Source organism: Rana temporaria, chromosome 1 (assembly GCF_905171775.1).
Source record: "Rana temporaria chromosome 1, aRanTem1.1, whole genome shotgun sequence".
NCBI classification, from domain to species: domain Eukaryota; kingdom Metazoa; phylum Chordata; class Amphibia; order Anura; family Ranidae; genus Rana; species Rana temporaria.
In genome coordinates, this window is record NC_053489.1 from 253,712,821 (window position 1) to 254,001,178 (window position 288,358).

At 43.7% G+C, this 288,358-nt stretch overlaps 1 protein-coding gene and 1 non-coding gene across 3 annotated transcripts; one reads left to right on the forward strand and one right to left on the reverse strand.

Moving 5' to 3' along the window:
• Nucleotides 1-7,945: 7,945 nt before the first annotated feature.
• LOC120940965 (osteocalcin 2-like) lies at nt 7,946-202,070 on the reverse strand. Of its 2 annotated transcripts, XM_040354145.1 has the most exons (10): nt 201,940-202,070; nt 110,765-110,918; nt 106,289-106,384; nt 84,185-84,345; nt 68,367-68,442; nt 56,943-57,023; nt 56,548-56,628; nt 39,480-39,658; nt 35,178-35,257; nt 7,946-8,361 (listed from the first exon to the last, which is right to left on the reverse strand). In XM_040354145.1, the coding sequence occupies exons 3-10, from the start codon at nt 106,353-106,355 to the stop codon at nt 8,259-8,261; spliced, it is 828 nt and encodes a 275-aa protein (XP_040210079.1). In that variant the 5' UTR covers nt 106,356-106,384; nt 110,765-110,918; nt 201,940-202,070; the 3' UTR covers nt 7,946-8,258. The 2 variants fall into 2 exon arrangements, with proteins under 2 accessions (XP_040210079.1, XP_040210090.1); XM_040354156.1 differs by lacking the exon at nt 110,765-110,918.
• A 20,414-nt stretch (nt 202,071-222,484) lies between these two features.
• On the forward strand, nt 222,485-222,643 carry LOC120925682. The gene has a single exon (XR_005746897.1). It is a non-coding gene; the product is annotated as a U1 spliceosomal RNA (small nuclear RNA).
• Nucleotides 222,644-288,358: the final 65,715 nt, after the last annotated feature.

A 288,358-nucleotide genomic window follows, 5' to 3' on the forward strand; every position in this document is an offset into this window, starting at 1 on the left:
GGGGTTCCCCACAATTTGTGAAATGTTATCAAGGGGTCATGACAGAAAGGTTGAGAACCACTGCACTACTGGGAGGAATGTTGCGCAAGCTCTGCTTTTTTCTGCTGTTCACTGTAGATGTATTGCCCACTCCTGCATTGCAAGGAGGACACATGGAACTCTGGTCCATTGCCATTACCCATTTACAGCAACCTTGGTCGCCTCCAGACTTTAAACCCTGGTCAGCCACCATTGCTTGTATTTGTCTATTCATGGGGCCTTGCTTTGTACCCTGTGGCTAGTTGAATATTACTATCATTCAGTTGCAACAGGTCTTTTTAGACAACAGCCGATTACAGCACAAGCTCTGTGATGGGGTGGGGGGGGGGGGTATTTGTTCTTGACCATCTGAAGATTTGAAATCTGGAGACCTTATAGTTATTGGATCTACATAATTGGAGTCCCCCTTTGTTCTGTTGGGTGAAGTCAAGTCCCCTGCCTTGTTCTCAGGATCCTCTGCTACAATCACACAAGACTGCGCATGGCCAATTCCTCACAAATGCTGACCGTAGAGTCTCTTGTGTGCTGCTACATCTTTTGTAGAATCTACTCTCCATGTGGTCCTAGAAGAGCATTGTGACCATTTGAGTCCCCACAGTCTATCCCTATAGACCGTTTTTGAGGAACTACCGGTTTCACCATTTACTTCATATGTACAATGGATCATGCCAGTCCTTATTGACGCTGTCCACTCTGCGGAGAATTTGCCTACTTTCTCCAGCTTTGGGTCATTGGGAGTCCCTATGGCTGCAAAGCACTTTCAATTGTTCCCACTATTTAAGTCTACATAGAGTAAAATCTTAAGCACTCCTAAGAGTCTTTACCTCCACCCAAACATGTGCTGGTTTTGTTCCCATATGAGATACGGGAATGTGTGTAAATCTGACAAGCCAGCTTCTGTACAGCTGCCCACTAGATTCTACACAGAATGAGAAAACAACAAGAACTCACATGTAGGTATGAAGATTCAGGCATATGGATGTTGTCCTGCGATTCGTCTTTGCCCAGCCAATAGATGTGGATGACCCTTGAGTCACTGTCACTGCGCTTGTGCTGTGTAGCAGATGCAATCCTGCTTGGTCCATGCGATGTGGCGTGATAAGATGTTCTGCGCTGGCTTACAGATTTTTTTTTTTTTTAGGAGTGTAAACTAACCTCTAGGTGACAGTATAACTTGCCAGTATGAGTTTCTTCAATGGACTCTAAAAAGATTTTATGACGAGTACAAAATATTTTTATAGTCGTAAAATTATTTTCTTGGATTCTATTGAGGGACACATTAACTGTTGGTTATACAGCAGTAGTGGCCACTGGCAAACAAAAAATGTAGGCCAGCCCAGGATTCCTATCAGAATGCCTGTTTGTAGCAAGCAATACTAAGAGCATGATCATAAAACTCCAATAGGTTGGACTTGTGTCCTGCAATGGACTTTCAGAAAAGCGTTTTATGGTTGCCAAAAATGTTCTCATTCATTGAGTGACACTTGAAGTAATTAACTGTTGGAATATCCAAAAGCAAAACTCACAGCAACCAAAGCCCACAAAACAAAAACTGGGGTCTGCCTGCTGCTCAGCTGACGGACTTTATGACCAAAAATGGCATGGCACTGGCATCATGAGTCCTGAGCAACCACCTGTTCTAAGAAAATATGGGAAAAAAGCCTTGCAAACCTGGTATCCTTACGTAGAAGAGGCACTCAGATTGTGGTAGAGCTGGTCTTGAAAGTAAAAGGAGATCTTTCCTTTCCTTGAGACCATACGTTTGATTAATGGTCTGTCTGAGCCACTGAGAAATGGGGGAACTCAGCTCCTCAGCCAGTTTGCATATATGGGGACTACCTAGACTCGGTCTTAAAGCAGCTGTGGTTGTGCGGTTGATCTTCTCGGCCCCAACTACATCCAGACAATGAAAATATATCTCCTGATGAGCTGGAGAGACAAAATAACAATGGCCTGGGTGAGGTGAAAGGTTAAAACTACCATGGGAAGGAAGTGGCGGACTAATGCAAGACAGTAAAGAGTTCTTTCCAGGTTAAGACTGTCTCACAGAAGCGATGACTATAAAACTACGGGTAAGAGTGGAGAGAGCAACATCCCCGATGGCTTCATAGGATGACTTTTGAACAACTAAAATAACCAAATCTAGATCTCAAACCTCTTGGACAAGGTTTTGATCAGGGAATGGGAAGCCAATGGTCACTGGAACAATACAGCAAGCACAGAGAATGTTAGTCCAACCCCATCTTTAAAAAGGCAAGAATTCATGCCACTGAATTTCCTGGAGTGAAATTTCTCACCTCGCACCACATTAAGTATCCACTTTGCATACGGTGATTAGTCCTTGCAAGGAGTAGATTGATTCAGAGATTACCTTGTCCCTCAACCTGGGCTTCAACAGCCATGCCATTAAAGCCAGCAACCATGAAGCAGGATGGCAAATCGATCCTTGAGCCAAATGATCTGGTAAAGCCCAAAGAGCATTTACCAGTAATCTTGGTCAATCCAGAACTTTAAGCATCACGAGCCTGCCTCCCATCTCAATCCTGAGAAACAAACCAGGAAGAAGTTTCAGGGAAGACAGGTGTGGGATTAGGTTGTACCATCTACTACCTCTGCTAGCATCTACCTAGTACCTAGAAACAAACCTAACCAGTTTATGGCTGAATCTGGAGATCAGGAGGGTCTACATCAGCGTTGCCAACTGTCAGTAAATTCATAGACCGTTTGTAAAATCCCTGATTTTTACATGCATGGAGAAATGTAATAATCATGTCTTTTTATAAACGGTTTGTGAATTAACTGATGCTTTGCAACCCTGGTCCACAGCCAGTGTCCCCCACCTGTGACACAACTGCTAGAACACCTCCGGTTGTAGGGACTGCTCCACCACCATTGTGTTGTCAGACTACATCTAGGCAGTCTAGCACTGCAGCGATATCCAAATCACCTGAAGCTCCAGGATGTTGATTGGAAAATGAAGTTCCTTCAGTGTCCAATTTCCCTGTGCCGACAGGGTGCCTGGTACTCCTCCCAAGCCTGACTGGCTGGCTAGCATCCCTCGTGGAAAACTTCCAAAACATAGGAAGAAAGGACTCCCTCCAACTCCAGAGCCAGGTCCAAGAGTCACCAGACAAGGAACAACTTGGTTCTTTGTGTAAGACTAAACTGACTTGTCCCATGATGACAGCATGTTATGTTGTAGGGAACTAGAATGAAACTGGGCAGATGGGATTGCCTCAAATCAGGACACCATCGGCCCAGATCGCTCATGGAAAAGTGAACCGATTGGAGTTTGAGTGGGAACAGAGAAGTGGGCATGTGTCCAGGGAAAGAAAAAACTCTGGCTTGATCTGTGTATAGGATTAGACCCAACATTTTTAAGTGCTGGTTTCTGAAGGTCCATGATACATCCAAATCTCTTCAAGGTCTGAACTATGTTGTCCATCTAGAACCTCTGCCGACTGTTCCCTCAGCAAAGGGTTGTTTAGGTATCCCACAATTGGCTAGCATTGGGACCAGCACCTGTGGTGAACACCCAAAGTGCAGAAGATAGGCCAAATGGCAGGGCCATTAAAGTAAAGCAGAGAAGTCCATTGTATTTTAAATGATGGGTACTTGCAGGTGCGTGTCCTTTTGATGTCCAGAGTGACTATGGCAGATCTGGTGAATTCCATGTGGGATTTCTGGGCCTGGATGAAAATATTTAGTGCCTTGAGATCCAGAATGGAATAAATACCCCTTTTGGTTTGGGACATGTTGGAGCAAAACCTTTTGAAATCATTCTGTTGCAGGAACCAGGACAATGATATTCTGTGCCAACAGACCAGCTAGGGAGTCCTGGAGATCTACTAATGTGCATTTTTTTTCCCCAGCTGCATGCAGGTTCTACAGGCAACTTTTTAGCCTGAAAGTTCATGTGAACTGACAGGCCAATCTTGACAGGCCTGGAAACCTCCAGCAACCTGTCGGCACTGTAGTTCTGAGCTGTAACCATTTTTTAACAAACATCTCCTAAGATGGCTACGGAGCTAACAAAAATTTGGAAGAAATCGTCGTCCTACTTGGATGTTTCCAGTCTCCATAAATCTAAGACTTGGAATGGCAGATGCAACAGGAATGTTTTAGTAGGCTTAGGAGCTCCAAAAGATGCAACAGTGCTGCTAGACGCAACAGACTGATCCTCCAGCTTCAATGTGGTGCCTATCGCATCAATAAAAGCTATGTCTTTGTGTAGGAGTAATGGCAATAGACTGATTTCTCAGAAGCAGGTTTGCCTGGCAAGAACTGGAGAGTCTAGACATAGTCTCAGCAGTTGATGGCTCAGAAGATTCCAAAACTGCTGGTAGATCAGTGATAGAATCTGACAGGGAAAGAGCAGAAGCTTATGGCCCCTCCATTCAGAGTCGATAAGTCATAGTCTTGCAACACTGCAATAAAACCCTCCCCAAGACAGAGCCGAGTTGGTAGCTATGCCGAGGAGGGCTAGGGTAGACTTGGATGAGGACAAAGGACACAGATTTCAGGCTGCAGTGGGCTTGCTGTAGGCAGCACAGGGGTCATTCGTGGAATGTGAGCTGAAGGCAACAGGTACAGAACGGTCTATAATCACAGACATGTTGCAACCATGTAGTTGTAGGACAACTTAGTTTATTATGAGGCAAGACCCCCAGGTACCATGCAACTTTTGCAAAAAAAAGCAGGAGCAACAACAGAGCACATGACCCTCTACCCAGCGAATGAGGTCGGCCTTGGTCCCTTAGAATTAACCTCTTCCTTAGAGAAGCGATATAAAGCATGCATTTAAAAGGCTACCAGCGGTACTTAGCCTACTCGCATAGTGAGGTTTTTTTTTTAGACGTGGAGACATTGCCAATGACTGGACCTGGAAACTAAAATCTTTTTATCGGAATGATGTCTGGAAAGAGCAGAACCCAATACCCGAAGGTCACTTCCAGGCTAATCCTGCAATGTCTAGCGGGTTCCAGGTACAACACTCTATTATGCAGCTATCTGTACAGGTCCTACCTCAGCATATCTATAAAGTCTAATCACAATAAGTATGTAAAGAAGAGTCCTGATTGGAATAAAAATGGTACTAGCAAAAAAAAGTGTATGACTTTCCAGCAGAGCTGAAGTCATTCTGGATATCCTGGACTAGCCTACAATTCTTTGTGTGACTGTGTCCAAACCTGTGGGCAGCAATTCATGGCTTCCTCTGTCCCTCAATGGGCAATATTTTTTTCCCCCTTTTACCTTGTTTGTAGCTGGAATATTAGAGGCTATAAATGCAGGGTTTCCTAATCGGTAGTATATGTTCAGAGGGTACATCTGACGGGTTCTAGGGTTGTTTCTGCTTGCTAATGTTTTTCAAATGTTTATATTTTATACAGATTTAAATCAGCATTATTAGCTGTTAAGGGGTATTTTAACAACATTTTTACACTGGGTGTACAGGCATCAAGCTCACTCTCATCAAAAGATACATGAGAAAAGATCTACAACAGGTGGTATTTGCAAACACTGTCTCAAAGGAGTTCATAGTTTAACAAAGTTCAGAAACACAATGAACGCTACATTATATTTCTAGAAATTGTTTATGGAATTATTGCCATTTCAGTTGTCTGCTTAGAGTGCCTTGGTGAATCATAAATGCAGCAACCTTTTAAAGCATAGAATATTGTATAACATGTAATGTCATACTGTAACACAGAAGACACTGTTGTAATTGTAACACATACACTTATGCTGTGCTGTTCTTTAAATGGCTCACGTTTTTATTGTTAAAGCAAACCAGTCAGAATCCTGGCCAGTGTGCTGTGTATTCAGGTTGAGGCTGGCCATTCATGTTCAATTCTCTTTATATTTACCAAAAACCATATAATATGAGGTCAAAACTAAATAACTTTCAATTGTATCCAATTAGGCGGGCCTTTACACTACATCGTTATTTTTTTTTTTAAAGTTTTTATTGTAATTTCAAGGTAAAAAAAAAAAAAATACAATACAGAGCCTATTGAGCATACCGAGGCTTGGTCACACACAAACTAAAATAATAATAAACAACTAATATAGTGTACGTTCAACCCCCTGTGCAGATTATCTAAAATATTGTATTTCCACAAATACTCCACATAGCTTATTTTAATTATTTACGAAATGAAGTACATGTTACATATACACATTCACATTCCCCCCCCCCTCTCCCCATAACTATTGACCGAGCAACCCAATGAAAAATTGTATAAGAAAATTGAACATGTGCCAGCCTAAAGCCCCCATACACACTATTAGATTTTCTGCAGATCTTTGTCTTCAGATTTACCAAAACCATGTAGTGAAGGACCTGTCTGATTGCATACAAATCTGCCTGGGAATGGGGGTGGAGGAATAAGTTAACTTATTCCTTGCCAGAATTCCTCCATGCTGTGCAAAATTGGTCTTCTGAAACCTATTCTCTAAGGTTCTTCGGCTAGTAGTCGCACACTGACGTGATAACATACAACACAGGTCAAATAGTACTGCATTGTACACCAGGTCCCACCCACAGCCTGTAGCGTTGGAGACCCTCTGCCCCTTGACTTCATGAGAATTTAACCTTTGCAGTGCATGGAGCACTGCAGGCTATTCTTTCTCCTAGAGTTATGATTTAAAGTATTTGTAAAACCCAAATAAAAAAAAAAAATCATGTTGCTCTTCAATGTCACTATTTTTTATTTCAGACTGCCAGTGTTCTCAAATACCTGGTTGATCCTGTCTGAACCTCCTTCCGTTGAAAGTAATCGGACCTTGCAAGCATGGCTGCCGATCCATGCTGGCATGGTCAGTTTGTCTAGTGTCATCCTGCTGTTTGTACAGTTACGCTGTGCTTTTGCACCTTCCGTAGTCTGTACACAGCCATGTCCCCTTCCTTTCCCATTCCTCTTGGGTGAAGTTGCACTTTAACCACTTAAGGACCCGCTCATGTACATATACGTCCTGTTTTTAAAGATGGATATCTCGTAACGGCAGCAGATTTTTTTTTAAAGCGCCCCGTCCCGACGAGCTCGCGCGCAAAAGCAAACGCATATGAAAACGGTGTTCAAACCACACAAGTGAGGTATCACTCTCGTTAGAGCGAGAGCAATAATTCTAGCCCTCCTCTGTAGCTCAGAAGATGCAACCTATAGAATTTTTTAAACGTCGCCTATGAAGATTTTAAGGGTAAAAGTTTGACGCCATTCCACGAGCGGGCGCAATTTTGAAGCGTGACATGTTGTGTATCATTTTACTCGGCGTAATATTATTATTGGGCTAACTTTACGGTTGTCTTATTTTTTAATTAAAAAAAGTGAATTTATCCCACAAAAAGTGCGCTTGTAAAATCGCTGCGCAAATACGGTGTGACAAAAAGTATTGCAATGACCGCCATTTTATTCTCTAGGGTGTTAGAAAAATAAATATATATATATATATATATATATATAATGTTTGGGGGTTTTAAGTAATTTTCTAGCAAAAAAAAAAAAAACAGTTTTAGTCTTGTAAACGCCAAATCTGAAAAACAGCCAAGGTCCTTAAGTGGTTAAGTTCACAACTACTTTAAGTGTTGGATGCGGTTAGGCAAATAAAGCTGACTTTAGAAGAATTTGAGTTTTGCTTTTCTGGCCTTGGAGCTAAATGCATTTAATGTCAGTTACATAATTGCCCAGAATTACCATGAGGTAGACTCTCCTGTGTTCAGCTTACTTTTCATACATGTAGCTGGAATGCTACAGCAGCTTTTTGTATAGAAGGCACCAGCAGAGGGACTGGGTTGCACCTTTTTGCACACTAAGCACTTGTGTATTTTACAAGTTAAGAAGAATCTGACTGGTTCTCTTTAAATGGAGTCTTCTGAAAGACATGTACATATAACTCTTTGTAAACCTGATGTATATATAGTTTTAATCCTCTAATAAGAGGTAGGTGGAAAATGGCATTCCTAAGCTTTGCCATCTGTTTGTAAAGTCATGTAAACATGCAATAAATACTCTTACTTCTACCTTTTATATTGCATATTGTCAGGTATGTCTTAAATTTCCATTAAGAGGTGTGTGCAAAGCAAAAAGCGCTGAAATGTCAAGCCTAGGGCAGAAAGCTACACAGCCTTTCAGATCACAGATGTTTTGTAGCTTGCACTTTATAGGTAGTGATGATGTCCAGTAGTTTATGGGATTATAGCTGGATCCAGTAGTGTTCAGTCATTGTAGTCTTCTTTTTTTTTTTTCCGTCACTGGATTACCTGTGTTGACATCCACCTGGTTGAGATATTCAACTGCCCATTGTTTTATTTCAACTGGGATCCTGTACATGGGGAGAAAAAAAAAAAGAATAATAAACGTTATATTTTAATTGTACAGGACACATGTACCTTATTCATACACCATGGTGTTGATTTACTAACTTTAAGTGCAGTTGCACTCCATGTTCCCCAGCGCTTAGTGTGAAACTGCAGTTTTCCATCATTAACCACATGACGACCAGCCGCCGTAGTTAAAGCAGGGGAGCCAATCAGCGGGTCGCAATCGTTCCCCGCCGAGACAGTACGGGGATCTGCCAAAGTAAACCGACAAGATCTGTGTGTCATCTCCTGACAGAACGGAGATCTGCCTTTTCTTCTATGCAGGAAGACGGATATGTGTGTTGCCCTAGGCAGCCCATCCCCCCACACTGTTAGAAACGCAGAGGGAACGCATTTAACCCCACCATTACTAGTAAAAAAATATACCATAAATCTATCCCCTGTTTTGTAGACGCTATAACTTTTGCACAAACCAATCAATGTACACTTAATGATTTATTTTTATATTTTACCAAAAATATGTAGCAGATTACAAATTGGCCTAAGTTAATGAAGAAATTCCATTTTTTTTTTTTTTTTTTTAAGATTTATTGGGTCTTTTTTATAGAAAATATATATTTTATTTTTCAAAATTGTTTATAGCACAAAAAATAAAAACCGGAGCGGAGATCAAATTTCACAAAAATAAATCTCTATTTGTGGGGAAAAAGGGACTTCAATTTTATTTGGTTACAGCGTTGCACGACCGCACAATTGTCAGCTAAAGTAAAGCAGTGCCATATTGCAAAATATGGTCTGGTCATTAAAGGGACAAATCCTTCCGGGGCTGAAGTGGTTAAATCGTATGTAAACAATTATTTTTTTTACCTTGCAACTGATTGGGTATTCTTTTTAAAAAGAAAAAAAAATGAAGCTTCACAACATTCACTGAGCTTGAGGAAAAATACGTGCACAGATGATTTGCCTTTAGTAGATAATTACAAGCAGATCACAGGTGAGAATGGTTACCTTTAACCACTTCCTTACTGGGCACTTAAACCCCTTCCTGACCAGAGGCCTTTTTCCGATTCGGCACTGCGTCGCTTTAACTGACAATTGCGCGGTCGTGCGACGTGGCTCCCAAACAAAATTAACGTCCTTTTTTGCCCACAAATAGAGCTTTCTTTTGGTGGTATTTGATCACCTCTGCGGTTTTTATTTTTTGCGCTATAAACAAAAATAGAGCGACAATTTTGAAAAAAAATAAAATATTTTTACTTTGTTGCTATAATAAATAGCTCAATTTTTTTTTTTACGTTTTTTTTTATCCTCAGTCTAGGCCGATACGTATTCTACATATTTTTAGTAAAAAAAAAAAAAAAAATCGCAATAAGCGACTGGTTTGCGCAAAAGTTATAGCGCCTACAAAATAAGGGACAGAATTATTATTTTTTTTTTTTTTTTTTTTTTTTTTACTAGAAATGGCGGCGATCTGCGATTTTTATTGGGACTGCGACGTTATGGCGGACACATCGGACACTTTTGACACATTTTTGGCGCCATTCACATTTATACTGCAATCAGTGCTATAAATATGCACTAATTACTGTATAAATTTTTTTTTTTTACTAGAAAAGGCGGCGATCTGCGATTTTTATTGGGACTGCGACGTTATGGCGGACACATCGGACACTTTTGACACATTTTTGGCGCCATTCACATTTATACTGCAATCAGTGCTATAAATATGCACTAATTACTGTATAAATGTGACTGGCAGGGAAGGGGTTAACACTAGGGGGTGAGGAAGGGGTTAAATGTGTACCCTAATTAGTGTTCTAACTGTGGGGGAGGGGGGGTGACTGGGGGGGTGACCGATCCGTGTCTCTATGTACAAGAGACACAGATCCGTCTCCTCTCTCCCCTGACAGCACCGCTGTCTGCGAGAGCCGGGAATGAGAGATGATCTCATATGTAAACATATGAGATCATCTCTCATTGGCCGCACAGATCGCCTAGTAAACGGCCGCTCCGATTGGCCGTTCACGGCGATCTGTGACTGGCTGTGTCCGAGGGACACGGCCAGCACAGCAGTTCCCCGCTGCGCGCTCGGGAGCGCGCGCGGGGAACGCGAAAAAGGGGAGGCCGTAAAAAGACGGCCTGTTAGGGATTGGGAGCCGCGCTGAGGCCGTACAAAGTCGTACGGCCGTCAGCAAGTGGTTAATAGCCAGTCAAACACCTTTGTGTCAACTTGTGTGCATGTTATCAGGCCAAAATCACCAGGGTGTGTAAACTTTTGATCAGGGTCATTTGGGTAGTTTCTGTTGCCATTATGATTTAAAAAGAGTAAGCACAGTTGATTGATAATAAATGGCTTCAGCCAATCACTAACCATGAGTGAAAGAAATGTTTTTGTGTTATTCTTATTCTCTAAAAAATGGCCAAGAAATCATAAATTCTGCCTTATGAGCACAACTGTATGTATGGGATTTCACCCAGGAGAGCCATTCTGCCACAGTATATCTGTGTGAGGCGGTCGGAAACAGGATAAACTACTAATGGAGGTGTTCATTGTCTTATAATGGGACTGCGATAGTTAGGAACTGACTAACTGCCACTGACATCACCAGTAACACGAATATAGTGGTCTGTGCTAATAAGTATGACTGTCACTGTACTAATGACATTGGCTGGGAAAATGGTTAACATCTAGGGCGATCAAGGGGTTAAATTTGGGCCTAACAATGTTTACTTTATGTGCTGTTTTACTCCCTGCCTTGCAAATGACAGCACAGCCGGGTGGCTGCAGTATAAGTGTGGTGGGTGGTTCTTTATCGGTTAAACTTTTCAAACTTGCTGATGAAATTCACCCACTCAGTCTCAGGTGGATTATGAGGTGTTCCATCACACCACTGGTCACACACTTTAACACGCCTTCTGCCTAGGGCCCATATAGGGTATTCAGGCGCTTCCTCACGGCTTTTTGCCATACGGATTCATTGCAGAGCGGTCTACACCTGGGTTACTACGTACTCCTACCAGACTCTTACTTCATGAGTACCGCACATAAGAATACCATCACTTGTAGCTCTGCCAAAGGCTCACAGGAACAGGTCATAACCCCGGTTTCCTCATCCAATTCTAGTTCTATTTCAAGCATGCAACTTGCAAACAGCTTGACAAATGCAAAATTTTCTGCATCTATGCCACAATTCCTCAGTCAGATTATGACTTAACCAGTTTCCCACCGCCGCACACCGATATACGTCGGCAGAATGGCACAGGCAGGCAAATGGGCGTACAGGTACGTCCCCTTAAATTTGCCACGCAGCAGGCGCGTGCCTGCTGCGTTCTCCATGGCCTGCGGGCCCTGCAAACTCGATGTTCGCAGGCGGCCCGCGATTGTGACGAGGAAAGGCCGAACAGGGAGGTGCCTATGTAAACAAGGCATTTCCCTGTTCTACCTAGTGACATGACCGGGATCTACTGCTCCCTGTCATCGGGAGCAGTTATTTCTGTCATGTCGGTGGTAACCCCCCAGTTAGAATCAGTCCCTAGGACACATTTAACTCCTTGAAGTGGTTAATACAGCCATGTATATCTAGAGCTCAGAAAACACTACTGCCAATTCTCCCACCCCTACTTTTCTGGTCCTAGAGGTGGTTGAGACATTATTATTAGAAGCTTTCCCTCGATTGTGTGGTTGCAGAGCAATTACAACTTTTCTCTGCTCTTCTCTTTTTTGTAGATGCCCTGGAACATACATTTACATAAATATCCACAATGGTTTTAATTTCTGTTCATATGTGCAGAATCCTCTGCCTAATACGTACGCCTTTTTAAGGAAGAAGTCTCTTTGGTGAGGTGCTTGACTAATTTTACATAGGTCCCAAATGGAAAAGTTTTGCTTCCCCAGAGAAAAGTGCCAAGACTCCCCTCCTCAGGGGCTCCTAGCTCTTCAAAATGTAGAACACCTTCTTTATGGCACAAGGCTAGGCCCAAAAAGACCATTAGGCCCTCCCCAAAGCCCTTTTCACAATAAAGTAGCGTTATCACTCCAAGAGTGAAGGTATATCTGTTGCATCTCTGGAAGTCCCAGACCTGTGGTTTCAAAAAGATACAAGCTAAGAGTTTAAAAACTCTAGGCCTCACATTTCTTCTTTAAAATCATCCAGCTGCCCAAGGACAGTTTGTTTTGGAGAATGCTCTGAACCACCACTTGTCCCAGTGGGAGCCAGTACCGCCACAAGACAAGTTCAAAGGTTTCACCTCAAACCTGTTTACGGTACGAAATCTCAGCAGTATTCATCCTATACTGAACAAATTCCTTTGAATTTCAAAATGTCACATGGAATCAGGAGGGTCGGTAACTGCCTCTCTCAGACAAGGAGACTACATGGAATCTATGAACATACCAGATGCATGTCTACATATTCCTATTTATCCACCTCAGCAGCAATTTCTATGGCTAACAGTGCCAGGCAGCTACTTTCCAATTTGTCGCACCACTTTTAGGCCTAACCTCTGCTCCCAGGATGTTCACAAAGGTTTAATGCCCTTCTCAAAACTCAGGGTATCCAAGTCACAGGCTATCTATATTACCTTCTCCTAAAGGATACATATTGCAGCTCTCAGAAAATTACCACAAGACTCTTCAGTTGCTGCAGGCCTTTGGATGGTTGATAAATTTCAACCATACTGCTCTCCAGGCTTCCCCTCTCTTGGAATACTTGTGACTGATCCTAGACTAGTGATGAGCCCGATGTTCAAGTCGAACATGAGTTTGACTCGAACATCGGCTGTTCGACGAAGATCAAACATTATGGGCCGTTCGTGGCAAGTTCGAGCGGCGCCGCAGTGCAGTGCCGTCGGCGAAGAGAGCCATAATTGGCCAAAGGCCAATTGCCTTTGGGCAATTATGGCTCAGGGGCTTAAGTCCACATCCCACATTATAAAAGGCCACCTGCATGTCGGCCGTGTGTGGTGTGTTGCTGGCGTTGAGAGAGAGAGAGAGAGTGTGTGTCATTTCATTTAGTTTGAGCAGGCAGGCAATTCAGTTAGCTGCAGTGTATTGTAGTATGTGTGTGTGTGTGTGTGTAATATATATATATAATACACTACATCAAAACTTTGGGTGGGTTACTTCCCTTTCTTCTTTTGGAGTGTCCTGGAGTAATGTCAAGATTTCAGTGAATCCTTTTTGCAACTGGAGCATGTGTCCCCTTGTCGTTTTATATATACATCCAGGCTTTGTGTGTGTATGTATATGTATGTATATATATATATATATATATATATATATATGTGTGTGTATATGTATGTATGTTTGTGTATATGTATATATATATATATATATATATATATATATATATACACACACACAGTGGGTACGGAAAGTATTCAGACCCCCTTAAATTTTTCACTCTTTGTTATATTGCAGCCATTTGCTAAAATCATTTAAGTTCACCGGCTTCTTCTTTTGTGCATTCATTCGGGTTTCTTCCTCCATCTTCTTCTTTTTCCTCTGCTTCTTTCTTGGGTCTTCTCGTCTGCATCTTGCACCAGCTTCTTCTTCCCCGGACAACCCGCGTGCAATTGAAGTTCCCGCTGTGTGACGCTCCTGTTCTTCTGACAGTACTTTTATCACTGAGGACGCGGCGTCACCCGGTGACCCCGCCCCCTCTGACGCACATATACTACACAGACTTCCCTATGGCTTTCCCCGTGGCGTCAGAGGGGGGCGGGGTCACCGGGTGACGCCGCGTCCTCAGTGATAAAAGTATTGTCAGGAGTGCCACACAGCAGGAACTTCAATTGCAAGCGGGTCGTCCGGGGAAGAAGAAGCCGGTGCAAGATGCGGACGAGAAGACCCAAGGAAGGAGCAGAGGAAGAAGATGGAGGAAGAGACCGGAATGCACAAAAGAAGAAGCCGGTGCAAGATGCGGACGAGAAGACCCAAGAAAGAAGCAGAGGAAGAAGAAGATGAAGGCAGAAACCCGAATGAATGCAGAAAAGAAGAAGATGGGAGACGAAAGTGGGGAAAGAAGACATTAATAAAGGAATTGTCAAAAAACGGCTATTGTCTTTTTTAAAGGGTTACGTGCTCGGATAAGGGGTCTGGTGTGGATTTTTGGGGGAACTTTTTTTTTTTCTAATTTGGGGTGGAGTTCCCCTTAAAATCCATACCAGACCTAAAGGGCCTGCTATAGGTATTTGGGGAGAATCCCACGTCATTTTTTTTTTTTAATTTGACGGCGGGGTTCCCCTTAATATCCACGCTTTTTTTATTTTTTTTAATGAATGAATTTTCTCTGAATTGCCGGGAGCCGACAATTCATTATAGTCGCGAGTCATTTTTAAATGACTTTTTTTCCATCAGAATGTCATTTTGTGCAGAGACAGTTCTAACCACGGGAAACACGCGCTAATTTACAAACATATTATACACCCACCCTAGGTACGAAATTAAAAGGAATATTTCACTTTTATTGTTGCACTTTAACCACTTAAGCCCCGGACCATTTTGCAGCTAAATGCCCAGGCCAGGTTTTGTGATTCGGCACTGCGTCCCTTTAACAGACAATTGCGCGGTCGTGCGACTTGGCTCCCAAACAAAATTGGCGTCCTTTTTTCCCCACAAATAGAGCTTTCTTTTGGTGGTATTTGATCACCTCTGCGGTTTTTATTTTTTGCGGTATAAACAAAAATAGAGCGACAATTTTGAAAAAAATGCAATATTTTTTACTTTTTGCTATAATAAATATCCCCCAAAAACATATATATAAAAAAAAAAATTTCCTCAGTTTAGGCCGATACGTATTCTTCTACCTATTTTTGGTAAAAAAAAATTGCAATAAGCGTTTATCGATTGCTTTGCGCACAATTTAATAGCATTTACAAAATAGGGGATAGTGTTATTGCATTTTTATTAATTATTTTTTTTTACTACTAATGGCGGCGATCAGTGATTTTTTTTCGTGACTGCGACATTTTGGCGGACACTTCGGACAATTTTGACACATTTTTGGGAAAGGCAGGGACATACATGTACGCCCATATGCCTGTACGTGCATTATTAAATTCACTGCTCCCGAAAAAACTGTCATTTTAAAAAATAAAATGCATTAATACATGTCCCTTGGGGCAGGACTCAGGTCCCCAAACACTTTTTAGGACAAAAACTAGCATTTTAACCACTTAAGGGCCGCCTCCTGCACATATACGTCGGCAGAATGGCACGGCTGGGCACAAGCACGTACAGGTACGTCCTCTTTAAGTGCCCAGCCATGGGTTGCAGGCGCACGCCCGCAGCGCGCTCCCGCGACCCGGTCCGAAGCTCTGTGACCGGGGGACACGCAGACCTGATCGCCGCTGGAGTCCCGCGATCGGTCCCCGGAGCTGAAGAACGGGGAGAGCTGTGTGTAAACACAGCTTCCCCGTTCTTCACTGTGGCGCCGTCATCGATTGTGGTTCCCTATATAAGGGAACACACGATCAATGATGTCACATCTACAGCCACACCCCCCTACAGTTAGAAACACAGATGAGGTCCCACATAAACCCTTCAGCGCCCCCTTGTGGTTAACTCCCAAACTGCAATTGTCATTTTCACTTTTTGCTGTGAAAATGACAATGGTCCCAAAAATGTGTCAAAATTGTCTGAAGTGTCCGCCATAATGTCGCAGTCACGAAAAAAATCACTGATCGCCGCCATTAGTAGTAAAAAAATTTTTTTTTTATAAAAATGCAATAAAACTATCCCCTATTTTGTAAATGCTATAAATTTTGCGCAAACCAACCGATAAACGCTTATTGCAATTTTTTTTACCAAAAATAGGTAGAAGAATACGTATTGGCCTAAACTGAGGGGAAAAAAAAGGTTTTTATATATTTTTGGGGGATATTTATTATAGCAAAAAGTAAAAAATATTGAATTTTTTTCAAAATTGTCGCTCTATTTTTGTTTATAGCGCAAAAAATAAAAACCGCAGAGGTGATCAAATACCACCAAAAGAAAGCTATATTTGTGGGAAAAAAAGGACGCCAATTTTGTTTGGGAGCCACGTCGCACGACCGCGCAATTGTCAGTTAAAGCGACGCAGTGCCGAATCGCAAAAACTGACTGGGTCCTTTAGCTGCCTAAAGGTCCGGGTCTTAAGTGGTTAAAATGAACACTTTTGATTTCTCCCATAGACGTCTAAAGGGAGTTTGGCGGCTTTACATATTTATTATTGCATTGCGCCCTCTGCTGCGCCAGTTCATACGCTCAATTAATGATTTATCCGGCGCACCAATTAAGCCATGAACCGGCGCAGCGCATTCTTTATAGTAAATCAGCCCCATTATATATATTAGGAAATATAGCAGTCCCAAAGTAAGTCCTTCACATCGGTGTATGTGATAGATCACCAATCGTGTCTTTATATGATCCATAATATCGCTCTTCATGCAGTGCTCGTGACCACCATTCCCACAGATGATTGACATGCAAAGTTCAAATGATTGATAACGACTCCAGACGTATCCTATGATACTCTTGCTCCAGGTTCTTCTAAGACACTCCCTCCAATAGTCACCCATAAAAAAGAAAGGCCAGCAATAGTGCAGTATTTCTACACCTTTAAATGTTATTAAAACTATTTAAAATACTCACAAACACAATATGAGATGATGCTTTCAATAGTAAAACCAGACATCAGTGTGCCCACTTTCCCTGGATGGGCCAGATGATTGGCATCATACCACCTTGCGGTACAGCTCACTACCAAGTTAGCGTGCTTGCATCACTTCTGGTCCTTCGTTCAGGAATGCCTTGACGCTCATTTCATCAATGAAGGCTGCCTCATAGGGCCAAAACACCATCTACAGCATTTGACAAAAACAGAATTATCTATGGCTCAAAAATAACCCATCTCTTCTACTCCCATTTCTCAACCAGAGTAAGACCATCAACATGATGACAAGGTGCTTTGGGGGGGCGGTGCGCTTCCCATGTTGAGGGCAAGCGGCCTGGTATGGTTTAGGAGGAGGGCACTCGCCCGCCCCCCCCCCTTTCTTGGCCTGCCTGGCTGCTTGCTCGGATAAGGGTCTGGTATGGATTTTGGGGAGGACCTCACGCCAATTTCTTTCAAAATGTTGGTGTGGCGTTCCCCATAAAATCTATACCAGACCCAAAGGGCCTGGTATAAATTGGGGGGGGGGGGGGCATGCCGTTTTTTTCTTAATTCCGTCATAGGATTCCCCTTAGCCACTTCAATGCACTGTATTATATACTCTGCACTGTACTATATACCCTGTACTGTATTATATATACACTACACTAAATAAACTATATACTCTGAACTGCATTATATATACACTATACGGACTGCACTATATACTCTGCAGAAAAATTGGGCCTTAGGTGTTGGTGGTTCCAGAACACTACCATCTCACAGTTACTCTTGTTGGGCAGAGGAACGGCCCTGCTTTTAAAAATGTGTTTAATAATTACAATGACATGCCCCAGTAAAACAGGTGCACACAATTTGGGTGTTGGTGGTGCCACAACAGTTACTCTTGTTGGGTGCAAGAACAGGCACTGCTGTCAAAAATGTGTTAATAAATTGGACCTAGGATGTTGGTGGTGACCTAAACCAAAAATATTGTTGGAAGCTGGCATCATCAAGATTCAGGAGGAATAGGGTAGGCAGCATAGGCAGGCAGTCTTCGATGTATCCCAGGGTCCTAGCTAGGGATGAGCTTTGTATTTGAGTCAAACTCATGATCGACTTGAACATCGTATGTTCGATCGTTCGTCAAATTACGAACGTTTTGGGCCGTTCGCGCCAAATTCGAGTTAGGTTTCACAGCCCATAATTCACTGCGGCATCGCAGTGCATTGCTGGCTGATGATTGGCCAAGCATGCACTATGACCCACATGCTTGGCCAATCACAGCTTGTAATAAACGGAGAGCCATAATTGGCCAAAGCCAGGGTGGCTTTGGCCAATTCTGGCTCAGGGGGTTTAGTACACGCCCTACACTATAAAAGGCCGCCTGCAGGTCGGCCTTGTGTAGTGTGTTGCGGTGGTTAGAAGAGAGAGAGAGAGTGTAATTTTTAGTAGGTAGATAGAGCAGGCAGGCTAGTCAGTTAAAGTTACAGTGTGTAGAGGATATATATGCATCCCAGGTGTTGTATATATATTTATACACTGTATAGTTTAGCTAGATCAGCTCTTCCTAATTTACTGGCAGGCAGGTGATTGTGCTAGCTGCAGTATTCTCACGTGGTGTATTGCCTGTGTCCTCTGCAGTGTGCACCATAAAGCTACGTGGTGTGTGTACTGCCTTTGTCCTCTGTAGTTTGCACCTAAAGCTACGTGGTGTGTACTGCCCATGTCCTCTGCAGTTTGCACCTAAAGCTACTTGGTGTGTACTGCCTGTGTCCTCTGCAGATTGCACCTAAAGCTACATAGTGTGTACTGCCCATGTCCTCTGCACTGTGCACCTAAAGCTACGTGGTGTGTGTACTGTCTGTGTCTGTGCTATTTTTCTCAATGATTTTCATCCATATTGCAGGAATCAGACATTTCTTGGCCTGCCTTTCTTGGCCTGCCTGGCTGCTTGCTCGGATAAGGGTCTGGTATGGATTTTGGGGAGGACGTCACGCCAATTTCTTTCAAAATTTTGGTGTGGCGTTCCCCATAAAATCTATACCAGACCCAAAGGGCCTGGTATGAATTGGGGGGGGGGGGCTGTTTTTTTCTTAATTCCGTCATAGGATTCTTCTTAGCCACTTTAATGCACTGTATTATATACTCTGCACTGTACTTTATACCCTGTACTGTATTATATATACACTACACTAAATACACTATATACTCTGAACTGCATTATATATACACTATACAGACTGCACTATATACTCTGCAGAAAAATTGGGCCTTAGGTGTTGGTGGTTCCAGAACACTACCATCTCACAGTTACTCTTGTTGGGCAGAGGAACAGCCCTGCTTTTAAAAAAAATTTAATAATTACAATGACATGCCCCAGTCAAACAGGTGCACACAATTTGGGCTTTGGGTGTTGGTGGTGCCACAACAGTTACTCTTGTTGGGTGCAAGAACAGGCACTGCTGTCAAAAATGTGTTAATAAATTGGACCTAGGATGTTGGTGGTGACCTAAACCAAAAATATTGTTGGAAGCTGGCATCATCAAGATTCAGGAGGAATAGGGTAGGCAGCATAGGCAGGCAGTCTTCGATGGATCCCAGGGTCCTAGCTAAGGATGAGCTTTGTATTTGAGTCAAACTCATGTTCGACTCGAACATCGTATGTTCGATTGTTCGTCAAAATACGAACGTTTTGGGCCGTTCGCGCCAAATTCGAGTTAGGTTTCACAGCCCATAATTCACTGCGGCATCGCAGTGCATTGTTGGCTGATGATTGGCCAAGCATGCACTATGACTCGCATGCTTGGCCAATCACAGCTTGCAATAAACGGAGAGCCATAATTGGCCAAAGCCAGGGTGGCTTTGGCCAATTATGGCTCAGGGGGTTTAGTACACGCCCCACACTATAAAAGGCCGCCTGCAGGTCGGCCTTGTTTAGTGTTTTGCAGTGGTTAGAAGAGAGAGTGTCATTTTTAGTAGGTAGATAGAGCAGGCAGGCTAGTCAGTTAAAGTTACAGTGTGTAGAGGATATATATGCATCCCAGGTGTTGTATATATATTTATACACTGTATAGTTTAGCTAGATCAGCTCTTCCTAATTTACTGGCAGGCAGGTGATTGTGCTAGCTGCAGTATTCATGTGGTGTATTGCCTGTGTCCTCTGCAGTGTGCACCATAAAGCTACGTGGTGTGTGTACTGCCTTTGTACTCTGTAGTTTGCACCTAAATCTACGTGGTATAAACAAAGGAGAGAAGGATATGGGAATCCCACCTATTTATCAAATATGTAGTACTCACCGATATTGTCGGGGGGTGCAATCAAAAATATAATGTACCAAGAGAGAAAAAAACAAAAAAAGAAAAAGAAAAATGACTGCTGCACACCCTTAAGAGTTATTACTACGTTTTATTAAATATCAGAAAATAGAGCATAAAAGGCATTAAAAACACACAGGTAACCAATAATGGTATAGTACCCTAGAAGTGACCTGAGAATACACTCACAAAAGCGAGACGGCAAAAATCAGTGACAAATTGAAAACTGGAGCTTGATCATCCAATAAGGAGATCTAAGTCCATAACTCACCCATTCACCCTCCACACAACACAAAGAGACCCCCCACCCCAAGCACATATAAAACCCCCACTGCTATCAATAATTCTAAAGATTTCCACACCATGCGGTGGTTCCCTGTAACTACAGGTGAAAGTACCACCGTCTAAGTGGGAAAAGTTGCAAAAAAGAAAAGCTCAAAAATGGGGACATGAGAGGGATCCACTATATAGTGGTATAGTAATACTGCTCAATTGGAGATAAATGGCAAGTGATAAATCAGATGAGAGAGATATAGTCCCAGGGACCGCAGACAATTCTACTAGGCTGGAGAAAAAAAGTGGTATATATATATATATATATATATATATATATATATATATATATATATATATGTCTCTGCTCTTCAGATGGGTCGCCGCGTCTGGCGTAAACAGTTATTCAATTTCCATCAGATAGTAACTGATAAGGAGGCATTCAACAAAAATATATATTTGAGACACTGTAGTAGTGATCATTAAGTATCAGAGTTCACCTATGCTGCACTTGAGAGGACTATGCAACAATGTAGCCACAATTAATTGACGGGTTCCCATTACTTATGGGTAGTGTCCATTCTAATATATCAAGTAGATATGTCCATCAGATATTGAAATCTTGTTGAACTGCTAGTGGCAATTAGGCTTACATGAATATTGGATGTGTTGATATATACACTGTTGGTGAGCAGAGAATTGATCAGCATTCCACAGAAAATAAACGGTTGAAGTTGTACTCACTGTTGGGCTGTTATGTGTAGCTCAGAGTTGTAGCTACCACATCAAATCTGTACTCACGTGCTGCCAGAGAGATTTGCAGCCGAGCCATCCATCCATGTGTAGCACACAGAGCCTGAAGCACTCCTCATCAGTGCAGTAATGATAGGTGAATGATATAGTAATGTCCAGTATAAAACTGCGATTATACAGTGTCTTCAATGATGTTAGGCAAATACCAATCTCCAAAGTTGAGAATAAAGAATGTATTAGGTCTCCATGGGGTCAGTCTCTCCAATTTGAGCATGCAAGTTATGTTCAGATTTCACTGTTCATGTCTCCATGTGATACTTTTCCTTAAGCTGCTTAATGGCTCAAGGTAACCATGTTACCGAGCTCCAAAAGAAAGAAAAGCACTGAGGTTCAAAATGTGCATCGGGGGGTCCCTGTACCCCAAGAGTTTACATGTTTCGTTCCTTTAGAACTACTGACGAAGTTCCTAGTTCTAAAGGAACGAAACATGTAAACTCTTGGGGTACAGGGACCCCCCGATGCACATTTTGAACCTCAGTGCTTTTCTTTCTTTTGGAGCTCGGTAACATGGTTACCTTGAGCCATTAAGCAGCTTAAGGAAAAGTATCACATGGAGACATGAACAGTGAAATCTGAACATAACTTGCATGCTCAAATTGGAGAGACTGACCCCATGGAGACCTAATACATTCTTTATTCTCAACTTTGGAGATTGGTATTTGCCTAACATCATTGAAGACACTGTATAATCGCAGTTTTATACTGGACATTACTATATCATTCACCTATCATTACTGCACTGAGGAGTGCCTCAGGCTCTGTGTGCTACACATGGATGGATGGCTCGGCTGCAAATCTCTCTGGCAGCACGTGAGTACAGATTTGATGTGGTAGCTACAACTCTGAGCTACACATAACAGCCCAACAGTGAGTACAACTTCAACCGTTTATTTTCTGTGGAATGCTGATCAATTATCTGCTCACCAACAGTGTATATATCAACACATCCAATATTCATGTAAGCCTAATTGCCACTAGCAGTTCAACAAGATTTCAATATCTGATGGACATATCTACTTGATATATTAGAATGGACACTACACATAAGTAATGGGAACCCGTCAATTAATTGTGGCTACATTGTTGCATAGTCCTCTCAAGTGCAGCATAGGTGAACTCTGATACTTAATGATCACTACTACAGTGTCTCAAATATATATTTTTGTTGAATGCCTCCTTATCAGTTACTATCTGATGGAAATTGAATAACTGTTTACGCCAGACGCGGCGACCCATCTGAAGAGCAGAGACATATATATATATATATATATATATATACCACTTTTTTTCTCCAGCCTAGTAGAATTGTCTGCGGTCCCTGGGACTATATCTCTCTCATCTGATTTATCACTTGCCATTTATCTCCAATTGAGCAGTATTACTATACCACTATATAGTGGATCCCTCTCATGTCCCCATTTTTGAGCTTTTCTTTTTTGCAACTTTTCCCACTTAGACGGTGGTACTTTCACCTGTAGTTACAGGGAACCACCGCATGGTGTGGAAATCTTTAGGATTATTGATAGCAGTGGGGGTTTTATATGTGCTTGGGGTGGGGGGTCTCTTTGTGTTGTGTGGAGGGTGAATGGGTGAGTTATGGACTTAGATCTCCTTATTGGATGATCAAGCTCCAGTTTTCAATTTGTCACTGATTTTTGCCGTCTCGCTTTTGTGAGTGTATTCTCAGGTCACTTCTAGGGTACTATACCATTATTGGTTACCTGTGTGTTTTTAATGCCTTTTATGCTCTATTTTCTGATATTTAATAAAACGTAGTAATAACTCTTAAGGGTGTGCAGCAGTCATTTTTCTTTTTTTCTTTTTTTCTCTCTTGGTAAATCTACGTGGTGTGTACTGCCCATGTCCTCTGCAGTTTGCACCTAAAGCTACGTAGTGTGTACTGCCTTTGTCCTCTGCAGTTTGCACCTAAAGCTACTTGGTGTGTACTGCCTGTGTCCTCTGCAGATTGCACCTAAAGCTACATAGTGTGTACTGCCCGTGTCCTCTGCACTGTGCACCTAAAGCTACGTGGTGTGTGTACTGTGTCTGTGTCTGTGCTATTTTTCTCAATGATTTTCATCCATATTGCAGGAATCAGACATTACATTAAAGCCGCAAGCAGTTTTAAATTACTTTTTTCTTATAGTAATCTCATTATGTGCAGGGACAGTTCTAAACACGTGCCACTTCACAGGCATACTATAGACACCCAGCAGGTATAATATTTAAAGGAATTTTTCATTTTTTTTTTATTTAACCACTTCCATACAGGGCACTTATACACCTTCCTGCCCAGACCAATTTTCAGCTTTCAGCGCTGTTGCACTTTGAATGACAATTGCGCGGTCATGCTACACTGTACCCAAACTAAATTTTTATCATTTTGTTCCCACAAATAGAGATTTCATTTGGTGGTATTTGATCACCTCTGGGATTTTTATTTTCTGGAAAAAAAAAAAAAAAGACCGAAAATTTGGAAAAACAAATGCGTTACAAAACGTTGTAAATAAGTATGTTTTATCCATCACGGTTGGGCACAGATGGGGCGGCACGGATGGGCACAGATGGGGCAGCACGGATGGGCACAGATGGGTGGCACGGATGGGCAGCACGGATGTACTGTAATATTTTGTACTGATGGATGCCAATCAGTGCCAAACAATGCCTGCCAATCAGTAATGCCCATTGTGGGCACTGATTTGCATCCATTGTGGGCACTGATTGGCATCCATTGTGGGCACTGATGGCACCCCTGGTGGTCTAGGGTGGCATACCTGGTGGTGGGCATCCCTGGTGGTCTGGTGGCATCCCTGGTGGTTAGGTGGCATCCCTGGTGGTCTAGTGTGGGCATCCTCGGGGGGGCTGCGCTGATAATCGATCAGCACAAACCCCCCCCTGTCAGAGGAGCAGCCGATCGGCTCTCCTCTACTCGCGTCTGACAGACGCGAGTGAGGAAAAGCCAATCACGGCTGCTCTTGTTTACATCGTGATCAGCCGTGATTGGACACGGCTGATCACGTGGTAAAGCGTCTCCGACGCAGACTCTTTACCTAGACCCAGGGGCGCGCAGCGGCTCAATATCCTGAGGACGTCATATGACGTCCACTCAGGATATTGAAACCACTTTGCCGCTGTCATTTTGCAATAAGGCGGGTGGCAAGTGGTTAAGCATCATTAAAATCACTGCTCCAGAAAAAACAACCGTTTTTAAAACTTTTTTTCCATTGATAAATGTTCCCTGGGGCAAGACCCGGGTTCTCAAAGACGTTTTCACAGGCATACTATAGACACCCAGCAGGTACAATATTTAAAGGAATTTTTCATTTTTTTTTTATTATTTAAGCAGCATTAAAATCACTGCTCCAGAAAAAAATTACCGTTTTTAGAACTTGTTTCCATTGATACATGTTCCCTGGGGCAAGACCCTGGTTCTCAAAGACGTTTTACGACAATACCTTGCATAGTAGGCTTTAAAATTAGCACTTTTGAATTCGAATGTTCGAGTCCCATAGACGTCAATGGGGTTCTAAATGTTCGCACGAACGGTCGGTCCGTTCGAAGGTTCTGGAGCGAACCGAACGGGGGGGGGTGTTCGGCTAATCCCTAGTCCTAGCAAATTCAATCAGCATCAGGTGCTTGGTAGCTGCTAATCTAAGACTGATTCATTTTTATAAATGTGAGCCTATCAATGGAGTCTGTGGACAGGGATACTCTTTGATCCGTTACAGACCCTCCAGCAGCACTGAATGTCTGTTCAGAAAGCACGCTGGATGCAGGACAGGCTAGTAGCCGATTGCATATTGAGCAAATTCTGGCCAGTGGTCCATCCTCAAGACCCAGTAGCTCAGTGGATGCTCAGTTGGAAAGGTCTCCAAGTCTTCTCTTGCCCCTAGATATTCCCGCACCATATAATGCAGACACTGCCGATGGTTGCTTGAACCTATCAGCCCTGGGCGCTAAGGACTAAAAAATTGTTTAAAGGCATCGGTCAGCCGGCCACCTTCTCCACCCCATGTAACGTGGATCAAGAAGGGTTTCCAGCCAGTAATGATCCCTCTCCTTAATACCACGATTCCTAGGGTCCTTTAGCAGGCTTTGCAGAATCAGGGAGCCCATGCAGCATAAGTTTGAAGAGGCATTCTGAGTCCTCTGGGTCACTAAGGATGACATTTTCAGGAACTACCTCCTTCCAGCCATGTACAACTCCTTGGGTTTCTAGGGTCTGAAAACCATCTCTTGAAGACTGCTGCGTGTTATCCTCTACATCCATGCTGACACTATCCTCCTCTTCCTGTGTGCTTGGTGGTCCTGCAGGAATGCTATCAGCATAAGGGGGCCTTGAGAGGAAAGGAAGTCCTCCTCTTCCTCCCACTGTTCTGGCTCAAGTGCCCTGCCCATGATTCCACAAAGCGTGTGCTCCAGCAGGAAGACTAGGGGGACAAAGTCACTGATGCATGCATTGTCACTGCTTACCATCCTTATGGCCTCCTCAAATGGTAACAGGACAGTCCATGCATCCTTTATCAGTAACCACTGGCTCGCTTGCTCTCCTCTTCTGCACCTCCACAAAGAAGTCTGGGTAGAACGAGATCCATATCCTGTTAAACTGTTTTGATGTTCCTGTGCAAGTTGCAGGATAATTTCTCTGTAGTTTAGTAGGCGTGCTAGCATAGTGCGCGGTGGACGGATGGGTTGCAAAGGCCGAGGGTGAATTCTATGTGCCCTCTCCACCGCATACAAGGATGTGAATGCCTCTTTGCCAAAAATGTCCACTACCCACCATTCCACTAAGTCGGTGAGGTTTCTGCCTTCCACTTTCTCAGGTAGCCCCACAATAAGAATATTGTTGCGCCTCAGAGGATTTTCGATGTCTTCAGCATGCACATCAGTGGCTTTAGCCAGCCAAGCAGTAGACTGGGACTCCCTAATAAGAGGCAACTGGTCTTCAATTTTGCTGATTTTGCTTTCAGCCGCTGTGATTCTCTCCCTGACCTTATGCATGTTCTGTCTAATCAGCGCCACCGCCTCCTTCAACCCCCCCAAATTGATCTTTCAGCGTATCCACAGAGACAGTGCATTTATGGACTGCTCATAAGATTTTTGTCAGGGTGGGTTGCTCACTCTCCTCACCATTCTCCATTTCTGCTCCACCTGCTTCCTATTTAAGAAAAAGGCAAATCCACTTTGCACTACCAGTGCACTGGAAGTGCAGTCCACTTTTTCATCTTGGAAATTGCACCTATTTGAGGAACTAATCATATATTTATTGATTTATATATATTTTTTTTTTTTTTAAGCACTTCATGATTTAAAGAGACAACACACTCGCTTTCGGACTATTTTCCAGGTACTGAGTATTTCAATGTTGAGTTGCAGCGGGCTCTTTTTCCTTGTTTTTCTTTTTCTTTTTGATCAGGTAGGCACTAAGCACAGATATTAAAGTTTTTTTTATTTTCATTCCAGTGCAATTGCCTGCTCCTGAGAAACATTGAACCACTTGGGATCGCTGACATCCCATAGGTTAAAAACAATTACCATATGTATATATAAATGTGAATATATTTATGGAAGTAAAGTAAAATTCTTTCAAATGTATATCTAAAGGATAACTAAATAAATAAATAAATAAATAAATAAATTATATATGAAAATATTTGTCATCTTTATTGATTATCCTTATGGACGCAAAATACATTTTCAACAATAGTGTATCTAAAAAGTGTGGCTAATCATTATGGGTATATGGAGAATTTATAGTACTCTTAAAGCTCTGACATGTATAATAACAATACCAAAGGGGCTTACTGTAATGAGATGGAGAAGGTAAAGAACCCATCAACAGGGTAGGAGTGGCTGTTGTTGTTCGAAAAGGACTGTTGCTCAAGGATGACAAAGGAACATGTAAGGGAATTATATCTTTTGCATTTAAATATGCCCTTTAATGCCAAGAATGTGGGTATGTTACTGACAGGGGTGACATTGGCCTGTGGTAGTTTGCTGGGGGCAAGATATTCTTCACACTTCCGAATACAACTTTGGGAAGTTCCGTTAACTTGGGGCCCAACTTCAGGTTGCACTTTAGGATGCTCCAATGTTTTGGCAAAGATCGCTTGATAGACAAATACTTGGTGTTGAATTGCGTGCTGAAAATTGGCCTAATGGGCCTAGTAGTGTCAAGAACTGATATATTGAAGGTGCTTGGAACCATGTCTTCCCTTGTTGATAACTCTCAAACGCTTGGTCGATTGAGTCTTCACTGTATCCTTTTTGTGTAAAATCTTTCTTTGAGAATCACCCTTGGGAGATGTAATCTTCCTTTTCACATTAATATATACATAAATATTTTTAACCAATGGAATGTCGGCGGTCCCGAGTGGTTCAATGCGTCTCCCAGGAATCGGCAATTACACTGCATTGCCTCCTCTTTAAGCCTTAAGCCCCCTGCATCTGAGCCATCTTGACCCCGATTCTCCCAAGCTCTATGTAATGCAGAGGGTAGCCAGGCTAAGGAAGATGCTTGACAGCTTTGAAAAGTATCCCCGTTTTCATTACATATGTGTAAAGAACCAACTTTAGGGTTTCTCTTTCAGGTTTGAGTACCGGCCACAGTAGCAGCGGATTCTTTCCAACACAGCACACTCCACCCACAGCGGGTGGCCAAGGCTGGGGTTCCCCTGGTTATTTCCTGATGAGTCCTGATCTGTCCATCACTCACAATGTCACGCTCACACATGCTGTTTTTGTGAGTGTATTTTTTTTCATCCATTAAATTGTTTTTAATTATATTAACACTATGGGGTATGCACTTGTGTCTGTTTTTTTGGGTTTTAGGAGTTTACCCTAACAGGCTGCATTTCTTCACTTATGGATGCTGCTTACACACCACTGTTTTTGGACTGCTTGGGGATGTTCCACACTTTACAAATATGAAACACTGTGTCCCTCAATAGATTTCAAGAAAAATACTTTATGGTAAATACAAAGGTCGTATTTTTTTATGCGGCATCATGGAAGATCAAAACCACACCTATACTGAATTTCAAAAACTCTTAAGAATATTGTGATACATTTGCCTATAGGTCTCAGTTTACTGCTCCCTGCTAGCCAGGTTATTGATGTGCTAATGTCCCCTCACTATTTCTAAAGGTTAATTGATCTATTGTGTTGTGTGAAGGAGAGCTGGGTTTAAGTGGCTTGTGTTAATTATTCTGATTGCTTCATTGTGGTAATTATCTCCCTATATGCGGGGTCGAGCGGTCTGGTTGATGTATTCAGTACAGCTAGTGCTCAGCGTCATTGATGTCATTGTCTAAAGAAAATGTGTTTCAGCATCGGCCCCGTCGTGTCTACTTAGTCATCTGTATGGAAGCCCCAGTGTGAGGGGGGCGGAGATTTGTCATTGTAACAGTTTTGGAAATGACATATAAGCTGTGTGTGTTATAACATTAAAGTCTGTGTTGTTCTAGCAGTAAGCTGGTCTCATGTGTGGCTTTCTGGGCGATTCCAGGGATATCCCTCCTCGTGGAATATTGGGGTGATTTTCGTTATGGGAAGAAGGGAACGTTGACGGGGATATCATACCGATACCGTCACAATTGGTTGGTAGCAGTGGGATTTTTCCCTTCTATTCCCCTTCACACCCGGATTCCAAGCAGACACTGGAAGAACTACTGGAAGTTCGTGGAAGGATTGCTAGCAACAAAACCAAGCGGGTCATCATAGCAGAATCAATGGAGCTAGACCAGGAGGACGGGATTGCAGCAACGCCAGCAGTACAAGAGATGGAGACACCAGTGATTCAGGAGGAGGAATCGCCAGCCAACAAGCTAATGAGAGAGAAGCTAGCGTGGTTCGGCCCGAACCCAACGCCAGATGTGGTACTGAAAGTGATGGACATGTTAGTAAACGCAGAGCTACAGAAGGCTAAAGAAATAAGAGACGCAGAGCTACAGAAGGATAAACAAATAAGGGACGCAGAACTACAGAAGGATAAACAAATAAGGGACGCAGAACTACAGAAGGATAAACAAATAAGGGACGCAGAACTACAGTTAAAACTGGCAGCAGTCCAACAAGCAGCCGCACCTTCTACGAACAGTGAGTACAGCACAGCAGACGCAAGGAAGATTCCGTTTAGCGCTTTTAAAGCTTTTGATGAAAAGGACTGTGAGATTGATAACTTCCTGGCGGATTTTGAGCGACAATGTAACCTGCACCGAATAGCTAGAGGAGACTGGGTTGCAATATTGTCAGGCAAACTGTCAGGCAAAGCTTCTGATGCTTTCCGGACCGTGCCAGATCAGGATATTCATAGCTACGCCCGGGTTAAAGAAGTGCTCCTGGCTCGTTATGCAGTAACCCCAGAGTCCCACCGACAGAAGTTCAGGGACTCACGCAAAACCACGAAAGACTCTTATGCGGAATGGGCATGCCAATTGTCCCGGTCGGCCTCTAACTGGGCTAACAGCAGCCAGGCCACCACCGCAGAGGAAATTTTGCAACTAATGCTCCTGGAGCAATTTTACAATCACATCCAGACGGACGTCAAGGATTGGGTGAGAGATCGCAGGCCCATGACTCTACCAGAGGCCGCGAAGTTGGCGGATGAATATGCAGATACTCGCAAGACGAACCAGGTCACACCACAGGAACAACCTCCACCACAAACGGTGCCCTCACACCCACCAACCGCTAGATACCAACCTCCTAACAGACCGGTGACATCTAGCCCTCGCTATCCACGCCAGGAGGACAACAAACAACGCTGCTTCCGGTGCAAACAGCTGGGTCACTTCAAGCAGAATTGCCCCCTGAGTGACAACACCAGGTCAACTTGGTCTCAACCTGGGTACCGCCCACCAGCAGCAGCCCATTGTGTAGACTCGGCTTGGGATCCAAAGGAGCTGGGTCAGGAAGAACCATTGGGCACCCCTTACGAAGCCCTCATGGTACAATCTGTTATTACGGACAACAGGGAACACCATTGTCAGCTGGTCATGGGCGACAGCCCTGAGCCGGAGGGGCCCTGGAGGGAGCTGGGCAGAAAGAGGCACCGCCGGCCACCCTTCAAGAAGAAGAGGTCCTGGAAGCCGTATAACAAGCTGACCTGGGAGGAGAAGAAGCGACTGGAGGAGAGGGAGTCGCAGCGGGCGTCCCAGATGCGTGCCGAGATGTTCGCCAAGGGCCCACCGGTGGCCCCTTACACCACCACCCAGTTCCTGATGATGAAGGACCACGTGGAGAGCCTGCAGGACATGAGCAAGCAGGAGCTGATCCGTGAGTACATAGAGCTGGAGGAGTGCATAAGCCGCATGGAGGAGGAGAACAACCACCTGAGGTCACAGCAGCATGAACTGGAGATGGAGCTGGAGAAGCTCCAAGAGGAGAACCGGCGGCTGCGGAGGGAGCAGGGGGTGGCTGACCTTATGGGGCTCTGATTCCCCCCCCCCCCCCCGGACTCTGAGCACCAGTGCTACAGCATTTCAACAAATATAACTTTTTCTTTTTATGAATCTCCTGGGATTGTCACTTCAGAGCCATAACCTACCCCCTCCCATAGCGGGACACCTAGACGGCGGCGCACAGACCCATTCGCTGTCTTCACACTGACTTCTGGTGACTTTGCAGATCGCACAAAGACTTGGGGACTGACCGGCGTGTGATCTGACGACCCGGTGACATACCTGAGTCTGAAGCAGTTGCCAAGGGAGGTCAGTCATGCCAAACGGAGTTAACCTCTGACTAATAGCTCTGAACCCGTCAACCCTACTGGACCAGGGAAGGTCCAACCGGGTTTGCCGGAGCAGGGAGCAAAAGGGGGGCCATTGTGATACATTTGCCTATAGGTCTCAGTTTACTGCTCCCTGCTAGCCAGGTTATTGATGTGCTAATGTCCCCTCACTATTTCTAAAGGTTAATTGATCTATTGTGTTGTGTGAAGGAGAGCTGGGTTTAAGTGGCTTGTGTTAATTATTCTGATTGCTTCATTGTGGTAATTATCTCCCTATATGCGGGGTCGAGCGGTCTGGTTGATGTATTCAGTACAGCTAGTGCTCAGCGTCATTGATGTCATTGTCTAAAGAAAATGTGTTTCAGCATCGGCCCCGTCGTGTCTACTTAGTCATCTGTATGGAAGCCCCAGTGTGAGGGGGGCGGAGATTTGTCATTGTAACAGTTTTGGAAATGACATATAAGCTGTGTGTGTTATAACATTAAAGTCTGTGTTGTTCTAGCAGTAAGCTGGTCTCATGTGTGGTTTTCTGGGCGATTCCAGGGATATCCCTCCTCGTGGAATATTGGGGTGATTTTCGTTATGGGAAGAAGGGAACGTTGACGGGGATATCATACCGATACCGTCACAAATATCTTATGCTAGAGGTTAACCTACATTTATTAATCACTATAATTTTTAAAAGCCTATTAAGCCTTATACACACAGGATATCTGTATTGCTCCTCTGAACACCAGAACTCCTGGCAGGAAAAAAGCTGCTTAAAAACTGTGCCAATATAGTATTGCATACACGTTTAGGCATGTCAAGCATCTGAGTGTTAATAGATTCCATTGGTCAGAATATTGATTTTTCAAACACGTCTAAATACGCCTACACTCGCTTGGGCTCTTTCAGTGTTTTTTCTGCTCTTCAGCGCCTCTCCTAAATGTGCCTTTGGTGGTGTTTTTATTTATTTATTTTTTTAGCCTATAAAAGCTCCTTCTTCAAAATTACGGTGGCAAAGTGGTTTCAATATCCTGACTGGACGTCATATGACGTCTTCAGGATATTGAGCTGCTGCGCGCCCCCGGGGGCGCGCATCGCGGCAATCGTTGTTGCGGGGTGTCAATCTGACACCCCGCAACACGGATCTAGGTAAAGAGTCTCTGAATGGAGACTCTTTACCACGTGATCAGCCGTGTCCAATCACGGCTGTTCACAATGTAAACAGGAAAAGTCGGTAATCAGCTTTTCCTCACTCGCGTCTGTAAGAAGCTAGTAGAGGAGAGCTGATTGGCTGCTCCTCTGACAGGGGGGGTTTGTGCTGAACGATTATCAGTGCAGCCCCCCCAAGGATGCCAACACTGGACCACCAGGGATGCCACCAGACCACCAAGGATGCCCACCACAGGTATGCCACCCTAGACCACCAGGAATGTCAATCAGAAATGTATAATGGATGCCAATCAGTGCCCACAATGGATACCAATCAGTGCCCACAATGGGCATCACTGATTGGCAGGCATTATTGTTTGCCACTGATTGGCATCCATTAGTACAACACATTACAGTACATCAGTGCCCATCCATGCCACCTATCAGTGCCCATACATGCCCATCCTTGCCACCTATTAGTGCCCATCTATGCCGCCTATCAGTGCCCATCCATGCTGCCAATTAGTGCCCATCCGTGTCGCCTATCCGTGCTCATCCATGCCGCCTATTCGTGCCCATCCATGCCGCCTATCAGTGCCCATCCGTGCCTCCTATCAGTGCCCATCCGTGCAGCCTATCAGTGCCCATCCGTGCTGCATATCAGTGCCACCTATCAGTGCTGCATATTAGTGCCCATCATCAGTGGCACCTTATTGGTGCCCATCAGTGCCACCTTATCAGTGCCCGTCAGTGCAGTACCATCAGTGAAGGAGAAAACATACTTTTTTACAAGTTTTTTTTTCTAAATTTTCGGTAATTGTTTTATTTTTTTAGCAGAACATAAAAATCCCAGAGGTGATAAAATACCATCAAAATAAATCTCTATTTGTGGGAACAAAATGATAAAAATTTAGTTTGGGTACAGTGTAGCATGGCCGCGCAATTGTCAAAGTGCAACAGCGCTGAAAGCTGAAAATTGGTCTGGGCGGGAGGGTGTATAAGTGCCCTGTATGGAAGTGGTTAATCCGCCTGTAAACGCCTATGTGTGCATGGACACATATGCCTCGTTTCCACTGAGCGGATCGGTTCGGGTCGCTTAGAATGGAACGGGTTAGAATGGACCGGTCTATTCTGCAGAGCATTTCCACTGCAAATCGGACCATCCGGGACCATGCAAGGTTTAGAAAAAAAGCCTAGCACATCCACCAATCAGTGAGATGTATTTGTAGGTCCGCCCTAATGGAACCGTTCCATTCTCTATGGCCCCACATCTGAAGCAGGACCCAGAATGGTCCGGTACGGTTCGCTTTTATGGCACGCTTTCATAATAGAAAAAACACAAAAAAAAGCGTACCGTACCGAACCGATCCGCTCAGTGGAAACGAGGCAATAGACTAACATAGAGGTGCAATTAAGCTGGAAGGAAGGTTGGGACTTTAAATGAAACATGCATCTTACATCTTACTTTCATGTTTTTGATGCATTATACTGGTTTTGCTTTATGCCTACCTAGTTAGCATATTACATAGTACAGTCTACTTACACTATCACGTTTTTTACCCTTTATAGATGTTTTCACGATTACACCTATCACTTCTCATTTCACCATCCATGGGGTACCCCACCCCCAGGGACATGTCCTCTGAGGGTCCTCTTCAACACCTATTTTGGGGATATACCCCCTCAGTTCCCGCTACTGTTGACTTGTTCGGCCAGCTTGCAGCCCATCTCGCTACCAATTAGACCCGCAGGTGATTTGTAAGTCTTGGGACATGTTTTTATTATGTCCCACACTAGTTTATATTGTCTTTACCTTCTTCCCCCTATACACACCCAAAGTTCATTTTAGACCCTGTACCAACAGTTTATATATTTTATTAATTTCAAATACTTCTTAGCTTAAGCTCCTGAAGAGTGCAGAGTTGCACGAAAGGCGTCAAGCTATTCCGATGCCATTATCATGTACTTCATGGGATCATCTTACTATTTTTAAATGTATTATGCTGTAACAATCATAACATGTATATGGTTATCATGTGATGTATGGATTAATCTGCCTTAATTTTTTTATACTATTACCAAGTACTGTAATGCTTTTATGCTATAATGTATTATATGTATATATATATATGAATATATGAAATAAATATTATTATTATGTATTACTGTCCTGTGTGCTGGGTATAGAGATTCAGCTAGTACAGTTGTAATATGCATCCTATTGGTCAGACACCCATTGTCCGTTATCACTCTTTTAGGTGCATGTTTCATTTAAAGTCCCAACCTTTCTTCCAGCTTAATTGCTATACAGGGATGGAGACACTGGACCTACAAGTCCTATGCCTCATATAAAGTCCCAAATCCCCCCCCCCCCTTCATGTCTAACATAGAGGTGCATTTACAGACTAAACTAAATACCAAATGCCTGAAAATGCAGTGTTTTTAGGCGTCCATGAGGCCTTGTAGAGTTACATTTGCTGGTTAAATATAACTTTTTTTATTTTCACTTGAAGATTGAATCACGTTTTAGAAGCCATTCATGGAAAAACCCTAAAAAAATCCTAAAACGTCACAACTCTCCAAACTGTAATCTACACAGAGCATAGTGTTGCCAAGCAATAGAATCATTTTGTGCTTTTCAAGCAAATGCTTGTTTGTGAAATAATAAAATATCAAGCTCATGAAAGAATAGATTTTGTACTAAACTAAATGTACAAAAAAAAAAACATTTTTTCCTTGCAGCTTGTACATTATCGTGCCAGATAAATATTTCGATTTTGACAATATAAAACAGCGTGGGAATCCTTTTCACCTGGTGGTCGTTTAATGAAATAATATATTCCTATTTGCATGAGAGTCTAATCAAATGCAGATATTCATGTCAAAATTGGTTAATATCAGCAAAATACCTGCCTACCTGATGTTTTGCACAGCTTGTATCACATCCTGGCTGCTATTTGCATATTCATAAGTCAAGCTGGGACCATCCGCATAAACCTGAAACCACATTGATAGTCTGATTATTGCCCCATTAAGAACAAGTAGTGTGATTCAGACATAAAGTAAAACTCTGAACATACCCGCTGTGGGCTTCTCGCAGTCACACCAGGTTTTTTATATGCAAGGATCAGAATATCATTACTAAGAAGTTCCTATCAGCCAGCAGTCAGATTTACACATTTCAATGGGATTTGTAATAGATCAAGTGAAGACAGAATGTTAGACATAACAAAGTTCACAAAGCAGACCCAGTAACCTCACATGTCAGAAGCTCTGTAGAAAATGGCTGCAGTGGAATACTTAGAATTCCGAATAAAGTAAACTAGAATAAACACTCTTACATCAGCCTAATTGCAGTTTGTTCAAAATAGTAATCGGAGCTGACGGATTTCACTTACAGCCTTCAAAAATGTGAGTCACGTACCCGGAATAACGCAGATCAGAAGATAAGTGTTAAATCAAATCGCTGGCCAAAAATGTAAAACCATATATTAATTTCCATGTTGTATTTCAATAATTTCTAGCCTACTCATATTACTCTGAACAATCTTGAGATTTGTAAACTAATGCCGCATACACACCATCACTTTATGTGATGAAAAAAAACGACATTTTCTGTGAAGTAAAAAACGACGTTTTTGAAACTTAAATTTTCAAAGACGAAGTTGCCTACACACCATAGTTTTTTCACAATGTTCTAGCAAAGCGAGGTTACGTTCACCACGTTTTTTCCATTGAAGCTCGCTTCATAACTAGCTTCTGGGCATGCGTGGGTGTAAAAACGTCTTTTTAAATTACGTTGTTTGCTACACACGGGCAATTTCTGTGAAGTAAAAAATTACGTTTTGAAAAACGACACATAAAATTGAAGCATGCTTCAATTTTTTTTGGTCGTTTTTTACAAGACATAAAACAACGTTTTCCCCCACACACGGTCATTTAAAGTGACGTTTTTAAAAACGTCATTTTTTTTCATCACATAAAGCAGGGGTCTTCAAACTACGGCCCTCCAGTTGTTCAGGAACTACAATTCCCATCATGCCTAGTCATGTCTGTGAATGTTAGTGTGTTGCAATGCCTCATGGGATGTGTAGTTCTAGAACAGCTGGAGGGCCGTAGTTTGAGGATCCCTGACATAAAGTGATGGTGTGTACGGGGCATGATGAAAGGAGTTGTAAAGGAAACATTTTTTTTTGCTGAAATGACTGTTTACAGGGTATAGAGACATGGGCCCGGATTCACAAAGACTTACGCCAACGTATCTACTGATACGCCATCGTAAGTCCAAATGTGAGCCTGAATTTTGCCAAGATACGACCGACGTAAGTCTCCTACAGAAATTGTATGTAAATCAAAGGAATCGGCAGAGGGGAAGCTGCAAAGCATACAGATAATCTACAAAGCCAGTACAGGGATTTCTGTTTGCAGGGTACCATGGGGTATGTAGTCCTTAGAAATTGAAAGTATACAAAAGAGGAGAAGCTGCATAGTATGCAGGAAATCCAGTAAATTCTGGGTTCACGCTATTGCAAACACAGACATCGCACATGATTCGCACCTCAATGGTGTGCCGATCACATGCAATGTCTGTGCAATGTGAATTGAGCCATACTCGCATTGGATTTGCATGAAAGGGTGCAGGAACCTTCCCCCCCCCCCCCCCCCGCACTGGAATGGGATTGAATGGGTGTTCAAAAAGCAATGTAAAATTCTTGTGTATAAATAAACAGTCTCTGTCTCCTTTGTTTCCACCTTGGTTCCTCCTAATGTTTCAAATAAAGTTCATTACATTTATTCATGTTTTTTGTGATACGTCATCAAACATATATCTTACCCCCAACTCCAGTGCTGTGCTCACAATGCTCTCACCTCTATTATATGACCCACATAGGAAGTAAGGTCATATAGCGCTTTAGTATGACTTCCTTCACACCAAGATTCATTTGCTATTTAATGCTGATGTTATAAAATTAAAGTGTATGCTGTGCCCATAGATTTCCTTTTCCTAAATACTCAATTTGAGACATGGGGTTGATTTATTAAAGACAATGGACTCAAAATGGTGTCAAAAGTGTCCGATGTGTTTACCATAATGTCGCAGTCACGATAAAAATCGCTGATCGCCACCATTACTAGTAAAAAAAAAAACTATTAATAAAAATACCATAAAACTATCCCTATTTTGTAGACGCTATAACTTTTGCACAAACCGATATGTAGAAGAATACGTATCGGCCTAAACTGAGGAAAAAACATTTTTTTTATATATTTTTGCGGGATATTTATTATAGCAAAAAGTAAAAAATATTGCATATTTTTCAAAATTGTTGCTCTTTTTTGTTTATAGCTCAAAAAATAAAAACTGCAGAGGTGATCAAATACCACCAAAGGAAAGCTTTATTTGTGGGGAAAAAAGGACGCCAATTTTGTTTGGGAGCCACGTCGCATGACCGCGCAATTGTCAGTTAAAGCGGCGCAGTGCTGAATCACAAAAAGTGGCCCGGTCATTGGCCAGCCAAATGGTCCGGGGGTGAAGTGGTTAAAGCAGGGTTAGGTTATAATAGATGATCCCAATCTTTGAACATCTCACGGAGCACTGTTCAATCCATCATCTGAAAATGGAAAGAGTATGGCACAACTGCAAACCTACCACTTGTCTCAGGGGTACTAACCAACATGCATTTAATAATGAAATATGAACCACTCAAGCACTGAACCAGTTTTAAAAACAGGGTCTCTGTGAGGAATTGTTCACGTATGTGACAATTTCTTATGCATTGGACAAATAGTAAACACTGTTTTCCTTATTGGAAAAAAAAAACAAAAAAAAACGTTTCCTAATAATGTGCTGATGTTTGCATGTGAATGTCTCTCCTGCAGACACAATAAGAGTCTGTTTACAAATATCAACCCTAAGGGCCAGATTCTCGTAGGAGCGCGTAACTTTGTGCGGGCGTAACGTATCTGATTTACGTTACGCCTCCGCAACTTAGATGGGCAAGTGCAGTATTCTCAAAGCACTTGCTCCGTAAGTTGCGGCGGCGTAGCGTAAATCGGCCGACGTAAGCCCGTCTAATTCAAATTGTGAAGAGGTGGGCGTGTGTTATGTAAATTATCCATGACCCGACGTGATTGACGTTTTTCACTTACGGCGCATGCGCCGTCCGTGGAATATCCCAGTGTGCTTTGCGTCAAAGTACGCCGCAAGGACGTATTGGTTTCGGCCTGTACGTAAATGACGTCCAGCCCCATTCACGGACGACTTACGCAAACAACGTAAACATTTCAAATTTCGTCGCGGGAACGACGGCCATACTTAACATTGGTGCGCCGCACTTACGCCACCATATAGCAGGGGTAACTTTACGCCGGGAAAAGCCTAACGTAAACGGCGTAACTTTACTGCGTCGGCCGGGTGTACGTTCGTGAATTCGCGTATCTAGCTGATTTACATATTTTGACGCGTAAATCAGCGCACACGCCCCTAGCGGCCAGCGTAAATATGCAGTTACGATCCGACGGCGTAAGAGACTTATGCCTGTCGGACCTAATAGATATCTATGCGTAACTGATTCTAAGAATCAGGCGCATAGATACGACGGCACAACGCAGAGATAGGACGGCGTATCTGGAGATACGCCGTCGTATCTCTTTTGAGAATCCGGGCCTAAATGTCTATCATAGAAATGTACCTTTTTTTTTTTTAACTTTTTTTGCTTGAAGCCGAGGTCCGGCGGTAAAAAAAAGTTTCACGCGAGTCACGCGGCTTTTTGTGAATGGGCACACCGTGGACGAGGAAGAGGCAGATTAGGACGATCTGCCTAGTAACAGCCTTTTCTGGCATTTATAAAATAGTTTTTTTTGTTTGTTTTTTGAGCCTTTTTGGCTATTTTTTTTATTTTTATTTTTAGGGTGGACCTCTAATTTAAATATAGGTCTATGTTTGTCCCAAGCATGATTAAATTCACTTACTGTAGACTGACTCACTAGCTCTGCAATTTATAATAAGCGCAGGGAACATAGTGAGCATGTACATTGTTGTATACCTATATAGATTTTGTTGGCAGAACTAGGTGTCTGTATTACACAGACAAGCCATGCTAAATGTAAAAAAAGTTGAGATTTGCACATACTATAGTTCTTATAAATCTGAATCTATTGATTATTTGGACATATATTTTTTAACTGAAGATAACATTTGCTCCTGGCAGTTCTATACCTGGTGATATGGTGGTATAAGTGTACATTGCATCTTCCCGGCATTTTCAGCAGACTGAGAATCACTACAGCTACTTTTCCATTCAGTGCTGGAAGTGGAGGTAATCTCTGTCCAGGCACCACAGCCCATTTCTTGCTTCTCTAGGTCATCTGCAGGGCCATAATCAATTGCGTTTTCAGCTGAAAAATAATTATTGTATCTGGTTATCATTGTTCTGTGGTATGCTGATACTCAGTAGCGGTTTAGAGTAACTACATCTTATTTACTATGCAATGTGGTATCTCCCTTCGTCCTCCCCACCTGTTTAGTGCTAGTTAGTTCAGTCCTAGCCAGACCCCCCTGATTCCCTCCATGTCGTCTCAATCAATGTTAATGTTCTGTAGAGACAAGGCTTGGGAAAGTCATTGGGGTTTATTTACTAAAACTGGAGAGTGCAAAATCTGGTGCAGCTCTGCACAGAAACCAATCAGCTTCCATTTTTTTGGCAAAGCTTAACTGAACAAGCTGAAGTTGGAAGCTGATTGTCTACCGTGTACAGCTGCACCAGGTTTTGCACTCTCCAGTTTTAGAAAATCAACCTCACGGTCTTCCTACACTCCAAAAGACTGGAAAAACACCATCTGTACTGCAATTGTCTAAAGTCAAATTACACCGGATTCAACTTAACCCCCCTGGCAGTATTCCCGTGTCTGACTCGGGGTTAAATTTCTGTGCTACGATCGGTAACCCCGAGTCAGACTCGGGCTCGCCTCGCTGAATCCACAGGGAGTGTTTACTTACCTTGTCCCTGGATCCAGCGATGCCACTGCGCTGTGTGAGCGAGCGGGTCCTCACTCGATTCACACAGTGCCTCTGTGTGCCGCCGATCTCCATTCCCTGCGATGTTACGACGCACGGGGCAGAGAACGGCGCCAAATTCAAAAAGGTAAACAAACACCTTACATACAGTATACTGTAATCTTACAGATTACAGTACTGTATGTAAAAAATACACACCCCCCTTGTCCCTAGTGGTCTGCCCAGTGCCCTACATGTTCTTTTATATAATAAAAACGTTTCTTTCTGCCTGAAAACTGTAGATTGTCCATAGCATCCAAAAGTGTCCCTTTATGTCAAAAATTGTTTTAGAGCAGCTAGAAAACAGCGATAATAAATTATAATCACTTGCAGAATTGAGCGATAGCGATTTGTGGGGAAATTCGTCATAAAAAAATAAAAATAATGACAGCGACAATTCTGCAACTGAGCAAATTTCAGTGATTTTGAGTTGATTACATTATTGAATAATTTTTATCATAATTATATTATTATTTGTTATAATTATTAATAATTATTTATTATATTATAATTTATAACTTAGTTTTTAAAAAAAATATCATACCCGGATGCCTACAAGACTCTTGTTTGGACAGATTTAAGTGAGTTATTCCTAAGAATTACAGGCCTACAGTATAAAACGCCAAATTTCCTTGCAAATAATGGTACCGCTTTTAGCACCTAAAATCTGAAATAATCATACCGCCAGGGAGGTTAAAGTGGAATTCCACCCAAAAATGGAACTTCCACTTTTTGAAACCCTCTCCCCTTCTGGTGTCACATTTGGCACCTTTCAGGGGGAGGGGGGAGCAGATACCTGTCTAATACAGGTATTTGCTCCCACTTCCTGGCATAGATCACTTAGGTGATCTACGCCACTTCCGGTGCCTACTCTGTGCCCCCGCTGAATTCTGGGAGACACACGCTCCCAGAACACAGCAGGGACCAGTGAAGACGCGCAGTAGGGAACCGGGAAGTGAAGCCGCCATGCTTAATTTCCTGATTCCCTCACCGAGGATGGCGGCAGGGGCAGCCGAGAGCCGAACGATTGCTGGCCTCGGCTGCTGACATTGCGGGCACCATGGACAGGTAAGTGTCCATATATTAAAAGTCAGCAGCTGCTGTATTTGTAGCTGCTGGCTTTTAATATTTTTTTTTAAGTGGGACCTCCGCTTTAAGTGTCTTATTGAAGAGTTAAACTGCCTGTGGATGAGCCAAGTTGCCAAATGTATGGACAGACTGGGTCTATGGAAGTATGTAAATGCACAAAGCGGAATTTGAAACTGAACACTCCAGCCAGTAAATCAGTCACCCTAAAGTGTGACGGATGGAAACCCTATTTACCATCCGTCTGGCGGATCGGATAAAGGTAGACTCTACGGTCAGTCTTCATCCGATCTCCCATAGGGGAGAGCGGCGCTCTGACAGGTCGGTCCCTGCACAGTGTGCAGAGACCGACCTGTCATCTGCTTGCTCAGCGGGGATCGACGGAGCGATCCCTGAGAAGCAAAGTGGAGCCCGTACATGGACACGTCTGTGTGAAAGGGCCCTTATAGGGTGAAAATTCTTTGTGTCAGTCTTCCAGTTATGTCCTGCATTGTCATCCTGTCACATTGGCTTCTAATGGGGACTTTCAATGGCCATCTTACCACCCATTATTTAGAAATGTTCCACTGTTTTTGCTATCAGGAATCCTGCCCTGAAAAAGGCTTTTGGAGGCATGTAGACAGTGGTTACAAAGAGGCTGAGTGTGGTTTTATACCTACTTTAAAAACTCATACTCCTGTATTTTGGCCATTCGTACAACTTTTTTTCATCATTAATACATAAATCAGGTAACATGAAGCACAATTAAATAATGTATATTTAAAATCACTTGCACAAAGAGACAATATATGTGCACTGCACTTTACACTCCTTCCAAGCCAGTGATTATGGATTCAGATGTACAATGCATATTCATGATTCCCATTCTAAACTACATGCTCAATGATATGATCTGCCTACTGGCTTTAATAATATTTTCTGATCATCTGTATAATGTTGCTTATTTATGAATATTCTAATCTATTAAGCATAACAGTAGAGAAGATTATATAACCCTCTACGTACATTACATACATTACAGACTGATGTAAAGTACATGAATCTAAATTTATGTATGTAAGTAAATCCTTAGTGGGAACATTTGTGACAACTTTTATGCTTGCTGCCAGTAGGATTATCTGGTGACCCAGTTTATCAGGTACATATAGGGGTTGATTTACAAAAAGGAAATCCAGTCTGCACTACAAGTGCACTTGTAAGTGCAGTCGCTGTAGATTGCTGTAGATCTGAGGGGAATCTCTGAAATTAGGGGAAGCTCTGCTGATTTATCATCCATTCATGTGCAAGCAAAAATGCTGTTTTTTATTTTCCTTGCATGTCCCTCTCAGATCTACAGCGACTGCACTTGAAAGTGCACTTGCAGTGCAAAGTGTAATAGTCAACCACCATAGTGTAATAGTGAGCTGAATTTCCACCCTAGCATTACAATATGCATTGCCTGCTTTCTTGTAACTACAGGGTGTTCATAGTACATAGCTACCCCCAAATCCATAAACATTCCTCCCCCTTGATTACCAGCTCTGTGCTACTGTCTGTGCCGAATAAAGCAGGGTGTTTCTTCCCTTTCATATTCCTTTTAAACTAAATCACTCTGTGGCAATAACTAAACTTCATAAAAAGCTGTACTTTCAGAAAACAATAAGTAAATACCTATCTCTCCTGATTCCTGCACCAAATTCTGAGAGCATTGATCTGCTGGTCCCCTGTAGCACTAGTGCTGACCAAACATGAATCAAAATTCAGCCAGTTCAGCAGGGACCGACTTAATTTCCGAGCCATGTATGGGCAGGTTGGTTGTACAAAATTCGGTCTACCAATCTACTTCTGTGCAACCAGCATGTTAGGTTTTTCCCTATCGATCAGTCTTGCCAGCTTTAGTTAGCACCACAGATCAGTGTATTCTCATAGCAGGGAAGACTCCCCACTGTCAGAATACAATAACTCAGTGGGAAGGATTCATTGAGTGTGTGGATAGGGGAATGAGGTAATTTTTTTTGTTCAACCTGCTCATATTTTTGCAGAAAAAAAATATGCAATCATAATATTTTTTACAGGAGCCTGCAAAGCAATGCACCCTCAATCAATGTGTAGCGCCCCTTTACTTTCAGAAAGGACGCTATGTTAAATCTAGTGGGGGATGAGAGAGTTATGTTGCTCTCATTCTTGATTTTGTCAAATTTGGCTGTCGCCAAATCTGGATTGTTCTGTGGGTCAGTCTGCGTTCCAGGAATGCAGTTTCATCTCTGGGCGACAGGTGGCGCCAGAGAGGTCCGCTTCTTCTCAGCAGCCAATTAGAGGAGTTTTCCCTCGCGGGGCATGCTGGGGAGGGGTATTTCTGTGGCGGAGGCCGTTGTTCTGGGTTCTTCGTGGGTTCCGGGTGCGGCACCCACCTTTAGGGTGTGCGCACATCACGGGCCCCATAACTATGGCCTACCTGGCCTGGGGTCGCTACGCGGAGTTCCCGACTCTGGGCCCTCCTGGCCTGGAGCAGCTGATGCTACCAAGGGGCCCCAGTGACTTATTGGGTCCCCACTTCTTTCGAGAAGATCCCAGGCTGTATGCTGTTCGATTGGGGGATCGGCTTGAGGAGAACCCGGAGGCAGGTTATCCAAACAGGCTTGAACGAACCATCGGGGATCTTTTGACCGGACATTGACAGGTACATCACATTGTCACCGGTGACCCCAACGTGATTTACTGGGAGGATTCGCTCTATCATTTAACTCAACCTTGCACTAGGCCTGTGGCAGAGGTCTCAGCATTCAATCAGAGCCAAGTCTGTGGCAGAGACTTGTTCCTCCCAGAAACCTCAAGTGACGCTCTGGCTGCCAGGCCTGTGGCAGGGGTCTGTCCAGGGGCACTTCACCCACTCCGATTAGAGTGGCGACATACTTACTCAACTACAGAAGGCAGGACTGCTTTCTTTATCCAAAGTCTGATACTGAAAAGTTACTCTATTTTCATTAACCTATCCTGTCTCTCTCAAGTTGATGTGTTGGTCGTGTTGGGCCAAGAATCTACAGATTGGACATTCGATTACTGCTCTACTCACTACCTTCACCCCTAGACACTGCATAGAGGTAACTTAATACGCCGATCCCAAATCAATCAGCGGCTCCTGAGGGGGTAGCGCTACAAATGGATCACAGGTGCAATGTCAGGCCTGTAGACATTTCCTCCAGCTTTCTTGCCCGTACCTCTGTACGGGCTTTCTGTTTAAAAGCTGGAGGAAGTGTCATTGAACTACAAGGGTGTAACATGTAACATTAAGCTTGCCATAGATTATTATTATTATTATTATTATTATACAGGATAGATGGATCAAATCTTGGTTGGTTCAGCAGGAAACTGCGGGGACTCGATTCATCTATGGGCAGGCTGATTGTCAATCAACTGAAATGCCTCGTACACAAGATTGGGTTTCCCAGCGGTAAAGAGTTTTTACCGCCAGGAAACCCGAGGGGGAAAGCCGAGAACCAGCTTGGCAGCTTTTTCCCCCTACACACGACCGGTTTTCCTGGCAGGAAAACTGCCATGAGAGCTCTGGCCTGGAAACCCGGCTGTGTGTATGCTTAGGAAAACTGCTGGGTTAACCACTTCAGCCCCGGACCATTTTGCTGGTCAATGACCGGGCCACTTTTTGCAATTCGGCACTGCGACGCTTTAACTGACAATTCTCGCTCTGTAACGAGCGATTGTGGGTGCCCGGTGGTAATAGTGCCCGCCGGGCACGTGCGCGCCTGCACCAGGGGCGAGCAGGGGGCGCGGGCCCCTAGTGACTGAAATGCAAAATCACGTTATATTACGTGATTTTGCGCAGCCGAGCCGACCTATCGTCTGTGGGGAAAATTGCCATGGAGCATACACACGGCCAGTTTTCCCGGCCAAAGCTGTCACGGCAGTTTTCCCGACGAGGCATCAGACTTGGGTACAATCAGCATGCCCCCCCCCCCCCTTCTCGAGATTCTGAATACACATTTACAGTCTACTTAGGCCAAAAATGTTACTTACTTGTGCCTTGTTCACTTTTTTAGTATAGTATGCTTTGCATTATTTCTCCCCTTGCCTTATCTTCCTGCTCCCTGGCATTTAAATAGAAAATATATCTTCGTAGGCCGGCATCTCTTCTGGGTTCCCTTTGCCAACTCACCGATGACATGCATACATCTTGCACATGCCCAGGAATCCTTGTTTCTTTTCCCCCCTGTGTGTTCATTGTAGCGAAAGTATGGAAGAAAAGTCTACCTGCAAGATCTTACAAAATTTAGCAGCTTTACAATGATATCTCCTGGGGAGGGCAGCAGTGACATGGCCTTTCCAGGGGACATCTTTGCAGCCAGGGATATTTCACCACTGCCTAGAAGTACCTGGTAGTCTTTAAGAGAAAAAAGTAGAAAAAAGGTGAATGATTGTCGAACAGCTTGCTTAGTAGCATGCAACAGTGGATTCATTTTTTTGGGGGGGGGGGGGGGGGGGGGGAAATGTCCACTTGAAATATGATTCTCTAAATACTAGCAAACTAATATTAAACATGCCTATGTGCATTAAGCATTAACAACATATCTCCCATCCAACCAAACTTAAGGGATTTGTTAACTTCTGACATAATTCCACCCTGAATTTGAAAATATTTTTAAAGATCACTATGAATTTTAATAGATTCCCCATCTCTTTTGGCATAAATTGTGTCAATCCAGATATACGGTAATCAGGATTGAGGTATGTATATTTATGTGTTTTATATTAAATAAAAATTGTATATAATCTTCTCACTCATGATTTTCCATACTCTTCAAAGTGTTTTGTGATCAATGTCAGCAGATTTTTTTGTTCTTCCAAAATACGCACTGTAATCTCTCTAAATTGCTCGACTCCTAATGCCAATGAGAATTAGAATTAATGCGGTACTGCAGGTGGCAACTTGTATTAATATCCTACACTCTAAGATATGAAAAAAATCTTACTAGGTTTTTGCCAGTTTTCTATATAATTAGAACTTGTAGGTTAATTACTGCCTTGTAAACACAAGAGGCTTGTGAGCCCTGTAGAATCATGACTGCCCATTCATTATGCTGTTTTACACTTTGATTTTATTTACCTAACCCCTTGACTAAACTAATGCTAACCTTAGGGGCTGCCCACGGTGCATGTCCAGGACTTTTCATATAGTCATCAGTGAAGTAATTAGTGTACTTAAATCCCACTTTCACGTTTCATGGCTGTAACACATTTGTTTTGTATCCTTCATTTTCTTTTACTAATTACCATTGTTTGCTGGTTTTCATGATCTTTCACTTTGCTGAATCCTTCTGTGATACATTGGTTTTTATTGTAAGGTTTTGGTTGATTAAAAAAGAGAAACAAAAGCTATATGTAGCACTACCCCCGAAGGAGCTGCTGGTTTAGATTTGGGCCTGCACGTTACCTCACCATTCGTTGTCTAGGGGAATCCAAAGTCTGTAGAAACCTCAATGCCCACACAAGTTGAAAATCCTTTTTGTTAAGCTGTATTCACACAAACTTGCACAGGTAGAGGAATGGAGGGTCAGGGGAAGGTTCAGGCACTCAGTGCAGATCACTGGGGAGCTTTTAAGCTTCAAAAGTCACACTCACCACTTTCCTTCGAGTGGGTATTGCTCACCTGGATAGGCCCCTCTCACCAGCTTAGCAGCCGGGGTGATGCACGAACAAAAAAAGAATAACAGTCTCTGCCACAGACTTTAGTGCGATGAAGTTGAACTGTACAGTAATCCTCTGCCACAGGATTTAGCATTCAGATATCCAGCCTTACAGTTTAAAACCTTTAAGCCGACCCGGCACACTGTAAAGTAACATAGGCTTCAGTGCATCCTCCAATAAAGTCACCAGGCCTTCACCGAGATACCAGCCTTCTGCTTGGTCCTCTCCAGGACAGGTCCTCCCCTGGTTTCCTCTATTGAGTGGCTTCCTCCCTCAGGACGGACGCGCATTAGCTCTGAGTTCTGCCTGTCTGCTGCCTATCTATTTCCACAACTTCTTAGATTCCCTGCATGTTTACGTTTAGTTTACGTTCAATTTCTACAGACTACATATCCCTATAGTGCCTCCTGAAACTTCTCCTTTCATGACGTCTGTAGTTCAGAAGGCAGGCTCTGTGAAATGTGTGACACAGCAGTGCCTACTCCCAGGGTATAGTGAATACAAGTCACAGAAACCAAAAAAGCAATTACATGGGATTCTTCGAAAAGTATGTTTTCAAACTTCAAAATCGTGCAGAATAATAGGCATAGGCTAGAAATAAATGAAAAACAATGTAGAAAAAAATATATGATTTCACATTTTGACCACAGATACACCTTAAAGGGTCACTAAAGGATTTTTTTTTTTTAGCTAAATAGCTTTCTTTACCTTACTGCAGTCCTGGTTTCATGTCCTCATTGTTAGTTTTTGCTTTGATGTTGCTGTAATTCCTCTCTGTTCTGGACACTTCCTGGTTGTCTGTTTCCTGATCACCACAATACTGGGAGATTTCTCACTGTGGTGACTAATCAAGGAGGTGTGTCTAAAACCCCTTAGCACCAATCCAGTTTCGTTTTACAAAACCTTCACTGCCCTTTATTGGCTCTTTGTCTCTGTACATCAGAAAACCAGGAAACAAAAAACTAAACTAAACTGTAGGTTCATTATATGATTGGTTTTTATCTATTTTTAATCATTTTTAAAAGGAATCAGTTAACTATTATGTCTCTATACCCTGTAAACAGTCATTTCAGCCAAATTTTTTTTTTCCTTTAGTGACCCTTTAAAGCAACACATTTTACCTTGTTACTCAGGGCTTTTTTGTTGCGGCAATGCGTTCTGCCACCTCTGGCAGCCCTGTCCTTTGCATCCTGTTGCTGAACACAGAAGGCAGTAGAAGTATTTGCACTACTCGCTTCCTCCCCCGGCTTCTGTGTCAGGCACTCAGGACATGTGTATAGCAGTACATGTGTTAGTGGGTGCCCCAAGTCCCCACTCTGCAACCACTGCATTTTTTTAAGTTCCTCAGGTGCTTCGAGAGTCGGCTCCCGCCCCGCCCCACTTGTGTAGCTCAGAGCCAAGTGCAGTGTTCTAAAACTCCTCCTTTGCTCCATGCTACACACATCTCACAGGCGGGGCAAGACAAGGAGAGCAGGGTGGGCGAGGCGAGGCAGGGCAGAACGGGAGTCGAGACTACACTGTGTTGAAAAAAAGCTGGCGCACGCAACAGACCATGAACAGCTACACTGCAAGCTTTTAAGAGGAGGTGAGCGAAAGCTATAGAGGGAGAGGGAAAAGGGAGGGCGAGTGGTTGTGCACAGAGGCATTGGTCGGGGAGGTGACAGCTGTGAACCACAGTGGGGGGGAATTTGTGAGAAGAGGTGAGAGCTGGAAAGGGGGAGAGGTTGTACAAAGTGAGAGCTGAGTAGTGGGAAGGGGAGGGGGGCAGGTGGTACAGTGACAAGAGTTGGTAGGTTGTTGAGAGGTAGCAGGGGGTGAAGAGGCAAAAGTTGGAGGGTTGAAGAGATGAGAGCTGTGGATTTGGGTGCAAAAGTGAAATGTGGAAGGAGGGTAGAGACAAGCTGTAACTGTGGACTGGGGGTGTAAGCTGTGGATGTGGGGGGGGAGGGGAGTGCAGAGTTTAGTTGTTGACAGGGGGTACTAAGGTGCAGAATTGAGCTCTGGGCAGAGGTACAGTGGAGTGCTGGGGACAGGGAAAAAAGTGATGTGCTGGGGACGGGGGAAAGAAGTGATGTGCTGGGGATGGGGGATAGAAGTGATGTGCTGGGGATGGGGGATATAAGTGATGTGCTGGGGATGGGGGAAAGAAGTGATGTGCTGGGGATGGGGGAAAAAAGTGATGTGCTGGGGATGGGGGAAAGACGTGATGTGCTGGGGATGGGGGAAAGACGTGATGTGCTGGGGATGGGGGAAAGACGTGATGTGCTAGGGATTGTGGAAATACGTGATGTGCTGGGGATGGGGGAAAGAAGTGGTGTGCTGGGGATGGGGGATAGAAGTGCTGTGCTGGGCATGGGGGAAAAAAGTGATGTGCTGGGGATGGGGGAAAGAAGTGATGTGCTGGGGATGGGGCATAGAAGTGATGTGCTGGGGATGGGGGAAAGAAGTGATGTGCTAGGGATGGGGCAAAGAAGTGATGTGCTGGGGATGGGGCATAGAAGTGATGTGCTGGGAATGGGGGAAAGAAGTGATGTGCTGGGGATGGGGCATAGAAGTGATGTGCTGGGAATGGGGGAAAGAAGTGATGTGCTGGGGATGGGGGAAAGAAGTGATGTGCTGGGGATAGGGGGAAAGAAGTGATGTGCTGGGGATGGGGGATAGAAGTGATGTGCTGGGGATGGGGGAAAACGTGATGTGCTGGGGATAGGGGAAAGAAGTGATGTGCTGGGGATGGGGGAAAACGTGATGTGCTGGGGATGGGGGAAATCAGTAATGTGCTGGGGATGGGGGAAAGAAGTGATGTGCTGGGGATGGGGCAAAAAGAGGTGTGCTGCAGAGGGAGGAAAGAAGTGGTAATGTGCGGCCGGGAGGGGGGGGGGGCGTTGTTTTGACGGAAAGAAGAGGGGAGCTGTGGACAGGGGAAAAAGGAGATGAACTGTGGATGGGGGCATAGGTGATGGATAGAAGGGGATGGGGGATAGAGGTGATGTGCTAGGGATGGGGGAAAGAAGTGATGTGCTAGGGATGGGGGACAGAAGTGATGTGCTGGGGATGGGGGAAAGAAGTGGTGTGCTGGGGATGGGGGAAAGAAGTGATGTGCTGGGGATGGGGCATAGAAGTGATGTGCTGGGGATGGGGGAAAGAAGTGATATGCTGGGGATGGGGCATAGAAGTGATGTGCTGGGGATGGGGCATAGAAGTGATGTGCTGGGGATGGGGGAAAGAAGTGATGTGCTGGGGATGGGGGAAAGAAGTGATGTGCTGGGGATGGGGGAAAGAAGTGATGTGCTGGGGATGGGGGAAAGAAGTGATGTGCTGGGGATGGGGCAAAAAGAGGTGTGCTGCAGAGGGAGAAGAGAAGTGGTAATGTGCGGCCGGGAGGGGGGGCGTTGTTTTGGCAGAAATAAGAGGGGAACTGTGGACAGGGGAAGAAGGAGATGAACTGTGGATTGGGGCATAGGTGAGCTGTGGGTGGAGGTCACAGAGGTGAGCAATAGATGGTTACATTGGGGGAGATAAGTAAGTACTGACCCCTGTGCTGCTTTTTTTTCTGTGCCCTATGTAATTTACGTTTTGTGCTGCCCTAGGCCTGACTAAACCCTTGCACCCCCTAATTTAAATATGGCCCACCCCTTCCTGTCAATGCCACGCCCCTTTCTGTTTAAGACCTGCCCTGAAATTTTCGAGTGAGGACATTAGTTCTTAGGGCCGGGGGGGGGGGGGGTTGGATTCCCATAATTTGCATACATTTCTTCTCACTTCCTGTTTGGCTATGGGGCAGGAAGTAAAGGGAAATCTCTGCAATGGGACAAGGATGGTAAAACAATAAACTGTCAGGGGCTATAACCCTCCCTTACTCTATCCAAAGTGTTGCCTATAGTTCTACTTTAAGCAACAATTTCTGATAATTTTATGGAGAGGACTAAGAAGATATAACCATGCCAATGGTGCAGCAGAAAACATAAAACATATAGCACAGTGAGGAAGGTTTGTGGTCCAGGAAGATAGGACAGTCGAAATTAGAAGCAGCTTGTGTTACACTAACAGTGTAGTATAAGCCGGCGGGGACTCTTTCCATGCTTCCCCCCTGCAGAGTGCTGCCCTAGGCCTGGGCCTTGTTGGCCTAGGCCAGGATACAGCGTTGCTCATCGCTGCAGAGCACACTTTGCTAAGCTCTGTGTTATGCACTACTAGGTGCAGTAACTCTGTGCCTTTTTGGGCCTTGAGCAATACGCAGATTTGGCGCTGCTTTACTTCTCTTCCCGCAGAACGATGGGGTTGGGAGCGGAAAGTTGGCTGGGGGTGAGTTCCTGAACGTATTCTCTGAGAAAAAAAGCCCTGCTGTTACCTATATAAGAAGAGAAAAAAAATAATCACAATCCTGCTACCCATGGTGCTGAATAAAGCTCAAGAGTTCAAAAGCAGTCACCCCTCGAGTCTTCTGAAACTGACACTTTCAATTGTATTATACTCCTGTGTTCACCACTGGTTTCTCCTGCTGGTCTCTACTAATGTGTCCTGTATGGATGTGGAGGTCATAAATGATGTGGAGGTCAGAGTTTTAGTTTCAGAAAAAGACTTTGGGGGACCTGCATCGGATCAACGCACTTCAGTAATCTGAGTGTTTACGGCTTGTCCATGATTATTTTATTACAGAATTGTATGAAGACAAAATTACCACCTTCAAGGAACATTTTCATTTATTAAGGGATGTTTTGTTTTATTATGATTGCACTCACTTTGTGCAAGCCTCTGATAATGTTCAATAAAAATGTGTTCTTTAAAAAAAAAAAAAGACTGCGGGGGATGGTTCCTTGTGAATTGAACAGCATTCATAACAGCAAAGGTAAGAGGCTTTACTATTTCATTTTCATAATAGAGTCACTTTAAGCACACAGGCAAAGACTGCAATTTGATGTATTCAGTGGCTAGGAATAAGTGTGTATTTGGTAGATCACAAGTCACACTAATGACTTTTGTCCTGAAAGCTGACAATTAAATTCCAAAATCAGTGTATGAAAAGCTGTACTAATAGGAGAAAAAAAAGGTAATTATTTAGTTTGAATACTTTGCAATATAAATCAAGCGATGACATCTGGTTTCCAAGCTCAGTGCACTAAAAGCTACTGTATATGGAAAAAAATAGAGGCTTCTTTAAAAAAAAAAATATGTACCAATTACTGTCCCAGGATCTGACAATCTCCTGGTGAAGCTCGTAATATAGTAAAACCTGCACCTATTTAATTGTTTATTTTTCACAAAATACATCACTGTTTAAGACACAGGAGTGGACGACTTCCAGAGTGTTTCAAAACATGCCATTTTGGGGGGAAATTAGATGCCTGTATTAAGACATTTCCTCAACTGTTTTAGTCCTAGGAACTGACAATCATTTTCCAAACTTATATAGCACCCTCTAGTGCTAGAATAGTGTAAATAGGTTTTGTCAGTGTAGGTAAATTATTAGCTTGGCTGAAAGCTGGGTTGAATCAGGGTCAGGGTGAGTGACTCAGGGAGGCTGACTGACTCATAAGGCAGCAGCTCTGGTACCTCCCCCTACTTGCAGGAACCTTAAAGAAGCTTCCAAAAGAATGGGTGGGAGGTTAGGAGGAGCTGCCTGGAGCATTGAGGAGGGCCCCAGCCAATCCCCAGCAAGTGGGCTGGTAGGGGGTGGGCACCTTTTAAATACTCAGAGTCAACAACAGGGGGCAGTGAGTGTCAGCTGGAATATTGGAGATGGAGTGCTGAGGAGGCTGTCAGAGGCCTTTGAGGGAGCCCCCTAGTCTAGTACATGTGGTGTGTGTTCCTCATCCATGTGAGCTCCCGGGCGGGCAGGCAGACAAGTGTTGTGTCAGCCATAGTCCCTCCCTCTCTCTGACACAGTCTCTGTGTGTATCTCCTCCATGCCCCCTGTCATCCCCCCTCCCCTCCGGCTCTCTTTCTCCCTCATACACTTTGTGTGTTGTCACTGCTGCCACCCCCACTCCGCACAGCTCGGTGACCGGGACCTGGGGACGTACGATTCCACCTCAACCAAGCTTGGCATCCATTAGCAATCTATTGGAGTCAGGCATTCCAGGATCTAACACAGTGTGAACTTGTACAGACCTATCACTTGTGATTTTGCATTAGAGACTAAAGAGGTAGTCTGTACCAGGATCTGATGACCAGAGGAGGAGGTCTGCTCATTTGTGGAGTTTAGGGCTTATTTTCACCTGATTTCTGGTAAGTGTAACATCCTAGGGGAGCGGTGTCTCACTTGGTGTGATGAAGGAATGAAGATTCTCAAGAATTAATTATAATTATAATTTTCCAAAATTCACCCACGTACTGTAGGTGATTTTGTTACAGCTGATTACTCTACACAAACTTTACAATTTTACCTATACTGAGGACACTGTGTTGCTTTTTAACTAAAACGTTCCTACTATTGGACATTTGGTATAATGGATAATCTATTTAATCTACTTAAAAACTCATTGGGGGTTATTTACGAAAGATAAATCCACTACAAGTGCAAACTACAAGTGAAAAGTGCACTTGGAAGTGCAGTTGCTGTAAATCTGAGGGGTAGATCTGAAATGAGGGGAAGCGCTGCTGATTTTATCATCCAATCATGTGCAAGCTAAAATGCTGTTTTTTTTATCTTCCTTGCATGTCCCCCTCGGTTCTACAGTGACTGCACTTCCAAGTGCACTTTCAGTGCAATTTCAAGTGCACTTTGTACTTGTAGTGCAACGTGGATTTGCCTTTCGTAAATAACCCCCATGTGTTTCAACCTGTAATATTTTAATCAAAAGAGACGTAGAAGAGAAGCTTTTTTTTTGGTTATACTTCTCTTCTGGGTCACAGTAGTGTGTTTACTTGTGCTCTCCTGTGACTCAGAATCAGCTGACAGCAGGCTAAAGCCCTCTGTCAACCGACGTCACAGAGCCACTCCAGGTACTAGAAGGAGCTTGAGAGGTAAAGCCAGCTTCGCTCGCCCCTTCTCCAACCTGGCCCTCCAGTGAGCGCTGGAGGGGCAGAGAGCCATGACTGACAGTCTCCGAACTACGCTCCGAGAAGACAGAGAGCTGAGTAATCAGCAGTCATGTGCTCACACCGTTCTCAGGCTTAGAGCATGCAGTATGGAGGTAAGTAGAGAGATTTTTTTATTTTTATTTACCCCATACTACCCCATCTTCTTTGACATAGAGGGGGAATTTTATCAAAACTGCAGCAGAAACAAACTGGAACAGCTGTACATGAATACCAGCCATCTATCTTCAGTTTGTTCAGTAAGGCCTCGTACACACGACTGGGTTTCTTGGCAAAAAACAGCAAGAAAACTGCTTCTTACCGAGATTCCCGTTCGTGTGTACGAGGCATTCAGGTTTCTCGTCCAGAAATCTGGTCAGAATCTCGACGAGAAAAAAAGACAACATGCCCTCTTTTTTTCTGTCGAGATTCTCATTTGCCAGTTTCCAGACGAAAAACCCGAGAGTTTGTATACTTACCTGTCGCCGTGGAATCCCACACATGCTCGAAATGACTTTGACGACATAGGTAGGATGAAGCAAGATGGCGGCGACGGCATCGAATGTGACGAGCGCATACTCGTCGTAAGCGATGACGTCACCACGTTCTTTCCTTTCAAGAGAACCGCGGTTCTTTTGAAACGAAAGTCAGTACACTCGGGTGGCAAGAGTTTCTTGCCAAGAATCTCGTCAGGGAAAACAACGGGTTTTTCCTGACGAGAGTTCTCGGTCGTGTGTACAAGGCCTTAAGCTTTGAAAATGAAAGCTAAAAGCTGATCGGTTGCCATGCACAGCTGCTTCAGATTTGGTCTCTTTTAATCAATTCAACTTTTTGCATCACTTTTGGTGAACAATTTCTTCACAGTCCTGCTGAATATTTTACACTGCATAAAAAGTATTTTTTGTAAAAAAATAAAATAAAGCACCCCCTGCCCTTTAAGTCCAGGCTGCATGGGCTGTCATAAATAGCTGTACTTAAAATCCTACGTTCCATCCTTTTTTTTTTATCTAGTTTGTGCAGTTAATTAGATGAATGTGCTGTCTCCAGTGCTTGATTCTTTTAGGAAGTTTGCTCTATATGCGTAGAGTGTTTAGAACCCATTTAATTGAATTCTAACATCATTTAGTACATAAACTTACTTTAATAATCATTTATTCAGAGTGATCATAGCAACTCTCTGGCAATCATCCATTCATTTGGCAACACGCCTTGTTTATTTCAAGAGGCAAGAAAGTATGTTGTTCTTTGCATTATTTTAGCAATGTCAGAATCTGTATCCTTTACGTCTGCCCTTTGTTTAAGGACGCTACACTTGGTGCTGCTTGGTGCCAGACACTGTCTTTCAATTTTGCATCATATAACCTATGAGAAAATAGTGCAGTGTAATTGCTCCAAAGCTTAACCAAACTTATATAATACAAACTGCTGAGGAGTCGGACTGTGACACCCAGGCCAAGATGACGTGTATAGAAAAATGTATAACCTAAATGTTCTTTTATGATTAATGAATATAAAATGAATATAACCCCTTGCCAAAATGGTTATATCCAACACATATAAAAAACAGAGACTGAATCAGTTTTAACAGCTTGAAATTGAAATATCACTTTTTAATGGATTGAGCCATTTAGTCAACAAATTACACATTTTCTATTTTTGTATAACCCTTTTTTAAATAAACCATACCTGGTTTGATCTGCACCATTTGGAGCCTCTCTTCCTATTTTTTCCCTCCATTGGAGCCTGTACGGAAACACCTGTTATCCATCTGCTGATTGAAGAGAGTCAAGTCCACTTTCCAGCTGATTGGACCATTGTTCCTATCCAGGATTTCTCCGGGTTTCCGAGACCCTCTGGGACCATCCTCACCCTGATCCAGACCCATTGGGATCACAAGCCTATATGACCCACTGTTGTACAACAGATGAGTCCACCTCATTTGGTAAGGGTATTTTACCTATTTATGTTTGAAGAGTTTGGAGATTAACTGCAGACAAAACTGCAGTGGTTTTCTCACCTGTTGTCCTATGGGAAGAATTTCTTCAGTTTGTTTAGTCTTCACACGGACTATTTTCTTATTTTGAAGCCTTTGCGCTTCTCTGAACTATTTTCACAAGGAGTTATATGTTCACATATATGTTTAATATTCATGATTGCATTTCAGTGTGCACCTTTTATATATATTAGCGCAGCACTAATTATCCACAAATTACACAAATCTGGTCACAAGATCTGCTTTGCACTTAAAAAAACTATAAGATTCTTATTTTTCTTTGTTTTTGAACCTGCAAAAGTGTCAGTTGGAAGCCTACTGCTAGGGGCAATGCAGGTGTGCTCTATTTTAGAAAAATAATGCCCACTGTTGCACACAAATGTGTCACAATTTTATAATAATCTTCTGCCTTTTCCAGCTGAAAAGATAATAGAATAGAGTGAAGGTTTTACTCACCGGAACTGCTTGAAGAGGAACTGCTACTGATCTGCAGTAGCACGGTCTGCGAGGTGTAGGCTATTTCACTCTCTTCAGATTCTGAACATGATGAAACAGGATGAAAAAATGGTATTTGTCTGCATTAAAAAACACACAAACTAATTTATTGCCACCAACAAGCTTGCATTCCCAGCATATTTCATGGACGTCCAACTGGGCTACAAATGTTTTCTCATTTTGTTTGAAGCCCTTCTGTGACCACACAGCTCATTGAGTTCAATGCCCCTTTAATGTTATAGAGAAATCTATTTAAAAAATGCTGAAATATTGATTTTCCCAAGTAGAAATAAGTGAAGTGCTTTTAGCAAGATTTCTTTTAGCTGATCGTGGAATATAGTGAAGGCTTTACTCACTGGCACTGCTTGATGAGGAGCTCCTACTGGTCTGCCGCAGCACAGTGTGGGAGGTGTAGGCTATTTCACTTTCTTCAGATTCTGAATGTGTGGACGAAAAAAGCATTTGTCTAAATAAAACTAACACAAACAAATTTATTGCCACCAACAAGCTTTTTTTCCCAGCATTACATGGAAGCCCAACTGGGCTGCAAATGTTTCCCTTTTTTATTTGAAGCTCTCTGTGACCACAGAGCTCATCACGTTCAATGCACCTCTAATGATATATAAGTCTCTTAAACAAATACTGAAATATAGATATCCCAGCTAGAAATAAGTAAAGTGATTTCAGCAAAATCGATTTTGCTGTGAAATTGTTAATTTTGTCTTTGGAAAAATTTGCCTCAAATTTTGACATATTTTGTTTGGACCCGGCATGGATATAGAAAGAGTTGCCTGTACCAAAAGTTAGGAGAAGCCTTGTATTTTGTTCTTCTGGTTGATTGATGTAGATTGTGATATCACACATCTGCATCTCTATCACAGCCAATCAGAGGAAGCTTTGTATTTATTGATACAAGTACAAGGCTTCGCCTAAATATTGGAGATGCGGTATGGGCGATTCTTTCTACATTCAGAAGTAGAGGGGAGGTTGCTGCTACTGGAACACAGCATCACTTACTGTGCGTAGAACAAGCTAGAGTATAAATTACAACCTAAGCAACAAGATGTCAACATGCAAATAATTAATTTGGTCTAAAACTTTGATGAAGGCTTCTTAGCCGAAACTCGTCAACGTATAGCCTGTACACGTGTACCCATGTAACCAATAAAGACTTTTATTCAAGAACATCCGAGTTGCCGTGTCTGAGCATGGCGGTGTGAAGCTGTTGCAGCGTGTGCTCCGGCGTCCTGGCATGGCTCTGCTGAAGAGCACGGGAGATCTGTGAGGTATCTGCGAGGCAACTGGATTTGGATCGGGAGCGGGGTCTGGACTGTATATGTTAGCCTGTCAGCCGTTGCTATTTCGGCTACTTCTACACTTGGCACCTGCTGTTCCCTGCTGTTACCTGTCATCGTGCTGCCTTCGTAGCCCCGCACCGCACAGCACCACAGCGTACTATCGGCTCCTCCGATACTGATACTGACAGCTCACGCTGACCGTCTAGCCGGAGAGGAGGAGGAGGAGGAAGTGAGTGTGAGTGAGGACGAGTTGCGGAGGCATTAGCTGCTGTGAGCTACGGCGAGCCCCGGTGAGCCGGAGGGGGACTGTGTGGACAGTGCTGGGGCAGCGGGACAGGCTACTATCGCTGCGATAACCCGTGTCTCACCCCCCATCTCCCACAGAGAGTAAAACGGAGTGGGGAGGCACCGAATGTAAATCTGCTGAAAAGGTATACACCGATAAAATATTTAATGCACTCAATGTAAATAAATCTGCGGATGCTTATGACACCTAATTGCTGATACCTGTTATAAAGCGGAACTGCAAATTAAAGTACACCTGTGTTAGGAAAGCGAGGAGGCTGATGCAAAGACGGGGGAAGCAGATTGGAGGACGGAATATTCCTATTCACTCGCACGCTACTCGCCTACAATCGCAATTTCATGTTGCAAAGGAGACAAGCGGCCAAGAAGCAGTGATTTCAGGGAGAGTGCATCAAGAAACAGCTACAGCAAAAACTACTACCAGTTATTCACATCGGGAACAGGGGAAATTATTAAATCCTCAACCACTAAAGCAGGTGCCAACACAAGAGGTGGAGAGGGAGCAGATGGAGCAGCGGGAGCAGCCAAAGCCACAGCACAGCAAGTCAGGTGAGCACAATACCACACATAATGATATGTTATCTGTGAATGTAATTGTAAGCCCACCTGACAGAGACATAATAAAAAGTATTATACAAGATAATGAGGCTGATATGGCTAACAGAGTAATCGGAGACACCCGAAGTACTATGGCTGAAAATACATGTGTAAAGATACCTGATAAACTCAGTGGGATAGGGAAACTGGTTGAGGGGGACCAGGACATTAAAAAACTGTTAAATTCTCTTCCCACTAAAGATGATATACAAGAGCTGATGAGTAAATGGTTGGGCCCTCTGAGGGTAGAAATGGAAGAGATACGGCAAAACACTGAAAACTTAGGTAAGAAGGTTCTAAACTGTACAGTAACACAGGGACTAACTGACGCCCGAGTAGATAAATTGGAGGAAGTAATCACATTACAACATCAGAGAATGGTAACACTGCAGTTACAAATTGAAGAAAATGAAAACAGAAACAGGAGGAACAATATACGGATCAAAGGCATCTCAGAGGCCGTTACTACAGCTGAATTAAGTGGGAGAGTGTCGGCCATTTTTAATGAGATACTGGGTAACCCACCAGATAATCAAATTGAGTTGGATCGGCAGGGCCGGACTGGGAATAAAAACCAGCCCTGGAAATAATTTCATACCAGCCCCATAACATTATTATACCAGCCCAACATCATAACATCATGCGCTTTGCCGGCGGTATAGCTGCGGTGCCCATTCATTTCAATGGGCAGGAGCGGTGGAGGAGTGTGAGGAGCTGCTCTTTCAGAGCGCTTTGCAGGTGATATCTTTAGCGTTATAGCACCTGCAAAGCGCCTTGGTGTGAAAGGGGTTAAACTCTGATATAAAGGGGGGCACTGGTGACCAGAGACCCCACTTATATCAGAGTCCACTGCATTCCCCTTTACATCAGAGTGCCCCCTTGCACTGTATGATGTAAAGGGGAACTCTGGGAATGCGGGGAGGACTCTGGTGACCAGAGACCACCTTCCGCAGAAAGTGAACACTAAGGTAAGGGGGTTTACTGATATAAGGGGAAAACCCAGACTGACCTGGCGGTGCCGTCACTGACCTCCTCTCAGGTACACCGTGTGGGGCTCAGTCAGTCGGCTCCAGCTTGGTGGCTCTGGTTTTATCCCATAGTTTCCTCTCCACAGTCCATACACGTCTGACTTCTCTCTTTACCCTCATCCTGGCGGCACTCCCACTCTCAACTGCTCTCCAGACCTGATATAAGACAAGAGATGGTCAGAGGCTGCGGATGGTACAGGGGAGGTCAGAGGCTGTGGAGGGGGGGGGACATGGGGTCAGGGGCTGCGGAGGGGGGGGACAGGAGGTCACAGGCTGCAGAGGGGGGACAGGAGGTCACAGGCTGCAGAGGGGGGGACAGGAGGTCACAGGCTGCAGAGGGGGGGACAGGAGGTCACAGGCTGCAGAGGGGGGGGGCAGGAGGTCACAGGCTGCAGAGGGGGGGGGGCAGGAGGTCACAGGCTGCAGAGGGGGGGGCAGGAGGTCACAGGCTGCAGGTGGTACAGGGGAGGTCAGAGGCTGCAGGTGGTACAGGGGAGGTCAGAGGCTGCGGGTGGTACAGGGGAGGTCAGAGGCTGCGGTCGGATGGCACAGGGGAGGTCAGAGGCTGCGGATGGCACAGGGGAGGTCAGAGGCTGCGGATGGCACAGGGGAGGTCAGAGGCTGTGGGGAGGGGACAGGTCAGAGGCTGCAGAGGGGGGGACAGGAGGTCAGAGAGGCTGCAGAGGGGGGGGGCAGGAGGTCAGAGGCTGTGGAGGTCAAAGGCTGCAGAGGGGGTCAGGAGGTCAGAGGCTGCGGGGAGGGGACTGGTCAGAGGCTGCAGAGGGGGGGCAGGAGGTCAGAGGCTGCGGAGGTCAAAGGCTGTGGAGGGGGGCAGGAGGTCAGAGGCTGCAGGGAGGGGACAAGTCAGAGGCTGCGGGGAGGGGACAAGTCAGAGACTGCAGGGGGGACGGGAAGTCAGAAGCTGCGGAGGGGGGGACGGGAGGTCAGAGGCTGCGGAGGGGGGAACGGGAGGTCAGAGGCTGCGGAGGGGGGAACGGGAGGTCAGAGGCTGCAGAGGGGGGAACGGGAGGTCAGAAGCTGCGGAGGGGGGGACGGGAGGTCAGAGGCTGCGGAGGGGGGAACGGGAGGTCAGAGGCTGCGGAGGGGGGAACGGGAGGTCAGAGGCTGCAGAGGGGGGAACGGGAGGTCAGAGGCTGCGGAGGGGGGAACGGGAGGTCAGAGGCTGCGGAGGGGGGAACGGGAGGTCAGAGGCTGCAGAGGGGGGAACGGGAGGTCAGAGGCTGCGGAGGGGGGAACGGGAGGTCAGAGGCTGCAGAGGGGGGGCAGGAGGTCAGAGGCTGCAGAGGGGGGGGGGCAGGAGGTCAGAGGCTGTGGAGGTCAAAGCCTGCGGAGGGGGGCAGGAAGTCAGAGGCTGTGGGGAGGGGACAGGTCAGAGGCTATTGGAATCGATATGTTGGGAATGGCTAAAGCTGTCCCCTCCCTGCAGCGTCTGTGTGGTAGTGGCAGTAGATAGAGCTGCTGCAATGATTTGGCTATTGGAATCGATATGTTGGGAATGGCTAAAGCTGCCTAGAGATATTGATTATACAGCCACTGAATGATGGAAAGTCCACCTCCTCTGCAGCCTCTGACCTCCTGCCCCCCCCCCCCCCCCCCCGATCATTCAGTGGCTGTATAATCAATATCTCTAGGCAGCTTAGCCATTCCCGACATATCGATTCCCAATAGCCAAATCATTGCTGCAACAACAGCAGCAGCAGCAGCTCTATCTACTGCCACTGCCACACAGACGCTGCAGGGAGGGGAGGTAGGAAGAGGCACACGCCAGACGAGACCTACCTCACCTCACTGAGCGGTGCCGGCGGTGCTGCTGCTTACATTTTAAAAATGGCGCCGCTCGGCGACTTTGTGTCACTGCGCATGCGCCCGCCTTTCCGAAACTTGCCGAGCGTGTACGGGCTTTCCCGAGCGCGGCTAGACTGTGCTGGCACATGCGCAGTGACACGACATCGCCGAGCGCCGCCATCTTTTTTTCAGGAGCCGCTGCCCTTACAGCGGCCTCCAGGAGCAGCCAGGCGGCCAGCCCACCGGGATTTTTCCCGCTATCCCGGTGGGCCAGTCCGGCCCTGTGGATCGGGTGCATAGGATCCCTACTGATCGTAATCTGACACAAGAACCCCCGAGAGATGTGCTCTGTAGGGTGCATTTTTTTAGGATAAAAGAGGCGATAATGAGGGAGGCCTGGCAAAAAGGTCAGATGGAAATACATAAAGACACAATTCAAGTGTTTCCTGACATAAGCCGTCAGACGAGAGTTAGAAGAAGGAGATTGAAACCTCTATTAGATCTTATTCGCTTAAAAGGCGGGTCCTACAGATGGGGGTACCCGATATCTCTGACCATTAAGAGAGAAGGCGAAACGTTTTACTTAAATGACCCTGCCCAGCTGCCGGAGCTTTTTAAGTTTCTGGGGTCTGAAGCTATTACTGTACCAGATTGGAGGGAAATACAGATCATTCCTAATAGAGATGTGACCCGACAGAGAGGACGAAGTCCAGTAAGCCCAGTAAGCTACTGAAGAAATCCAAGAAATCAAAATGTCGAACAGCAAATATTTTTTTCTCTCTCTCTGCGGGATTTGTTATGTTTTCTTATTTTTTTTTTTTTTTTTTTTTTAATGATACCGCAGATGCTCGGACCCTTTCTCCTTTTTTTTTTTGGGCTGCCTTCCCCCCCTCTGGAGAGGGGTACCATGATACTATAAATATTATGGGACTTTTGTATCTTTCCTTCTGGTAACATTGCTTCCATGTAAACGGAATCGCTCCCCCTTTTTTTTTTTGTTTTTATTTTTTCATTAGGCCTCCATTTTCTTTGTTCTTTCCTGGCTGGAGGACCCCCAAACGGGGGGAGGGGGGTGGGGGGTGGGGGGGGGGGTAGGGAGATGTTTTTTTTTTTTTTTTGTATTTACATTGCACTGTGGACTTCCACTATCATAGGGTGTTGGTATTGTTGGTATTGCACTGCGATAATTGTAAGAATGCTTTCAATAGGATAGCAGAAGGTTAACACGGAGAATCACCAGTTTTTGTGGGATTGTAGAAATGGGAGGGATAAGAGGGAGGGATAAGAGGGAGGGGAGTGTTACAGGGATAGCTAAAGGGATAGTTAAAGGGAGAGAGATATGAGAAGAGGGAGGGAAGAACAATTTAGATTTACTTCAAAGGGGGGTAGGATAATAAAGAAGTAGGTCAATAAGAACACAGATAATCTGGAACAGGACCTAAGGTCCTGCTGACGCACAAGGGTGAAAGGGGGGAATTAAGAGGTAAAGAATATGGGTAAAAAAGGGGAGGGTATAGGGGGGGGGTTTGAGACCTAGATCACATAAATGATAGTACTTTAAGGTATGACACGTGGGGGAGGGGAGATGGATGGGAATGGGGGTATAAGGGGGGGGGGGGGAATACCAGGTGGGAGGTAGGGGAAAGAGGAGGAGATAGCTTATATGATATGATAATATAAGGAATAACAGAAGATCTTGATCTGATGCGAAAGTACCTGAACTATAAGAATCAAGTTAAACATGTTGAAGATATGCATAATAATGTTCTAGCATAAAGGAGATATGGGGGTACATGGTCAGATGAAGAGATGGTAAAACGGGGGGAAGGAGACAGCCCAGGAAAAGACGAAGTAAGATAGAGGAGGGGAAGGGGAGAACAAGGGACAAATAGAACGCAAGGAGATAAACTAAAAGAGGAAATATGGGAAAGGAGGAAGGGGAAGGGAAAAGGGAAGAAGAAAGAGAAGGAAGGGATAGGAAAATCAGATAGAGAAGAGAGAGAGAGTCGATTAAATATATGGTAAAGAAAATAGAGAGCCATGGATTAGGACGCCGGGCACTAGCACAGCCCTGCTCTACAGCACCCCCAGGATAAACGCCTCTCCTCCGGGTGGAGGACAAGCCGGAGGCGTTTTGGGTGCTCGTATTTTTTTTTTTTTTTTTTTTGTGTGGCGACCCGGTCTCTGAGGGACACCGGGAGACCACAGACGCGAGAAGTCAATCTTTGCGGAGAAGGAAAGGGTTTTTTTTTTTTTTTCCCCTGCTGGCCAACGTTCCCCCCCCCCTCCCCCCCTCGTGATAGCTAACTCTAGGGGTAGGTTATAAAATGTCGAAATTAACATTTACCTCGTATAACGTCAAAGGATTAAATATCCCCGAAAAAAGAATGCGACTATTATCAGAAGTACAGAGAATGAAGTCACAGGTCATCTTTATACAGGAAACCCATTTTAAGAGAGGAAAAACCCCGAAATTGAAAAATCACAGGTTCCCAATAGTATACCATAGCACATCACAAAATTCGAAATCATGTGGGGTATCTATTTTGCTATCTAAACAAGTAGTGTGGAAGGAATCTGAAGTGATTAAAGATGAAGTGGGACGCCTGCTAATAGTGAAAGGTATATTAAACCAACAGAAGACCACGTTGGTGAATATTTATCTACCAAACATCGATCAGATAAATTACTTGGAATCATGTCTACAATTGGTCCACCAACACAGGGAGGGCATACTGGTGATAGGGGGAGACCTTAATCTAGCCCTGGATCCTATAAAGGACACTTCGAAAGGTGTCTCTCATCTGTCATATATTAAACTAAGGAAGGCTAAAAAACTCCTACAAGAATTACAACTGATCGATAGTTGGAGGATGACTCATATACAGGAGAGGGATTACACGTTCTACGCAGCTAGACACGGTTCATATACAAGAATCGACTATGTCTTTATACCAAAAAATCTAGTGACATCTTTAGTGGATGCTAATATTGGAACTTTTTCACTCTCAGATCATGCTCCAACAGATTGTACAATAAAATGGGGAGCCGATGATAAGAAGGAGTGGCAGTGGAAAATAAACGATACACTACTGAAAGACAGGATGTACGAAGAGAAAATAAAGGAAAAATTAGATTTTTTTTTTGAAACAAATGATACAGAGGAAACAACCCCTTTCTGTCTGTGGGAAACGCATAAATGCGTAATGAGAGGTAATCTTATTGCAATGGGAGCACATAGGAAAAAGATGCTAAACGAACAGATAGACATACTGTTTAAACGAGTGGGGGAGCTTGAAACTGTACATAAAAAATCCCAGGCCGAAGCAATAGAACAGGAATTGGATGCGACTCGAGAAAAATTGAACCTGCTGCTGATAGATAAGGCTAAAGCCAAACTAACAAGGGGGAGAAGAACATTTTACGAGTTTGGGAATAAACCAGGTAGAACATTAGCAAATGCTCTGAAAGGAGTGCATACAGGTAATCATATAACACAAATTAAGGCCTCTAATGACGAAATGGTTAATACTCCGCAAGAAATCGTAAATTGTTTTAAAGAATATTATGAGAAACTATACCAGTTAGAGGATTAAATGACCGCAGAGAAGGAACATGAGAAATTAGAAAAAGCCAGGGAATATATTAAAGACACTCTGATGCCAAAAATATCGGAAGAAAAAGCAAAGAAAATAGACGAACCAATTACGATAAAGGAATTTTCGGATGCCCTAAAAACACTAAAATTGGGCAAAGCACCAGGCCCTGACGGGTTTAGTCTAACATATTATAGGATGTTCTCGGAGAAACTAGCACATAGATTTATAACAGCCTTCAACTCCCTGCGGGAAGGAAAAAAAATACCAAATGAAACATTGCTGGCACATATAGTAGTTATTCCCAAAGAAGGGAAGGATCCCTCTCAATGTGCCAGCTATCGTCCCATATCATTGCTGAACGTGGACCTAAAGGTATTTACAAAAATTTTAGCCCAAAGGATAATAGAATGTATATCAGACCTGATACATCCTGACCAAGTGGGATTTATACCAGGTAGGGAGGGAAGAGAGAATACACAGCGAGTGGTAAACGCAATATATCTAGCTCAAAAAGAAAAAAAGCCAATGATATTAGTAGCCAGTGATGCAGAAAAAGCGTTCGACCGCGTTGAATGGCTGTTTCTAAAAGCAACGCTGCAACACATTGGATTAGGAGAAGGGATGATGAGCTGGTTTACGAATTTATATTCACATCCAAGTGCGAAAGTTAAAATAGAAGGTAAAACATCCGAACCATTTGATATTCGAAACGGGACAAGACAGGGATGCCCACTATCACCCATAATTTTTGTTTTGACAATGGAGCCTTTCCTAAGGAAAATACGTGCTAATGTAAATATTAGGGGAGTAGCAACAAAGGAAGAGGTACAGAAAGTGGCGGCATACGCGGACGATTTAATTTTTTTTATAACATCCCCAGTCATTTCTCTACCTCCCCTAATGGCAGAAATAGAAGAATATGGAAGTCTGTCCAACTTCAAAGTTAACTATGGGAAAACAGAGGCACTAGGAATAGAAGTAAAAGTGGAAATATTGGAGCAGATTAAAACTCATTTTGGCTTTAGGTGGACAGACTCCCATGTAACCTATCTGGGAACAAAGATAACAGGAAACCTGAATAGACTATTCGAAGTTAATCATGTATCATTGGCCAGGCGAATAAAATCAGACCTAGATAGATGGGACAAAGGAATATTCACATGGTTCGGGCGGACAAACATATTAAAGATGAACGTGCTTCCAAAAATTTTATATCTAATACAGGCCTTGCCAATTAAGATTCCACAAAGTTTTTTAGGAGATCTAAGATCAAGATTCCTGAAATTCATCTGGGCAGGGAAACCAGCTAGGGTAAGTAGAACTATTTTGGCACTACCTAAGGGAGAAGGAGGGATTGGATTCCCAGATTTAATAAAATACCAGGAAGCAGCACACCTAACTAAAGTAGTGGAGTGGTGCGGACAGAATAAAAAACCCTCGATAAGAATGGAACAAGCGACAGTAGAGGTCCCACTAGAAGGAATGGCATGGATCCCAGACAGCGAAATAACAACAGAGATAAAGAAACATCCAATGATAGGAGCTACCAGACAGATTACTAAAAAGATTTTTGAAAGAACGATGATATCAAAATACCCTAGCCCAATGACACCGGTTTTAGGGACGATGGCTTTTCAAGTAGGATTGATAGACCCAAGGTTTAAGGCCTTGCGACAGAGGGGGATAAGTAGAATTATACATTTCTCAAAAGATAATCGACTGATGACAAGGAGAGAGATTGAAAGAGAAGGTATACCAGAATTAGACTTTCTAAGGCAGCTTCAATTAGAAGCATTCCTTCGAATAAAGGCAGACACCTTCTCAGAAGTAAGACCCCCGTCTAAATTCGAACGGATTTGTCTGGATGGGAACATAGTAAGACACTCTCTGTCTTATTTTTATGCAACGTTAATTAAACTAGACAGACCACAAGAATTTACGTTCATACGAGCTTGGGAGAGAGATCTTGGACTAACATTTACCCAAGAACAAAAAGACAGGATATTTCGATTTACCCATAAGGCGTCAGTGGCTAGTAAGTATGAGGAAGGGGGATACAAAATATTAACAAGATGGTACAGAACGCCAGCAGTATTACACCGAATATATCCAGAGACTTCAGATATCTGCTGGAGATGTCTCGAAGCGGAAGGGACACTAGTACATATCTGGTGGGAATGCAGGAAAATAAAGGAATTTTGGAAAACGATAATAGAAACAATTAATATAATCACGGGAATTAACTTAACGGATAAACCATCGACAGTTCTATTACTAGACATCCCACTGTCATCGGAAAAATATAAAAACTCGCTGATAAGACATCTTATTATAGCAGCTAGACCGTGTATCCCCGCCCTGTGGAAACAGGAGACTCCTCCATCGAAAGCACAATGGCTTGCAAAAGTAGCAGAGATACAATTAATGGAAAATCTAACATTGCCATTGAAAGACCAAGATGAGAGATACCAGGCGATATGGGCTCCTTATGTGAGATACAGGGAGGGGTAGGGGGACGGGAGGATGCGAATGGCCAGCAGGAAATTTTAATGTTCTTATTTTTTTTTTTTTTTTTTTTTTTAGGTGGGTGGTAAGGGGAGGGGGGATAACGGGTAACAAAAGATAGAAAGATAGTGAGGAAAATGGAAAGTATTATGATTACAGGATAAAAGTGGGAGGAGGATTAGGAGGTATATATCCATCTCACTCCCAATTTTCTGATAATATTGAAATGTTATATGCTGTAATGCGTAACTCTTGAAATAAACAAAGAATTGAGAAAAAAAAAGAACATCCGAGTTGCCAGCCCTTTTTGATTCAAGTATTGTATTTATGGGGCCTGAACGTCCTGGCTAGAGCACCGGATCACAGTTCATGGACTTCTATATTGGCAGTGGAGCTGGGGTAACATTTTGTTTCTCAAATAATTTAAAGTACTAGTAAACCAGGAATTCTCTTTTAAGGAACATGCTCTACAAAGTGTTTTTTTTCCCCTTTTCCCTTTACTCCTTTTATTTATTTATTTTTGGCATACATGTAAAAATTGTGAAATTGGGGTAGTCTGCCTCTTGCTAAAATCTTGGTGTTCTGCACCACAGCCTATATTGGTTTCCACAATCTTGATTTTCTTGGAACCCTTTCCTTACCAGGCATAGATGTTAGGCAGTTCACCAGTACTTGGTAACTTCTATTAGGGGAAGAAGATGAATCTAAAAGCATCATCTGGAATTAGAAAAAAAAGGAGTTTAAAATGGCCCTCAATGACCATAGTAAACACAGAATTATTTACATATCCAATTTTGCACTCTCCTTAGCATTATTTTCATGCACATTAAAACTAAAATAGAAACAGAAAATATCATATAGCCCTTTCTAGCATACGGTTAACTTAACCACTTGAGGACTGGACTGTTTCACCCCCTCCAATCCAGGCCATTTTTCAGTTTTCAGCGCTGTCACACTTTGAATGACAAAGTACCCAAATTAATTTTGTATCATTTTTTTAATACAGATAAAGCTTTATTTATGTGGTATTTAATCATTACTGTGTTTTTTTACTTTTTAATATGTAAAGGAAAAAGCCATTTTCTTATTTATTTATTTATTTTTTATAAAACTTTGCAAACTAACAATCTTTATAAATAAATTTGGTCCAAAATGTATTCTGCTACATTCCTCTCCTGAAAAAAACAAAACAAATCAATGTATATTATTTAGTCTGTGGTAAAGATATATAGTTTACAATTACAATCAATGGTGTGTGTATATACAGTATATATTGTATATAGATAGATATAGATATATACAGTATAAAGCATCTCACAAAAGTAAGTATGTTTATTAATATTATTATATATTTTCATGTGACAACACTGAAGAAATTACACTTTTCTACAATGTAAAGTGTACAGCTTGTATAACAGTGTAAATTTGCTGTCCCCTCAAAATAACTCAACACACAGCCATTAATGTTTAAACCGCTGGCAACAAAAGTGGGTACACCCAAAAAAAATCCAAATTGGGCCCAATGTGTCAATATTTTGTGTGACCACAATTATTTTCCAGCACTGCCTTAACCCTCTTGGGCACGGAGTTCACCAGAGCTTCACAGGTTGCCACTGGAGTGCTCTTCCACTCCTCCATGATGACATCACAGAGCTGGTGGATGTTAGAGACCTTGCGCTCCTCCACCTTCCGTTTGAGGATGCCCCACAGATGCTCAATAGGGTTTAGGTCTGGCAAGGCAGTTGTTGTCTTGGAGGTGTGTTTGGGGTCGTTATGCTGGAATACTGCCCTGCAGCCCAGTCTCCGAAGGGAGGGGATCATGCTCCGCTTCAGCATGTCACAGTACATGTTAGCACCTATACAGCCCCAGACCATGACACTCCCACCACCATGCTTGACTGTAGGCAAGACACACTTGTCTTTGTACTCCCACCTGGTTGCCGTCACACACGCTTCACACCATCTGAACCAAATAAGTTTATCTTGGTCTCATTAGACCACAAGACATGGTTCCAGTAATCCATGTTCTTAGTTTGCTTGTCTTCAGCAAATTCTTATGCATCATCTAGAGAAGAGGCTTTCTTCTGGGAAGACAACCATGCAGACCAATTTGATGCAGTGTGTGGCGTATGGTCTGAGCACTGACAGGCTGACCCCCCACCTCTTCAACCTCTGCAGCAATGCTGGCAGCACTCATACGTCTATTTCCCAAACACAACCTCTGGATATGCCATGAGGTGCCATGTTGAACTTCCAGCGACCAGTATGAGAGAGTGAGAGCGATAACACAAAATTTAACATACCTGCTGCCCATTCACACCTGAGACCTTGTAACATCTAATGAGTCACATGACATCGGGGGAGAAAAATTGCTAATTGGGCCCAATTTGGACATTTTCACTTAGGGGTGTACTCATTTTTGTTTCCAGCGGTTCAGACATTAATGGCTGTGTTGAGTTATTTTGGAGAGACAGCAAACTTACAGTGTTATATAAGCTCTACACTCAGTACTTTACATTGTAGCAAAGTGTAATTTCTTCAGTGTTGTCACATGAAAAGATATAATAAAACATTTCAAAAAAATTGGAGGGTGTACTCACTTTTGTGAGATACTCTATCTATCTATCTATCTATCTATCTATCTATCTATCTATCTATCTATCTATCTATCTATCTATCTATCTATATATGTTTGAAAATGGATCAATCCTTACTGTGTATCTAATTTCTCCAGGCCCTAAAATACCAGGACAGTACAAATACTGTACCTCCAAAATGACCCTTTTTGGAAAGTAGACATTCCAGGGCATTTGGTGAGGTTTTTGAAGTTGTAATTTTTGGTCAGAATTATTGGGAAAAATAAGATATTTTTATTTTCACAAACTTTTTATTTTTTAACAAGTTATTTCTCATATACAGCATAAGCATACTTAGAATTACACCCCAAAACACACTCTGCAACTTCTGAGTATAGGGATACCCCTTTTTCAAAGTCTTAATGCATAGAGGGGCCCAAAACCCAATAAGCAACTTCAAGCGTTCTAGGGGCATAAACTAATATTTAATGACCCATCACATTTTTGGAGGCACAGGAGCACCAGGACAGTGAAGACACCAACACAATTACCACATTTTGGTACAAGAACACCCCAAGGCAGAAGTGTCCAAACTTTTTTCAAAGAGGGCCAGATTTGATGAAGTGAACGTGCGTGAGGGCCGACCATTTTGCCTAACATTATTTGAACCATTTAAATTAAATGCAAATTAACAAATACACTGCCCAACAAGAATGCTCTTGCCTCTGTGGCAGTGTGTGGTAAAGAGTCTAAGGATGAGCTTGGGCGTGTTATTTGGATATACCATATTTATCAGCGTATAACACACACCTTCACTTTAAGAGAGAAGTTTCTGGATATTTTTATTTTAAATAAAGAACTGTAATGCAAAATAATGTTCACTGCCCATCAATGCAGCCTTACCATTGCCATGAATGCAGCCTCTAAATGCAGCCTCACCATTGCCATTAGTGCAGCCTGATCCGAGGCCATCTGCAGCCTCTGAGGGGGCGGGACGAGCGCAAACAGATTACATACAGGAGAATCTCATGTTTGCTCGGCGGTCTCTTTAATACAAAGTCACGCCTCCTATGATAGACAGAACAGTCATCCAATGACAGCCCAGGAGACAGGACTTCCTATTACAAATGCCGCAGAGTAAACAGGAGATTCTCCGGTATGTAATCTGACAGGACTCGTCCAGCCCCCTCCCTGTCCCCTCCGAGGCTGCCAGAACAATAAATACGGTATATAGCTTTTGTGGCCCCCCAACAAATCCCAGTGGCGCTCAGGGATTCATTGGGTGCCACAAAAGATATATATATCCAAATTACCAGTGGGGCCGCATTAAACTGGAAAGAGGGCCGCAATTGGCCCGCGGGCCGGACTTTGGACATGCCTGCCCTAAGGTATCTTTTAAAGGCATAATCAGTCATTTGAAGATTACATTTGTTGCTCAATTTACGCTGTAACCAAACAAAATTTATGTCCTTTTATTCTTACAAATTCAGAGTTTTCTTTTGGTGGTATTTTATCTCCTCTGCAGGGGTTTATTTTGCGCTATAAACAAAAAAAGACACACAATTTTGAAAAAAAAATAGGATTTTTAATAACAGCTTACCTGTAAAATCCTTTTCTTGGAGTACACCACGGGACACAGAGCCTCTATTCGTTACATAGTGGGACATCCCAGAGCAATGCTCAATGAAGGGTGGGAGACACAGATCCAAGTAGGCCGTTAACGGACAAGAAGTCCTAGACCGCTGCCTGCAGCACACTACGCCCGAAGGCAGAATCCATATGTCCTCCTACATCTATTTGATAGAATTTGGTAAAAGTATGGACTAAAGACCAAGTTGCAGTTTTACAGATCCAAGCCATTAAAGCCTGGCGATGCACTGCCCATGAAGCACTTATTGCCCTGGTAGAGTGCGCCTTAACAGAAAAAGGAGGAATCTTGTTCCTTAAACCATAAGCTTGGATAATTACTTGTCGAATCCACCTAGAAATGGTGGATTTTGATGCCGCTTGGCCTTCCTGGGACCATCTGGCACAATAAACAAAACATCTGTTTTGCGTATCTGGGTAGTTGCCTGCAGATAAACTTTTACTGTTCTCACTACATCTAGAGAGTGCAATAACTTTCCCCCCGCTGACTGCGGCTCAGGAAAAAAGCAAGGCAAAACAATGTCTTGATTTAAATGAAATGCCGATACCACCTTTGGAAGAAAGGTAGGATGGGGGAGTAGTACAATTTTGTCCTTGTGACAAACTAAATAAGGCTCTTTATAAGAAAGAGCTGCTAACTCTGATACTCTTCTAGTAGAAGAGATAGAAATCAAATAGGCCAATTTTCTACTCAAAAGAATCAAAGGAATATGGCAGATAGGTTCAAAAGGTTGCTTTTGCAAGACTGACAATATTAAGTTCAAATCCCAGGGACATAAGGGAGACTTGACCGGCGGGTTTATCCGCAGCACCCCCTGAATGAATGCCCAGACTAGGGAATGGGATGCCAGCGGTCTCGGAAAAAAGACTGATAGAGCGGATATTTGACCCTTGATGGTACTTAGGGCAATTTTCATATCCACTCCTAATTGGCAAAAGGCGAGAATCCTACTTATGGCATACTTTTGAGGATTCCACCCTCTGGATTCACACCAGGAAACATACGCTTTCCAGACTATGTGGTAGATTAGTCTGGAGGCCGGCTTTCTAGCATTAATGAGTGTAGAAAGAACTGGACCTGAGATCCCTCGTTTCTTCAAAATGTAGGTCTCAGTAGCCAGACCGTCAAATTTAGCTTCTGTAAGGAAGGGTGGAACACTGGACCCTGTAACACGTCGTGACGTAGTGGAAGCACCCAAGGTCTTCCTACCACCATCTTTATGATCTCGGCGTACCAGGACCTCCTGGGCCAGTTTGGGGCCACTAGGATGGGGGAAGAGGGGAGGGGAGGGGGAGATACGCCAGCGAGTAGTATCGAGAGGGGGTTAGAAACTTACCACGGTGTGATCTGTGAGATATAACACGGCCATGGTGAAGGAGGATTCCTGGTGGAAAACAGGCAGAGGCGGGAAAGGGACCATGGGCTGGTGCAGTCATATGGGGATTTACCAGGGGAATTAATAGAATGTCCAATAATACTGGTGAGACCAGTATTGTGTCATCAAACGGAGGTATCTGTATAGGCGACAATTGCAGGGTAATGCAAGGACTGGGGGGTAGAATAAACTGCACCCATAGAGACCCCAAAAGTGCTGCCGATCACGTCCTGGACTAGCAATGCCCTGCCATCGGGCCGCCAATGGACAGGTGGGTTCCGTGCATTAACAATTGACCCATCGGGTAAGCCTATATTAGTAATTATGTTGAATTATATATTCCTTGCTGATGTATATTACATGTTGTGTTTTTTATTGTATTATTTATTGTATAGATTGGCTGTCCTGACTAAGCGGTAACTCCGCGAAACTAGTCGACATTGACCAATCATGGATCTGTACAATTGTTCTGTTTTGCATTTTATATTTCAATAAATATTTTATACTTATGTTTATTGTATTTTATCAGTACCGAGATAGTCCCCTCAAACCAACTGAGTGGGTAACGTTGGGTTTAGTTTCAGCTACTATTCCCTTGATCCCACTCTGCCCCTTTTTCTACATTTACAGTAAAATATCAGTTGTGACAACCATGAATCAACTTATCGTTGGCACATATTACCAACAATATATACAAAGTACCAATAATTGTGCAGTGTATGTAAACTCTACATGTCTCATGTTTCGCGGTTACTTGATGTCCGCTTCCTCAGGAGTCATACATAGGCGCATAATTTGTTGAAAGGTATGTACACGGAATATGTCACGAAACGTGGATGCTGTGTCAGGTAGGTGGCCAAGAGCCTGAACCATAAATGGCAACCCACCCCGGAGGACACAGAAAGTCACAGGATGGCCCAAAACATAGGTATAACCTTCTATAAAGAGACGTCTGTTCTATCCCAGTCAATGTCACTTGGTATATTATATATATGTATGTAAGTAGCCCCTCTGGGTACAGGGAGGTCTGAGTTCTTTATATATATTTTGTAACCAGAGGTGGATCTGATATATTCCTTTGGAAAATATTAGTAAACTGTGTGGCCCCATACACACGAGAGGATTTATCCGCAGATACGGTCCAGCGGACCGTATCCGCGGATAAATCCTCTCAAAGATTTCAGAGGATTTCTATGCGATGGCGTGTACACACCATCGCATTGAAATCCGCGCTGAAATCCTCTGCCGATGACGTGTCGCGCCGTCGCCGCTATTATGACGCGGCGACGGGCGCGACGCTGTCATATAAGGAATTCCACGCATGCGTCAAGTCATTACGACGCGTGCGGGGAATCCCTTTAGACGGATGGATCCGGTAAGTCTGTACAGACGAGCGGATCCATCCGTTGGAATGGATTCCAGCAGATGGATTTGTTGAGCATGTCAGCAAATATCCATCTGCTGGAAATCCATCCCAGGGGAGATTTATCTGCGGATAAATATCCCACGGAGTGTACACACCATAGAATCTATCCGCTGAAACCCGTTTGCACGGATTTATCTGCGGATAGATTCTATGGTGTGTATGGGGCCTGTGGGTGTGCACCTTTATACAGATTAAATTGTTGTAAAAAATGGGGTTCTATGTCCTCCAGTCAGATTGTAGCTTCAATCAGGTAGCTGCCTCATGTGGAGTGAAGAGTTTGGCTTTTCCTGTTCCAGGCAGCTAGAATACTGCCTTGCAGTATTCTCAAATGAAACTGGGCGTAAGGAACAGCCTCGAAGGAGGCCACCATCTTCCCTAATAGCCTCATGCAGAGGCGAATCTATGGCCCCTTCTTTGTCCTGAACTTGTGGATCAATTCTCTTAGAGACTTGATCTTTTGCTCTGGCAGGAATACCCTGCTTTGGGATGTATCTATGATCATGCCCAAATACTCTACCCTTCTTAGGGCTTGTAGAGAATATTTCTGTAGGTTTATGATCCATCCTAGATGCTCCAAGTATTTTACTGTATTGAGCACTACATGATCTAATCCTGCCACTGACTGATCTATCACAAGTAGATCGTCACTGCTATGCCCGTGCCCTCAGCTTTGCCAACAGAGGGGCCAGAACCTTTGTAAATACTCGGGGCGCAGTTGCCAAACCAAAGGGCAGAGCCACAAATTGGAAGTGGCGATGTTCTACTGCGAACCGTAGGAACTTTTGGTGAGCGGGATGGAGAGGCACATGTAAATATGCGTCCTTGATGTCTATAGACGCCAAGAATTCTCTGCCTTGTAGGGTGGCGACCACAGATCAAATAGTCTCCATTCGGAAATGGCAAATATTCAGAAACTGATTCAGAGATCTTAGATCCAGGATGGGTCTGACGTCTCCATTTGGTTTTGGAACCACAAAGAGGTTTGAGTTAAAAACTAAACCTTGCTCTTTTAGGGGTATTTCCATGATTACTCCTTGAGACATTAAGTGATACAAATTCTTTGAAGAAGGATTTTCTTTTTAATGGATCTTTGGAGGGCCTTGAACTTTGGAACTGGTAAGGTGGGATCTCTCGAAATTCCAGCTTGTACCCTAGGGATACTGCGGAAATTACCCACTTGTCCTGGATCTCTTTCTGCAATGCCGCTAAAAACTGCCGAAGCCGCCCCCCACTCGGCCGAGCGGGGTGCCTCTTCATAAATGCTTGCTCACAGGCCCACCCCCTCCCATTGCTAATAGCATAAAGAGCGCCCCCATGCACGAGCGCGACCTAGGGGGTAATGGTGGTGATCATACGTGAGGACGATCCCCCTGACACCTGCCTGAGAGGAGGGAAGGCAGCCATTCATGGCAGAGCTCTGCAGCAGAAGGAGTGTGCTGTCTGAAGGAACTGACACTGCTCAGGAGCATGGTGAGTGGAACTCAGCTCTTTACTCCATCCAGTGGTGGCCAGAAAAAAGACACCTACTCTAAAATAGGAAAGGTCCTTAAGTTTAAAAATTATGACTCTTTCCTGGCTTACCTTATCCCCACCGAAGGTTTTCTGCCAAGCAGAACCAATCTGTGCCAACCTTCAGGGATATGGGTTCCTACTTAAAGGAGGCCTCTTCCCTGGGCCTTTTAAAACACTCTTCCAGGACTTTTAGCGTACAGTAGCGAAAGTGCTGGACCCTAGAGCCCAGTCCTCAGAAGAGAGACATAACAGGCAACACCTCGCCCACGAGGTCCGGATACCATCCAGTTTTGGCATAAAAATGTAGGCGTCTTGAATGGACCCGAAAGTGTAGCTCTCTTATCCCCCAAGGGTTTCTTTGGCAGAGCTTCCTTTAGAACATCCTCATCGCGTCCAACACCTTAGACACTGGGGAAAAAACTGAGGTACTTCCCTTAGGGGAGGAGTTATATGGAGGGGAACTTGTCTTCATTGGTTGTTCCAGTGTCCAATCACCTCTGGTGACCATACAACCCACTATGTAATGAATAGAGGCTCTGTGTCCTGTGGTGTACGATAAAGAAACTACATTTTTTACATTTTGCTATAATCTCCCCCCCCCCCCCAAAAAAAATGTCTGCATCAGTTTAGGTATTCTTCTACATATATTTGGTAAAAAAAAAAATATTGCAATAAGCGGATATTGATTGGTTTGCGCAAAAGTTATAGTGTCTACATCATTGTGACTGCAACATTGTGGCGGACAGATCGGACATTTTTGACACTCTTTTGGGACCAGTGACATTATTACAGTGATCAGAGCTAAAATAGCCACTGATTAATGTATAAATATAAACTGGGTTTGAATGACAGCAGTGGGAGTCAATGGCACCGCTGCTGTGTTTCAGCCAATCAAAAGAGATAGTCCTGGATGGATGAGCCATTCGTGGACATTGCTGGATAGAGAGGGGGCTCAGGTAAGTATTAGGGGGGCTGCTGCACACAGTAGGCTTTTTAGCTGAATTAATTCAGGTAAAAAACCTTCTGACTTTACAACCCCCTTTAAACCTGTGAAAATATAAACCTGTAATATCAAACAGAAAACATACAAAACATCCATTATAAATAAAGTATAGTCCATAAAACATCTATAAATCCATGATTAGATACCCAAGGAGCAAATGAAAATCATCCTGCAATGAAGTCGTGCAGGGATGTTGGATTCAAAGTCGAGGCAGTATTAACCCAGCCTTAAGATTACTGTAAAGTCTGAAAGTGTTTTCAAATAATCCAACCTGGACTACTGTCCTTATATATGAATATGGATCATAGATGGATACATCAAGGTGGAAATCTCATATGCATGGAAAAATAGGCCAACAATCGTACATCAAAAGTACAATTTTAAACAAAATATAAAGGGTTACAAATACAAAGGCATGGGTCATTATGTCATAAATCCCACAAAATGCTACAGACTCACACTTCGGTGCCACAAACCGGGCACTCCCATAGCTCAAAAGCATCTAAACATGATGACATCTCTGGGAACCCACCCTATGAGTTTCGTCTGAATGACTTTTCTCAGGTGCTCCTGAGGAATAACATGCTGACATCCTGTTTTTTTTAGAACTCATTCATGGTCATCCTACACATCTACAAGCTTACTGTATTTACATTAATCACAACTGTCCCAAAAAGTTCACTATAATTTGAATCTCATATGTTGAACATGTGCAAGTACCCCCAGCTGATGTCTGTTGAACCTTTGATTTAATGTACAAATCAATCAACTATACTCTTTCAAAGAAAAGCAATTTAAATTACCCATAAAACTCAAAATATTGCCCATCTTTTATAAACAAGATATAAAACATCCACAAAATATGTAACTATTTCCAGAGCTTATCAGAACTGAATATATTACACACATTCACAGTTATGAGGGAAAATATTTTTCACATACGGCAGATTTCCTGTCAACAGACCTTAGGAGGGATATTGCCTGCAATGTTTGATGATGTGGAAGAACAGATTGCATTTCATAACACTGTAAATAGTGTACAAATATGTCAAGGTTTTTAAAGGTATAGTTCTATACTAAGTGTTAGCGCTCTTGTTTTGGGTCGTGAATTTAATTCACACCAGTGATCTCTGCATGCAATTATGCATTCTCCTTCTGTTTGTATGGGTTTCTTTTATACCTGGTATTTGTGCTAGCTGGCACCTGGGTAAGTGTACCTGTATATGTACTGGCAGAGACTCTGGCCCGGATTCTCGTACCAGTTACGCCGGCGTATCTCCAGATACGCCGTCGTAACTCTGAGTCCGAGCCATCGTATCTATGCGCCTGATTCTTAGAATCAGTTACACATAGATTTGTATTAGATCCGACCGGGGTAAGTCTCTTACGCCGTCGTATCTTAACTGCATATTTACGCTGATTTACGCCTAGAAATATGTAAATCAGCTAGATACGCCAATTCACGAACGTACGCCCGGTCGACGCAGTACAGATACGCCGTTTACGTTAGGCTTTTCCCAGCGTAAAGTTACCCCTGCTATATGAGGCGTACATGAGGCGTACCAATGTTAAGTATGGACGTCGTTTCCGCGTCAAATCTTGAAAATTTTACGTCGTTTGCGTAAGTCATTCGCAAATAGGGCTGGGCGTCATTTACGTTCACGTCGAAAGCATTGGCTTCTTGCAGTTTAATTTGGAGCATGTGCACTGGGATACTTTCACGGACGGCGCATGCGCCGTTCGTAAAAAGCATCATTTACGTGGGGTCACATTAAATTTACATAACACACGCCCACATCTACCACATTTGAATTAGGCGGGCTTACGCCGGCCTATTTACGCTACGCCTCTGCAACTTTGGTTTGAGAATACGGCACTTGCCTGTCAAAGTTGCGGAGGCGTAACGTAAATAGGATACGTTACGCCCGCACAAAGATACGTGGTTCTACGTGAATCCGGGCCAGTGACTGTAAGCCTGTGTAGGGCAAGGACTGATGTGCAAGGTTTTAAGTAAAGTAAAACCTTGGTCTGAGAGTAACTTGCTTTGAGAGCAATTTGCAAGACAAGCAAAATCCTTTAATACATTTTGACTTGATAAACAAGCGATGTCTTGATATACAAGTAGCGTCATGTCACAACTGAGTATAAAAGAGAAGAGAGGCGCCTCTAAGTGTAGAAAAATGGTTACATTTAATAAAGGTACAACTTCAATTTAGCAACTCACATGGTTGATGATTAAAACGGGCACATCTAATGCCCTGTACACACGATCGGTTCATCTGAGGAAAACGATCTGATGGATTTTTTCATCAGATATCCGATGAAGCTGACTTTCATCAGTCTTGCCTACACACCATCATTTAAAAAAAAACGATCGTGTCAGAACGCGGTGACGTAAAACACAACGACGTGCTGAGAAAAATGAAGTTCAATGGATTTCCCCACAGACGATCGTTTTTTTTATCATTTTTTTTAACCATCAGATAATTTTAAAACAAGTTCCTAGTTTTTTCACCGATGGATAAAAAACCGATGGGGCCCACACACGATCGTTTCGTCTGATGAAAACGGTCCATCAGACCGTTTTCATCAGACGAACTGATCGTATGTACGCGGCATAAGTATGCAGGCATCTGGGGTAAAGCAATCCACATAGACCATCATCCGCACCGCCATTAACTTCAACACTGCATTTCACAAGCAACTTCAAGTCTCGCTTTCAGATCGCTCTACTGCAGGGTAGTCTTCCCGGTCATGATTGCAGACTGACATCGGTAAGAGCCGGCGGTGCAAAGGTCTATGTAGACAGCTTTACCCTGTATGCCTGCATACTTAGATGTGCCTGTTTTAATTATCAACCATGTGAGTTGCTAAATGTTGTACCTTCATTAAATGTACCAATTTCCTACACTTAGAGGCTCCTCTCCTCTCTTTTATACTCTGTAGCTCCTGCTGGATTTTGCTTCTAATCCCCTTGTGGAGGCTGCCATGTGTGAATGAATATTTTACATATCATATTGCTATAATCTTTTTATATGGACTATAAACTGAAAGACCTATAAATAAATGGTTGTGGAATGAATCATGTGAGTTTTTATTATTTCTTATAGGGAAATTCGCTTTGATATACGAGTGCTTTGGATTACAAGCATATTTCCATAACGCATTATGCTTGCAATACAAGGTTTTACTGTAGTTCCTAAAATACTGCATATGTTGTTAGCATTTTATAAATAAAGTAAATGCAGGTAATTGTTCCTCTGTGGTAACAGGGATCTAAAGTTTAAGCTGAAAATGATCAAGCTGTGTATTATATTATCCCAGCTGAATTTTTGTTTTTGAGAAGAGATTGCTCATGTTCCTTTTTCCGAGTAAAACTTTCTCTGGGGTAAATGATCAACATCCCAAGCAGGCATATGAGACATGACTATATTTCTAGTAGTAGCAACTATGTGACATAAGTTCAGAGGGCTGACAGTGATTTAGTCTCCACTAGCATATGTGTGAAGGCCATTGCTGCAGAGCGCCTGGATGAATTAGATTCCGTGCATCATCACTGTGAGAGTTGGCTGGATGATAAGATAAGCGTTTTGACTCCAGCATTGCACAGCATATTATACTACAAAATGCTCGTCCAGCCTAGCACACCATCAGCTTCTGTATTCATGTCCAAACTGCTACAAAGTTACACAGAATTAAGAAAGACATTGTAAATAAATACAATTATAATAATGAATAGTTCTGTCAGGAATGTTGTGCAGCAGGTGCTCATTCTTGTTCAGCAGGTGCTTATTCCCATTCAGCAGGTGCTCATTCCCATTCGGCAGGTGCTCATTTGGGCACATGCGCGTACACGTAGGCGTGCACATGCATCCACAGATTCTGGCGCCCAGCAGCCTATTTAAACTGAGAGTCTGCCTGACTTCAGTGCTGGATTGTCTTCAGCTTGGATTCCTGCATTCCTGATTCTAAGCCATGTCCTGCTAATCTTGTTCCTGACCCGGCTACGTCTGACACCTCTCTGGTATAACCCCTGCCTGCTGTTTCTGCTTCTTGCTTATGCTACCGACCCCGGCTTGCATTTATGACTACGTCTCCACTTCCTGATTTGGTACCCCACCGCCAGCACGTTACTGAAATAAAAAAAAATATGGTAGTCATGATTGAAAAATCAATGCCTTTGACAGCACTTAGTTGGAATTCTGCCTTGACCCTAAAACCCCCCCAAAAAACAGTTATAGCCAGATTCAGAAAGACTGGCTTAACTTTGTGCAGGCGTAGCATATCGCATATACGCTACACCGCTGTAAGTCAGAGAGGCAAGTGCTGTAATTCACAAAGCACTTGCCTCCTAAGTTACGGCGGCGTATCGTAAATGGGCCGGCGTAAGCGCGCCTAATTCAAATTGTGAAGAGGTGGACATGTTTTATGTAAATAAACCATGACCCCACGTAAATTACGTTTTGAACGAACGGCGCATGTGCCGTCCATGGACGTATCCCAGTGCGCATGCTCCAAATTACGCCGCAAGGACTTATTGGTTTCGACGTGAACGTAAATCACGTCCAGCCCCATTCACGGACGACTTACGCAAATGACGTAAAATTTTCAAAATTCGACGCGGGACCGACGTCCATACTTAGCTAGGCCAGCTTTTTGGTGGAATAACTTTACGCCTGAAAACGCCTTACGTAAACGGCATATCTTTACTGCGACGGGCAAGCGTATGTTCGTGAATAGGCGTATCTCGCTGATTTACGCATTCTAGGCGTAAATCAGCGTTCACACCCCTAGCGGCTGGCCTAAATAGAAAGCTAAGGTACGACAACGCAGTGTATCTCATTTTGAGAATACACTTAAAGATACGACGGCTTAGATTCAGAGTTACGATGGCGTATCTACTAATACGCCGGCTTAACTCTTTCTGAATCTAGCTATAAGTTGTTGGGGACTTTTTGTCACCAATCTGAGAAAGTCTTGTCTCATAAAGAGACACTGTACTAACAGAAAGGAGATATGTCATATCAATGTGGTAGCAATAAAGATAAGTAAAACAAAAAGCTTAACCACTTCAGCCCCGAGCCTGTTTTTCAGACTCAGTGTTTACAAGTTAAAAACACGTTTTTGCTAGGAAATTACTTATAACCCCCAAACATTATATATATATATTTTTGTAACACCCTAGAGAATAAAATGGCGGTCATTGAAATACTTTTTGTCACACCGTATTTGCGCAGCGGTCTTAGAAGCGCACTTTTTTGGAAAAAATTCACTTTTTGAATTAAAAAATAAGACAACAGTAAAGATAGCCCATTTTTTTTTATATTGTGAAAGATAATTTTACACTGAACTGTTGGTATAAAGATATGAAACCGCCCCTAATATCCTGTACCACCACTGCGCCTTGACTGCTACGTCTGTGCAAATTAATCCTTGTTTGCAACTTCTGTCCAATTTCTAACACATGAATATGCTTTGACCTAACCATTGTAGCTCTGGCTCTATTTTTGGGGTCGTTGTCCTTCTAGAAGGTGAACCTCCACCCCAGTCTCAAGTCTTTTGCAGACTCTAACAGGTTTCCTTCCAAGATTTCCCTGTATTTGGCTCCATCCATCTTCCTATCAACTCTGGCCAGCTTCCCTGTCCCTGCTGAAGAAAAGCATTCCCACAATATGATAATGCCACCACCATGTTTCACGTTGTGGATGGTGTGTTCAGGGTGATGTGCAGTGTTAGTTTTTCACCACACATAGCATTTTGCTTTTGGGCCAAAAAGCTAAATTTTGGTCTCATTTGACTAGAGCACCTTCTTCTACATGTTTGCTGTGTCCCCCACATGGCTTCTCGTGATGATGGATTAAACAGTGCTCAAAGCTTTGGCTATTTTTTATAACCTAACCCTGCTTTAAAATTCTCCACAACTTTATCCTTGACATGTCTGGCGTATTCCCTGGTCTTCATGATGCTGTTTGTTCACTAAGGTTCTCTAACAAACCGTTGAGGGCTTCACAGAACAGCTGTATTTATACTGAAATTTAATTACACACAGGTGGACTCCATAGGTGTGCGCAGCCTATTGCATTAGGGTGTGCACCCCAAAGCTCAAACATATTTGCATGTGTATATACAGTATACTGATGGTGTCAGCAGAGAGGTGGACGGTGTCAGTAGGGCAGAGATTGGTGTCAGTAGGGCAGTGGACAGTGTTAGTAGTTTTTTATTTTTTATTATATATTTATTTTATTTTAGGAGCCCCATTAGGGAGCTTTGGTGAAATATCAGGGGTCTATTTCTGTGCATTACTGCATGTTTAAAGCAGTATATTCCAGTTACTGCACGTTTAATGCAGCATATTTCTGTGCATTAGTGCACGTTTAACGTTGTATATTTCGGTGTGTTATGTGCCATTTAATGCTGTATTTTTCTGTGCGTTACTGCATGTTTAGCGCAGTATATTTTGATGCAATCTGCACCACACAGGGTGATTAGGGTGTGCCCAGGCACACCTGGCACACCCTGTGCGCACGCCAATGGTGGACTCTATTTACTAATTAGGTGACTTCTGAAGGCAATTGGTTGGTTCCACAAGATTTTAGTTAGGGGTATCAAAGTAAAGGGGGCTAAATACAAATAAACACCACACTTTTCAGATATTACATAGTTACATATTTACAAATATTAATTTGTAAAAAAAACTTTGAAAAGCATTTATCATTTTCCTTCCATTTTACAATTATGTGCCACTTTGTGTTTGTTCTATCACTTAATATCATAAAATACATTTATGTTTTTGGTCATAACATGACAAAATTTGGAAAATTTCAAGGGGTATGAATACTTTTTCAAAGCACTGTAAGATAAATTGATAAATAGATAGATAGATAAAGTTTGTTCTGTACAGCCAACATAGACTTCTTACCTGCTGATCAGATAATCTCTCACAATAGGATGTGGTCTCAGTCTCATTCAGGAGATCGTACTCGCAGTCCTCTTCTGAATAAAGTAGCGGAGACCATCTGTTTTCAGAGAAACACCAATCTGGGCTTGTCTTTTTTGTGCTTCTATCTGAGTGGTAATTATCTGTATGTTAAAATGGGGGAATTATTATTCAGGGAATGTCAAACATTAGACAAGAGAGAAAATATATGTTCTAATGGAATAGTAAAAAACGATTGAATAGCTGGGTATGTCACTTTCTTTGTGAACGTTTGTTGCTTTATAGATTTTTTCCACTTTTTATTAGAGAATGTGCCATGTCCCCCCCCCCCCCCCAATAGGAGACTTATTTTACATTTCCTCACTTTAGAGTATTATTTTAGCAGAGTTCTTCACTAAAGGCACTTAGATAATAACTAAAGCCGGTGTTCCGTCATATTAGGCGACCCGTCAGAATTGGTAACGGAAGTGACGTTTCGTCGCCGCCATCTTGCTACACCCCACACTCCACCATAGTAAAGATACACTGAGAAGGGGCAAGAGTATTTAATTTTACACTTTTTTTTAACAGTAAACTGAGTTGATATAGTGAATAACAGTACTTAAAACTCCATCTGACTGTACATGTTGAATTTTAAAAGCAGCAAATTTCAGTCCAATTAGCAAACCTGTGAGATTAGCAAGCTTGCTGCTGCTTTTAAAATTCAACATGTTAACGATCAGATTGAGTTTTAAGTACTGCATTTCACTATATTAACTCAGTTTACTGTTAAAAAAAGTGTAAAAAGCAAGACTCCGGTGGGTGTAACAAGATGTCTGCTTAACCCCTTCTCAGTGTATCTTTACTATGGTAGAGTGTGAGGTGTAGCAAGATGGCGGCGACGAAACGTCACTTACGTTACCAATTCTGACAGGTCACCATATCTGACGGAACACCTGCACAGTTAATTTAAACGTCAACTACCCTAAAATCTTTATTAGTAGTAGCATTTTTTTTTTTTTTTTTGCATATGCAGTGTGAATGTTATTCATAGCATTTTTAAAAAAAAAAATGGGGTGAATTCATCAAAACTGGAGCAGATAGAATCTAGAGCAGCTGTGAATAGAAACCAATCAATTTAAAATCTTCAGCTTGTTCAGTTAAAGTGACATAAAAGTTAGATTTTTTATTTATTTTTTAATAAAACAGATACAGATAACATTACATACAAGTAATTTTGAAGCACTTTTTTTCAATAAATGTTACTTATTAAGTTATCCCTCAGATGCTCTGACACACTCCGTGTTTTATGTCTGTCCACTGTGCACCAGTCACTTATGAGTCTCCTATATGCGTATGCTCCTTCCCTGTACTACGAGCAGTCACTGCAAAAGCTGCACACATGGGGGAACATGAGAGGAACACACACAGCAAAAGCCTCGGTGATTCACCATTGTGTGGAAGGACGGAAGTTGTTTTTGTTATGTGTGTCCCTTCCGTGCTCTGTGTGTGTGCCACGCTCACAGAAGCTGCATGCAGACATACCTCCCAACTTTTTGAGATGGGAACGAGGGACACTTATTAGCAAAAGTATGTAGGCACAGGACACACCCCCTACCATGCCCCTTTACCACTTGGCGACCATCCACCGCAGTTAAACTGTGGCAAGGTGGCTCGGCTGCACGAATTGCCATACTGGTATGTCGTTTCACGCACTAGCCTGTGTGTGAGTGCCGATTGGCCAGCGAGGGAGCCAATCACCAGGCTCAGCCGACGTGATGTCTGCCGCCCACCCGTGATCGTTTCCCACAGAGGCAGAATGAGGATCTGCCTATGTAAACAAGGCAGTTACCAGTTCTGACAGGGATGACACAAAGATCTTGTCTTCCTGCTGTGCAGGAGGATAGATTTTGGTGTTGTCCCAGTCAGACCGTCTCCCATACAGTTAGTAAACACACCCAGAAAACACTTAACCCCTTGATCGCCTCTGATGCTAACCCCTTCCCTGCCAGTGTCATTTATACAGTGATCACTGCATATCTTTAGCACTGATCACTGTAAGAATGTCACTGGTCCCAAAAAAGTGGCAAATTTAAGGGTAAGATCAGAGTCTAGTTAGACTATGATCCAGATTGTTAAGTGCAAAACAGGGTCTCTGCCTCAGCTTAGCTTAGCTGTGCTGCGGGCTCATTCTGTTGTACTGGGTCGAGGTTTTGGGTGCTCTTTCCTAGCAGCCAATCAGGAGGGTTTGACCTCGCTGTGCATGCTGGGGAGGGGTATTTATGGGCCAGATGCCATTGGTTCTGGTTCTTCTTCGTCCAGTGTGGCACCCACCTTTAGGGTGGCCACATCACAGCGTTATGGCCTACCTGGCCGGGGCGTGCGTGCCACGCAGTGTTCCTGGTTCCGGGGGCCATGCTGGCCCAGAGCATCTGAACAGCGACGGGGACCCAGTGATGAACTGGGTTCCCACCTTTGAGGATCCCAAGCTATATTTGCTGTTCGGTGGGGAGTCAGTCTGAGGAGCACCATTGAGAGGCTGGCGGTCCAAAAGGGCCTGGACAAACCACCGGGGATCGAGGTACCCGGACACTGAGGGATTGATCACCTGTCAGTCGGTACCTGGGCGACAAGTTGAAGGAGATCCAGGCGTAACTTATCTAAGAAGGGATATCTCCAAGAATTCAATCCAGAAAGGGCATGTGGCAGAGGTATCTTTCTGAGGCTCACCGAGGAGGTCTGTGGCAGAGACTTTTCCTCAAGTTCAAGTTCATCAAGGAGGGTCTGTGGCAGAGACTTTATCCTACAATTGTCCGTGTGATACTGGCCAGGCCAGTGAGAGAGGCCTGTCTGGGTACGCTAAACCCACTCCGGCAGGAGTGGCGCAGAGAAGTGTTACGCTTTGGAGCAGGACTGTTTCCCTATCCTCACGCCTGAATCTGCTATTCTCCCTTCTTCTTCAACTTTACTTTCCTCACCACAAGTTTATTGTTTTTACCCGGCTGGGTAATAAAGAGCACAGCAAAGAGCACCTTTCGTGGACATTCCTTTACTTCTGTTTGAAGATAAATTTTCGCGCCAAAAAAATGTGGAACATAGACTTGATTACTAAATAAAATTAAAATAAAGCTGCTCCCCTAAAAATATAAAAAGGCGATACCTCGTTAAATTTTAGTGAATGTGTGGTAAGTAGGGGGCGCTATTACAACAAAATATGTGTCTTGGCAAAATGACAAAAAATAATGTTGAATAAATCAATTGGTGGAAGGATTTTGAAGCACTGTCGTTCATGAGAAGATTGCATGTTTACTTTTCTGGACTATTGCAAATATTCACTCCTATATTTATCAGTGGTTCATTATTATCATTGAAATATATGGACATTATTATTATCACTAAAAAATATTTTTTTTCTTGATTTTTGGTTTTGGGAGCACATCACTCTTGCAATAGAGGTTCTCTTGTGGATCCTATTTCTTTCACTATTGACCTACGGGTCTTTGTTATTTTATGTGTTTATTGTTTATTTTCTAATAGACATCACATGAGTTTTGTAATTGCTATCACTATTGAATGGTTGATTTATTCAACATTATTTTTTGTCATTTTGCCAAGACACATATTTTGTTGTAATAGCGCCCCCTACTTACCACACATTCCTTTACTTCTACTGTATGCAATACACATCATTCAACCGTAGGAATTCGGAGGAGCCATGAGGTAATGTGCCGCCCAAACATCCAGCATCTCCTCCGGGGTATTGCTACACTAGTAAAACATTTTTTTTATAAATCTGTCCCCTATTTTGTAAACACTATGGGCCAGATCCACAAAGAAGTTACGCTGGCGTATCTATTGATATGCCGCGTAACTTCTAGTTTGCTCCGGCGTATCTTTGTTTTGGGTCCACAAAACAAGATACGCCTGAAGCTGGGCTAGATCCGACTGGCGTACATCTTGGTACGTTGTCGGATCTAAGGTGCATATTTACACTGGCCGCTAGGTGGCGTTTCCGTCGATTTCCGTGTCGAGTATGCAAATTAGCTAGATACGGCGATCCACGAACGTACGTCCGGCCGGCGCGTTTTTTTACGTTGTTTCCGTAAGGCTTTTTTCGGGGTATAGTTACCCCTGCTATATGAGGCGTATCCTATGTTAAGTATGGACGTAGTTCCCGTGTCGAATTTTGAAAATTTTACGTCGTTTGCGTAAGTCGTTCGCGAATAGGGCTTTGCGTAGAATGACGTTCACGTCGTAAGCATTGGCTTGTTGCGGGTTAATTTTGAGCATGTGCACTGGGATACCCCCACGGACGACGCATGCGCTGTTCAAAAAATGTAATTTATGTCGGGTCAAGTAAAATTAACATAAAACACGCCCACATCTTTAACATTTGAATTTGACCAATTGTTTCCACAGGGAGATAGGAGGAGGAGTAGGCTTACGCCGGCCCTATAACTTTTGCACAAACCAATAAATATACGCTTATTGGGATTTTTTTCATCAGAAATATGTAGCAGAATACATATTGGCCTAAACTGATGAAAAAATAAGATTTACATTTATTTTTATTAGGTATGTTTTATAGCAGAAAGTAAAAAATATATATATATATTTTTTTTTCATTTATAGCGAGCAAAAAAAAAACGCAGAGGTGAACAGATATCGCCAAAAGAAAGCTCTATTTGTGGGGGAAAAAAGGACATCAATTTTATTTGGGTACAGCGTCGCAGGATTGCGCAATTGTCAGTTAAAGTAACGCAGTGCTGTATCGCTATATAAACAGTGCAGGGTTGCGCTACGTACTGAGTGCAGGGTTGTGTGGTGGGGGAAAGTGTGATAGAGGGAGGGGGGAGAAGAAGTAGGGGGAAGAGAAGAAGGAGGGGGGAAGAGAAGGAAGGGGGAGGAGAAAAAGGGGGGAGAAGGGTGGGGGGAGGGGTGAGAGAGATCCTAGCCCTGTCTACAGTCCCTTTTGTGGGAAGGTGTGTGTGTGTGACACAGTACCTTCCATGCGGTGTGCAGAGCCCGTTCTCATAGCACGGTGGTCGCAGAGCTGCTCCATCCAGTGTATCTTCTGCTGTCTCTGGCTGCCTGCACCTCCTACCCGCCAAAAATAATCTCTGGTCAGCCTGTCCAGATCAGTCCTGGGCTGGGAGGTCTTCAATGCTTTTCTCCCTGCTCCAGGGGCCAAGCAATCGGTTCTGGCCACCCTCATGGCTGTTCATCCCTGCCGCCTCTCCCTGGACCTGCTGCCACTCTCAGTCTTCATGTTAATCCAGAGCAGCACCAAATTGGTCAGGCTGCCCCTGGGTCCACAGAGTACCAGAGGGGGGAGGTGGATTCAGCAGCGCTTAGATCGAGATCGCCATGCAGGAAGACATGAGCATCGCCAGCTTAAAAAAAGCCCCAGCATGCCCCTGACAATAATTTCAATGGAGCCAAGTGCTGAAACATGTTCCAGCTCTTGACTGCTCCAGGACATTACTATGATTGGCCCAGATCCTGGGACATAGATCCATTTCCGGGACGGTCCCGGAAAATCTGGGTCGGTTGGGAGGTATGTGATGCTTAGGATACAGTCCACATCCAGAGCATAGGGGAGTGCCGCCTGCCATGGGAGCAGAAGACTGAGTAAGTAAAAGTGCTTTTACTCACTCCTAGAATAAATGAGCAGAAAACCCTTGTAGTTACTGCAAGGTAAAAACTTCATGTTTCCACGGAGTTGGGCTTTAAAGAAAGTTTAATTCAAAGAAATTGCAGCATTTATGTGTCTCCCAGTACATTCCTATGAATGTCCAAATTGAACCTGTACTGAACCTAGCTTAGAAATGATTCTGCGAACAATATATTATGATATTATTTCTATATGGTATAATTTTTGATTCATAGTTTAGAGTCTAATTCTGTTCTAAAGCACAAGAACATATTCATAATAAATATATGATAAACTAGTTAATAAAAAAAGTAGTATTTCCAAGCAGTATATTTCCATTTGGCTGGTGATTGTAGCAGTTCCTTCTTTCTCCTCCGTGTGTCACTGCTGTGGTGAGAACCGTATGTCTCTGCGCTGACCCAGAATTAAGCTTCGCCTTTAATGTTGCAATATTCTGCCAGCACCATTGAGTAATCAACGTGTATAACTCCTCAATAACACTACAATTCCGCAAGCAAGAGGTTGTGAGAAGTTCAGCGGTTCCACTCTTGCAAACAGTTTTTATGGAGCAGTTCTGTGCTAGCCTGTGGAAGAGCCATTAATAATTGCTGCGAATGGAAGCATTGATTAAATATCCACAGTAATGGAAAAGCAAACGGGAACAGGTGAAATGACATATTTTTGGCCATTTGTTACACTAGGGTTTGCAGGACCTTTTCTATGAGTAAAACAATATATTTAGAAGTGTGAAAAAAAAAAGTCATATGAAAACACGTACGTTTACAATATATATAGGGCAAACGATGGGCTACATGTGTAAGAATCACAGAAGATTAAAAGTGAATGCATTGCTCTAAGCAAGTAAGAGATAGATATATTTTTTCCTCCTCCTTATGGTGCTCTTGCAGCGCCATTCATTGCTTATGGCACCCCAAACCCAGAAAGCAAACGCACAACAAACATGACAATGTGTGGTTAAAAAAAAAAAGCGGGAAGCTTAATGCTAAAAAAGGTGCGTGAGCTACTTTATTGCATTTGTTGCACATAGGACAATGTTATTTCTCTTACACAAGGTGCAGTAAAGTAAATATCACAAATATTCTTATTTCACATATTGAATGCTGATAATTTTCTGAAGCTTTAGCCTGGATTCACACATATGCGAACACAGACATCGCATGTGATTCGCACCGCATTGCTATGCTGATTGCATCCGAAGTCTGTGCAATGATGGCTGAACTCGCATTGAATTTGCGCAGAGACTTTTTTTCCCGTACGGGAATCGGATCGCATGGGTGTTCACTCCCATGCAATTTGATTGCTGTCCGAATCCACAGTTCGCACTCAGGGCCGGATTCCAGACAAGGCCAACAAGGCCAGGCCTCGGGGCGGCAGTATGTGCAGGGGCGGCACTGTGGCGGAGAGGACACTTTCACCACTTTCACTTCGGGAGTTCCCCCCTGTCATGTCACGGATGGTGAGAGGAGAGAAAACTAAGGGAAGAGGTGGTGAGCACCCCCCAGTTCTCTATGCAATTTTCGGCAGCAGCACCCCCCCACCTCTCAATGTCATATTTGGCAGCAGCACCCCCCCCTGCTTCTCAGTGTCCTGCGGATAATGTCCCCCCTGTACTGCGCAGGTGGGGGCGGCATTGAAGGACCTGGCCTTGGGGCGGCAAAGGGAGTAAATCCGGGCCTGTTCGCACTGCGATCTGTGAACTGGGCTGGGGTCTTTACCTTTGTATTGACATCCGCATCGGTTCGCAGAGGGCAGTGTGATCTTCCTGCAAGGGAAATAGTGTGAACCCAGGCTTAACCTCTTGTTAACTGTGTAACACATATACAGTGCTCAGCATAAATGAGTACACCCCAACAGATTTGTCAGAAAACTTTTGCTTTCCTTTCAGAATCAACATTTTCTATGGGACATTATACTACAAAATGCGCCCACAAATGCGGGCCATTGAGTGCAACCAAAATTTGTTAATTTGCACACAAGCTCCCTCAAACTCAATGGCTCCAAGACAGAATTTCTTCTCCTCCACGCAAACCGAAAGACGAAAGCTGAGACTTCATGGACACCACCCACCATCCTTGGACACATGATCACCCCAAACACCAAAGTCAAAAGTCGCGGAGTCATCTTTGACTCTGAAATGTCGATGGATGCACAAATAGGATCAGTAGTCAGCGGATCTCACCATCTCCTCCGGCTGCTGCGTAGACTCATCCCCTTCATCCCAGAAGAGGACATAGCAGAAGTAGTTGGAACTATCATCATTGCCCGACTCAACTACGCAAACTCCCTTTATATCGGACTACCTAAATATCAGATTTTGTGTCTACAAGTCGTCCAGAACACGACAGCCAGACTGGTAACGGGGGAAAAACCCTGGGCATCCATCGCCCCTTCATTGGCTGACCGTAAAGGATTGGGTCACATTCAAGACCCTCTGTCTTACCCACAAGTGCACACAAGGAAACGCTCCTCAATACCTGTGCGAGAAAATAAAGCATTACACCCTTAATCGCATTCTCTGATCAACCAACCAAAACCTTCTCCACATCCCCAAGTCCCGCTACAAATCAAAGGGAGAACAAAGTTTTGCAGTCCAAGGACCAGGACTATGGAACGCTCTACCCACAAACATCTGCATGGAAGAAAACCATCGGGCCTTCAGGAAAAAACTTAAGGCCTCGTACACACCACCGGATCTATCCGCTGGAATTGATCCGCGGATAAATCCGGTCGTCTGTACGGCCTAGCGGATATTTATCCGCGGACATTTCTCGGCCCGATCGATTTCAAGTGGATATACATTTCTTAGCATGCTAAGAAATTTATCCGCTTGAATCGGGTCCAGCGGATTGATCCGGTGGTCTGTACAGACTCACCGGATCAATCCGTCCGCTCCCCTCCCTCGCATGCGTCGTAATGATTCGACGCATGCGTGGAAGTACTTGCCTTCCAGCGTCGCGCACGTCGCCGCGTCATCATCGCGGCGACGGCGCGACACGTCACCGCGGATTAATTCCGCGCGGATTTTGATCCGATGGTGAGTACAAGCCATCGGATCCAAATCCGGAGGAGGAATCTCCACTGGAAACGGTCCGGCGGACCGTTTCCAGCGGAGATCCCCTTTGTATGTACGGGGCCTCAGACTCATCTCTTCTGAAGGATCAGCACGACACTGGATGGAAATAAGCGCCTTGAGGCGATTCAGTTCGCATTTGTAGCGCTATACAAGTTATTTACTCACTCACAAAAAAAAGTATTTTTTCTAACAAGTTCATTCAAGATCATGTTGCAAAAATAAATACACCCCACTGAAAGCTAATTTTAGACAGCAAAATCCTAATTAACAAGAATTCAACTAGAGGTGAGTGTAATTATTCATTAAACAGGTGTCCGGCAGACAGTTGATTATAAAAAGGCATTACTTAACAAATAAAACCCCTTCTCATTTCATACTGTCAGCAATGGCACCGCATGGAAGAGAAATGTCACAAGGCCTGAGAAAGAAAATGATTTCTTTACACAAGAAAGGTGAAGGCTACAAGAAGATCACCAAAGCTTTACTTATCAGTCAGAATACTGTAGCAAAAGTGATACAGAAAATGTGGGGTTCATCTCAAGGCCCAAACATACATGCCTCTCTCTGAAGCCTCAGCTGCACGTGGCAGTGAATGAATAGAAAGTGCTCTGTGCTGAGCGGTTTCTTGTTCATTTACAAACTGAAGCAAAGTAACCACAATTTACTATGCTTCAGTCATGAATGAACACAGTGAGTGAGTGTGTGTGCTGTGTTAATTTAGAAAAGGAAGGCACTGGTAAATGACTTGTGGACCAGGTGATGATGTGCTGAGGTGCTGCAACAAGTTTGGCATTTCACTCAGCCTCTGATGGTGCTGAGATTATTAATGAATCTTAAGGAGTGAACAGGTTGGGGGATAACCTAACGGGAATGGAGACTATGGTGACAAAACAGAGGATCAGAATAAAGGAATATTCTACACTTCTATACTTTTTCTCCTGGATATGATTGCAGATTATATTGCTATTGTTTGTCTATTATAGACCCATCCAGTGCACATCACCATATCATCAAGTTAATGGCCAGCAATACCACCAGTGTTCAGCAAGATTTTTGGCTCCCAGGTGTCTTTTATACAGGCAACAAGCTGAGATTAGGAGCACTCTCTTAAAGGGAGTGCTCCTAATATCAGGTTGTTACCTGTATAAAAGACACCTGTCCACCAAAGCAATCAATCAGATTCCAATCTCTCCACCATGGCCAAGACCAAAGAGCTGTCCAAAGATTTCAGGGACAAGATTGTAAACCTACACAAGGCTCCAATGGGCTACAAGACCATCGCCAAGCAGCTTGGTGAGAGAGTGACAACAGATGTGATTATTTGCAAATGGAAGAAACGCAACATAACTGTCAATCTCTCTCAATCTGGGGGTTCCATGCAAGATCTCACCTTGTGGACCTTCAATGATAATGAGAATGGTGAGGAATCAGCCCTGGACTACATGGGAGAATTTTGTCAATGATCTCAAGGCAGCTGGGACCATAATCACCAAGAAAACAATTGGCAACACTACGCCATGAATGACTGAAATCCAAAAGTGCCCGCAAGGCCCCCCTGCTCAAGAAAGCACATGTAAAGACCCGTCTGAAGTTTGCTAATGAACTTCTGAATGATTCAGAGGAGAACTGGGTGAAAGTGTTGTGGTCAGATGTGACCAAAATCAAGCTTTTTGGCATCAACTCAACTTGCGTCTTTGGAGGAGGAAGAGTGCTGCTTATGACCCCAAGAACACCATCCCCACTGTCAAACATGGAGGTGGAAACATTCTGCTTTGGGGGTGTTTTTGGGAAAGAAAAATTCTAGAAAAAAGGGGGGTTGCCATCCGGGGCCCCCTTTGAACAAATTCTGTGAAGAACTCCTGTTCTCTGAAGGCCTCCATTATTTCTGAAAGTCAAAATTAAGCAAAAAAAGCTAATGTCAGTCAAGCCTTAGCTTTCTCCCCATATCTAACCCACAAACTCATCCACTGATCATAAAGTCCAAAATCAAGTTTCGTATCGTCGTACTGCACGATCGTTTTTCCAACGTTTTCTACCGACTGTGAACGATGTTCTCACTCACGCAATATCCCTTTATACACTGCGCATGTGAGAAGCTCCGCACGTTTCCCCGCACACAGGCAATACAACACGTTAGAGCACTGCAGCTAGCACAATCTACTGCCTGGCAAATAGGAATAGCTGATCTAGCTAAGCTATACAGTGTATAAATTTATGTACAACTCCTAGGATGTATATATATCCTCTACACACTGTGGGCTAGATTCAGATAGCCCGGCTTAATTTCCTGCGGGGCGTAACGTATCTCAGATACGTTACGCCGCCGTAACTTAGGGCATAAGTTCCGTATTCATAAAGAACTTGCGCCCTAAGTTACGGCGGCGTAGCGTATGTGGTCCGGCATAAGCCCGCCTAATTCAAATGTGGATGATGTGGGCATGTTTTATTTAAATCAATTGTGACCCCACGTATTTGATGTTTTTTACGAACGGCGCATGCGCCGTTCGTGAAAGAATCCCAGTGCGCATGCTCAAAATTACGCCGCAATTCGTCAATGCTTTAGACGTGAACGTAACTTACGTACAGCCCTATTCGCGAACGACTTACGCAAACGACGTAACATTTTCAAAATTCGACGCGGGAACGACGTCCATACTTAACATAGGATACGCCTCATATAGCAGGGGTAACTTTACGCCGGAAAAAGCCTAACGTAAACTACGTAAAAAAATTGCGCCGGGCAGACGTACGTTTCTGAATCCGCGTATCTATCTAATTAGCATTTTCCTCGCGTAAATCAACGGAAGCGCCATCTGCTGCTTCTGAACAATATGCTCCAGTGGCAGGACCCCATGAATCTAGCCCTGCTAGGGCACTAGTACCTCCCGCAGCAGTACCACCCCCACTCTTCAGCCTACCTTCCTATGCTGACCCAGCAGGTTCTATTTGGGATGGTCCTGATGAGAGGAGTAGAATTCAGGACCTACGGGACCTGATAACCTGGAATCCGGGGCCCGGCCGTATGCTGCCGGATGCTCCGCTCAGGTATGCCTCGTTTACCCCCTCGCAAGCATCCACCCTAGTAGTTTCCCTCCCTGACCCTGAGAGACAGCCTATGCCGTTCTACCGTCGGATTGCACAGATCCAAAAGACATACTCGTCGGCATGGAATGATTTAGCTAGCTTATGTAAAATTAAAGCAGGTGATGCATACTGCCCCATAATGGATAAACATTTTAATAATGCCCAGTTAGAGACCGAGGTCTCATATAACTCGGGGGTTGTATTTTGTGACCAGTTACAGGAATGGGCTAGGGGTAAATTAGCAGATCAGGCAACTAGCATTCAGGATGTGACACAAGACCTGGCGGAGTCAGTGGAAAATTTTTACATGAGACTCACTCAGGTCTTTACTGATCTAGGATTCTCTTTACATACCAAAGCCCATTATCAAATGCTGTCAAGTGCTTTTGTAGCAGGTTTGAAAGAAATGATACGGAAGGGACTGATAGTGGCCCGTCCAGAGTATAGGACATTACCCTTAGAAGCCCTATTGCCTGTCGCAAAAGGTCTGGAAATACAACAACCACTCCAAGAGGTGACACCCTTAATGACTGTGACTCCCACCCAACCACTAACTGTGACTTCCACCCCGACAATGACTGTAACTCCCAACCAACCACTGACTGTGACTCCCGCCCAACCACTAACTGTGACTCCCAAACCGCCACTGACTGTGGCTCCCAGCCAGCCCCATGTTATTTGCTTTAATTGTGGGATTCCGGGTCACTACAGGAGGAATTGTAGGGCCCCCCAACAGCCTAGAAGATACACCCTCAGTATGACCGTGGGTATGATCAGAACCCGAACTTCAGGTATGATCAGTACCCGGACTCCGGGTATGATCAGTACCCAAACTTCAGGTATGATCAGCGCCCGAATGCCAGGGCTTTCCCTCCTCCTCGAGGGGAGCACCCGCAACCCCTCAAATATTAAACCGGCAAACCTGTGTCCTCTGCCTCCTTCCCTACCGATAATGGCCATGTTGACCCGGTCAAGGGTGGGTCCTCTAGCGAATGTTTTAATACCTATAGAGGTGATATAAATAAAGGTTGTTGGTTAGTTCACCTTTTTTATATGCAGCGATTATTATTTGGTTGTTTTTTTTGGTGTTATATATTTGATTATTTAGTAGCGCTGTAGTACATTTATATTTCTAATTCCTATAGAGGGACGCCCCACCCACTTCATAATAGACACAGGAGCTGCTCGAAGCGTCATACGGGAGGCAGAAATCCCTGACTCCTCCTACTTATCCTCCTATAGATGTGTCTTGTGTGGGAGAGGACTACCAGTCTCGGTCCAGCCCCCTCACAAGACCTCTACAGGTGGGTACTACCCCCGCATTGTTGGCAAGATTCACAGTCTCGAACACCTGTCCCCTCAGACTCTTGGGGGCGGATGTTCTTTTCAGGCTTCAGGTCTCCATTTTATATAATGCTGATGGGTCCATCTCCGTATCCACTGCTCTGAGTGAGGGTGACACATCAGCATTATGTTCCCACCCCATCCTGATGGCCCTGCAGGTTTTACCAACCCTATCCCTGACCATTTCCTTGATCAAATTCCTTCCTGCCTCTGGTCCACTGGTCCGGAGGATGTAGGTAGGTTGTCAGTTCCCCCAGTAGTAGTTCTTCTAAAACCAGGAGCTGTTCTTCCCAGAAGGGCACAATACCGCCTCAAACCAGTCCAGACTCAGGCGATTACTGAGCAAATTGAAGTCATGTTGGGGAATGGTGCCCTGATACCCTGTACTTCCCCTTGCAATACCCCTTTGTTTCCAGTTAAAAAGAAGACCCCCAAGGGCCACCCGGATAAGATTCGGTTGATACAGGATCTTAGAGCAGTGAACGAGGCCACCATTTTGGAGACACCACTTGTCCCCAATCCACACACTCTTCTGTCAGGGGTGCCCCCATCTGCAAAGGTTTTCACTGTCATTGATTTGGCGAATGACTTCTTTAGTGTGCCATTAGACCCCTCCTGCCAGTACTTGTTCGCATTTACCCACGCTGCAAAACCATATACTTGGGCATGTATGCCCCAGGGGGCACAGAACTCGCCCAACCAGTTTACCAAGGCCATGTCCCTAATCCTCACCAACTGGGATAACCCCCACCTGGACCTGGTTGTGGTTCTGCAATATGTGGATGACCTGCTCGTCTGTGCCCCCTCTCAGGAAACAGCGGAACAATCATCTGTGAGCCTCCTGGTGTATCTAGCTCAACAAGGATGCAAGGCCTCGAAAGAGAAATTACAGTGGTGCTCTTCCCGTGTTGTCGTCCTGGGACATTGCATATCTCATGGCGTGAAGCACATTACGCAACAACGCGCTGAAGCCATCCAAACCATTCCGCCCCCGGGTAACGCCAAGGCCCTGCATGCATTTTTGGGACTGATCTCTTATCGCAGAGCCTGGATACCTGTGGCTTCCCTTCTCATGCAGCCACTGTATGACAACCTGCGATGTGACCCTTTTGCGCTGTCCTAAGAAGCGATTACTAACTTTCACCTTTTGAAAAAGGCAATCAGCTCTGCTCCTGCACTCGGTCTCCCTGATTATGGAAAGCCCTTTCGCCTGTTTATTTCTGAGACCCAGGGCCACGCCTCGGGGGTGTTGACACAAAGTTATGGACTCCGTAACCGCCCCATCGGTTACTATTCAGCCCGCCTGGACCCAGTTGCCAGAGGAGGCCCATCCTGTCTCCGAGCTGTTTTTGCTGCCCAGGCCCTGTTGGACAAAACTTCAGATATTGTTCTGGGTTATCCCCTACAGCTGCTTGCCCCTCACGATATCTCTGCCATTTTGAATCAAGTGCAACCCAAGCATATATCCTCAGCCCGCCACCTCCGGTTACAATGCACTCTACTTCTGCCTGACAATGTCACACTACTTCGATGCCAGCAGCTCAACCCCGCTACTCTTCTTCCTCTTGTCCAAGGGGGGAATCATGACATGTCTCTGGACGAACAGGAAGAAGAGAATGATGCAGACTTACCTGCTCCTACCCCGGAAGAACATGATTGCTTTGAACTCATGAAGGCGGAAACCACCCATCTACCCTCTGTCCTGGATGCCCCGATCCCAGAGCCTCAACTCACCTTGTATGTTGATGGCTCCAGATTTGCAGATTTATTCGGCGATTACCATACAGGATATGCGGTTACCACAGAGACTACAGTTATGAAAGCCGCCTCGCTCCCAGCATCCATGTCTGCTCAAGAGGCTGAGCTTCATGCCCTTACAGTAGCCTGCCAGCTTGCAGAAGGACGAACAGCAAACATCTATACCGATTCGCGGTACGCACTGGGCGTGGCCCATGACTTTGGAGTGATATGGAAGACACAAGGCTTCTTGACTACAGTCGGTAGCCCAGTGAAGCATGGCAAGGCAATAGATGCGCTCCTGACAGCACTCCAACTCCCAGAACAAGTAGCAATACTCAAGATTAAAGCCCATGGAAAGATAACCACACCAGAAGCCAGAGGAAACCACCTGGCCGATGAAACAGCAAAACAAGCAGCCATGACCCCCTCAGGGGCTGAAACCACAGACTTCGTGGGTGTCAGGGATCGGATGGGAGACTGATTTGATGAGGTCGGCCTCTCTTATATCTCCTGTCCTTGCTCCGCTGAAGGTGAGACAGAGGAAGCCAAACGACAAGAGGGACACGAGTGCCTGGAGCCGGGGGTCCCGGGAGAACAGCTTGGCAGGGTTCAGCGGCCTGGAGCAGACTGTGATGAGTTGCGCAGGAACAGGTGATAGCCAGGCAGGTAACCGAGGGTTAACAGCAACCAGGAACATAGACAGGAGCAAGGTCTCAGGGATAGCCAGGTTCATCAGCAAGCGTGCAGTGAGGTACCGAATCATAGACAGAGCCAGAGTCAGGAACGGAGCCAGGTCAGGTATGGACATCAGTACAGGAACAGAACACAGAGCCAAGGTCAAGAGCAAGCCGGGTCAGAATACTGGGAAGACATACAGGATCAGAGCAGGATTCAGGAACAAGCTGAAGATCAGTCAGCAAGGCACAAGAGCCCAGACTCCCTTTAAATAGGCTGTCTGGCGCCAAACTGAATTAGGCTCGCATGTGTGCGCGCATGCCCGTATCTGTGCGCATGCGGGCGCCTGTGAGCCATTCTATGGCAAAGGCTATGCGCTTGCGCACGTCTATGTGCAAAACGTCTTACAGGAGTTCCCTGACAGTGGGGATATACCATCCACAGCCAGAAGTGGTAAATAAAGACCTACTTAAGAAAACTCAAACAGACGCTGCAGACCAAGAGAAAACTACATGGAATAAGATGGGAGCAGTACGGATGAATGAACTTTGGACTGTAGGAACCCGCCCATGTCTCCCCAGAGCTTTGTACCCAGCTGTGGTACAATGGGCCCATGGGCCAACCCATCTCTCAAAGACTTTGATGAACTTACTCATAAACAAACATTATGTAGCTCCAGGAATCACTACTTTAACTAATCAGTACTGCAAGTCCTGCCACACATGCCTAGCATGCAATCCTGGAAGGCTGGAGAAAACCCCCCAGAAACATTCAGCCAGACCACTCTACCCCTTCCAGAGGATACAGATTGATCACATACAAATGCCAAAGAGTGGTGGATTTGAGTATGCCCTGGTGGTGGTAGACATGTTCTCAGGATGGCCCAAGGCTTATCCAGTCGCAAATCAGACAGGGAAAACCACAGCTAAAAAATTACTTTTGGAGGTGGTTTGCAGATATGGGGTACCTGAGGTGATAGAGAGTGATCAAGGTCCTGTGTTCACTGCTACAGTTACAAAAGAAATATGGAAGGCCCTAGGTACCACATTAGCGTTCCACACGCCTTACCACCCTCAGAGTAGTGGGAAGGTGGAAAGAATGAACCAGACACTTAAAACCCGAATGTTGAAAATGGCCAAGGACTCCTATTTCAGGAGTACAAAAATTGTCAATGCTTTGATGATACGCATCTAGGGAACAGAGCCTGTGTATTGAGATTACATCGCGGCCATCTTGAGACCTATTTAGGTAGATTCAGAAAGAGTTAGGCCGGCTTATCTACAGATAAGCCGACCTAACTCTGAATCTGCACCGACCTATGTTTAAGTGTATTCTCTAACAGAGATACACTTAAACATATCTAAGATACGACGGCTTGTGCCGTCCTATCTTAGATTGCAAAGTTTCTGATGGCCGCTAGGTGGTGCTTCCATTGCGGCCGGCGTAGATTATGTAAATGAGCTTGTACGCCGATTCACGAACGTACGCACGGGCGCCGCAGTCGAATTATGTCGTTTCCGTAAGGCCTTAGGCGGCCTAAAGTTATTCCACCTATGAAGTGGAATAACAATGTTAAAGTATGGCTGCAGTTCCCGCCGCGAGGTTCGAATTTTTTACGTCGTTTGCGCAAGTCGTCCGCGAATCGGGAGTTACGTCGTTTACGTCCACGTCAAAATCAATAGGCCCGTACGGCGTATTTAGCCGCAATGCGCACTGGGAAATGTAGGCGCCCGGCGCATGCGCAGTAGCAAAAAACGTCAAAAAACGTGAGGTCAAGCCTCATTTCCATACAACACGCCCCCCTCCAACCAATTTGAATTAGGCGCCCTTACGCCCGCTCGTTTGAGGCTACGCCGCCGTAGATTAGCAGGTAAGTAGATTGAAAATCACTACTAGCCTAGCTAATTTACGGCGGTGTAGCCTAAACAGGCTAGGCTACGCCACCCTAAATTTATTCCAATCTAACTGAATCTACCTAAAAGTGTCTGAAATGTGTTTTCAGCTTGCACGGCTTACAGTGCCATCTCTGTGAGTTGTATACCTTACCTTTTTTTATATATAATTAAAAAATTTAAACGATGAGCACTAGATTTTGCCTTCCTTCCTTTGCATATCCATCATATCTGGTGAGATGATCAGGGTTTTTATCCCATGAGGATAAGAGCCGGTTCACACAGGGGCGACCTGTCAGGCGACTCAGCCGCCTGACAAGCCGCGGTCCGCTCTGTTCAATACAACCGTTCTAATAGCAGCGACACAAGTCGCTCCGACTTAGAAAAAGGTTCCTGTACGATTTTGGGGCCAATTGGGGCGACTTGCATTGACAGTCATTTTGCAAGTTGCCTCTCAAGTCGTCTTGAGATCGCCTTGCCAAGTCGCCCCCAAAGTCGTGCCGCCTGTGTGTGAACCGGCTCTAAGCGATTTAAAGGAGGAAAGTGACTACCTTTTTTGCACCATTGATGTATTGATTTTTTTTATTCACTTCAATCAGTCACAGATACCATATATAAACTTTCAATAATATAAGTTTATTGATTATCATTTTTAGTTACACTTTTATCATTATTGATGTTTTTCTTTTATAGCCCAGCACTGTTTTTTGATTATTTGCATCATTATACAATAATGCACGTGGCTGGTATGCTTTCCTCTTATGTTTGTTTATAGCCCCGGTTTACCCCCAGAATTGAAAAGGGCAGCAAAGCTCCAGTGCATACATGGGTAGTTAACCGCTAAACGACCGCCGCATGTACATATACGTCAGCAAAATGGCACAGACAGGCAGAACGATGTGCCCGCACGTCGCTGCCTAGGCGTGGGTCGGGGGTCCGATCGGGACCACCCCCGGTACATACGGCGGTCGTTAATCGTGTGGTCGCGATCCGGGATGAGGGGGCGGCTATTCGTTTCTAGCCACCCCCTCGCGATCGCTCCCCGGAGCTGAATAAATGAGAGAGCCGTCTGTAAAGACGGCTTCCCCGTGCTTCACTATGGCGGCTGCATCGATCGTGTCCTCCCTTTTATAGGAAGACACAATCGATGACGTCAGACCTACAGCCACACCCCCCTACAGTTGTAAACACACACTAGGTGAAACATAACTCCTTCAGCGCCCCCTGTGGTTAACTCCCAAACGTCAACTGTCATTTTCACAATAAACAATGCAATTTAAATGCATTTTTTGCTGTGAAAATGACAATGGTCCCAAAAATGTGTCAAAATTGTCCGAAGTGTCCGCCATAATGTCGCAGTCACGAAAAAAATCGCTGATCGCCGCCATTAGTAGTAAAAAATTTTTTTTTATAAAAATGCAATAAAACTATCCCCTATTTTGTAAACGCTATAAATTTTGCGCAAACCAACCGATAAACGCGTATTGCGATTTTTTTACCAAAAATTTGTAGAAGAATGCGTATCGGCCTAAACTGGGGAAACATTTTTTTTTATAGATTTTTGGGGGATATTTATTATAGAAAAAAGTAAAAAATTTTTTTTTCAAAATTGTCGCTCTATTTTTGTTTATAGCACAAAAAATAAAAACCGCAGAGGTGATCAAATACCACCAAAAGAAAGCTCTATTTGTGGGAAGAAAAGGACGCAATTTTGTTTCAGTACAATATTGCATGACCGCGCAATTACCAGTTAAAGCAGCGCAGTGCCAAATTGTAAAAACACCTCTGGGCATTTAGCTGCATATTGGCTTAAGTGGTTAAAGAGGGTTTATGCTTACAGTGTTTAATTTTGGGTGTTCAAGGTAGAAGATAGTACATTTTGGCCCACTGACCATTGGACTGCCAGTAAGATTGCTACTCCTATAGCGCAGACTTTTTGTGCCAGTACTGTGCAAAAGTTTTAGACGGTGTGAAGATATGCTGTAAAGTAAGAAAGCTTTTTACCAACAGCAGTAAAACCCCAAGGTTGAGCCACATTTTTACTGCCCCCTTAACTGCGCCCCCTTATGTTGCTTGCTTAGGCAGCAGCCAGGGGTGTACATATACTTCACCCACAATGCTTTGCTTCATGGCAGAAATTATACTTGCTGTCGTGCTTGGTGGGCCATGCTGCAGCTGCTCCACAACCGCCCACAATGCGTGTAGTTGTCTGGTATTTAGGGGGTTAACACAGGTGATGAGGAAGTGATACAATGCCTCCTCAACACTTGTCTATTGCTCTCTGAAGAGTGATTTGAACGGGGATTATGCTTTGAACAGCAAAGCAGGTGTAAACAGGGCCTTACTGACACTTTTACTGGACAGCATGACAAATAACAGACTTGCCTCAACCAACAGGTGAAAATGAAGCAGAAAAAAAAGGCAATCACTGCATTTAAGGATTGGTACCTGTAATATATAATTGTTTTGCTTTTGGCTTTAGATACGCTTTAAGGAACAGCAGATTGCAATGTCTATATTTCTGAAAGCAAATGCTTATTTACTAATCACTAGTAATGCCTTAATCTTTAGATAGATAGTGCTTATGAGCCCTAGGAAACAATGGTTATGCTTGAATAAGTCTTCTTATTCAAAAAGGTAATTGCAGCTAAATAGGAAGGAAGCCAGCAATATCTGAAAAATGAAAACCCTTTAACAACACAGACTAAAATATATATATATATATATATATATATATATATATATATATATATATATATATATATATATATATATATATATATATATATATATATATATATTGTGTGTGTGTGTGCGTGTATTTCTATGTATGTAAAATGTGTTTACTATGTGCATAAAGATTTTTTTTTTGTATTTAGGAAAAGAAGGCAGTTTCCAAGTAGACATACATATACTATACCAAATAGAATGCTTGAAGGAACCATTAGCAACTAATTATCAATACAATGGACAGGTACTAAAAGATACAAGGAATAAACCAAAGCGGTCCTTCCAGTTAACAGAAATATATCAATAAACAACAAGAATGTTACTCTGTCCCAACAAAGGGAGCTGAAGAGGAAGACACCAGAGGGCAATGATCTGGCATGTCATGGAGAGGCCCCGGTTAAGGATCCCAAAGTGTGGCAACCCCTGGAGGAACCCCTTATGTAGCAGAAAACTGCCAAATTTTACAAGTAAGATGTAAGTAAAAGACAATAAAAGAGTTGGAAAAGAAAAAGCAGGTGCAAGGAGGGAGAGGGGAAGAGGAAAAAAAAAAGTGGGGAGGGGGTTTTATGAAGAGCCAGTCAGTTGCAGAGGACGGGATACGTTAACTCGATCAACTATTAAGACCTGTATCAATGAGAACCATTCTTTCCTCTGAATAGATAAACACAAGGACCAGGTTTTCGTATAAGTCTCTCATTTCTGCCGGGCTGTTCAAACCAGATCTTCCACCTGGTTCAGCTCCTTTACCTCCCTAAACCACAACCCAACTGACAGAGGCTGTGTCTGTTTCCAGGTGAGGGGGATGCAAGATTTAGCCATGTTCAAAAGGTGGCAAAGTATAGATTTATTGTAAATTTTGGCAGGAATTTTGGAAACGTGCAACAAGAAGAAGGCCGGGTCCTTGTGGGCCTTATAGTCGGTACATTTTTGGGCAATCTTCCAGACCTCTTTCCAGAAACTCTCCAGTTTGGAGCAGGACCCTGACATCAGCAGCATTGGTCAAAGCATGCGTCAAATTGTTTCTGAGTATGCATATTTTTTTCCAGTCAGAAAAGCATACAGACTAATGGTTTTCCTGCTAGGATTTTTTCCTGATGGGAGTTTTCTGGCAGTTTTCCTGTGGGAAAAAGTCAGATGGAGCATACACACGGTCGGGATTCCAGACGAAAAGCTCTCATTGTAGTTTTTCCAATGGGAAAACCGGTCGCGTGTACAATTTTCTTTGGCTATATTTATCAGATATTTGGCTTTCTTCGAATCTTAAAGTAAAAAGAGAAGAAATCATTTAAATACCTACACAAATAAGTGGATGTTAGCCTAATGTGACCAGTTACGGTTGATCATATTTTTATGCACTCTCTACAACTTCACTGGAATGACATTTTTCTCAAATGGTTATTGTCAACCCCCCCCCCAGAAGGTATTTTTGTGATCAAACCATGCCTGTATCTCTTCGCCCATCTTGTGTATATGGGAAGCCTTACATATATCTAGTATGCTATACTACATACTGTATGCTTGTAAAATATTCTGTCACCTAGTGTTAGTGGTTTTCATCTTCTTGTGCTTAATTGCAAAAGGTTTCCCTCTATGGCTATTGACTTACTATCTGTTATTTCCTTTACGTGGGAGGCACTGCTGGTATCCATGCAGAAATGTGAGATGTGGAACATTATTTGCAATATATGTAGCATCAAAGGTGGTATAGAGCCATTTGAAAGAAAGCTACTCCTAGCTTTAAAGTATTTGCTCAAACTCTTTTGATCTTTTAAAGCAATAAATATAGACTGTTTGAGAGTATTTTTGCCATTTTCTAACATATGCAGACCCCTGATATGATGACCCCAACCACCTCTAACAAAATTATGTTATGTTCAGACCACATGTTAACTCACCATTGCTGGGTGACTGTGGGACTTTCAGTTGACTTCTCTGTGATGTGCTTGAGGATTCCTCTTCCATTCTTCATTCCATCTTGATGTAAACAGCACCTAATAACATACCAGATACCAAAGGTAATCAGACCGAGTTCTAAAATGTTGCACCCTCTAGTTGTGCTAGGTGTTAGTGTAGGCAAATTTATTTTAGCTGAAATAAGTTGTTATTTTTCGCACACAAAACAGGTGCGGCTGCTGCCCACCACCAAAGCTCTACAGAGTGGAGTTGGTAAAAAAGATAAAAGGAAAGGGGAGGTAAAATGGCGCTGCCTAAATATAATAAGTGGTTGTGTTAAAAAAGTTAGAAAAATAAAATAAACTGTCTAATAACGTGTCCTATCTCTTCAAATCACACAAACATTATTAGTGTTAAATCGTATGCGTGCTTAATATAACATTTGTAATCCCGGATGGCTAATAACATGTTTCATAAACCAAAAATACACATATAAATTGCTCAGTGTGCTTATTGTGCAAAAAAGCTTTAGCTGTGAATCTGGGTCAGGGTTTAGTGACTCAGTGCTGTATGCCTCATCCTAACAGCTGCTCTGGTGTCTTCCCCTGTTTTCTGAGACATTGGAGAATGTTCTAGACATAGTGGGTGGAAGTTAGTAAGAGCTGCTTGGAATATTTATGAGGGCCTCAGCCAATTCCCAGTAAAGGGCTGGCAGGGGGCAGGCCACCTCATAATAGTCATGCCAGGAGGGGAGTCATGTGGAAGATAGAGATGGAGTGCCGAGGTGGCTTTCGGTGGCCTTGGGGGGGGGGGGTGACCTTGGGCTGGGGCTTGGGTGCTGGAAGAATCCTGCCACAACACACGGAGGAATCCTTCTTGAAGGCATGGGAGCAAAGAGAAGACAGCAGGAGCAGGTCAGCACTACTGGGAGATCTCCTAAGAGTCAGCCGGGAGAGCTAGTAAAGGGGCAACTGCAGCCAGGTGGGTTGGCAGTGCCTGAAGAGGGGGTGCTGGAATCAGTAGCCACAGGAGGAAAAGTACAAGCTGGACACTGTAATGTTGCTACACAACCAATGGTCCACGGGTTCCGGCCTGTAATGGGCCATTGACTTTAATCTGACTGAGTGACTGTCAGATCTTTACATAGTGGTCCGGCTGGGTTCTGCAAGCAATTGTGTGCTGGAGATAGAGGCTGTATATAAGAAGAATTTACCTGAAGTTTTAATAAAGTTATTATCAAGTTATTACCCTGTAATACAAAAACAAAAACAAAGTCGCACACTATTATCTGTCTCTGAAGTGCCTATGAAGATTTGGTGTGCCTGGCTGTGCAGGGTGGGGGATCCCAGTATAGTGCACTACCTAAATATGGATTAAAGTTCCCTGTCTCAGAAATAAATGTGGCATGAAATAGTTATTAAAGCATATCTAAAGGCGGCCCATACATAGATAAAAATTTGCCCGGTTCAGCAGGGGCCGGCTAAATTTTGATCCATGTATGGGCAAGCTGCTTATACAGAAGTTGATCTGTTGATTGATTTCCCGCCTGGGTTTTTCCCAAATCATCAGTACCACTAGCTATAGCCGGCAACACTGATCAGTGTGTCCTGACAGTGGAGAAGGCACCTCACAATCAGAACACAATAGCATAGCAGGAGTGATTGGAAGTGTGTGGATGGGGGTATTGGGTCTTTTTTTTCATTCACACAGCTTTTGGAACGAAAATCAAATGATTAATGTATGGCCAGCTTAAATCTAAAAACAAAATTAGCTACCCCGCTTTGTTGACACGCATTGTGTGTGTGCTTCATGCATATACCACCACGCATCCCTTTGAATAACTTCAGACCAGGCCTAGAACCGTTAAAATGCTTTATGGGAGCTCTTATAATGATTGTTTAATCCAGTCACATAAATAACGTTCACAGTTCCTTCTAACTAACTATATTGGGCTGCCTATGCATACCTTTGCAGGTAGATACCCATACTTAGTAATGTACTTGCAGGTGAAGTCCCTTAGGGTGGTAGTCGAATGTTGTCCCATGCTACACCTTCTCTTTGATCCGGACCTTCTCGTTTCCCATGCAGTCCAGCTGGCAGCCCCTGATCCCAGCCTCCCGGACAGCAGAACCCAAAAAGCCCAGGAAAACGCAGATCCAAAATTAACCCTCCCACTATCTGGGCAGTCTAAAACTAACTAAACAAAAGCTCAACATTTGTAGGCACTTGCCTACAAATGTGCAAAAGCATATGTCATCATAAAATGTTTTTCTTTTATTCTTTCATACAAGTCAATTTGCATATATAAAATTGCACAGTAAAAGTATCTCAAGTGTATCTGAAATGCCCATGTAGACTAGCCCATGCCCCACTACTTTGACAGCTTCAACAGATAGGACTTAAAGATCCTTATTCCTTTATATTTTGTTCAAGGAAAATAATGTATCTAAAGCCAGTTTTCATTTTGGATGGAGTGGCAAGTGGATAAATCCCTGCTATTTTTTTTTATTGCCAATTTAAGAATGGAGATTTCCCTTAACTTTGTGTCCTGTAGAGACAACACACAGTAAGAGAATTTCCCAATTAGACAGTTGTTAGCCAAACAAGTGTTAATGCAAATGTTTGGATTTTACCCTTATTTTCTATCCATGGTCATTAAGGGTAAATCTTCTCAGTGGGAGCACAGTCAGCAACAAAAACTTCATAGGTATTCTAACTCCTCCTAACTCTACAAGGCTAACAACAAAGGTCTTGATACACTTGAAGTGAAAGGTAACAGCACTAAACTTAACTGGATTATAAACCTAACTGGATACAAATCTATTATTCACATCCATAACTGCCATGGATAATTTGCATACATTTTGGACACACTGGTACTGTGGGACCATTGAAGAAAAGATGATCCGCACTCCGGTCGTTGCTCCTAAAAATGAATAGTGTTTATTAACAAGCCACAGTGGACAAACGCAAATAGGAATGGTTGATGTGTTTCAACCTATAAGGCCTTAGTCATAACCTTATAGGCTGAAATGCATCAACCATTCCTATTTGCGTCTGTCCACTGTGGCTTGTTAATAAACACTACTAATTTTTAAGAGCAACGACTGGAGTGCGGATCATCTTTTCTTCATTACTCTACCCAGCCAGCGACTGTGGATCGAGCCCCCAGGAACCTTGCTTTCTATGTGATGTATGGGTAGCAGCACTGTCCATGTCCCTTCTGCAGCACTGACTTTTTTGTTTTTTTATAGTGGGACCAACACAAGGGCCCTGTGACATTGTTTTGTGCAAGTTTATTGACTTGGGGCAGCCACCAGAGGACACATTATTATGAACGTCAGTGCGTCTTGCAAACAGAAAGATGGAGAGCAATTGGGGGCCAGCGCTTTTTCTGGAGAGGATACAAAACAGCTGTATCTGTAATGGTAAGACCTTCACAATTTCCAACAAAAGGCATTATGGCATGTACTATTCATTGGATATAGAACTGTATAGGAAGATTTTCTGAAAATCTTCCTGAAAGGTAAACTTATACTTTGAATATGTTCTTGTTACTGGTAGAGAGGAAAGAGTATTACCTCTTTACTGTAACTATTGGGACTTCAGTAAAATGTATCTGTAACAAAAGTAAACAGATGTCTCTGCCATATGTATTGATTCACTATAATATTTGGCTTAGGCTTATTAATATTTGATTTCTCTATGACGATACTAAATTACCTCTTGGGGAGGTAATTAGTGATATACAGCCTTGGACGTATTACCTTTTTTTTGGGAAGAACACTATATGAGGTCCAAACCTGTTCACTAGCCACTCAACAGCTCAGACATTATGGATACCTATAGAATTTGTCTAGAATATACTTTATAGTGTAGGACCTCTTTCACCAATAATCTCTTTCCTTGTCTGCTGTAGACATTTGGGGTAAAATCAGTTAGCAGTACTGAAGCAAGGTGGAGGGATACAAGGGCAACTAAGAGCCATTAGAATCTCTGCAGATCAGATAACATGACAGCATTAACCACAAAATCCATCATGGAAACACACTTCTTTTTTTTCTGGGCTAGAATGCATAAACTACCAAAGAATTTGGCTTATATCACACTCCAGCATTTTTATGCTAAAGATTATTCAACACAGACTAGAATCTTACATTGGAAAAAGAATTACCAGATGTATAAATTGGATTTTATAAAAGGTAGATTAAATAGAGACATGTTTGCAGATGTATGCTGGATAATTGAAAAAGCCAAGGAGTACAAGATATAAGTCAACATATGCTTCACTGATTATAGCAAAGCCCTCAATTGCGTTAATCATGTGAAATTCTGGAATGTCCTTAAGAACAATAGTGTAACTGAACATCTCATTGTTCTCATGAATAACCTCTACACTGATCAAGAAACCACATTCATAATAAAAATTGGAAACACAGACTGGTCTCAGACAGAAAAAGTTAAGGCTGCATACTCACCATACTTATTCAACCTCTATCCTGAACATGATGAGAGACGCAAGGCTGGAGAAGGATAATAGAGGTTAGAATGTTGGTGAAAGAAACATCAGCAATCATCGATATGATGATGACACCACGCTCATAGCTGAAAAAGATGGGACTTCAGCTAAATCTAAAATAAAAATAAAAACTAAGGTTATGCTAACATGAAAGACAGCTAGCTTCAAAGCTGACACTGAATACATAGAAATAATAGACAGCCTCTGCTTCCTTGGATCAATTATTAACAAAAAAAGGATCCAGCAGTCAAGACTGCCACTTAGAAGCACAAGGATGAAAGACCTAGGAAAGAACTTTAATAGTACTTATGTGTCTATAAGGTAATATTAGAACTGTGCATGCTGTTGTGTTTTCTGTCACTTATCTATGTGTGTGAAAACTGGACAATGAAGAAGAAAGAAAAATAATTGGTGCCTTTAAACTTTGGCTTTGGCGAAGAATTCTTTGAGGAACCTTTAATAAATTCAACACAACCTTTCAATAGAAGACCAGATGACTAGATTGTTGCAGTTTGCTGTGTCTGATTTGTACCATGCTTCATTTCTGTCCATTGCCAGCTGTTGCCACTCCAAGTGTAACCAAGGGACACAACCAGACAACTGTCTGCAGCAAAGCCCATCATCAATTGGGAGCTGCTCTAGTGAAAATTCATTCTTAGACCCTAAGCCTCAGCCCACTTTAGGGCCAATAGGTCACAGAGGGTCCACTGCTTCTGTTACAGTTTGCCCAGGCCATGACTCCACTCTTCAGCAAAGAATGTTTTTGTGGAGGTTCAGAAAAGTGAGACGAAGTTGATCAAATCCTGTAACTTAGTAGGCTTCTGGCCACCACACCTTATTTTCAACCGCTGGCAAAGGATGTGCCTGCAACTGCCTTCAACCTGGCCATTGCATCAACAACCAACCTATCACTACAGGTCTTGTCTATTGCTCTGTACTCCAGGGATTCTCAGCTCTGCCGAGTCTCTTGAAACAGTGTTAAATTTAGTTTTAATTACTCGTGGAAAACTTTCCATTAGATTGAATAGACTTCTGCAAAAAATCTCCTACTATTTGGACATGCACAGGTCTGGGCATCTTCTCCACTTCAAGACGTTTCAAGATAAGTTGTCAGCTGTTACTAGAAAATTTCAGTACCGTTTTCAATTAATCCAGTCATGCTTTTTCCTCAGCCTCTGCGATTATTCATCTATGGTAGGGATTCTAGATGGTTTGAGAATATGCTGCCACACTGTAGCCTCTGAATTGGACTGAAACAACCAGTCAAGACTTACCTGAGTGCTTTAAGGATGACCTGGTGCGCAGAGACCTTCCTTCTGAATTGGATGGCTTGTTTTTTTTTTTCTTAGGGACCCTGCCCTATGCTGTTGTGTCACTTTTAATATTTAGTTTGGTTTTGTTAAGCTGTAACCAGTCTGAGAGTTGTTTACCCATTTCTAAACACTTCAGGTCATCTCTAAGGCCGGCCATACACGATGCAAGTTTTTTTCTTGCAACCAGAGGTTGGGCCACAAATAGGCCTTAGTTAAAGTCAGCATTATAGGCTCAGCAGTAGGGTCAAGCAGGCCTACACCCACCCACCCCACCAACTGGACAAGTGATAATCATAATAATATAAGATTATCTTTAGCCAATATGGGGACCACTATGGCACCAAACAATAGGCAGAACATCAAAGAGTAGAAAAAAATCAAAAGTATCAGCAACATATTCCTTCATCTAGCTTGCTTTTTTTTCACTAATGCCCCGTACACATGAAATTCCGACTGCAAAAGTCTGATGTGAGCTTTTGAACGGAAATTTAGACCGAGTGTATGTTCCATCAGACTTTTGCTGTCGGAATTTCCGCCAACAAAAGATTAAGAGCTGGTTCTCAAATTTTCAGACCGAAAAAAATCCTATCTGAGAATTTGATCGTCTGTAGCAATTCCGACGCGCAAAATTCTGACGCATGCTCAGAAACAATTCGACGCATGCTCGGAAGCATTGAACTTAATTTTCTCGGCTTGTCGTAGTGTTGTACGTCACCGCGTTCTTGACAGACGAACGTTCAAAGAACTTTTGTGTGACCGTGTGTATGCAAGTCAAGCTTGAGCGGAATCCGATTGTGTGTACGCGGCATAAGAATGTATAAAAAAATCTTTAAAAGAAGTCACAGCAAATAAAGCACAGTAAAGGAGTGCAATTAGAAAGGTAAAACAGGTGCTTAACAGCAAAGAAAATACCCAACTGTCATAGCAAGTAACACAAACCAGGGTCAATTACATGCCACATCAGTAGTGCCGCATTCAATGTTGAAGATGGATATAAATCACAGGCCAACAGGGGATCCAATGGCACTGTTTGGAAGCTCAAGGTCAGGGGAGAGGGAAAGAGAAGGTGTGACTGAAGAGATCCAAAAAAAGAACAGGGGGGGGGGGAAAGGAAATGAATAGTTCCTGTACTCATGCCACTGAACAAGCTCTTTTAGAGAGACATAAAATCCCTGTTGTACCTTTGGTTAAACTCCTTCAGGTCTCTGTAGTGAATGGGGCAGTCCTACCTGGCAGTATTCAATATGCCACCACACCTCTCAATATGAATCTCAGGGCTTAAAAGCTGTTCTGAGGATCCTAGGTTTTGTTAATTATTACTGCCAGTTTATTAAAGGGGTTGTAAAGGTACATTTTTTTTCCATAAATAGCTTCCTTTACCTTAGTGCAGTCCTCCTTCACTTACCTCATCCTTCGATTTTGCTTTTAAACGTCCTTATTTCTTCTGAGAAATCCTCACTTCCTGTTCTTCTGTCTGTAACTCCACACAGCAATGCAAGGCTTTCTCCCTGGTGTGGAGTGGCGTGCTCGCCCCTCCCTTGGACTACAGGAGAGTCAGGACGCTCTCTATGTTGCAGATAGAGAAAGTAGCTGTGTGTTAGTGGGCGTCCTGACTCTCCTGTAGTCCAAGGGAGGGGGCGAGCACGACACTCCACACCAGGGAGAAAGCCTCGCATTACTGTGTGGAGTTACAGACAGAAGAACAGAAAGTGGGGATTTCTCACAAGAAATGAGGACATTTAAAAGCAAAATTGAAGGATGAAGTAAGTGAAAGAGGACTGCACTAAGGTGAAGGAAGCTATTTAGGAAAAAAATTGTACCTTTACAACCCCTTTAATCATTACTCTCATCACCACCCTAACCACGTTGGGGAACATTTGGCCCCAAGAAGCACTTCAGACCTTTGAACTCCTAACAGAGTATGTTGTATCTTCCCCCTTTATAGTTCACCCAGATGTTTCCCTGCCTCTTCTTTGACAGTTGAAGCTGTCCTTTTGCAACAAAATGCTTCTGGTAAACACTGCTTCTGTGGATTCTTCAACAAGAAGTTCTTGCCAACTGAGAGAAATTACTCCAAAAGAGACTGGGAGCTACTAGCTGTTAAACTGGCTACTGTAGGGTGGTGGCATCTTCTGGAAGGATTACATTTTCCTATTATTAATTATATGGATCATTTAAATGTACAATTTTTTTCAGACAAAGCAGAGGCTTACCCCAATTAGGCTTATTGGCCACGGTTCTTTTCCAGGTTTGATATCATTTTATCTTACTGTAACAGGGGCTCCTCGCACCCTCTCTTTACTGTAGTGCGTTCCACGCTGGAACGCATTACGACGACCGCGCAATGACATCATCGCCCGGCGCCGCATGCGTTCCACCGTGGAACGCGGAAGTGCGCCGCAACATACGGCGCTTCTCTTTGAATCAGTGCTAATGCACTGCACCTGGCCCTATCCTTTAAACAGAGCGGTGTGCTGACTGCACACCGTTCTATTATTGTCAGCCGTAGCTCGGCCATGCTACAATCTATGGTGCCATCGATCCCCTTGCTGAAAATTTGACCAGCCTGTAACTCCTGCATCAATGCTACTACATTTGCTGCAACAGACTGTCATTGCCAGGGACAACCTTTGAGACCTTCCTTGCTGACACCCTTACACTGCAGAATCCCTTGTTGCTACACTGGAGCCCTGCAAATGGATAAGTAGCAAGTGTGTCACTTGTAGTTCTATAGAAACATCTGCTGCATACTTTCCACCTAAAACAATTGCTGATATTTATTATAGCTTGTGGCTATTAACATACTACTTGGGGTAGACTGTTGTGCTTATGACTGCTTGCTAAGGAATATCTTAAAGGGACATCTACTCTCAAATTACCTGAGTTATATTTGCCTCTCATACGCAACTATTATTACCTGAACTATATTGCCTCTCATATGCAACTATTAGTTGTCTCTACAACTCCTATTTACTATGTGCTTGACATAAGTGCTATTTGCTTATGGGCCTTGCCCTAAACTGGTTGAACATGTTCGCTCTAACTTTTCTATGCTAAAGGTTGATGGCATTTCATACCAACTCCCGTAGTGGCCTAATACATCTCTATATGTTTAAGTGATATGATGTAGAGAACCCCCAAACTCCTGTTTGCGTGGAGTGACACCTGGGGTCCCGTACTGATAATCACTTGCATATAGAGGTGCATTGGAATCTATAAAGTGTATATTATAATTTTAAACGCTAAGCTCTGTTCGCATGTTATAATGCGTCCATCCTTAGTAGCTCAACGCCTTTCTTTATGTGAGAGAGAGATGCTGTAGAGAACCCTCAAACTCCTGTTTGTCTGGAGTGACGCCTGGGGTCCAATACTGAATTCTCACATAAAGAAGTGCATTGAAATCCTTGCTAACCGCAGTTGTGGTTCACTCCGTTCACCAGAGCTGTTACACTTACCCCCCAAAACCAAGAATATTAAAGCTGATGCATTGTCTTATGCCACGTACACGCGATTGGTTTGTCTGATGAAAATGGTCTGATGGACTGTTTTCATCAGACTAACCGATCGTGTGTGGGCCCCATCGGTTTTTTATCCATCGGTTAAAAAACTAGGAACTTGTTTTAAAATTATCTGATTGTCATGGACGACCTTCCAGTGTCAGGAGAATCCGTTCCCGGCGCGTGCGCATTGGTGCGCGTTTGCCCGCGCATGCGTGCGTCGGTACGCACTTACGCGCATTCGCGCGCGTCAGTAGCGCACGTACGGGTGCGCGCGCACGTTGACAGTGTTTGGCGCCAAGACTCCCTATATAAACAGTCTGATCCCTCACCAGCTTGCTGTCCTGTCTACAGCGTTTCCCTGGAGAACCTGCATCTGTATACTTGTTGTTTCCTGATTACCTGACCCGGCTTCCTCTGACCTCTCTTGTTTGCAACCCGCCTCTGACCCCGGCTACGTCTGACCTCCGCACCTGCTTGACCCTTGGCTCTGTCTTTGCCCGCCTGTTATACCGACCCGGCCTGAACCTTGACTACCCCTTTGGACTTTGCTCTGGCTCTGATCTGCTCATCTGTGTTGACCCGGCTTGCCTGACCTGCTTAATTCCTGCTACTCAAGTGCCACTCCGTTGCTCCAGCCTGCTGCCAGCATCCTGCCAGGACCTCAGTGCTTCATCCTGCTTCTGCTTCCAGCGACTACCCAGTCAACTACCAGGCACTTGTGCCCCTCTGTACACTTGACCCCCTGTCTGCTCTACCAGGGGCTCCTGAGTCAGAGGCTTACGAGAGGCCGCTCCCTGCACATCGGGCTCCCATCAGCAGGTACGCGACACTGATGGTTAACTAACCGATAGGAAAAAAACGATCGTCTGTAGGCACGTCCATCGGTTAAAAATCCACGCATGCTCAGACTAAATTAGGGGACTGGAGCGCTCGTTCTGGTAAAACTAGCGTTCGTTATGGAGATAGCACATTCATCACGCTGTAACAGACAGAAAAGCGTGAATCGTCTTTTACTAACACAAAATCAGCTAATTGGATTTGAACTTTGAACGATCGATTTTTTAACCGATGGTGTGTAGGCACGACTGCTCATCAGTCAGCTTCATCGGATAACTGACTGAGTGGCCCACACTCGAAGATATTGGTGACTTCTTGACTGCATGACTGCTCCTGGAATAAAGTCCTTAGGTGGGTTCCATGTGGATGAATTTTCTGAACCGGCCCACTTTAACCCTTTAAATGGTCTTCTATCTGTCCCTAAATTGGCCAAAATTTTCTAAGAGATTTTTCAGCTGCATGGTTTTTCTTCTCATTTAGTTTCAGATAGAGGGATGAATTTACTTCAAGTTTCTGAAAGAAAATCATCTCCAGGAGATTCAAACCAAGAAGAAGCATCAATTCACAGACATTTGAATGCCACAATTCCAAATTAAATTTGCAAAGAAGTGCAAAAAACACTATAGCCCCTGGGATTTATAAGGGAGTCAATACACTCTGCTGGCAACATCAAACTCCTGATGAAGTGAACTGTGTTTCACAAAACACATAGAGACTAGGATGTTCCTAATTTCTGGATGTTAATTCCCTAATCACAATAATATGTTATATGAATCAATATGCATTTGTAGCAGGTACTTCTCCAGACTGATCTAATCTATTAGGGGACAGCTCTCTTCTGCAGCAGCGTGGTCTCCCCCCCCCCCTCTTACACACAGACACTCTTACACTCTCTCCTTACACACAGACTCTCAGAACAGCTTGTTTGTAAACTCCCTATTGGAGGTGGTCTGTAAACTCCCTATTGGAAGAGCCTGAGCCAATCATCAGATAGCAGCAAAGGACTGTGGGGGAGGAGATAAAAAGCCAGAGGAACTAGGCCAGAGCCTCTTTTTGCCTGCACCCCATCAAGAGAGCATCTCCTGCACTCTGTGTGTGTGGAATTGCAGCCTACCAAGGGGCACACAGTCTGCAACTCCAGCCCAGAGGAACAGATTGTTCATGCAGCTCCAGCCCAGAGGAACAGACTGTCCATGCTAAAGAAGGACACCCTGCAACAGCTCAAGGACTGAATGCCACTGTGACACACCTGCATCTAAGATCAACCAATCGCTCAGGGGAAGACCGCTGACTGTGTACAGGATTTGGTGAGGGGGCTTTGTCCAGGAACCTTTAATGCTTTTCATAGAATACCACAAATATTGTCCACAGAGCTCCTACATTGCCGGTGAAGATAATAAAATGCAAAGCTTTGCCTCCAGGACACACCACGGCTATTGAGATAATTTCATTGGTTGTGTACTAGAAGCATCGTAGGCCAGCCTGGGGCTCCCCTTTAGCCACAGCATCCCACACACACCAAAAGTTATTGGGGAGTCTATTTAATCTGTACATATTGTTACCTATTGCTTTCGTTGTTTGCATGGTGTTCCTGACTGTTTTCTTTAAACTGTTTCAACCAAGTCCTGGGTACTTACACAGGTCCTGGCTGACTAATGTTAACCTGAATTTTACTTTTCTTCAAGTAAACAACAGGAAGAACTGTGTTGTGTATTCCTACTGAGTTATTCCATTAATCACACTGCTAGGTGTGCCAGAAGGGCTGGGACAGTTCATTGGGGTTGAAAGGCAGAGTAACGGACTGAACAAACAAAAGCAGCCCCCTCTGGGGTTTACTACACATTTATGGATGAAGAAGGGATATCTTTAGATTTTGGCGCAATCTCTGTGTCATTATGTATCTGATTTGATTGGTAAGACCATCTTTTGTGGGCAGATTTTGCCCCAAATTGGTTTATGAAGCCACTGGGCACAACCTTTTGCACATTATCTCTAGCCTGTACAGTAGTACTGAAATTACCTCAGCATCTTCTGATAGAACTAACCTGCAGAAGCTTTGGGAAGAAACTCCCTTAACTCTTCTGTAGGCAGGTGCAGGCAGGTGGCACTTAACTGCAGCGGCAATGCAGAAGGGGGAGGAAGTTGAGAGGAACTTGGTTATCAGATGGGATTCTAGCACACCATGTGACTTTGGTGGCCAACTTGGGTCAGGCAGAGTCTATTTAAGAATCTGACCCCTACGTTTTTATCACGCTTTTTGCAAGTGGACAGGTTAGGGAGAGGACCCCTGTCTGTCAGGGACAGTGATAGCAATAGTGAAAGGTTCAGGTGGAGGAAGGATAGAGCAGGGATGTCTACCTCTTTAGGAAGCTCTCTGTTTTGGTTGAACCAGCCAGGCCGCACTTTGCTCCAATCATGGCAGATGCTATTGGCATTCCAGAGTCTTCTAGTGCTGTCATTCTCTGCATGTCTGTAAGTTGCCCAGGACGGTGAGCTCTCCACCAGACCTGTTGAGCTGCTGATTCACTACTGTTCAATACAATGGTCTTTACAAATCAGGACTCTGTGGGGGCAGATCCACAAAGAAAGTACGCCGGCGTATCTACTGATACGCCGGCGTACTTTCAAATTTCCTGCGTCGTATCTTTGTTTTGAATCCTCAAAACAAGATACAACGGCATCTGGGTTAGATCCGACAGGCGTACGTCTTCGTAAGCCTTCGGATCTTAGGTGCAATTCTTCCGCGTCCGCTGGGTGGCGTTCCCGTCGTATTCCGCGTTAAGTATGCAAATTAGCTATTTCCGACGATCCACGAATGTACAAGCGCCCGTCGCATTCTTTTACGTTGGGCTTTTTTCGGCGTATAGTTAAAGCTGCTATTTGGTGGCTTACGCAATGTTAAGTACGCAATGTTAAGTATGGCCGTCGTTCCCGCGTCGAATTTGAAAATATTTTATTTTGTTTGTGTAAGTCGCCCGTGAATGGGGCTGGACGTCCACGTCAAAACATTGACGTCCTTGCGACGTCATTTAGCGCAATGCACGGCGGGAAATTTAGGGACGGTGCATGCGCAGTTCGTTCGGCGTGGGGACGCGCTTCATTTAAATGAAACACGCACCCTACTCGCCGATTTTAATTACGCGCCGTTACGCCGCGAGAGATACACTACGCCGCCGTAACTTACGGCGCAAATTCTTTCTGGATTCAAAGCTTTGAAAAGTAAGTTACAGCGGCATAGCGTATCTCACATACGCTGCGCCCATGCAATTGTACGTGAATCTGCCCCTGTGTGTTTACTTCCCGCCACACCATACTGCACCTAACCAACAAGCTGACCTCAGATCATTACAAAAAATAGGCTGTTTTAAAGTGTAGGGTGACTTCATATTTCTTTTCTGAGATAAATTAATTGAAATACATTGAGAAAAACATTTGGTTACATATGTACATACATTTTTGTGTATACTGTTATGATGCAGCAATAGTGACTAGGATGTGTCACTTAAGGACTTCTGGAATTAGTCTGGGCTGGATAAGTTATTATAGCCGTGGGACATACTAACTGTACACTTACAAGTGTATATAGCCCAAGGAATTATTATAACATATTGATTAATTGGTAAATTATGAATATGTAACAATGCTACATTTAAGGTGTAAAAAATGAAAAACTTTATCCCCTACGCTCAGCGTCAAATTAAAAAACGGCAGCAACCCAAAATATCAAAATACACAGCATACACAAAAAAAATAGATGCACAGTTTCTTTAAATAAAGTGCTACATGTGAATCAATAATTCATATAAATGAAACTTCAAAATGTGATAACATCTTGTAATTAATACAACACATATTGCAAAAATGTGCAAAAATTCATATATCATATGCAAAAAAATGAATAGATAAGTGAATACAGTGCAACATAGCTTAATAATCTAATACATGCAAACCAATGTGAATAAAAAGTCCCAAATTGTTGAATATGCAAACAGTTGGTGTGATGACAGAATTCAGCCACAGAGAGCTTGTAGTGCCTCACCACATTTTGTGCACTCCTTATTGGAACACTTGGACCTCTAAATCATAGGAGATCACTCTTGAAGACTGCAGCAGACCAGCCATAGGATCAAAGCACCAGCAATACTCAGAAAAAAAACAAATAAAAGATTCCATGGCCCAGTATCATTGATAATACACAAATTATTTGTAAAAATACTCACATGGAGTCTATGAAAAGCTTATCATACAAACATGATGCAGCTGTCCCGTTACGGGCGTGCTCAATGATGTCACAGATAGGCTTTGTCCAACTAGTTTTGTGCAAATACATGTAGGGGGAACTGCAACTCTTTGTGGCTGAATTCTGTCATCACACCAAGTGTTTGAATATTCATACATTTGGAACTTATGTATTTTTTTATTTTTTTTTAACAAACAAAGGTGCTTTATTGTAATAGAAAGTCAGATAATACTGTACAGTATACCTCTTGACATGGTACAAAACAGTTCATACAATAAGGAACATCTGCGTACAGAAGATAGCTTAGATCAGGCATAGTAACAAGTCTCTGCAGCTTGGGGGAGTCCCTACTCAAAAGTGCCCCGTACAAGAACTTACATTAATAATAATGTGAAAGAAGTTTGAAATCATTGCAAATTTATTAAAAATAAAAAACAACGGCGCGTAGTGCCGCTCGCCTCGGGACCGGAGCGCGGACAGAAGCGTGCCGCCTCTCTCCCAGAGCGCATCGCATGTTCGTTGGGAACCCGGTGCTAAATCATTCGTAGTCGACCTGATTCTGGGTCAGGGTTTCGTGCGTAGCAGAGCAGCTACCTCGCGGCGATCTATTGAAAGTCATCCCTTGAGCCAAGCTTTTGTAAAAAAAATAAAAACAAAAATAAAACAAAAATAAAAAATAAAAATCACATGTACATAATTATTCACAGCCTTTGCCATGACACTGAAAATTGAGCTCAGGTGCACCCCGTTTCCACTGATAATCCTTGAGACATTTCTAGAACTTGATTGGAGTCCACCTGTGGTAAATTCAGTTGATTGGACATGATTTGGAAAGGCAAACGCCTGTCTATATAAGGTCTCACAGTTAGCAGTGAATGTCAGAGCACAAACCAAGCCACGAAGTCCAAGGAATTGTCTGTAGACCTCAGAGACAGGATTGTATTGAGGCCCAGATCTAGGGAAGGGTACAGAAACATGTCTGCAGAATTGAAGGTCCCAATAAGCACAGTGGCCTCCATCATCCGCAAAATGGAAGAAGTTTAGAACCACCAGGACTTTTCCACAGGCGTGGCACCCGGTGTGGTCCTTTGCTGCTGTAGCTCATCTGCTTTAAAGTTCGATGTGTTGTGCATTCGGAGATGGTATTCTGCATACCTTGGTTGTAACAAGGGGCTATTTGAGTTACTGTTGCCTTTCTATCATCTAAAACCAGTCTGTTCATTCTCCTCTGACCTTTGACATCAACAAGGCATTTTTGCCCACACAACTGCTGCTTACTGAATATCTTCTCTTTTTCGGACCATTCTCTGTAAACCCTAGAGATGGTTGTGCGTGAAAATCCCAGTAGATCGTCAGTTTTTGAAATACTCAGACCAGCCATCTGGCACCAACAACCATGCCATGTTCAAAGTCACTTAAATCCCTTTTCTTCCCCATTCTGCTGCTCGGTTTGAACCTCAGCAAGATGTCTTCATCACGTCTAGATGCCTAAATGCATTGAGTTGCTGCCATGTGATTGGCTGATTAGCAATTTGTGTTATCAAGCAATTGAACAGGTGTACCTAATAAAGTGGCAGGTGAGTGTATATGTATATATAAGGTTTTTATTATTTGATAGTTGAACTATTAAATAGATGGGACTGTAAATGAACAGTGAGGCTGAAGGCCTTCATTTTTGTCACTGGAGCCTCCAGCCTGCATACCATCACTATGTTAGTGCTTACATAGTGATCACACGATCAAAAACGACTCTGATTGCTTCCCAATCATCAGTGGACATAAGAGCTTGAGCGTGAAGTGTCGGCTGCTGGCTCTCATAGGGGGAAATGTTTATTAATGTTAATATACAGACAGGGGAGGACTGACAACTCATGGGGCCCCCAGGCAATAGGAGATTATACACACAGTATACACACACACAGTATACAGACACACAATATACACACACAGTATACATACCCACAGAATACACATACAGACACACAGTACACACACACACACTGAGAAGGTACTGGAGAGGAGGGGCAGATATAGGGGCAGATCCTCAGACATCTGCGCCGGGCGCAGCGTATCTAAGATACGCTACGCCGCCGTAACTTATCTTTTTTAAATGGAATCCACAACGAATCCGCGCCATAAGTTACGGCAGCGTAGTGTATCTATCGCGGCGTAAGGGCGCGGAATTCGAATGGATCTAATGGGGGCGTGTTTTATATTAATATGTAGTGACCCGACGTAAACGTCTTTTTTTTGGAACTGCGCATGCGCCGTCCCTGGGGGTATCCCAGTGCGCATGCTCGAAATTAAACCGGAACCCGCCAATGCTTACGACGGTGACGTCATTCTACGCAAATTCCTATTCGCGAACGACTTACGCAAACGAAGTAAAAAATTCAAAATTGTACGCGGGAAGGACGGCCATACATAACATTGAGTACGCCTCAGTATAGCAGCTTTAACTATACGCCGGAAAAAGCCGAACGCAAACGATGGAAACAAATGCGCCGGGCCGACGTACGTTCGTGGATCGGCGTAAATAGCTAATTTGCATACTCAACGCGGATTTCGACGGAAACGCCACCTAGCGGCCGCCGAAAAATTGCATCTAAGATCCGAAGGCGTACGAAGACGTACGCCTGTCGGATCAAGCCGAGATGCCGTCATATCTTGTTTTGAGGATTCAAAACAAAGATACGATGCGGGAATTTTGAAATTACGCCGGCATATCAATAGATACGCCGGCGTAATTTCTTTGTGGATCTACCCCATAATCTTGGGATTTTTAGACCAAAAGGCTGTCCATAAGGGACATTTCAGCGACAGATGTAAAAAAATACAGAGTTTTACATACTGTTCCTTCCTTTTACTGAGGCTGGCAACCCTGATGGGGACCCCTACTGGCATGGGGCCCTCGGGCAGTGCCCGAGTGCCTGAATGGTCAGTCCGCCCCTGTATACAGATTGTGGGCATGAAAGGGGTTCAAAAAAAGAAACAAATTGCAGAATTCTGACAGCAATACTGTGTATAGTTGTAGAAATCATAATCCTAACATTCCGAAAAGGAAAGAAATGTAAGCGGTGAACAGACATCACAGTGCAGACATGACTGTAAAGAAAAAACACCATTATTGTAGTGTTTTGATCTTTTTAAAAATAAGCATGACCTCATTCTCAGAGCACATCTTCCTAGACACACTTCTTCTTAGTGCCAGCTATCAGAAGACAAATGTAACCTTTTCAAGCAGTCCCATGTAAATAACTGACCTTGGTGATGTACAGAGAATTAAACACGATGGGAGTAAGTCTGTAGCAGAGGAATAACCACATCTGGTTTTGCAAGATACATTTATTATATATGTTATAACTAGTATTTTATGGTTTACTCACATTCATAAATGCAGTTCATAAATGCAGAGGGAAATTTGATCCTTCAATACATAAATGGGTCATATAGTAAATTCAGCAGACAGTTATTTACAATAAAGTTGAGCTCCAGACAGATATAAATAAACTAAAGCAGCTCTGTATTCATGAATACATTGTTAAATGTATATCTTAATTGTACAGTACAGGATACAGGACATAAAATCATAGCCTGTGGGTTATATGCCACGACCTTCAGGTGCAGGGACACTGTCAAAAGCTTTGCTGGAAACACCCCGAATGCACCCTCATATAAAAATGTCCACTCCATGGAGATCCATTTTTTGCTAGTGTCTTTAGGCGATGGACTTCTCTTAAAAATATGTTTTCTAAAACATTTGTTTTAAGTCTCTTTACTACTTTGACTGACACTTCTATTAAGATCCAATTGCTTATTGCCTCAAGTCTCAAGCCCTGTACACACGGGCAATAATCTCGTCAGGAAAAGAATGTCGGTTTTCCCGACGAGATTCTTGGCAAGAATCTCTTGCCACCCGAGTGTACAGACTCTCCTTTCAAAAGAACTGCGGTTCTCTTGAAAGGCAAGAACGCGGTGATGTCATTCCGTATGACGAGCATGCGCTCGTCACATTCGATGCTGTCGCCGCCTGAAAGCCTCGTACACACGCTCGGTTTACTCGGCAAGAGAGCTCTGTCAGCAGTTTTCTTGCTGGTTCTTGCCGAGTAAACCGAGAATGTGTACGAGGCTTGACTAGCAGTCTCAATGCACATCTTGAGGACCATACCAATAGTGGGGCTGGCCTGTAATGTTTGCTTTGAGCACTGAATCCTGCGATCAGTGTTTCTCAGCACAGAGTTTAAGGAAGTGTACAGGTCTGGAAGGTTTCGAGGTTTCGAGAGACATGATCTCGTCTTCAGAGCCCTCTTAAGAAGAAGGCATGTCCCTCAAAATGTAAAACAACAATATTATTTGTCACGCCAAGGCACTCCCAAATGTAGGCGGTGATATTGCTAAGGATAAAAACAATCCTTGGACTATATAAAATGAGGATTGTATGTACAAAGGAAAATGGCAGGGAGATGGTATATTCCTGGTTTAAGCATCAAAGATGTACTAAAATCATTCAAGCCAAGGCAAGGATTCAAAATTAATAAATAAATATTAATAATTAAAATTAGTCCAGATTAAGAGTCCATGTGTCCTGGGTAAAAACCTCAGGAATGATGACAATCTGGGAATCCACACTAAAAAGGCAGCTACCGTAGCTGTAGAGCAGAAGCTATTCTGGTAGTGGGAACAGTGGGAACAGAAAAGACAAACAGAGCAACGGCAACATCAGATGTTTTTTCACCTTAATGCATAGATTGCATTAAGGTGAAAAAATATTTTCCCTTACAACTCCTTTAGTCGCAAATTATTACACTCACTAGAAAGTGGCTGTTAATAGGCACATCATGAGTTAGCAACACTTTCCAATGTCACGGGGGTCCAGTTTGGCTCCGTATAGCGCGGTCCTGTCGAGCTCGGCGGCACCAGTGGGTTCCGGTGTTCTAGACTTGATGTGGAGGGCGCAGGGGAGATTCGTCAGCCAGGCGTCACTGTGTCAGGTGGTTGCTGCTGGTGGGCGATTGGATGCCTGATGAAGGAGCACGCAGGCTCCGAATGTGTGCGTCACCTCCAGCAGCAACCACCTGACACAGTGACGTCCGGCTGACGAAATCTCCCCTGCGCCCTCCACATCAAGCCTAGGACCCTGGAACCCACCGGCACCGCCGAGTTCGACAGGACCGCGCTACGCAGAGCCACCCTGGACCCCTGTGACATCGTAAAGTGTTGCTTACTCATGACGTGCCTTCTTTAGGGGTACACCTCAGCAAAATGCTTAAAAATTACCCACAAACTGTATATAAGGTGGATGTGGATGAAACCTGCCTTTTAGCTACACAAAGCCACAGGTTTTCATTGTGCACCATTATGATCTTCTAGCTGCCGACCAATGACATCATCAATTGATAAGGAGGATGTCAGTCGCCTGCATAGCATGCTTGTTTGACCCTACCCTGCCTCTCTCCATCAGTTTTGGGGTCACATTAGCTGAGCGATAGAGAAAAACTGAGCAAGAAGACAAATATTGGAATACTAGTCAGTACCAATTTGCATCTCTAATCTTGGTGTCCTACATGTGTGGATGTTGCTGCACTGTGTAAAACTATAAGAATAGTTTTTATATTTTAGGATGTGGTGCCTCAAGACTGCCATCATTTTAAAAGGTGCCTCGAGATTGTCCATAATTTGGGAGGGTGCATCGAGATTTTCCATAATTTAAAAAGGTGCTTCGACTGAAAAAAGGTTGAGAAACACTGTATTATATTATCCCAAATAAAGAAACATGTGGTCTTAGTATTTTAATAAAAATACACCCAAAATATGTGTTTGTGTGCTTTATCATCCATATATATATGAAAATTGCAAAAAAATCCAAAACCTGCAAATGGTCTTCTAGTAAGGTGCTTTGTGCAAAGAAATATTCTTTTATTCCTTGTACTTGAAGTGGGCGAATTAATGATTATAAGTAACACTGTATACTGTTGAAACAGGACTATTGTTACGAAATCAGGAAGAAATTGTTTTACCGTTATAGCAAACTGGATCATGATTTATAAGGTCTTTTGCCTTCATTTTTTTTTTTTTTTACCATTGGGTAGAGCAGGGAAGGATGTAAACCTCTGATAGTTGTATTTTTAGTTTTTTTGCTGTCTACATCCCATTAGGGCAGTGTTTCTCAATTCCAGTCCTCAGGCCCCCCCAACAGGTCAGGTTTTCAGGATTTCCCTCAGATGAAAAGGCTGTGGTGATTACTAAGGCAGTGAAACTGATCAAATCACCTGTGCAAAATAATGGAAATCCTGAAAACCTGACCTGTTGGGGGGGCCCGAGGACTGGAATTGAGAAACACTGCATTAGGGGGACTTCCCCTCTCTTCCCTGTTCAAAAGAAGCAACAGGTCAATTCCCTTTTGTAGACACTTGTCATCAGAACAGTTGCCCCCATTGGAAAACGGCACTTAATTTTTTTGTTTTGGTGACAATTGTAGATTATTGCTTTTGCCATCATTTTCTGGTTTGGTTACAGTGGTCATCAATATGAATAGAGAGTGTGAACCATCTCCTCAATTGACACAGACATCATTGTGTTCATACATAACGCAGTCGGGATAATCAAAGCCTATTTAAAGTGGATGTAAACCCACTTAAGTGAACAGCCCGAGATGAAAAAAATCTCTGCTGTCTTCACATTTATATACTGTTTAGAAAGTTCAGATAGTGTTAGGAAATTTGCTCTTCCTGTTGAACATAGAGTGTGATGTCTGGGCATACAGCCAAGATAGCTAAAATTGCTGATTGGAGGAAAGGCACACACCCCCTCTCCTCATAGGCAGAGACTCTCAGAGGTGTTTTGTAACAGGGTCAGCTCCCTGCTAATCTTTTTTTAGCAACCTCCCCCCGACAGAAATTTCAGGCTGCTTTTATCTGATGTGTCTGAGAATTTGTCAGGAGTTATCTGGCCGATAACAGAGGAATGGGTCAGGAGAGAGCTATGGAACTTAGCTCTTTAACCTCCCTGGCGGTATGATTCTGTCTGGAATTACGTACCAAAAGCGGTACAATTATTTTGCAAGGAAATTTGGCGTTTTATACTGTTGGCCTGTAATTTTTAGAAATAACTCACTTAAATCTGACCAACAAGAGTCTTGTAGGCATCCCGGGTATGATTTTTTTTTTAAAACAAAATTATAAATTATAATATAATAAATAATTATAAATAATTATAACAAATAATAATATAATTATAATAAAAATTATTCAATAATGTAATCAACTCAAAATCACTGAAATGTGCTCAGTTGCAGAATTGTCGCTGTCATTATTATTTTTTTTTTATGACGAATTTCCCCACAAATCGCTATCGCTCAATTCTGCAAGTGATTATAATTTATTATCGCTGTTTTCTAGCTGATCTAAAACCATTTTTGACATAAAGGGACACTTTTGGACAATCTATAGTTTTTAGGCAGAAAGAACATTTTTTATTATATAAAAGAACATGTAGGGCACTGGGCAGACCACTAGGGACAAGGGGGGTGTGTATTTTTTACATACAGTACTGTAATCTATAAGATTACAGTATACTGTATGTAAAGTGTTTGTTTACTTTTTTGAATTTGGCGCCGTTCTCCGTCCCCGTGCGTCGTAACATCGCAGGGAACGGAGATCGGCGGCACACGGGGAGACTGTGAATCGAGCGAAGAGGTCCCGCTCGCTCACACAGCGGGTGGCATCGCTGGATCCAGGGACAAGGTGAGTAACTTGCCTGTGGATCCAGCGAGAAGGTAAGCCGCGCCGCTGCACACTCTGCACGTCCACCCCGAGCGTGACTCGGGGTTACCGATCCTAACATGAAAAACCCACCCCGAGTCACGCTCGGGTTTACCGCCAGGGAGGTTAAAGAGAGATAACAAAATACTGCAGATATATGTGCCCAGCTCAAATTTCATGAATTGGGTTTACATCCACTTTAAAACCCAGTTTAAATCTTCTCAATAAATTCCAGGTGCATCAACACAAAGGTGTTAAATGTCTAATGCCGCGTACACACAATCGGAAATTCCGACAAGAAAACCGTGGATTTTTTTCCGACTGAATTTTTGCTCAAAATTGTGTTGCATACACACGGTCACACAAATGTTGTCTGAAATTTCAATCATCAAGAACGCGGTGGCGTAAAACGAGCTAAGAAAAATTAAGTTCAATAGGCAGTGTGGTTCTTCTGCTTGATTCAGAGCATGCACGTTTTTTTGTGCACCGGAATTGCATACAGACGATCGGAATTTCCGACAAGAACCTTTCCCATCTGAAAAATTAAGAACCAGCTCTCAACTTTTTCTCGGTGAAGATTCTGACACAAAAATTCCAATGGAGACTACACACGGTCGGAATTTCCGACCAAAAGCTCACATCGGCGGACCTTTCCTGTCAGATTTTCTGATCGTGTGCATTACACTTTCTAAAAGCAGCAACAGTCTGAGAAGAAAAGCCTGTCATCAGACCTATAGTTCAGTTATCAAAAATTGCACTTTGCATTTTCAAAAAGAGGTCAGAAAAGGGCAGCCCCAATTTTTTCTTACAGAGCTGTATCAGCTTTGAAAAATCGAAGAAATATACCTTACCCTGAAAAGACCGCAACAGTGCTCAACTACTGAGAAGAAAAGTGAAATAAACTGCTCCTCTATTAATATTTATGGTGTAATTGCTTATTCATACTTGGTCTTCCATTGTTCGACATTCCGAAAATAATACCCACCAGAAACCTAATGCTCACAGAAATTGGACAAAGATGTTCAAATGTGCTTAAAATATATGATTACAAAAGCTAGTCAAGTCTCCTGGGTGCTGATAAATCTGGACCCTGCAGTAATTAGGGGTCTAGTGCAGGCACAGTGGACAGACTGCCCAGGATTGATCAATTCATATTGGATTCATTGTAATGTAACTTAAAAGCACCATTCAGTTTATTGCCTGTTTCTGTGACCTGCTTTATTAATACATTTTTATGCTCATGTATTCTAGCCGTGAGCGTGAAGTGAGCAATGGCTTTCCATATTTCTGCCCACATTCTGTTAGCAAGTGGGAAAAACAAGCAACTTATTATTAAAGGTCTTCTGCTTTAACTACAGAGAGGTTATGCTCACAACTTTTACAGTCATATATTTGTATGCAAGAAACATAAAATCATGTTGTTAGGTCATTAAAAGCCTCCTGGATAAAGTAATTCCTATATGTGATTGGATTATAGCTAACCAATATAGGTATGTTTTTGTAGGCGCTAAAAACACATGGTAAGCAGACAATGGGGTTGATTTACTAAAGGCAAATCCACTTTGCACTACAAGTGCACTTTCAAGCTGATTTTATCATCAAATCATGTGCAAGCAAAAATGCTGTTTTTTATTTTCCTTGCATGTCCCCCTCAGGTCTACAGCGACTGCACTTCCAAGTGCACTTTCAGTGCAATTTCAAGTGCAAAATGGATTTGGTTTAGTAAATAACCCCCAATGTCCCAAAGACATTCAACGTAAACATAGGGCTACACAGGTGATTTTTTTTGTACCTTTAGCCGGCTTTTCCTTATTTTTTTGTCTGAACGAAAAAAAAAAAAAATTAGCTAGTTCCTCCATCCACACATTTGATGTGGTTGGGGGAATCCTTCCTGCTGACCTACCATATTGTATTCTGTATCGGAAGATTTAAAGCTGTCAGAATAAAATCAGTGTTGCCATCTATAACCAGTGGCACTTATCATTTTGTAAAAACCTGACATGCTGGTTGTACACAAGTCAATAGATATATTGATTTGTGTACAACCAGCCTGCCCATAAATGGATCGAAATTTGTCCAGTCCCTACTGGACTGGACACATTTTGATACTTCTATGGCTGGCTTATGTGTGCTACTAAGATCTCACAAGATTGATTTCTTTATCCTTATCACCTTAAGTTATTTGTGCACTGCTACATATGGGACTTAAAGGGGGTTATTTACTAAAGGCAAATCCACTTTGCATTACAAGTGCAAACTACAAGTGCAAAGTGCACTTGAGATTGCACTGAAAGTGCACTTGGAAGTGCAGTAGCTGTAGACCCGAGGGGGACATGCAAGGAAAATAAAAAACAGCATTTTAGCTTGCACATGAGTGGATAATAAAATCAGCAGAGCTTCCCCTCATTTCAGATCTACCCCTCAGATTTACAGCGACTTTCAGTGCAATTTCAGGTGCACTTTGCACTTGTAGTGCAAAGTGGATTTGCCTTTCGTAAATAACCCCCAAAGTGTTACTAAACCCAGGATCCTGCAGTCACTATATATAGTCTCCCACAGTACACAGAACATGGAAATGCAATTATTTTAGTAAATAAAGTTACTTAGTAGGTGAGGTTGAAAAAAGACACAAGTCTATCGAGTTCAACCTGCGTGTGTTCGTTTATGTTAATAAAACATTGTCTACCCCTGTATGTTGTGGTCGCTAAGGTACCCATCTAATAGTATTTTTTAATTATCGATGCTCCCCGCTGATACCACTGCTTGTGGAAGAGAATTCCATATCCTTACCGCTCTTACAGTAAAGAACCCTCTATGCAGTTTAAGGTTGAACCGCTTCTCTTCTAATTTTAGTGAATGGCCACGTGTCTTTTTAAATTCTTGTTTCACTGAAAAGTTTTATCCCTATTGTGGGGTCATCAGTACGGTATTTGTACATTGATATCATATCCCCTCTCAAGCTTCTTCTCTCCAGAGAGAATAAGTTCAAAGCTTGTAGCTTTTCTCCATAGCTGAGATCCTCTAGTACCTTTATTCGTTTTATTGCTCTTCTCTCGACTCTCTCCAGTTCCATCACATCCCACCTGAGGACTGGTGCCCAGAACTGGATGGCATACTCCAGGTGCGGCTGGACCAGAATCTGGTAGAGTGGGAGAAATATCATTTTATCTCTGGAGTTAATCCCCTTTTTAATGCATGCCAGTATTCTGTTGGTTTTGCTTGCAGCACCTTGGCATTGCATGCCATTACTGAGTCTGTCATCTACTAGGACCCTCAGGTCATTTTCCTTCCTAAATTTCCCCAGAGGTACTCCCCCTAGTGAGTAAATTGCATTCACATTTTTGGCACTCAAATGCATTACTTTACATTAAAAATATAAACTGCTAAATATCTTTTCTCATCAGCAGTATTGTGACTTCTCTCAGTGTCCAGCCAAGCACTGGTTAAAGCTTGTAGGAGGAGATTTAGGAGTGTCTCATGAGACTGCAAGACCCCTGACCCTCTGTCTGGACAGTGCTAATTGGCCCTGTCTAGATCCAGGCCCCATGCATCCTCCCAAAGAAAAAAAAAAACCTCTAGCAAAACACACCAAACTGAGCATGTGCAGCCTGACTCCATAGACTCTATGGCCGCGATTCAGATACATTGTCGTATCTTTGAGCAGGCGTAACGCATCTCCTATGCACTACGCCGACGTAACATTGAGAGGCAAGTACTGAATTCAGAAAGCACTTGCTCCCAAAGTTACGTCGGCGTATCGTAAATGGGCCGGCGTAAGCCCGCGTAATTCAAAGTAGCAAAAGAGTTGGCGTGTTGTATTGTAATGAAGCGTGACCCCATGTAAATGCATGTCCGATCAAACGGCGCATGCGCGCGCATGCTCAGAATCACGTCGCAAATACTCCCTAAGATACGTCGGCTCAATGCTTTGTCGACGTGAACATAACCGACGCCCAGCCCCATTCACGTACGACTTATGCAAACGACGTAAAATACGGCGCTGCTCCGACGTTTCCGACATCCATACCTTAACATGACTTACCCCTGCTTTATGAGGGGTAAACTTACGCCGGACATACGCCTTAGGTAAACAGCGTAGCTAAATCCGACGGGCGCGAGTACGTTTCTGAATCGGCGTATCATTTGCATATTCGATGCGTAAATCTACGGAAGCGCCCCTTGCGGCCAGCGTAAATATGCAACCAAGTTACGACGGCGTAAGGAGACTTACGTCGGTCGTATCTTGAAAAGTTCAGGCGTATCTCAGTTCCTGCATAAGCGCATAGATACGACGGCGCGCATTTGGACTTACGACGGCGTATCTGGAGATACGCCGTTGTAAGTCCTTTCTGAATCCAGGCCCTTGTTATCAGGAAATTATTAGGGGACAGTGGAAGGAGAACAGGATCAAACAGACTTTTTACAAAATGGGAAGGATTAACACCTCCACAGTGAGTATAACAAGCATGGTTTACTGCATATACAGACTGACTTTATTATAGTGGGTTTAGTAAGGCCGCGTAGACATGATCGGTTAAACCGATGAGAACGGTCTGATGGACCGTTTTCATCGTTTAACCGATGAAGCTGACTGATGGTCAGTCGTGCCTACACACCATCCGTTAAAAAAACAATCGTGTCAGAACGCGGTGACGTAAAACACAACGACGTGCTGAAGAAACGAAGCTCAATGCTTCCAAGCATGCGTCGACTTGATTCTGAGCATGCGTGGATTTTTAACCGATGGTTGTGCCTACTAACGATTGTTTTTTTTCTATCGGTTAGGAATCCATCGGTTAAATTTAAAACAAGTTGGCTTTTTTTAAACCGATGGATAAATAACCGATGGTGCCCACACACGATTCAGTTTGGACCAATGAAAACGGTCCATCAGACCATTCTCATCGGTTTAACCGATCGTGTGTGCGCGGCCTTACACTTTAATAGTGTGATGGAGAGATTACATTTCCACAACCAAATAGTGCCATGATTTAGTCACGTAGCGATCACAGCGTTCAGTAGGCCCTCAGTGTTTGTTGAGCCAACAACAGGCAAGACATGTGCAGAGTATAGTAATTCTTTAAACAGATGCTCAATGAAAAAATCAGACAGTAGTACAGTCAGCAGATTGAGGGAGTGGTCAGACGCAGACAGAGGCCCGGATTCACAAAGCACTTACGCCGACGTATCTCGAAATACGCCGCGTAAGTGTAAATGTGCGCCATCGTATCTATGCGCCGTGCCCACAGAACTAGATACATGCGCTGTTCATTTTAAGTACTTATCTGTCACTCTGCACATCATTAGCATGGGGTCACGCCTCATTAGCATGGCTCACGCCCACTTCCACCTACGCTGGTTTACGCCAAGGAAACCCAGCGTAGATTTGACAGCGAGTAGGAGCGGAGTGCTTTGTGAATACTGTGCTTGCCGCTCTGCTCTACGCCGGCATAGCCGAAAAAAGATACGCTACGCTGGCATAAATATGCGCCAATGTATGTGAATCCGGGCCACAAAGTTCAAGTTCCAGAGAGGTAAATGGAGCAATAACAGACAATACATAGGATAACTACAGAGAAGCTTACTACCACATAGTCCAAACAATACATAAGAATAAATGCATTCTGAGACAGGTCAGAAACTGTTTCTATTCAGGGTATAATAAAACAGACAAGCTTGTTGATCAGGCACAGGCTTGAAGTGATGGTATCATATTAAAGCCCACTAATGAGGACAGGTGTGCACAACAGAGACCTAAGCTACAACCAGTAGATGGCGAATTTTAATTAGTTATTTGCAAAATAAAAAAGGGACACAAGCAAAAACACATTATCTAAGTGAGAAAGGGTTAGAACTTCTGACAATGTTTTTATTGTTGCCGTTGTCTCCCAATTTTGGTAAATACCACACCCCCAATTCTTGTCAATGGGACAGAAAGTGAGAAAATCTCTCCAAGGGTGTCATAGACAAAAATAAGAACCTAATAGGAGTTTTATCTTCTCCCCATTATGTCCAGAACTTAAAAAGGTTTTGGATGGAGTTAGCATATAAATAAAAATATAAAAGTGAAATGAAACGACAGGGGAGTGTAGAAGGCCAAGGCTGCGGCAGATTATTACTGGGGCAGTTTGGGACTGGAGAGGGGGGGGGGGGGAAATATATTTCACATGCTGCAATTCACTTCCTGGATGCTGATTTCCTATTGTGACTTTGTATAGCAGTCCACACCATTCCCTAGACCCCTCTCAGCATTTTAGCCAGGTCTTCTTTCCCTCCAGAGCTGTATGGAACTGCTGACTGCACAGCCAAGTAATATACAGAACTGTGAGAGTTGCTCCCTGTTCTCTATCCTGGCTGCAGTTTCTGTAGTGTAAAGTGTAACTAATCAGTAATGAGATGTGTGCAGTAGTAGCACTGCTGTTCTCTGCAATTTGGCTTGAGAGTTCAAGCTCGGGGTCATAGGGTCTTGAATAATTAGCCTCCTGCTATTTCAGCCCTTCTTCCTTCTGTAGGAAATGGTATAAAGCCTTTACTGAACATATAGAGCAAGTACCTTGGGTAATTGGCTTGCAGTGATATTTATTATCCTTTTCACTGTGGTAACTGCAAGTTGATGGATTCCCTGCGTTTCATTAGGGAAAAAGTATTGTTTTGTATGGTTGGTGCAATTCTCAGTTTATGTACAGGTTCCAGAACTTAGGGCCAAATCCACAGCCAGCGGCGCAAATTAAGTGTCTGTAAACTTATGTCATTTAAGTTACAGCGCCCTAAGTTGGTGTCGTAAGTGCCGTATCCACAGCGCATTTGCGCACAAACTTGCGCCAGCCGTAACCTAAATTCCGAGGCGTAAGGCGGGGTTATGGCAAGTGGGAAGGAAGTGGGCGTGCTTCATTGTAATGAGCCGTGACCCCATGCAAATGAAGGGCCGGCCGTACTGCGCATGCGCGCACGAATCTGCTGCTCACTGCGCATGTGCAGAACTTTGCTGGGCGCAATCAGTGAGATAGGTAAAAGGCCAAGTGTACTTAGTTTGAGGATCGCCCTGTGCTTAAATAGCCCCAGTCAAACACACTTCCCTTGCAAAAGTATTTCCCTGTGTTCCCTTCCATGAGCAATTTGCTTCTGCTCTTAGTTTGTCAGTGTTTGTTGGTAAGTTGTGTGTGATAGAGAAGTGTTGGAGGAGTAGTAGATAGTAGTTGTTGTTTGTTTCTGATAAGTGTATTTTTTGTTTGATTGTTTCTGCTAAGTGTTTTTTTTTTTTTTTTTCTACTTGGATTTTGTGTTTGTTTTTTGTGTGTTTGTTTTTGACTTTGTAGTAGCTGTCTGCTTGTGTGTGTATTTTTGTGTGTTTGTTGTGTGTGTATTTTTGTGTGTTTGTCCTGTTTGTTTTCTTGTTGCTGGGTGGTGTCTGTGATGGCCCCCAAACGCAGGAAGCTGAATTTTTCGCATGTTGAAAAGCAAATCCTTGCCAGGTATATCATCCAATATGGAAGATATTTACATGGGCCTGATAGCCGGAACACCTCCCCGGCCCAAAGGAAGAGGATCTATGCCAAAATTACAGATCACATAAATGCGGCGGGGGGGGGGGGGGGGAGACGAGGACCCCCGCTGGCATTAAGAAAAAGATCAATGATCTGAGGAGCGTGGTCCGCAATAAGGTGGCCAAGCTCACTGCGCATAGGAGGGGCGCTGGAGGAGGGGGACCATGCCCCATCCGGCTGACTGAGGAGGAATGGGCAGTGGCCCGGTGTTTCGAGCCAGAGCAGGTGGTGGGCCTGCCTGGTTATCAGTCTGATGTTCCTGTAAAGCCAGGTAAGGTTTTTGTTTTTCTATTTGGTGATTAGCATGTGTGGGTGGGGGAAGGGAAGATGTGCCAAGTGTGTGGATCCTCAAACCTGTGATTGTTTGGTGTCCTCCACAGATGACCAGGAGATTGCTGGCCCATCAGGCCAGGCTGCTGCACCACCCCAAAGACAGGAGGCTGCTGAGGAGTCCCCAGGGGAGGGGAGTGGCCAAACCTCCCCTCATGAGGAGGCTGAGGGGGAGGAGGCTGAGGGGAGGAGGATGAGGGGGAGGAGGAAGAAGATCTCCAGATTGGCCGGGAAATCCTTATTGCCACTGATCTCATGACATTTGAGGATACCCTTGAGGCTCCCCCAGAGTCTCCCCCAGAGGCTACCCCAGAGGCTGGCACCAGTCAGGCCACCATCAGGGGTAGCCCCTCCCACTCCTCCCCCAGCATGCCGCAACCCACAAGGGTCACTCTATCCCCTCCTCCCAGGCCACAAGTCTGCTGAGGGACAATGCCCAGCAGACCCGCAGTCTGGGTGACATCAAAAAAACTATGGCCAAGATGGAGCACAGCCTGGATGTAATGAGGGAGTCACTCAGTGATGTGGCCACCAATTCATTGGGGGTCATCACCTGTTTGTGGTCCCTGCATACCGCCACAACAGGCGTGGCCCAGAAGGTGACTGCCCTCACCCGGGCTGTGCAGGACAACACCCGGGCTGTGCAGGACAACACCCGGGCTGGCCAGGCCTATACGGCTGCCATCACTGTCTGTCTGAACAGGATACAGTGGCCTTGGAGGGCAGGCCAGCCGGAGGTCAGACACCAGGGGAGGCTCCTCCCTCCCCTGCTCCCCCCCCCATGAAGATACTCCCTCCCCTGCTCACACCCCCCCCATGAAGATACTCCCTCCCCTGCTTACACACCCCCGTGAAGATCCTCCAGTTGTCCGTGCCCGTGCCCCTGCCCGTGGGCAGCCCAGACGGAGCACTCGCCGCCGGAATTAAATTGCAGGGGTACTTTTGATTTTTTTTTTTTTTTTTATGATTTTGTTTATTATACTGTACTTATGATTTGGTTTATGTGTGTGAATGATGTGTGAATGTGGGGGGGTGGCATTCCTGACAAAATAAGGGTGTCACCCTCAGTTTTGGTGGAGAAGGGATCCCCAGGACCAGGGAGAAGTGATCCCAGGTTCCTGAATGGTGTATGAATGCACAGTGACATAATTGGAGCCGTGGCGTGGCGTTACTGCTCCCAAGTACCAAAGGGGGGGGGTACTTGGATCTAATCCAATTCGATGTGCATGTGATGTGTCTGTGACATTATTCATGTGCGTTTACTGTGCTAAGCAACATTCTCATTGTGACATTATTCATGTGCGTTTCCAGTGAAAACAAATATTATCATTGTGACATTATTCATGTGCGTTTCCAGTGAAAACAAATATTATCATTGTGACATTATTCATGTGCGTTTACTGTGAAAAGATGCCTTCTGCGAGGCGTCTCCTGGCTACTGTGCCCTCAGTAGACCGGGTAGAGTGGGTTAGGGGGGGATTGCCTGGGTGGGGGGTCAGGTCAGCACGTAAGTTAATCTCCAGTCCCCTTCTCATGGCAAAGTTGTGAAGAATACAACAAGCACCGATTAGTTGGCACACAAAGTCTGGGGAATACAGCAATGTACCCCCAGTCTTGTCCAGGCATCTGAAGCAGGACTTCAGCAGCCCAAATGTGCGCTCCACAACTGCCCGGGTGCGAATATGAGCCTCGTTGTAGCATTGCTCTCTTGGGGTTTGGGGGTTCCTGAATGGGGTCATCAGATGTGGTCCCAGGGCATATCCAGAGTCACCTGGAAGGGAAAAGACAGGAGGATATTAGTCATGCATGTGCCCCTTGTGATGTATGCATCATGGGGGGGGGACATACCTGACACCCATGTCACTCACCAATCAGCCAGCTGTCTCCATACACGTTCAGCTCCAAATCTCGAGATATGTTGGTCTGCCGGAATATATAGCTGTCATGGCACGAACCAGGAAATTTGGCACAGACATGCCAGATGAGGCCATGGGCATCTACAATCACCTGGACATTTATGGAATGCCAGTTTTTGCGATTCCGGAACAGGTGCTCTGTCTCATGGGGGGGCTGTAGTGCCACATGGGTACAGTCAATGGCCCCGATGGTCCGTGGGAACCCAGCAATGTGATAAAAGTCCGCCATGGTCTTCAATCGCTGGTCCTCCTGGGTGGGCTTTTGAAATTGATTGCCCATGCGTCTTAGTATTGCAGGGACTACTTGATGGACACACCTGCTCATCGAGGACTGTACCATCCCAGCCAGACCTCCACATGTTCTTTGGAAAGACCCAGTGGCAAGAAAATGCAGGGTTGCCATTACTTTGATGTGAGGTGGCAGGGCATGGGATCGTTGGGTTGGGGTGGTGAGATCATCCTGCAGGATTCTGGTTAATTCCAGGATGGCTTCCTGGTTAAAGCGGAAGTTGCCATAGACCTCAGAAGCAGTCATGCCAAAGAGATCTTGGTGTGGGCGGTATACCCTCTCCTGTGCCCTCCTCCTCTGTGCCCTCCTCCTTCTTTGCGCCTGTAAAGTAGCGAGTGCCGTTATAATCATGGATGGGCCGGGCATTTTGGCAGTCAGATTGAAGTCCAGCAAAGATGTGTTGTCAGCTCTTCCTCAATGGTGTTGCTTCAGCAGACCTTTACAGGGCAGGTGTAAAATTAGGGCTGCTTTTATAAAGTCAAATTTTGCTCCAGGAAACTAACAGGTGCGCACAGGGTGTAATCTACGGCGCACAGGGCGTAATCTACGGCGCACACACTTAATTTTGAGGATCGCCCTATCTCCCTCATTTGCATCTTTGCCTATCAAAAAAAGCGGCGTGACTAGCGTAATTTGCGTCAGAGGATGCGCCAGTGTAATTATTTTAGGTAGGACGGAAAAAACGGATTTTTCGTTTTGAGGATCGGGCGCAAAGATACGCACGGTGTAAAATTAGAAATCTCGAGTTAAGTCGGCGCATCTGCTTTGTGGATTTGGCCCTTACTGTCCTACTGCTCACTTCTCTTTTTATACTATATCTATACTGAGTAGAATTCACATTGTACAGTATACATGTTTGTCCGCCGATTGCACAGTCAATAGGTTGTTAAAGGGTCACTAAGGGAAAAAAATTTATGCCTAAAATTAATGTCTGCAAGGTAGACAGACAGAATAGTGTAATGATTCTGTTAAAAAACGAGTAACTACCTATTAAATTCCTTCATCTATATCACCTCTGGCGTTCTAGTTTCTGTTATCTCATTCACTTCCTGGTTTGCATCGCTCGTTCATGTAAGAACTACATTTCCCAGTATGAATTGCGGCACGCCCAGTAATTCACACCTCCTTGAAGTCTCTAACACGTAGAGAGCGTCCTGCCGCACAGATGTAGTTCCCAGGAGGGGGCGAGCATGTTACTGACCACCGCAGTAAAGCCTCCCATCACGGTGGTGAGTAACAATCAGACAAGCAGGAAGTGAACAGAGAAGAAATAGAGCAACTTCTGAGCAAAAACGAACAATGAGGAAGTGAAAAGTGGAATGTCTGCAGGTAAAGGATGCTTATTATGAAAAAAAAATTTCCTTTACAACTAGTGTTGAGCAGAATATGCCATATTCGATTTCGCGATATATCTCGAATATATATTCGAATATTCGAGATATATTCGCTAAATTCGAATATTCGTGATATTTTATCGAAATTAATTGATTGCGATTTTTCGCTATTGCGAATGCAAAAATAATTGCGATTTTTTTAATAACTGCGGTAGGAGCGCTCTGATTGGCTTAGAATATTCGTGATATTTTATCGAAATATCGCAACATGCGAATGCGATATTTATTGCGCAATTTCGAGATATGCTGGAGGAGCGCTCTGATTGGCTCAGAATATTCGTGATATTTTATCGAAATATCGCAACATGCGAATGCGATATTTATTGCGCAATTTCGAGATATGCTGGAGGAGCACTCTGATTGGCTCAGAATATTCGTGATATTTTATCGAAATATCGCAACATGCGAATGCGATATTTATTGCGCAATTTCGAGATATGCTGGAGGAGCGCTCTGATTGGCTCAGAATATTCCTGATATTTTATCGAAATATCGCAACATGCGAATGCGATATTTATTGCGCAATTTCGAGATATGCTGGAGGAGCGCTCTGATTGGCTCACTCTGAAATCGAATATTCGAGATATTTTAACGCAATTTCACAAAATGCGAATGCGAAATTGATTGCAGATATTTCGAAAACTGCTGTAGCAGCACTCTGAAATCGAATATGTATGATATTTTAACCAAAAAACATATTGCGATTGCGATTTTTCGATCGCGCATGCGCAATCGCGCGAAGAACACGCGACCATTTCCTGGAGCCTTGCCAGTTTCCAACTTATGATCGCAGCGCAATCACACAGCAACATGGTTGGAAGCAATTTCACTAAGTCTGAGGAAAAGTTGCTGATTTGTGTAAGTATTTTGACCACTGTTATTTCATCATCTTCAACTGCATTTTATTCTAGTTTAAAAGTTAGTATATATGTTCAGATATTAGTATTTCACAAAAAATGTGTCTCCTGCTTTTACAAAACTACAAGTCCCAGCATGCCTGGACAGCTGCAGACACCCTGGTTGGCAAATGTGTATTTAGGCACTTTTCCTTGTTATTTAGCATAATGAATTTAACATTTTTTTGGACATAGGACGTATGCGAACGTCCTGACTTCAGTGTCCTCAAGGCCCAAGGACGTTCGAATACATGTTGCCCTTTAGATGTTGCAGAACTACAACTTCCAGCATGCCTGGGAATGCTGGCACTTCTAGTATTGTAAGTTCTGCAGGCCCCCATTTTTCAGGCCTTTATGCACGGGTCTCTAAACTGTGGCACCCTAGATGCAGCAAAAGTAAAATTCTTAGCATGCACTGACAGACCGTGGCTGATGGGAGTAGTAGTTTTGCAACAGCTGGAGGTGGACTGGTCTTGAAACCCAGAGTTAGGTAACAAACCCGTAGTGTTTTGCAACCATTCTGCCTCCAGCTGGTTATTTTGTGTTGAAAAGCCTGTGGCGTGCAAAACACAACCCAAAAACTCCACCCGGTGCAAGGAAAAATTTGCACACACCTAAAGAGTGACATCACAAAAAACTGCGACGGTTGCATACGTCAGTGGTCCTCCGAAAAGGTCCCGTCTCTGACCCCCCGGGGCGTTAGGCTCCTGACAGGGAAAAGAGTTACTGTGGTCCATACAGCCGAAGCCATATGGACCCATCTCGGTCCAAGCAGCGCAATCAACACGCGAACAACACGCGACCATTTCCTAGACCCTTGCCAGTTTCCAACTTTATGATCGCAACGCAATCGCAGAGCAAGAAGGTTGGAAGTAATTTCACTGTATCTGAGGAAAAGTTGCTGATTTGTGTAAGTATTTTGACCACTGCTATTTCATTATCTTCAACTGCATTTTAGTCTAGTTTAAAAGTTAGTATATATTATTATTATTATTATTATACAGGATTTATATAGCGCCAACAGTTTACGCAGCGCTTTACAACATCAGGGAAGACATTATAGTTACAATACAATTTAATACAGGAATGATCAGAGGGCCCTGCTCGTTAGAGCTCACAATCTAGAAGGGAGGGTGAAGTGGAACAGAGGGTAGTAGATGTGGGGGGTGATCAGGTGGGCAAAGTTAAAATACAGTTGTTAGGTGTGGGTAGGATAGGCTTCTCTGAAGAGGAGGGTTTTCAGGGATCCTCGAAAAGCTGAAAGAGAAGGAGATAGACGGATAGTTTGGGGTAAGGAGTTCCATAGGCTTGGAGAGGCTCTGGAAAAGTCCTGTAGACGAGCATGGGAGGAGGTGATGAGAGAGCTAGAGAGCAGGAGGTCTTGAGAAGAACGAAGAGAACGTACAGGTTGGTATTTGGAGACTAGGTCAGTGATGTAGCAGGGGGCAGAATTGTGGATGGCTTTGTAGGTCGTAGTTAGTATTTTGAATTTAATTCGTTGGGTGAGCGGAAGCCAGTGGAGGGATTGACAGAGGGGAGTAGCAGAGACAGAGCGGTTGGTAAGGTGGATAAGTCTGGCTGCAGCATTCATGATGGATTGAAGGGGGGTTAGAGTATGCAGCGGTAAGCCAATGAGAAGGGAATTGCAGTAATCAAGGCGAGAGATGACCAGGGAGTGAATTAAGAGCTTTGTGGCGTCATTGGTTAGAAAGGGGCGTATTTTGGAGATGTTGCGGAGGTTGAGGAGGCAGGATTTGGACAGTGATTGAACATGAGGCTTAAAGGACAGTTCAGAGTCCAGGACTACTCCTAGGACCTTGACATGTGGGGATGGGCTGATAGTTGTGCCATCAATTTTGACAGAAAGATCAGGGGAAGAGGCACGTGGGGGAGGAAAAATGATAAGTTCGGTTTTGGATAGGTTGAGTTTGAGGAAGTGACGTGACATCCAAAGTGATATATCTGATAGTAAATTAGTGATACGCGAGGAAAATGAAGGAGTGAGTTGAGGGGCAGAGAAATAGATTTGAGTGTCATCAGCGTAGAGGTGGTATTGGAAGCCGTGGGAGGCTATCAGCTGACCCAGGGAGGAGGTGTAGATTGAAAATAAGAGGGGTCCAAGAACAGAACCTTGGGGGACCCCAACAGAGAATGGTAGAGGAGAGGAGGAAGTAGAGTTGTAAGTAACGCTGAATGTGCGGTTGGATAAGTAGGTAGAGAACCAGCGAAGAGTATAGTCACAGAGACCAAAGGTGTGGAGTTTTTTGAGGAGGAGTGGGTGGTCAACCGTGTCGAAGGCGGCAGAGAGGTCCAGGAGTAGGAGCACAGAATAGTGTCCTTTAGTTTTGGCCGTTAGTATATCGTTTGTTAGTTTTAGGAGAGCAGTTTCAGTGGAATGTTGTGGACGAAATCCAGACTGAAGGGGATCAAGAAGGTTATTGTCAGCAAGGTGTATGCTCAGTTGGTTGTAGACTAGACGTTCAAGGAGTTTGGATAAAAAGGGGAGCAAGGAGATGGGGCGTAGGTTGTCAAGATTGGATGGGTCCAGTGAGGGCTTTTTAAGTATGGGGCTGACTAGTGCATGTTTCAAAGAGTTAGGGAAGATGCCAGAAGAGAGGGAGAGATTGAAGATGTGGGTAAGAGAGTGTAGAATAGAGCAAGAGGGTGAACGTAGCATTTGTGAGGGAACAGGATCTAGAGCGCAGGTGGTAAGATGGACATTAGTTAGTAATTTAGCGACCTCGTCTGTAGTGGTGGGGTTGAACGAGGGAAGTAGTGACTGTACCTGTGTGCATGAGGTGTGAGGTGTGGAGGATGTCTGAACAGTAGAGATCTCCTTGCGAATTGTATCAATCTTCTGTTTGAAGTGATTGGCAATCTCCTGGGCGTTGATTGAGTTAGTGGGTGGAGGCAATGGAGGACGAAGGAGGGAGTTGAAGGTAGAGAAGAGTTGACGGGGACGGGATGATAAGTTTTTAATGAGGGTGATGAAGTATGTCTGTTTGGCAGCGAGGAGGCTGGAATTGTATTTTTGGAGGGCAGATTTATACTGGACGAAGTCTTCCTGGGACTTAGTCTTGCGCCACTGGCGCTCGAGAGCACGGTTATCAGATATTAGTATTTCACAAAAAATGTGCCTCCTGCTTTTACAAAACTACAAGTCCCAGCATGCCTGGACAGCTGCAGACACCCTGGTTGGCAAATGTGTATTTAGGCACTTTTCCTTGTTATTTAGCATAATGAATTTAAAATTTTTTTGGACATAGGACGTATGCGAACGTCCTGACTTCAGTGTCCTCAAGGCCCAAGGACGTTCGAATACATATTGCCCTTTAGATGTTGCAGAACTACAACTTCCAGCATGCCTGGGAATGCTGGCACTTCTAGTATTGTAAGTTCTGCAGGCCCACATTTTTCAGGCCTTTATGCACGGGTCTCTAAACTGTGGCTCCCTAGATGCAGCAAAAGTAAAATTCTTAGCATGCACTGACAGACCGTGGCTGATGGGAGTAGTAGTTTTGCAACAGCTGGAGGTGGACTGGTCTTGAAACCCAGAGTTAGGTAACAAACCCGTAGTGTTTTGCAACCATTCTGCCTCCAGCTGGTTATATTCTGTTGAAAAGCCTGTGGCGTGCAAAACACAACCCAAAAACTCCACCCGGTGCAAGGAAAAATTTGCACACACCTAAAGAGTGACATCACAAAAAACTGCGACGGTTGCATACGTCAGTGGTCCTCTGAAAAGGTCCCGTCTCTGACCCCCCGGGGCGTTAGGCTCCTGACAGGGAAAAGAGTTAGCAACGCATATCTCCCCTATACGTGTATCCTGTGTTGTTAATAATATATTCATAATTATGCAAATGATAATGGCTGCTATATTTATGTAAAAAAGGTGGCGACCGAAATGGCAGGATATAAAATCTGTCATGTTACCCCTGTCATTGATTAATAAGGCGAGAATGCTTCCAATTGTTGAATAGCATACATTTACGTCATATATCCATAAGGCTGTCAACAAAAGTATTACAATATACTTTGTTCTTCATCTTGCAGAAGTTCCTGGAAACAGGATACGATGAGCTGCGGAGGCAGCAAGAAAAACAGGGAGTTATAAGCTCCCTGATTGAGGAACTAGGCGAAGAACACACTCGCATGGCGATCCTCAAAAAGTGGTCTGACCTGAAGAGGCGCCAGATGAACCGGGTCAGGCGTATCCGGAATAAATATCATCCTGGTAAGTTATTGGTCACAGTTATGTTTTTTTTCCCCTAAAGTGTATTTTGTGCGTGTACTCGAGAGAGGAGCCGGACTGCAGGAGTTGGGAGTAGGCAGGCCTCCCCCAGAGGTAATCTGCCACCTTTCTCCATGCCCCGGGTGGCAATGGCGGGTGTGAGGGGGTCCTCCCACACAGACCGTCCTACCTGCTCTGCTTCGAAGCCCAACGGGGCAGAGGGACTCCCTATAAGGGAGTGAGAGGATTTGCCCGCTCAACCAGCCCCGTTAGTCCTTCGCCTCTCTTTTTAGAGACCGCATGGTCAGAGTGCGTGCATGTTAACCCAATTGCGAGTGCGTGTGTAAGTGTGGTGGTTTTTGTGGGAGGGAGGTGGGCATACTAAGCGCAGGCTTACCTCGCATAGCACACCCACCGGGGGCCGAGCTGAGACCACCAAACTCAATTCACATGTAGCCGAGAGCGGGATCCGAACCCCTAGCTGCAGAGGTGAATGGCTTGTCAGCGCAGTGGCAATCGCGTTGAGCCAGCCCGGGTCCCTTGGGGACAGTTATGTAAGGTCATATGTAATTAATGTAAGGTCAGATGTTGTTAACCAAGACGCCATGTTGTTGTAACATATATCACCACCAGCCAAGGTATTCATAGTACTGTTGGAAAAAAACATGGGACAGCAGACAGGAACACAGAAGTTATGTGGGAACATACTTTTCCCATTGCTTTGCATGGGACTTTAAACAAAAAGCCCGACCCTCACCAATGGGGTTAGTTAAGGGATAAATTAACGATCCTATACTTTAAGTGGACGTATAGATAACATGTGACCAAGTGTTATCGAAATATCTACAGCTGTTATGAAATAACATGTATTTCCCATAGAGTTGAATGGGACTTTAAAGAAAAACCCTGACCAAGGCAAATGGGGGTGGGTAAGGGTTAAACCACCAATCCTATATTTGTGGCTGACATATAAGTAACCTGTGTGCCAAGTTTCATGTAAATATCTTTAGCCGTTTGGACGTGATGGTGGAACATACATACATACATGCACACACACGTTGAGTTTTATATATATAGATTCCCACTAAATTCCTGTGTTAGGCGTGGGGTTGTTATAGTAATCCTGTGTACTCCATCAAGTCCTTTTTTTTAACATGAGATCGTCTGAACAAAACAAAGGAGACAAAAACAGCTCATTTTACCATGGTGGCAGCCCAGCTCACGCTCAGTCCCCTGTAGTGCCCACAAGACCCTTTAATATAACATTGTCCCATTGGTTAACTGTCTATATAAATTAATTTGTATTCATATACAATACAGTAGAGTACACAGAATTTGCATACGTCATTAGAAAACATTTTTATAATATATGAACATTGTGTTATTATAGGAGCTCCGCTACCAACTGTGCGCCCCAAGCGCACAAGGCGACAGGCTGCAGAGGAGGAGCAGGAGGAGGATGTGGAAGAGGAGGAGAGGGATGAGGAGGAGCAGCCAGGGCCATCCACATCACCACCCCCAGTTCCTGTGGAGGAGCAAGAGGAGGAGCTGCACCCCCCCCCGAAACTTCTGGTGGAGTAGTGGCTGACGACGAAGAGGAGCAGGATGAGACGGTTAATTTTACCATCAATCAGGAGGGTAAATATGTGCACAGAGATTAATAAAATTTCAACAATAAAATGTAGCTCTAAAAATGGACAGCATTTAAAGCAGGGCTGTGGAGTCGGTAGATACATTTTTCGACTCCGACTCCTCAGTTTTATGTACTTCAGACTCCGACTCCTCGACTCCCCGACTCCGACTCCTCTGTATTAATATGCGAATGTATTTTATAGATTCCTTGAGGGAAAGAAACGCAAACTACCACAGGACTACTGGCTGGGAAGCCAACAGTCTACTGTATTGCACAGTTTAAGCAAAAGACAAACACAATGAAAACAATCAAGTGACTGGATAGTAGCAGCAGGCTTAAACATCAGGAACATGATCTTTAACAGTTCAAAAATACAGACCACATTATTTGGCTGTTTTAGAACAAAAACAAAGCTTATCTATAATGAACCAAAAAAAAAATATGAAAAACCTAGAAATGGTTTATATTAATCTTGAAATGTAGTTCTAGGCTTAGCAAATGCAAATAAATGCAATGTAGAGTTCTAAGGAAGAGAATTGCCTCTGCCAGATCCTCTTTCATAGAGTCTCTTAAGTCAGACTTTATTATTTTTATGGCTGAAAATAATCTTTCGTAACGGTCTTTGAAATCCAAATGTTTTTTTCTTATATCCTAACAGTTCTAAAAAAGCTAGAGGTGAAACAAGCTGCCATGAAAAACCTGACGCAGAGAGTAATGGCAAATGAGCAGCAGATACTTTTTTTGATGCGCCAAAATCAACAACTGGTGCAACAACTGGCGAAAAACATGGATGAGGTGACAGAGCTTCAGAAGTTAATGTCCTAATTTTTTTTTTTTTTTTTTTAATAAAAAATGTTATATTTTGCAAAGGTTTCATTTCTTATTGAAATTGTTAGTTTTTTAAACACATCTAACTTCACATCTAACACATCAACATTAACATCAACATCAACACATCTAGCTTAATAATAACCGAAAACATTTTATACTATTACTAGCTGAATACCCGGCGTTGCACGGTCTTCCTATCTTAACCTTTTGGGGAGGAAAATCATAGTAATATAAATATACCCATCTTTTATATAAGGGTGTTGGTAAGGGTTAATTTAACTGTTATATATTTTTATTTGGCATATAAGTAATATGTATAGCGGGTATTATTGAAATATCTCCAGGCGTACAGAAGTTATGTGGGAACATACATTTTCCATTGATTTGCATGGGACTTTAAAGGAAAACCCCGACCCTCACAAATGGGGGTAGTTAAGGGATAAATTAACTATCAGTGGTATCAGTGAACAGCAGTGGTAATAGGAGTATATATAGAGTGGGAATTAACTTTTTACATAGGTGTCTTGACTGAGCAGCAGCAGCAGTAGTAGTAGTAGTAGATACAGAGTCATATCACTTGGGCAGGAGGTGCCATGATGAACAGCAGTGGTAATAGGAGTATATAGAGTGGGAAATTACTTTTGACATAGTTGTCTTGACTGAGCAGCAGCAGCAGCAGCAGCAGCAGCAGTAGTAGTATTAGCAGTAGTAGTTGATACAGAGTCATATCACTTGGGCAGGAGTTGCCATGATGAACAGCAGTAGGAATAGGAGTATATAGAGTGTGAAATAACTGCTGACATAGGTGTATTGACTGGGCGGCAGCAGCAGCAGAAGCAGCAGTAGTAGTATTAACAGTAGTAGTTGATACAGAGTCATATCACATGGGCAAAAGTAAAAAGTATAATCAGCGCAATAAAACACACATAAAACCGCAAGCTGCTGAACACTAGGATTCAATTGATAACAGTCCTTAAAGTATATATTAGTAGATAGTGCAGCGCTAAATGTCCAGTATTAGAAAGTCCATAAAAGAATCATCTCTAAAGTGACTGGTGATAAGTAAAATCATGCAGGTGCTGTAACGTGGAATAGAGCAGAAACACCTCCACCGATGGTAGCAATGGCCGCTCACCTCACAGGTATGACCCTCTGTTAGATTAGGTCATATAAAGCAATCCCATAAGGGTGTCTCCAATAGTAAGGAAAATCCAGCAATGATACAGGTAAATCCAGCAATGATACAGGGGTCTCCAGAAGGATGGTCAGCAGTATAACATCCAATCAAAATGTAAAAGAAAAAGGCACATAGTGTTTCTCCACGGAGACAAGGCAATAAAATTTAATGAATAAAAAATACACTTACAAAACTAGGCACTTAGTCCAGTGCCAGGAGTAACAGGCGTGTGTGAGACTGTGATGGCGGGTGACGTCACGCTCTCCCTACCGAACGTATCGTCCCAAGGGCGGGACTTCTTCAGCGGTTGTAGGAGAGGAAAGACAATCACCCTAATATATGAGCGTCCGTTGCATGGCAACCGCGACGCTATGCCCAGCTGTGAATAGATAGCAGGAACAATTGTAAGTAGAAGGGGCGGACGGAAAAGGACACCCAATCAGTGTATGGGACGAAAGATGTGACGTAGGCGCGCTAGCGTCACATGGGGAACGTCACAGAGTGACGCGTCCACCGTGCTGACACCCGGGTCACATGATGTTGGTTTCCATGGAGAGAAAACACAACATGAACTACAGTGCGGCTGAAGGGACAAAAACAAAAAACAAAGCCGCAGCGCTGCAGAAAGATACCAAGAACGGCTGTGACTATATGTGAGCATCAGACTACACACACTGGGGATAAACTTTATTATCATCCTCAATGTACACACATTATACGAGGGACATAATAAATACATAAAAATAGGAATATTTAAAAATTTAAATCAAAAAAGGGGGTTGTTATAAAAAACTAATAAGTTTAAATACCCCTCATGATGATAAGTATAGAAATAATTCTAAATGACCGTAAAGTCAACCGCAATCACAGTCATCAAAACACACTTACATAATGATACAGATAATATGATATAAATATCTATGTGAAATAACATTAAAAATCTATCTATAAAATCACCATAAATAGACATATTTGTATAAAAAATCATATATACCAAGAAAATCATCGATCAGAGATAAAACAATTAATATCAAAATCAACATTAAGGCCTTCTGGAATTAAAACACGTGTCTCATGGATCCAATATGATTCTTTTTTACTTAATTGGCGAATAAAGTTACCCCCCCTCCAATGACGGTTAACTTTCTCTATCCCCCAAAAACGTAAACCTCTCGGGTTTTTTTGATGGAATTCCTTAAAGTGACGTGATACATTATGCGTAGTTTTTCCTTGCTTAATATTATTAACGTGCTCTGCTAGACGGACATGGAGGGGTCTAGAAGTCCTTCCTATATACTGCAGGCCGCAGTCGCATTCAAGCATATATACCACGCCTATGGTGTCGCACGTGATAAGCTGCTTAATGTCATACTCCCTGTTGGTGGCAGATGCCAGAAATTTTTTCCTCTTTTTAAGATTGACTTTGGAGCTCTTGCATGGCACACATCGTCCGCAAGCATAGAATCCCCCAAGGAATTTAAACAATCTATTATCAGATATAATAGGGGGGTTAAGTACGCTTGGTGCCAATCTATCACGGAGGGATGGGGCTTTCTTATATATAAATTGGGGCTTTTCTGGTAACATTGGACCCAACACTTTGTCCTGTTTGAGAATAGACCAATTCCTGGCTATGATCCTTTCAAATTTCTTGTGTTGGACGTTGTAGTCCAGGATCATTTTGTAATTATGAGTTACAATGGTAGGATCACCAGTGGGATCAACCCGATCAGACACCAATGTTGTTCTATCCAATTTTTGGACCTGTCCCATTTCCTCCTCCAAAATCTCGCTTTTATAGCCTTTTTGGACGAATCTATCAGCCAGGACCCTAGACTGAATAGCATAGTCGGTCTCCAAAGTGCAATTTCGACGTAGTCGAATAAATTGGCCTTTGGGGATATTACAAAGCCAAGATTTATGGTGACAACTCCCTATTGGAATAAAAGCATTTCGATCAGTTGGTTTAAAATGATTGGTGAGTTTAAAAAAATTTTTTCCTTTGCAATGTTGAGATCCAAGAACACAATTCTCTCATGGTCTATATTCCAAGTAAAACTAATATTTTTATTATTGTTATTGAGACCGTCAATAAAAATATCTAATGCGGCCCTCTCGCCATTCCAAATAATAATCACGTCGTCGATGTAACGGCGGTAGCAAACCAGCTCAGAGGGGCGATCACGGAAAATAGCTTCTTCTTCCCAATGAGCCATGAAAATATTGGCTACACTGGGTGCGAAACGCGCGCCCATAGCTACTCCTCTGGTTTGCAAAAAGAACTCGCCATTATACCAAAAATAATTTCTTGATAAACAAAAATCTAAACTACTCAAGATAAATTCTTGATGTCTACCAGACAACTGGGATGTCGAAATAGCCCATTCTACAGACACCATGGCATCATTGTGCCCAATAATGGTGTAAAGAGAGCTTACATCTCCAGTTACTAATATGGTATTGGAAAGGCAATCAAGTGACTCTAAAATCTGAATAATATGCTTAGTATCCTTCAGAAATGCAGGCAACTTCCCCACCAGAGGCTGAAGGAAAGAATCTATGTACTGGCCCAATCTTGCCGATACTGAATCAATCCCATTAACTATGGGTCTCCCTGGGGGGTGAGTACTATTCTTGTGAATTTTCGGCAAAAAATAAATAATAGGAGTCCTGCAAAATAAGGGGTCAAGGTATAGGGCTTCTTTTTTATTCAGAATTTTTTGGTCTCTGCCATCCTCAATGATACGGTGAAGTTCATCTTTAAAAGTAAACATGGGATCTTTAGACAAGACTTGATACGTGTCTCCATCAGATAGAAGATTATTCATTTCTAATTGATAATATTCCTTACTTAGGATAACCAGACCCCCGCCCTTATCCGCGGGGCGGATCACCATATCTTTTCTGTTTATCAAAGATTCAATACCTCTTTTAATGTACTGAGGGTCCTGCACTTTCTTAACCTTTAACATATTCAAATCATTAACCACCATATTCTTGAAAACCTCCAAAAATTTGGTATCTTTATTGAGAGGATTGAAGGTAGATTTATTTCTCAGCCCTGAGTAATAATTGGTAGTAACAGGTGTCACTGTACTAGAGGTTTTAGACAAAAAGTATTTCTTCATATTAAGAGTGCGGATAAACTTCTGGAGGCTAATATAAGTTTGAAATTTATTCAAATTTTTCGTTGGAGCGAATTTAAGGCCTCTATCCAAAACTTTCAATTCATCATCATTAAGGGGTGTACCACTGAGATTATATATGCCTGCCCCTAATGGGGTCGGGACCTTTTGAAATCTCCGACCCCCTCTCCTTCCTCTCTTTGTTTTCGCTTTCTTGGTGTCCCAGCGATTAGAGGGATAGGAGGGGGCGGGTGTCTCCACCATTCTACGGGTGGGGGGTATAGGTACTGAGGGTCCAGTTGGTGATTCTGGCGTGATCCTAAAAAATCACCATCTGCATATGTATGCTGATTGGCCAAAGCAGCAAATCTATTCGAAGTAGGAATAGTAGTAGTTCTTCCAGCATAGGAGGAATCTCTGTATTCTCCATGTTGGGGCACATTTCTCCAAGGGGAGGGAGAGCTAGGGTATTGTACGGAAGACTGTTGGGTCGAATAGGGGTGAGTAGGAGGGATGGATCTACCCCTACTTTTACCACCTCTATTTTTGCCTCTCTTACCGTTACCTCTAGCTGAATAATACGTGTTGGGAGATGCATATCTCTCAGAGGGTTGTGGAACATGTGAAACTAAATTAGATTTTGATATTAATTGTTTTATCTCTGATCGATGATTTTCTTGGTATATATGATTTTTTATACAAATATGTCTATTTATGGTGATTTTATAGATAGATTTTTAATGTTATTTCACATAGATATTTATATCATATTATCTGTATCATTATGTAAGTGTGTTTTGATGACTGTGATTGCGGTTGACTTTACGGTCATTTAGAATTATTTCTATACTTATCATCATGAGGGGTATTTAAACTTATTAGTTTTTTATAACAACCCCCTTTTTTGATTTAAATTTTTAAATATTCCTATTTTTATGTATTTATTATGTCCCTCGTATAATGTGTGTACATTGAGGATGATAATAAAGTTTATCCCCAGTGTGTGTAGTCTGATGCTCACATATAGTCACAGCCGTTCTTGGTATCTTTCTGCAGCGCTGCGGCTTTGTTTTTTGTTTTTGTCCCTTCAGCCGCACTGTAGTTCATGTTGTGTTTTCTCTCCATGGAAACCAACATCATGTGACCCGGGTGTCAGCACGGTGGACGCGTCACTCTGTGACGTTCCCCATGTGACGCTAGCGCGCCTACGTCACATCTTTCGTCCCATACACTGATTGGGTGTCCTTTTCCGTCCGCCCCTTCTACTTACAATTGTTCCTGCTATCTATTCACAGCTGGGCATAGCGTCGCGGTTGCCATGCAACGGACGCTCATATATTAGGGTGATTGTCTTTCCTCTCCTACAACCGCTGAAGAAGTCCCGCCCTTGGGACGATACGTTCGGTAGGGAGAGCGTGACGTCACCCGCCAACACAGTCTCACACACGCCTGTTACTCCTGGCACTGGACTAAGTGCCTAGTTTTGTAAGTGTATTTTTTATTCATTAAATTTTATTGCCTTGTCTCCGTGGAGAAACACTATGTGCCTTTTTCTTTTACATTTTGATTGGATGTTATACTGCTGACCATCCTTCTGGAGACCCCTGTATCATTGCTGGATTTACCTGTATCATTGCTGGATTTTCCTTACTATTGGAGACACCCTTATGGGATTGCTTTATATGACCTAATCTAACAGAGGGTCATACCTGTGAGGTGAGCGGCCATTGCTACCATCGGTGGAGGTGTTTCTGCTCTATTCCACGTTACAGCACCTGCATGATTTTACTTATCACCAGTCACTTTAGAGATGATTCTTTTATGGACTTTCTAATACTGGACATTTAGCGCTGCACTATCTACTAATATATACTTTAAGGACTGTTATCAATTGAATCCTAGTGTTCAGCAGCTTGCGGTTTTATGTGTGTTTTATTGCGCTGATTATACTTTTTACTTTTACTTCTATTTATCAATTTTTACTAATCTAGCAGCAATAATGGAAGTTTTCCAATATTTGGAAAAAAGGGACATTAAAATCACTGATGTATTCTCTAGAACTGCCATTGAACCAGTGAATGATTTAGTCCAGTCCTTTCGAAAGTTAGGACATTTATTTGAAAAAAAGACTAAAACTTGGTGGGACATCGTCTCATTCGAGCAATATTTGTCCTCTAAACTGATTCCAAGACGTCTTAGGTGGGATGTCCCACCTAATGATGGCCTAATAGACGTCGAGTCTATCTCAGAATGGAGTAGTTTTTTCATTAAGAAGGGGTTGGAGCTTATTGAGCTCCTTTTGGTTCGCAAACAAAGGAAGCTTAAGATGCTCAACGCACAAATTAATGATATTACCACCTTGTTAGAACCTTTGAAAGATAGTGAGGAGTTTCTCAAACTTTCAGGTGATTTGAAAAATAAGCTAATGAAGTGGGACCTAGAGATACAAAATAAGAAACGGAAAAAGTTCATTAGGGATTGGGATGATTTTACTGGTACTAATAGTATTTTTAAGTGGCAAGCCATTTCGACTATTACCCCGAATGATATCATCAGACAGTCTGATAATAATCCCTCAAATGAAGCTCAGATTTCCACTCCTAGAGCTCCTAATTTAGTTTCACATGTTCCACAACCCTCTGAGAGATATGCATCTCCCAACACGTATTATTCAGCTAGAGGTAACGGTAAGAGAGGCAAAAATAGAGGTGGTAAAAGTAGGGGTAGATCCATCCCTCCTACTCACCCCTATTCGACCCAACAGTCTTCCGTACAATACCCTAGCTCTCCCTCCCCTTGGAGAAATGTGCCCCAACATGGAGAATACAGAGATTCCTCCTATGCTGGAAGAACTACTACTATTCCTACTTCGAATAGATTTGCTGCTTTGGCCAATCAGCATACATATGCAGATGGTGATTTTTTAGGATCACGCCAGAATCACCAACTGGACCCTCAGTACCTATACCCCCCACCCGTAGAATGGTGGAGACACCCGCCCCCTCCTATCCCTCTAATCGCTGGGACACCAAGAAAGCGAAAACAAAGAGAGGAAGGAGAGGGGGTCGGAGATTTCAAAAGGTCCCGACCCCATTAGGGGCAGGCATATATAATCTCAGTGGTACACCCCTTAATGATGATGAATTGAAAGTTTTGGATAGAGGCCTTAAATTCGCTCCAACGAAAAATTTGAATAAATTTCAAACTTATATTAGCCTCCAGAAGTTTATCCGCACTCTTAATATGAAGAAATACTTTTTGTCTAAAACCTCTAGTACAGTGACACCTGTTACTACCAATTATTACTCAGGGCTGAGAAATAAATCTACCTTCAATCCTCTCAATAAAGATACCAAATTTTTGGAGGTTTTCAAGAATATGGTGGTTAATGATTTGAATATGTTAAAGGTTAAGAAAGTGCAGGACCCTCAGTACATTAAAAGAGGTATTGAATCTTTGATAAACAGAAAAGATATGGTGATCCGCCCCGCGGATAAGGGCGGGGGTCTGGTTATCCTAAGTAAGGAATATTATCAATTAGAAATGAATAATCTTCTATCTGATGGAGACACGTATCAAGTCTTGTCTAAAGATCCCATGTTTACTTTTAAAGATGAACTTCACCGTATCATTGAGGATGGCAGAGACCAAAAAATTCTGAATAAAAAAGAAGCCCTATACCTTGACCCCTTATTTTGCAGGACTCCTATTATTTATTTTTTGCCGAAAATTCACAAGAATAGTACTCACCCCCCAGGGAGACCCATAGTTAATGGGATTGATTCAGTATCGGCAAGATTGGGCCAGTACATAGATTCTTTCCTTCAGCCTCTGGTGGGGAAGTTGCCTGCATTTCTGAAGGATACTAAGCATATTATTCAGATTTTAGAGTCACTTGATTGCCTTTCCAATACCATATTAGTAACTGGAGATGTAAGCTCTCTTTACACCATTATTGGGCACAATGATGCCATGGTGTCTGTAGAATGGGCTATTTCGACATCCCAGTTGTCTGGTAGACATCAAGAATTTATCTTGAGTAGTTTAGATTTTTGTTTATCAAGAAATTATTTTTGGTATAATGGCGAGTTCTTTTTGCAAACCAGAGGAGTAGCTATGGGCGCGCGTTTCGCACCCAGTGTAGCCAATATTTTCATGGCTCATTGGGAAGAAGAAGCTTTTTTCCGTGATCGCCCCTCTGAGCTGGTTTGCTACCGCCGTTACATCGATGACGTGATTATTATTTGGAATGGCGAGAGGGCCGCATTAGATATTTTTATTGACGGTCTCAATAACAATAATAAAAATATTAGTTTTACTTGGAATATAGACCATGAGAGAATTGTGTTCTTGGATCTCAACATTGCAAAGGAAAAACATTTTTTTAAACTCACCAATCATTTTAAACCAACTGATCGAAATGCTTTTATTCCAATAGGGAGTTGTCACCATAAATCTTGGCTTTGTAATATCCCCAAAGGCCAATTTATTCGACTACGTCGAAATTGCACTTTGGAGACCGACTATGCTATTCAGTCTAGGGTCCTGGCTGATAGATTCGTCCAAAAAGGCTATAAAAGCGAGATTTTGGAGGAGGAAATGGGACAGGTCCAAAAATTGGATAGAACAACATTGGTGTCTGATCGGGTTGATCCCACTGGTGATCCTACCATTGTAACTCATAATTACAAAATGATCCTGGACTACAACGTCCAACACAAGAAATTTGAAAGGATCATAGCCAGGAATTGGTCTATTCTCAAACAGGACAAAGTGTTGGGTCCAATGTTACCAGAAAAGCCCCAATTTATATATAAGAAAGCCCCATCCCTCCGTGATAGATTGGCACCAAGCGTACTTAACCCCCCTATTATATCTGATAATAGATTGTTTAAATTCCTTGGGGGATTCTATGCTTGCGGACGATGTGTGCCATGCAAGAGCTCCAAAGTCAATCTTAAAAAGAGGAAAAAATTTCTGGCATCTGCCACCAACAGGGAGTATGACATTAAGCAGCTTATCACGTGCGACACCATAGGCGTGGTATATATGCTTGAATGCGACTGCGGCCTGCAGTATATAGGAAGGACTTCTAGACCCCTCCATGTCCGTCTAGCAGAGCACGTTAATAATATTAAGCAAGGAAAAACTACGCATAATGTATCACGTCACTTTAAGGAATTCCATCAAAAAAACCCGAGAGGTTTACGTTTTTGGGGGATAGAGAAAGTTAACCGTCATTGGAGGGGGGGTAACTTTATTCGCCAATTAAGTAAAAAAGAATCATATTGGATCCATGAGACACGTGTTTTAATTCCAGAAGGCCTTAATGTTGATTTTGATATTAATTGTTTTATCTCTGATCGATGATTTTCTTGGTATATATGATTTTTTATACAAATATGTCTATTTATGGTGATTTTATAGATAGATTTTTAATGTTATTTCACATAGATATTTATATCATATTATCTGTATCATTATGTAAGTGTGTTTTGATGACTGTGATTGCGGTTGACTTTACGGTCATTTAGAATTATTTCTATACTTATCATCATGAGGGGTATTTAAACTTATTAGTTTTTTATAACAACCCCCTTTTTTGATTTAAATTTTTAAATATTCCTATTTTTATGTATTTATTATGTCCCTCGTATAATGTGTGTACATTGAGGATGATAATAAAGTTTATCCCCAGTGTGTGTAGTCTGATGCTCACATATAGTCACAGCCGTTCTTGGTATCTTTCTGCAGCGCTGCGGCTTTGTTTTTTGTTTTTGTCCCTTCAGCCGCACTGTAGTTCATGTTGTGTTTTCTCTCCATGGAAACCAACATCATGTGACCCGGGTGTCAGCACGGTGGACGCGTCACTCTGTGACGTTCCCCATGTGACGCTAGCGCGCCTACGTCACATCTTTCGTCCCATACACTGATTGGGTGTCCTTTTCCGTCCGCCCCTTCTACTTACAATTGTTCCTGCTATCTATTCACAGCTGGGCATAGCGTCGCGGTTGCCATGCAACGGACGCTCATATATTAGGGTGATTGTCTTTCCTCTCCTACAACCGCTGAAGAAGTCCCGCCCTTGGGACGATACGTTCGGTAGGGAGAGCGTGACGTCACCCGCCATCACAGTCTCACACACGCCTGTTACTCCTGGCACTGGACTAAGTGCCTAGTTTTGTAAGTGTATTTTTTATTCATTAAATTTTATTGCCTTGTCTCCGTGGAGAAACACTATGTGCCTTTTTCTTTTACATTTTGATTGGATGTTATACTGCTGACCATCCTTCTGGAGACCCCTGTATCATTGCTGGATTTACCTGTATCATTGCTGGATTTTCCTTACTATTGGAGACACCCTTATGGGATTGCTTTATATGACCTAATCTAACAGAGGGTCATACCTGTGAGGTGAGCGGCCATTGCTACCATCGGTGGAGGTGTTTCTGCTCTATTCCACGTTACAGCACCTGCATGATTTTACTTATCACCAGTCACTTTAGAGATGATTCTTTTATGGACTTTCTAATACTGGACATTTAGCGCTGCACTATCTACTAATATATCACATGGGCAGGAGGTGCCATGATGAACAGCAGTAGGAATTAGAGTATATAGAGTGTGAAATAACTGCTGACATAGGTGTATTGACTGGGCGGCAGCAGCAGCAGAAGCAGCAGTAGTAGTATTAACAGTAGTAGTTGATACAGAGTCATATCACATGGGCAGGAGGTGCCATGATGAACAGCAGTAGGAATAAGAGTATATAGAGTGTGAAATAACTGCTGACATAGGTGTATTGACTGGGCGGCAGCAGCAGCAGAAGCAGCAGTAGTAGTATTAACAGTAGTAGTTGATACAGAGTCATATCACATGGGCAGGAGGTGCCATGATGAACAGCAGTAGGAATAAGAGTATATAGAGTGTGAAATAACTGCTGACATAGGTGTATTGACTGGGCGGCAGCAGCAGCAGAAGCAGCAGTAGTAGTATTAACAGTAGTAGTTGATACAGAGTCATATCACATGGGCAGGAGGTGCCATGATGAACAGCAGTAGGAATAAGAGTATATAGAGTGTGAAATAACTGCTGACATAGGTGTATTGACTGGGCGGCAGCAGCAGCAGAAGCAGCAGTAGTAGTATTAACAGTAGTAGTTGATACAGAGTCATATCACATGGGCAGGAGGTGCCATGGTGAACAGCAGTAGGAATAAGAGTATATAGAGTGTGAAATAACTGCTGACATAGGTGTATTGACTGGGCGGCAGCAGCAGCAGAAGCAGCAGTAGTAGTATTAACAGTAGTAGTTGATACAGAGTCATATCACTTGGGCAGGAGGTGCCATGATGAACAGCAGTGGTAATAGGAGTATATAGAGTGGGAAATTACTTTTGACACAGTTGTCTTGACTGAGCAGCAGCAGCAGCAGTAGTAGTATTAGCAGTAGTAGTTGATACAGAGTCATATCACTTGGGCAGGAGTTGCCATGATGAACAGCAGTAGGAATAGGAGTATATAGAGTGTGAAATAACTGCTGACATAGGTGTATTGACTGGGCGGCAGCAGCAGCAGAAGCAGCAGTAGTAGTATTAACAGTAGTAGTTGATACAGAGTCATATCACATGGGCAGGAGGTGCCATGATGAACAGCAGTAGGAATAAGAGTATATAGAGTGTGAAATAACTGCTGACATAGGTGTATTGACTGGGCGGCAGCAGAAGCAGCAGTAGTAGTATTAACAGTAGTAGTTGATACAGAGTCATATCACATGGGCAGGAGGTGCCATGATGAACAGCAGTAGGAATAAGAGTATATAGAGTGTGAAATAACTGCTGACATAGGTGTATTGACTGGGCAGGGGCAGCAGCAGAAGCAGCAGTAGTAGTATTAACAGTAGTAGTTGATACAGAGTCATATCACATGGGCAGGAGGTGCCATGATGAACAGCAGTAGGAATAAGAGTATATAGAGTGTGAAACAACTGCTGACATAGGTGTATTGACTGGGCGGCAGCAGCAGCAGAAGCAGCAGTAGTAGTATTAACAGTAGTAGTTGATACAGAGTCATATCACATGGGCAGGAGGTGCCATGATGAACAGCAGTAGGAATAAGAGTATATAGAGTGTGAAATAACTGCTGACATAGGTGTATTGACTGGGCGGCAGCAGCAGCAGAAGCAGCAGTAGTAGTATTAACAGTAGTAGTTGATACAGAGTCATATCACATGGGCAGGAGGTGCCATGATGAACAGCAGTAGGAATAAGAGTATATAGAGTGTGAAATAACTGCTGACATAGGTGTATTGACTGATCCAGAGGAGTCATGGGAGAAAATCATGTGGTCAGATGAGACCATAATATAACTTTTTGATCATAATTTCACTAACCGTGTTCGGAGGAAGAATAATGATGACTACAATGCCAAGAACGCCATCCCTAATGTGAAGCATGGTGGTGGTAGCATCATGCTTTGGTGGTGTTTTTCTGCACATGGGACAGGGTGACTGCACTGTAGTAAGGAGAGGATGACCGTGGCCATGTATTGCGAGATTTTGGGCAACAACCTCCTTCCCTGAGTTTGAGCTTTGAAGATGGGTCGAGGCTGGGTCTTCCAACATGACAATGACCCAAAGCACACAGCCAGGATAACCAAGGATTGGCTCTGTAAGGAGCATATCAAGGTTCTGGCGTGGCCTAGCCAGTCTCCAGACCTAAACCCAATAGAGAATCTTTGGAGGGAGCTCAAACTCCGTGTTTCTCAGCGAGAGCCCAGAAACATGACTGATGTAGAGAAGATCTGTGTGGAGGAGTGGGCCAAAATCCCTCCTCCAGTGTGTGCAAAGCTGGTGTAAAACTACAAGAAAGGTTTGACCGCTGTAATTGCAAAGAAAGCCTACTGTACCAAATATTAACATTGATTTTCTCTGATGTTAAAATAGTTATATTCAGCACTGTAAATACATCAGGTCCGGGGCTTCATCAGGGAATGCATGACAAGGGACCCTTCAGCGCCCTGAACCGACGACGGGTGCCAGAAAGTCACCGCCGATCCAGGACTCATTCATCTTTATGAATGTGAGTCTGTCCACGGAGTCTGTGGACAGACGGGTCCTCTTGTCCGTGACCACCCCACCTGCCGCGCTGAATGTCCGCTCAGATAGTACGCTGGAGGGGGGGCAAGACAATAACTCCAGCGCATACTGAGCGAGCTCGCGGCAGGTGTCCAATCTGGCAACCCAGTACTCCATGGGGTCGTCGGTGCTCATACTGTCAGAAGCACCGACGGACGCCATGTAGTCTGCCACCATGTGGGCCAGCCGCTGGTGGTGACTGCTGCTGCTGCTGGTGCTGGTACTGGGTCGCTCGGTTTGGAAGAACATCCTCATCTCTTCCATTAGGTCCCCTGCTCGGCTGCTGCTGGGTGCAGCCACCTGCTGGGTGAGATGAGGGGGGACAACTGGAGGCCGGGGAGTTGCCTGCTCCAACCGTCTGACAATGCCTGCCTGCAGTTCCTCCATCCGGTGCTGCCTCCGGCTGGCTGGGATGAACTGCTCCAGTTTCCCCTTGCACCTGGGATCCAAAAGGGTGGCCATCCAGAAATCATCCCTCGTCTTGATGGTCTTAACCCGGGGGTCCCTCCTGAGGCATCTCAGCATGTGGGCAGCCATGGGGAAGAGCACAGCCCGCTGTGACTCCTCAATGCTGGCCAGGTGAATGAGGTGCGACTCTTCATCCCTGAGGCGCTGCTGGTCAAACTCAGAGATGCCCAACCCCCGGACTATCGGTGCCCCCAACACCGGCTCTCCCTCCTGACCAGGCCCTGACTCCGGGACGACACCAGCAACCACCTCCTCCTCCTCTTCATCATCATCCTCCTCCTCCTCCTCCTCGTCCTGGCCCTGGTCTCGGTGGAGCATTGCTGACTCCTCCTGCTCCACCAAGGCACTCTCCCCAGCTTCGAGCAGGCGATCTAGTGTCCTCTCCAGCATGAACACTATTGGCAGCACGCTATTGAGGCCGATTTGCTCACTGCTGACCATCTTGGTCGCCTGCTCGAAGGAGGACAACACTTGGCAGACCTGGTTTATCTGCCCCCACTGCGCACAGGCGATGAAAGGGAGTTGTGGTGAAGCCCTCTCAGTGCCTAGTTCCATCAGGTACTCCCTCACCGCCCTTTGCTGCTCCCACAACCTCTTCAGCATGTGGAGGGTGGAGTTCCACCGCGTCACACTGTCCACAATCAGCCTGTGAAGGGGCAGATTGTACTTCCGCTGCAACTTGGACAGGGACGCGGTAGCGGTTGGGGAGCGCCTGAAGTGGCTGGCAATCCTACGCGCCTTTGCCACAATGTCACTCAACCCTGGATAAGTGCGCAGGAACTTCTGCACCACCAGGTTGAGGACATGTGCCAGACAGGGCACGTGGGTCAGACTGCCAGCACTAAGGGCGGCGAGTAGGTTGCTGCCGTTATCGCAGACAATCATACCTGCCTGGAGCCTTCGGGGTGTCAGCCACTTCTGGACCTGAGCCTGAAGTGCTTTCAGCACTTCTTCTCCAGTGTGTCTCCGGTCCCCTAAACTAACAAGCTGGAGCACGGCCTGACAGCGCACGTGCCCCACACTTGAGTAGCTACGGGGGCGCTTGCTGGGAGGCTCAGCAGCTGCGGAGACAGTGGCTTGAGGGAGACCAGCAGTTCTCCCCTGGACACCCCGGGGCGGCACCACAAGATCGGTTGCCGCCGATCCCTCACCGACGCCTCGGAGGGAAACCCAATGGGCCGTGAAGCTGATGTAGCGCCCCTGCCCATGCCTGCTGGTCCAGCCATCCATTGTCAGATGAACCCTGTTGCTGACAGCGTGATCCAGCGACAGGGTTACATTCTGCACAATGTGCTGGTGTAGGGCAGGGACACCAGTCCTGGCAAAGAAATGGCGGCTGGGGACACGCCATTGGGGTTGGGCCTGCTCCAACATCTGCCTGAAGGGGTTGCTGTCAACTATGTTGAAGGGCAGCAGATGTTGGGCAATAACCCTTGCCAGGAGCCCATTGAGGGAACGCACACATCGGTCTCCAGGGGGGAAGGGAGTGGTGCGGTCAAAGGCGTCTGAAATCGACGCCTGGCGCCGGACGGCAGTGCGGGACACAGACGTGGAGGGTGCTGTGGAAGTAGAGGTCTGGCTGCCGGTACCAGTACCTCTACTAGAGGGAGCGGGGGGGCATGACCTGCTGGAAAGAGATGAAGATGTGGCAGGGGCTGCTGTACCCTGCTCACTTGTGGTGGTGGCGCTGCTACCACCACCACGCTTCATCTCGTCAAACACCGCCCAGTGGTTTATCCTCAGGTGCTGGTTCAGGGCTGTGGTACCCACCCGAGCCAAACACTTCCCTCTCTTCACCCTCACTTTACAAATCCGGCAGATGGCCACGGTAGGGTTGTCTGCCACCAGGGTAAAGTAATTCCAGACAGGTGACTTCAGCACCGCCCTCCTGTCAGATGGGGTGACGCTTACTTGCACCTGCTGGGACTCGGTGCGCACAGGTGGAGCTGCCTGCTGCTGCTGCTGCTGCTGCTGCTGCTCCTCCTCCTGACACCTCCTGCTGCCATCACCAGTGGAGACCCTGACGATGGTCTCCCTGGTGGTGACCTGGCGCACCGTTTCACCAGGGTGCCTACCTTCCCCGTCGTCACTGACGTAGTGAGCCGACGCGTCAGATGGCAACCATGATGGGTCACCCTCTTCGCCCCCAGAGATGTCAGACCAAGGGCTGAAATGTGTTGGTCTGAGGGAACCAACTGACATGGAGCCTCTAGCCTGGCTCCGCTGTCCCCTCACCCACGCCTGGGTCTGACTAGGTGCTGCTGTTTCCTGCACCAAAACAGCAGCACCAGTTTGAAGGGATGTCTCTGGGATACTGCCAGCAGGTATCCCATCCTCCTCATCCATCCCTTCAAAAAGGTCCTGACCATCAGGACAGAGCTGGAGGTCTGCCTGATGCATGGCCTCCCCCAAGAGATCCCTCTCACTGTCGCTGTCGAACAGTAAGATGCTGGACTCTTGGGGGCTGGGGGGGCGTACTACAGGCACCGGTGTAATGGTGGTACTACTGTGAGTCGGGACCGACGACTCAGTGGCACTGCTGTGCCCCATGTAGTCCACCACTACTTCAGCCTGAGATGGCAATATCGGGCGGCTGCCCAATGGGAAGAACTCCCGGATCAGGCGTACTCCCCTTGCACCCGATCCTCTAACACTAGTAGGGGCACGAGAGGTACCCCGTGCTGGCAGCGATCCAGCACTGGGAGTAACTCCCCTACCCCTGCTGCCACGGCCACGGATGCCGCTCATTATTGCTGATATGTGTGTGGGGGGGGTAAACTTTATTGGGGGGGGGGAATGTGAACAAAATGTGTTTTTGTGTTTTTTTTACAAGACAGGCACGCAGACAAAGACGTACACAGACAGCTACTAAACTATAAGAAAAGTAGTACACCAAAGACAAGGACTACAAAATTAAAGAAAAAAAAAAAGCACTAAACAAACACTAACTTTTTTTTTTTTTTTTTTTTTTTTTTTAAACACAAAACACAGACACTAAACACACACTAAGCTAAGCTAGATGAAATAAATGTACACTAACAGTGTGTACACTTACTACACAAAATTTAACTAAACTGAACACAAAACTTAGCTTTTAGAAAAGCTCTTTAGGAAAAACTAAACAAAATGTGAACTGAGATGCCTAGCAAATATCACTGAACAGTGAACCTGCAAGATCTAACAGTAACACAAGATGAACAAAACTTAGCTTTTAGAAAAGCTCTTTTATAAAGCTCAGCAAAATGTGTACTGAAATCTCTAGCAAATATCACTGAACAGCGAGGATTGCAGGATCAAACAGTAACACAAATGAACAAAACAGCACAAAACAGCACAAAACGTAGCTTTGAAAAAAGCTCTTGGGTCTATTGCTTTGAAAAAAGCAGTTGATATACTGGAAAAGATCCACTGGAATCACTAAATAGCAATGCTGGTGATGATCTAAATCAATCAGGAACAAAGACACAGGAACACAGAAACAGCCTCCACACTCTATAGCCAGCTTCTGAATCTGCAATGAAATGGTGCTGGGAGTGAGCTTATATAATGTCCATGCAGGCAGGTTCCTATTGGTTGCTAACCTCTGACGAGTGTGGAAGGAGAACTCTGATTGGCTCTGATGCAAAAGGGCGGAGCAAATAATCGCGCAATATTCCTATTGCCGAATATTCGCATTGCGATTATTCGGCAATATAAAATGATCGCTTCAGCTACTCGGCCCAAGGTCTCTAATCATACCAGCAATGCTTTTAGACGTCTATGGAGATCACTAGGATGTGATCTGTTTTAAAAATGAAACTGTAAAAATCGCTCTGATGCGGAAGATCGGGGCGAGGAAAGTAATCGCGCGATATTGCGTTTGCCGAATAATCGCATTGCGATCTTTCTGGAAAATTCAATGAACGCTTCAGCTACTCGGCCCAGGGTCTCTAATGATACCAGCAATGCTTTTAGACGTCGATGGAGATATCTAGGATGTGATCTGTTTTAAAAAAAAAATTGTAAAAAATCGAATATTCGGAATTGCGAATATTCACCGCGAATTTCGAAATATAGCGCGATTTCTCGAATATGCTATATTCGAGTCGAATATTCGCAATGCGAATATTCGTGAGCAACACTATTTACAACCCCTTTAAGGAGCAGGGCCGGGAAGCTGGCTCCCGCATCCTTAACAACGCATGAGTCATCAGCGGGCTTCCCTGTTGCCCAGCAACCGGATTTGAATGCAACTTACCTGTTCTCCATGTGAGTGGATGTTGTTGTTTATTAAATTATTCTTATGATACATACTCAGAGGCGCCCCTCTTCTTGTTTTTTTCCTAGTATACCGGAACCGGCTTTTGGTTTTCTTGGTGGCTGCCCTGACTGATACCCTGCCATATAGTTCTATGTGTGCATATATATGTGTATATACACACCTTCTTACCTTTGCCCTTGGACTATTGGGTACCACTACTTGAAGTACCTGTGCTTTGCGCCTTTTTTACTTGTTTAACATATACCAAGCTAAGTGACTGGCCTCAAGTGATACATAGAGATTAAACAAATCCTTCTACATAAGTTACACCCATTTATCTGCCAAATGGGATCCTCGCAAGAGAGGAGTGAGAATACAAGTTACAGGAGGAAGAGGGAAAAATACACCTCGAAAGTTCCCTGAAAAACTAGTGGGGCCTTCCCAGCTAGTACCCATTCAAGTAGAGGGGATCTACGCCAAAGCTCTCCTGGATACCGGGGCACAAGTGACTCTTCTGTATAGAGACTTCTATGATAAGTACCTTTCTCACTTGCCTTTGCAGAAGTTAGAAGAGTTGGAAATATGGGGCATTGGAACTCAGAGTTTCCCTTATGATGGGTATCTACCAATATGCCTGACCTTTGACCCCTCGATAGCTGGAGTAGCAGAAACCTTTGACACCCTGGCGATAGTCTGCCCCTGGCCACCGGGGGCCCATAAGAGCTCCCTCATCATAGGGACGAACACGGCTTTGGTCCGAAGACTCTTGACCCCCTTAACTGAAGCAGTGGGGGCCTCAGCTCAAAGGGTCCATCCAATGTTAAGGAGAGTGTACCACCAGCTGGTGATGGAGAAGAAGGACCCTGAAGAAGGAGTGGGAAGGATCTGGCGGTTAGGGAAAACCATAAGGATCCTGCAACCCGGAGAAGTGACCTGCCTCAGGGCCTCAGTCAAACTTACCTGGTCTCAGCCAGGCCCGTTTCTTGTCCTTGAACCTGACCCGGGTGGACCCTCGGAAGGGTTGGATGTGATACCTGAAGTGATCCCATTGAAGGTATTGGAGAAAAATCGTGGGAGAGTATCTGTCAACATCAGGAATACCACTACCAACCCTGTGAAAGTGCCAGCCAGAGTGCTACTGGGCCAGGTGCATCAAGCCACCCCCGTTGGCCCTTCCGATCTAGAGGAAGGCCGGAAGATAGAAGACTCAGAGAAGAGTCATCAACCTGATGGTGCTGAACTCCCAAGAGGGTGGAAGGAGAGAATGGAAGCTCAACTTGGCAGGTGGCAGAAGATATTTTCAAAGACTGAGTTTGATGTCGGATGTGCAAAAAGCGCCACCCACCGCATCCGACTGAAAAAAGATAAGCCTTTCAGAGAGCGGGTCCGAAGAGTTCCCCTGACGGATTTGGAAAATCTCAGGGAGCAGCTTGCAGAGTTGAAAAGGACCGGAACTATCCGAGAATCCAGGAGTCCTTATGCTTCTCCCATAGTAGTGGTAAGGAAGAAAAATGGCTCTTTGAGGTTGTGCATCGACTACAGAACCCTCAACAAGCGGACTATCCCTGACCAGTATACTACGTCTCAGATCAAGGATGCACTACAGAGTCTGTCAGTAGCTAAGTGGTTCAGCGTAATGGACCTGAAGAGTGGTTATTACCAAATTCCCATGCACCCGGAAGACAGAGAAAAGACGGCTTTCATCACCCCAGTGGGTTTCTTTGAATTTAATCGCATGCCCCAAGGGCTATCGGGCACCCCAGCCACCTTCCAGAGATTATTGGAGAAAACTGTAGGTGATATGAACCTGATTGAAGTATTGGTGTACTTAGATGATGTTATTGTGTTTGGAAAGACTCTGGAAGAACACGAGCAGAGATTGGAAAAAGTGCTGAAGCGGTTGCATGACGAAGGCCTGAAGCTGTCCAGAGAGAAATGTCAGTTCTATTGATCGTCTGTTCACTACCTGGGACACATAGGCCCAGATTCAGAAAGACTTACGACGGGCGTATCAGTGGATACGCCGTCGTAAGTCCGAATCCGCGCCGTCGCAACTTTAAGCGTATGCTCAAACTGAGATACGCTTAAATGTTGCTAAGATACGACCGGCGTAGGTCTCCTATGCCGTCCTATCTTAACTGCATATTTACAATAGGCACAGTGGGGACAATGGGCACAGTGGGGACAATTGGCACAGCGGCATGAATGGGCACAGTGGCGACAATTAAAGGGCACAGTGACATCAATGGGTACAGTGGCTACAATGGGCACAGTGGCGACAATTAAAGGGCACAGTGGTGACAATTGGCACAGTGGCGACAATTGATGGCAAAGTGCCTGTGTTTGATGGCATGGCACAGTGGCTGCGTTTGATGGCATGGCACAGTGGTGACAATTGATGGCACAGTGGCTGCGTTTGATGGCATGGCAGAGTGGCTGCATTTAATGGCATGGCACAGTGGTGCGAATTGATGGCACAGTGGCTGCATTTGATGGCATGGCATAGTGACTGCATTTAATGGCATGGAACAGTGGTGACAATTCATGTCACAGTGGCTGCGTTTGATGGCATGGCATAGTGACTGCATTTGATGTCATGGCACAGTGGTGCGAATTGATGGCACAGTGGCTGCGTTTGATGGCATGGAACAGTGGTGACAATTGATGGCACAGTGGCTGCGTTTGATGGCATGGCACAGTGGTGACAATTGATGGCACAGTGGCTGCATTTGATGGGCACAGTGAGGCTGCAATTTTTTTTCCGTTTGCGCCCCCCAAAAAGTTTGAGCACCAGCCGCCACTGAATGTGTCCCATACCAATTCACATAGGGGTGGGGGCCGGGATATGGGGGCTTTTTAGATTCTGATAAGCCCCCTACACGTGAATTGATGGCACAGTGGCTGCGTTTGATGGCATGGAACAGTGGTGACAATTGATGGCACAGTGGCTGCGTTTGATGGCATGGCACAGTGGTGACAATTGATGGCACAGTGGCTGCATTTGATGGGCACAGTGAGGCTGCAATTTTTTTTCCGTTTGCGCCCCCCAAAAAGTTTGAGCACCAGCCGCCACTGAATGTGTCCCATACCAATTCACATAGGGGTGGGGGCCGGGATATGGGGGCTTTTTAGATTCTGATAAGCCCCCCACACGCAGACCCCCACAACCACCGCAAGGTTGAGGGCATTTGGCCTGGTATGGTTCAGGAGGAGGGGGAAGCTCTCTCGCCCCCCTTTTCCTGTGGCCTGCCAGTTTGCGTGCTCGGATAAGGGGCTGGTATGGATTTTGGGGGGCTCACGCCATTGTTTTTAAATGTTGGCATGGGGTTCCCCTTAAAATCCATACCAGACCTCAAGGGCCTGGTATGGATTTTGGGGGGACCCCCACTGCATTTAAATTTTTTTTGCATGGGGTTCCTCTTAAAATCCATACCAGACCTCTAGAGCCTGGTATGGGTTTTAGGCGGGACTCCCCATGCCGTTTTTTTTTCAATGATTTTTATGTATATTGCCAAGATCCGACAATACATTACAGCCGCGAGCATTTTTTTCCTTTAGAAAATTAAATTTTGCTGCTCTCATTCATTACACTATATACGGCCGCTATGTAAGCAGCCTTACATAGTATGGGGCGTGGACTTAGCCCCCTGAGCCATGATTGGCCAAAGGCACCATGCCTTTGGCCAATCATGGCTCTCACAGCGCGCTGTGATTGGCCAAAGCATGCAGGTCAGGCGATCTCAGTGCGTTATGAGGCGTTCCGCGGGGACTCAAATTTCCTGCGAGCGCTCCATAATGTTTGGAATTTGAGGAACGGGCAAACACCCTTACCGTCACATATGTTAAAAGCAGCCTGAGTTTTGTGTTGGGGAGGATGCTATAAATTGATTAGCAGAATCCTGAACGATTCAACAAACAGCTCTGAAAGTTTCTACCTTTGAGGAGATGGGGGTTGTGCCTTTCCTCCAATCAGCTGTCTTGGCTGTATGCCCAGGCTTCACTGCAGTGTTAAACAGGAAGAGAAAATCTCCTAACACAATCTGAACTTTCTAAACAGTATACAAAGATGAACAGGCATGTACTGGCCATTAGGACTACTGGGAGTTTCCCAATGGGCCGATGGCTCAGTGGGCTGTTTAATTGACAGCCAGTGTAGTCGCTAGGGGGGCTTATGGGGATCTAGCCCAGAATCTGGAGCTCATAGCCCCGAGTCCCAGGGGTCCCCAATCACAGGGCCGTGGTCCACTACCAGCCCGTGGCCTCTCTGCAGCCACGCAGCAAATAGCTCGGGAGAGCCGGAGAGCGGGCAGGCAGCACGGGAGAGCCGGGCAGGAGGAGACAGCAGAGAGATGACAACATCTCTCACCGCCCGCCCTGCATCACCGCTGTTCTGCCCTCACTGTGCAGTCGTGGGCAGCAGAGAGATTACATCATCTCTCACTGCCCACCCTCTCTCTGGTGACCCTGATGTAAGTGGAGGGCTCTCCGGGGACCCTGATGTAGGGTAGGGTCTCTGGGGACCCTGATGTAGGGAGAGGGTCTCTGGGGACCCTGTTGTAAGGGGGGTTCTCTAGGGACCCTGATGTAAGAGGGTGAATCTCTGGGGATTCTGATGTAAGGGGTGCCCTCTGGGGACCCTGATCCAAAGTTGAAGCTCTCTGGGGACACTGATTTAAAGGAGGGGCTTTCTGGGGACTCTGATATAAGATGGGGCTCTCTGGGGACCCTGGTGTAAGGGGGAGGCTCTCTGGGCACCCTGATGTAAGAGGGATGGGTCTCTGGGGACCCTGATGCAGGGCAGGGGCTCTCTGGAGATTCTAATGTAAGGGTGGGGGGCTCTCTGGGGACTCTGATTTAAGGGGGATGCTCTCTGGGGACCCTGATGCAAGACTGAGGCTCTCAAAACGAGGCCTGGAACGCTGATTGTGCAGAAGGCGAGGATGGATGACGTGACTGGCATGCAACGCGTTTCCTGAGCATGCGCACTGCGGGTGACACGGCAACCGCGCTCCCCCTCCAACACATGACACAACACTTCCCTTTCAGCAGCTCTATGACCGTTGCCACTCTGTCAAAAGCTCTATGGTCATTACTTTTCTCTGGGGACTCTGATGTAAGGGGGGGGGGCTCTCTGGGGACCCTGATGTAAGAGGGAGGCTCTCTGGGGACCCTTAAGTAAAGGCAGGGCTCTCTGGGGACCCTGATGCAAGGGGGAGGCTCTCTAGGGACCCTGATGTAAGGGGGAGGCTCTCTGGGGACCCTGATGTAAGGAGGGGCTCTCTGGGGACCATAATGTAGGAAGGGGCTCATTGGGAACCCTAATGCAAGGGGGAGGCTCTCTGAGGACTCTGATGTAAGGAGGGGCTCTCTTGGGACCCTGATATAAAGAGGACTCTGATATAAGTCATTCATTCAAATTATGTCATTCTAAAGGCATATTTAATGTTGGAATGCATCTTTTTCTCCAAATTTAGTTTAGTTTAGTTTCAGTTTAGTTTAAAAATTTCAGTTTAGTTAAAATTCAGTTTAAAATCAGTTTATACTTACATTGGACTGTTTTTACTTAAGTTTTCTTGCGCAATTGCGTATAGTTTATATACTTGTAGCTCCTGTGTACTTTCAGTCCAGGTGCTATTTCAAATTTAGAGGGGGATGAGAGAGTTAGTTAGCTCTCATCCAGGTGATTTGTACAAATTGGGCCTCTATTCCTGCTGGGCTGTACTGTTGGTTTATTCTGTGTTCCAAAGGTGTTTTTTCCACCCTGGGGCGGCAGATGGCAGCAGTGGAGTCCGGGCAGAGGTGTTTCTCTCCAGCAGCCAATCAGAGGGGTTTTTCCCTCGCGGGACATGCTGGGGGAGAGTACTTCTTGGGCAGACGCCATTTTAGCGGGCTGTTCTGTTCTGGTTCCGGGTGCGGCACCCACCTTCAGGGTGTGCGCACATCACAGGCCCCGGCGATATGGCCTACCAGGCCAGGGTGCACGTGCTACGCGGTGTTCCCAGTTCTGGGCCATGTTGGCCCAGAGCAACTGAAGCTGTAAAGGGGCCCCAGTGATCGACTGGGTCCCCAATTTCTGTGAGGAAGATCCCAAGCGAGTTGTGCTGTTCGGTGGGGAGTCAGTCTGAGATGAGCCCGGAGGCAGGCGATCCAACAGGGCCTAGACAATCCATCGGGGATCGGGGTTGCCGGACACTGAGAAGTTGGATGTTGCAACTTGTCAGTCGGTGACCCAAAAGCAAGAAAACTACCTGAGGGAGATTCAGGCAATTACATTATTGAGAAGGATTCACTTCAATATTGACACTCTAGAGTAAGGGGCCTGTGGCAGAGGTTCCACTCCAATTTCCATTTTTCACCCAAGTCTGTGGCAGAGACTTGTTTCTTCTCAAGGTTCCGAGTGATACCCTGGCTGCCAGGCCGGTGTGAGAGGCCTGTCCAGGGACACTATACCCACTCCGGCTGGAGTGACGACGTAAGTTTAAAGTCCCATTGGAAGCAGGATTGTTTCCGTCGTTCTTAGGCCTGAATCTGCAATTCTCCTTTTCACCAACCTTTATTCTATCTACCTCAAGTTCACTGTTTGCCGTGTTGAGCAAGAATAAAAGCACAGAAAAAGACACCTTGCTGTTTGGACATTCCGTCATTGCTCATCATCATCAACATACCCCTAGACGCATCACAGAAGGTAACACGCCACCCCTATTATATCCAGCGGGTCCTAAGGGGGTAGTGCTACATACTGTTGTTGAGCGTGTTTTGCAAAATTAAACTGGGTCAGTCTGGATGAAGTCCAGGGCCAAATTTTTGTCCCAGTTCAGCCCTGAAGCTGAAGACAGATGATACACAGGGATGAAACAAATCTCCCTACATAAGTTTTCACTTCACTGGGTATATGTGAGGGGTTACATCCACTTTAAGGAAAGGTGTCACTGTTTAGGAGAATATTTAGTGGAAGATAGAATGAAATAATATGGGGGGATATTTAGTGGGAAGTGAAAACTTTGGGGAATGATAGAATGATTGGGGAATGATAAATAAGGCAATATTTAGAGGAAAGGGACAGCTGAGAATAATAGTGGGGAGCAGACAGGAGAATGACTAGAGAACACAGGGGGACTTAGGCCAGGGCTCAAAATTTCAAGTCTTGAGCCACTAGCCAGGCCTCAAGGGTTACTCGCCACCAGTTTCACCGTCCAACCCCTACCATGCCCCGCCCCTAATTCTGCCGCTAATCACGCCCTCATAAATTATCTCCTGAAATGACACTTAAATGTTTTATGCAGGATTAAGTTACAAAAATAAATATTAACAACAACTTTATCAGTTCCCCTCAGCACAGCCTCACCTGTGCCCATCAATGCAGGCTCACCTGTGCCCATCATTGCAGCCTTAATGTGCCCCATATTACAGCTTCATTGTGTCCCCCATTTCAGCCTCATTGTGCCCCCATTGAAACCTCATTGTCCCCCATTGCAGACTCATCGTGCCCCCATTGCAGCCTCAATGTGCTCCCATTGCAGATTTACTGTGCCCCCATTGGTGGCCAGATCATGACAGGAGGAAGAGGAGAGCCACGGGATCACAGAGCGGTATAGCCCGCTGTAACAGCTTACATTGAACTTTCCTCCGCTCTGTTCGCTCTCACACACAGCCCCGCCTCCTCCTAACCCGCACCTGTAATAGACAGAACACCTCCCAGCATTGGACCCGCATTCTGTCTATTAAGCCCTGTAAAGGTACATTTAATTAACTTTCTGATTTAAAGATAAATGCAGTGTTTCCTGGTTAGCCTTGGCAGTTTACTTGTTGCCTGAAATGGTTCCCTAATTAAGGTTTTAGCATAGTACTAATGTTTCCTGGGTTGGCAGTTTGCCATTTTTTTTTTACTTGAGTGATATCATTTTCCGATCAAATATGGTAAATTGCTGAGATTTTTTACATTAGGAAGCTGGCAAAAACACCTACACATTTCCCTTGCAGGTAATTAGCCACCTGACAACATTAAATATTCAATGCGCCTCACCACTTCATTGCATGATGTGGAGTAGTGGGGGTGGGGGCCAGAACTGCCTGCAAGGTTGATCGGGAGCTGTTTTCCCAGCGATCGTCCCGTGGCAGAGAGCATGAAGGTAGAGGAGAGCCGCGGTATCACCTAGCGGTAAAGCCCGCTGTAACAGCCTTACCTTGAACTTTCCTCCGCTCTGCTCGCTCTCACACACATCCCTGCCTCCTCCTAACCCACGCCTGTAATACAGAACACCTCCCAGCATTGGACCCACATTCTGTCTATTACAGGCGCGGGTTAGGAGGAGGCAGGGCTGTGTGTGAGAGCGAGCAGAGCGGAGGAAAGTTCAATGAAAGGCTGTTACAGCGGGCTATACCGCTCGGTGATACCGCGGCTCTCCTCTACCTTCATGCTCTCTGCCATGGGGTGAACAGTGGGAAAACAGCTCCCGATCAACCCCGCCGGCAGTGCTCGCCCCCCCCCCCCACTCCCAGGCAGCCCAGCTCTTCGCCAGACCTCATTTTCCACTCACAGAAATGCGAGTAGGCGAGTGGAAAATTTGAGGTCTGACTTAGGCGATGAAGACAGAAAAGAATGATATGGGAACAGATAAACCCTAGGAAGGAGTACAGAGAAAAGGGTACATTGTACACATTGAAATGCAGCCTAAGAGGAGAAGAGTGTGCACTCAGCTGGTGTACGGAGGAGGAGAGGAGTACATTGCACACAGTTGGTGTATACAGGAGGAGACTAGAACATTGCACACAATTGGTGTATACAGGAGGAGAGGAGTACATTGCATACAATTAGTGTATACAGGAGGAGAGGAGTATGTTGTATACAATTGGTGTATACAGGAGAAGAGTATATTGCAAATAGCTCATGTATACAGGAGGAGAGGAGTACATTGCTCACAGCTCATGTACAGTGAAGGAGAGGAGTACATTACTCAGGTGGTGTGGTCACCATAGTACTAACATATCTCTGTCCGGACCATGTTGCGCTCTCAGTCTCCTGAGCCTCAGAATGCACCGGAGAAGGCAGATCACACCCCCTCCCCAAATCCTGCCCAATCAAACTGCTATCCTTGCAACATGCTCTGAGGCCTCAGGGATGTTCTCAGTAGTGGGTCCCCAATGAGAGTGCTGCCTGATCAAATGTTGGGGGAGGAGGGATCTGTCCCTGGCATGTGTTCTTCTGTGAGAGTGGACACTGTGACCCCCACTCCACAGCACACAGAGTTCCTCATGCATGCTCCAATGTATGTGATTTGTGTGGACACTCGCACCACTGACTCTGACTGACTGTCCATGATCAGCCATGATTTACACGATGCAGCCCGGGACCAGGGTTGCCACCTGTCCAGGATTTACCTGGACAGTTCGGGTTTGGAATCATGCGTCCGGGTTTCAGACTGCCTGAAACCCGGACACATTATTCAAAATGGACAATGGCTTCCCAGCAGGGTTGCTGGCTGCAGTTGTCTAAGCTGAGAGTGTCTGTTACACTCCTTCACACTGCCTAAAGCCAAAACTAACAATCTCCCCAACACACACACAGACGGGAGAGAAGAGAGGGCTCAATCTGCACCTCTCCCCCCCAGCACCCATACCCCTCTGTGAACTGCCCACACTCCAATCCCCAGCGCTGTGCCTTTAGAAAAGGAATGTTGGGGCCAGAAATGTGTCCACCAGCCTCAGATACATCTGGATTAGAGGTGCTGACTGCCAAGAGGTGATTGAGCTCACCATCCATCCCTGTCTGTGACTGAAGTCTCCCCCTTCTCTCTCCTGCCTCTGAGTGATCACACAAGGCAAATCAGGGCTCTCAGAGCACCCCTTACATCAGAGTTCCCCTTTACACCAAAGGCCCCAGTGTTCCCCCTTACATCAGAATATTCTCTGTACATCAGAGTACTTAGTGTTCCCAGACCATCCCTTATGTTAGAGGCCCCAGAGAGTTATCCCTTATATCAGAGTCTGTAGAGTCCCCCCTTACAGTGAAAGGGAACTCTGTGGACTCTGTGTTTTAAAGGGGGACTATTGTTATTAAAGCGGGGTTCCTGGCATATTTTTTTTTATTTTTTTTTTGCAAGCTAAAATTAATCACATTAAATAGTCCCTAAAACATATTAATAGCTTCCCAATCGTTCCAGAAATCATTGCAAACACTTGCCTTCTATCCTCCAGCTCATGTTGTGGCCGTATCCATCATATGTGTGGGCATGTGAAGCCCAGTTCCCTTTTCTTCCTGGTTTTCAGGGAGAGGTGCATGCTGGGCGATTTTTAGGCACAATAATGCCCAGAGACTCCTGGGAAATGAGTGTCATCATTTCCCAGGAGGCAATGGGTTCTTAGGACAGGAAGTAGCACCACCTAGGACCAGGAACTAGGCAGATTATGAAATCTGCCTAGTAACAGCCAGATAGAAGTGAGTAAAAAAAATATATATATTTTTATTTTTTTACATTAAAGACAAGCTGTTAATAGAAAGTTTATTTTTAGGGTGGAACTCCGCTTTAACTTCTTATGATTATAAATGTTATTTAATAGCAAAATATATGTATACTTTATACTATAAAAAAACAATAGCCGTGCGCCGCTAAAGTGTTCGGGTTTGACTTGAAGAAAGGGTGGCAACCCTACCCGGGACAAGGTCATGTTAGAACACCTTCTTAAAATCTGTGAGTGTCCCGGCCATATCGGAACAGTTGGCAGCTATGAGAGGATTGCAAGAGGTTGCTACAAGGTCAAATCCAAGTACTTACACTGCTTGCATTAAAAAAATACATTTATTTATTAATGAATACAGAGCTGCAGTTTTAGCATGTCATTTTATATAAGCTGAATTTTGAAAAGCTTGCAAATTAGAATCACTGAAATGCTCTAATCTACTAATTTGTTCTATTATTAGTGCATTCAGTTTTAGAATGTTGCTAGCATAAACTAGTGTCTCTCATCTTAAAGTAGAAGTCCAAGCTAAATCTAATCTAATCTTAAATCTGCCTCCACCCCCCTTTTAACTCCTTTCTTAAATTGCATGCAGAAAAAATATGCCTATACTTACCTATTCTCAGGGCGCTCCAGTCTGGCCACAGGATCTCCCCAGCGACCAGCTTTAGAGGAGAGAGCAGTGAAAACGTCTGCAATGCCTGTGTGGTGACATAATCCATAGACTTACTATGGGGCATCCATTGTCTGCTGTCCCTCCTTTCCCCTGAAGCCAGCTCCGGGAGCCAACCACATGATCAAATCAGAGAGCCCTGAGAATAAGTAAGTATACACATCTTTCCTCTACAAGGGTAGTTAGAATAGGAGTTTTAATTGGAGTGGGAGCAGATTTAAAATTAGATAGGTTTAGCCAGGACTCCCACTTTAAGCAGTCACATCTACAATATTTCCCTGTCCTCAAATGACTGTCAAGCACTAGATACACAGTAACTGCAATCAATACTTCTTACTAAGCATAAAAATCATATAAAACAATCCCATATACACAACCCTATAACCACAGTTGATCCAGAGGAAGTGGAAAACCCCAGCAAAGCATGATCCAATTTGCTACAGCAGGGGAAAAAATTCCTTCCTGACCCCCCGAGAGGCAATCGAATTTTCCCATGATCAACTTTATCTATAAATGTTAGTACCCAGTTATATTGTGTGCACTTAGGAAAAAATCCAGACCTTTCTTAAAGCAATCTACTGAGCTGGCCAGAACCACCTCTGGAGGGAGTCTATTCCACATTTTTACAGCTCTTATGCCACGCACAGACGATCATTTTTCGGCTTGTAAAAAACATTGTTTATTAGCCTCTAGAAAAAAACAGAGTTTTTTCCAACTTCATCATTAAAACGACGTTGCCTACACACGATCGTTAAAAAAAACAATGCTCTAGCAAAGCGCGGTGACGTACAACACGTACGATGGCACTATAAAGGGAAAGTTCCATTCGGATGACGCCACCCTTTGGGCTGCTTTAGCTGATTTTGTGTTAGTAAAAGACGATTCGGGCTTTTCTGTCTGTTACAGCGTGATGAATGTGCCTACTCCATTACGAACGGTAGTTTTACCACAACGAGCGCTCCCGTCTCATAACTTGCTTCTGAGCATGCGCGGGTTTTTAACGTCGTTTTAGCTCACACACGATCATTTTTTACAACCCGAAAAACGACATAGTTTAAAATGTCGTTAAAAAATGCAGCATGCTCGGATTTTTTTTTTTTTCGTTTTTCGGAACCCGAAAAATTATGTGAAGCCCACACACGATCATTTTAAATGACATTTTTTAAAATGTATTTTTTTTACATGCCGAAAAATGATCGTGTGTACCCGGCATTACTGCGAAGAAACCTTTCAGTATTTTCCTCTAGGATTAAAGAGTGCCCCCTTGTCTTCAGTGTTGACCTTAAAGTAAATAACTCAACATCAAGTTCACTATATGGACCCCTTATATATTTGAACATGTTGTGTCCTCTAATTTTTCCTCATAGATAGGCTCCTCCATGCCTCTTATCAGTTTGGTTACCCTTCTCTGCACTTTCTCTAGTTCCCCAATATCCTTTTTGAGAACTGGTGCCCAAAACTGAACTGCATATTCCAGATGAGGTTTTACTTATGATTTGAATAGGGGCAAAATTATATCTCTGTCTCTGGAGTCCATACCTCTCTTAATACAAGAAAGGACTTTGCTCGCTTCGGAAACTGCAGCTTGGCATTGGCATTGCATGTTATTATTGAGCTTATGATCTACCAAAACCTCCAGATCCTTCTCCACTAAGGATCCCCACCAGTTGTACTCCCCCTAGTGCATAACTTTACATTTATCAACATTAAACCTCATCTGCCACATAGTCGCCCAATTAGACAGAGCATTAAGGTTGGCTTGTAAATTGGAGATATCCTGTAAAGACGTTATTCCACTGCATAGCTTGGTGTCATCTGCAAAGACTGAAATGTTACTTTTAATCCCAGACCCAATATCATGTATAAATATATTGAAAAGTAAGGGTCCCAGCACTGAACCTTGGGGTACACCACTGATAACCTTGGACCATTCAGAGTAAGAATCATTAACCACTACTCTCTGAATTCGGTCTTTTAGCCAGTTTACTATACATTTACAAACTGATATTTCCAATCCTGTAGACTTTACCTTACACATTAGCCGTGTGTGGGGAACTCTATACCACATCCACAGCCACCCCTCTGTCCAAGGTTTTACTTACCTCTTCATAAAAAGAAATCAGATTTGTCTGACAACTTCTGTCTTTCATGAATCCATGCTGTCTGTTGCTTAAAATCTTTTTTACAGCAATAACTCATCTATGTGGTCTTTTATTAAACACTCCAGTATCTTCTGGATTATAGATGTTAAACTAACAGGTCTATAGTTACTTGGTAAAGACTTTGTTTCCCTTTTTTAAATATAGGCACCACATTCAGTGGTACTATTCCAATTATTAACGAGTCCCTATAAATTTGATACAATGGCCTTGACAGAGCTCAATTCTTTTAGGATCCCTGGGTGTATGCCATCTGGTCCAGATGCTTTATCCACCTTTATTCTGTCTAAATATTTCTGGATCATATCACATTTGAGCCACTGTGGATCATTTGGGGCAGTTTCAATACCATCCCCATCATGGACTTGCGCTCCCCAATTTTCTTTGTCCCCAGTCACCCATATGGCGAATGTACTGTGAATAATTGGTAATTTTTTTCTCACCTTTGGGGCCGGATGAAGTTACGTGTTCTGTGATGCAAAGCGAACTGGATGATGTCACTTCCTGCCTAAACCGGAAGCCGGCCATCTTGGCACACCTATGTTATCTTATTGAGCCTTATGCCGCGTACACACCATCACTTTATGTGATGAAAAAAAAAACAACGTTTTAAAAAACGTCAATTAAAATTCTCCTTAAGGGGCAAGTTGAAGACCACTGTGGACACCATAGGTATATAAAACAAAGTGTTATCTGACCTGCTTATGGGTCTCAGATTGAGGTGAGCATGCATGCTGGATGGTGGTGGATCACAGCCACAGTTATACTTGAAGAAGGTGTATTTTTCGTTAGTAGGTTTTACGTGTGAATTGGCACTTGTTCATCTGCACTGGATTTATACTGATTGTTACTGCCCTTTATGCTTATGACTAATAGGGAAAGATAATTTATACATTACTATTGCTATTCTATTTATTTCCACTGGTTGGTATATTTATCATATATGGGTGATGCACTTTTGTATTATGTTTTCCTATTTATTATTTGAAATAATTTTTTTATTTGGCAAATATTTAAAATCAGGTCTTTTCACCTCTGGCGGGTGTTTTCACCTGTATATACTGTAAGGGGTTAGCTCGTTAGCGGGGTGTGTGACCCCTTGGATGGGTTCACCACACACTGAAATTATACAGACAGGCAGTCGAAGAGGGTTGAAAACAAAGATCTTGGTTTATTCTTTCATCTTGCTGGAAACAATTGCAAGCATCCAAACAGCATAAACAAAAACAAACATAAAATAAACCCTGGCCACTGTGGGTGTTTACCTTCCACACAGGAACCTATCTATGGAGTCTGGCTCAGCCTAGTGCTGGGCAGACACTGCTGATCATACAGCAGAAAACAATAGTCTTTTGATTTTTATCACACAGAAAAATCTATTTCCTCCTCACCTCCTCAGAAGACATTCAGCTACTGCTCTCTCTCACTCAGAAAGCCTTAGCATGCAGCAATTAGTGGTAATCCTCTGGACTTCTTATAGAGGCCTTAATTGCCTCATTCTGAACAGCTGAAGTTTTCCAACGGCCTTTAGCCTTCCCCACTACATTTTGCAGCCAACGCCTATTAACAATTAGTGTAATGTCTAAACAAGGCAGAAATGTAGGTCCCGTCTGTGACAACACCCACAGATTTATCTAACTTCCTGTCACAATACTTTGTTTGATATCCTAGTAAAAACACTTGTGATTTATTGGAAATGCTTTTACACATATTGGGGCAGATCTACAAAAGAATTATGCCGGCGTATCTATTGATACTCCGGCGTAATTTTAAATTTCCCGCGTCGTATCTTTGTTTTGTATCTTCAAAACAAGATACAACGGCATCTCGGGTCGATCCGACAGGCGTACGTCTTCGTAAGCCATTGGATCTAAGATGCAATTTTTCGGCGGTCGCTAGGTGTCGTTTCCGTCGAATTCCGCGTTGAGTATGCAAATTAGCTAGTTACGGCGATCCACGAACGTACGTCCGGCCGGCGCATTTTTTTACGTCGTTTGCGTTCGGCTTTTTCCGGCGTATAGTTAAAGCTACTGTTATGAGGCGTAATCAATGTTAAGTGTGGCCGTCGTTCCCACGTAGAAATTTGAAATTTTTACGTCGTTTGCGTAAGTCGTTCGCGAATAGGGATTTGCGTAGAATGACGTCACCGTCGGAAGCATTGGCTTGTTCCGGGTTAATTTTGAGCATGCGCACTGGGATACCCCCACGGACGGCGCATGCGCAGTTAAAAAAACGTTGTTTACGTCGGGTCACGATGTATTTACATAAAACACGCCCCCATCACAGAGATTTGAATGCCGCGCCATTACGCCGCCAAAGATACACTACGCCACCGTAACTTATGGCGCGAATTCTTTGTGCATTTGAAAAAAAGAAAGTAAGTTACGGTGGCGTAGTGTATCTTAGATACGCTACGCCCGGCGCATAAATGCGCCGCTGTTCGTGGATCTACCCCATTATATTTATTCAATTATCACAGTTGGAGGTTTTTGCCTCTGACAGGTGTTTTGCACTTCTTTAAGATTATTATATAATTTTTCTGTTTGTTTATCGGATCTAATTTTCACTCTTTTGCTATTGATTGATTTTTATATACAGTATTTTTGATTACAGTAAGAGCATCTCTGTAGGATGTTTATTTATTTTTTTTATCTATAGATGTGAGGCCCCATACACACCATAGAATCCATCCGCAGATAAATCCCAGCAAATGGGTTTCAGCGGATAGATCCTATGGTGTGTACACGCCAGCGGATCTTTTTCCGCGGATATATCTCCCCTGGGATGGATTCCAGCAGATCGAATATTTGCTGACATGCACAACATATCCATCTGCTGGAGTCCATCCCAACGGATGGATCCGCTGGTCTGTACAGACTCACCAAATCCATCCGTCCGAAGGGATCCCCCGCATGCGTCGCAATGATTCAACGCATGCGTGGAATTCCTTATATGACAGCGTCGCGCACGTCGCCGCGTCATAATCGCGGCGACGGCGCGACACGTCATCGCCAGAGGATTTCGGCGCGGATTTCAATGCGATGGTGAGTACACTCCATCGCATTAAAATCTGCTGAAATCCTCGAGAGGATTTATCCGCGGAAACGGTCCGCTGGACCGTATCCGCGGATAAATCCTCCCGTGTGTATGGGGCCTTAGAGGATTATATGAGCAGTGCAACATAATATTTTTATTGATCACACCAAATTCTGTGTGCCTTTCCGCACCGCAGGTGAACGTACTGCCTTGTGATCTGCATGCAGGTACCAATTTATTGTTAATGGCTCTCTAAATGCCAATTGCAAATGCAATGTGTTTGCAGGCATCAGATTGAATGGTACTGCAGTTCCATATGGTTCAGTACAGTGTGTTTTGAAAAAGTAGTACAAGCCCTACTTTTTCCACATTTCAGGTAATTTTGCAGCCCATCTAAATGAATGGGCTGTCAAAATGCACTGAAATGAGAATGTACATGAATCGCACGAGAACAGGCACGTTTAGGTGTGAACTGGCCCTTACTCTGGATTAGTCCTACTGCACCAATGCTATGCATTTTCTCACATCCTCACATGGGGTATATTTATAAAGTAATGGATGTGACTCTTACCAAACATTTACTGATGGTGAATCAATTACTGTAATTTAAAAGGCATGTATCTGTAAAAATGTTAGGAAGAATGATTAGCTGCTTTATAAATATGCCATTATAATGTATGGCAATCTTCTAAAGAGACTACAGTTTGACTGCGTTCACACAAAACGACACTGCATTTAACAAAGGATTATGAAATCAAAGTATCATTACCATCTTTGTTACTTTAGTCCTAAATCGCACATTGGAAACAATTGGGTGATTAAAAGATTACAGTACAATTGAAATCGACAATCACTAAATTCAGAAGAAATGAAAAGATGCAATGATTACAAGTTGTACTCTTCCACTTGAAACTTGCATACTATTGTATGGTTGTAATTGTTGACCTTCCCTTTAATCTATTGAAGCAAACTTGAATTAGCTTCATTGTTCATGCTAAAGTCTAATTGCTATTCAGGGTAAATATATCCTTGTTCCCTGAATAACTTTCAAATCTATATTTATCTCGATTATAATATCCACATACGTTACATGACACAGTTTCCCATTTTCTTGAGAAATAAGGGATTTTTAGAGCGCACATCCCAGATCTTTTATGTAGGTGTAAAAGCAGTGACAATGAGAGCACTATGAGTCACTCATTCTAGGACTTAGTGACCTTGAATTATTACTCAAGTATGTCCGCCAATGAGCAACATGTCCTCCGCTATTCCCTGTGTGTGACTGTTTTTATCTGCATCACATAATGTAGATTTTTTTCATATGCTTCCATGTTTTATTCCCGTGTGCTCTTCAATCTGTGCTCCATATTCCTTTGTATCCCTTATGTCCTTGTTTAGCTGTCCTCTTCATCAACATTTTGACACTTACATCTCCTGTTCCCTAGGATACTGTACTGCCCGCATTACAAGGCTAACCGTGTCACATTGCAATATTGGTCAAAGCATGTAAAGTAGCTTGCATGTATAATGAAAGTTAACAACCAATAAAATAAACACCCTTCCTATCTGTGGGTTTACTGAGTCTAAAGACAGTGGTGCCATTTTTTTTATATCTTAAATGCCTTTTCTATTGGCAAATATATTTGATTTCAAGGTAGGTTGTCCTTTGAAACAGGTGCAAGTTAAAGCGGTGGTTCCCCCTTAAAAACAAAATGTTTTTATTCCACTGCCCCCCCACATTCCATCACGATTAATGCTCTTAATATTTTTTTCCTGCTGTACATACCTTAGTACAGCATCTTCACCCGTGCATCCGCGTTGCGAGTCCCGCGGGAGTGGGCGTTCCTCACAGGCTGTTGATTGAAGTTTTCCCCAAAAACGAGCTCTCCCCCCGTTGCGTAAGCCGCGTCACGGTTGGCGAAAGGAGCCGAACGGCGAGTCGGCGCTATACTGCGCATGCGCATCGCCGTTTGGCTCCTTTCGCCAATCGTGATGCGGCTTACGCGACGGGGGAGAGCTCGTTTTTGGGGAAAACGTCAATCAACAGCCTGTGAGGAACGCCCACTCCCGCGGGACTCGCAACCCGGATGGACGAGTGAAGATGCTGTACTAAGGTATGTACAGCAGGAAAAAAATATTAAGAGCATTAATCGTGATGGAATGTGGGGGGGCAGTGGAATAAAAAAATGTTGTTTTTAAGGGGGACCCACCGCTTTAATGTTTGATAATTGTTTCTGATGACTTTATAATTTTGTAAATGACTGACTATACTCAACAGCCATTCAATTTCTCACTTTACAATGTTTAATTATATATGAAGAAGCCAATAAATATGTAGGCAGCTAAAGTGAACCTGTGCTTTTCCCAGGAAGAACAAAGCAATGTGTTGACTTAAATGTCCAGTCCTGTTTTTTCTTATTATATTTCACCATTGGGAGTGAAAAGAATGACACGGTACTCTGGGTGATTTTCTAATCCTCCTCCCTTGTGACAGTACTGGTGTTGCCAGGCACCCAGCAACATCACTTTGGGGCAAGGAAAGGGTCCTCAGACCTGTGTAAGGCCAGCCATAGAGGGTTCGAATCTCGGCTGGTTCAGCAGGATCCAGGTTAGATGCGAATCATGTAGATACAGGCTGAATATATAACTGGTATAGCTGCTAGCAATAATCAATCCTCCCGCCGAGCCACTCTATTCTCCTAGTGTAGGGCAGGGAAAGCTGTCCCTGCCAGGAGAATACAATGGTTTGGTGGAAGGGATTGCCCTGTTAACACTGTCTGTGTTGACTGGGGGGATCGAGCATCTTTCTTTTCTGCAACCCGTGGTTGCGGGAAAGAAATTCACTCCATGTATAGCCTGCCTAAGCTCCATTTAGGTTTGACTCAGATTTTAAACAGAGATAAAGTCTCTCTGATGGAGCATTTCCCTCCATGAAAGGGCAAAACACAGGTTGTCTTTAAAAAGAGGTTTGTTTTAGGGGGTTGTGCCACCCTCTAACATATTTCATGGCTGTCAATGGCTTATAATAGCTTGTGCTCACTTCAACCATCTGAATTAAAAATAAAATGCATTTGAAAAAAAAAAAGATCCAATCTGCAAGAAGTCTTGAATACCACCATTTGATTTACGTTCTCAAGAATTATCCTACAAAATGACTTTCAGACGCTTTCATTCCCAAGATATCTCTGTCGTGCTGGAAATGTCAAAACAATATTGGAACATCTTTTCACCTATGATACCACTGTCCATTAGTAGCTTTTAGTGTACAGCCAACATCTTTATCAAAATCATTACACAACAAGATGTTAACCTCACCACTGAACAGGTTCTTTTGTATCTAGATAGAGATAAAATTATTTAAAGGATCACTAAAGGAAAAGATTTTTTTGCTGAAATGACTGTTTACAGGGTATAGAGACACAATAGTTAACTGATTCCTTTTAAAAACGACTAAAAATAGATAAAAATCAATCATATAATGTGCCTCTTAGATGCAAAAACGAAACTGAAACTAGTTTAGTCTTTGCATGTTATATCATGCCTCTGTGCTGGACAGTGCCATAGAGAGTCATGGCTAGGAAAACAAAACTAAACTCTCCCATGACTTTTTTCATAAGGAGCCAGACAACCAGGAAGTGTCCAGAACAGAGTAGTATTACAGCAACATCAGAGCAAAAACGAGCAATGAGGACATGAAACCAGGACTGCAGTAAGGTAAAGGAAGCTAAAAAAAAAAATTCCTTTAGTGACCCTTTAACCACTTAACCACCAGCCGCCGTCATATAACGGCGGCAAGGTGGTTGCTTAACTGGGGGTCGCCGTTATTTAACGGCGCCCACCAGAAGCAGTAATGCGCGCCGCCTCGGGCGCGCACACTGAAAATTCTGTGCGCGCCGGGTCTATGAGACCCGGCGCTACACAGATCTCGGTAATTGACCGACAACCGCGGTCTTTTACCATGTGATCGCGCCGTCCAATGACGGCGCGATCACAGGTAAACAAACCGGCGTCATTTGATGACGCCGGTTCCTCCCTCCTCTCGCTGTACCGATCGGTACAGTGTGAGAGGAGAGCGCGGATGGCAGCAGCAGTGTGGGATGGATCTGTGACTATTGCAGTCACAGATCCATCCATCCCTGCTCAGCCATCCCTGCATTAACCCCTGCAATACTCTGCCTTCCCTGTGCAATACTCTGCAATGCTCTGCCTTCCCTGCGCAATTACTCTGCAATACCCCCTGCGCAATAATCTGCAATACTCTGCAAAAACCCCGCGCAATACTCTGCAAAAACCCCGCGCAATACTCTGCAAAAACCCCGCGCAATACTCTGCAAAAACCCCGCGCAATACTCTGCAAAAACCCCGCGCAATACTCTGCAAAAACCCCGCGCAATACTCTGCAAAAACCCCGCGCAATACTCTGCAAAAACCCCGCGCAATACTCTGAAATACCCCCGCGCAATACTCTGCAATACCCCCGCGCAATACTCTGCAATACCCCCGCGCAATACTCTGCAGTACCCCCTGCCATTACTCTGCAGTACCCCTTGCGCAATACTCTGCAGTACCCCCGCACAATACTCTGAAATACCCCCGCGCAATACTCTGCAGTACCCCCGCGCAATACTCTGCAATACCCCCCGCGCAATACTCTGCAATACCCCCCGCGCAATACTCTGCAATACCCTCCACACAATACTCTGCAATACCCCCGCACCATACTCTGCAATACCCCCGCACCAATACTTTGCAATACCCCCCGCACAATACTCTGCAATACCTCCCGCACAATACTCTGCAATACCCCCGCACCAATACTCTGCAATACCCCCGCACCAATACTCTGCAATACCCCCGCACCAATACTCTGCAATACCCTCCGCACCATACTCTGCATTACCCTCCGCACCATACTCTGCAATACCCCCCACACAATACTCTGCAATACCCCCCACACAATACTCTGCAATACCCCCGCACCAATACTCTGCAATACCCTCCGCACCATACTCTGCAATACCCTCCGTACCATACTCTGCAATACCCCCCACACAATACTCTGCAATACCCCCCACACAATACTCTGCAATACCCCCGCACCAATACTTTGCAATACCCCGGCCAATACTTTGCAATACCCCGGCCAATACTTTGCAATACCCCCGCACCAATACTTTGCAATACCCCCGCACCAATACTCTGCAATACCCCGGCCAATACTCTGCAATACCCCAACACCAATACTTTGCAATACCCCGGCCAATACTCTGCAATACCCAGAAAATACTCTGGGGGAAAAAAATGTGTTTTAACCACTTCCCGCCCACGTCATATGAGGTCCTTGACTTTGTGCAGGGATATCTAAATGATGCCTGCAGCTACAGGCATCATTCAGATATCATTTTTTTCAGCCAGCGATTCTCTACACCATAAGAACGATCATGGCGGCTGTTCCGCCTCTTGATCGTTCTTACGGGAGGCAAAAGTGGACGTCCCCACTCCCTTCGCCCTCCGGTGCTTCTTCTGACTCACCGCTGCGATCGAAGCCAGGATCGTTTTTTTTTTTTTGGTTTTTTTCAGGCTTCCCAGCCTAGAGGTGAGATGTGGGGTCTTATTGACCCCACATCTCACTGTAAAGAGGACCTGTCATGCTATATTCCTATTACAAGGGATGTTTCCATTCCTTGTAATTGGAATAAAAGTGATCAAAACATTTATTTTTGGGGAAAAACGTGTCAAACTAAAATAAATAAAGTAAAATGAACAATAAAAATAAAAAATAAATATTTAAAGCGCCCCTGTTCCCGCGTGCGTATACAGAAGCGAATGTGCACGTAAGTCCCGCCCACATATGAAAACGGTGTTCAAACCACACATGTGGGGTATCGCTGCGAACGTTAGAGCGAGAGCAATCATTTTGGCCCCAGACCTCCTCTGTAACTAAAAACATGTAACCAGTAAAAACATTTAAAACGTCACCTATGGGGATTTTTAAGTAGCGAAGTTTGGCGCCATTCCACAAGCGTGTGCAATATTGAAGGGTGACATGTTGGGTATCTATTTACTCGGCGTAACTTCATCTTTCATATTATGCAAAAACATTGGGCTAACTTTAATGTTTTTTTTTTTTAAAAAGCACAAAACTGTTTTATTTCCCAAAAAAATGCGTTCGAAAAATTGCTGTGCAAATACCATGCGCGATAAAAAGTTGCAACGACCGCCATTGTATTCTCTAGGGTCTTTGCTAAAAAAGCATATATAATGTTTTGGGGTTCTATGTAATTTTCTATCAAATAAATGATGATTTTTACATGTAGGAGAGAAATGTCAGAACTGGTCTGGGTGCTCCAGAACGCCTGATGGTGCTCCCTGCATGTCGGGCCTCTGTATGTGGCCACGCTGTGTAAAAGTCTCACACATGTGGTATCGCCATACTCGGGCGGAATAGCAGAATGTGTTTTGGGGTGTATTTTGTGGTATGAATATGCTGTGTGCGAGAAATAACCTGCTAATATGAAACTTTTGTGGAAAAAAAATAAAAATAAAAAAAACCTTGATTTTGCAAAGAATTGTGGGAAAAAATTACAACTTCAAAAAACTCACCATGCCTCTTTCTAAATACCTTGGAATGTCTTCTTTCCAAAAAGGGGTCATTTAGGGGGTATTTGTACTTTTCTGGCATGTTAGGGTCTCAAGAAATGAGAAAGGCCGTCAGTACTTCAGATGTGATCAAATTGATCAATTTTCAGTAATTGGTACCATAGCTTGTAGACCCTATAACTTTCACCCAGACTAAATAATAACCCAATTTTTTTTTTTTTTTAACCAAAGATATGTAGCAGTATACATTTTAGGCCAAATTTATGAAGAAAAATTCATTTTTTGCAAAATTTTATAATAGAAATGAAAAAAAAATCATTTTTTTACAAAATTTTCGTTCTTTTTTCATTATTAGCGGAAAAAATAAAAACCGCAGAGGTGATCAAATACCACCAAAAGAAAGCTCTATTTGTGGGAAAAAAAGGACAAAAATTTCATTTGGTTACAGTGTTGTATGACTGAGTTATTGTCATTCAAAATGTGAGAGCACCGAAAGCTGAAAATTGGTCTGGTTATTAAGGGTGTTTAAGTGCCCAGTTGTCAAGTGGTTAATTCAAACATGATAACCTATTTAATAGCTGCCACAAAAAAAATATACAAATTCTATCCTATTTGAAAAACCCAACTTATCTATCCATATAAAAAACATTTTTTTTTTGAAGAAACCAATTCAAACTTTTCTAACACACACAAAAAAAGCAATTAGCGCTAAAAATCAACACCATTCTTTTAGCATCTGGTCTCTTTGGCTTAACTTCAAAACCGCAAATATTTATCAAAACCTAATCAGAAACACTTAACAGATTACGTCTTAAACTCAAGCTTCAACATAACCAGTACTTTTATTCTCTAAAATTATACGGATTTACCTCAACAGAACCTTAATTTCATGTAATGGTTTACAAGATCTACCATTTAACCAATATCATTATAAATGTAGTCATGAAATGTTATACTTTATAACGTCTGTTACCCTCCTTTATATTTATTACAATTGTGTTCCCCTTTTGTTTTTATTTTTTGTGCACTCACTATGTTGTGTACTGTGTTGTATACAACTAAACAAAATATTGTAAAAAAAAAAAAGTAAAACAAAAGTAATAGGCATGTAGATTATTACTGTTTTCTGAGCATTTAGCCAGCATTGTGTACACCTTCTAACAACCTTCTAAGGGTTCACTAACCACTAAAGTGCCACCAGCACTATGAAAAGTATTGTCCATGGTCAACTTAACCAACATTAAAGGTGTTGTAAAGGTACAATTTTTTTTCCTAAATAGCTTCCTTTACCTTAGTGCAGTCCTCCTTCACTTACCTCATCCTTCGGTTTTGCTTTTAAATGTCCTTATTTCTTCTGAGAAATCCTCACTTCCTGTTCTTCTGTCTGTAACTACACACCATAATGCAAGGCTTTCTCCCTGGTGTGGAGTGTCGTGCTCACCTCTCCCTTGGACTACAGGAGAGTCAGGACGCTCTCTATGTTGCAGATAGAGTAAGGAGCTGTGTGTTAGTGGGCATCCTGACTCTCCTGTAGCCCAAGGGAGGGGGCGAGCACGACACTCCACACCAGGGAGAAAGCCTCACATTACTGTGTGGAGTTACAGACAGAATAACAGGAAGAGAGGATTTCTCAGAAGAAATAAGGACATTTAAAAGCAAAATCGAAGGATGAGGTAAGTGAAGGAGGACTGCACTGAGGTAAAGGAAGCTATTTAGTTTTTTTTTTACCTTTACAACCCCTCTGATTAGAACCCAGGTTTTTATTGCTGTCTGTACTCTCGTTGGGGAGAATTAACTTAAAGATCTGTCCAGGTGATCATTGAAGTGATGACCAGCGAAGTGATGGGAAATTCAAAGTTTCTTGTCTAAAATGTCTAACAGGAGTCACTTTAGGGAGATTCATACTTCCTGTAATATAATTTCTAACTCCCCCCCCCCCCCCCCAATCAAATTTGGCTATATATACACTTTAAGGGATGAACATGAAAAATGCATGGGATATCTACAGCTGTAAATATGTTTTAAATATGAAGAGTATTGTCTATGCGATCTATCCACAGAATAAGTGTGAAAAATACAGCATGATGCTCTGCATTTTAATAAGGAAGTTATATCTATTTTTATTCATTGCTTTTTGGGGACTTGAACCTATTCATGTGCAATTTAATGCAATTTGATGCAATTTAATGCTCCATCTGTTCGTTGCAGAAGTGCAAAAGTCTGTTCAAAATATGTCTTATTACGTGTTCATTATTTTTGAATCTCTTTTCTCTGTTCCTTGACTACATTTGTTTCTTTTCTAAATAACTCCATTCTGTCATTTATTAGTTTTTTTTTACTTGGAATTTATAAGCAAGAACAAAGAATGCAAATGATATTGCACAGGAGAACACAATGGAGGAATGGCAATGCAAATATGAAATATACCAGGTTAAGTGCTATTATCAATTCCGAGTAAAGGTTTGAAGTTTATAAAATTAATTATAAGCACAATCTAATTTTAATTTCCATATGACAAACATTTTAAGAAAAAGTACAATTGCAACCAAGTAGGAAGCTAAAGTATGTGTCAATATATTTTGAAATGCTTGTTAGTTTTTTTTTTTAACCACTTCCTTACTGGGCACTTAAACCCCCTTCCTGCCCAGAGGACTTTTTGCGATTCGGCACTGCGTCGCTTTAACTGACAATTGCGCGGTCGTGCGACGTGGCTCCCAAACAAAATTGACGTCCTTTTTTCCCCACAAATAGAGCTTTCTTTTGGTGGTATTTGATCACCTTTGCGGTTTTTATTTTTTGCGCTATAAACAAAAATAGAGCGACAATTTTGAAAAAAAAATAAAAATGTTTTACTTGTTGCTGTAATAAATGGCTCAATTTAAAAAAAAAAAAACATTTTTTATCCTCAGTCTTGGCCGATACGTATTCTACATATTTTTAGTAAAAAAAAAATCGCAATAAGCGACTGGTTTGCGCAAAAGTTAGAGCGCCTACAAAATAAGGGACAGAATTATTATTTTTTTATTATTTTTTTTTTTACTAGTAATGGCAGCGATCTGCGATTTTTATTGTGACTGCGACGTTATGGCGGACACATCGGACACTTTTGACACATTTTTGGTGCCATTCACATTTATACTGCAATCAGTGCTATAAATATGCACTAATTACTGTATAAATGTGACTGGCAGGGAAGGGGTTAACACTAGGGGGTGAGGAAGGGGTTAAATGTGTACCCTAATTAGTGTTCTAACTGTGGGGGAAGGGGGGTGACTGGGGGGGTGACCGATCTGTGTCTCTATGATCCGTCTCCTCTCTCCCCTGACAGCACCGCTGTCTGCGAGAGCCGGGAATGAGAGATGATCTCATATGTAAACATATGAGATCATCTCTCATTGGCCGCACAGATCGCCTAGGAAACGGCCGCTCTGATTGGCCGTTCACGGCGATCTGTGACTGGCTGTGTCCAAGGGACACGGCCAGCACAGCAGTTCCCCGCTGCGCGCTCGGGAGCGCGCGCGGGGAACGAGCAAAGGGGCTGCCGTCAATTGACGGCGTCTCAGAGATTTAGAACCACCCCGCGGCCGTCAATAGTCGTACGGCCGTCGGGAAGTGGTCAAAATGTTGCAGCTAGAACAATATAACAAACAAAAAAAAACACTTAAAGTATACCTAAATGCAAAACTTTTTTTTAGATCAAACAATCAAAAAATATGAACCGTGCTCTCACAATCCCCACAAAAGGATTATAGTGTCATCAGAACATAAATTTACATGTAACTGAAATGTCCATAAAAAAGTCCAATTAAAGTGCTCAGTACAAAAACTCCAAATGTGGTAAAGGCGACAAAAAAGAAAATAGTGCTCTTCCTCTCCACCAAATAATTAAACAGCACACTCACCAGAGATTTATCAGGGGTCTGATGACGTTGCTGAGGAAACGCATTGGGTGGGACTTTCCATGACATATCACTTCCGGTGTTTGGAGCGCAGGTGAAACACAAACCAGCGTTTTTAGTTTCTTTTTCAATGCCTGAGCATTTCTAATTGATGTAAGTGCAGTTTTATTATTTTATCCAATAAACTGAATGTATTACACTTTGAGAGTCTCCTCTATCTTTCTCTTTATGTCACAGAGATATTTGTAGATTCTCTTAAAGGCGCAGGAGCGCCAATTAGTGTTTGCTGGTATAAATTTGTCCAAAAGTATGGGATTCTATGTTGGAGGGAACAGAGAACTGAACTCAACGCCCCAGGGTGAGAGACTGCCAGCTGTGGCTATATAAAGTGACTTGTGACTTCCTGTGGGTATAAGGGGTAAAACAATCTCTGGTGAGTGTGCTGTGCACTTATCTGGTAGAGAGAAATAGCAAGAATTTATTTTGGTGACACCTTTACCACATTTGGAGTTTTTGCACTAAGCACTTTAATTGGACTTTCTTATGGACATTTCCGTTACATGTATGCATGTTCTGATGACACTATAATACTTTTGTTGAACTTGTGAGAGCACGGATCATCCTTTTTGATGTTTGATCTCCAGACTTAACTTTAAAGTGGTTGTAAACCCCAGTCAAGCACATGTATCTGTAGTGTTTACTGATCTCTCTCCAAAGCTCTAAGTGTTGTTTCTCTCTGGTGCTTCGTTCTTCTGTTATCAGCTGAGTCATTTCTGAGATGTTTTCCTGACACATGAGACAAAAATATGTGTTGGGAGGGAGGGGGAGAGAGATCTCAGAACAGAGCTTGTCTATTCACAACAAAGTCCTGCTGTGTGTGAAGGGGGGGGGGTGTTCCTTTTCTCCAATCAACTCTCACACAGTGTAACTGAAGTCTCTCCACCCTCTGCTGAGACAAATGAAGAAAGATTTTTAACACAATCAACACTTCTGAAAGGGTGTAGAGAGGGGAAGACTGCGGAAAAACTAATAAAACCTATGTAGGAGGATTTGTTTCATCTCTGTTTATCACCTGAGGCTGTTCACTTTACTCAGTATATGCAGGGGTTTACATCCACTCTAAGAGCCCATTCACACAGGGACGACTTTGGATCCGACTTCAAGTCGCCCAAGTCGCCTCAAGTCGCGCTGCATGAGAAAATCAATGTAAGTGAATGGAGCCGTCTTAATGCACACTACTGCAGTTGTTCCGACTTCAGAAAAGGTTCCTGTACTACTTCAATCTGACTTCAAGGCAACTTGTAGGCAACTTGTACCCATTGATTTCAATGGAAGTCGCCTCAGATGTCGGATCACTGTCTTAACAGAAGTAACAATACAGGAAGAGAACATACTGTCATGATCTGCCACTTAAGGGTTAATGGTGCAGACTGATTTCAGTGATTGACAGCAGGCTGCCCTATTTAAACACCTCACAATGTCATGGATCTGCCACTTAAGGGTTAACGGTGCAGACTGATTTCAGTGATTAACAGCAGGCTGCCCTATTTAAACACTTCAGCAGCACAGTGTCTTTGCTGCCTGATCTGCAGTTCTGACGTGGATACTATCTGAGACCTGTTTGCTAACTGAAACCTGATTTGAACACTGAACCCGGCTTGTTTGACCACTCTACCTGAAACCTGATTTGAACACCGAACCTGGCTTGTCTGACTCCTCTCATCTCTCCTATCCTGACCCGGCTCCGTTTGACCATCCGCCTGCTTGACTTCACTGCTGCCAGATCCACCTGCTTGTTTACCGACTATTCTTCAGCCATCTTTCTGCACGATCACCTGTTATGGCCCGGCTTGTCTGACCCTGCTTTCCCGGTATACCTGAACTGTACTAAACTTGTGCCGCTGTAGTCGCAGCTTCTGTGCGGGTCGCTGACCCTTCCTCCGCTGAGCGTTCAGCATCTTCTTGCCAGAGGAATTCGCCCACCTGCTTCTACACTTTACCACCCGGCACTCCTACCCCTCTGTGCTCCGAGCCCGCTGTCTCATATCCAGTGGCTCGCGAACCAGAGTCGTAAGAGAGGCTACCCTGCATCAGACTCTACAAGACCAGGTACGTGACACATACATTTCTCTGGCAAACCCCTCCCTCCCACAGAGCTGATTGTTGTTTGATTGGCCACTGGAAAGCCTCCTGTCCTGGAGGCGACTTGAAGTTGCTCAGGTCGCGCTGTGATTCACATTCAAGTCGTGTCCAAGTTGCCTCCCAAAGTCATGCCAGAAGTCGTGTTGCCCCTGTGTGAAAGGAGTCTTATGATGAGCACCTCTCAATCCATACACATTTCATTATTGTATTTTAAGTTTATTTTGATAGTTCACCTCTTTACTTTTATTTGTGCGGGTTTATTTTATTTAATTTTTGGGTTTGCATGGGTGTGGGGATTTTGCAGTAAACTTGTTTTAGGTTTGGACAGAGGAATAGAACATTAGTTGCTGCATGTGCCCACATTAGAGAGATTCACTTTCTCTATTTGTTTACCATTATCATTGAAAGTGAAAGTAAATGAAAATCCAAAATTTTTGGTTGTCCGCAGAAAAATAATAGAGATGAAATCTTCAAATGGGGACACTAGTCCGGGTAACCTGGGGGGTCCCAGGGGATTCCCTTCATTTGTAGGAAGTGAAGGTAAATCTCCCCAATGGAACACATAGGGCAAAAAAAAAAAAATGACAATGGTCAGCTTTGCCTATAGTTCTGCTTTAAAGAGTTTGTTTCCCCTTAGAAAAAAAAACAAAAAAAAAACGATCCTGTTCCTTTAAAGTATGTTATACAGTGTCCCCTGTATAACCTAAAAAAAACCTGTCTGATCCTGCCTGGTTCTACCCTCACCCCTGTAAACTAACCATGGTTTATCATGACTGCTGAGCCCTGACACCATGGTCAGTTTACATGCCTCCGTCACTTTCAGCTCTGCTCTCTGCTCTCCCCCATCCTCCCCCCCCCTCCCTCCCTGCCTGTCAGCTCTTACAAATGCCTGACCCTCCCATCCTGATGCTAAAATTACTCAAAACATTTCACACAAACTTCTCTGTTTGCTAATGACATGTGTCCCAGTGTCTGTGCTTAAAAAATAAAATGCCGTTCTATACCTGATTTCAGAGTGCTACTCAGCTCTCATGTGAACAGCTTCTCAGCTCTCTCTCCTTCTCTCCTCCCAACTGACATCAGTGGGGGATTATCGGCCCCTCCCACTGTAGCTGTCAGATCAGGAGAGTTGAGAGGCGGCCGGACACTTGAGCGCCGAGTTGCACTCTAAAATCAGGTATAGAACAGAATTGTATTTATAAAGCACAGACACTGGGACACTTGTCAATAGCAAACAGAGAAGTTTGTGTAAAAATAAACAACTACTTTAACCACTTAAGGACCGCTCACTGTATATATACGTCATTTTTTAAAAGATGGATATCTCGGTATTGGCAGCAGCTGCTGCCACAACCAAGATATCTATCTTTCCTGCTGCGGTCCTTTAAACAATAAGGGTGGTCTCTGTGGCGGATTCGCCGCAATATCACCATTATCGGCGGCGGGAGAGGGCCCCCCCATCCCGCCGCTTTCCCGCACCATCCGCCGCTTACCGGCGGTGGAGGTGATCGGGTCCTGTCTCCTGCTCGGCTGGGATACGAGTGAGGGCAAGAAGGCCCCCACCCGTCTCCATAGCATAGCAGGGCGGAAGCGACGTCAAAACGTCACTTCCGCCCATGCTTCTTAAAGGCATATTTTCTTGTTGTAATTTTTTTCCCAAATAAATGCGCTTGTAAGACCGCTGCGCAAATACGGTGTGACAAAAAGTATTGCAATGAACGCCAGGGTCATTAGAAAAATAAATATATAATGTTTGGGGGTTTTAAGTAATTTTCTAGCAACAAAAAAAATGTTTTAATCTTGTAAGCACCAAGTCTGAAAAACAGGCAAGGTCCTTAAAGGAGCAGTAAAGGGCATTTTTTTTTTTTTTTTTGCTGAAATGACTGTTTACAGGGTATAGAGACATAATAGTTAACTGATTCCTTTTAAAAATGATTTAAAATAGATACAAATCAATCATATAATGTGCCTGAAGTTTAGTTTAGTTTTTAAACTAGTTTAATGTTTCTGTGAAGTACAGAGACACACAGAACAAAAACAAACAAACACAGGGCAGTGCTTGTTTTTAAAATGAATATGATTGGTTCTGAGGAGGTTTAGACACACAGTAATCACACCTTCTTGATCATGGACCACAGTGAGAAGCTTGCATGAGTTTTTTCATAAGGAGCCAGACAAGCAGGAAGTGTGGAGATCAGAGAAGGATTACAGCTACTTCAAAGCAAAAACGAACAAAGAGGACATGAAACCAGGACTGGAGTAAGGTAAAGGAAGCTATTTAGCTAAAAAAAAAAATCCTTTAGTGACCCTTTAAGTGGTTAAGTATCACAATTGAATATAATCCTTTATGTATATTCTTAATTTCCAGTATAGCTTATCTGTAGATATTTCTATTTCATAGTCTAATTAAAAAGCAATAACAATTTATAGACCCAAAACAGCAGTCCATATAATGACTGACTTGTAATACTATTAAATTAAGAACCTCATATCATGTCAATAAATCAAGCAACTGGTCCCTCAGGCACATGAGAAACAATCTGTGAAAATGTTTTATGGATGTGGGAATATCCAATAGGACACATGTGTTTGCCATGGATACAACTGTTACAACTGGAAAACTGCCATATTGTTTAAACATGAAACATCTGTAGGCAGGTTGAAAATGTGTACAGTTTAGTTAGCCAGCAGCTGCCCCAGGCTGAGGAAATAGATTTTAGCTCAGTCCCCGAGCTTTGGTCCTAGCCGACCCACCTGTGCTTTATAAAGGGGACAGCTAGGGTCCAGTGAGTGAGAACGTAGGTACTTGTGGGTCTAGGAGTTACAGCCTCATCTGTGAGTGCAATTGAGGCGATGCTGAAGAAACCAGGAATTTGCAGAGGACATACAATCCATGGACAAAGTCATTATGGACTCTCAAAGAGTCATGCCTGGGCCACTACATTATTCTAGTTAGGATTAGTGAAAGGGTGTTGTTTATATTAAACTATATGCGATATCATGCTCAGTAAAGTTACATTAACCATTCTAAGCCTAGTCTGAAGTTATTCAAATGGGTGCATGATTGTTTTGGCATATGAAAATAACTTTGGTTTGTAAATGCACTGCAGGGTATGGAGTAACACTGTTACAAAAGGATTAATTCAGCAAGACACAAAGAGGAATGTAGGTACTATGGGAAACCAAGTAAGGAACAAGCTACCAGTTAAGTGTGGTACCTGGTAAGGTGACAGGTCCTCCGGTAGTGAGGAGGTCGATGTTCTGGCTCCCTTCCTAGCAGCCGGTATCCAATAGCAACGGGATCCAAACTTGCTTTACAGAGATCTATAGTCTAGTACTTATGAGTACGCTGAAGGAAGTAGTTAAAGAGCAAGTATAGGTGCTCGGCGGGACCCCATTCTTTTACTGGAGTGGGAGCAAGTTTAGAACATCCCTTTTAATGCAAACGTAGAAGTTACAGGGCTAGATTCACGTAAGGGGACGCAAGTTTATCCTATTTACGCTACGCCTCCGCAACTTAGACAGGCAAGTGCAGTATTCACAAAGCACTTGCTCCGTATGTTGCGGCGGCGTAGCATAAATCTGCCGGCGTAAGCGCGCCAAATTCAAATTGTCAAGAGGTGGGCGTGTTTTATGTAAATAAAACATGACCCCACGTAAATGACGTTTCTCACGAACGGCGCATGCGCCGGCGGTGCCCTATTCGCGAACGACTTACGCAAACGACGTAACATTTTCAAAATTCGACGCGGGAACGACGTCCATACTTAACATTGACTATGCCTCATATAGCAGGAATAACCTTACGCCCGAAAAAGCCTTACGCAAACGACGTAAAAAAATCCGCCGGGCGCACATACGTTTCTGAATCGGCGTATCCAGCTCATTTGCATATTCCATGCTGAAATCAGCGGCAGCGCCACCTAGCGGCCAGCGTAAATATGCACCCTAAGATACGACGGCGTAAGACACTTACGCCAGTCGGATCTTAGCCTAATTTCGGCGTATCTTGCTTTCTGAATACAGAAAGAAGATACGCCGGCGCAGATTTGAATTTACGCGGCATATCAATAGATACGCCGGCGTAAATTCTTTCTGAATCTAGCCAACAGTGTTTAGTGACATTGGACAAGTCGCTTTTTAGAGGGACTCTGCACTTTAGTACTGCACACAGTGAAAGCTCATCTCTAATTCAGTGAACTGCCTTAAACCTCGTACACACAATCGGATTTTCTGACGGGAATTGTGTGTTGACAGACTGTTGGCCTAAAATCCGACCGTTTGTACGCTCCATTGGACAATTGTTGTCGGATTTTCCGCAGACAAATGTTGGATGGCAGGCTTTAAAATTTTCCGTGGACAATGGTTTGTTGTCAGATTTTCCGATCGTGTGTACAAAGTACAAACACGCATGCTCAGAATCAATGCTCACCAAACAGAAGGTGCCCAAAGGGAGACGCTCAAGAGCTGAAAAAACATGTAGTACTTTTAGCATGTCACTACGTTCGTGTTTGTTGGCCGACAATTGTGTGCCAGTTGTATGCAAGACAAAATCCAGTGACATGCTGCTTCGGACAAAAGTCGGTTTGTCTACGGAAAATCCGATTGTGTGTACAAGGCTTCAATGTTTGATTCTTTACATGATTGCAGTCCCCACTTGGTCCAAGACATTGTAGATCAAGCTCTCTGGGAATAGTATCCCCAGGTGCACGGGCAGATGACCCTGCCCACATGTTGGTTTGTGAAGATTCACTATATCAAACCTTTTTTTTTAAGTGACAAATAATGAATTACTCCTCACAGTCTTTTTTGATTAATTTATCATGTGAGTGGGATTAACCATTAGGCAACCACAAGGAGTGGGCCTCAATGCCAAGCAAACATTAGCATGCATGTTTGACAGCTTTAAAGCGGAGCTTCACCCTAAAGTGAAACTCCCGCTGATCGGAATCCTCGCCCCCTCCGGTGTCACAGGTAGACAGGTATTTGCACCCACTTCCGGCCACACAGTCTCGGGCAGACTGCGGGCATGACGTCACCTCCCCCCCCCCCCCATTGTGTTCTGGGAACACTCGGCTCCCAGTACACAGCGGGAGCCAATCGGCAGGAATAGCGCGACTTGCGCATGTGCCGGAGCACTTCACTTCCTGGTTCCCTCACCGAGGATGGCGGGGGGCAGCAGAGTGACGAGCGATCGCTCGTCCTCTGCTGCGGACGGCGCTGGACTCCAGGACAGATAAGTGTCCTAATATTAAGGCTGCATTCACACTGTCACAAAATATTCCAACTGCACACCTTCCAGGAAAATGGCCAATAAGTAAAAGGGTGCTGAAACGATCACCAGCTGGGAACCGGAAAGCAAATCATGTACACATATTCGCCAGCACACCAAGGATCATTTAAAAAACGTCCAAAAATGTTATGCATAATAGCGATCCAAAAAGCAACGTTTCGAGGTCACGCAGGACCTCTTCGTCAGGCAAAAGATGACATCTTAAATGATCCTTGATGTGCTGGCGAATATGTGTACATGCATTCACACTGTAACGCCGCGTATGCGGCGTATTTTGCCGCGATTTGTGTAACTTTTTTTTCCACAAATCATTTCCATTGCTGTCTATGGCCGAACGCCAATGCCGCCTGAAAAAAAGGGTCCGGGACTTGTTTTCAGGCGGCAGGCGTACGGCGTTTCGGCGTGAGATGTGAACCATCTCATAGACAGCAATGGAAATTCGCCCCTCCAGCGTATCGAGCGTCGGGCGTTTTGTCGCCTAGGTGTGAATGGAGCCTTAAAGTCAGCCTATACACATCTATCACCTATTGCAGTGCGATAAAACACATTTTGACACGTATTCACATGCATTGCATTAAGGCATTGTCAGCTGGGAATTTGTGAACAGGTAGGAGCTGAAGAGGACGCATGTCAATTTTGTGACACCCATCTTCAGATCCCTGATGACTTTATGGGTGGCCGAATCTAAATGGGCTTGTGTCTGTTTACATCAGGCTACCTCTAAACTGTCAATTTGGGGTCTGGAAAAAAGAAAACAGGAAGCAGTCCTTTTCCTTTTATTTTTCCAGACCTGGACAGACTCATGCCGCGTACACACGGTCGTTTTTTGTGATCAAATAAAACGTCGTTTTAATACATGAAACAAAACGACGTTTTTCAAACTTCATTTTCAAAAACTACGTAGCATACACACCATCGTTTTTTCAAAATGCTCTAGCAAAGCGCGGTTACGTTCAACACGTACGACAGTACTCTGTTCCATTGAAGCTCGCTTCATAACTTGCTTCTGAGCATGCGCGGGTTTAAAAATGTCGTTTTAAATGTCGTTTTGCCCACACACTATCATTTTAAATTACACAAAAAACGACGTTTTGAAAAACGACACAAAAAATTTAAGCATGTTTGTTTTTTGGGTTTTTTTTTGTTTTTTTTTTGTTTTTCAGAAGACATAAAACAACGTTTTCCCCACACACGGTCATTTTAAATGACGTTTTTAAAAATGTCGTTTTTTTTCATCACAACAAGTGATGGTGTGTACACGGCATCAGACATGAGTCTGTATACATCAGCCTGCTCATAGTGCTGAATGGAGCTTCCAACAGGTCCAACTGAAAAATTGACAGGCGGACCTGCTCAAAAAGCCTTAGGCAGCATGTTTATTGATAATAAGATAATGCACCACAATAGTCTAAAAAAAAAAAGGACATCATAATTTTTGCCAATACAGCACACCACAATACTGGTACTGCTAAATGTGTGGGCATTTATGTATCAATGACCTGGTCATGAAGGGGTTAATGTAAAACCTAACTTTCCTTTCTGCACTTCCACTGCTTCAGGTTACTATAATCTGTATTAATTTAGACTTGGAATACCTGGCAGATGCAGTCTGAGTGGTCCTAGAAACCACCAACATCTAAATAAAAATGCATTAAAACAAATAATGATAGAAAAAGAGGAAAAAATGTAATTAAATATAACTGGGAACATAAAGAGCACCTACAGTATGTCATAGAATGTAAACATTATATTAAACGTGAGCTTAAATACATTATCTGATTGATAGACACACATCTTTTAAAAAACGTTACTAAGAATTTTAAGGAAATAAATACATTCTAATGAACATACATTTGTGAATAGCATGGGTGCTAAGAAATCATTTACCACAACTGTAACATCTTTGGTTGTAACAAACAAAAAAATCTGCTGGTATACGGAAGCAGTTAATCAGCTAAATATAATATAAAGACCTATTTCACGTTAATAACAAGTATAACAAACATACATATACTTACATACGTTATCTCATGACAGCATTGCGTGCCTCTAGTACTCTATATAAATTCTAGCCCAGATGTGTTACATTTTGAAATTAGCTTTCTGTCCTGTGACCCATACATGCCCTGACATGTTATAGCTGAGAGCAGTTAGCCTGCCTCCCTTTTGACATCACACATTTACTGTCTTCAGTTGCTGTTCATTTTCTATGGAATGCGCACAAAGCTAGATTCACCATTAAAATCGTTAAAAACCCTTTAGTGCATGTGTGCGCACATAAACTTTGTTGTACAATACAAAGTGCATCTCAATGTGCGCTAAACCAATCACTGATGTGCGTCAATGCATACCAATGTGCTCTTTCATGCATCTCCATTTACTTCAATGCTGTACACATGTACCTATAAAAAGGAGAGGCATGAATACGGCTGAATATGTCCACAGAGTTCTCCAAGATGCCAGCTGCTGTTCTCCAAATATATATATATATATATATATATATATATATATATATATATAGATTAGATAATTCCCATTTACACATATAAGCTTATTAGACAAGTCAGTGCAGTGAGCAAGGATCATGTTCAAAGTCTAGTAACCTTTAGTAACCAATCAGACTTCAGTTTACTTAGACCCGATTCCAGCCTGAATGCCCTTTTCAACATGGGGGATGGGTTGCTTTGAAAGTGATCTCCCCACAAAATACCATTCCCAAAGCACCAATGTATGATGTTGGCAGGCACAAGTACACTATATTACCAAAAGTTTTAGTCTGTAGTGTTCAATATTGAGTTTGCCCACCCTTTTCAGCTATAACAGCTTCAACTCTTATGGGAAGGCTGTCCACGAGGTATATGAGTGTGTCTATGGGAGTGTTCTTCCAGAAGTGCATTTGTGAGGTCAGGTACTGATGTTGGAGAGAAGGCCTGGCTCATATTCTGTGCTCTAATTCATCCCAAAGGTGTTCTATTGGGTTGAGGTCAGAACTCTGTGCCGGCCAGTCAAGTTCCCTAAACACTCCTAAACCTTGTGGACAGCCTTCCCAGAAGATTTAAAACTTTTATAGCTGCAAAGGTTGGGCCAACTCAATATTGAACCCTACAGACTAGGACTGGGATGCAATTTAAAGTTTATGTACGTGTAAAGGCAGGCGCCCCAGAGTCAGAGCTGTCATTTTAATTCCACCTTCACACATTCCTATTGGCTTATCATTCTGACATAGAGCTTTCCTGGCAAATAGCAATGCTCCAGAGAAAGGAAGTGCAGGTACTATCAGGAGGTGCAGAATCTTTGTTAGATGATGTGAGAGGCAATATCTCTATGTGAAGCGTGACAGGCTCTCTTTTAGTTGTAAAATGCAAGTTAAATTGAGGATTATGTTAAGGGTTAAAGACATGTTAAGTGTCAGGTTGAAAGGTCAAGATTAAACCATAAGGCCCCATGCACACAGGGCATTTGGCCCAGCCTTTTCCCCGGGCAGCAGCATTTTGACGGAAAATAGGCTTGATGCATGTAAATGGCCATTAATTATTATTCATGACGTCCATCCGTATTCGCGAACGACTTATAACCATCTTCTGAAATTTGAAATTCATATAGAATGAACTCAAATTCGAATAGAAAAATATTAGACTAGAGTAGAATAATATATATATATATATATATTATATATATATATATATATATATATATTTATTATTCTACTCTTTTTCTATTCGAATTTGAGTTCATTCTATATGAATTTCGAATTTCAGAAAATGGAAGATAGATAGAAGATAGATAGATAGAAGAAGCCAGGTCATATTCTATTGTATTAAATTCCATTCTGTTCTTTACTATTCTTTGATTTTCATTCTATTGTTTTATTATTTTATATTCTATTTTATTGTATTCTTTTTTAGAAATCGATTTATATTTTTTAGATTTTGATTCAAATTTGCTTTCAATTTTCATTCGAATTTGTTTTTCGAATCAAATTGTTTTCGAATTCGATTCGAATAGAAGTTGTTTTCGATGTTCAATCGAATTTCGTCCGCGGGTTTTCGATTCGAAAACGTTCGTTCGGATTCGGTAAATTCGTCAATATTACAATTCGGGAATTCGTATGCATCCAAATGTCCGAATAATGAGAAATTTGTCCGAATTTCGATTCGGAATGAAACTAAATGCACATGCCTACTTGTAATACTAGCAGCTCACCTCACAAAGTGGACCCCTGAATGAACAAAAGGGTCACAAGCGCTTTTCCCAATAGGGTATGTGTCAGTAGATGTAATCACTGAGCTGAGCTGACAGGATGGATCTCTCTCTCTCTGCACTCTAGACTCTTCTAAGTAAGTTGAAACAGATCTCCGGTATCACAAATTGCATGTAATAAAAATAATATATAGTGCTCTCTGCAAGGATTGGTATTTATTGTATTAAAAGAAGGAGAGTCTTTCCCAAGTGTGACCTATCAGTGTTGCTGGATTTCCTGTCTGTTTTACCATTTTCCCCAATAGAGCGGCGTCCAGTTGGGGACATTACCTACAAAGCAGTATCTATCGCAGTATCTTCAGGCAGAAGAATGTCTGAGATGCAAGCTCTTGGCGCTCCAGAAAAACATATTGTTTTCTTTCCAGAAAGAGGAGGGTTGCATCCTGTAGGTCATTTTGTACCAAAGGTAGCGACGGCCCTCCAATTAACATCTGTGCATTACCTAACCTTCCAGAAGATAACTCCGGAAAGTCACATGAATGGGAAGTTTTCAGAGCATTAAAGAAGTATCTGGCCACAATTGCTCCGTTCAGATTATCTAATAAGTCTTTCATCGTTTCAGCTGGAAATCATCAAGAATAAGAGGCTACTGCCTGGACTCTAGCAGGCTTGGTTGTGCATATAGGGTGAGAGGTTTACGCCAAATTCTGACCCTACCATCTGAATATCGCAGCTGAAATCGAAACTAAATGCTGGGGGAGGGGGATTCCAGGGGAACAAGCAGGGCCGGATTCCAGACAAAGCCACGAGGCCAGGCCTGGGGGGCATTGGGTGCAGGGGTGGCGCTGCGGCAACAGGGGACAGGAATGGACTGGCAATCGGGACTACCGGGAGTTTCCCAGTGGGCTGATGGGCTCAGTGGGCCGGTTACAGTGGCCACCTAATCTGCATTGGAGGTCTGCGGCGATCTACCCGTCAATTGCCGACAGCTGGCGCCTGATGGGTAGATCGAGATTTAGCCAGCTTGCAGAGTAGCGCAGGAAGCGTGTGTAATAAGTTCTCTCTCATGTCACTCTGCTCCCCGGTGTCCCCTCCTCTCTTCTTGTCCATCCCCATTTGCTTGTGACATCATCTGGGATGGACGAGAAGAGAGGAGAGGCCGCTGGGGAGCAGAGTGACATGAGAGAGAACGTATTACACAAGCATCCTGCGCTACTCTGCATGCTGGCTGGTAAACAATGTGCCCCATAATGTGCTATGTGCCCCAATGTGCCATGTGCCCCATAATGTGCCCTGTGCCCCATGTCCTGATGTGCTATGTGCCCCGTGCCCTGATATGCCCCATGCCCTGATGTGCCCTGTGCCCTGATGTGCCCTGTGCCCCGATGTGCTGTGCCTCAATGTGGTGTGCCCTGATATGCTGTAATGGGCCCTGATGTGCTATGCCCTGTACCCTGATGTGATGTGTCCTGATGTGCCCTGTACGTGTTGTGCCCTGATGTGCCCTGTGCCCTGATGTGCTGGGCTCTGTACCCTGATGTGCTGTGCCCTGTACCCTGAGTGACATGAGAGAGAACTTATTACACAAGCTTCCTGCGCTACTCTGCATGCTGGCTGGTAAACAATGTGCCTCATAATGTGCCATGTGCCCCGATGTGCCATGTGCCCCATAATGTGCAACGTGCCCCGTGTCCTGATGTGCTATGTGCCCTGATGTGCTATGTGCCCCGTGCCCTGATATGCCCCATGCCCTGATGTGCCCCGTTCCCTGATGTGCCCCATTCCCCGATGTGATGTGCCTCAATGTGGTGTGCCCTGATGTGTTGTAATGGGCCCTGATGTGCTGTGCCCTGTACCCTGATGTGATGTGCCCTGATGTGCCCTGTACATGTTGTGCCCTGATGTGCCCTGTGCCCTGATGTGCTGGGCTCTGTACCCTGATGTGCTGTGCCCTATACCCTGATGTGCTGTTCCCTGATGTGCTGTGCCCTGTACCCTGATGTGCTGTGCCCTGATGTGCTGAGCTCTGTACCGTGCCCTGATGTGCACTGTACCCTGATGTGTTGTGCCCTGGGCCAGTCTGGATGAAGGCCCCCTATGTGATGGTGTGTGTGTGTAGGGGGGGGGGGGGGGCGGCATTGAAGGACCCGGCCTTGAGGTGGCAAAGGGAGTAAATCCGGGCCTGGGGACAAGAGGAGTCGGCCTTTAAGTGTTGGGGGAGGCTACAATTTAGGAGTTCATTTTAGGAACTATGGAAAGTGTTGGCCTTCACACAGGTTTAGTATGAGATGCTTACCCAATATGTATATGTCAGAGATTAGGAACGCTTTGGGATTTTTTACAGAGGTTTTTAGAATTCCCACACCAAAAACTACTGACATGCTAACATGATTTGGTCATATGCAGGGATGTACAAATCTGACATATACAGATGTGCTCTATCTGGGCCAAACACCTGGGCTAAAAAGACCATTTGACTCATATAAAAATGTGCAAATTATGTAATTGCTGCATGGTACATTTCTTTACTATTGACGTAAAAAAAATACTTATATCCTATGAGAAATAATAGATAAGAATGTGATTAAACTCACAAGCAATCATTCAAAAGTTAATTATTAGTTTTGGGTGCAGTTGACTTTTAAAATAAAAGTCCTACATGAACGTTACAAAAAAAGAAACATTAGAGATTTTAGATAGTTACTTATTATAAGCTTATTAAAGATTAAATCATTCAGGCTGCAAATAGCATGTATTATATAATATAATACAAAAAGAGAACAATATAATGCATAGCACACTTTAAAGGGTAGATGTAATAATGTTTAATGATGAATGAAGCGCCATGAAAACTTTATTGCTTATCTGTGTTGTTTTATTTCCTGTAAACTTTATAGATTACTAAGGTCTCTATGTAATACATAAATTACTAAAACTGTAGTATGAGTGCTGTTATAGTGAACAACCAATATTATACTCCTTTGTTCTTCTTAATTATCCTTTATTCTGAGCAGCCCCCATGTTTACTGTACATCTGCTCTTACATTAAACCGTTGCGGCATTTCTTAGACTCCCTTATATTTCATTCTTTTTATTTTTCCTCAGGCCATCTTAGTTGGTGCCTTGTACAGAAATAAACAATCCTGTCATCTTGTAAATTGAGGACTGCCCTTATTTTTGTGTTATAAACAATAGCATTCTATACTGTAACTTGTTTATCTGCTTTTAAAATATCCTTTAAACTCTCAAAGTGGGGATTGAAAAGTCAGATTGTTACATGAACCAACAGAAATTGTGAGCTGAAGCATCAATCTTATAATGTATAGGGCAGGGGTAGGCAACCTTTTAGAGGTTGATATCTACCTAGACAACATGGAGAAAATAATAAAAGATCCCGGGTTGTCTTATCTATCAAGCTCCTAACAAAAAGATGGCATGAAGAACACAGTGTGTATCACAGGAGTGTCCTCTGCCCCCCCCCCCACATCACCCCCCTACAGTAGTGTCCTCTGCCTCCTCCACATTACCCCCTACAGTAGTCTCCTCTGCCCCCTCCACATTACCCCCCAACAGTAGTGTCCTCTGCCCCCCTTCACATCACATACTACAGTAGTGTCTTCTGCCCCCCTCCACATTACCCCCCTACAGTAGTGTCCTCTGCCCCCTCCACATTACCCCCCCCGCCCCCACAGAAGTGTCGTCTGCCCACCTTCACATCACCCACTACAGTAGTGTCCTCTGCCCCCCCCCCACAGCAGTGTCCTCTTCCCCTTTACATTACCCCCCCCCCCATAGTAGTGTCTTCTGTCCCCATTCACATCACCCCCCCCAGTAGTGTTCCCTGCCCCTCGCCCCATAGCTGTGTCGTCTGCCCCTTTCACATCACCCTACCATTGCAGTGTCCTCTGCCTCCCATAGCAATGTCCTCTGCCCCCCCCCCACAAAAGTGTTCTGTTCCACCCCAATGCAGTGTCCTCTGCCCTCTTCACAATACCCCCCCCCATAGCAGTGTCCTCTGCCCCCTTCACATCACCACCCCACCACTACAGTCCCCTGCCCCTCTGCCCACTCCATAGCAGTGTGTCCTCTGCCCCCTTCACATCACCCCCCACCACAGTAATGTCCACTGCCCCTCTGCTGCCCCATAGCATTGTCCACTGCCCTCGTCACATCACCCTCCCATTGTAGTGTCCTCTGCTCCCCCATAGCAGTGTCCTCTGCCCCCTCCCCCCCACAAAAGTGTTCCGTATCCCCCAATGTAGTGTCCTCTGCCTACTTCACATCACCCCTCCTCCACTGTAGAGTCCTCTGCCCCCTCCCCCAAAATAGTATCCTGTACCTCCCAATGCAGTGACCTCTGCCCCTTTCACATCACCTCCCAACTGTAGTGTCCTCTACCCACCATAGCAGTGTCCTGTGCCCCCCACAGTAGTGTCCTGCCTGCCTTCCATTCACCCCCCCCCACTGTAGTGTCCTCTGCCCCCTCTCCCCCAGTAGTGTTCTGTACCCCCAAAGCAGTGTTATATGCCCCCTTCAGATTAACCCACCCCCCCTGTAGTGTCCTCTGCCCCCCACAAAGTCTGCCCCTCTGCCCCTAAAAGTAGTGCAATTTGCCTCCCCATCCCCCAAAGTAGTGTCCTCTGTCCCTTTCTAATCACAATCCCCCCATCACTGTAGTGTCATCTATTCCCCCTCCAACAGTGTCGTCCTCCGTTCCCTTCACATCATCCCTCCCCCACACACACAAACACACAGCACTGTGTAGGCAGCACTTCCTACCTGACAACGTGAGTTCAGCAGAGCACAGATCAGGAGCATAGTGCTGGATGGAAGGCTGGAGCTGCCAGATTTAACTTTTCATAACTACAAGCTGATGATTGGTTGCTAGGACCACCTAGCAACCAATCACTAAGGAAGCTGCCGCACCCGCCCTCGCCCTTCATCACTTTGCTGCCTCCCGCTCTCCGCTCTGCAGTGAACATGAGAGTAGCGGAGGCTGAGGAGGCAGAACCGTGTTCATGATCTACCTGTCGGCTTCTTGCAATCGGCATGTTGATAGAGATCGACAAATTGCCAACCCCCGGTTTAGGGGGTAAACAATATGTCAATAGAAGAGCAGAGGAGAAATAATGGCAGGAAGTAAAGCTGTACGCCAGGAATTCAGCCACTTTGTAAAATGTGCAGGCATACTACATATTCGCTAGCACACCAAGGCTTATTTTGAAAAACGTCCAAAAATTCTTTATTGCATTGAAGCGATCAAAGCAGCAACGTTTCGAGGTCGCACAGGACCTCTTTGCTTGACAAAGAGGTCCTGTGCGACCTCGAAACGTTGCTGCTTTGATCGCTTCAATGCAATAAAGAATTTTTGGACGTTTTTCAAAATGATCCTTGGTGTGCTGCCGAATATGTCTACATGATTTCCTTTCCGGTTCCCAGCTGGTAATCGCTTCAGCACCCTCTTTTCTTTTCTTTTACCCTCCACCTCATTGAGCATTAGCTATCCTTCCAGAGTTCCATAAAACTGCCAGATGTAAATAAAATATATAGGTTCCGGAGGTGGCATGCACCTTGTTGGACTTAAAGAGTTACGAACACCCGACTTACAAACGACTCCTACTTACGAACGGCCTCAAATGCCGGCTGCTTGTGCTCAACGCTGGTCCTTGATACCTCCGAGCACCTCCAGACACATCCCACACTGCAGTACTACATGTACTGTATGGCCAGAAGTGCCCCAGATAACAAAACTGCATGCCCGAAACATCCCACATCCATGCACAGGCGGAAGTTACACTTACAAATGCAGTGTTCCGACCGGAAGTTACACTTACAAATGCAGTGTTCCGACTTATGAACAAATTCCACTTATGAACAAACCTACAGTCCTTATTGTGTTCGTAACTCGGGGACTGCCTGTACTGTGATTCTGTACCAAATATGCTGCAAAAAGCTCCCTCCACTAAGTCTCGCTGCAGCCATTTTAACTATGGGCAGCTGAAGCTGCTACCTGTTCACTTCCTGGATTTACACAGACACACAGAGGCACACCTCCAGCGCTGCAGCGAGGCAGCTCTCATTGGCCATCTTATGACTCATCCCCCCTCCCTTCCTGGCAAACCCTCACAAGAGTAAGAGAGAGAGCTTGTAACAGGAGCTCGCGGCACCGTATTGCGTTCCACGTTGGAACGCATACGGCTACCGCGCGATGACATCATCGCCTGGTGCCGCGTGCGTTCCACCGTGGAGCGCGGAAGTGCACCTCGAATTAGTGCTTATGCACTACACCTGCCTTCCTATATACAGGACAGCGTGCATAGTACACGTTGTCCTATTATTGTCGGCCGTAGCCGGCTTGGCTACATTTTAACTACAGCTACTATCCTTCCTAAACGGAAACCACCCTTTCCCTGGATCTGCGCTGCCAACTTTACAAGAGTTTGCTGCGGACACCGCAAGATATCCCGCACCAGGAGACCTCCATAAAAGATCCCATTGCTGCTGCAATACTCTGGAAAACACTCGTCCTCTGCAAACGAATACTGTAAGTACTATTTCTGTTCTAGAATTACCCGCTTCACATATAGCCTTTACAAGACTGTATTTAATATAGGCTTATTTAATGCTATCCTGCTGCTTGGGATTACTTAGTGTGTCTTCAGCTGTCCGCTGTGGAATTTCTTAAAGGGACATATACTCTCAATTCAATTACGCTACAGTTGTCTTTCTTAAGTAAATTGCTATTGCATACAGTATTCTCATATGCTACGTGCTTGACAGTCGTTGTTATTTGTATAACCAAATTACTTAGATATGATTGGCTAAGCCAAGGGTGTTCCTTTTTTTGTATGATTTGATTAGGTGCAAGTACGCACGAGAAATAAAGCCTAGTCTTGAATTCACCATACCCCTGTGTGTGTGTTCTGACTCGCCGATGCATCAGAGAGCCTCCATACATCCAGATAGTCCTAAAAGCCCGGATCTAGTTGAACTGCCAACCTTACACCCAATGCATTCCTTTATGTAAAGTGATATGATGTAGAGAACCCCCAAACTCCTGTTCTCTGATTGGAGTGACGCCTGGGGTCCCTTACTGATAATCACTTGCATAAGAGAAGTGCATTGGAATCTTTAATGCAGTTGTGCTTGTTGATCTTTATTGTAATTTATCTACGCTATCGGTTGGAGGCATGTTGTAATACCTCCGTCCTTAGTAGCTCAACACATTCCTATATGTGAGAGAGATAATGTAGTGACCCCCCAAACTCCTGTTCTCTGATTGGAGTGACGGCTGGTGCCCAGTACTGAAATCTCACATAACATACAGAGGTGCATTGAAATCTTTCGCTAACTACAGTTGTGGTTCACTCCCGTTCACCATAGTTTGTGACAGAGCTGTGCATCATGTCATAAGCCTAAGCTAATGACCAGACAAGAAACAGGAAGTGGGCTGTATAAGGTAGAAGATTTAATAGATGAAATGTTGAAAAAAATTACTGAAGGTCATGTATATCTGCAAATTTTACAAAGTGGCTGAAATCCTGGAGAAAACAATTGTTTTGTATACATTTTATTTAAATATGTCAGTTTTCAAACTATTTTTCTACATATAATTAAATAAACAATCATAATATTTGTTTTATAAATACACACCCCTGACAAATGATTTTTTTTTAGAAGAAAACAGATAGCTTCCTTTACTAATGGCCAAAAATGGAATCCATACTAAGTTTCTGAGTGTGGTTACAAATAAGTTTGCAAAAAAATACCCAATTAAGTGTAAGGCTTCATTTCCACTGGCGTTTTTACAGCCACTGCTGTTAGGCTTTTTTACAGCTTAAAAACGCCTGTCCATGTTTATTTTGTAAAAAAAAAAAAAAAAAATTTAATTTAAAAATGCCGCGGTCGCGTTTTTGAGCGTTTTTGCGCGTTTTTGAGCGTTTTTTAACGTCTGGCGTTTTTACAGCTCTATTCTGGAGCTTCAGAACGCCCTGGTCCTGCATTTTTTTTACAGCTCAAAAACGCCTATGCCATTTGCAGCTCAAAAACGTCTATGTGGGCATGATGCCATAGAATAACATGGACAGGCATTTTTAAGCTGTAAAAAACGCTCAGAAAAGTGGCTGTAAAAACGCCAGTGGTAATGAAGCCTAAGGGTAAAAAAATACATTATGTTTGCTTGCACATGATTGGATGATGGAAGTTGGCAGAAGTGAGCTACATACACCTCATGCACTAAGTTAAAGTGGAGTTTCCATCCCAAAATGTTTTTTTCATTATTGTGGTCATTAGACCTAAAAAATAAAGAAAAAAAATGTTTACTCATCTGGAAATGCCTGTTGCTATGCAGTCCCACGAAATCTGCCTTTGGAATCACCTAGGATCCTGACATCATCTCCCTCTAATGCTCCTGGGAAATGTGTGTCATCATTTCCCAGGATGCAGTGCGCTGTCCAATTATCACTCCCCATCCAAGACTTGAAGGAAGTAAGTGCTTGTAGGCTTCACAATGCCCACAAGCAAAATGACAACGTTGTGGACATAGTTTTATAAACTATATTTTTTGAATAACTATGCGGAGCGGCGGCGGATTGTAAAAAAGTAAGTGACCGGGTTTATATTATAAAAACGCATGATGAAAGGACATACATTTAAAAAATGCTAATTGTGGTTGGAACCCCGCTTTAAGCGAACATTTCCACTGCAAAAGAAAAAGGGAATTTGCAAAGGGAATTTTCAGGCGGGTCATGTGGCGGGATGGGGATGAGTCAATCTTCTGACTAATTTTCTCTTGTGAATACATTTTAGCTTGAGCTACTGAACTTTGTAAACAAAAGGTATATTTTTGTGGCCAGTGGTAAGGAGAGCTGGAAAAAAAAAAAAAATTAGGAAAAAATGTACTGGCTGCATATAAAATACAAAATGCATGCAATGTTATTATTTGTTTTTTTATTTTGGACCACCATCATAAATAAAATATATACCAAATTGCAAGATTTTTTCTGCTATAGTGAAAATTGTAACTGCTATAGTGAAAAATGTAACCCAATCTTATTGTCTTCTAATTCAAGAACAATAATAAGGGTTGCACCAATACCGCTTTTTTAAGACTGAGTACAAGTACCGATATTTTTTTCAAGTACTCGCCGATACCGATACTTTTTTTAAATGTCACTGTGACAGTGGCACTAATATGCAGCACTGATGAGGCGCGGACTGAGTCAGTAGTTTTTTTTTTTCTTCAATTACATTTTTTACAATTTGAGCATCTTTTACAATTTATATATGTAGCACTGACATTCTTGTATATTGATGTGTGTTTGCATACTTTAATACAACGTCTATGGACATTGCTATGTTTAAGTATTTGGAGCCATCTAGTGACCAAATACTGGTAATGCAGAGAGATGTTTTGTTTAGTTTTTTTGGTTGCCTTGGAGACGAGGAGAGACCCAAATACTGGTAATGCAGAGAGATGTTTTGTGGAGGATTTTGGTTGCCTTGGAGACGAGGGGAGACAGGAGTGTAAACAAAAGGCTTCTGGATGTGGATGCCGAGCTGCTGGGGAGCGAAGGCTGAGCTCGGAGAGCTAGAGGACAGTGGCCGGATTGCAGAGACCGAGAGACACTCATCCGAGCATCAGAGAACCGGATCCATCCAGCGGAGCTGAACAGAGCTGACGGAGAAGCAAGTTGCAGTCACAGGACCCTGAACAAAAGTTACTACCCGGAGCTCCGATCCAGTGGGTGAGCGGGTCACGACCCACAGTTTGCTAAGTTTACACGCAGTTAGACTCATATACAGGCCTCACTGGGATTTATAGTTCCACAGAGGAGCAGAGGAACTGAAACTGAGAAGGCTTGAGGCCTATCTAATTTGACGTTTCAAGCTATTTTAAAATAGTTGTTGCAGTTACACCAGGAGCATTTTCACCTCAATTTGACTCATCAAAACTGTGGATTACAAATCACTTTAGCTAGCGAAGAAAAGAAGATCCAAGACCAAGTACTTTAAATGAGATCTCACGCATAGCTAATAAAGTAGGGGGAGCTCCCAGGTATAAAATGTTTATGTATACTGTTTTCAAATAGCTTATGTTTAAATCAATTGTGCTGTCTTACGTTGGGATGACAGCACAATTACTGTAATCACTTCTTTGCATATTTCACAGTAAAATATATCTCTGGTTAAGTATCCAGTTGTTGTGGCGTACTGTTTTTCTCACTCCAAGTGCAGTCAGTGGATCCTGGGGTTATAATACAGGTATTTTGTATTGTCTTACATAGTATTGTATTGCATTGCATCACAGCTGTGCCAAGGGGATTGAGCCAAGTGTTAGGGGCATATTGGTAGAGTGCAGGCCCAAATTAAACCAGCAGCTCCTTCGGGGGTCAGTGCTACACGTGGGGGCTCGTCCGGGATTCCTGTCACTCTACAAGCAAGCCCGCCCCTTCACGCTATCATGGACCCCATCAAAGTAGTCCAATGGTGCGAAGCAGAAGGGACACGCTCAGAAGCGAGCGTGGTCATTGAACTTCCAGGGAGCGACTGGGGAAAGAAACAAATTAAAGAGGTGGTACAAGCATTGTCCCCGGACAGAAAGGCTTACGTGGTCGCAGTGAAACCCGATCCTGGGACCGACTGCACCTATGCACTGATAGAGTGGGAACGGGATGTCCCTGAAAACTTCCACGGTGCCAGTATAAAATTGTCCGAAAAGACAGAGTTCCACCTGACACACCCCAGAAAACATGAAGGGCGCTCTCCCAGTCAAAAGCAGTTAGAACCTTTAGACAGGAAAGCAGAGGCTGCTGTTAAATCACTGGCAGAACGACAGTTGGCTGATCTGAAGCGACAGTACTGTAACATACAGGAGAGGTTTCAGGAGACCTCCAGTATGATAGCTGAACGCATTAATGGGTTACGTGTCGTTTTGGAGGACCAGAAAGATGGCCAGATAATGCCCAACACTGGGAAGGTACTGAAGAAACGCACCCAGGGCCGCTTGCAGGAAGTAACCATCCGGAAGGATTTCCACATTGACGGCCAGATAGGAGAAAGAGGGCAGAAGGACAAACTGTCCTACACCAGCCTCCTACACCAAATAGAGTTGGGGCTACAGAAAGGATATCTGGAATCGGAAATTAGAGAGGCTGTAATCCATGCCATCAGCCCAGGTTCAAGTGTTAGGGGCATGTTGGAGAGGAAGAGTGGATTGACCTTGAACCAGCTAAAAAGGATACTGAAAAGCTATTATGAGGAGGAAGATGCCACTGAGCTGTTTCATCGACTGATAAATATGACACAGGATAGTAGAGAGACTCCTCAGAACTTCCTATTTCGGGCCATTGAGCTCAAGGACCGCCTGCTGTTCACATCAAAGGAAGAAGGAAATGGAGAGCATTTTGGAGCCGAGCTAGTTAAGAGGAAATTTAGGAGATCTGTGACTACGGGATTGAGGAGTGACTATATCAAGCTACAACTGAAGCAGTATTTGGAAGATCCCTCAACTCCGGATGAGGTCCTCATTGAGAAAGTGAATGAAGCGGATAAAATGGAGATAGAGAGGGACCAAAAACAGGGGAAACTTCAACCTCCTAGCACCACAAGTGCTAAAATACAGCAGATAGGTGTCCCCTCAGACACTCAGGAACTTAATGTATTGGCAACAAGCGTTGAACAGGGATCATGGCTTTCACCTATTCACCACCTACCCGTAGGTCAGACTGAACTGGAGAAGCTGTTCCAGACCCAGAAAGAAATACTGGAGATGATGACCATGTTGATGACTCGTCTGGTGAAACCCCAGACAGAAGAAGTCCTGCCACTCAAGGCTCCAGAGACTCCTACCATTAACCATCCTATGAAACAAACACAGAGAGTCTGCTTCAAATGTGAAGGAGTAGGACATCTCAGGCGAGTGTGCCCAAGCCCAGTAACTGAAACAAAATCCAAACAACTGGGGAAAAACTTCAGAGGGCCCCAGTGAAGGAGTCAACTGGGCGCCCGGTTGCAATAGCAAACTCCACACCGACTCATATACCCCTGACCACTGAGGTCACCAACAAGCCAGGATGGAAAAGAGAGAGACCCCCAAAACCAAAGGCGAAGGTACAAGCCACCAGGCAGGTCAAAGGTACTGCAATCAGTGGATTTCCCTCCAAGCTAGTGGGACCCTCCCCAATTGTTCCCATCCAAGTAGAGGGGATTTATACGAAAGCCCTGCTGGACACTGGAGCCCAAGTAACCTTGCTCTACAGGGATTTCTATGACAGACATCTCAAGCACCTGCCGTTACAGAAATTGGAGGAACTAGAGATATGGGGATTAGGCACCCAGAACTTCCCATATGATGGTTACCTGCCGGTCAGACTCACCTTCGACCCAAGTACAGCAGAAGAGGCTGAGACTTTCGACACCTTGGCCATAGTGTGCCCTCGTCCCCCAGGGGCTGACAAAAATTCCCTCATCATTGGGACGAACACTAACTTGGTGAGGAGGCTACTTACACCGCTTGTGCTGCAGAAGGGGACCCTCCCCACTAAAATACATCCAATGTTGGCCCAGACATACCGAGACCTTAGACAGGAGGAAGAGGCTCCTGAAGAGGGAGTGGGAAAAATCTGGCTCCTGGATAGGGAAAAGAGGTTAGTCCAGCCGGGTGAAGTAGTCTGCCTGAGAGCCTCCGTCAAGTTAAGCTGGAAAAAAACAGGTCCTTTCATTGTCCTTGAAAATACAAGCCAGGAAGAAAAAAAGGGGTTAGAACTTATCCCTGAGGTATTGCCCACCAGGGCATTGAAGAGGACTCACGGCAAAGTTCCAGTCAGTGTCCGCAACACAGCAGCTGTGCCAGTGAGGGTGCCAGCCAGACTACTGTTAGGACAGGTCAGCCCAGCAACTCCAGTCGCAGCATGTGGTTTGACGGAAGGACCAGCAGCAGAAATCCCTGTAGAAGAATTCTGCCCAAAGAATACGCCTCTTACTCCTGCATGGAGAGAAAGAGCTAAAGCCCAACTTCTGAGATGAAGGGCAGCTTTCTCAAAAAGTGAATTTGATGTGGGTTTGGCAAAGAGTGCCACCCACCAAATTCGACTGGAGGAAGACAAGCCGTTTCGTGAAAGGGTTAGGCGAATCCCATTGGGAGATCTGGAAGATTTGAGGGAACAACTGGCTGAACTCAAGAGGACTGGCATTATCCGGGAGTCCAGGAGTCCTTATGCCTCCCCAATAGTGGTGGTCAGGAAGAAGAACGGGTCCCTACGCCTATGTATCGATTACAGGACCCTGAACCGGAGGACCATTCCTGACCAGTACACCACACCTCGGATAGAGGATGCTCTGCAGAGCCTGTCAGGAGCGAAGTGGTTCAGTGTGCTGGACTTAAAGAGTGGGTATTATCAGATCCCCATGTGCCCTGAAGACAAAGAGAAGACCGCTTTTATCACCCCAGTCGGATTCTTTGAGTTCAACCGGATGCCGCAAGGCCTGTCTGGGGCCCCAGCAACGTTCCAGAGGTTGATGGAAAAAACAGTGGGTGACATGAACCTACTTGAAGTACTAGTTTACCTGGATGACGTCATAGTATTTGGAAGAACGTTGGAAGAGCACGAAGAACGCCTGGAGAAGGTCCTGAAGAGACTTCATGATGAAGGTCTGAAGCTCTCTATGGAAAAATGCCAGTTCTACCAGCCCTCAGTGAATTACCTGGGACACATTGTGTCTGAAGAGGGAGTGGCAACCGATCCCAAGAAGTTAGAAGCTGTCACTTCTTGGCCAAGGCCCACCAACGTGACTGAACTCAGGTCATTCTTAGGCTTCTGTTCGTACTACAGAAGGTTCGTGGAGGGGTTCGCTAAAATAGCCCACCCACTCACTGAGCTCCTGAAGAAACAGGAAGAAGTTAGTGTAAGCCCAGATCAGTCAAGGAAGCCAAAAGAAGGGCCCAGAAGGAAGAAAGAGTCCATCCAGGACCAGTGGACTCCAGGATGTGAGGAAGCCTTCAGACAATTGAAGTGGAGCCTTACCACTGCTCCGGTTTTGGCCTATGCAGACCCTGCCAAACCATACGAGTTGCATGTGGATGCCAGCCGTGACGGACTGGGAGGAGTGCTCTATCAAGAGCATGAAGGGCATCTGCAGCCGATCGCCTATGTGAGCAGAAGTTTGATTCCTGCCGAAAGAAACTATCCGACTCACAAGCTTGAATTTCTGGCTCTGAAGTGGGCAGTGGTAGACAAGTTGAAGGATTACCTTTACGGGGCTGAATTCGTGGTAAAGACGGACAACAACCCCCTCACATACCTGCTCACCACTGCAAAGCTGGACGCCACCGGTCACAGGTGGCTAGCTGCTCTCTCGGCATTTACCTTCAGCCTGAAGTACAGACCAGGGGTTGGTAATCGAGATGCGGATGCTCTATCAAGAAGGCCTCATGACCCCCGAAATCCATCAGAAGACTGGACTCAACTTACTCCAGAGGGGGTAAGAGCCCTTTGTGAAGGGACAAGTCTACACGGGAGAGGTGGGGCCAGAGCTGAAGAAGTGGGAGTATCCTCAGCGGGAGTACCCAGGTGCTATTGCAACGTCTCCCAGGTTGTACAAGAGGGTCTCCCCAAGCTATCCAGAAAGGATCTCAGGAGAGATCAGGAGGAAGATCCACTGTGTGGGCTGGTGCTGAAGGCATTGGAACATCAACAGTCTGATGTGCTGCAGAAGAGCCCCAAGAAGGAAGCCCGGCTGATACTGAAAGAATGGGATCGGTTGCAGTTGCAACAAGGGGTGGTCTACCGAAGGGGCCCCTCTGATGATCCAGAAGCAAAGTGGCAGCTGCTCCTGCCGGAAAAGCACAGAGAGAGGGTACTGATTGCTTTACACGATCATCATGGTCATTTGGGAGCCGAGAGGACTTTCCAACTAGTAAGGGACAGGTTCTACTGGCCTCACATGAGGAAAGAAGTGGAGAGTTACTGTCATTCCTGCCTCAGGTGTATACAACGAAAGACATTGCCCCAGAGGGCTGCCCCAATGGGCCATTTGGAGAGCCAGGGACCAATGGACCTGGTCTGCATAGACTTTCTTTGTTTGGAATCCGATCTGAGTGGGCAGGGGGACATCTTGGTGGTAACAGATCACTTTACCCGTTATGCCCAAGCATTTCCTACTAGAGACCAGCAAGCAACCACAGTAGCAAAGACTCTCGTGGAAAAGTTCTTCGTCCATTATGGCTTACCTCAACGGATACATTCGGACCAAGGAAGGGACTTTGAGAGCAAATTAATAAAAAGACTGTTGGATCTACTAGGCATACAAAAGTCCAGGACTACTCCTTATCACACACAAGGGGACCCTCAACCGGAAAGGTTCAACAGGACTCTCCTGAATATGTTGGGGACGTTGACTGCAGAACAGAAACCCCATTGGAGTAAACACATTACTGCACTGGTTCATGCCTACAACAGTACCAAAAGTGACGCCACTGGGTATTCACCTTACAGATTGATGTTCGGCCGTGAAGCCCGATTACCAGTGGACCTGGCTTTTGGTTCCTCCTTGGATCACACATCAGAGACCTCCCATAGAGGGTATGTGGACAGGCTGCGGAGGAGCCTGAAGATAGCTTACGAGCAGGCTCAAGCCACCTCGAACTCCAGAGTCAACAGGAACAAGAGAAACTTTGACCTGAAAGTAAGAGTTCAGGATCTTCAACCAGGTGACCGGGTTTTGCTGAGGAATCTAGGCATCCCAGGCAAGCATAAGTTGGCTGATCGTTGGAGATCACAGCCTTATGTTGTGTGTAAGAAGCTTCCAGGGCTCCCAGTGTATGAAATCAAGCCAGAAGGAAACACTGGGCCAATAAAAACCTGGCATCGGAATCACCTTTTACCTCTCACTGAGGCAGTCAGGATAAGCACAGAGGAGGAATTCCCATCCACATCCACCGATGTGTGTAGGCCAATAACCAGATCTCAGCTTGCACCCTCTACAGATGAAGATGAAGATGAGGAAGTGGAGATGAGTTGGCTGTGGCCTCCGGAAACTTCAGTAACAGATGCTGATATCTCTTCAGAAGTAGAGGAGGATAATAACGGAACTCTCAGGGCAGAGGCCCCAGAATTTGTGCCGGCAACTCATCTTGCAGAAGAGCCCAGTACTCTTATTTACTCTCCATTTTTAGTCACTGAGAGGAGGGATGACGACATTTGTCAAAAAGGAATGGATACCCCAAAAGTGCAAAGAGCAAAGAGAGACATTCGCCCACCACGCAGACTGACTTATGATACATTGGGCGAATGCTCTGAAGCATCTCAGTTTGTCAGCAAAAGAAACCTTGAACTGTCTGGTCCCTCTACTTTTGATTCAGTAAGGGACAACCCCACCTCACCCCTTGGCACATCTGTACCAGACACAGTAGTATCAGCTGTGAGTGCACAGGATAGCTCCCCATCATATGACAATTGGTGGGAAGCTCCTCTGTCTGTATTGTATAACCGTATAGAGGCTAAAATGCAGAATAGAGTTAGCAATTTGAACCTCTTTGGAGGACCAAAGAGATAAAGTAGGGGGAGTGTGTAGCGCTGACATTCTTGTATATTGATGTGTGTTTGCATACTTTAATACAACGTCTATGGACATTGCTATGTTTAAGTATTTGGAGCCATCTAGTGACCAAATACTGGTAATGCAGAGAGATGTTTTGTTTAGTTTTTTATCTCTGGTTAAGTATCCAGTTGTTGTGGCGTACTGTTTTTCTCACTCCAAGTGCAGTCAGTGGATCCTGGGGTTATAATACAGGTATTTTGTATTGTCTTACATAGTATTGTATTGCATTGCATCACAGCTGTGCCAAGGGGATTGAGCCAAGTGTTAGGGGCATATTGGTAGAGTGCAGGCCCAAATTAAACCAGCAGCTCCTTCGGGGGTCAGTGCTACATATATATTTTGTTATTTTTTTTAACAATATTTTCTTTTTTTGGGGGGGGTGGACAGTGCTAGTGTTTTTTGTTGTTGTTGTTGTTTTATTATTATATTTACAATTTAACCTTTGATTATAATTTTTTTTTATTTATCGGCCCTGTTGTGGGGGGGGGGGGGCTTTGGTGAAATATCAGGGATTTCCCCTTTGAGACAGAGAACAGGACTAAGGACAGAGATTCCCCAGTCCTGTTCTCAGCAGTCTCAGCTGCACTAAAGATGAATGGACAGGAGACTGAGGCTCCCGTTCATTCATAAACTGAAGCATCGTAAACACAATTTATGATGCTAAGTTATGAATGAGTCAGTGATTACTGGCACTGTGCATTAGGAAAAGGAAGGAGCTGGTAAATGACAGATTTACCAGCTCCTTCCTCCTCTCTCCATCCTGACAGATCTGGGGGGGGGGGGGCGGAGGAGGACACAGGGAGCCGAGGAGCACAGAGGGGGACACGAAGGAGGATGGGAACCAGAGGAGGACACAGAGAGAAGGTGGAGGACCCCGGACAGAGGGAGGAGGACACCAGAAGCCAGAGGAGGATCCAGGGAGACAGAGGAACACACAAGGGACAGTCAGGGGTGATCTGTGCGGCAGGAGGGAAGTTACAAGCACCAATCCCCCTGTATAGCCTTTTAATAAAGCAGCTGACAGCTGCAGGAGGGAGAGGGGGAGTTTCGTCTGTCAGCTGATTTATTAAAAGCCTATACAGGGGGAACGGTGCTTGTAACTTCCCCCGCTGCCACACCGATCACCTGTGAGGCTGCTCGGCTCCCCTTGCTAAACTGAGGATGCCTGGCCTGATACAACAGGTATGGGATTAAGCATCAGAGCATTTGCACGAATACCGATACTCATGCAAATGCTTGGTATTGGCACAGATACCGATACTAGTATCGGTATCTGTGCAACCCTAGCAATAATTAAGTGACCCATTGTCTATAGTGAAACATTCCGATGTGCACTGGACAATGATTGTAAATATTTCATCTGTTTGCCATTTATAAAACCTATTTTTATTTTTATTACACTCAGTTTTTATTTATCTGTCATTTAAAGTTTAGGCATTATTAATGTTGATGTGTATTCCAATTCATACTAATTCATATTCAGTTTTTGTCATGTCTTCCTTTGTACAAATACATATTTCAACAACTCTCAGTTGTAGGCCATAATAAGTGATAGTGTCTAAAATTGATCATATCCCACAACGTTGTTTAGTTTCTCTCCCACGGACCACATAAATTGGTGTCTGGCACACAACTGTATATAGTGCTTCCCGCAGTAATCTCAAACACTGTGGAGGTGAACTACTCAAGCTGATAGCCAACTCAAGTGGTACTCTAGAGGAAAATTTGACTTATTTTATACCATGATATTTCCTCAGTAGGCTTATACTTACCTGGCAGGGGAGACACCATGATCATGAAGGCGGTTCTCCCAGGGCGAGGCACAGCTATTGCACACTCTAGGCTGTGCTGATCGTGGTTGTCTTCCCTGCCGCTTCTCGGCCTTTTGGCTAGGACTGGGTGTGGTATCTGTCCTCATCAGTTGTCAGCGGAGCGCTGAAGCACCTCCTACATGGGGAGGGTGGATGCAATCCAATGACGTCATTGCACCTGGAAGGATGGTTTCAGCAGGGACTACGCTGTGCTGCCCGACAGAATACTGGGGGCCGGCCCATGGTTGAGTCTGAGCCATCTGGAAGGGTGCTCCTGGTGGGGATGGGTACTGCGCTTGGTCTTGGTCTTTTTGCCGAGTTCTAGTCTGGCCTTCTGGCTGGCTGGTGTAAGTGCTATCCCTGTCGGCGATCCGGTTGGAGGAGCTGGTAATGCCCTGTGGTAAGACGGGGTAGAGCCATGCAAATCCGCTGGGTTGACGGAGGGTCTGGAGGGGCTAGTATTGGTGGAGGCTGCTAACTGGAGCGGCAGTTCTCCCCAAGAAAACCTTGAAGGGCTCTCTAGCTGACGGGGGTGGAGGGCTGCACTGGCCAGTCGGGGGGTCAGATATGGAACGAAAAGCCTATGGTGCATGTGCCCCTGGAGTGGCAGTCCAGGGGTATCTGAAGATCACTGTGTGTGAGGGACACATTGATTGAAGGATACCACGGTCACTGCACCAGATACACGCTTTTTTTAGCACCTGCCTCCTGGGCCGGGCCTTTTGGCTAGGACCGGAGGAATTTTTTATTCCTGGCCGGAGGGCCTGGTCATTGTTTCACCACAATGGCCACTTCTTTCACTCTCCTCTCCACTATCCCTTCCCCCACTTTATTTTATTTAAGCCTGTGTTTGTCACTTTTTTGTCTTTTTTTGTTGTGCACGTTTTGTCTCACTGTGTGATTAGTAGGGTGCGGGTCCTCGGGCCAGCCCTGAACGTCTTGGGAGTGGGTGGATATGGCCTTCTGGCTTAGTTCGCCTGCTCTCATGGGGTCTCCCTTCGGGGGAGCCCCACCTAGTACTGGGAGGGTTCTGTTTCGGCAGTCCCTCCGAGGAAGTTGGGTCCGTGTCGGCTTCGGTTGCTCGGACCACAGTACCTCAGTCCCCGTCTGGAGCCTAACGCCCCGGGGGATCAGGGTTATGGGTCCCTCTTCACAGGAGGACCACTTGACGTTGCACCCGTCTGCACGTTTTTGTGAACACTCTTTATGTGTGTGCACATTTTTTCTGCACCGGGTGGAGTTTTTTGGGTGTGTTCACACGCCATAGGCTTTTCAAAAAAAAAAAAAAAATATTTCCTCAGTAGGCCAGTTCGAGCCATGAATACAAATGCATGTTACTCCCCACAGTCGTGGCTCAGTGCAATCCATACAGCGTACTGTAAATATGTCAGGTCTCTAGTCATCGTAGGCACCTTTGCCAGATCTTTTGTTATTCACTATTAAATGCTCTCAATATTTTATTGAAAGCTTGCAACAATTTCTGCCACTTGGTTATGCAACAGCGCTTCACAAATTAGATATTGATGAGATCTCATTTGTGTCACTGTTATCTCAAAGTCAGTTAATGAGTCTCTAATATACAAAAACAAATTACCCAGCAGTAGGTGCAAACAAAGTTTCTACATTTTAATAGCAAATCACTAGAATAAGGAAATGACAATATTTCAAGTGATGCAGAAGGAGGCATCTTATTCATCACAAAAGGTCACCTTCTCACTGCTATGTGTCAGTAAAGGTAAGCTAATGATCAATTCTTTTTATAATGTTGTTCTCTTGGTGATGAGTACATGCAGCCAAACAGTGCATGGATTGATTTTGGACCACAAAGGATAATACAAAATCAAAGATGTGTGTTGGTGTTTTACAGCTCAGCCAATCTGATGTGTTCATTATTTCCATCAGGCTAGGGCTGTTCTTACTGTGTTCTCTCTACAGGGCAGCAGATACAAAATGCTTCCACTTTGCCCCACCACGCTCTCTACTGACCCATAATGTCACTTTCAGGAAGGCATGTGGTTTCTTTGTATCCCTTTCTTCCAGGAAAAGACCTTATGAGATATTGTAGCTCTCATTCAATGCAAATGTAGGTGTGGTGCAGCATGGCGCGACAATAATAATTCACACAGTCTTTTGCTGGGAAGAATTTGTGTTGAAATAGTACACAATTGAACAGTTCACAACAAACCCGGTGGGAAGGCTGCACAATTGGGTGCAGTCACGGTTTCCAGTAATGTGAAGAGAACAAGTATTAGTCAGACTGACAGAATATACTAAGAGAGCAGAATGTGGTCTGGCCTTCTTGTGCCCAAATGGGATGAAGTACAAAGGAGATGCTTCTCTACACTTTCTCTCCTCATCAGGAACCTTTCCCTTACCGATTATACTGTCCTTAACAGGCAAAGTACCTGTCCCTACTCTATCAACTCACAAAAAGAGCGTCAAGCCTGGGAGCCAGAGCCTAAAAAGGCTCTGTCTGACCCAAGATGGCTGCTAGGTCACATGAGGCAACAGCGTCTAATAGGATAGCTTCCTCAGTAATACAGGAAACCATAGAGGAAGACTGTTTCTTTTGACTTCCTCTACAGCAACAATGCCACTGCGGAAGAGCACCACCTGTGGTGGAGAAAGTAGACTGCAGCTGCCAGTGGAATCAATAGGTTTGGTGCTAACTGGTGCAGCAAAACATAGTGTCACCCCCATCCTGTCTAACTGACGTTAAATGTACTGCAATAGCAAAAAAAACAAACATAAATTGCATTAAAAAGAAAACTGTAATGACTTTTGTGCATATAACTCATGCATGCCTCTGCTACATTAACAGATCGTGTGCAAACCTATAAAACTGGTACTGGCACTGGCACTGTACATGGGAAGAAGAGGTACCACCCAGTGTCTACCCATCTAGATCAATTTTCAGTAGTTTGCCTCAATTTTGACTACAGAGAATCAGTTGAGACATGAAATGCAACCAGCTTTCATTAAACTTCAGCTCTGCCTGCCCTCTTCCATCTCCTGAGCCTCGCTTTTCTATAGTTAGACTGGCCATCAAAGTGATGGAACAATAGTGAGGCCCCGTACACACGACCGAGTTTCTCTGCAGAATTCAGCCAGAAACTCGATCGGAGCTGAATTCTGCCGAGAAACCCGGCCGTGTGTACACTTTCGGCCGAGGAAGCCGATGAGTTCCTCGTCGAGCCAAATAGAGAACATGTTCTCTATTTCCTCGTTGTTCAATGAGGAAAGTTGGCTCGCCGAGATCCTCGGCGGCTTCACACAGAACTCGTCGAGCAAAACGATGAGTTTTGCCCGTCGAGTTCCTCGGACATGTGTACGGGGCCTCAGGTACTGATTGCTAGAGGGGGAGAGCAGACCCAACTGGTCTCTTTTATCATATTAGCATATCAAAATCCAAGGGACTCCTGAAAAGTGAAGATTAGACCAGACACATAAACCTGATCTACACAATAAATTACTGTATAAAAGTTTTTCAGTTATTGTGCAACCATCATCTTCCCGAGAAATAATAGATGTTGCTATATTACTTAATGATTGTTTTGAGGTTATAAGCCTATTACTGTCCTATAGCTTCTTCTATATCCTAAATGAGAAAACTAACCAGATCAATACAAACTTAACGCAAAGAAATTTACTGTTCTTATTACCTTTCATTCCGTTTTGGAAATATATTCAGCTCCATTTATTCATCATTATAGCTTGTTTATCTTGCATTTCCCATTAACCTCACCTGCTTTGCTCTGCAGTGCTGGCCCAATATTTTTACATTTATTTTGAGATTTTTATCAGCCTTTGCAGCCATCCTAGCCAAGTGGCAATACTATCTGTAGCCTGTTAGCCAAACCAGGATTTAAGCCTGATGCCTAGTACACACGTGCGTTTTTTCAGTCGGATAAAAATGGTTTTCCCAACAGAATTCCTCTCAGGCTGCCTTGCATACACACGCTCAGACCAAAAGTCCGCCCGTCCAAAGCGCAGTGACGTACAACACGTTTGACGGCACTATAAAGGGGAAGTTCCATTCCAATGGCGCCACCCTTTGGTCTGCTTTTGCTGATCCTCATGCTTGTAAAAGTTTGGCGAGAGACGATTCGCACTTTTCAGTCTTTGTGCTTTTTAGTCCGTTAAAGCGTGACAAATGTGCTATCTCCATTACGAATGCTAGTTTTACCAGAAAGAGCGCTCCAGTCTCATACTTGATTCTGAGCATGCATGTTTTTTTGCCCGTTGGAAAACCATACAGACGAACGGTTTTCCCGCTCGGATTTTTGGCCTGACGGGAAAAAAGAGATCCTGATCAATTTTTTTGTCTGGCAGTTTTCCCGTCTGAAAAACTGCGATGGAGCATACACACGACTGGAATTCCAGAAGAAAACCTCTCATAGCAGTTTTCCCGTCTGAAAAAACGGTTGTGTGTATAAGGCATAATACACACAATGGCCCGGATTCACAAACATCGGCGCATATTTATGCCGCCGTAGCGTATCTTCTTTACACTACGCCGACGCAGCGCAGAGAGGCAAGCACTGGATTCACAAAGCCAGTGCTGCCAAATCTGCGCTGGGTTTCCAAGCGTAAGCCGGCGTATGTGGAAGTGGGCGTGAGCCATGCAAATGAGGTGTGACCCCATGCAAATGATGGGCTGAGTCTCAGACAGATACGTATAATGAACGGCACATGCGTTGTCCCGTGGACGCATCCCAGTGTGCATGCTCAGAATCACGTCGGATCTACTCCCTAAGATACGACGGATCACTGCCTACGGCGTGAACGTAACCTACGCCCAGCCATATTCAAGTCCAACGTAAACGACGTAAAATACGACGGCTTGAGTTCCCTGGTGCAGACCTTTGCATGTCTGCTGCTGAGTTACACCTCCTTTATGGGGAATAACTTTACGCCGGACGTACGACTTACGCAAACCGCGTATAGCATGCGCCGGGCGCACATACGTTCCTGAATCTACGTATCTCCCTCATTTCCATATTTGAATAGAAAATCAATGGGAGCGCCACTTGCGTCCAGCGTAAATATGCACCCACGATACGATGGCGTAGGCAAGTTACATCGGTGAGATGAAGCCTATTTCTAGGCGTATCTCAGCTTGTGGGTCCAGCGCACAGATACGACGGCGCATATTTGCACTTACGCGGCGTATCTCGAGATACGTCGGCGCAAGTGCTTTGTGAATCCGGAACAATGAGATTATCGGACCAATGATTGTCCGTTTTTTTTTTTTTACATGCCAGTCTCTATATCGAATGCGAATATGTTACTATAGTAGGAAAATTCTAAAAGTAATGTAGTGTATTTGTTTTGTATTTTCAGATGAAAACTGTACTGATTAACCACTTCAGAATTGACTGCTCAATGACCGGGCTATTTTTAGCGATTCAACACTGCGTCGTTTTAACTGACAATTGCGCGGTCGTGCAACGTTGTACCCAAACTAACTTGATGTCCTTTTTTTTCCACAAATAGAGATTTCTTTTGGTGGTATTTGATCATCTCTGTGATTTAAATTTTTTGCGCTATTAACAAAAAAGGAGTGACAATTTTGAAAAAAAAACTCAATATTTTGTACTTTTTGCTAATAAATATCCCCATTTTTTTTTTAAAAAAAGCTATTTTTTTCTCAGTTTAGGCCAATACGTATTCTTCTACATATTTTTGGTAATAAAAGTCGCAGTGAGCGTATTGTTTGGTTTTCACACATCGGACACCTTTGACACATTTTTGGGACCGTTGGCATTTCTACAACGATCAGTGCTATAAAAATGCACTGAATACTGCAAAAATGGCAATGGCAGGGAAGGGGTTAACATTAGGGGGCGATCAAGGGGTTAATTGTGTTCCCTAATGTGTGTTCTAAGGGGTATGGGACTGACCTAGAGGAAATTACAGATTGTGGTTCCTAGCTAATAGGAACTCACGATCTGCATTTCCTCACTAAACAGAACAGGGATGTGTGTGCTTACACACAGACGTCCCTGTTCTGCCTCTCGTGCCCGGAGATCGCTCACAGACGGCGGTCTTCGCAAGCGCCGGTCATAAGCTTTGGCACCCCTGTGATGCAGCAGACGCACCTGCGCCTGCTAGCCCACTTAAAGCGACCGACGTACAGCTAAGACGGTTTGCGCCTGCCACAGTATAACGGTTAAGCGGTTAAACGGAACTCGTATGATCTGGAATTGTACAGCTGTATACTAATGATTATCGTACGATTGCGTCGAAAGCGGATATTTTTCTGTCCATTTTCCTCATCGCGTGTACGAGGCTTTAGACTTACACAATAGAAGAACCTGGATGCCATTTGGTATGAGCCTGCATTTTGGTGTGGGATGCAAGGCTCATCAGGGTGGTTGATTGGGCACTGGGTTAGGTAACAGTTCTCGTTTTCTGTCACAGTTGATCCTTTTGAGAATCTGGGCCCCAAGGTGCTGTTCCCCCCAAGGTGCTGTTCCCTCTTCTGGCTTCTTGTCTGACCTGGAGATGAGCAGACAGGAAAAAAAACTACAGTATATACCAATGGCAATCAAAACATAGCCTCCCTCTAAAGTTTCACCGCAGCTGAAAGTCAAGTTCCACATTAGTGAACACTATCAGCCCCCTGTTGTAAATTATATCTCTTGCAATTAATCTCAACAAATTGGTGCATGTCTTATTGAAGATGTTAGCTGACCTGAAGGTGGAGAGCTCCATCCCATTTCATTGTTCATTTCACTTCATTGAGTATTCCCGAATCATAACAAGGGTGCTGTCACTGAATACGCCAACAGAATCTGGCAGAAGAAATAACTGATAAGCCTGAGACTGGTGATAGCCAGCTGAACAAGTATATTAGTGAAGAAATTACATCAGAATGTTATTATCTTAGGGGTGTGCTCACAAGGTGACCCGTTAAAAGCTTCAGTACTTAATATTTCCTAAATATAACACCTACCAAAACTGGTCTTGTTCAAAGGTAACCTGCATTTGACAAGTCATGCTTCAGTTTGGATAACACAAATGTAAGGTCAGAATGGAAGCAATAATAAATAGCAAAATACCTATTGAAGGGAATGTATAGTATTTTTATATTTTTGAATTACTGTATTATGCTCAAAAGTAATATATATACCGTATTTATCTGCGTATACCGCGCACTTTTTTCCCTGAAAATCAGGGCAAAATCGTGGGTGCGCGGTATAAGCCGATACCCGCTTTCCCGTGCCGAGTTTTGAATACTGCGCCGACATATACCGAGCGCAGTACACTCGGGTATAGTCGGGCAGTCTCGGCACCTTCCGCGCTGACGTCCTGGATGTACAGGACGTGAGTGCGAGTGTTGCCGAGCCTGCCCGACAATACACGAGTGTACTGCGCTCTGTATATGTCGGCGCAGTATTCAAACTCGGCGCGGGAAACGAGCGGGGAGGACGCGAGGACGCCGCAGAAGGACGCCGGACCCGACGAAGAGGACACCCGAAGCCCGCAGATGGACCCCGGACCCGACGAAGAGGACACCTGAAGCCCGCAGAAGGACCCCGGACCCGACGAAGAGGACACCCGAAGCCGCAGAAGGACGCCGGACCCGACGAAGAGGACACCCGAAGCCGCAGACGGACGCCGGACCCGACGAGGCCGCCGATGGACGCCGCGCCTGGATCTCCTTCAGGTAGTTTGCAGGTTACCGACTGACAGCTGCAACATTCAGATGGTAGGGTCAGAATTTGGTGTAAACAACATGAAAGCATGGATCCATCTTGTATTGTATCAACGGTTCAGGCTGATGGTGTAATGGTGTGGAGGATATTTTCTTTGGCACACTTTGGGCCCCTTAGTAACAATTGAGCATTGTTTAAAAGCCACGGCTTACCTGAGTATTGTTGGCCGCCACTGATGAGTTACCTCACTAAAGCTATAGAGCAAAAAAAAAAGCTAAATTTCAACCTTAAAGTATAAATAAAGGCAAAACTTTTTTCAGCTTTCAATCAAGTGCAGAGGAATTAAAATGCTTGGCACTTTTAATGCAGTTTATGCCCTAGGGTTGCCCTAGGGTTTTAAACCTGAACACATATAAATTACACAGGTTCTGAAGCTAATTTAATGCAGATAAGGCACAGAGTTTAATTACCACCTTAATGACCCACAGAACCTGTGTAATTATTATGTGTTCAGGTTTAAAGGGATGAGGTGGCAACCCTACTGTAACCCCATTTGGGAGATTCACCCTCTCTATTTGTCCTGTTTACCATTATCATTGAAAGTAAAAGAAAATCCCACATTTTGGGGTTTCTCCAAAAAGGTAAGAGGGGAAATCTTCCAGTGGGGAGAGGAGGTCCCCAAAAGATTTCCTTAATTTGCAGAGACCTCCTCTCACCTGTTTGGCTAGGTGACAGGAAGTGAAGGTAAATCTCCCCATTGGGACAAAGAGGAAAAAAATAAACTTTACAGGGATTATCAACAATACAATACAATATTAACAATACCTTACTCTATCCTCTATCTGGTATGCAAAATCAACTTCATCCATCAGGTTAGAACATTTTCCTACTCCTATCTCCTGCTCCTGCACTTCTCTATAGGACATTGGAGCCACCAATGAGCAACCTTGGGATTTGAAAATGGGTGTGTATTCACATAATAGTGTGCTTTTTAGGTTTGGGGCTCCTAGGGTGCTCTGGGTTTACATTATTCATTGGTTTTATCTATTACCTCTTGTTTTACTCTCTCTGCATATATGGTACATCACACCTTAACCATTTTTACATATTCTGTTCTGTACAATTTGCTCATCTTCTGTATACACTATGGAGACACCGTCACGCTCTCTGTACAAATAACTAATCAAATACACACGGAAGCTCATTTTTGCTGCACAACTTTAAACACCCAACATCATTCCACAGTGTTGATTGTATTTCCAATTGGTATAGCTCAGGTTCTTTGTTGTTGTATTACTATCAGACACTAATGGTATGGGAAGCATCAGCAGTGAATCATTCTGCAGACTCACAGGATAATTTTTTTCTTCAATGGACTGCTGCTTCCGCATTGCCCAGAATCTAGACTTAAAGCTAAATTGTGAGCACAAATGAAACACATTAACACATCAGAGACTTGTCCAGCAACCTTGGATTTCCTAAATTCCAATTTCCTATTTTTCACCCTTCAGTGCAATCAGCTATTGAATAGCATCAATCTTCACCTATCAGCTTCCATGTACTGAGAGCTTGCATAGACTCTGGTGGCCATGCAACTCACTTTAAGAGGGGTTTTACACACATAAAGTGTTTCTAAACCCCAAAAATGTAATACCTTAAAGCGTTTGCTAACCCCCCAAAAAAAAGAAAAAACAAATCCTGTTCCTTTAACCACTTAAGGACCGCCGCACGCACTTATATGTCAACAGAATGGCACAGACAGGCAGATGGGCATACAGGTAGTCCCCTTTAATTTGGCGCTGTGTGGTCACGCATTCTGTTGGCGGGGCGATTGCGACCCTGTCGCATTCTCCGTGACAATGCCCGCGGGACCTGTGGACTCGATGTCCGCCGTTGTCCCGCGATCGTGTCACGGAGCTGAAGAATGGGGAGATGTAAACACAACATCTCCCCTTTCTTCCTAGTGACATGTCACTGATCGAATGCTCCCTCTCATCGGGAGCAGCGATCAGTGACATGTCACTCGTACCCACGCCCCCTAACAGTGAGAATCACTCCCTAGGACACACTTAACCCCTTCAGCGCCCCCTACAGTTTAACCCCTTCACCGCCAGTGTAATTTTTACAGTAATCAGTAAAATGCATTTTTATAGCACTGATCGCTGTAAGAATGACAATGGTGTCAAAAGTGTCCAATGATAAAAATCGCTGATCGCTGCCATTACTAGTAAAAAAAATTATTACTAAAAATGCCATAAAACTATCCCCTATTTTGTAGACGCTATAACTTTTGCGCAAACCAATCAATAAACGCTTATTGTGATTTTTTTTTCAAAAAATATGTATACGTAAAAATATGTATACGTAAAAATACGTATCGGCCTAAACCGAGGAAAAAATTAGATTTTTTATATATTTTTTTGGGGATATTTATTATAGCAAAAAGTAAAAAATATTGCATTTATTTCAAAATTGTCGCTCTACTTTTGTTTATAGTGTAAAAAATAAAAAACGCAGAGGTAATCAAATACCACCAAAAGCAAGCTCTATTTGTGGGGGAAAAAGGACACGAAATTAGTTTGGGAGCCACGTCGCACGACCGCGCTATTTTCAGTTAAAACAACGCAGTGCCGAATCGCAAAAAGTGGCTTGGTCTTTGGCCAGCCAAATGGTCCGGGGCTTAAGTGGTTAAAGCATGTTGTACAGCACAGTGCTTGTGCTGTGTCATTTGGCCCCCTGTATATCCTAAAAAACCTGGCTGATCCTGGATGGCTATGCCCTCCCCTCTGTAAACTGACCACGATAATCATGGCTGTTGAGCCCCTGACATTGTGGTCAGTTTGCATGATTCCATCAGCCGCAGCCAGCTCTCTGCAGCACTCCTGTGTCTGTGTCTCCTCTGTCCTCCTCCCCCTCCCCTCCCTGCTTGTACCAGTGCCCGCCCCCCCTGCTCCTCTCGTATCTGCCATCAAATCATCTCATCCCCTCTGTAATGTAATAACATGTGTCCCAAAGCTTAATTTAACAAGCCAAAGTTAGAAGCTGGTTACTATGCATAGCACCAGTTTTGGTAAACCTCTCCCACTGAGTCATTGAATCTATTGAGTTCTTTGTGAAGGTGGAGGTAGATTTCCAATTTGGTGATTGGATGTCTCTATATGAAGAGAATCATAGAAGGCAGCAGAGCACAATTTATATAATTGATACTGACAGTGAACTGTGGTTTTCGTGCAGCACTGAGCATAAAAACACTTGAATTAAAATTGGACACTTGAAGGGTGATGATTCACTTGTGAAGCATGAGGCACTTTATTCATTTGTATATTTGAGTTTGGCACTGTGCACTCTTTATATTTTATACATCATGTATGTGTTATGTTTAAAGTGCTGTATATTTTTTGATCCTAGTTTTTTAGTAATTTAGTTTGCCTATTAGCCTTAACAATGGGCAGAATTTGACAACAAGATTAGCTCCCTACAAAGGGTTGCACACTGGGTATGTCTGGGCACACGATAATCACGCTGTGCAGTTGTCCTGTTTAGATCCCTGATATTTCATTAACGCCTCGCAAAGGGGCTCCTAGAAAAAATAATAATAATAATTGTAAGAAATAATAAAAAATAAATAAAATAAATAAATAAATAACTACTGACAAAGTCCAGTGCCCTAATGACACCAATCTCTTCCCTACTGACACCATCCACTGCCCTATTGACACTGTCCTCCACATCCACTGTTCTACTGACACCAATCTCTGCCCTACTGACACTATAGACTGCTCTGTTGACACTGTCCTCTGCTCTACTGACAAAGTCCAATGCCCTACTGACACTATCCACTGCTCTGTTGACACTGTCCTCTGCTCTACTGACAAAGTCCAATGCCCTACTGACACTGTCCACTACTCCACTGATTGACACCACCCACTGTTCTACTGACTCCAACCTCTGCCCTACAGACAAAGTCCACTGCCCCATTGACACTATCCACTGCTCTACTGACTGACACCATCCATTGCTCTACTGACACAGTCTACTGCCCTACTGACACCATCCATGTTTTAATACATTTTAAAATGTTTACATTTATTTATAAGAGTGTGTATATGTATATGTAGATATATATATAATATATATTTGTAATGACCCAACCCATAAAATACCTCCCAGCCTTTGGAACACTCCAATCCTAAAAGACCCTACCTATGGTATCTATGATAATCATCAGCTTAAAGGGGTTGTCAAGGTAAAAAATGTAATGCAAGGCTTTCTCCCTGGTGTGGAGTGTCATGATCGACAGGAGAGTCAGGACTCTCTCTATGTTGCAGATAGAGAAAGGAGCTGTGTGTTAGTGGGCGTCCTGATTCTCCTGCTCGCTCCCTCCCCCCTCAAGGGAGGGGGCGAGCATGACACTCCATACCAGGGAGAAAGCCTTGCATTACTGTGTGGAGTTACAGACAGAAGAACAGGAAGTGAGGATTTCTCAGAAGAAATAAGGACATTTAAAAGCAAAATTGAAGGATGAGGTAAGTGAAGGAGGACTGCACTAAGGTAAAGGAAGCTATTTAGGGAAAAAACATTTTACCTTTACAACCCCTTTAAAACTGTAACGTTACCTAAAACATAATTTTAGTTTCCAATAGAGTGGGCAATGGTTTGAACCCCTGCCAAGTTTTGCTGCTATCAGGGGCTCTATTAGTCAGATTTCCCCTCACTTACTAAAAACGTTTAGCAAACGTAAGAGAAAATCTAATGCAACACAGACAGAAATATTTTTTTAAACCCCCAGTCAGTTTTTTATTGCTGCCTGTATCTATGCGGCAGATTGTTTGGTAAAACAATCTTGTCTGCTAAAACCACTGTCACCGCGAGAGTGACAGGGAAATTGCAGGGAAATCTAATGGAGCCCAGGATGGAACTACACTTTAGGTTGCATGATCTGCACAGTGTCAGCAAACAGCAATAAATTTAGTGCAAAATTACGAAGAACTTGTATGTGTATGTGCTAGCGTGAAGAAGGGCCATAGGGTCACTTGATGCACGTGCCAATGGGCAGGGCCATATACACTTACCGGCCACTTTATTAGGTGCACCTTTCTAGTACTGGGTTGGATCCCCTTTTGCTTTCAGAACTGCCTTAATTATTCGTGGCATTAATTGATTGAAGGTGTTGGAAAAATTCGTCAGAGATTTTGGTCCATGTTGACATGATAGCATCACACAGTTGCTGCAGATTTGTCTGCTGCACATCCATAATGCAAATCTCTCATTCCACCACATCCCAAAGGTGCTCTATTAGAGATCTGGTGACTGTGGGGGCCATTGGATTAAAGTGATCTCTTTGTCATGTTAAAGAAACCAGTGGTGAGATGATTTGAGCTTTGTGACATGGTGCATAATCCTGCTAGAAGTAGCCATCAGAAGATGGGTACACTGTAGTCATAAAGGGATGGACATGGTCAGCAACAATACTCAGGTAGGCCGTGATGTTTAAACAATGCTATTTGGTACCAAGGAGCCCAAAGTGTGCCAAGAAAGTATCCCCCACACCATTACATCACCACCATCCTGAACCGTTGATAAAAGGAAGGGTGAATGCATGCTTTCATGTTGTTTATGCCAAATTCTGACTCTCCCATCTGAACATTGCAGCTGAAATCGAGACTCATCAGACCAGGCAACTATTTTCCAGTCTTCTATTGTCCAATTTTGGTGAGCCAGTGCGAATTGGAGCCTCAGTTTCATGTTCTTAGCTGACAGGAGTGGCACCCAGTGTGGTCTTCTTTGGCTGTGGCCCATCTGCTTCAAGTTGCAATGTGTTGTGCGTTCAGAGATGGTATTTTGCATACCTTAACGAGTGGTTATTTTCTTTACTGTTGCCTTCATATCATCTCGGACCAGTCTGCCTATTCTGCTCTGACCTAATTTTTGTCCACACAACTGCCACTCACTGGCTATTTTTCTGACCATTATCTGTAAACCCTAGAGATGGTTGTGCTTAAAAATGCCGGTAGATCAGCTGTTTTTGAAATACTCAGACCAGCCGGTCTGGCACCAACAAACATGCCACATTCAAAGTCACTTAAATCCCCTTTCTTCCCCATTCTCAGTTTAAACTTCAGAAAGTCCTCTTCACCACATATACAGTAGATGCCTAAATGCATTGAGTTGCCGTCATGTGATTGGCTAATTAGCAATCTGTGTTACCAGGCAATTGAACAGGTGTACCTAATAACGTGTCCGGTGAGTGTAATTCTGCTATACAGTTGAACCAGAGATAGGGAGACAAGGGTAATTCTAATGGCTCTGTGGTGTTGGGCTGGTAATAGAGATACGAGGAGAATATTTGTTTTCAGGTATTTATTGTGCTGAGGATGGGAAAGAGTAATATTTCCAGGGACATTGACCTGCTGAAATAGGGCTTGGGAAATTGAATTGCTCCAGGAAAAAATAACAGCCAGGTCAGATATGGAGGCACAAAAACACACGGGCCCAGATTCAGGTAGAATTGCGCGATATTTGCGGGGGAGCAGGGCAACGATTTTGCCCTGCGCCCCCGCAAATATTTTGCGCTGCCCTCGATTCACGGAGCAGTAGCTCCGTAACTTGCAAGGGCGCGCCGGCAAATTTGCCCGGCGTAAGCGCGCGCAAGTTAAATGATCCCGCCGGGGGCGGGAATCATTTAAATTAGGCGCGCTCCCGCGCCGAGCGTACAGCGCATGCATTGCGGCAAATGACGTCGCAAGGACGTCATTTGCTTCAAAGTGAACGTGAATGGCGTACAGCGCCATTCACGAAGCACTTACGCAAACGATGTGAAATTCAAATTTCACGTCGCGGGAGCGGCGGCTATACTTTAGCATTGGCTGCCCCTACTATTAGAAGGGGCAGCCTTGCGCTAAAGTTGCCGTACGGAAACTCCGTACCTGGCTTGCGCAAGTTTTTGAATCAGTTGGTAGTATGCAATTTACATACTACACGCTGATCACAATGGGAGCGCCCCCTAGCGGCAAGCACAAGAATGCAGCCTAAAATCTGCGAGGCATAAGTGCCTTATGCTGCGCAGATTTTAGGCTGCAGTCGGTGTAACGAGGTTCCTGAATCAGGAGCACTCGTTACACCGGAGCAAGTAAGCAATTGCGCCGTGTAACTTATGGTTACACGGGTGCAATTGCTTCTTGAATCTGGGCCTCTGGTTTCTGGGGTAATGTACGAAAGTCAAGATACATTTGCAAGGCATTGTTAAGTCTGGGAACGAAGTTGAGAAATTCCAGGTGCAATGTACTTCACTGCAGGGAACAGGGGCACAGGTAATATTACTGGAACACCATGCTGTTGAATGGGAAAATGGAGGAGACAAAAAGCTGTGTTTTTAATATACAAATGTACACTTTTTTATTTTTCATCATTTTACAGTTCGATAAACAGGAACATTTCTGCTAGTTTATATTATAGAGACTGTAATGTGAGGTGTGGGCGCATAATAGGGGGCACTGAATCACAAACAGTTAATATTGATCAGTAGGCTGCAGACCTTGATACCACATGGACATGATTTGGACATGGTTACAGATGATTTAAATAACCTACTTATCTCCTTATTGACAAACACTGTAGTTAAAATCAGCATATTTAAATTAAACAATTGAATTAAATCTCTTGTTAACAAATGGTGTAAATCGATTCTGTGGCCTAGCTGTGAGAAGGTTATGGTTTTGCTATATTCCTTGTAATCAACTCATCTTGAGTTGCGCATTTATTTTCTTTATAACACAGGATTATTATATTGTTTTAGGGATAATGACCATGCGATCTTTGGTCACGGGATTCCTTTTGGCTGATTCCTAACCCTTACGATGTTTACTTCCACAAGAGTCTGGATTTTTTACTAATGGTCATTTAGCCTCTCAGTTTTTTTTTAATTTTTAAACAAATACTTGTTCTGAAGTAGTCTTGGAGCATAGCTGGCTAAGTCGGCAGTTCGGCCAAGCCAAGGTTGCTTCATGTGGAATTGATTGTGAAGCAGGGGCTACCATTATCTTTGATACTCTAGGACAGTGATGGCGAACCTTGGCACCCCAGATGTTTTGGAACTACATTTCCCATGATACTCATGCACTCTGCAGTGTAGTTGAGCATCATGGGCAATGTTTTTTTAGGGAATTTTTATTCTTAGAAAGACCAACATACTGCAAAAAGTGTCATGGATGCACACTGTGTTAAATTATTAGTTAATGTATAAAACAAAGAATATATATAAAAAAATCACAACAAAAATGGTGGGCATAGTCGCCAGATTACTGCTGTGAGGGAGAGGGGGCAAAGGTCTTTTGGATTTTAACTTAGAAAGCAACCAGCAGCACAAGGAACACTTAAATGTAAGTACTGTCCCATGTGCTGATTAAAAAAAACATTTAATTAAACTTTAACTATCATGGGCAATGTAGTTCCAAAACATCTGGGATTCCAAGGTTTGCCATCACTGCTCTAGGAAAATCACAAACTCCCACATTTGATCTATATACTAATGTTATATTGTACTTATTTATTTAAACTGTGCCACCTGTAAAATACTACATTCATTGCACCACTACAAATGTGATTTTATTTAGTAAGTTGCAAATAGGGTAAATAATATGTAGGTCAAACCACCCAGGGATTAAAGAAACACATTTTTAGGCATAATAATATTATCTCTAATGTTAATAGATATGTAGATATCATAAGTAGCTGGTTCACATTTATGGGCATTGAGAGAGATTTTTGTTCACAGCACAATGGTGGCTTGGCTTTGTGTTTGGATTGGTATTTATTGTGGATCAAAGACTGTATATAGTAGGGTACTGGTTCCACCACAGCCTGCCTACCCAGGGTAAACCACCAAGTGAAATTGGACAGGACTATGAGGCAAAGGAAGCCTGGGGGACCATCTTGGGTCATGGGGAAGCCTGTGCCTATTAAGACCGAGGCTTAGGGATGAGCTTGATGTTCGACTCGAGCTGTAGAACAAATAAACATAAAGGGCGGAGCACCCATAATGCACTGTGAGATCGCAGTGCATTGACGGCTACTGATTGGCCAAAGTATGCACCTGACCTGCATGCTTTGGCCAATCACAACGCGATGTGCTGTGAAAGCCATTTCTCTGGGGCTAAGTCCACGCCCCTGCTCTATATAAGGCTGCTGCTTACATGGTGGCCGTATATAGAGAATGAATAGAGATTAGGCAGGGTAGTTAGTTTAAAGTACAGCGAGTGAAGTATATATAATACAGTTCACACTATATAGTGCAGTCAGTGTAGTATAACTAATACAGTTCAGAGTATATACAGTAGTGCAGTCCATGTAGTATATATAATACAGTGCAGAGTATATTGTGCAGTCTGTGTAGTATATATAATAGAGTGCAGATTACTGTATATAGTGCAGTCCATGTAGTATATATAATACTGTTCAGAGTATATAGTGCAGTCCATGTAATATATATAATACAGATCAGAGTATATAGTGTAGTACTTATAATAAAGTGGAGAGTATATAGTGCAGTCGGTCTAGTATATATAATACAGCTCAGTGTATATAGTGCAGTTCATGTAGTATATATAATACATTTCAGAGTATATAGTGCCATCAGTATAGTGTATATATAATATATTGCAGAGTATATAGTGCAGTCATTGTAGTATATATAATACAGTGGAGAATAGTGAAGTCATTGTAGTATGCAGGGTATATAGTGCAGTGTAGAGTATATAAAACAGTGTATTGAAGTGGTTAAGGGGACCCCTATGACAGAATTATAAAAAAATAAGTTGTGATGTCCCCCCAAAATCCATACCAGGCCCTTTGGGTCTGGAATAGATTTTAAGAAGAAAAAAATGGCTTGGGGTCCCCAGACCCTTATCTGAGTATGCAGCCTGGCAGGCCAGGAAAGGGAGAGGCCGAGCGAGCAGCCACCCCCTCCTGAACCATTGACTTGCCCTCAACATGGGGAGGGTGCTTATCGGAATCTGGAAGCCCCCTTTAACAAGGGGGCACCCAGATCCCGCCCCCCATGTGCATGGGTATCAGGTACATTTTACCCCTACCCATTCACCAAGAAAAGTGTCAAAAAGTACCATACTGGTGACCCCACAATAGGGATAAAACTTTTTTTGTGGAAGGGAGTTTAATACTGGGGACACACTGGATGGAAGCTCTTTCTTTTAAGAGACTAAATGAGCACCTGTGTCACTGTGAGTACTTAAACAACAGAAGTTATGGGGGATGTTTATTCAATTGAGACTTGCCCTTAAGCCACCATGATGGAAATATGCCACACCTATCATTTTTTGATCAACAGTAGTTGTCTACCAGTCCTGGATTATTGGACTTGGGATATACTGTAAAGTAATATGGTGATTATGTAAACTGATAGTTGGGTCTGTGGCCTCTATAGGGGGTGGTGATGAATGTTGATTAGTGATATATTTACTGGGGTTGATTTACCAAAACTGGAAAATGCTAAATCTGCTCCCAGTTCTTCTGTCAAAGCTTAATTGAAGAAGCTGAAGTTAGAGCTGATTGGCTACTATGCACATCTGCAGCAGATTTTGTACTCTTCGGTTTTATTAAATCAACCCCACTGTGGTTAAAAGCTAATTTCACCTTTTTGGAGCATGTTACACATTACATCCATATTACATCCATATTTAGGGTGTAAAGTGTAACATGCTCCAACAGTTCCCCGCACCCCCCATCTCAACCCCCCACCTTGGGATGAGGAATAAGCGAAACTGCTCATGGGCTCTGCGGGGAAGGAGCATATGGCCTGTACTAGGGAGTGTGTTGTCATGCAGTAAAGCTCTTGGGTCTCCTATTAGTTGAAGCTGACTAACCACTCTGCTGGCCTACTGGAGTGTGGGGTCCTTGCACAATGCTTGGGGCTACTGAAAACATAAATATATATGGCCTGGGTTACTGACCCTTCAATATCTGAACTTTCTAGAAGGCCCTTACAGGATTGGTGCCGAGCGATGACTTCATCGCGCGAGTGCCGTATGCGTTCCAGCATGGAACGCATTACAGCGCCGAGAGCACCTGTTACACTCTGCCATAAAGCCCCACTCTATGGAGTGTACGGCTTATTGTCTTACTATGTACAGATACTCCAGTCTCTGCTATGGAATTATGCAGCTCCTCCAGGGCTACTGTGGTGGAAGTGAAATAAAATGAATATTTTATTCTATGTTACTTTATGCTTAAATGTTGCCAAATGTTGCTTTTCTTTCATGGTTTCTTTTATTTGTTTTTATTTCTTTATATATATATATATATATATATATATATATATATATATATATATATATATATATATATATATATGCATATGTATGTATGGGTATGTATTGCAACAAGTGTTATTATCCTTACACGAAGTTATGACAGATATAATGTCTTAAAGTCGCAAGTACATCTTAAACGTTGAGTGAGGACAAAGGATTATTATCAAGAACAGATGTGTCATCCCCTCACTCCAAAAGCTCCTTATTCTCCAACCCCTCCTCCTTCTTCTGCTTCTTCGTCTCGTATTCACTCAGGAAACAAATATGGCGATTGTGTAAGGAACTTTTACACGTTGACTGTTTGTACTATGAGGAGCCCTATACTAAATATGGCTTTGCCCCTGAAACCTTGGGTTTGAGGCCCCTGTACAATGAACATTGCACAAAGGATATTACATGTGCTATGGGATGTGTGTCATGATGCCAAGTACAGACATCACATGGGGGCGTGTAAAATGGGAGTGAAATATACAAGCTAACCAATCTGAATGCATATGTTTTGTGATGTCATGTTGTTTTTAAAAAGGACCAATAAAGTGGGTTCAGCCTCTTTGCTGGTTGAAATGCTGAAAGGTGAGGTTGCAGTGTGTTTCTCAGCTCGCTGCATGCTCCCATTAATTTGGGTCAAACGGCAGATATGGGGTTAATCCTGAAATTGTGTCAGGAAATCAATCGTTATCAATTGGCGCCCAGCGTGTGTGCTTTGCTTTATTGGGGAGACGCAGCACCCAGAGGTGCCAGTGGGGTGTGTCTGTGCTGCGCTTTCCCAATCAAAGACGGGTAATTCTTGAGCAAAGTATCTTTTTGAAGAGGACCCGTTCATTCCTATCTCTGCCGGGTTGACGTCTATGTTCTATGTTTTCTGTTTGACGTTTATGTGTTTTATGTTGATTTGAATGCGACTGTTTCGGGTGTATGTCTGTAGGTGGCAGGTTGACAGTATCTTCTCTTCATGGGTTCCTGGGCCGGTGACGCAAAAAAAATGGCGTGTCTCAGGGTGCATATGTATATGTGCAAATGGTGTCACTGGATTCCTTCCTAAAACATCCGTGATTTACTGGTGTTGGGTTAAGTGAGGTTGGCAATATGCGCATGTAGATATGTATGGTCTGAAGAGAGAGGTTTTTGGGGGTTGACTTAGCTTAGAGAGCTGAGGGTCTATGGTTAGACACAGAATTACGTTGGGTTTTTTCTTTTAGTAAAGGATTGAGCTACACGTGGTGTCAAAATAGGCTGTGGATTAGGATGTGGTGTTTTGGTAATGAAGTAGACACGTTAAAACCCTTCGCAGCTTACTTGTATTTAACGTGAGTATGGATGGAGAGTTCTGTGAACACGTTAAATATATTTTTTTGATATATTTATATCGGGGTTAGGGGTAATTGACGCTCTACAGACAGAGGGGCTGAAAAAGTCGTATTCTATGTATTGTTTGCTGTATGTCTGTATCATAAACTGCCATGCATTTTTACATGCATTTTTTTTTCTTATGGGAAATACAGGCAGCCCAAATTGGGAGACGGGAGCTTGTGCTGTGCAGACTTTCCCTCCCACCTTTGTGTTTCCTTGAACGCAAAGTTAAAAGAAAAAAAAAAGGTGAAGACAAAAAAAAGAATCCTATTGACAAATGTGTAAATTGTTTGTATAATTAGAGTTTAGGCCCTGCGTTAGCAGTATGGTAAATTGGTATGGAGGAGATAGGGGGAGCAGAAGGAAAAGGAAAAAGAAGAATAAGAAAGGAAAAATAAATTCAGTTAAGGTATACAGGAAAATCATAAAAATATACATTGATTTTAGGGAATTGAATGAATGAATGAATGAATGAATGAAAGAAAAACTTATAAAGCGCGGCGCATGCGAACTGAATCGCTTCTGGGCGCTAGTTGTTCGTGTCTCATGACATCAAAAGAGCAGAGTTTTGATCTGTCTTCTGAAAGTCAGGTGGTTTTCCTCCAAACGAATGCTGGTTGGTAAAGCGTTCCATAGTCTAGGACCCTGAAAAGCAAACCTTCTTTCTCCTTTGGACTTGTATTTGGTTTTTGGTACCCTGACCAGATTTTGGTCGGTGGATCGCAGAACGCGACTCGAATTGTGAGGTTCTATCTTGTCGCAAAGATATTGCGGAGCCTTCCCATGGATGCACTTATGTGTCAGGCAGAGTGCTTTAAATGCAATTCTGTCTTTTACTGGCAGCCAGTGAAGGGTTCTCAACGAAGGTGAGATTGATTCCCATTTTTTTCCCAGTCACCAGTCTGGCGGCCGTATTCTGAACGACTTGCAGACGGGAGATTTGGTATTTTGGGAGTCCGAGGTACAGGGCGTTAGCATAGTCCAGTCTGGAATTCACGATTGTTCCCACCACGACTGCTACGTCTTCTTTGGGGATAAATGGAATAAGTCTGCGTAGTAGGCGCAACAGATGGTGCGCTCCGCTGACTACTGACCCTATTTGTGCGTCCATTGTCATGAAGGTGTCGAAGATGACCCCGAGACTTTTGACTTTGGAGCTAGGGGTGATGATTTGGCCCAGAATGGGCGGGGGTGTCCAGGTTGTTGCCAGTTGACTCTTTCGGCTGGCGTGAAACATAAGGAGTTCTGTTTTTGAACTGTTGAGTTTAAGATAACTCTTTGTCATCCAGTTTTCTATCAAAGAGAGACATTTCTCTAAACTGAGATGATGATCCTTTTTGTTGCAGATGCGAAAATACAGTTGCGTATTGTCTGCATAAGAGTGATAGAGTAGTTCTTGGCTACTGATAATATCAAAGAGAGGGCGAAGATAGATGTTGAAAAGCACCAGTGACAGGGGGGATCCTTGGGGGACTCCACATGACACTGTGCGCTTTTCCAACGTGAAAGAACCCAATTTAACTGTTTGTGATCGGTTTTCAAGAAAGGAAGAAAACCATGGTAAATCACCTTCTGCGACTTCTGCTACCTTGGCTAGTCGCATCAGTAACAGTTTGTGGTCTACCGTGTCAAAGGCTGCGCTTAGGTCCAGCAGAACCAGGAGACAAGATTCTCTTTCGTCTGCGGCCTCAAGGGCATCATCCCATATTTTGAGTAAGGCCGTTTCTGTCCCGTGTCCGGGACGGAAGCCTGATTGTAATGGATCCAGTAGATTGTGGGTATCTAGATGCTGTTGCAGCTGTTGTACCACTACTTTCTCCATTATCTTGGAGAGAACATTTAGGCCTGTTATGGGACGGCGGTGAGTTGGGTCCTTGGGATCCAGGTTAGGTTTTTTCAAGATGGGCTGGATTGTGCCCTCTTTCAACAGGGATGGCACTGTGCCTTCCTTAAATGACTGGTTTATAAGCTGTGTGATGGGTGGTGCCAGGATGTCGGCACATTCCTTCAGCAGTTTGGTGGGGATGATATCATTGGGCGATGTGCTGTTCCGCAAAGCACCAATGATATTTTTTGTGGTATCGATGGAGATCGGTTCCAGAGTGAACTTTGTTGATTGTAGAGCGTTTCTGTGGGTGTTTTGTGGTTGATTGATGGTGGGGTTGAGGGGGGTATTGTTTTGCAAGATGCTTTCCCGGATTCTTTCAATTTTGTTGATGAAGAAATCCGATAGTTCATTACAGAACTCTTGGGTGTCTGAGTTGGGGACTTCAAGACATCCTGGATTCATGGTCTGGATTACCATCTTGAAGAGTTCGCGGGGGCGGTTTAGGGCGCTGTTAATCGCCATAGAAAAATGATGTTTCTTGGCTTTGAAGATTTCTTTATGATATCGTGTTGTTATTGCCTTGTAGATGATGAGGTTATCCTCTGCAGGGCTTCTTTTCCAGGCGGCTTCCGCCCTTCTGCGCTCTTGCTTCAGAAGCGACAGCTGGTTGTTGAACCAGCCAGACTTTCTTTTTCGGATGCAGGCTTTGCGTTTCGGTGCTACTAAATCGGCTGACTGTAGCAGGGCTGCGTTTATGGCATCCAGTGTATCTGCGGCTGTTTGATGTGGATGGATTGTTTTGATTCTGTTTCCCAAGGTAGATTTAAAGAGTTCCGAATGGAGCTTCTTCTGAGATCTAGCCCAGTGTATTGTCACCGGCTTGGGTGCTTTTATCACTGGGGGAATTTTGGAGATTATGAAATTAATTGCATGGTGGTCTGTCCATGGTAATGGTTCATTTTCTAAAATGCTTATTTTCAGATTTTGTCTGAAAATTAGGTCGAGTGTGTGACCTGAAGCATGTGTTGGCCCGCATATAAGTTGCTGTAGCCCTAATCCCTCCAGGTGATCGATGCAGGCGTCCGCAATGGGATCCTGTGCGGAGTTGGCCCACAGATTAAAGTCCCCGAGCAGCAAAAGGTGTTTGCTGTTAAGGGTATAAGTGGATATAAACTCCGTTAAAGATGGCAAAAACTGCGATTTTGGCCCAGGTGGCCTATAGCAGAGGAGAATGTGAACAGTCTCCTGGGGGGAAGTTTGAAGTTGAAGAGTAAGGGTTTCCATGAATGGAAGAGGATTTTGAAGGGCTGGCTTCGAGAGGAGGGGAGGGGGAAGGATGACACGAGTGAGGAATAAGGGTAAGAAGAGCGGGGCCGCTACCTCCATGTGTGCACAACTAACTCCCCCACTTGATACACCTTTCCTCCAAAGGGAGGGAAGTCAGAAGCGTATTTTCGATTCTATATTTATTTTTATATATTTTTTTTATTTTATAGTTTTTGTTGTTTGGGTAACTTTGGCCGTGCGAGATCGGGTAGACCCACGAGTGGAGAACAGCGGGCCCTATAAGAACAGCAGGCCCTTGAAGAACAGCGGGCCCTAGAAGAACAACAGGCCCTTGAAGAACAGTGGGCCTTGAAAAACAGTGGGCCCTTAAAGAACAGCGGGCCCTTGAAGAACAGTGGGCCCTAAAAACAGCGGGCCCTTGAAGAACAGCAGGCCCTTAAAGAACAGCAGGCCCTTAAAGAACAGCAGGCCCTTGAAGAACAGTGGGCCCTAAAACAGCAGGCCCTTGGAGAACAGCGGGCCCTTAAAGAACAGCGGGCCCTAGAAGAACAGCAGGCCCTGAAGAACAACAGGTACTTGAAGAACAGCGGGCCCTTAAAGAACAACGGGCCCTTGAAGAACAGTGGGTCCTAAAAAACAGCAGGCCCTTGAAGAACAGCGGGCCCTTGAAGAACAGCGGGCCCTTGAAGAACAGTGGGCCCTAAAAAAACAGCGGGCCCTGAAAAACAGCAAGCCCTTGAAGAACAGCAGGCCCTTGAAGAACAGCAGGCCCTTGAAGAACAGCGGGCCCTTGAAGAACAGTGGGTCCTAAAAACAGCAGGCCCTTGAAGAACAGCAGGCCCTTGAAGAACAGCGTGCCCTAGAAAACATCGGGCCCTTGAAAAACAGCGGGCCCTTGAAAAACAGTGGGCCTTGAAAAACAGTGGGCCCTTGAAAACCAGTGGGCCCTTAAAGAACGGGCCCTTGAAGAACAGTGTGCCCTTGAAGAACAGTGTGCCCTTGAAGAACAGTGTGCCCTTGAAGAACAGTGTGCCCTTGAAGAACAGTGGGCCCTTGAAGAACAGCGGGCCCTTGAAGAACAGTGGGCCCTAAAAAACAGCGGGCCCTGAAAAACAGCAGGCCCTAGAAGAACAGCAGGCCCTTGAAGAACAGTGGGCCCTTGAATAACAGTGGGTCCTAAAACAGCAGGCCCTTGAAGAACAGCAGGCCCTTGAAGAACAGCTGGCCCTAGAAAACAGCAGGCCCTTGAAGAACAGCGTGCCCTAGAAAACATCGGGCCCTTGAAAAACAGCGGGCCCTTGAAAAACAGTGGGCCTTGAAAAACAGTGGGCCCTTGAAAACCAGTGGGCCCTTGAAAACCAGTGGGCCCTTAAAGAACGGGCCCTTGAAGAACAGTGTGCCCTTGAAGAACAGTGTGCCCTTGAAGAACAGTGTGCCCTTGAAGAACAGTGGGCCCTTAAAGAACAGCGGGCCCTTGAAGAACAGTGGGTCCTGAAAAAAACAGCAGGCCCTTGAAGAACAGCGGGCCCTTGAAGAACAGTGGGCCCTAAAAAACAGCGGGCCCTGAAAAACAGCAGGCCCTAGAAGAACAGCAGGCCCTTGAAGAACAGTGGGCCCTTGAATAACAGTGGGTCCTAAAACAGCAGGCCCTTGAAGAACAGCAGGCCCTTGAAGAACAGCTGGCCCTAGAAAACAGCAGGCCCTTGAAAAACAGCGGGCCCTAGAAAAACACTGGGCCCTTGAAAAACAGTGGGCCCTTGAAAACAGTGGGCCTTGAAAAACAGCGGGCCCTTGAAAACCAGTGGGCCCTTGAAAACCAGTGGGCCCTTGAAAAACAGTGGGCCCTTAAAGAACAGCGGGCCCTTGAAGAACAGTGGGCCCTTGAAGAACAGCGGGCCCTTAAAGAACTTTTTTTTTTTTTTTTTTTTTTTTTTTTAAAGCACTAAGACTAGTAATTTTGCAACTGTTTCTTTGTTAGATAAATGTAATGTTGAGTTTTACCTGTTTTCATATTGTAAGCAACTGGTAATTTTAATGATAAGAAGGATTTTTAGTGACTCACAATGCTTATCTTTGAAGCTTACAGAACAGAACAGCGGGCCCTTGAGGAACAGCGGGCCCTTGAGGAACAGCGGGCCCTAAAAAACAGCAAGCCTAGAAGAACAGCGGGCTCTGAAGAACAGCAGGCACTTGAAGAACAGCGGGCCCTTGAGAAACAGCGGGCCCTAAAAAACAGCAAGCCCTTGAAGAACAGTGGGCCCTAGAAGAACAGCGGGCTCTGAAGAACAGCAGACACTTGAAGAACAGCGGGCCCTTAAAGAACAGTGGGCCCTTGAAGAACAGCAGACCATTAAAAACATCATGCCCTTGAAGAACAGCGGGCCCTTGAAGAACAGTGGGTCCTAAAAACAGCAGGCCCTTGAAGAACAGCAGGCCCTTGAAGAACAGCGGGCCCTAGAAAACAGCGGGCCCTAGAAAACAGCGGGCCCTTGAAAAACCGCGGGCCCTAGAAAAACAGTGGGCCCTTGAAAAACAGTGGGCCCTTGAAAAACAGTGGGCCCTTGAAAACAGTGGGCCTTGAAAAACAGTGGGCCCTTGAAAAACAGCGGGCCCTTAAAGAACTTTTTTTTTTTTTTTTTTTTTTTTAAAGCAATAGGACTGGTAATTTTGCAACTGTTTCTTTGTTAGATAAATGTAATGTTGAGTTTTACCTGTTTTCATATCGTAAGCAACTGGTAATGTTAATGATAAGAAGGATTTTTAGTGACTCACAATGCTTATCTTTGAAGCTTATTCTTTTTTAACGCTGAGCTTAGTTTAGATGTTACATGGTGACCAGCCTTTACTGATTTTTATCATTTTATCGGTTAGATTGCCTGATGGGGGTATGTGACTCATGACCTGATACATATATGGCCTGTTGCCTGTTATACTGTTGTAATGTGGTGCCCACATACCATGCCTGATGTCCATTTATGGACTGCTGCCCCGGCTGCTTTCCCTGTTGGTATTACCTACCGGGTGGTGATCTGCCCAGAGTCTAAGCTGCTGTGTGAATGCTGAGAGCAACACCACTGCTATTGTGGAAGCATTGCTCCAACTTGCCCTGTCCTGCCCCAACCCCATCCCCTGTGAACGCAGATGGTGTCCTCTCCTGCCCGCTGCCCATTGCCCATACTGGATTCTGTGCTCTGCGGCCACCGGCCCTTCTTCTCTCCTTCGTTTTGTCCAAGGGGGGTATCATGCCATTTCATTGGACAAACACGGAAGGAAGAGAATGATGTAGACCTACCTATTCCTATTCCCAATGCCTTAACTCACCTTGTATGTTGATGGCTCCATGGGGTAGCTGAGGTGGTAGAGAGTGAGTAAGGCCTTGCGTTCACATACAGTTACAAAGAAATATGAAGGTTCTGGGTACCACATTTAAACAGGTTTAGGTTTTTTTCACATGCCATACTACCCTCAGCATGGTGAGAAAGTGTACGGTACTCCCCGGGAGGGAAGCATTTATTATCCTCTTTTGAAATCTTGTTTGAAACAGTTAGGTTGTTAGTTACACGTAACAGTTGCAATTACAGTCTGATACTTTAAGAAATTATATGCTTGCTCTTGAAAAATAATTGTCTAATATCCGTGTACAAGTTTTTTCTCGCATTTCTGATGTAGGTATCGATATTCACTGTGTACTCCCTGGGTGATGGTTAAGAGGTTCCTTCGAAAACATTCTCTGGAGATGTGATATGATGGACTGTGCCACCCACATCAGAATGAAACTATATATCTTTTTTTCATATATGTGTGATTGGGACCACTGGGAATTTGTGGGTTGGAATATAGTTGATATATGTGTGATATAGGCCCTGATATATATGGGGGGTCCCGGATAAGTTTAAAGTAACTACAGGTTTTGAGTCCCATAATCACTGTGATATATTCCATATGATAATTAGTTAATTAATGTCAGAGTGTAAAGAAGGTCTTTAATGAGAAAATTAAGTTTAATATTGCCTGTAAATGTTTATGAATATGTTAGCCTAAACAACGGAAAATGTGTTATTATATGTCATTCAAAGCACAAACATGGGATCAGAACAACATTTTAAGAGAAAATGATTGATTACGATTGTGTAAAGAACTGTATAAAATTCAGATAATGGTAAACATCATATTCTAAACTTGGGTTTGGTTGTTAAATTGGGGTAGTAGACTGTTCTAATTTGCTTAAGGTTCCCCAGGAAAAATATTAAAATATTCAAATATAAAAGTTATGTTCAATCTAAAAAATTATAAAAATGGTAAAAACAAAATAAAAAAATAATCAAGTGTTAAAAGTCTTTGTTTATCTGATATTTCTGATAAAAGTGGGGATATTGGTTGGTTGTAGTAATTTTCTCGGAGGAAAACGCCGGTCAGTTAATGCGCAGGAACTGATCTGTGGATTTCACGAGATTTGTCTTCTAAACGATCTTTTGTCGCTGCTGTAGTCAAGAAGTACATATTATAATGTAATGTACATGATTTTTGGCAGATGTACAAACTAAATATGTTTAAAATGTTTAAAAAGGGGTTAAAAATTAGAAAAACGATAAATTCGATTGTGAGCAGATCTTGCAATGTATGGCATACATGCTTGGGAAATCTGTTCTAGTAGCTGGCAGATGTTTTCCTTTAGAGACCATTAAGGAAATGTGCTCTTAGCTGTTAGAGATCAGGTTACGCAGCCTGACACACTGAATGTTGGTGTCTGTTGAAACCGTAATGATTTTAAAACATTTTTGAGCCTAAATAGCTGTTCTTCAGAGAGTTCATTGAGATTTTGAAGGCAAAATATCTGTCTGAGTGTATGTTAGTGGACTATAAGGTTTTTTATAGGGTAAATCTTTCTTTAATAAGAGGTAATTGGTACACAATCATTTGAAGATCTGAAAGAAAGCCCTTATTAATTTAGTAGTTTTGTTTAATATAGAGATCTCTTTCTCTCTCTTTCTTTCTCTTTTTCCTTCTCTATTTCTTTCTCTATTTCTCTCTCTCTCTCTCTCTCTGGTATTTTACTAAAATGTGGGTTTTTTGCACCATTTGTTTTGAAGAACATCTTACTAAGGGTGTTGTTTTAAGGAGAATGGAAGGTGTCAGTATACGCAGCTTTGTTTAAGCTTTGTCTAGTGACAACTGAATGTTAAAAAGAAAGGTCTGTTAAAATAGTGAAAATTATAGATACAATATGAACAGATGATGCAGTATGATAGAGCCATATTTATGGGTCAAAAAGTCACTTTGCAGGCTTCGGATTGACAAATGTGTTTATTGTGAAGGAATATTGGGCCAAATCCACAGACATGCAGCCTAACTTAACTTTTCAGAGTAAAGTTACACTGCCGCAATTTTCCGAAGTTAAGTACCGATCCTCAAAGCACTTACCCGGAAAATTGCGGCAGCGCAACTTAACTCCGTCCATCGTAAGGCGTTCCTAGTTTAAATGGGCGATTCCCATTTAAATTAGGCGCGCTCCCGCACCGGACGTACTGCGCATGCGTGTGACGTCTTTTTTCCAGACGTGCAGTGCCCGATTGTAATTTACGCCGCGCTTTGTGGATTGCGACAGGACAATAAAGTTGCGACGGGTGAAAAAAAAGTTACACGCCGGGAAAAAAAATTCAAATTTAAAAAAAAATTTCGGCGATTGAAAAAAAGGTCTGGTTTTACATGGTGTACTAACTTTACACATTGTAAAACCAGCCCTAATTTTACGCGTGCAAATCGTAACTTACGCAGAAAACACAAAGCTTAAAAGCTTTGTGGATCTGCTTAAGTACTCATTTGCATACGCTAGGCGGCATTTTGACTCGAAATGCCCCCAGCGGCGGATGCGGTACTGCATCTTAAGATCTGACAGTGTAAGTGTCTTACAGATGTCAGATCTTCTGCCTAACTTTGGAAAAATCCTTTTGAGGATCGTTTCCAAAGTTAGGCACAGAGATACGCAGGCTGAACAGCAGTTCCGCCTGCGTATCTCTTTTGTGGATTTGGCCCATTGTGCCTTTATAACTGGATCCATTTAGAGGAACAATGAAACTTCCTGTATGTTCGTTCACACTGAAGACTGAACCAAGGGCTGCTATGTTTGTTTAAACAGTCATGTGACAAGAGTACATGTGGTTCAGTTGATTATACTGTATGATTGGTTCTGAAAACTAGTGTAATTTAATATGAATAAGTTTCTTTAGGAAATAAAATATTTAGGAAACAGCCCAACCTAAATAATTGTTCTCCTGCAAAATTAAAATGTTTATGATTGAAAGTATAGTAAGAAGGAAAATATAGTAATTCTCCAGGGTATTACTGAACAACTAGAGGCCACTTCACAAATGACTTTGTTAAAATCGCATGACACTAAACATATGGCCCTAGCGAACAAGGGGGGTGCATTTAGAATGTTACCTGAGGACAGTACTGATAAAATATTCATTTTAAGGGGGGACTGTGGTGGAAGTGAAATAAAATGAATATTTTTTTCTATGTTACTTTGTGCTTAAATGTTGCAAAATGTTGCTTTTCTTTCATTGTTGCTTTTATTTGTTTTTATTTCTTTATCTATATAAGAGATATATATATATATATATATATATATATATATATATATATATATATATATATATATATATGCATATGTATGTATGGGTATGTATTGCAAAAATGCGCTATTTCACATGCTGACTTTACACCCCCCCTAGGTCCGAAATTTAAAGGAATATTTCACTTTTATTGTTTCACTTTAAGCATTATTAAATTTACTGCTCCCGGAAAAATGGCCGTTTTAAAAAATAAAAAAAGTGTTGATACATGTCCCCTGGGGCAGGACTCAGGTCCCCAAACACTTTTTAGGACAAAACTTGCATATTAGCTTTTAATATGAACACTTTTGATTTCTCCCATAGACTTCTATAGGGAGTTCGGTGGCGGCTTTACATATCACTTGCAATGCGCCCGCTGCTACGCTGGTTCATGCGCCTAATTAAGGCATGAACCAGCGCAGCGCACTGATAATAGTAAATCAGCCCCTCTGTCTTGCATTTAGATGTGATTTATAATAGCAGAGTGTACAACATACTTTGGTTGGAGAAACTGCTGCTATGGGAACAGACAGCGGATGGTCATGTGGCATCGTCAGGCAAGATATGTAAATTTTGTGCGGTCAAGTTGGTGTTGATTCCTGGGGACCACATGGATAGTTTTTACTGAATAATATGTCTTCTGTTGGTGTTTTAAGTCTTTACAACAGCATGTTTATAATTTATGTAACTAAACTCATCCACGTTATTGCTGGTCATCCTCTTTCTCTTTTCCCATCAACTATTCCATGCATCATTCTCTTTTCCAGTGAGTTAGTTCTTCTCCTAATTTGTCTGGAATAAGACAACTTCAGACTAGTCATCTGTGCTTCTAGTTAAAGGTTGAGTTTTAATTTGTTGAAGGATCCATTTGTTTGTTTTCCTTGCTGACCATGGTATTCATATATTTTTTTGCCAACACCAAATTTCAAAGGCTTCTCTATGTTTCATGTCTTGCTTCATTGTTCGGCTTTCACATTCATAGAAAGGGACAGAAAATAACATACTCTGCACAATTCTTTGTACTTATAGACACATCACTACTTTTTGAACATCTTTTCTAGGTCTTTCAACTTTGCTCTACCAAGGGCTAGTCTGCAATGTATTTCTAGACTGCTGGATCCTTTACTGTTACCAATTGATCCGAGGAGGAAGAAACTCTCCGTCAATTTTGAAGTTAGCTGTCTTCCAGTTCTTATGAACTGAAACACTGAGCTGGCAAAGGGTGCAGGATATCTAAATGTAATGCTAGGTGTGCTTTAAAATCCTCTTGGGTGAGATGAATCTGAAATTTGATTGGAGAATAGCTAAGGCTTTACTTACATGCATTGTAAAAGGAAGTATGTGGCAGTTATTCAAAACCTGGCTCCACTGGCCCCCACTATTCCCAACATAAACACTTATGTATGCATTGCCCATGTGAATGTCAGTACATGCTAAAGCCTGGGATGAGAAAAATAGGTCAATGAGAGACTCCGCAATCCCGCAAATATTTATATAGTTATTACTGTATATGTTTGAGCAAGAAACAGTAATGGCCATTAAGTTCAACCTTCCATGATCTCTGCTGCTTTGGTCACATAGATAGCAGAACAAAATCCTCCAGGCAGCTATTGCTAATTTTACCAAACAGGAATCGCAATCCCCCTCTACTCACCTATCTACCCAAGGGCAGTCAAATCACTTCCCTGTTCTTTGAACCTTTAGTTATTGCAACTTTGGATATTAAAGTTGCAAGAAAAGCATCTGGTTATTTTAAATCACTTGATTGTTTTGCCATCACACCCCCATGCAGTAAAGCATTCCACAGATAAACCATTCCAAATTTAAAGAACCCTTTCTAGGTGAATAACCACGTCAACTCTTTGACAACATCAATATCCTATATAGGCCATTATCTTTATGAACTCTGCCACTATAATTACATTTTGGCATTACTGAATGTAACTTCTGCTATGCTAATAAACCTTATTTTACCTTTGACTGTACTTTTTCTATATTGCCAGCAGTAACAGTAAATGGAACATTCTCCTGTTATTCATCCAGTATGGTCTACCTATTTCTGTATAAGAGATGTCTTCCTGCAGGAATTTATGCGAGACCAAACATTGCAATTAAATTGCACAGAACTCACACAGGTTTAATAGCAATCACAGAAATAAGGCTATTCAGTGGCAGGACACATGTGCCGCAGTAACCACAATGTTAAGGACCTTTTGGTCACAGTACTAATGAGCGATTTCAAAGTGCAGCAGAAGTGGGAATTTAAATGTATGCACAGATTTAACAAGCTGGAATGATACCTGTATAATCAATGAAGTTATATGTCCAACTATGAATATTAATGTCACTCTGATGCTGGTAAGGGTTTGAAGGCCTGCAGCCAATCAAACTTACATTAAAGAAATGTCAAAATTCTAAATATGTTGGTTTCTTCTATTATTCCAGGTGCATTTCAGTTTTTTTTAAAAGACGTTCTGCTATAAAAAAAATAAAAAATAAAATGAACTGGCAACCACTGGTTTCAGTAATATTTGAGTTTAGTACTTTGAGTCACAGAACAAGTATACAGATAAAGAACTGTTTTCTGCTTGCCGACCGCATCTGCGACGGCAGAGCGACTCTTCTGTTCCAGATCACGTGCCGCTGCAGCTGTGCTGCGATTAGGCATAGCAGAAGCCGATCAGCAGATGCAGGCCAATGTATGCCTGCCAGCACCCACTAATCGGCGAGGAGAGAGACAGGACAGAGATCTGCCTATGTAAACAAGGCAGAGCTCTGCCCTGTCAGCAGAGAAGTGATGGATTTGGTTTCCCTGCAAAGCAAGGAATAAAATTCATCACTTCGCTGAGTAAAAGCACCACACACAGTACACAAAAACACTGGTTAGGCACACATTTAACCCTTTTATCACCCTAGATGTTTAACCCCTTCCAAACCAGTGTCATTAGTACAGTGACTGTGTATATTTTTAGCACTGATCACTGTATTAGTATCACTAGTTCCCACAAAATGTCAAAATTGAAATATCGCAGTCCCCCTACAAGTCGCTGGTCGCCGCCATTACTAGTATAAAAAAATAAATAAATACAAATTCATATATACCAAAGTTTGTAGTCGCTATAATCTTTGCGAAAACCAATATACTTTTATTGGGATTTTTTTTACAGAAATATGTAGCAGAATACATATTGGCCTAAATTGATGAAGACATTTTTTTTTAGATTGGATATATTTTATAGCAAAAATATATATATATATATATATATATATATATATATATATATATATATATATATATTTTTCAAAATTTAACAATTTTTTTGTTCATAGCGCAAAAATCAAACACCACCAATAATATCTGTACATTGTCAAATCCCTTCTGCTCGTCCTGAGGAAGCCCAACGTCGAAATGCGTAGGCGACTTCAGAGGATTTTGTTCATATCTATTTATCAATTCATATGTTTTTTTATTTTTCATTATTGTTGTATATTTTTCTATCTTTGTAATAAATTTATATTTTTCGAGCAATTGTTTCCCTTTTTCCAAACACCACCAATTTGTGGGTAAAAAAATTACAACTTTTTTGGGGGATACAGCGTTGCATGGCCATGCAATTTTCAGTTAAAGTAATGCATTGCCGTATTGCAAAAAAATGGCCTGGTCATGAAGGGGGTTAAATCTTTTAGGAGGTTAACTTTATCCAACTTTCCTGATCTGATCTGCACACTTGCTTTGAGTCAGTCACATAAAGGAGATGTGTGGGGTTCGGAAAAAAAGAAGTAAGTGCACTCCTGTGACGCACAAAAGAAGTATGACCAACATTTTTTTGCCCATACTTCTCTTTTAAGACGTACTGAAGGCAGTGGGCCAGCATTACAACCAAGGAACTAGCATTTTCAGAAGGTCCATGATGGCAGATATTTTTAAACCTTGGACAACTTTGTTACTCTTTAAAGTGCGACTGTGACCAGACTATTGACATTATAACTACACTTATTTTTTATTATTTCGGATAGTTTTTGATTGGAGAGGGATTAGAACACCAAGTCAGGTTTTACTGCGGTCTGTGCTCCTGTTCGTTAGATTCACCCTCTCTATTTGTCCAGTTTACCATTATCATCAAGAGTGGAAGTGACAGAAAATACAAAATTTTGGGTTGTCACCAGAACAATAATAGAGGGAAATCCTCCAATGGGGGGGGGTACTAATTCTGCTGACCGTGGTGACAATCAGGGATTTAATCTCACTTCCTGTGAGGAAGTAAAGGGAAATCTCCACAAGGGGACACATATGGCAAACCCTTTCTTTATCTAAAGTGACTTCTACTTAAAAGTATTTGGTATGCGAAATTGTGAAGGTAAACACAATTGAAGGGAGGCATATTTCTTCATGATTTCTATCATACGTGAGAGATCAAGGCTTGTGAATATATCTTTGTTTTTACTTTGTATTGAGTCCCTTACAGTCGGTTTTGATCCAGGTATTGTATATACTGGCTGGTAATTGCTGATATTTTGTTCAGAGATATAAAAGAAGCTTTCAGCAGAGCTCTTTCACTGTCCTGGGGAATAGAAGGCTACTCTTTCAGAGCTGATAAAAACTGTGTATGTAACGTTGCTTGAGACACAAAGCATTTTGGAGTTGGTTGGGTCTAGTTCACCGGCAGATTGTTGAGGAGCCTGAATATCTTTAGTTTATGCCCAACCCGGCTTTGTTTTCTATTTATTTTGATACCTACAACAACCTTTTGTACTATAGCTGCCCATGTGTCAGTTTGAAAACTCCCTACTGCTTGTGTATTCTTCGTAAGTGTTAGTGTACCTTTACCCCAGAAAAGGTGATCCCACGAGAGTGAATTGTTATAATACATTTGTAACCAGCAGTAAAAAAAACATTGAAATAGGCACTTACTGACCTCTGCAGCTGCAGGTACTGTGGCACACAAACTCTATAGTTGGTTTTACAATTGGTTTCTGAGGGCTGTTTCACACTGAGGCCCGTACTAGAGTTTGTGATCCACAGTACCTGCAGCTGCAGAGGTCAGTAAGTGCCTATTTCAATGTTTTTTTTTTTTCAATGCAACTGTTTTCATACATTTCATTTTAAAGCTGTCAATGCAAATTATGCATTGTAAAAATGGGTCCTGCGCCATTTTTAATCACAGTACGATGCACAGAACCTGCGTGTCTGAGTTGCCGGATGCTTTAAGGCAGGTGAGTTTCAGCACATAGTAAATTAATTTCTCCATGATGCTTTTAGCTACAGGGGTAAATGAGTACTTTTTTTAAAAAGTGCTTTAACTGTGTGTTAAGACCATATAGTGCTCAACCCCTAAGGAGCTGCTGTTTCTTCTGGTGCCCTGTCCTCAGTGCCAAATGACCTGAAAGGAGCAACACACTCCCCAACAAACCTGTGGCTTTACATGGGCTTTAAAGAACAAGCAAAAGCTATGCAGGGAAGAAATCGAATGGAGCCACCAACAATAATGACACAAATCAATACAGCACCCATTGCAGCACACAGTTATAATCAATGAGACATTATACAAATTATAACAAGAGAGACAATATATAAATCAGTTATAAAGAACAGTAAACCATCTAGGGGACCTGATTAAATCTCCATTGGAGCGCCCACTCTCACACATAACAGTATTTTAAATTCCAATAGGAGAAAACTAAAAGGTGCAAAGCTGACTCTCTTGGCCAGAGGACCTTTCAGCAATCCCAATGATCGTGATGCTTCTTTTTGCAGCAATTTAGAAATTGGATTGAAAGATTTAGCACTGGAAAACACTTTTTGAAAGATAAAAAGTGCATTTTATATACAACTCAATAGATCAGACCAAAATCAGGGAAAAATGAGGAGGAAAGAGGGACAGGGAGACTTTGTTCCAAATCAGCCCTTGGAAATCAGGACAGTTAGGAGCTATGCAGTTCTTTCTCGTCCTCCCTGCTCTCCAAATCTTAAGATGGACTGTGCCTTGCCAAATTGTTGACATTTATTAAACTATGTTTGAAAATTCCACCTACTGCCTGCTTCATATTTTACATACTTTTACAGGGATTCCACCAAGTGTGTGTGGTGGTCCACCTCTATATATCATATACATAATTTAATGTAGATAGTCTGAGAAGAAGTGTACTTTAAATATTCAGACCATTAAATAATTAGGCTTTATTGTAATGTACTGTAGCCTCTAGGTATTTTATTTAAATTTGCTTCTAGGATTGACAATCTTTAATAGAGTTGATTTATCGCTCTACTCTTCCCTATTATTTATTATCATTGTAATATTTTCTTTGCTCTTCTAGTTTTTCATTAAGGCCCCTTTCACACTGGGGTGGGAGGCGCAGTGGCGGTATAGCGCCACTAAAAATAGCGGCGCTATACCGTCGGAATAGCAGCAGGATTCGGCCGCTAGCGGTGCGTTATTAACCCCTGCTAGCGGCCGATAAAGGGTTAATATCGCCCGCAATGCGCCTCTGCAGTATTACAGCGGTTTCCCATTGTATACATACTGCTCACCGCTCCAAAGATGCTGCTTGCAGGAGATTTTTTTCTCTCATGCTAGCGCATCGCCTCAGTGTGAAAGCCCTCAGACTTTCACATTGAAAAGGCTGGGCAGGAGTTTTTAAGGCGGTATTTAGGCGCTATTTTTAGCGCTGTACCGCCTGAAAACCTCCTCAGTGTGAAAGGGGTCTCATTTAAAACTTTTTTTTGCTTTTTCTTCTTCTGTCTTAATATCCCATCACATATGACCCAAGGTATTTGACATAAAACTCCTGTGCAGAGTGCTCAGCATGAAGACTAATTTTTGTTGATTCAATATGATTTGACAATTGGTTCACTAAACAGCAGATTATAGGATATTTTAAATGTGGATATCCAGCCACATAGATATAATATTATCTAAATGTTGTTATTGACCCCTCTGTCTCCTGTAGTTTTCCTTTTTCATTTCTATAAAAAAAATCTATAGAATGAACTGGCATCAGTTGGCTGTCACCTTTCGAGGTGTTAATTGAATTAGTTTTCTGCACCTTTAGTTGAGGGGTCAGAATCCTGGGAGTCTAATCAGTACCTGTGTAGAAATGTTACACATATATGTCAAAATGAGAACTTTTTACCCTAGTGTATATAAATGATGAGAACTTTCAGTCTCTCGATTATGCCAAGCCTGATGAAGAAACCCGAACTGTCTCAAAGCTTTCACTCTTAATTGAGTCAGCCAGAAAAAGTGTCAATTAACTCTACATTTTCCTGCTTCTATCAAAGCCTAACCCAGTACAACACTCTGCAGGTTTCACTGTAAAATATAGTGCTGGCACAGCTTATGTTCCACAGAAATATTCAAAAATGTACAATGAAATTATTATACCTGCAAATAACATGGCAAAACATCCAATCAAAACTGTATTTCTACCAACTGTTATTCAAAATAAAGCTTCTTATACGTGTTCTGTTGTAACTGACCACAAAGGGTGCAGATTTAGGGAAGGCCTGACCAATGGAATTAAGAGAGAATAGTCTGTGACATGATGTTGGTAGGTAATTAACTATCTCCTATATTGTAGTAAACCTGTACTGATAAAATAGGTAGGCTGCCATTGCTGACATAATCTTCTGAAAGTGTTGCCTGGCTCTTATGCTGATTCTTTAGCTTCAAAAATTTGTTTACAGGTTTCCTTTACTATTTCTTGGACCCTCTAACCGCTCCATGAACTGTGGAGGAAGTAAATGCTCAGGAAGTAGGTGGATGCATACACCATACCTGTAAATGCAAGTGTGCATTAAAGGGGTTGTAAAGGTTCTTTTTTTTTCTAAATAGGTTCCTTTAAGCTAGTGCATTGTTGGTTCACTTACCTTTTCCTTCCATTTCCCTTCTAAATGTTTTTTTCTTTGTTTTCTTTGTCTGAATTTCTCACTTCCTGTTCCTCCTCAGTAAGGTGTTCAGTAAGCTCTTCTAAATGACTTTCCACCGCTCGGATGATGGGGGCAAGCTTACTGAGGAGAAACAGGAAATAAGAAATTCAAACAAAGAAAAAAACATTTAGAAGGCAAATCGAAGGAAAAGGCAAGTGAACCAACAATGCACTAGCTTAAAGGAACCAATTTAAAAAATAAAAAACAAACCTTTACAACCCCTTTAAAGTTATAGTTAAAACTATTTTTTCTATTTTGAATAGGGTAGGGAAGGGTCAATTGTGAACATTTAGAAATTTCCCTTTTACCTTCTGTTCCAGAGAGACAACAGGAAGTTAGAGAAAAATCTCCCAAAGCGAGGAGCATTTCCCTCTTGGAGAGCTGTCCCTGGAACTGGTGTCCCCATTTAAATTGGTTTTAAAGGCAGAAGATTTTTTACGTTAATGCATCCTCGCCATTTAGGTGAAAAAACGTTGTCAGCTCCCCCCTGTATACTAACCTGAGTGACTCTCCTAGCTCTCTCCCTCCCTCCATTGGCCCCTGCTGCTGTCAATCACAGCCAATGGGGATGGAGAGGGGGATGGGGATGAGCCACACTCTGTGTGTCAATGGACATGCAGAGCAGAGCTCTGGAGCAAGCATTCTATGGGTGCACTCAGTGGGGGGGCAGGAGTGCCGGCAGATGACCCGAGATAAGGACACAGTATACCATGTTTGTTATTTGAAACAAAAATAATTGAGCTTTTACAATTACTTAAAATATTTCCATTTACTTCTTAAACATAGGGGCAGTTCTAAATTTTGGGGATTTTCCCTCACTTTCTTTTTCAGGGACAATGGTCACCAGTATAAAGAGAGGGATGAATCTTCCCAATGGGGACACAGCAGTGTTGCCAACCGTCCGTATTTTTACGGACAGTTCGTAAACACTGGCACTTTATTTCCCCTGTAAATGTCCGTGGTTGCGGGAATGTGCCAGTAAAAATAGCCGAGATCGGTTCAACTTGGAACTGCAAATGGAGATTGGAGGCAGGGGGTGATTGGAGGCAGGGGGTGATGGTGGCTGCAGTGGCACCGCAGAGGGGGATGGAGGCAGGGGGCAATGGAGGCAGGGGGCAATGGAGGCAGGGGGAGATTGGAGTCAGGAGGTGCTAGTGGCAGGGTTTGATTGGAGGCAGGGGGTGTTGGTGGCACCACAGAGGGGGACGGTGGCACCGCAGAGGGTGGGGGATGGAGACAGGGGTTGTTGGTGGCACCGCAGAGGGGGATGGAGGCAGGGGACGATGGAGGCAGGGGGTGATTGGAGGCAGGGGACATGGGGGAGATTGGAGGCAAAGGGAGATTGTGGCACCGCAGACGGGGTGAAGGCAGAGGGTGATGGTGGCAGAAGGGGATGGAGGCAGGGGGTGATGTGACTAAATAATTTGCCCTTATTATATCTAAAATAACAAAAAAATATTTTTTTTACCTTAATATCTACCTTAAATCCCATTGCTATTTGCCTAGCGTACTTGTTTGTAGCCTAATAACTGAAATTTGCACCTAAAAATTTAATTTAGTAACTTTTGTGAAATGACAGTAAAAACGTGGCTGTACCAGTAAATTTCGGGTGTCGTGCCAGTAAATTTCAATCTGGTAGGTTGGCAACACTGGGACACAGACAGCAAAAAAACTGACAGAGGGTCTAACATTTCCCCACTCTATCTAAAAGTAGAGCTATATTTTAACTCTTTGTTATCCACTTTTCTCTATGGTTCTCTACTGTACAGTAACCGTTAACTGTGCCTGTCCCATTCAATGTACTAATGTGCAACCTTTGGTCACGCATTTTAGAGCTTTTTCTGTGCAGCCTTGGTACTTTAATTGTTTAAACACATCAGTATCTGCATAGAAAAGCAATTCTGTACAACTGAATGGTAATAAACATACCCAGGTTACTGGGTTCTTAATGTTAAGTACACCAAGACCAGATGGTAAACAATGGTTTCCAATAAGAAGTACATACGTTAATAAACCTGAGAAAAACTGCTGAACACTGCATCCGTTATACTGTACCATGCTGTTCTTTAGTTCCTATAATTTACATTGAGGTCACACAGCATTGTGCAACAGTATAAATTCCTTCTCTGCCTGAAGAGGGGCACACCTTTGTTACATTCCTGGCCCCTGTCTACCCCACCATCCAAGTTGTCTAATATGGAATTTCTTTCATTAATATGACCCTTCCTGTGCCCAAAGTGGACATACATTTGCTATATACTGTATAATGAGGTTGTTCTCTGTGAAACAAAATATTAATCCTGAAGAGTGACCCTATGTGGGAAATTGGGTAAACAGTTGTTATAGTGTATACGATTAGGTTCATTGTACTTGACAGAGTTGAGCAAATTGTATTTCTCCAAGTATCAAGTTTAAAACCCACCATTATGCTGTGTCTTAGCTGATCATGATCCCCACTAGATGTGTTTTTCCCAGTAGGCCACCATAAGGGCACATTATCAATGAACAGGTCAGCGGCCCATGGGCCCTGTAGGAACAAGACCTAACCGGGATGCCGTACGCGTAAAGGCTGGGTGGCACGGGGCAACATTGCACTGAATGACTGTTCTCACCAAATTCTTGTTGAGTTGCGCTGATCTGCATAGATCAATGCAGGATCAGCGCAAGGGCACATAGAAAACAACTGTTTCTTTGTGCCCTGTTCACACTGCCATGCTGAGTTGAGGCGTTGAGTGCTGCATTAAAATTACAATATCTCACTGCATCGCAGCACATGCATAGGCTTGAATGAAATGTTATTTGTGTAAAAGTAAACAGTGCAATGCATTGTAATAGCATATTGCACCACCCCTCACTGCTCCTACGCAGTGCACACCAGCATGAATGCGTTATGAAGAATGAAGATTGCCGGAACAGGGAGAAAGGTCATTTACCAGACAGGCTGCAGTAATTTAGGGTGACTAATTTATTTTACCACTTAAGCCCCGGACCAATATGCAGCTAAAGGACCAAAGGTGTTTTTACAATTTGGCACTGCGCTGTTTAACTGGTAATTGCGCGGTCATGCAATGTTGTACCGAAACAAAGTTTGTATCCTTTTCTTCCCACAAATATAGCTTTCTTTTGATGGTATTTGATTGCCTCTGCAATTTTTATTTTTTGCGATATAAACGAACAAAGACCGAAAATTTTGAAAAAAAAAGATTTTTCTTATAACAAAAAGTAAAAAATATCAAATAAACAAAATTTTAGTCAAACATTTAGGCCAAAATGTATTCAGCCACACGTCTTTAGTAAAAAAAAATCGCAATAAGTGTATATTTATTGGTTTTCGCAAAAGTTATAGCGTCTACAAACTAGGGTACATTTTCTGGAATTTGCACAGCTTTTATGCCAGCTTTTATGCCTTCAGCATTTCTAAGGGCGCAAATTTTTGATTTCACTACTCACTACCTATCACAGTTTCGAAGGCCATAAAATGCCAAAATAGCACAAACCCCCCCCCCCCCCAAATGACCCCATTTTGGAAAGTAGACACCCCAAGCTATTTGCTGAGAGGCATGTTGAGTCCATGGAATATTTTATATTTTGACACAAGTTGCGGGAATATGACAAACAGATTTTTTTTGCACAAAGTTGTTACTAAATGATATATTGCTCACACATGCCATGGTTATATGTGGAATTGCACCCCAAAATACATTCTGCTGCTTCTCCTGAGTACTGGGATACCACATGTGGTCGCAGGGATCAGGCCTGTCTCTGCGAACGCTGCAGTTATGTGTGTTGTGTTGTGTTTTTGAAGTGACAGTGATCGATCGATACTGCACTTGGGTGGGTTGGGCTGGGCGGAGGGGCAAAACGCAGGTATCTAGGTTGATTACGCTAACAATGCGTTTTTGGGTACCCTAAACTGCTGGGTACGCTAGTATAGATTTGATCAGATCGGGTATCGATCAGTTCAGATACTATACCACTAAGGGGGGTGTATGCTTTGCACGTGGGTGTAAGCGTTACTGGCACTAACCTTACGCTGCCTGGGGCGACACAGACCCTGACTGATGCTAAAATGTAATTGATATCACCCGCCGGGCGATCAGGGGGTTAAACTTTTATTGGGTTATATACGGCGGGTGCCCTGATGCTATAAACAGCAAACTAACTAACCAGCGTCAACCGTAACACTTATACGGTGATCACCGGTGAAAGGGTTAACTAGGGGGCAATCAGGGGGTTAAAACCTTTGTTAGGTAATATATGGGGGTACCTGACGCTTTCTAAAAACCTGGCGGCGAACCTAAAATAACGAAATAACTAACTGGCTAACCTGCGTGACCAGTGACACTTATACGTGATCACTGGTGAAAGGGTTAACTCTAGGGGCAATCAGGGGTTAAAACCTTTATTTATGGGGGTACCTAACGCTATAGAAACCTGGCGGCGAACCTCAAAAAAAACTAGCTACCTAGCGGCAACAGTGACACTAATACAGCGATCAGAAAACCGATCGCTTAGTGACACTGGCAATAGGGGGTGAAAGGGTTAACTAGCGCGGTGTTCAAGGGGTTAAACCTTTATTAGGGGGGGTAGGGGGCTACCCTGGACCTAAAGGGGCCTAAAGCTAACTGCCCTAACACTTTTTTCTGTCACAAATGACACTAAATGCAGTGATCAGAAAATAAATGATCACTGCAATCAGTGACACTGTGACAGGGGGCTGGGGGGGTGATCGGGGGGGTGATCTGGGGGGGTTATGTGCCTGTGTGTGACTGTGTAAGTGGTCTGTTGGTGCAACTTACTGTGAGAAAAAAGGCCGACACGAGGAGAGATGACATCACTTCCCCCTGCCTGTGTTTACACTTACACAGGCAGGGCGGGCAGAGGAGGAAGCTGATTCACTGGGAGCGATCGCGAGGGGGTGGCTAGAAACAAATAGCCGCCCCCTCATCCCGGATCGCTCCCAGAGGCTTACCGACCGCCGCAAGTATCGGGGGGGTCCCGTTCGGGCCCCCGACCCACGTCTAGGCAGGCACGTACAGGTACGTTAATCTGCCTGTCCGTGCCATTCTTCTGACGTATATGTACATGCGGCGGTCGTTAACTGGTTAAAGAACATCTTCACTAATTAAAATAGAACTTTACTCGCTTAACCAACATTGACGATTTTATATCTTAATGCTGCTAGTATTAGTAAAGAGATGAGAAAGTGTATTATATTTAGTTGTTTATAACTTTTTTTTCTTTTACATTTCTTTAGTTACTTCTTGGTAGTTTTCAGGAGGGGAAGAGGGGTTTTCTCAGCTAAACACACCCTCCTGCATGTGGCCTGAGCTAAGGGCAGATAGATTACTCAAGATGGCCATGACCAGAAATACTAGAGGGTTGTTTATCAAAGTGATTTCTCACTTTTACTTTCCCACAAAATAAAGCATGGAGACATGGATTGTTGAGTTTGCTTTGAATAATACAAATGATTTAAATAGTGTTTTTGGTGTTTAGTGCTAAGATGCAGTGTAGTTTAGCTTTAATAGCATGAGATTGTTGACAAGTGCTTAAATGATACCTAAACCCAAAAACAAAAATGTCATTAATTGCAGCTTAACAATTCCTTAGATATGGTGGCATTCATCAGCATTCTTTTTTCAGGCCAAAAAAATAACTGTTGCTTTTACCCAAAATTATTATCTTTTTTTACTTCCTGTGAGCTAGACTATATGCATTACAATGCTATTTTCCCTCTGAAAACTACCAATTCCCCACCTCCCATGTGATAGAGATGCCAAATCAGGAGAGCAGCCTAGTGACAACCATGGACAAAAAAGGGGGAAAAGGGGAGGCACCACCTGAGTGTAGTATTAGAATATCAGCATTTATTGCACAAAGTTAAAAAAACACTTACAAAATGTAAGAGATAGTCACGCTCATCATTGTATCATCAGTCCCGTGGTTTCCACCATCCTGCAGGCTCCACCGGTGGTCCAGGCAAAGGGAAGGAGACGTGAAGAGGCTAGGACACATAGCAGATCCAAGAAGTCCGCGCTGATCAGCGTAGACCGCATGGGCAGAAGTGACGTCACTGAAAGAGGCAGGAGTCAGGACTGACAATGACAGGGATACAGGCTACGCTCTCTGACAACCATGGCTCCCACTATAGATACAGTGGAGGAGTGAGTATAGCCACCTGAGGACAGAAAGTGTGTTATTCACAGGGTTACAAAAAAGCAAAGAAACCGGAAAAAAAGAAAACATATCTGAGAACTAGTAATTCATTCCAATTGGATTTAATCCAGAATACTGAGTGAGATACTGAGGGGTTGTATTATATCTTATTTCTATGTACATAGATACATGACACTACACAATGAGGGTTGGTGATTAGTTATCTATTATTTACTTGATTTTAATTATTGTATTTTGATTCTTGTTTTCTTTGTAGATCATTTTCTGACATAACATACTCCTGAAGAAGCGAGTAACCGTGAAACATGTAGAGTTTGCAACTGGAAGAATAGTTTCCATGTATAACAGTACGGAACGACTGTGTACATCTAATTTTCCCAATATGTGTCAGGAAAGTCGATTCTCCACATATAATAGCATCTGGTGTCTAGTATCTACCTATTTATGTTTTTTTATGATGTATATTTTTGAGTAATAAATTTATATTTTTGTAATCTTACTGTGTAAGTCTATACTGTACCATGAAAGTCCACATTGCATCCACAATATTCAAATGTTCTATCTGAGAACTAGTAAGCTGCATTACATTAACTTTTTTGCAGTGTTAAGATTCATTTTAATTTCAATATACAAAAATCAAAGGGGTTGAATTCTGAAGAAAGGCAGTTTTACCTCAATCTGTGTTCAGTTCACATAGGTATCAGGGGAATAAACAAAAAAAAGAAAGAAACCGAGTTCTCCTAAGAACTGAATTTTAGTATCTAAGCGGAATACAGACCAGTGATACTTCTTTGATACATTGGTCCCAGTGTGGTGCAAATAAAGTGTGGAAAGGGCTTTATTCTTATACCATGAAGGCATTAAAAGTCACCTGTGTAGCTGAGTTTTAATATAACTAGTAGTAATAATTTCTACTAATCCTGTTCATTCTGCAAATCCCTATGCCAATCTACCCCAGACTGTTTGTGCATATTAGTAAAATGATTGGGCATTTTACATTTTTGACACATTCGTCCTTTGGCAAAGAAATGTAACTATGTATATATGTTCTCACACGTATCACGTCTTTTGTGACACTTTCATTTCATCAGTGCCTTTTTAATGTTGAATTTGCCTCTAGGCACTGTACAGTTTACTTTATTCTTGCATATTATCAGATGCATTCATTAACCTTAACTGGGCTTGTGCTGCTTCATGAGTTCCTGCAATGTGAAATGCTTTGTTTATATTAGAGCGATGCCTTGACATGCAAAGTTCTTTGTTCCAAATCTAATTCAGTCACAGCTGATGTTATTGGTCTTTACGTAACTGTTTACAGTCTTTCACAAGTTGTTCTTTATTAGGATTTGGAATGCATCTAATTTTATTTATAATTTCAAAGAAACTTGCATAAAATATGCATAATGTATAACTATGACTTTGGTGGAACAGCTATCATAATGAGTAAAGATGCTTGTTGTAGAATTCCCTGATCCCATGATAAGATCTGAATGTTTTCACAGAAAATTATAATTGCGTTAGCGGCAACAAAAAACAGTTATAGTGTCTTGGATAGAATCACTTAAACGATTTTGCATGTATAAGTTTCAGCAATAAATAAACTAAAGATTGATTGAAAGTCTAATTAAAAATATTGGTTGTACTTGAAAAAAAGGTCATTTGAAAATATCCACAATACCCGGGCCTATCTGCTAGAAAAATGCTACCATGAATTAGCAGGGTTAGCGCAGTGCCAATGCATAGAGGGCGCACTGGCACCGTCTCCCCTTTCCATGCATCAGCCCCCCTGATCTACATATCAGTGGCGCCGAACAATGCGGGGTGGGTGTTTTTTTGAAGCAGCTGATTAGAGCCAGAGGCCAGAGGCTCTAATAGGCTTCAAAAAAGGGTGGCCTCGGAGCACAAAGCATTGCGCTCCGAGGCCACCCAGTTGTGTGACTATAGTGAATGAATTTTCTCTATTTTCACACTAAAGTTCCTCCCTGGCAATCAGGAATCAGGTCTGTGAGACCTGTTTACCGATTGGCCAAAGCGTCAGGCGATTCTATTGGATGCCCAGTACTTTGGCGGAAGAGGAGACACACTGCAGAGAAAGCTGAAAGAGTGGACATTGGAGCCACCGCGGCCGCTGCCCGCACTCCAGGAGAGGAAGAGAGGACACCACAGCCCCGCGGGTAAGTGCCGGACTGTCCTGGGGGGGGGTGATGTTTCAGTGCAATGCCACGCCACTGGGGGTGTTCTTTGTTTGCCGCCCCCCGAAAGAAGAACCCACCAGCCACCACTGTTGGCAAGCAACCTCGCCTGACCTAAACCCCATAGAGAATCTGTGGGGTATGGGCATAAGGAAGATGAGAGACCCAACAATACAGATGAGCTGAAGGTCGCTATCAAAGCAACTTGGGCTTTCATAACACCTCAGCAGTGCCACAGGCTGATTGCCTCCATGACACGCCGCATAGATGCAGTAACTCATGCAAAACAAGCCCCGACCAAGTAGAGTGCATACTATACTGTACATGGACATACTTTTCAATGAGCCAACATTTCTGTATTAAAAATCCTTTTTTGTTATTGGTCTTATGTAATATTCAAATTTTCTGAAATACTGAATTTTGGGTTTTCATAAGCTGTAAGCCATAATTATCAAAATTAAAAGAAATTAAAAGAAGTAAATGCTTTAAATATATCACTCTGTGTGATATATATATATAACTCTGTCATGTAACATATGAGTTTCACTTTTTAAATTAAATTACTAAAATAAATGAACTTTTTTATTATCAATCAACTGTGTTTACTCTTTGTAAATTATAATCACAACAGAAACAACCCAAATGACCTTGAGCAAAAGTTTACACACCCCAGTTCTTAATACTGTGTATTGCCCCCTTTAACATCAATGACAGCTTGAAGTCTTTTGTGGTATTTGTGGATGAGGCTCTTTATCTTCTCAGATGGTAAAGCTGCCCATTCCTCTTGGGAAAAAGCCTCCCAGCTCCTGTAAATTCTTGTGCTGTCTTGCATGAACTGCATGTTTGAGATCTCCCAGAGTGGCTTAATGAGATTGAGGCTTAATGAGATTGAGGTCAGGAGACTAAGATAACCACTACAGAACCTTCACTTTATTCTGCTGTAGCCAATAACAGGTCGACTTGGCCTTGTGTTTTGGATCATTGTCATGTTGGAATGTCCAAGTACATCCCATGTGCAGCTTCCTGGCTGATGAATGCAAATGTTCCTCCAGTATTTTTTAATAACATACTGCATTCATCTTGCCTTCAATTTTGACCAAATTTCCTGTGCCTTTGTAGCTCACACATCCCCAAAACATCAGCGATCCACCTCCGTGTTTCACAGTAGGAATGGTGTACCTTTAATCACAGGCCTTGTTGACTCCTCTCCAAATGAAGCATTTATGGTTGTGGCCAAAAAGCTAAATTTTGGTCTCATCACTCCAAATGACTTTGTGCCAGAAGGTTTTAGGCTTGTCTCTGTGCTGTTTGCAGTGGCGTCTCCAGCTTTCATATTTAGGGGGGGCGCATGGGGGGACAGGGACAAAAGTAGGGGGGCCAACTATAAAATGCAAATATATATATATATATATAATCTCCATCTCCTGGGGCCCTTTACTACGATCCCACTATGGGCCCTTTCATATGTTCTGCAGTGAGCTCCCTTCCTACTATACTGGGGCCCCCCAGGGTGGCAGAAAACAAGAGATATATGTCACCAGCACACCAAGAAAATATAAGGGTCCAAAGCAGTGGGAGAACTATCAGGGTTGCAAAGGTTGTCTTGCCACCGGGCCCTGGTGTTCTGCCACAGTGGGGATCGATCCCCAGCTGTCCTGTCCCTGCTATTTACAGCGCTGGTCTGGCATCTGTCTCCTTGGCAGCGGCGGCAGTCTATTAGGACCTAGTGCTGGTGACATTATGGGTGCATGCAGGGGAAGGCTGGCACTATTGGTTATAGAGAGCTGAGCCCCCAGCTGGCCACCTAGCAGCAGTAATGCTGTATAACCTTCTCTGTTGACATGCTGATCGGCATGTGATCCAGGTGATGCTCCCAGTCAGATCTAATAAACACAGTATTTATTAGCATCAAGAGTACAACCACAATATATATATAATCAGCCGTATGATCAGCAGCCATGTGGGCTCTATGCCTGTAAAGTGTGGGCTCTATGCCTGTAAAGTGTGGGCTCTATGCCTGTAAAGTGTGGGCTTTGATCAATAAAATCTCTGATATTTATGACTAGGATTTGACTAAGAGCATCACCTGGATTGCATCCCGATCAGCATGTCAGAGAAGGGTCCACTGCTGCTAAGCAACCTGCAGGGAGCTCAACTGTCTACAACCAATAGAGATGGGCTCGGGTGTGTTTGAAATCCCACATGCCCGATCCCGCCAGGAAGCCGACACTCCACAGTGCTAATCAATGTATGGGCTGCCTAAGAGCTAAGACCAGCCATAGACAGTTTAAATCTCAGCTGGTTCAGCAGAAACTGGCTGAGATTTGAACCATTAATGAGCAGATTCTCTTATGATTATCACTAGTGGTTGCTGTATAGCCACTGGTGATAATCACTGTTTGTTGGGAGAATATAATTGCTGGGCAGGAGGGATATTCCCCTGTCACCACTGTCTGTTGATGGGGGAATCATGCAAGTTTCTTTCCTGCAATCTGTGGATGCAAGAAAGAAATTTGCACCGTATATTATCTGCCTAACTGAAAGTGAAAGTAAATTGTGAATGTTTTGAAAGAACAGGAGAGGGGGAGGGAGACAAATGGGGGGGAGAGAAGGGATGGAGATAATGTAGTTCAGTGATTACAGTGTACTGCAGTCTGCAGTGCACACACTTAAACACGGTCCAGGCTAGAATATCTGGTTGTGTGAGCGCTCACATTATGCAGTGATGGCGAGCAGAGGGAGTGGGAGGAATCCCCCGCAGAGCTGACTGGGGACGCTCTCCCTCTCGGGGAGCAAAATACAAAAATTGCAAAAAAAAAAAAAAATTTTTTTTTTTTGGGGGGGCACATGGTGGGGCACAGCATGATGTTGGGGGGGTCAGGGCCCCCTCTGGCCCCCCCCTAGGGACGCCTCTGGCTGTTTGTAGTATTGTAAGCGGGATAATTTGTGGCATTTGCGTAGTATCGGCTTTCTTCTGGCGACTCCACCATGCAGCCCATTTTTCTTCAGGTGCCTCCTGTATTTCACCTGAAGTTATTTGTGGGTTTTTCTTTGCATCCCGAACAATTTTACTGGAAGTTGTGGCTTAAATTTTAGTTGGTCTACCTGACCGTGGTTTGGTTTCAACAGAACCCCTCATTTTCAACTTCTTGATTAGAGTTGGAACACTGGTGATTGGCATTATTAATTCCTTGGATATCTGTTTTATATCCCTTAACTGTTTTATACAGTTCAACTACATTTTCCCGCAGATCCTTTGACAATTCTTTTGCTTTCTCCAGAATCCAGAAACATAAGTACAGCACTGGATGAAAGAATCAAGGGTCTGTCAGGAGAAACGCATTGACCTTTTATACACACACACTAATTACAAGCAAACTGATCACAGGTGAGGATGGTTACTGTACCTTTAATCGCCATTCAAACCTTTTTGTGTCAACTAGTGTGCATGTTATCAGGCCATAATCACCAGGGCATGTCCTCCCCTATTCATAAGGTATTATCATTAACCCTTGTTTATTTTTCTTTTCAGTATATTACTTTATAACACTCCTGATGAATGGCATGAAACGTATGCCACTAGATGCCAACAGTTACCTGTCTCTATTTCATATGTTTTTCAATTGATTTATTTTACCATGTATATCTGCCATGTCTATTTTTTATTTGTATTGCATGCTATGTACTGTAGCAGCATATTTAGATTTATTTAATGCCGCGTACACGCGGTCGTTTTTCGGCATTAAAAAAAATGACATTTTTAAAAACGCCATTTAAAATCATCGTGTGTGGGCTTCACATCGTTTTTCGGCTTCTGAAAAACGACATTTTGTTTTTTCGAACATTTTTTAAAATGTCGTTTTTCGGGTTGTAAAAAATGATCATGTGTGGGCTAAAACGACGTTTTCAACCCGCGCATGTCCAGAAGCAAGTTATGAGACGGGAGCGCTCGTTCTGGTAAAACTACCTTTCATAATGGAGTAAGCACATTCATCACGCTGTAACAGACAAAAAAGCGCGAATTGTCTTTTACTAACAAGTAATCCGCTAAAAGCAGCCCAAAGGCGAATAGAACTTCCCCTTCAGAGTGCCGTTGTACTTGTTGTACGTCACCGCGCTTTGTTCATAATTTTTCAAAAACGATGGTGTGTGTGGGCAACGTCGTTTTTAATGATGAAGTTGGAAAAACGTAGTTTTTTGGACATGCTGAAAAATGACATTTTTTTTCATGCCGAAAAACGACTCTGTGTACGCGGCATAAGTCTTGTGACTACCTATTTATTTGATACAAAATATCTGATATGCATTCAAGATTGTAATAAATCATATACTGTAATTTCAGTTTTATGTCATTATTCCCTTTGACACGGCGTTCCCTCGCTTAAAGTCCCACAAACTCTTCTCTTCTATCTACCAAATCAGGGATGGAGGCCGCCATGTGTTTTATTAGTGTGTGTGTGTCAGGTCACATCCATTTACTCTATACCAAATATTTGGGTGGAAGACACCCCCCAAAGTGACCTGTCACACCTAACATACTTTTATCAACTTCTGTTTATCACCCTTATACTGGGTCAAAACATTGTTCACAGGGGTCAAGTCCTGGGGAAAAAGTGTGAGAACTCCCACCCAAGATCCACTCCCCCACCAAAAAAAAAAATGATACGTTCATATGCATAATTACTAAACCGTATTTTTTTTTTCTCGATCCACTGTACCTTAGTAATCCTTTATGTTACTGGCCGCTTCCTGTATATGGATTCATCGGGTAGTGTGCGGGTATTCCGTCACTTCCTCGATGCTGCAATGTCTCCTGGGAGCTTTTGTCATTGTTCCCAGGAGACATTGCGGAGGTCTGCCGCGAGTTATCGCGGGATTTAGAAAGAACTCCTGGGAACAATGACAAAAGCTCCCAGGAGACATTACGGCATCGAGGAAGTGACGGAATACCCGCACACTACCCGATGAATCCATATACAGGAAGTGGGCAGTAACATAAAGGATTACTAAGGTTCGCCTGCCCCTGACAGTGACTCGAGCTGGGCATCGCCGCTTAGTGAAGGATTGGCTCATGCGCCTGCTCTAGTCCTGGAAAGGGAACTGCGTTCCTGCTGTGAAAAAAGTGCAGGGACTCAGTTCCCACCTGGACTTGAGCCCTGATTGTTCAGCAATATTGTTATTAGATTCATTCCCTATTTTCCAATAGATCCCTATACCATTATTTCCCTACGTATTACCTTCGACCCACTATTGTTACCAGACCAATTCCCAACCCCTTGTCCGGTTCAGTTTGGGTTTTTGGGGGGTCGGGTGTTTTCTCTGGCTCTGGGGTTGCAATGCGCAGCAGCCTGGACGTCCCCCTCACCCTCTGGTGGGGGCGGGCCTGGCCTCCTGCGTATCGGCGTCATGCTTCGACACTGCATTTATGGCGTCATTTACATCAATTTGATTCCTTTTTTCCATCCCTGACCACAGACGAGATGGGCGGGGACCCACTGCTGATGGCTCCACCACACACAGCTGGGAATCCCCTCCCCACCTCTCTTGTGTAGAATGACCAATTAGGCATGACGTTGACGGGGCCCACTTGGGAATGGGGGTATATAGTAGCCTTGGAGCAGCCGAAGTTTCCTTTGCTTGACTCAATCAAAAGGAACCACACAGGTCACCCTTATCGCTGGGAGCTCAGTCACCACCTCTTGGTATGTTTTATCCTCCCTTGTTTGGCTTTGTTCCTTACACACTCCCCCATGCGGTCCCCTTATGGGAACACAAAGATATCTTGCTACCCTATTTTTACACTTTTTAATTTATTATTTATTTTTTGATACACCTGTTTTAGTGCACACATAATAATTTGGATCAGGCTGTGGCCACTGTGTTGTGCTCTGGGTGCTGTTCCCTATCCTTGGAGGGTTCCTCTGTCTCAACTCCGGGGGAGACATCATGCTCGAACCCCCCTTTTTCCTTGGCAGATACCGGACCTGGCCTTGAGGCTGTATAGTAAGTCTCCCAATTGTCTTTATCTTGTTGGGACATAGTCCCTGTCCTATTCCCTATTCATACTTAAAAAGCCCTCACTGGACCCATCTTGGCAACCTACGCCCCATCTGCTTGCTCCCCTTTTTATCCAAACTCCTTGAACGTCTAGTCTACAACCAACTGAGCGTCCATCTTGCTGATAATAACCTTCTTGATCCACTTCAGTCTGGATTTCGTCCTCAACATTCCACAGAAACTGCTCTCCTAAAACTAACAAACGATATACTAACAGCCAAAACAAAGGGACACTATTCTGTACTCTACTCCTGGACCTCTCTGCTGCTTTTGATACGGTTGACCACCCCCTCCTCCTCAAAAAACTCCACACCTTTGGTCTCCGTGACTGTACTCTTCGCTGGTTCTCTACCTACTTATCCAACCGCACCTTCAGCGTTACTTACAACTCTACTTCCTCCTCTTCTCTTCCATTCTCTGTTGGGGTCCCCCCAAAGTTCTGTTCTTGGACCGCTCCTATTTTCAATCTACACCTCCTCCCTGGGTCAGCTGACCTTTACACTGATGACACTCAAATCTATTTCTCTACCCCTCAACTCACTCCTTCATTCTCCTCACGTATCACTATTTTACTATCAGATATATCAGTTTGAATGTCACACCACTTCTTCAAACTCAATCTATTCAAAACGGAACTTATCCTGTTCCCTCCCCCACGTGCCTCTTCCCCTGATCTCTCTGTCAAAATTGATGGCACAACTATCAGCCCAAACCCCACATGCCAAGGTCCTAGGAGTAGTCCTGGACTCTGAACTGTTCTTCAAGCCCCACGTCCATTCACTGTCCAAATCTTGCCGCCTCAACCTCCGCAACATCTCCAAAATACGCCCCTTTCTAACCAATGACACCACAAAACTCTTAATTCACTCCCTGGTCATCTCTCGCCTCGATTACTGCAACTCTCTCCTCATTGGCTTACCTCTGCATACTCTAACCCCCCTTCAGTCCATCATGAATGCTGCTGCCAGACTCGTCCACCTTACCAACCGCTCTGTCTCTGCTACTCCTGTCTGTCAATCCCTCCACTGGCTTCGGCTCACCCAACAAATTAAATTCAAACCACTAACAATTACCTACAAAGCCATCCACAACTCTGCCCCCAGCTACATCAATGACCTAGTCTCTAAATACCAACCTAATCGTTCTCTTCATTCTTCTCAAGACCTCCTACTTTCTAGCTCTCTCATCACCTGCTCCCATGCTCGTCTTCAGGACTTTTCCAGGGCCTCTCCAAGCCTTTGGAACTCCTTATCCCAATCTGTCTGTCGATCTCCTTCTCTATTGGCTTTAAGAGGATCCCTGAAAACCCTCCTCTTCAGAAAAGCCTATCCTTCCCACACCTTGCTGTATTTTCATTTGAGTCCATCTGATCATCCCCCACAGCTAACTACCCTTTGTTCCACTTGACCCTCCTTTCTACATGGTAAGCTCTAACAAGCAGGGCCCTCTGATCCCTCCTAAAATTGAATTGCATTGTGATTGTACTAACTTCCCTGGTGTAAAGCGCTGTGCAAACTGTTGGCGCTATATAAATCCTGTATAATAATAATAAGGTATTATCATTTACCCTTGTTTATTTTTCTTTCCAGTATATTACTTTATAACACTCCTGATGAATGGCTGAAAAGCCAGGAAACGCGTAGAGTGCCACTAGATGCCAACAGTTACCTGTCTCTATTTCATATGTTTTTCAATTGATTTATTTTACCATGTATATCTGCCATGTCTATTTTTTATTTGTATTGCATGCTACGAGCAGCATATTTAGAGTAAGTCTTGTGACTATCTATCTACTTGATACAAAATATCTGATATGCATTCAACATTGTAATAAATCATGTACTGTAATTTCATTTTTATGTTATTATAGAAAATGAAAATACAGTTGTAAGGTATGGGTAGGATAGGCTTCTCTGGAGAGAAGGGTTTTCAGGGATTGTCTAATAGCTAATAGAGTAGGAGATAATCGGAAAGATTGGGGTAAAGAGTGCCATAGGATTGGAGAGGCTCTGGAAAAGTCCTGGAGGTGAGCATGGGAGGGTGTAATGAGGGAGCTAGAGAGCAGGAGGTCTTTCGGACAAGCCTTTGGAAGTCTTTCACCAAAAATGTACCTAAAATTGCAGGGGATGCCTAGAAGTTTGCTTGTATCTTAGTGCAGACTTGATGTACAGAAATCTCCCAGGTTGTCATAATGCATTGGATAATTTAACAATTCTAGAAAATTTCAGCAGCTGCAGATTAAAATGAAAAGGTAATTCATAGTAATCATAACTTGGACAATGGCTTGTGTAGCAATTTTAAATGCTTATATATTTTCTAAATTTATTAATTTTTTTAATTGGATTTTTTGCTTTAAAGGATAAGTTCAGCTTTTCAGAAAAAAAAATGAATGCACATTTATTTGCAGGTAAAACAATATATATATATTTTTTTTTGCTGCAGGAACATACAAAGCATTGCACCAGGGATCAGGAGATTGCTGATATCATACAGGTCTCCTGCAGATCTGCCAGTGTATAGGCTTGCCCGTACCTTGTACAAGGAAGCTGATATATGCTGACAGGAAGAATGAATGAACTACCACAGTGTTCACACCGCTATGGTAGTTCATTGAAAACTACAAGCCGATAGCTGCAAAGGTTTGCCGAACCTTGTAGTTTTCCAATCAGAGCGATGTGAATGAGTGCCATGGCCAAGTGGGCAAAGCCCCACACTGGCACATTTAAAAAACATTTTTGGACAGCTAGCAGATGGAGACGATCCCCGCTAGCTGGCACAGTGGGGGAGCGGGGGCCAGTGCATTCATAACATGTTACATGTTACACCCCGAATATGGGTGTACCATGTAACATGTTATGAAAAGTGAACCTTTAGACATGCCTAAGCATGGACACCGTAAATGTGAGTGCCATGATAGCAATGATAAAACTGACTACTGGGGGAGCAGTAAACTGAACAAAACCATAGAAAGCCTAAATAAGTAAAAAAACAGTTGAGCACATGTAGTGTAAAGCCTCGTACACACGACCGAGAAACTCTATTCCCGTCGAGGAAAAAGAAGGCATGCTCTCTTTTTGGCTCGACGAGATCCTTGACAGTTTCCTTGTCGAAAAGTGTACATACGACCGGTTTCCTCGGCAAAAAAAAAATACCAGCAAGTTTCTTGCTGGTTTTTGCCGAGAAACTCGGTCGTGTGTACGAGGCCTTAGTTATGCACCATAGAATTATTGCAGTACACCAGTCCAACCATTAAAATACTTTTTTTGCATTTTATATATGTCTCGCCTACAAGTTTTTAGTATATATAGTAAATACCTATATATACGGTAGGTATGCTTGAATAGAAGGTAGGAAATAGATATATGGGAAGTAGAGATGTTTCTGTAATATCACTTAATGCTTAAAACCAGGACATTTGAAAAAAAATTCACGGAAACGTTTTTTGTTAGTAATAATGAGGGACAGCTTGTGCTTCTGTCCTGAGGTACATTAAGCTTTGGGCTGCTTATAAAACAGTGCTATCAGCTATATTACATACTGTTATATAATGATTACAGGAATGGCTGGAAGGGTATCAGCAGTACTGGTTCAGCAGCTTTACATATCTGCAGGATAGTAATGATTATAAGGTTTTCCCACTCTCTCAATACTTCCCTCATTAGTAAAAATCAAGACAGGTCTTAAGGATATTGACCCCATTGGCAGCCTTCCCCTACCTTTGGGTTATGACTGCCAAAACGATGCCATAGGTGACAAAAGCCTAGGTTTTACCATCCAGTGTGAGATCATGGCTGGCAACGTACTTAGACTGTCACTTTATATATTCAACACTTCTGACAATACATCAATTGCTTCTTATATAAAACATGGAGCCTATGCTCAATACTCATTAATCAACACAGAATGTTCATGATTTCTGCCTATAATGAAAATGAACTGGAACTGAACACCATTATATCAAGTATACTTTTTTAATTATTAACTTCCCCCTTGGCCAATCTTGTTTTAGAGTAGCACAATTGATTTTATTGCACTTCAAAGTCATTTAGTAATAAATATTGAATCTTTACTAAACCTTGAAACATTTCATTCCATTATCATTTTCTTTATTGTCACATTGATTTATTCATCAAGTATGCTTCATATCTCTAAAAAGAGTGACTGAGACAGTCACGTGATGGTGAAGAATTTAGGCTGCCGGATGAGCCAATGCAACTGAGATAAGGGCTCTCCACTGGTGATTAATGTCCTCTTTAATAGATTGGAGACTGAAGACATGGAGGTTGGAAATAATATTGAAATCGGGGGAGTGATTTTCAGAAAGAAGGTCTGCTTCTTTGCTCTCCTATTACTAGAATGATCTGCTTTATGTGTAAAGACCGCAGAGATGTTTGAAAATAGGCCACGCTAATCGACTTCACTCCAGACTTTCCCAAATTCACCCATCTTTTAGTTTGCAAATTTTAGTCACGCGACTGAAATTGCTAGCGATCAATCACTAAATGAAAAGAACAAATGACTTCCTACTATGTAAACTACACAAACGGCATGTCGTCGTGAGTAATCTTACTTGATTTCACAATGCTCCAGTCGCGTGTGATTGATTTCTGCATCATGCTACTATAAGTTACCTGTGTAGCTTATACGTTAGGGAGCCATATATTCAGTCCGTTCAGTGATCGGCCGTAACAGTTTGCGGTTCATTGCTACTGATTTTAGTAATGAAACTGAGCTATTAAAAATTGGCTGTGTAGCTCTAGCAAATCTGAACCTTCTCAGTAGTGCCCCTGCTGTGTTCCTTAGTACAGGTGAATGCAAATGATGAGATTGTGTGCTGTTATCTTGCAGTCCCCAGCATTTACTTGCAATGGTGCAATCTGCCTTGAAATTAAACTCTTTAGCAGTGCTTGATCATATATGATATATTGATTTATAGTATATGCATCATTATATAATTTATTCTGCTTACAACAATAAATGCTAGTAAGTTTTATTTGTTTTTTAATTATAAAATCTTAATCATATTGGAATTTCAGTATGCATAAACACACGTTTTTCCTTGTCGATTAGTGTACGTTATTAATAATTCTTATTATTCTTATTGTCTTTAAATATCTAAAAATGATTTACTTTTATTTTTTTGCTGTACTGTTTTGCAGAACATTTAATACCAATAAAGTTCACACCATTTTATTAATCTTTTTATTTAAAAACAGCTCCCTATTTTTGCATTCCGCAAGCATTATCAGTAGCATAACTACCATCATAGCAGTTTATAAAGTTGCTATGTGACCTGGGGAAAGGGAAGACTTGCTTAGCTCAGGGCAAGTTAGGGTTTAATTAGAATTTTTGTTTATATCTAATGCCCATAGGAAAGCCTCCCTCCCTATTTGAATTGCATGCATTGGCTTAAAAGAACACACTTCTTTATTGCGGATTGGACCGCCTGCCTGTGCAAGAATAGTACCAGCACAACCAAGAGGCAAACTGTACGCACAAGCCTTCCTGTTCCTTCAGCAACAGTAGTGAAGGAGCAGAAGTTTTTTACTGTGAGTGCCTCAGCTAGAAAGACAGATAGTTCTCTTCCACTCTACACCCATTATGCTGGAATGTTATTCTAGGCTTTGCCTAAGTATGTACATTTTGCCACTGACCACCATTTACACTGGCCTCAAATATAACAGGGGACATCACATTGAACAGCAGTATAATGGGGGCATCAACATTGCTCACCAATGTAGCAGGCCATCAACATTGACCATCAATGTAAATGGGGCTATGACTGTGACTACCAGTGTAAAGGCAGCACTGACATGTAAATCATCAATGTAATGGGGGTAATGACACTGACCACCATTGTAAATTAGGGATCTAGACTGGCTATCAATGTAATAGGGGCAATAACATTGACCACCAAGAAAATAATGACCATAAACGTAATGAAGATAGTGATACTGACCACCAACGTTGACAAATAGTACATGTAATTTGTAGTTCAGTCCCACTGTCAAATGGCTACTTGAATAATAGTTATGCTGCTGTAGAGTAACTGTATTTTTTTCTATTATGGTGTCTTACTAAGTTTTGCTATGGGGCCCTGTGATTTATAGTAATACCTCTGAGCATTATATTTTATTACTGTAGTTTATAGCCCTGCTCAATTTGCCAAACCATCTTCTAAATCCACATTCCCAATGGAGACGTTAGAACCTATACAAGTCGCACTGCAGAGAAATGATGCTTCAGCCTCCTGTAGTATGTGCAAGGTACGTGCTTCTTTTCTGACCTGCTGAGTATTTAGGTATAGCAAGCTTAATGCATTGCCAGGTTACCCACTTCCCTTCTTTTGCATCGCTCAGAAAAATTATTTTGATCATGGCAGTTTTTTCTTTGGCACTATTTTAGCTACATTGGGTTTGCTTTACATTTTGCTGCAGGACTGACCATTGCATATGAAATTAGCCAATGTTACCCAGGTTAAGTCGGGTTTTTCGTTTTTTTTTTTGTCCTGGCCTCTTTCTTATACCAGCAGAATTCTAGATTCTTAAAGCAGATCTTCGGAATATTTCTTAAGTTCTTGTGGTTGGAATCCTTTCCCCCTCCTATAACACTATTGGATAGTACAAAAATATTAATTTGGGCTCTCTACATACCTTTCTTTGAATTTTCCTGCTGTACTTTTCTGCACTGATCGCCTAGGGGAATGATGTAGTGCTTGCTCCTATTGATTTCTGGGATATCCTTGTTAGAATTCACAGTTTTTCGGGTTATTAAAAACGATCGCGTGTGAGCTTCAGAGCATTTCTCGGGTTCTAAAAAATGGCCAATTTTTTTTTCAAACATGCTCTATTTTTTCACTACGTTTTTAATTTTGTCGTTTTTAAGGTTGTAAAAAATGGTCGTGTATGGGCTTCAACAACGTGAAAAATCTGCGCATGCTCAGAAGCAAGTTATGAGACGGGAGCGATTGTTCTGGTAAAACTACCATTCGTAATGGAGTAAGCACATTCATCACGCTGTAACAGACAGAAAAGCGCAAATCTTCTTTTACTAACACAAAATCAGCTAAAGCAGCCCAAAGGGTGGCGCCATCCGAACAAAACTTCCCCTTTATAGTCCCGTCGTACGTGTTGTACGTCACCACGCTTTGCTAGAGCATTTTTTTGTTCACGACCGTGTGTAGGCAAGGCCGTTTTAATGATCAGGTTGAAAAAAACTTTGTTTTTTCTAGACCCTTAAAAACGTAATTTTTTAGAACCCGAAAAACGGTCGTGTGTACATGGCATCAGAGTTCGGTGCTTGAATGGGCAGAGGAGGAGATAGAAATTGGGTGAAGAGGTGTGTCCATAGATTCATGATTAATGCTCAAGAGTATGTTAGAGGGTGGAGAAGGAGGATAGGAGGTGTGTCCAGAGGTTTAGGATCAATGCTAGAGAGTGTGGAGAAGGGTGAAGAAGGAGGGTGGGAGGCATGTCCAGAGCGTGTGAAGGAGGGTAAAGAAGGAGGGCAGGAGGTGTGTCCAGAGATTTAGGATATATGCTTGAGAGTGTGGAGGAGGGCAGAGAAAGAGGGCAGGGGCATGTCCAGAAGTCCAGGATCAATGTTTGAGAGGGCAGAGGGGCGTTTCCAGAGCCACCTGTACATGGGAGAAAGAGCAAACTGGGACTGTTTGATCCAGTGATTAGCTTTCAAAGGGCACAGCGAGGAAGATTAAAAAGGTGCATCTACTGGCAAGGTATGTTGTGTGTGTCATCCATATCCCAGAAGAAACAGGTGCTGGCTTCATTTGCCCATACTTAGGATGGCCGCTCTCACAGCACAGGAGAGTGCTGTACTAATAAATCATTCCATATGCTTAAAAATGTACTCCCTAAATCTCATCTAGTATATCTGTGACTGCTGCAGGGTTTTTTTTCTCTTTGACTGAAATTCCTCTTGAAGTTATTACCTAAAGACTATTTTCTATTTACCTAGTTCTGCTAGGATCCACTATAAACTAGGGGCCAGATTCACAAAGGACTCCAGATTCACAAAAGACTCCAGATACGCCGTCGTAAGTCCGAATGTGAGGCGTCGTATCTCGGCGCTTGATTCAAAGAATCAGATACGCCAGAATTTGTCTAAGATACGACTGACGTAAGTCTCTTACGCCGTCGTATCTTAGGTGCATATTTACGCTGGCCGCTAGGGGCGCTTCCGTATATTTCCATGTCGAGTATGCAAATGAGCTACATACGCTGATTCACGAACGTACTTGCGCCCGGCGTATTAAAAAAAGGTGTTTCCGTAAGGCATACCACCGGCGTAACTTTACTCCTCATAAAGCAGCGTTAAGTCATGTTAAGGTATGGACGTCGGAACAGCGTAGTATTTTACGTCATTTTCGTAAGTCGTACGAGAATGGGGATGGGCATAGGTTACGTTCACGTGGACTAAGCATTGAGCCGGCGTAACTTAGGGAGAAAATTCGACGTGATACTGAGCATGCGCGCGCATGCGCCGTTCGTTAGGTGTGTCATTTACGTGGGGTCACGATTCATTTCCATACAACACGCCCCCTACCAGCCTACTTTGAATTAGGCGGGCTTACGCTGGCCCATTTACGCTATGCCGCCGTAACTTAGGGCGCATGTTCTTTGTGAATACGGTACCCGCCTCTCTAATACGGTACCCGCCTAAACTTAAGCCATTCTTTGTGAATCTGGCCCTTGATCTACAAGTCGCTTGCAATATAGTATTTGCCCAGTAAAGGAAAGGCTTCATTCTATACACAAAATGGTAATTAAAATATCTGATTATGCTTCAGCACTATGTACTGCTCACACCACTTTTCAACATTTTAGTAATGACACTTTTTAGGATCCCAATTTCCCTATTGTAGCAGTGCCATATGCTTTCATGAAAAAGGATTTCACAACAGATCATGAGCAAAACAAAAATCTCTTTTTCCTGACGCATTCATGGCAGCACACACTGGGTTGTGACTCCGCCCCCACAACCTGACAGGATTGGTTAGCTATAAATTCGAAGAGGAGACACCCGGCATCATTCTCTTTTTTATCCTCACCTGAACAGGACGTGGACGTACAGCTTGCCTCCTACCGCTATCGCCCCAGCAGGTTCAGCCTCTCCTGTTTGGAAGTCCCCCCTGTACAGTCTCTAATAGAGCTATATGGGGGGATCCCCGCTCTGGTGGTCTCAGGGGCTAAATCCCGGCAAAATTTCCTGGCATTCACAGGCTCTAAATGAGCTTAGAACTCTGGCAGTGGGTCTCCCTCTTTTCCCAGGTATTTGGCTAGATGCCTTCTGTGTGCCTTTTTTCACTATTTATATGCCTTTATATATATATATATATATATATATATATATATGCCTATTAGCTGTGCCTGTTAGTATACATATATGCGCCTATTAAAACCTTTTTGGGAAGTTTCTACCTTTTGTTTTGCCTGCAGGCTTGCTGGGCTGTGTTGTCCCATGCTTCTTCCCCACTCACCGCGCTCCCTGTCTGCTCTACAATGAGCGCAGCACTTTGATGATGCAGCAGACTCCCTCGCCCTCATCCAAAATGGCGTCGGGACGCGCGCGGCGCTACTGCGCATGCGCGATGACGTCATCAGCGCCGCGACGGCGGCGCCAAATTTAAAAAAATGTCATTTTTTTGTTTTTTCCTTTTCCCAGCTGCTGCTCTGCCGTTTTTCCTGGAATTTTTTCCTGCAAGGTACCTAGCTCTTCTCCTCTGCTAGGCTCACCTCATTTTATCTTTTTTTCACCTCTTTAACTATTTCTTTGCTTTCCAGCTCCCATATCTGCTGCTGTCTTCTCCATGGAGCCCACTGCCCTAGCAGACCACTACCAACAAACGAGGTATGGAGGCCATCATTTGACGGGTAAGTACTGAAGAGAAAAAAAAAGAGAGCCGGCCACTGAACACTGCCTTTTTTTTGCAGTCCCACCAGGCCTAGAGACGCAAGCCCACGGCGCAGGGAGAGATCCAGGCATGTATCAAGCAGAAGGTCTCACAAGAGTCGGTCAAGATCATCCTCCCGTTACCACCGATCAAGGCATAGCCGATCACGCCACAGCCGTTCCCGTCGCAGCCGGTCCCACCGCAGACGGTCTCCCTCATCGCACCGTGAACATTATCATGCCCGTCCTGCAGCAAACGCCTGCTGGGTATGCGGTGCTACTGCAATGCCAGGGAAGCTAGCCTGTCACTCTTGCTTTAATGAAGCAACGAAGGAAAGGGAGATGGATGTTAGAGCCTCTTCTGACCGTCCAAGAGAGCCGGCACAGGAAGCAGCCTGGGCGGTGGCCCCTCTAGCCTGCGATGACCCCACTCCGGGAACCTCTTCGGCCTTTAGTCCGTATGTCCAGCTACCAGGAACCCTTCCCGATCCTGAGGAACAGGAGATGATATCAGGGTTTGATTTTAGCTTGGTCGAACCCTTTGCACGCTCAGTGAAGGAGGCCATTGGCTGGGAAGAACCCGTAGCGGATCCCCCGAAGGTTGGGAAATACTTCCCAGAATTAAGAAGGGACCCCGAACTGTTCCCCTTCATTGAGGAATTGGAGGACCTCATCCAAAGACGAGTGGGAAAAACCAGACAAGCGGCCTGGTTTGTCCAATAAACTAGCTAAGTTATACCCGCTGAAGGAGTCTAAAGTTTCCCCCCTCATCAACGCCCCCATCGTTGATTCATCCCTAATGCGGCTCGCCAGACATGTCACGCTGCCTATAGAAGACGCAGTCTCGTTCCGAGATGTCCTTGACCGCAAGATTGATTTGGAGCTAAAAAAGGCATACTCTACGGCAGGGGGAGCATGCAGACCAGCCATTACCACGGCAGCTGTCGCCAGAGCCATTTCCACATGGGCAGCCAATGCTGAAAAGGCCCTCCTGGAAGGTACCAATCAGGGGGAGGTGATTTCCACTTTACAGGAAATCAGACTGGCGGGCGACTTTGTGGCGGGGGCTTCAGTAGACGCGATTCGCTCCTCGGCTAGATCCATGTTAGCCTCAGTGATGGCCCGCAGAGCCTTATGGTTGAAACCCTGGGTCGCTGACACAACATCAAAGTCAAATTGGTGCAAGATACCATACGATGGCGCAAACCTGTTCGGCGCTAAATTGGACTCAGCGATCTCTAAGGTCACTGGAGGAAAGTCGGGGCTTATTCCATCGGACAGGAGACCCAAGCCTCAGAGGAATCCTACCTTCAGGCGCAATCTGCCTGAGAGATACAGGGAGGCCAGAACCTATCGCCCCGGCAGGGAGTTTAGGAGAGATTGGAGAACTACTCGCCCTCCCTTTGCAAGGGCTCAGAAGACCAAGCCCGTCACCGCGGGGGACCAACCAAAGTCCTTTTGAAGCTTTGCCTGCCCACCCAGCTCAGGTGGGCGCCAGGCTCAGGGCTTTTTCACAAGTGTGGTCAGAGCACATAAAGGACCCATGGACTCTTTCTACGATCAGTCAGGGTCACAAGTGGAACTTCATGGGGGCATTGCCTCACACCGTCTTCCAACCCACCAAGATTCCATCTTCTCCGGACAAAAAGAAGCTTCTCGTTCAGTATATTTCAGAGCTGATTCTGAAGGGAGCAATCATAGAAGTTCCTTCGCACCAAAGGGGCAGGGGATTCTATTCCCCTCTATTTTTGGTCCGAAAGAAGTCAGGGGACCTTCGGCCCGTTCTGGACCTCAAACGTCTCAACAGGAGAATTCAGATAGAAGCTTTCAAAATGGAAAGTCTCCAGTCTATCCTTCTGGCAGTGAATCTAGGGGATTGGATGCTGTCGGTGGATCTTTCCGACGCCTACCTCCATGTGCCAATCCATCCGGCGTTCCAGAAGTTTCTACGCTTTTCCATCAGCCAACAGCACTTCCAATTCCGATGCCTACCGTTCGGCATCTCTTCGGCACCCAGAACGTTCACAAAGGTCCTCCTACCTCTCATAGCTCTCCTCAGGGAAAGGGGACTTCGCGTGCATCACTATCTGGACGACATCTTGCTCTTAGCAGCGAGCCAGGAGACTCTGCTCCTCCAGCGGGAGATCCTGGTCTCTACCCTTCAGAATTTCGGCTGGCTGATCAATTGGCGGAAGAGCAGCCTTCAACCCTCACAGGTGATGATATTCCTTGGGGCAGAGTTGGACACCAAACAGAACAAGGTACAGCTGCCCCTGGAGAAGGTGGAACCTCTAGTTCAGAAGATAGGGAATCTACTGTCCTCCAAACTCGCGTCAGCCAGAACCTGCCTCAGCGTACTGGGCTCAATGTCCTCAACTATTCCCATGATGCAGTGGTCCCAGTGGAACATGAGAGCCTTCCAGAACTCCTTTCTAAGACAGTGGGATGGAGTTTCAATGCACCAACGCATCAGAATCCCCACTCAAGTGAAGCACGCTCTTGTGTGGTGGACATATCCTCCCAACCTCAGGAGATCCAGACCTATAGTTCCTCCGAGTCCAGAGATCGTGACCTCGGATGCCAGCGAGAAGGGCTGGGGAGCTCACTACCGGGACCAGACAGCCCAGGGACCGTGGCACTTCCCTGCTCGGGGCACAGTTTCGAACATTTTAGAGCTCCGAGCTGCGTTCCAGGCACTCTTAGCCTTCGCGCCTCTGCTACAAGGGAAGACCGCTTTAATTCGGATGGACAACAGGGTGGCGGTAGCCTATGTCCAGAGACAGGGCGGTACCCGGAGCCACACTCTATTAGAGGAGGTTCACCCCATAATGGAATGGGCACAGGCTCATCTATTAGACCTGAGGGCAGTTTACGTTCCAGCGGCACAGAACACGCTAGCCGACTTCCTGAGCAGGGAACTTCGTTCAAACAACGAGTGGTCTCTGAACCTCCGGGAATTCTCCATTCTGACGGAGGCATGGGGGACTCCAGAGATCGACCTGGCTGCAACACCAGCAAATGCCAAATGCGTGAAGTTCCTTTCCAGAGTTCCCTTTCCGACAGCAGAAGGGACAGATTGCCTTCTTCATCCATGGGACTTCAGTCTGGGGTACATCTTCCCCCCAACTCCCTTGATAGCAAGGTTTCTATCTCGGCTCCGAAGGTCATCAGTCACAGTGATCGCGGTAATACCATTCTGGCCGAGGAGATCGTGGTTCACGACTCTACTGCAACTCAATACCCGACCTCCTATCCACCTATCGGTCTCAGCAGACCTCCTTCACCAAGGTCAGCTCCTCCATCCGGCTCCGGACAGACTCCACTTGACAGCCTGGAGGTTGAGAGGGCTAGGCTTAGAGAACAGGGATGTTCCCAGGCAGTTATAGCAACCTTGATGCAGGCCAGGAAGGTCACCACGAACTCTGTCTACACCAGAGTCTGGGAAAGATTCGCCCACTTGGCGCAACTCAAAGGTTGGAATCACGTCTCGCCGGATCC

Excerpts from the sequence above, each read along its gene's own strand:
- LOC120940965 (XM_040354156.1), bottom strand. The coding sequence starts at position 106,355 with ATGGAAGAGGAATCCTCAAGCACATCACAGAGAAGTCAACTGAAAGTC. Across the intron at positions 84,346-106,288 it reads CCCACAGTCACCCAGCAATG|ATAATTACCACTCAGATAGA; the intron begins GTGAGTTAACAT and ends TTTAACATACAG. Across the intron at positions 57,024-68,366 it reads CTGCCTAACATCTATGCCTG|AATCTGAAGAAAGTGAAATA; the intron begins GTAAGGAAAGGG and ends CCACACATTCAG.